This window comes from Drosophila montana, unplaced genomic scaffold, assembly GCF_035044405.1.
Source record: "Drosophila montana isolate Dmon_TW-CO22-7 unplaced genomic scaffold, ASM3504440v1 contig_1083_1, whole genome shotgun sequence".
Lineage (NCBI taxonomy): Eukaryota > Metazoa > Arthropoda > Insecta > Diptera > Drosophilidae > Drosophila > Drosophila montana.
In genome coordinates this window covers 336341-575918 of record NW_026996074.1, presented here as the reverse complement: position 1 = coordinate 575918, position 239578 = coordinate 336341, and the positions used below count along the sequence as shown (strand labels likewise).

Sequence of the window (239578 nt, the reverse complement as noted above, 5' to 3'; positions counted from 1 at the left end):
AAATGCTTCTATTCATATACAAAATACGCAAGTATGCGTGAATAGCAAGTCCAAAAACTTTTAAATGCACACATGCCAACGCTTAGGTACCCTTTCGAAGAAGAACGAGCTAAAATGAAAGAATTTCGCATCGACGGGGCAAACCCTTTCATTATTTTATATTACTCGTCCCCTCAAAAGGGAAGATATGCCACCGACTTTTGAGAAAAATTGAATTTGTGGGCATTTTTGCTTGTGCGGACACATACACACACAAACATTTAAACGGTACATAGACAAATTGAAAGAGCATTGAGAGTAAGCCAAAGCAGTTTCTTGTAGTGGGAGCGAGATAAAAAACAGCGATGCCGTTCTATCGCACAAATCATATGGATGAGAGTAAGCCACAGCAGTTTCTTGTAGAGTGAGCGAGTAAAAAGACAGCGTTGCCGTTCCCCGACACAGGCCATATGTATTCTTACTCTCTTGCTTCTGAGAGCATGCGAGCATGTCTCGAACCCGAACAAAAACGAAGGCGAGTTTGGACCAGCCGCAGAAATATCGAATGTCACCATCAAAAGTAGGGTTTGTCCGGTCTATATGTTATTTGGTTAGTGATCTCACATACGTTAACAGAGCCGGAGCCAACTGCGATATATATCGATATATTTAGCATTGGCTTGTCGAAATTGACTATTATTTTTTCGCCGCTCGTTGCGAATGTTTCTGTGAAGAAGAAGCAACCAGATCCGTGCGCTCTTGAATTTTGTTTATGATTTTTAAAATTGTGGTCATTGGCTTAAGTAGAATCTGAAAGAAACTCATAAATATTTTAAGCATAATTTATTAATTTTGGCTTTCATATGCCACAATCCAAAATAAAAATGCAATAAATTATTCTGAAATACTGTGGTTTCTTAAAGCTTGTATTGGTATATTTTTAAATTTAAAAACATTAAAATGCGGCAATGTCTAGACTCATTTTCCTTAGTAGACTTGTCTACATTTGTCAATTCATTTTCCCCGTTTAATATATATATTTTGAGTTAAGAAAAATTTATATTGATAAATGATAGTTGTCTTGGATAGAATAAGTTGTTACGTAATTGTTTGGCATGACAAATAGAGAACATACATTTAAAATAATTGTCCAGACGTATTAGTCTAGCACACGACCCAAACTGTATGAGCTAGGAAGTACAATTTTTAAATGGACTTACTCGTGAGGTCACAAGTGCTTGGAAAATTTTATCCACGAAATTTCACCAAAAAAATGTCATCCAATAAAATTTGTTTCTTTATCATCCGATCGGCTTCAAACTCATTTTCAAAGATCTTTTTAAAAATGAATATATTTCACAATTTTCGTTAATTCAACCTCCTGGTGTATGGGCATAGTTTATGTTGAGTTAGATTGGCTTCTAATTTATTTTGGAAACATGTCGTATAAGAACTAGAATACGTGCTTAACCAATTTTAAATAGTCCCTTAACGGACAAGAGGCATGAGCGAGAATAGTTTGCTTATTTTTCTTTCATACTTTTGCAGAGGTTGTTACAATATTGTCACGCAATGTGTAACACTCCGAATTAGAAATGGATGTATTTTTGAACATAATCAATACCCGAGTCGATGTAGTCATATCAGACTGTATGTCTGTCTCTTGCAATGGTGTTTTTATGCTTTTTCTGGGTCCTTTTGGGATATTAATTGGGAACAATCATTCGGCAATAAAGCGTTAGTACAAAAACATTCTAAGCTATACATATATGTATCTGCAACGGTTGATAGAGGTTCTTTCATGATTTTAACTGCAAAATAAGTTAATTGTGATGCATAAAAATTGAGGAAATAACTTAGCTTGGGCAAAGCCGGGTAATAGGACGCTAGTATTTATACATGTTTATTTCCTAATTAAGGTAGATTCTATACAATTTGATTAGAGGTCTGGTAGGATGGGTGGACACGTGCATACCAAATGCTTGTCGCCGTAGGCATCGTCGATTCTTCCAACAGTAGGCCAAATTTTTGCATCGGGCTTCACAAACAACTGGAGGATAATATTAGTAAAGTCAGTTTTGTATGAAAATATATTGTGCTATGTGTTTTACACTTACAGCTGGGAAGGCAGCCTGCTCACGTGTGTAAGGGCGGTTCCACTTGTCCGAAATGACCTGGGCCTGTGTGTGCGGGGCCATTTTGAGCGGATTGACGGTTTTATCCATGCGTCCTTCCTCAATTTCGGTAATCTCTTCTCGTATGGATATCATCGCGTCGCAAAAGCGATCCAACTCCTCCTTGTCCTCGGACTCAGTTGGCTCTATCATCAGCGTGCCGGCCACTGGCCACGACATAGTTGGGGCATGGAAACCATAGTCCATTAGCCGCTTCGCCACATCGACTGCCTCAATGTTGGCCGACTTTTTAAGATCTCGTATGTCGAGTATGAACTCATGGGCCACCAGCTGTGAGTTCTCCGCCTTATAGAGTGTTTTGTAGTGCTCTTCCAAGCGCTTGGACATGTAGTTTGCGTTAAGAATAGCAACTTGAGTGGCTCTCTTCAAGCCACGATTACCCATGAGCTTTATGTACGACCATGAGATAGGGAGAATTGCCGAGCTGCCAAAGGGCGCTGCGGAAACGACACCAAAGCTGTGCTCCTCGCTGATTAGTGGACTGATGACAGGGTGTCCAGGCAAATACGGTGCCAAGTGTGCTTTGACACCGATTGGACCCATTCCAGGACCACCACCGCCATGTGGAATGCAGAAAGTCTTGTGCAGATTCAGATGGGACACGTCGCTGCCATAGTCGCCCGGCCGACACAGACCCACCTGGGCGTTCATGTTGGCTCCGTCTAAATACACCTGACCACCATGCTTGTGCACCAATGTGCAGATGTCCGCAACCGTTTCTTCAAAAACTCCCATGGTGGAAGGATACGTAATCATCAGGCAGGACAGCTCGTGGGCGTGCTCCTCTACATTATCGCGCAGATGTGCCATGTCAATGGAGCCATTTGAGAGGATGCGTATCGGTTCCACCTGTAAACGATAGTCAATGGGCTCTGTTAATAAATAATAATTGATTAGCAGTCGCGGAGTTACCTTCATGCCGGCCATTTGAGCAGAAGCTGGATTCGTGCCGTGCGCGGAAACAGGAATCAGGCAGATGTTGCGATGCCCTTCGCTGCGGTGCTCATGGTAGCTCCTTATAGCACGCAAGCCAGCGTACTCGCCCTGAGCGCCAGAATTAGGTTGAAAAGATATTTTATCATAGCCGGTTATTTCACACAGATCTTTCTCCAGCTCCTTGAACATTTGATGAAAGCCCTGAGCCTGCTCAACGGGTACAAAGGGATGGATGTCCGTAAAATGGCGGAACGAGCAGGGTATCATTTCGGTCGTTGAGTTGAGTTTCATGGTGCAGGAGCCTAGTGGTATCATGGAGTGTACCAGTGAAATGTCCTTGTTCTCCAGTTTCTTCATATACCGCACCATGCGGGACTCGCTAAGGGAAAATGATCTGTTAGGTTCTAAATCCTCAAGCGTTGAGCCTGGGTTGGTAACCAGCCGTTACCTGTGATAGCTGTTGAAAATGGGATGCTGCAGGAAAGGCGATGTACGCAGAAACTTGGAGTTTTCAATGGAATTTTTAAGCACGTCCTTGCGCGCCAGCAGCTCCTCCACCGTTGTTGGTGCCTTGAAGGTCCACAACAAATCGTTCACATCAGCTACACTAACCGTCTCATCCAGAGCCACGCCCACTGTGCCGTCGGACAAGTAACGCAGATTGATGCGTTTGTGCTCGGTTCGCTCCTTGAGATCCTCCAGGGAAAGATCCGCCGAGGGCCTCACGCGCAGCGTATCAAAGAAGTTCCTGTTAATTACCTCATGACCAGCCTCCAGCAGACCCGTCTGCAGAGTTAGCGCAAAGTGGTGAATGCGATTGGCAATTGCCTTGAGACCCTCCGGACCATGGTAAATGGCATACATGGCAGACATATTCGCCAGCAACGCCTGGGCTGTGCAAATGTTGCTGGTGGCCTTGTCCCGGCGAATGTGCTGTTCGCGTGTTTGCAGAGCCAATCGATAGGCATCGTTGCCGTCCATATCGCGGGTGACGCCAATCATGCGACCTGGCATTAGACGCACCAGGTTCTGCTTGCAGGCAAAGAACCCGGCATGTGGGCCGCCATAGCCCAGGGGCACGCCGAGGCGCTGGGATGTGCCGATGGCGATGTCCGCACCGAACTCAGCAGGCGGACGAAGCAGAGTGAGGGATAGCAAGTCGGTGGCCACAACTACAAGAGTCTAAGTGTGAAAAACGGGATAGTTAAGAATAAGTAATTCGTAATTAAATCTTGGGCAGAACTTACGCCATTTTTTCGAGCAAGAGCTGCGATGTCCTCGAAGTCTTTGACGTCCCCATACGTATCTGGATACTGCAGCAGGATGCCAGCCAGCTCGCGGCTGGGAAGATCTGCCTGCTCGATAGGACCCACAACAATTTCGAGCTCCAAGGCTTCAGCGCGCGTCTCCACCACCGACAAAGTCTGCGGATGCACTTTGTTCGACAAGTACAGCTTCCTGCGCTTGTTGTGCCGTGTGGCCAGGCACATGGCCTCTGCGGCGGCAGTGCCTTCGTCCAGCAGCGAGGCGTTGGCTACATCCAGACCGGTGAGCTCGGAAACAAGAGTCTGATAGTTGAGTAACGATTCGAGGCGACCTTGGGCAATCTCTGGCTGATAGGGCGTGTACTGTGTCGTCCATCCGGGATTCTCGAAAATGTTGCGCACTATCGTATGGGGCACATGGCAATTATGGTATCCCATGCCAATGTAGGAACGCCACAGCTGATTCTTGAGCGAAATATCACGTATGCGTCGTATCAGCTCGTGCTCGTCTGGAATGTGACCGATTGGAAAAATATTTAGAGTCAATCGCCAGTCAACGACAGCCGTAGAGACCAAAATCAAACCAGCAGCAGATAAGAGAGAGCTGGCGGACCTATTGAACCAGACTTATCGCTTATCACTACACAAAAACACGCCAGGGGGTCCCGAGCTGGCAAGTGTCGGCGTAGTTGCCTATTTTTATATACTTTTCCACTACTTACTCAGAGGCTTGTCCAGGCTTAGATCCCGCTTTAATTGTATGCTCTGTGGCACGGCCTTCTCGGTGAGCTCAGCCAAGGACTGGGTTAAAGGAAGGTTAGATCCTGCGCTAGTCTCGTCATTTATGTATTATAGAGGCTTACCTTAAAGCCCAGGGTATCGAGCATGGCAACAACATCCGTCTTACGTGGGCCAATGTGGCGACTAGGAAAGTCAGACTTGGTGGGAAAGAGTACATCCTCCACAGATGTGGTGGCCAGGCACCGATTGTGTAGCCTTAGCACTAAGCTGCAGCTGCGTTTCGTCACAAGTCGTTGCATTTCCGAACAATATATGGCCAACTAATCTACAGTATTAAACGATATAGTAACGGTAGCTACGATGCTTTAGCTGCTCTCTCCGGACACGTCCACTTTTAACGGCTGCCAACCAGCGACTGTTCGATTAGTCCGTCCATTCAAGCTGATAGAGCGCCGCTTGTCAATAAAGATGCTGCCGGGCTCTCAGAGAAGGGCAGAGCGGCTGGATTTGAGGTGAGTATGTTTTCGGATCCCAGACCCGATAGAAACAACTTTTAATGCGTACATGCATTAAATGCATTACTTATTTATTTGTTTGCTTTTTCTAATCAAATCAAAACATTACAACGTTTTGTAACAAAAATATTTCGTATCCAATATTTTGACAAATTTCCAACATTAACAAATAAATATTACAAAAGTTTTAACAACATGAATGCACATACATACAAAACGGAAAAATAACATTATAAATATATAATCTTTTTGCATATTTTTCTTCTGTTGCTCATGAACTGAACTGAAGCCCGTAACTTTTTCTGACTACCCTTATAAGCATATATGTAGTTTGCTCGATTTGTTAACAATTGCGTGCATATATATCTGTCTGCATGTAATTAATATTAATATTGTTACTGACTGAACCATATAGCACATATATGCATATATATATATATCGATCATTATAAATGAACTCGGATTGCATTTTCATAAAATTTTTCTAATCGTTTTGATTAACTTTTTGTTTCTTTGCTTGGTGTAGTAATAATTCTTGAAGCCATTTTTGTTAGCCATTTTTGAACTTGTTTTTGCATAATTGAAATTCTCGAACTGCAAGTGTATGCATGTAGTTATAATATGTTTTTATATATATATATATATAATGGTAATATAAGTATTTATTTGTATATGTGTACATATGTATATTCAACTATTGTTAACGGCTCCTTTCTGTCAGTCAATGAACATTTCAAACGTTCCAACTAACGCGTCATTATTGTGGTTTCATATAATAAATATTATAAAATTGAAATTCTTTGAAGAAATATAATATAATTGTAATTGAGTGCCCAGTAAAGAATTCAATTAGACACAACTCTTAAAAGATTCATAGCTTTAGTAATGTTTCTAGTAAGTACTTTAAGGATTCCGTATGTATAATACTCGTATGTAAGAGTTATTTTGTATAAAAATCGTTTCGGTTCTTTCTTTGATCAGCTACATGGATTGGTGCCTTGAATGCAGATGAGGTAATTGCAAATTGCAAGAAGCCAGAATGGTTTAGTGCAAGAGTATCCTTAAAATTCGGATGTGTATAGAATATAGATTTTATTGGTTATATTTGTAGTTAAAGGTCGCCCTAAGTATGTTTTTGTTTTTTTAGAGTATGTGTAAATCCTATTAAAGATTATATGTATATTGCTTGAAGGTTTCGAAGTTATCTTTTAGTTATAATTACAACGAGTAAATTTTGTAAGCATAAAGTAATTTGTTTGAGCTTGTGCTGTGGGCTGAGAATGTGACATGCTTATAAGATGGTAACCTTTACTTAAAGGAGAATGGCCTATGGCTTATCTGGCTCGCTATTTGCCACACACGAGTTGTAGTTCGAGCTGTAGCCACTCTTGTACTGATGCTGACCCAGGGAAGCACTGCTGGTGCTGCCCATGCCACCAGGCAAGGGGTTTATCGAAGGTTCTCGCAATGTAAATGACATCATGGGATTGTAGACACCAGTGGAATATGTTTGCAGACTGGAGCTAAGGCTAGAGACGCCAGTGGTGGTTACCGGATCGTTCAAGCGACTGGTAAATGAGCTAGTGAAATTGTAGGGCGCGAATGCCGATGCTGTTGTGGTAGCAATTCTGGTGGAAGCATGAACGCTTGGTGTAGAAGTTTGACCGAGAGCACTTGAATATGGGATGCCTGTGCTCGTGCTGGTAGTGAGAATGTTATCACAGCTGCTTCGCATGCGCAGATCCGAAGCACTACCGCCTGGAGAGGCACCGAGCTCGGAAGCAATAGCGCTGCTCGAAGCTGGAGCTTCGGTAGCTGTATGGGTGGTGAGGTATGAGTAGTTGCTGCTGCTGCCCGCATAGCTACGGGACATGTGAGGTGAGTAGCTGCTTGAGGTGGTCACATCGACCATGGGCTCATGGCTATATTTGTGAACAGTCAGAGTGTCGGGGATATCGCTGTAGCTTTTGGTCGTTGCCGACGGAGAGACAATGGGTGAACGGCTTGCGGGACGCGATAGTGTTTGCTTCTCAATTTGTCTCTCCGTTAGAAAGCGATCGTAGAAGGTCGAGGTGACGGTGGTGTGCCGAATCTCAAGCTTTGCTGGCTGGTAGACGGGCGTATTGGAACGCGTTGGCCTGTTCGGGTCATAGGGCTGGCGATAGGGCGATATGGGCCTAGGAAAGCTGTCGACGGTTGGGTTCGCTGTTTTTGTGTTGTATCGTGTGGCTGTTGTTCTTGACTCATATGGCGAGCTCAATGGGGACTTGCAGGCCGAGCGTTTGTCGTCAGCGTACTTGGCGCAGGTTTCTTCTAGTTGTCTATCTACTTTATGAAACTTAGTTAAACTACTGCAGCTACTTAGTTCGCTACGATTATCGTCTAAATAATTTGGCAACATATTATCACGTCTTACCCTACTACTTTCCCGTTCCTCTAGCTCCTCCGCCTCCCGTCGGCGTCGCGGCGAGAGTTCCCTGCTAATATCTCTATGCGAACGATGATGCGGCGGACTGGTCGCAAGCAGTGGACTGCCCGTGCGCATGGACTCCACGGATCCCAGTGAGCGATGCTCTGAGCTAATGCGTATGGCAGGTGTGTAGTCACTATAGCGCTGCGTTCCACGTCCTCGACTCTCGCTTCGACTGTGTGTCAGATCTTCTGCTGAGTTCTTTTTGCTGGCAAAGTGCAATGAATCCGAGAACAAAGAGTCAATATAGCGCTGACATTTCTCCTTCTGATACGACTTCTCCTCGCACAAGCTGTCAATGGACTTGATGCTGTTCTTAATGGAGCTCAGGCGTTCGTTGATGTTGTCTCCAGTGCGCAGCGGGACGCCCGTGTGCGTTCCTGTACGAGTGATGGGCGATGTTTCCTTGAAAAGAAGGAATTATTAATAAGCACTTGTTATTTGAAAAAGCTTATTATTATGCTGCCCTTATCAATCACTTACCCGCATTAGGCGACTGCCTAGGGCGTCGAGTCCCTCAGAGCTTGCTGCCGCGGCCGCTGCGCCGCTGCTGTAGCTGCGACTAGCTGATGCTGAGGCTGATGGCTGATCTGCAAGAGTCTTCTTAAGAATACGTTGTAGAATTTTAGAATTCTCCTCCATAAAGCTTAAAACATTATTTGTGTTGCCCACCATTCGTTCGCGTGACTTGGGTCGCCACGAGTCCTCGTAGTAGTCCTCGTCCTCATCGCGAAAACGAATGACCTTAGGGCTAGTAGGCCGATACGAAGTCATCTCTTCGCGGCGATAGTCGCGAAATTCTTCATTCTCGTCTCGTCGCATTGCTGACTTGGGCGTTGTGGGCGCTTGGCGTCGGGGACTTTGCTCGCGTGACTTGGCTGCTTTAAACTCCTCGTAGGAAACCGAAGGCGAAACCACATCCTTGAGTTTTTGATTGAATTCTTTGTAGTCTTTTTGGGTCTTGAAATCAAAGCATTGGTCCTTCTCTAGTGCAAGTATGCGTTTATCAAGTTCCTCGGCAGTGGGTGGCTCCGGTTTACTGGGCGAGTAGACTAAGCGCTCCAGGCTGTGTACCGGGGTCTTGGGTAGCTGATCATCTAACATTTTCTTTCGCTTGATATCATCGATCGTGGGAGAACGGGAACGTGACTTGTGACGGGCAGGCGACTTCAATTTCTCGTCTAGGAGGCGTATGCGGTGCTCCAGCTCCCCGGTAGTCGGTATTTCACTGTTATCCGGACTTGGATCCAGCAGCATTTCAAGCGGATGAATTGGTGGCTTTTTATTGGGGTCATTCTTGCGCTTAGCTAGATTGTCTTTGGACTTGGAACGCACCAAATCAAGTACGCGGTATTTGTATTCTAAGTCATCAGAGATGGGCAGATCATCTTTGTGCCTCTGGCGACGAGCAGGAGATGTGTAGGGACTTTTCTTATTGACGGTGCGCGATGGTGATGTGTGCGGTGTATTCTGTCCTTGGCGTGTCGGTGAAGTATAAGGCGATTTTGTGGCACTCCTGTCCTTACGTGAAGGCGAAGCATGTGGTGATTTGATCACTGACTTGCGACCTGGTGAAGTAAATGGTGATTTTGTAGTTTGTTTACGTGCTGGACTGCGGGAACGTTCGACGACCGGAGAAGTCTCTCCTGCCACAGGTACGTCGTCCTCTAAGCCCTTGCCTTCGCAAAGCTCAATGTACTTGTTTAGGTCGTTTTCATGCGATAGCGAGTACTGAAGTTTGATCTTGCGCTCGATTTCAGTCAGTCTCTGCTCTACATCGATCTTCTCAACATCCTCGAGTAGTTTGATTTGACGCTCGAGGGAGCGAAAGCGAGCCTCCAGCTCTTTAGTGGACGGCAGATAGACTGTTTTTCGTTTTAAATGATGCTTAACTGGATTCGGACCCCAATCATAGTTGGGCTCATTTTCGACTGTTTTTTCTATCTTCTGCTCTGGTGGTTCCTGCTCTGGCTTACGACTGGTAAAGTCTTCAATTTCTTTGCTTAGATCGGATATGGCTTGTGCCTGCTCAATTTGCTCAGCAGACGGTTTGTATTCTGCGTGAACTAGCTTACCATCTTTGGATTTAACAAGATTGCGATCGTTCAGCTGTTTTTCAAGTGCTTGAAACAGTCCCTCAAGCTCTTCAGTATTGGCTCGGGTCAAACGGCGAACTTTCAATGCTTTTGGTTCATTATCCATTAGAAGTACCACGGTTTTGTTATTAGCATCCACGGGGCCAATATCACTGGAGTCAATAACAAGATTAGCTGATGACTCTTTGATTGATTCTTCGCCTGATTTAAGATTTTCCTCAACATCATCTGATTTCTCAACATCTGCTTTTAGGGGCTCACCTTGAGAAGGAGTAGTTGAAGTTTTTTCCTGGTCAGTCGATGGAATACTTTTTTCCTCTACTTTGTTTTCTTCTTTGTATACTTTAGCTACAACTTTTTGTTCGTCTTTGATGGTTTTTTCTGCGTCGGTCTCTTTGATACGAGTTTGGGCTGTTTCTTCATTTTGTAAGGTTTTAGACTCCTTAACAGTCTCAGGCTCAGAAGTTCCCGCCGTTGCCAATGGAGACTCCTCCAACTTTTCAGCTTCGTCATACTTGACGCTCTGATTATGACTATCTTTTTCCTGCTTTCTACAACTCTCACTCTCTTCGCTTTGCTCGGAAGGCTGCACCAACACATCCTTAATGGTAAACTCGGGATCTGGGATTATTGTTCCATTTCTAGCACGCTCTTCACTTAACTGCTGTTCCAGTTGTTCCAATCTTCGTCTCAAATCATCTGTTGTAAGCTCTGCTTGCGGCTTCCTGTGGTCGCTGTCTTTGTTGAGCAGCATTTTAATGTTAATGCTTATGTTAATGGGTTTGTCCGACTCCTCTAGCTCACTGAAGTTTTGTGTGTAGCGCACCAGCTCCTTGCCAGTTTCTATATCAGTGCTAAGTTGCCGGGGAGAATTGTCGTCGTCGTCGGTATTTTGTGGAACTTTTTCTTGTTGTCTTTCTTTTTCACGAATAGCTTCCAGCAACTTGAGACTATTCTCACTCAGTTGCTTCTCTAGGGCTAGAACGCGCTCTTCCAGTTGGGCCTCCGCTTGGTGCGAGGTGCTCGGCTTGTCATCATAACTACGCATCCTCGATGCAACTTCGGAATCACTTGCACAGCGCTGCTTGTAGAATTTCTTGTACAATTTCTTTTCCAAGAATTGTAAACGATTTTCCAGATCAGCCCTTGAAGGCAAATCGGAGAAACGACGAACCATTCGCTGCGCTTGCCAGGGTTCGTAATTTCCCGATCTGTAGTAAGCGGTGTTTGCAGGTGCTTCCGATGTCTCATCGCCCATTGGTGTGGGTCGCTGTTGCAGCTGTCGCTGTTGTTGTTGGCGCTTTCGCTTGGGATTAATTTCGCTGGGTTTTAAATTCTCCTCGCCCGGTGAAAGACCTTGCATTTTGTTTTGCAGCTCTTCAATGAGAGCGCGCTGCTGATGCTTCCCTGGATCTATGGTGATTTTATGGTCTGGTGGTGGTGGAAGCGGTGGGGCTTCAGGTATATGTGCTTCAATGGCGACATCTACATGACGAGGAGGGGACTTTATCTTTGGCTCAGATTTTGTTTCAGTTTTTTTCTTATTATTGGCATGCAACGCTTCATAGCGGCTCTCCAAATTCTCAGTTGTGGGTGGCTGTTTTCTAGCTGGCTTCGGATCTTCCTCCGAGTCACCCAACTCTGCAATAACCTCCTGCTCAATACGTTCTAATGCCTCGTTTACAGTTTCGTTTTGGCCGGTAATGAAATTTTTGCTACTCATGCGGCGCTTCAGACTTGCATAACGTTGATCCAGATCCTCAATAGAGGGAGGCTCAGAGGCTCGCCTATTACTCAGCTCTTTAAAATGTGCTTTCTCTAGCTGATCTGATTCGAATTGTGACTTGGCAGTTAATTTAACTGCATTAGTTTCGGTTGACAAAAGCTGGTCTTTGAATTCTAAGCGATTGTTAGCTGTTTCGCATTTGGTCTCAAAAGCTTTAGGTTTTTCGTTTTTGGCTTCCCTTACTTCAGTTGCCTCTTCTTCAACAGTCAATGATGTACTTATTGCCCCAACTTTATCGTCAAACGATTTGATTGATTTTTGACTACTTTCTTCATTTTTATCTTTTGCAACATTCTCCCTATCACTAAGTTGTTTTCTTTTTTCTGGCTTTGCTTCATTCGCATTGGAAGTGCTGCCGTAATCAGCTTCATCCTTCGACTCTATATTGGAGGTGCTGCGCTGCTTTTCTAGGGCATTGAAACGTTTTTCGAGCTCCTCTGTTGAGGGTGGCGTTATACGCTTGACTATCCCCACTTCCTTCTCTTCCTCAGTATTTGATGTTTCTTTGCTCTCCTCAAGCTTGGCTTTTCCGTTTTGGGGTGCAGTTTTTTCATTATTTGTTACATTTTTTTCTGCAATGTGCGCAATTTTTTTATCTTCGGATTGGTGCCATTTATCTTGAGAACTTTTTGGATCATTTGCATTTGGTGGATCTGTGTCTTCGATTTGAATCGCTTTAACTGTTATTTCTCCGTTTTGAACATTATCAAATGCCCTTGCTGGCGCCACAGACTCATGTCTTGACTGATTTTTATTATGCTCTAGTCCCTCATCTGGTGGCTCTTTTTTCGCTTTTGCTGGACTGTTTTTTTGAACACTTATCCTTCGTTCTAATTCATTATAACGATCTTCGAGCTCGGCTGTTGACGGCAGTTTTTTAAGGAGTGGTTGTTTCGATTCCTTTATATGGACTGTGTCGCTTAGGTTGGCAGGTTGTTTTGTGTCCGTCTGTGATTCTTCTGATTTATGTAGCTTGCTAGTTTTTTCGCTTCCATTTCCATCTTTTGAGCTGCTACCAGCCGTTTGTTCCTGATCAGTAAGCTCCACGGGAGTCTTGGTGTTTGATTCACTTGAACTAATTTGTTTTGTCAAGGCATTAAAACGTATTTCGAGATCGGCTGTAGAGGGTATGCGTTCTGGCTTCTGAAAGGACTCGACATTAAGTTCAGAGTCTTCTAAATGTTGTTTCTCAGCATTAAGCTGCTTTTCCAGCGTATTGTAGCGCTCCTCCAAGGCCGCAGTTGTCGGTATGTACTTTGTACACTCTACGTTATCACTTTGCCGTTTGGGGTTCTCCTGACTGAGTCGTCGCTCCAGCGCCTGAAATCGTTCTTCTAGTTCAATCGTTGAGCATCTGGTCAGTGTTTTGCGTCTGGGATCTCGACGTTTACTGCAGGTACTACTTATAATCGCAGGTAATGGGCCCTTGCGTGTTTCTATCGTCATGTTCAGCAACTCTTTGTAGTCGTCTTTGTTTTCGCCTGGAATATTGTCATCGCGTATTTGGGGCGTATCAGTTATCAGTTCTCGTGTGGGTTTGTCTGCCATGTCGAATGGCAATGCCTTTGCTATATGTTCAGTACTTTGGCCTTCTACCAGAGAACGCTGGTCTTCTTTGGCAGTATTCACTTCCGAATCGTCAACGCGTAAGGAATACGCAAGCTCCAGTCTCTTCGGACGTTCCACACTATTGAGACGTTCAAAATACTGATTGGTAACGCCATCATTACTAACATCGTAGCGATTTGTTGGGCTTTCTTCTTTCACTTCTATGCTGGGTGCAGAACCACTAGCATCGGCTGGATTAACCAATTCGGTATTTGACATTACATATATTGATTTGGGCGTTGACAGTCGACTAATGCTTTCCGTGCTTAGGCAGGTGGCACTGTCCGGTAGTGGAGAAAGCTGAAAATTGCTGGTGATCGGTAGAGTGTTTGTTTCCACGTGCAGCGGATCTACTTTGCTGGAGGCCAGATCACCTGCTGCTTGCGACCAATCTAAGTCCCGGCCATAGCCAAAACGATCACTTTCCGTGGCACTGTCCTCCTCCTCTTTGGGCATCGGCTCCTTTTCATCGCTGCTGTCTGTTCCCATTAGCATGAAGGGGATTTCATGTGTACTAGGCGCCCATGATTTGGGTCTCTTTCGCTCTACACCAGGATCTCGCAATGCTGCCAGCTTGGGCTTTTCTTTGAGCTTACGCGCCAGCTTTGCTTTGCGTTTGGGACTCTGCTCAATTGATTTGGGATCATCGTCATCGCACAGACTGGTGTCTGAGCTAGAGCCATCATTTTTATCTGCTTCCTGTTCACCCTCGCTGTCCTCACTGTACGAGGAGCTATCGCTTTTGCCCAAACGCGAGCGCAACTTCTGTGACTTAACCATTTTGGCATCTACCTCATCCCGCAAAATGGCCGCGCGATCTGCTTTTATCTCCTTCCACGTTAGACTGTCCCTTCGTTGCCGTGTGGCATCCGTTTCCCGCCAAAGCAGCGTCTCTCCACGTCGTAGCTGCCTCTCTCCTGCCGCAGGCGGCTTGCTATGCAGAACCGCTGGGAGAGAGGGCTTGCGAGCTGGCGGTATGGCACCCAGAGGTGCACCCACACGTTTGCCTTTGTTGGTGATTATGGCTGGGCGGCCAAGAAGCAACTGATTGACCGGCAACTGATTGGAAGGCGTTTGACGCGTTGAAGTGGCTGTGGTGCAAGCGGTGGTCAGTATGACATGGGCCTGCTTCTGACGCTCGCGCAGACGATCATACTGTTTCTTCAGTAACGATATGTCCAATGCTAGGCGATCCTTTTGCTCTGCCTGTGGCTTGCCTGCCCCAGAAGAGCCGGTTCCCACAGATCCGCGCCTGCCCCAGTTCAGGCCCCACACTGTGGCCACGGCTAGACGAGACTCGTCATCGGAGTGCGTATCTTCGTCGTCATAGTAGAGTCTGTAAAGTAAGTATGATTTGTAGCTGTAGCTAAAGCATTCTCAAATTTTCGCTTACTGCAATCCCTGCTTGTTGCCCATTGGCGCAATGTTATACAGATGCTTGTCCCTCAGATGCTTGATATCGGCTATAGGTCCCAGCTGCACCACCTTCTCTATCAGGCCATTGGAATCAATGAGATGTCCATTCAGCAGCTCGTTAGAGAAGGAGCCCATTTTGCCATAAAAGTCATCAGCAGTGCGTGCATTTAAAACTCGCCTGTAAACACGCAAATAATACATTTTCATGAGATTAAAAGCAAGTAAGAGTGTTCTGTTCGGGTGTGCCCGACTAGGTGTTACCCTGAGCTCGTACATACACTTCTTCACACCCAAGAATACACACACATTCACAATTACGAACAACGTAACCTGCCACGCAGGTTACATTATGGCTGTGATTTATCCTTTAGCCCCGCATTATGGGAAAAAAATTTTGTTTACGATCTTCGAGGTAATTTCGTTTTCATGGAAACGGGGCAAGTTTTTTAATGTTATTTAATTTGTTGACTATGTTTACCAACATTTTATTATAGTAATAATATCTAGTTATTATAGTTGCTAATATAGACGTGTTCATACATACGAATGGACGGACGGACAGGTGGACATGGCTAGATCAATGGATGATCGGTATATTTAGATGACGGGTTCTGCCTTTGCACAATACTGCTATACCCCTTTTAATTCAATGGGTCCAGGGTATATAAAGTTCTTAAAATAGAATAATTTTAGTCAAACCGTTTTTTGTGTTTCTTGTTTAACGCAACAGTGAAAGTCCGGGCTCAAATCGGTTTGATCCAAGCCCGGATTGCAGCCTTGATTTATTCGGCAACCTTTCGTTGCTTAAGCCAAAGAGTGCTTTTTCATTTCATATCACAAAATGAGCAAAACGACCTCTAACTTGACATAATTCATAATGGGCCTCTTTAAATCAGCTACACATTTCGTAAACATTAAAATAATAATATCTGCAATCGCTTACAAAATTAAAATAAATGGAAAAATCTGTTGGCATTTAAGGTAAAAATTGCAGCACACAACTTGCTTCGACAAACAGGAAAATTGCATTTGGCAAGCGAAAAAACATTTGGCAAACGATACCAACCTTGCGCCTGCCACAAGCCTTGACACAATTTTGAGCCTGTAGGCCACTAGAAAACAGACGCCGAAACTGACGCGAGAACTGCCACCCCCAAATTTTGAGCCATTGCACGACTCGTCGACCCCACTACTCACTCTTCGAGCAGACTCCATAGAACTAGTGCCGTGCGTAGCAGCACATCGCTGCCCTCAATGAGGACCAGATCCCAAACACGGAGAACACAGGACATCGGCAGGCAGGTGCAGAACATGGTGAGGAACCACTGCATGGTGAATACGTTGGTGAGCGGCGGCTCGTAGGCATTCTCCATTGGTCCCTGTAGTCGCTGCAGATGTTTGGCCAAACGGGGCAGCTTTGTTTGCATTAATTCCCTAAAGACACCCATGTCCGCTTGAAGGCCTCCCATAGAGCCGTAGAAATAGCCTGTGGGCAGCACGCCCTCTACCAAATATATCATGACTTTCATAGACTCCTCCTCTTCCTTGTCCATCACTTGCAGTATTAAGGCGCCCAGCATGTTGAAGCCCTGCGATGCGAAAGCCGTTGTCAACAATTGAACATCAACAAAAAATTGCTGGGGCACTTACTTGACAGTAGCCCACCTCGGGATTGTATCGTGCATAGCCGAGCAGTATGCGCTTGAGCTTTGCCTGGTTGATGGAGCCTGCGGGGCCTGTGCATAAGTTGGAGCCCGTGCGGTGCAGATCCTAATGGGAAACAGTTAGCGGAGTCTACCTGGCTTGAGCAGAGCGCATTGCCTCTTACCTTAACGATCTGTATGCCCAGCTCCTCATCGTCCTCACGCCACTCCTCACAGAAGCACTTCTCGCGCTGCTGTGCCCAATCCACATTTTTCGATTTCAGATACTTATCCGCCAACGACAGCCACAGCTGAGGGACCAAAGGCATGTGAATAATCAGAATACCAAAGGATATGGCTGTCCTTGCTTGCTCCTATTTACCTTGCGCCGAAACTCTGGCGGGGTGCCGCCTGGCAAGCGGGCCACCAACTTCATGGCATGCAGCCATTGATTATAATCTGAGGCAGCATCATCCGCACCAGCATCAGCGGTGGAGGCCGGCGTAGAGCTCAGCATGTTGTTGTTATTGCGACTGCGGCTGGGGGCTTTGCAGTAGCCGCTGCTGTTGTTGTTGTTGCTCGTGCTGCTAGTGGGTGAGGTTAGGCTGACTTTCGGTGGCGGTGGTGAGAGACTAAAGCGCATTTTAGGCTGTGCATCGTCTGCAAAAGTTGTCAAATTAAAATCATTATTAGCTGCATTTAAATATTAGCCACTCTTGGTAATAAAGAAATTGTTTTCTTTGGCTACTTCTGTGTGACTTCACTTACAATATCCGTGCAGTATGCAAACTTTACCCAAGAATATTTATAAATAATTGAAAAGATTTTGTATGGCATATAAGTACAGTTTGTTTCGATTTTTAAAGAGCACGCGCGAAAGAGAAGAAGAAAAAAAAAGGAATATATGTATATATAATATATTAGACACTTGTTCAGTAAAACATTTTAGCCCTGAGGCAATGAGAACGAAATGTTAACAATGAGCGAAATCTTTGAGGCAAGCTTGAAAGCAATCTAAAAAGAAAGGATTCGCCAAATAGTGCAGCAAACAACATGCAATGGCAAATACAATTTGCAGGCGAGCTTTGTGCCACATTGTGATAAAATATGCTGCAATGCGAACGGCAAACATGACAAGCCACTTTCTACTGCGGAACGTGCGGTTGCTGCTGCTATCCATAGATGGCTTTTATGTGAAGCTGACCATGATATATGTAAAAATAAATGTATGTGTGTGTGTGGGAGCTACCAGGCGACACGTGTGTGTGTGTGCCAGTCGGTGGGAGGTTTGCATGGGCATGAGTGTGGGCATGTGTGTAGGCATGTGTGTGGGCATGTGTGTGTGTATGTGCATTGATGTCTGTGCGCTGACTGCTGACAGTCTGACATGTCGCATGTGGCGGCAAGTACTTAGTTATTTGCTCTTGGTCTTGGCCATCCTTCAGGACACCCGTGTCCGCCACTTGATACGTTGACATTCTGATATGAAAACTAAATTCACTTGAGCTGGTTTTATGTGCGTCTTGAAGCGTATAAATCTTCACTTTGTTGTTATAGCTGCTGTTGGTTGTTTTCCTTCAATAGCCACACACGTGCCCTTACATATACACGCACATACACGCTCACAAATCTGACGCGCGTCAAAGGTCAAGTTGTTAAAAGGAATTGTATCGTTCTGAGTTTATGGTAGCTGCATAGATTAAGTGTGCTTCACTTGTTTCTTTTTTCGAATTTATTTTAAGTGTGCTTCAGTTGTTTCTTCTTTTTCAAATCATTTTAGCTTTCGAAATGTTGCTCCTTATAATCGAAATATGTTTTTTTCATGTTTTGATTATTCACTTTATGGCTGATGATTTGATTTCAGCGTCGTTTGGCTGCATATTGTTTGGTGGGAAAATATTTTTTTTTGTATACGTACTTAAATGGTAAATATCAAATTAACATCAAAAAGTAAAAAGCTTTAAAAATTCAAAAAGAAAAATTCATTTAAATCCATGTTTTGTCTAAGTCTTCTAAGTCTTGGATGAACGCTCGAATCAACAATATTGTCAGCATTAGACACTAAATATTTTCATACTTACAGCAATTGTCATTATCTTAAAACGACTATATAATAGTTACCACCGGGGTAGCAAAAACAAATTTAAATAAGCTATAAATGAATATTACTCATAGCTACCACTGCGCTATCTATTTCCCGGGGTGAAAGCCTTGCATAGAAATGTGCAACACGCAGAAGGAGATATATTCGATTTCATAAGTCGAGTCGTATAACTATAGTGTATGGCTTCGGCCGGTAATCGGCAATCGGTCGGTAATCGGAAATAAAATTTTAGAGTAAAAACACTTCTAAGTCATATGTCTGCCAGGGTATTGAATCGCTGCTTTACGATTGAATCGACCAGCAAACAGGATATTTTACTTGACCTGTGAAGGACTGGAGTCTATCTTCGCAGAACTGCTTCCAAGTGCAATACTAAGTATGGTTATCAGTACTAAGCTTGGTATTGATTTGGAGCAAGTTGAAAATAACATAGACAAAAGGTGGAAAATCCGATTAATGTCTTCTCCGTTTAGACCAACCGACAGATGACCAATTTAAATTAAATTTATTTTCATCATATATTTTGTCCCCTTACTAAAAATACATTTGAATCTTTTTAGTTATTAGTTCGAGTTTAGTAATACATGCTAATTTTAAAAATTATTTTAATAAGATGGAAAATAAACTAACTTTCATACCTGTCAACTAAACAAATTATTTATTTAAAAAACTCGTCATCGTGTGTACAACGCAAAAAACATATACAAGGCTAAGTAATTCAATGTACATCACAAACAGAAAATTGGAAAATATAAAAAATGTATTGAAATTTGCTGTAAAGAAGTCACCGGAAAATATTGCGCAAGCTATGAAGCCATCATGGGAACTGGCATTCCTTGCGTTTCCTTCCTATATATCAAATGCATTTGAATAAATTTATCAAGTATTACCGAACACATTTCAAAGATTTTCAAATTGAGTAAAACGTATGGGGTGTCTAATGAGTATTTAGTTTTTCAGGGACCAATGGTTAAAAGTAGTAATTAACAAAAAATTCAATTTCAACTTGTCGGTATTAATTATAATTCAAATTTCATCGAATCAAGCTAGAGCTGTATTTTAATTAAAAATAAAGCAATTACTTGACTTTCTATGTCAGCAATTTTAATTAAAAATCACACAGCAGTAGGCTCAGTCATAATTAAATTTGATGTACAGCTCAAGCGAATGCAAGGAAGAAATGTAAAGAGTTAATTGAAAATTTTAAAAGTAGTCAACAAAAAAGTTTACTAAATCCGACCTAGGCTCAAAATAAAGCTCTCAAGTTTTTGTTATATATAAAGTCTTGTGGGAATGCTGAATCCCATCGTGTATACATAATGTACCTTGCAAAAAATACATATGTATTCATGTATTACATAAGCTGCTTACACAGGATGCCAGCAACGAAATGGTTCCCATTTTCATTTGTGTTTGCCAAATTGAGCGCAAAAAGAAAGCAAACAATGAAATAAAAATGTTTTTGTTTACAAGAGTTCTCGGAAATATGAATCTTAAGAGCGAGCTGAACTGCAGAACTTTAATGACAAGTAAACAACAGGCAAATAGCTAATGAATTACTAATTGCACAAACATTTATGTAATCGGCCTCAAACGTTGGAGCGCACAAATGAAGTGAGCTCATAAAACAAATTTATGACCAGCGCTGAGCACGACGCTCAGGCCCCCTACAAAGGGACAACTATGGACTCTACGTCTTGGTGCAAAGGGGCAGATATGCGTGCTGCAAGGCAAGATTTATATAACAATAGCTACAAAATACGAAAAGATACAAAAAGCGTTGGCCAGTTTTAGTTGGGCTGCGCGTAATTATTTTAAATGCACTTCAAAGTAACAGGATACAGACAGACTCGTACGTGTGTGGCTGTGTGTGGGTGTGTGTACGTGTGTCCATGTCAAGGCTGTGCCAGTCAGTTTGAACGAGCGCTTTACTAGGCCTTGACCAAAACTGAACTCTAAGCCGCATCACTAGCGTATTCTTAACTGTCCGTGTATGTATGTGTGGGCTATGGGTTTATATTTGGCCATCCAAGTGAAAAAACGCAAAACGCGACACTTGGCTTAATGAGCCAAGCGCACATTTGGCCTATGTTGTTCGATGTAAAAAAAAATCCGCAAGCAACTAGTCCCGACCGCAATCAAAGCCGTACCCTTACGATCCCGTTAGAGTAGCACACACAAACGCTTATCCTCGGGGAATGCCTCGGCGCCTGAGTAGCGTCACTTAGTCTGCAGCAATGCCAATTTATTATGTAATTCTCTTTTCCCTTTCCTTTTCCCTTTCCTTTTCCCTTTCCTTTTCCTTTTGCTTAGCAGAATCTGTGGATGAATCTTTTTAGCCAAAGCGCCAGCACGTTCAATGCAATTGGCGTCAATTAAGGTTGCTTCAATCGGTCGCCTGACCAGAGACATAGCCAGACAGACCGAAAGACAGACAGACAAGCCAGAGAGAGGGACAAGCGGTGAGGATGCATAATAAATAAAAAAAGCTGCATGGTTCACTAACCCATTGAACCCTATTGCATATATCGTTGCGAGTGCAGTTTGTTGCGCTATCACGTGACACAGACAAAAACTTGAAATATCGTTTAAGCTGGCACTTTACACACACATGTACTACTAGATGTACATATACATACTGCCAGTGCTGTCCTGTTTCTGAGTGCCTGTGTAACCGACTCCATTTTTTAATGGCTCTCCAAAGTGCGTTGGCCATTTAGTTGTTCGCCGATATTTGAAACACCTCCTGTCACAGGCTCTCTCTTAAATTTTGGACTGTCTTTTGCAGCTTAAATAGCTTAAATTCTCTCGCTTAAGTTAAACTCTTTTTGTAGAACATTAATCATGCACTAGGTTCTAGTTGATCAGCTGTCTGCTGACTGCTGGATTCCAATCAAAGCCAATGAATTTATAAGAAATTGCGGCCTGTCACTTTCAATAAGCTTTACATTCAACTTAAGCTTTTCCCTAAAAAGTATTTACACTCTTTTCTCTCTGCCCTCAAGTTTACACAATCATGTTTAATGTGCGCCTTTTGCATATAAAAATGCGAGATATTGCTCAGAAATCAGCTGCTTTTTATTGTTGTCGTTCAAAGCAAGCCGTAAAGCAGAATGAAACGACTCGCAAAGGACCAAAAGATAACGCGTACATTGTGATAAGGGCTCATCCTGCAAGGCTGTAGTTGGCATTTTGAGTCTTTTTGATTGGATTTAAAAAATTGATGGGCAAGACGCCTTCCATTCGAGTTTGGCCCGTTTTCCCTGCATATGGTGGCGACTGTTGAATGTGTGAGTACAAATAATATTTATTTTTAATATACAAAATTATTGAATTGTTTGAAAAAAAGGCAATTTTTGTAGTTTGTAATCAATCAAATGCTCAACACAAATAAGAAGATAAACTCAAAACTATCATATAACTTTCAACTCAAGCTGCCAAAATCTTTGAAAACGTGTACTGAAAGACCTGTGTTTCAAATTAAAAGGCCAATTATATCATACCCAATATCAATACCATCTGCGCTTAAGTTGTTTCTTAAAAAATCAAAGTTAACTAGAAAAGGCAAATACGGAAGATATTTCGAACATAAGATATGTACACAAATAGCAACAAATAAACGAATTCGGCAGAGGACAAATAACTAGTAACCAATTTTCGCCCATTAAATAAGTGGAAACACTTAGCCAATCTGTTTCCTTTGTTATAAAAATAAAAGGAATCAATGTATAAAAATAAAGACAGACAGTTTTAAATCCTTAAGAATATATATCAAATTTACAATACATTTATCCTTTAACAATCTTTACATTGTTCGACTTTTAAAAGGAATTGATTTAAAACCAAAAAAATAAATATGTGTGTATTCCTTAACTCTTCATATAAATACAATTTTAGCCCCAAATATTAGACATGTAAGAAAATCTCTCTCAAAGTTGGTAGCGTTATCCATTTCTCATTTGATGAAAAAATGTGCACATATGTATTATATATCAATCATTATTCAATCAATCAATCATCGATAGTTTTCATTTAAGCGAAGGCCATGACCGTGGCAATATTAGTTTACAATAACAGCACAATGAGTTGCCCCAACGTTGTTAACAAAATACAATTTTAAAGTATGATTTAATACGAATGTAAGAAGGAAAATTCCCTTTATTATAAATATTCAAGAGCTCGCGCTTTATTTATAAACTATTTAACTAGAGTGGCAAAATTTAACTTTAAACATGGCAATTCACTAGAATACTGTTTACTACTTATCAACTTGGCCGGTGATAGCCAAGCTGTAAGGTTAACCAAAAGTAACGGATACTGTTTCCTTCGTGCTCGTAAGCCAGTTTAAAGAGACGCGTGGGTGCTTTAATGCGTTTGTGGATAGGGTTGAAATTTGTGAAGCTGTTTTGCGCTGATTTAGCAGTAATTAAAATTTAATGACAAGACGCGAAAGGTGGGATAATTCAACTCACACACACACACACGCACACACACACACTGACACACTGAAAGAAAGAAAAAAACAAATGGAAGAAGATACTTGGAACAAAGATAAAATGACGTTGCGTCAATAACGTACACCAGCTAACAGAATCAATAACAATAAGAAAGATTATAAACATGAACGACACTGGGGCATGCAACAGTTGAGTGTGTATAATCATGCGTGTAAGTTTGCGTGTGTGTGCGTGTGCGTGTGTGTTTAATCAAAGCGTGGGCGTTTTACTTGTATTTAAAATCTGCTAGTGACAGAGGACGTCATGAGAAATTATCTAAAAACAGAATCAAATGGCGACTGCACAAAAGCGAGAGAAAACCGAGGAAAATTCTGATTGAACGGTTAAATTGGAGGGCTGGAAATGGCGAAAGGGGCTTATGGCCAACGCTCAAACGCGCGTAACAATAACGAAATGTAATGTAAATGAATGCCGAAGGCAGATCCAGTCGGGGCTCATGTTGGGTTTTGGCATATTCATGTAAAAAATGCAAATTTTAATTACAAGCGGCCCCAAATAAGAACTGTGCGCGTTATGCATAACTAATGCCAGGCGGGCTATGTGAATTAGTGTGCGGGTGTTTAGGCATGTGGATGCTTATGAGCTATTCGATGAACGTCAGTTGAAAATTTAATTGAAATGTATGCAAGATTATGGGTTTGCATATACATAGATTTCATAGAAAAATTTACCTTTTTGTTGGTAATTGTTAATGTTGTTGCAGTTAAGTTAGAGCAATAACGTAGAGAGATTTAGAAAGAGATAAAAAGACATAAACAGAGATAGCAATAAATGTACAATTATAAGAAATATCAATTCTGAACACACACACAGAAAATGCAACGCAGCTAAGCAAATGCTCAATTGCTTTAGTTGCTTCAAGGCGCGCTAAAATGTTGGGGAGCACATTAATTAATAAATACAGCACATAAATGTCGCGTATATATTAGTATAGTAATTAAAATGTTTCATTTATCAGTCAGTTTGCACAGTTTGGCATATTTACCCATGTTAAGTAAACGTGCGCTGCTTGGTATGCTACGATTTCTGCGACGGCTTTCAGTGGCGCCTCATTAAAATCAAGTTGTGGTTGTTCTTGTTGCTGTTGTTGTTGTTATAGTTGTTGATGTTTTGTATTTTATTTTTACTTTTTTTCGATGTTCGTATCAGCTGTATGTAGTTGTTGTAGTTGTAGTAGTTGTTGTAGTTGTAGTTGTAGTAGTTGTTGTTGTTGTTCTCGTGGCCTATTATTAGTATGGTTCACACAATATATACATAGGTATAATACATAAATACAGAAGTTTGCTACGAGTTTCTATGTAAATGACATGCTGATATTAATGTTATATAACATCCCTTGAAGCCAGTATGCAACACACGCACATACACGCACACACACACACACACACACACCCATACACACCCTAGCTCGCTCTACAAAAGCAGCATTGTTAAAGGTATTAGAAAATGTTTAATGCGTTTTTGATAAATTTCTTCAAATATTTGGTTTACAAAAAAATAAAATTTAGATAAAACTGGTAGCACTCACAAAGAGGTAATCAAAACCTTGACAACAGCTAAAGCTGTGCCAGTTTTATAGTTGGCCCATGGATTTGGATTAGGTAAGAGGACGACATCGCATTCGCAGTCGTAGTTGCGGTGCCATTGTGTGACTTTTGCACTGTCGTTCATCGATTCTTTTCTGCTAACTGGCGTCTTGACCCACTTTTTGTTTTGGCGAAGCAGAAACGTCAGCAATAGCAACAAGAAATGCTCGCAGGGAACTAACTTTACATCACATTTCAGCTTACGCTCACAATTTTTTACTGCCAAAAAAGATGAGAGTTGAGCCTTGGAAACTGAATGTGACCGAATCCTCCTAGAAAAATTCAACGAAGCGCAGAGCCAGAAAGCCTTTGACATTGACTTTGGTACAGTCAGTTCTTAAAGGTTCATCGGGAGATTTTAGGTGATTTTAGGAGATTTAAATTCGCAATTTGATTTGAAATTATAAATAATTATAATAGCTTCACATGCGAAATATATGCTTTATTCGTTTAATGATTATGACTTCTTGTTTGTTAAAACCATTCACTGTTATGCAATGGCTCAATAAATATTTTCCACATTACTAACAAGTAACTAAACTAGTGACTGCTATTGTCTACAGTCATAAATTTTTAAAAGGGTGTGTGTGTGTGTATGTTGTGAATCCCAAGAATTCGGATACGCTTTGAATGCGACAGGCCATACACACCAACATACTCAGTCATATCTATTTGTGGGCAGTTCATTTGCATAAGTGTCCTCGTCTCCGTGGGTGTGGGTGTGACAGAGGAGGACTCAAACAATATCAATAGTCAGCAATATAATTTCAATAGCGCTGACGGAAATAGGCGCGCGCCCTCGACCGCATAACGGAGGTCGGCTCGATAAAAGAAACTTTTTCTTGACATACTTTTAGGCGCTGCACTAAAATGCACCCCGCAATTGCAATTATTGCATTCTTCCGGTCGATCGATAATATTGAGTTATTCAACTAAGCGTCAACACAATAACTCAAACGCGCACATAACTATAGACAATGGAGATTGTGTTTTATGCCTTTTCACGTAATAAAAGGAATACTATATATTACAAAAAAAAATAAAAAGCATAACTGCCTTCGCACGTGTGCGTGCTTTTATCGAATGCTGCCGCTGTGGCTGCTGCCGTCGACGTCGGTCGATCTAACACAGTTTTATGTGGTGGACGAATATCAAGGGTAATGCTTAGCAGCCACACAAGCGAGCCCACACAATGACGACGCCAACAACTGGCAGGCGACTGTGGCAGCGCACTGATATAAAAACATAGATAAAAGAGGCAAAATACTTGCGGAGGCTAAGCTCAACAGCAGCAGTGACATCTACACGTGCCAGCCCTCTCACATGCATTTATACATATAGAAACGCATTGGAAGTGTGTGTAAATGTGTGTTTGTGTGTGCGTTTGTGTGTGCTGCACGTCAGACAGTCTCTAAGAGCCCGCCAGTAAGTTGTTTTCATGTTCACTCGCTTGGCATTGTGTCGTCATCAACCCCCAACGTGAACATACACGCCAATACACTCACCCACACATGTATATACATATATACATGCGTAGGCTCACCTGCCTACCACACACACAAGCACAGACACGAAAGCTACATTCATTCAATGAACTTAACCAACACATACACATACACACACACGCACACACACACACACATATAAATATAAATATATATATATATACACATATATATATATCCATTATAACACATACATGCGCGCTGCGTGTAGTTAATTTCCTTCAGCTTTGCTTTCTGTTCTCCGCACTAACGACGCACACAGCTGAGAGTTCCGCACTTGACTGATTTGGGTTTGCTTTGGAGCTACACTGCTTACCCGGAGGCCAGAAGGCCAGCTGTCGGTCATGCGCACTGCGTCCGTACACAGTCGTAGCTCGACAGCTGTTTACACTGTACGAAAGCAGGAATGCTACTTACGAGTCTCCACAACGAGTATGGCAGTGACAAATTCGCACAGCACCTCCTGGTGGCGTTGTAGACGATCCCTCACAACCAGCACGCGTTCCAACAGATAACCCATCATCAATAACTCCACCTTAAGCATGGCACTGACATCCACCAGCTGGCGCACGTTCAGTGTCTCCAAGACATTCTGATTTCCAGCCAGGCTGCTAGCCATTCTAGCCACAGGTCCCTTCTTGGTCGATCTTCTGCAGTGACGTTGCTCCTTGGAAATGCGTCTATCCTGACCCTTGTGACGACGCCAGCGACGCAGACGTCTGGCTTGCTGCTCCTGCTTGCCATAAATGTCGCATAGCAATGCACTGAGTAGAGTTTTGGTCTCGCTGTGGTTCTCTGAATTGTGTTAAGGCTTATCTTAGCTACATGCTAATTTTAAAGCTCACCTCATTTCGGTGGCCCACTGATAGGACACAGCGGTTGGTAGTTGATTGTTGACTTGGTTTATACCGTTGGAAATGTCGTTTCTTGTTTACAGGCTGTTTTTGGCTTTGTTTTCTTATATTTTGGTTTTTTTTATGCAAAATATATAAAAATAGAAAATGAATTAACATAGTAATCAAAGCCAAGTGTGAGCTGCTTATATTATTTAAATGTAAATTAATTTTGCCCCATTTGTGAAATGTCATTAGTTTGCATATCAGTACATATATCTGATCAATTCGAAAAGTTGTGTACATAGGGCTTTTATGTTTAATCCGTCAGACAAAAATCTCTGAAATACCTTAACTCTAGACTCTTAAGTGAGACTAGCCTGAAGCGTAAAAAATCGATCAATCCGAAATCAATATAAGGGAAAAGGGTGTTTCCTCAATTAAATTATATGAACATTTCTTTAAATGTATGCCTATATATTTGTATTATTTTACGCGCTCCAACTCAATTAAAATATACAAAACTTATTTTTAAAGTTTCATAAATTTTTTATTTAACTGCTTTATGCTGTTCAATTAAGTACGTGTATAACATCTAAATGTTCTGAATATAGCCAGAGATAATTTTGTGACAGACATTTCATGCTTTATAACAAAACCAGGAAGTGGTACAAAATTTAAAAGATGTCAACCATATATATGCTTGCTGACATGTAACTCAACACAAACAAAATAGTAGAACATTCTTAGTCTTAGTAGAATGTGCGATCCATATGCGTATTCAGCGAGAAATTTCGATACATGCCAAAGCGCACGACATCATTGGAGAATCTCTGGGAGAGTGGAAAGAAACGTGCAGGTATGGTATAAGCATTGGGCGCATAGTAGCCATATTCAGAGTTGCATGTGCGATACATGGTATTGGTGTCCTTTTCTACGCCATAGCCCTTGAAATTGTCTGCAAGCCGAGAGGAGAGATTAGAGTGAATGCAAGAGTTGCAATCAATATGGTTGGCTACTTACAGGGACATTTGATGTCCTCGCGCTTGTGCAGATTCTCATAAAGCTTGGCTGTCTGCACCACCGGCTTACGTTTAATAAATTTTAGAAATTCTACTTCGGGATTGAAGGTCTCCAAATCATCACAGAAATTGTCGCACATTTTGATTTAAATTAGCGCTACTTTTAATAAATATAAAATTTTAGTTCTGAGTTGTTTTCGTTAAATTGTTAACTGCGCTACAATTCGAGCATATCGAACAAATAATTTACATGGGCAAAGGTTGCTTGGTTACGAGATTCGACAGTGAAAGGGTATTTGAAACTGACGTAAATAAGCGCCATTCGAAAGCCACCTGCCAATGACGCCTGCGCTCTATGCGCTGTCAGTTTGACAGATGATGCTGAGTTAACCCTGTAAAAAACATATACACAAATTACCAAGCAACTTGTTTGGTCTGCCTCATGCACAAAATGTACAATTTGTCCAATGTGCTTAACTTTATCATATGCATGGCGAGCTTCAGCCAATCATTCGATGGCACCTTGGCGGTCAAGCGGGGACCGCATCATCCGCGCGGCGAGACCCGACGAGTGGACCAGCATCTGACACACGAGGAGCAGTGAGTTCAAGAGGGGTTGTGCGTACTTATTTGATAAATATTTGGATTTTTTAACGCTCAATGCACAGCCGCATCGATGATGATCTAAGGGACATGGGTATACAGGCGAGCTTGGATGATATGAGTGAGGAGGAAAAGATATTCTACATGTTTAAGGTGCGTAGCTCTCCATTGCCGTATATCTGATACACATTCACACACATACACACGTAAATAGGCTCACGACAATGACAACAACAATGCCCTGGATGGTCTTGAGATGATACAATCGGCCATGCATCATAATTATGATTACTTCAAGAACAGCGAACGCGACGATTACCTGCCAAATGCAAGCGAAGACCTAGATCATTTTATAGGTAAGCAGTCTTATGAAATATACTTATATATGAGTTGAGGAATATTCAACGATTTAATAGAGGCCATCGACAAGTTTCTACTGATTGCGGATGATAACAACGATGGGTTTCTGCACTATCCGGAGTTTGTTAAGGCCGTTACCGGCGGCAAAGAGCAGTTGGCACTGGAGAGAAATATGCTGCGCTGAACTGAACGCAAAAAACCTCATCTGGACACAATAATAGATATAGCTTAGTTAAATTTTAGCATTTAGCATATGTATTTCCACGTTGAGCCAATGAGACTGTACAGAATACACATACACACACATGAACACATTTGAACATTTACACTCTAGCCGCGGCCTAAAGCAATACTACAATAGCACTATATAAATACATTTTTCATTTGTACTACAATATATAAACAGGAGTATGATAAACAGCAAACGAACAGGCATCAATGCCCTGGCTATAAGAGGCCATCGCAGGATTGGGTGGTGTTGCAGCTGGCTCCGCGATAGCCATCGTAGGCGGCGCGCTCCATCAGCACGATGAGATCATTATAGCGCGGCTTCTCCAAGGGTACGCTTTGAATTATTAGTCATACATAAATGCTGGATATGGAAAATATATTTCAATATGTTTGCTTAGCTCACCCCTGGAATATTTGAATGGCGCCCAGCAGCGCACGGGCCGCCTTGGCGTACTCGTAGGCCGCGTTTGGACATGCACAGGCTGCGGCATACAGGCAGTCATCGTGGCCGGCTCCCTGGGCAGCTAAGAAACCCATTATAAGATAGTCATCGCCTGAGGTGATACCCAGGCCATAGGTTCCGTCGATGCGGGATGCGGAACGCGCATAGCCATGGCCATAGCCGCTCCAGTGGCCCGCCCCCAGTAGTCCAGCCGAAAAGATCAGCACCTTAAGCAGCACAATAATCAGCAAATTGGTCAGATTCAAGCTGAGCACCTGTAAATAGCTGACACATGCAGTAATTATGTCTCGGTTGTAATATGCAAATATGCACGCACTTGACTATTTCCCGCTGAGCGATGCAGCAGCTCTTTGGCCACCTGTACAACAACATGACCTGCCGGGCTGGCGAACATATCCTGAGCGCTCCTTAGCCACGATAGCGGTCGCACTACAATCTGGCTGTCATTCAGTATATTCGCTGAGCTCTCCAGCGGCTGCAGATGGAGGCTTACGCTGGCTGCCTGACAGCAGCCCAGGACTGCCAGCAATGTCAGGGGAAGCCAAAGTGTTGTTGCATAACTCCAGTTGGCTTGCGTTTTATTTATTGTTGTTGCTGTCATTGTGGAAGATCGCGTGCGCATTGTTGTTGTTTTGTGGTGTTTTTTCGTCAGCTGGCGCGTTGTGACTGGTCCGAGGCATTGCGAGTGCCTGGTTTTTATCTGTCGCACATCTGCCGACCAAAATTGTTCCGCCCATACAGGTAGCTGCACAGGCAAGGCCAGAAACCCAAACTCAGGCCCATGGAGACGTTGCATGTTTATGTTGTGCCTCGCTGCACCATAAAAGAGAGCACGGAGAGATTACCGGCAAGAGACATTGATGCAGCGAAAGATCGGCTGTTTTCCTGGTGTCATTAGCCTAAAATTGGCCAGACAGTTTTCCACTTCAAGGATTCGCACCTGCAACCGGCTTACCTATGCTATTCTCTCGCCAATGTCAAATATTTCCAGGTAAACGCACGCGAAATTGAGCGTGGAATAGTCCCAGCTTAAGTAAAGTAGCACACATTTAGTTATTTATTTATTTTTTTTTTTGAATCAATCATCAACTCGTTTATTGTTACTTGGGTTTCTGTAGTTGCTGTATTGCCGTTGGAACAGTTGGAAAGTATATATGGAATGAATAATGAATATTTATGAATAATGCTTGTACATATAGATTCCCAATAAATTTGATTGTTATTTAAATGTTATTAATGTATTTGTAGATGCTTAATGAGCAAGTATAATTCAATTCATATAAATTTTCATTTTCAAAATTTCGATTTTCATATGCAATTACAGACAACATACAAGTATATAATAGGTATATAAGTACGCGTGTATATATGTAGATACTTCTTTACTATACTTTCACAATAATACGAGTATTTGTTTGTATATTATTTTGCAACAATATGTAGTATGTATAAGAATTATGCATATATTTTATAATATATGTTCTTTTTTTATTATTTATTTAATATTTTTGTTTGTGTTTTCGTTTACTTTTGTGTTTCTTGTGTAATCTTGTAATATTTCAGCATTGGTTTCATTCATTATGCGCTTCATGATATTATCTTGTGTGATATACATATGTATGTTAGCACGATACGTGAATGGGTAAAGCCTTTATGCGTATAGGTATGACTCTGTGTCTGTGTATGTTTACCTTCTGGTCTACATTTGTCATTGTGTAAATACATGTTTCTAAAAACAATTGAGTATGATTTAATATGTGCCAGTTGATGTTATATTAGGTATTTAAGTTGATTCAAATGATGATGTTGGGGGCTACGAATGTTGCGAAGTACATGTAGCCAATTGTGTATACATATATGTAAAAATGATTAAATTTATGTTAGCTTTGGTGCATAACTATGAGAACAAATAAAGCTCAGAGTTATTCGTAAATGTTTTTAAAATTAACAAGAACCCTTTGTAAACGTTATTATTAAATTCGTAATATGTATTCCAAGAACTGTTCGCTTTTGTAAAACACTACTAAAATTTGACAGTTTTAATGAGTGGAAATCGGTTTGAATTGTAAAGCTTAGTTTAAAAAGGGCTTGGCTAAAATATGTCTATCGCTTCAATTGTATATCTGTTCACTAAATAATTTAACTGCTATTTTTTTTTATTTAAAATACATGTTTTAATTATTTTATTGGTTGCCAACAAAATAATTTAAAACGGGAAAGGTCGCCAAAACCAACACTAAAATACATATTTCTAAAAGTTTTGGACATAAAACCGAAGCTAAAAGTTGGTTTAACTATTTTCGCGATATGTAACAACAAAATCAATCTAAATATTTATCTATTGTTAAAAATAATGCTTAAACGTGTGCGTAACAAAATGAATAAAACAATTACTGCTAAAGCATACTCTTCAGTTAATACTGCAATAAGCTTCTTCGCATATACATATGCATTTTATAATATTTTCGTTGTTGCCTTCAACATTCACGAGTTGTCAATATAATAGAAAATTTGCCTGCCTCTGTGCGTTTAATCCATAAACAATTCGGTGTCACATATACATATGTGTAAGTAGCCATATAAATGTGTTCTATTGCCTCGAAGCATCCTTTTAAAAGTCCTCATGTTCTGCTATCGTATTTTGTTCATTAATCTTAATGTAACATTGCTTAGTTCGCAGTTGGTATGAGGCCCTTCGGTAGTTAGTTGAATAGTTTGCCTTTATCGGTTAGACGAGTATGTTTCTATGTGGGTATAAACATTAACTACTAATATAAGTACTGTATAATAATATTTGTGGGCATATAATATACTTTTAATTTGTGTGTAATAGCCTTTGTGTATGCTTTGGTATGTAACATTTGCTCATATATAATTATTTTGAAATAAGTACATATATACGTATGTATATATGTATATTAATAACCATCGTTTGCATTATAAACATTTAGTATATTAGTTGAAGATTATTTTTCTTTTTATATTGTCTTTTATCTAAGCACACGAATCCAACGAAATGTGGATTGTGCTCTTTAGTAGTTTATGTTAAGATTCATAATTTCTCATTTTCTTCTCTTCGTTTAACAATTAAATTTGGTAATTTTGTATTATTCGAATGAATTCAATAGCAAGTTAACATGTAATATACGCTTGCAAATATGCATATTTAGCAATATTTAATATGTCTCAATAATTATTAAATTGGATGTTCAATTTATTCAAACGTTCTTCTCAATAAAGTTCTTCCCAATATTTTTCTTACTTTCAAATGAAAAGCTTTCAAAACGTTTCTCGAGTGTATATCCTCCAGCTCATGCTGCAAAACCAGTCAAGTCATCATCGAAGTTTCACATTCTTATGGGCTTTACTTGCATTATTATTGTTATTTTGGTGGTTATAATTATACATAGTGTATTTTCATAGTTTATTTTGTTTACCTTTTTCTTCTTCTTTTTCTTTCCTTTTTCATATTGCAACTGAGAAGTAACTGCATACATATTTAATAGATATATATATATATATATATATATATGCATATATATTAATAAATATATATAGAGAATAACAGGAAATGGTACATATAAATTGTAGCATATTCAAATAACTTGTATCGATAGTGAAAACTATAGTAACTCAATGTGTATAGGTGATGCTGATGCTAATGCTGATGCAGTTGAGTATATTTTTATGTATTTCTATGCTTATGTTCATTCCCTCATGAAACCAGGAAACTTCGGAGGCAGAAAAAAGACAGTTTTCCTATAGTTTAAGTGTAGTATGATTTCTACTCTGAACGCTGCTTTATCTGTGTGTATATGTGTGTGTGAGTGTGTATGTGTGTATGTATGTGTGCGCGCGTGTGTGGATTTATTTTAAATCTAATTCATCCTCCTCCTCAGGCTTGGGGTTCCATCGTTTGCTTGTTGAGCTTATGCTGCTTATGCTGCCCGAATCGCTATAGTCGCTGAAGGCTGCATTCTGTATGCCCTCATAGATCTTATAGGTGGAGCTGGCTCCAACGCCGCTCGAGCTCATGCTCATGCTCTTGGCAGCGCCAAAACGATCGCTTTTATAGTTGGAGGGTGGACCACCAAAGATCATGTCCGCGTCAGAGATGGAACCGCCGGAGCGCGTGTATTTGCCATTGCCTGGGCTAGAGGTCGTTGTCTTGCCGTTGCCGAATATGATGTCCAAGTCGGATTGCTTCGATGCTGTAAATACAGATAGAAGTTAATAACGGCATTCACCATCAACTTCGAGATGCACATCAATTTTGCGTGGGTGCAGTTGAGAGCCAATTCTAGCGCGCTTAACACTAGCACTACTTATGCCAATTGCTTACACACTGATATGTGATATGTATGAAAGATGACAGAATGAGCGTTACCAAAAATGCGTCCACAAGTGATGCAAATATGACAGTGAATAAGAGGTATCTTAGGGAATAAAGTATAAGTCATCCAAGAGTCTCTACTCAAAAGTAGTTCGTAATGAGTGTGCATGCGTAACTCAAATGAATTATGAATCATGTAATGAATCAATTTGGGGTACAGTTAATAAAACCTACATGCATACATACATACATGAAGGTATGTACATATGTATACATCTCTGTTTGGGGCCAGTCTATGTAATTGAACTTTTTTGAACTTTTGATAACTCTGCATTTGCTTTTTTTACTCTTTAGTACACACTCACACTTACATACATACATACGTATAGAGAAAGGATAATATAAATTATAGATAAAAACAGAAACAGTTGCAAATACATCTATTGAATTTTGGACTACTTGAAGCGCCTGTAGATAGTACTTGCTGTTTTTTTTTTTAGTAGTGTCTTGTGTGGGCGTGTCTTTGTGCGTGCCGAGAAAGCCAGAAAATAACTGAGTTTGCGGTGCGGGCAATCGAGTAGTTACTGTACGGCAGAGTTCCTGTTGGTTGTGGCATGTGTTTCGAGTTAGCTGTGTTCGTGAAGATTCGTGCGTGCAGGCAAGCGAATAGCAGCACTGGCGAGTGGCGAACTTACAAACAGTTTGCGGCGCACACGTCGTATACGTTACGTTTGGCTTACACTTTCAAAGTTGGCTATCAATGAAGAAAATCAATGAAGAATACACAGTGGCACCTAATTTTCTTTGGCTAACGCTCGATTCGCTCTCTACTTGGCTAAAAGGGTTGTTATCGATTACATCTTAACTTGGTCGCTGCTAAACTCGCATTATATATGTAATCTCGGTATATATGTAAAAGTATGTGAGTATGTAAGTATATAAGTATGGTATGTATGTGTTATAGGTTATTGTGAGAGTATTCGTTAGTTGCGTTGATATTGCTGCTGATGCTGATATTGATGCTGATGCTGTTATTGTTACTGTTACTGATACTGATGTGAGATTTAATGACAATGGATATGAGCGTAGTTCAATATATATTTGGCAGCCTAGTCTAGGTCTTGCGCAGCGTTAGGCTGACCAGCAGCACGCCCACCGCTAGATAATTACCATTGCTCTCGGAGCGGGAGTAAGAGGGCCGCGTGTACGAGGGCAGATCGCTGGGATTGTTGTAGCCGGCCTGCGATGCCAACGAATTAGAATCGTAGCCGGAGGTGTCACCAGGCAAAGCCGCTGTGGTTACAGCAGCCGGCGCACTGTAAACACTGGCCGATCTTATGCCAATAGCCGTGCGCCAATCATTGTTGGAGGCCGAACTGGTAATGGCAGCGGCGCCGACGGCACCGGTGCTAATCGCTGTAATACCGCTGGCCTCTCCGGCGCCTGTGGCCGTGGCAGCTGTGTTTGTGGTGTTAGTGTCCATGCGCGTTATCGTCTCAATGGAACTGATGCTGTCGTAGTTGCCGTAGCTGGTCTTGTCCTTGCTGAGTGAGCTGCTGAAGCTGCTGCGATAGGCGCTGGCGCTGACGCTGGAGCTGTTTGTGTTTGTGTTGATGTTGGCATTGGAGCTCACATTGGGCGGAGGTGGTGGCGGCCCAGCTGGTGGTGGCGGTGACTTGATGGGGTTGCCATTCCGATTGATGCGTGACGAAATCGAAGACGAGGATATCGATGACGAAGATGAGGTTGTGTTCGAGGCAGCGCCGATGCTAGCGATGCTAACTGACTTGTGTGGCTCCTTGTCGAATGGATTAACGCGTTCCTGTGGCTCAAAGTTGGTAACTGGCTGGTAGCCGCCAGTTGTTGTTGGGTTATCCGTAGTTGTATTGACGCTATCCGAAACGCTGGCAGCGAGCTTAGCGGCTGAGCTGACCGCTGTTGTTGCTGCTGCTGGCTCCTCCAGCGGTCGGCTGGGCTGTGTAGAGATCACATCCGTGCCGCTAGATTTGCCGCCCGAGGCGAACGAGAACTGCTTTCCCAGAAAAGAGCCGCTGAAGGCACTGCCTCCGCTGCTGGTGGGTCCAGCGCTGCTGGGCACGCTGCCCAGGCCGCTGCTGTTACTTGTCTCGCTCGCCGTTCTGCCGCGTTTCTTATTAGCGATTTCCTACATGTCACCAAAGATCCCCGCAAAAGTCTTCCTCAGGTTCTTCATGGTGTCCTCCGCATCCTCAACGACAGAGGTCTGAGTTTGCGGAGGACGCTGTCCGACCCTGGACACTGACGAGATGCTCGATGCCTGTGATGTTTGCGAATCGCGGCGCACGCCACCCACTGTGCTGGGCACTGACGAAGAGGGCTCCTCTGGCAGCTCTGAAATGCTGCTGCGGCTGCTCAGCCGCCCAATGGAGCCCACCGCTGGAGAGGTGCGTTCCGGAATTGGCGGTGGTCCGCCCATCGGGGCTGGCCTGGGCCCGGCGGGCAGCGGCGGTGTCGGTGCTAGGTCATCAGTAGGACTCTCGCCGCGAGAAGAGACCGATGATCGTGATGGCAACTTAGCAGGTGCAGTCTGTGCCATACTGGGACGGCAGACATTCTGTATGGTGTGTACAAGCTGTAAGTAAGTGCTCAAATGTTCTTCTGGTATCTGAACTCACCTGCATGCGTCCTGACACCAGATCGGCTATCTGCCTGCGATCTTCCTCCTGGCTGTCGCCAATCAGAGCGAAGGTGCTATCACAGGCACTAATAATGTACTCGCGTCCATCTTTTCCTACCACTACTGAGACGCCGCACACCTCCATGCCGCCAAATAGCTCCGATATCTGTGAATAAGGCGATATATATTTAGTATGTATGTATATTTACAAATGTCTGTACATAGCTCAATTGCATCAAAATCATAATCTGTTTTCGATTTCATGCACAGTTTACAGTTCTGGTTCTGTGTGGGCTGCTGTTGCAGTTGCTACTTATGTATTTAGCGTTTGTTGTATGTTACTCTGTTTCGCAAGGTAAGGAGTATATTGGTTTTATGCGAAGTTCCACTTGTCCCCTTCCGCTACGCGAAATGCAAGCATTTATATGTTTTTCATACGAAAACCTGAAGATCAAATTTCTTATTTCCCCATAATATTTAAATTTGATCAACAAGAAAGAACGACTATCTTTGGCACACCGTATATAAATTACTCTTATATATGTCTATACAAGATTAAGAAATCTTTTATAGAAGGGCTTTATTTCCAAACGATTGTTCCTTTCGAAATACATATAATAGATTGCTACCACTCCCACGTTCGCACCCATAATTTAGATGCTGTAATTACGCTGAGCACAGAGTATGGCGCAGTCGTGAGATTGCAACTGCAACATTTTTACTGGCTGTTGTTGCAATTGCTCTCGCCAGCTTTTGGTTTTAATTACAAACACAGTTTGTTTTGATTAGGGGTTTGTTTTGATTAGCTTAGAACTGTGGGCATCAGATCTCTGATGGGGTATACGGCCACCCACCTAAAAGCTCATAACTGAACTGCCGCGCTGCTTGGCAGCTTATCTAAGCAATGTGCAAATTGCAAGAATTGCGGCTCAATTATACGCATATGCGGATATTCTGAGTCAGCTTTGGGCCCAGCTATTTTCGAGCTGAGTTCTATGCCATTTATGGCCATGATAAAATGCCGCAATTGATGGCATTCTCATGTTTCACAGTAATTATTGCGGTACTCGTTGTACCCGTTGCATCATAACTAATTCCCGTAGTATGTAAGTGCACTCTGTTTACATTAATGCGCTTAGCATATTCATGAATGTTCGAATAATTCGAAGCAACGCCGGCTCTCGATCGGCTTGTGGGGCTCAACACCGCCCAGGGTTAAAACCCACCGAAACCAAATTGTGAGCCCAAAATGTGCCGCAAATAATTCAAGTCGATTTTGCAGCTATTTTGATTGGCAACGTTTGATTAATGTGCGCCTCGCTCTGGGCTGCCTTTCAGATACATGCTCATAAATGCGACTTAAACGTTCAGTGCTTGCTCTATAAATGGGCATCTCAGCTTTCTGATCAGGCCGGCAATGCATAGAAGACTGAATATATATATTGGCTATACAATAAAATGGTGGTCAAGCCAGCCATTAAGTATATTATCATTATTTTATGGACCAACTTATGGTAGCGTGGTGTCCAAGCTGATTTGCTCCTGCTTTCCCCTTTTCTTCAATTTTTAGCAATCATTTTTCCTACAGTTCAAACGTTTTTTTTTTTTTGTGAAAAATTTGTTGTATGGTAATGACATTAAACAAGGTTTCTTCATTGATCTCATTCCAAAAATCGTACTCTTTTACTATTATTTAAAATGCTTCTGCTTTGCTGTTAGCGTATTTAAAGTTCGAAGCGCTCGAATTGGTTTGGATTTCATATTTGACTAACTGTTTCAAGTCGGCTGGCTCTGTTTTGAGTTTCGAATTGTGAGACTTACCTCATCCACCCAGGTTTTGTACTTCTCGGTTAAAGTGATTTGCTCGAGCATGGCTGAGCCTTGATTGGTCTTCCAATTTCCAGTGATGGATTTGCGCCTGTAACAGAGAGCAGCAAGCATGAAAACATAATAAATTAGTCGAAAAAGCGTAGATAATGTGCAGAAGCAGACGATTTTCATTGGGGGTACTTTGAACTCGCCGTCGAATTTCGTGAACCCAAACAATGAACTGCACTTTGTAGATAATTGCCAATTGGGCTGCATTTAGGTTCCTTTTGCTTGCTGACAGTTGCAGCTAAGCCCAAGGTCAATTGCCAGGCAGCGGCACATGCACTCGACCTTATACCCATCAAGATCGACATCGACATCGACGTCGCCATCTACATTGATATCAAGTCTTTCAGCTTTTAGCGATGCGGTGCCGGGGTCTGTCTGCGGCTTGTGGTCTGCACATGTAGTCACTTACATAAAAGCCTTGTAGTTGTTGCCAATCTTTTGAATGTGCACGCTGAACTTGGCATCGATGTAGGGCTCGATGGTGCAATAACAATGCGAATCGTTTCCAGCGCCGCTAACAAGTCCGGCGGCATCTTGCAACGCGCTCTGATTCTCCAGACGGGCCGTGGCCACTCCGCCATGGCAATGTCCAGCCTTCAGTACGCAGGGGAACTTGGTGAATTGGAACTGCAGTGATAAAAAGCAACGAAGTCCAAAGTTGAGACTGATTGGAAATATACATATAAATTAAAGTATATTGATAATACTTTGTTTGCTGTTGGTTTTTCTTTAATTTTCTGAGGAAAATGAATGTATCCGTATTAATTTGTTGGAAGAGCGCCAAAATCGGGTTGCGGGTCGTTATTTTTGCTCGACTTCCGATTTTTATTTTGCTTATCGAATTGCGTATATTATATAGTATATACGCTATTAAACGTGTGGGTGGAAATGTTGTTGAATGTGCGCCAAGTTATTTGGCTCAAAATGCAACTTTCCACGAATTTGTTTGATTTTTATTGTGAAATATTTTTTTAGCGAACAATTGTTAGTCAATATAGCTATTAATAAAACAATCGAAAATAATGCGTAGTTTATTAAACTATTTTTATATTCATTTTTAAAATATATTTTAAACTTAGGAACGTCTTTTATTTATTAATATCTATTTATAATAATTTCCAAGATCGTTAACATATTTTTCATTTTTCTAATAGGCGCTGAAGCATCACCGAGCTAATCACATATATTTCGATTCACAGCCATCCCCATCCCCAATATTTATCTCACAAACAGCACATAAATCATGTACAACCAACTGCACACATTTAACATTTATTGAAAGCACCAAAGAAAATATAATCAAACCATAACAAATGATGACGCAGACAGAAAAATTGTCGCAATTGGCGCGAAGCACAAGAAAACGCTCAATGAATATCAATGACAAAGTCGAGCGACGAGCGTCGGGCGCCGAGTGCTGAGCGGCTGGGCGTTCTAATGGAGCTCTGTACAAAACGTGGTCACACCCCCGCATAGCAGGCATTCCTGGAAGCTGGCGGCAGCTACATACAAGCGTAGTACCTCAAAGTGGCTACTTGTCTGGAGGTCTTCTGGTTATATCAGCGCACTTAAAATATGCACTGTGACGCATCTACTCAAAGATATATGTATGTATGTCTGCTGGCTGCTGGCATCTACCTAACAGCTCCCACATATTATCGTATATGCAGATTACACTCGCATAGCAGCTTGTAGTTGTAGTTGTAGTTGTAGGCGTAGCATGAAGCATGCCCATGCCCTGCACGTGTGCGCGCCACATGGCCCGCCGCTTGGACTGGTCATGTAAGTGTACGTGAATGTGGACCTGGAAGTAAGTCATAGCTATGGGGCTGGGCTATATAACTAAATTATTGCTTGATCTGCTGCTTGAGATGCGCCATTTCTATACCATGTTGTGGAATCTGCATCGGCTGGCGCTGTTGTGGCGCCAAATATGTTTGCCGCCGCGCATAAACTGTGTGCCCGCACTCGCAATTAATAATGCTGCCAAGGTAAAATAATGCGCAGAAATATGCAATTGAGCAAGCCGCTGGCCCCTGCTAACTGCAGGCCCCTCGTCTCTCGCCCCTCGACAATCGCTCTCACTTATAATGAATTTATGACGCTTTTGATCGGCCGGCGACGGTTACGGAGACAGAGAAGGCGACGGCGAAAGCCTCTCAAATCAGGCAGTGGCAGCACTTGAGAGCTACATTGTGCGGGTGCACAAACGACTCAAGCAGCCGGAATAGCTCAAACTTTTTGAGCAGCATGCTCCCTATTAAATTATTGACGCTTTTGATCGGCCGGCGACGACCAAGGAGAAAACCTCTCAAATCCGGCAGTGGCAGTGGCAGTAGTAGCCCCTTGAGAGGTGCATTGTGCGGGTGCACAAACGACTCAAGCAGGCGAAAAAGCTCAAACTCGATGAGCAGCACGCTCGCTCTTTAACTGTAACGATCGCTGCTCTCTCCCGCCACGAACCGAGTGGCTGGCTTGCTTCGGCTATGAAAGCACTTGAAACGGTTGAGTTCACCATTCAGTGCAGAATAGCAGGCGCAACGAAGTAGAACGCACGAAGACGACGACGGAAACGGCAACGGCGCGGCGAAAATTATTGTGAGAAAAATTATTAAATGAAAATTCAACAATTTAAAATCCGAATGTGAACAGTGAACAAATTAAGAAGACCCCATAGTGGTTTAAAAGTGATAACTAAACAGCTTGGATGCTTAACAATTAACAAGTTACAAAATAAATTATTTAGTAAAAAACGCATTTTTTGCAGTCAGCTGAAAAGTCAGGTATAATTATGATTATTTTTTACTTAAAGACATTAAGAATTTTAAAATAAAATAAATACCTAAGCAAGCAAGAAACGCACGCGTTTTGATGGCGTTTTTCAAATTCGCTTTGCTCTGAAAAGTGTGGCAGACGTCGAACTCGCAGTTGCAGCATCGTTGACACAGCGACACAGTTTTCCACACTCACGCACACATAGCTGCATTTCTTTCTATTTATTTGTGCTCGAACATATTTGCGTTTATTTTTAATTTGTTTTTATTTCATTCTTCTCCTCGTTTGCCCGCTTTGCCTTGCTTCGCCGCGACGCATTTATTTTTTTTTAATTTTGTACTCAACTTTGAATTTTCTTAATAGTTTTTAATGTCGCCAATTTGTAAACAAAATGCAGCCATAAAAAAATATTTCAGTGTTGTGCAATTTAGCATCATAAATCCGTTTAATGTATATATATAAACCTTAGCAACTATGTGTATTTGTACGTATTTATGTAAAGCTTTTCCAACACGCTGAAAAATGTCAAGGGAAGCTGTGTGAGGTGTTTTCATATTACGCATACGTCATGTGTCTCGCTTTTGGCATTGGCCATTTAACGACTTTACGCCTAAAATAAGTAACACGAAATGTTTAAATTCCTCGAAATCAGTGTCGCTGTTTGCTAATTTATGCAACTCTGGCAACAAAATGTGTTTGCATAAACATGTGTCTGTCGGCCGCAAATGCATTTTAAATATCTTTTTTTTTATCAATCCTGAGTTTTTGCAATGCTCTTGTGCGTTTCCTTCACTTGACTTTACTTTTGCTTTCGTTGGTCACACGAATAAAGTCGTTTATGCCTTAGTCAGCATTTTAATATTTCGCTATACTTTGTATTTATTCTTGGAATTGTATTCATGAAAGCTTGCCCGATTTTTATACATATATTGTGCCAATACATACATACACATCTGTTGGCTTATATTTACATTTTTCAGCGAAAGCAATTTCCTTAAGCGGCAGCAGTCGTTTATTGTATTTTCGCCACAAAACTTGGGATTTAGGCCATATTGAATTCAATTTGCCTATTTGTATTGACTTACCGTTTCTGGCACGAATTCGTGTAAAATGTGCAGGAAAATACCTGGCAATTGAATTACATAAGGTCAAACGAATTTCCGGCTTACCAAAATCAAATCAATCAAAGGACTAGGTTTTAATGCTAACAGTCAGGGTGTTTAGAATCTTTCAAAAAATATATAAAAAAGAGATGAATCTTGCCACAATCTGGTTAAATTAATTATATTTTTGTTGGAATTGTTCGGAATGGAAAACACAATTACTGAATCTAAAGTTAGATTTTTAGTTCTTTGAGCAGACTATGACTAACGTCCTTGTGTGTGATAAATTTCCCGAAATTATCATGTGATAGTTTCTTCAAAAATTGTTAATTAGCTACCGTAAATATTCAGAAAACTGCCATCGTTCATAAGGAAATAAATTTTTTAACAAGTGTTGCCTATTAGGTTCTCACAAATTTTCGTTATTCATTAATGCATAGTAATATGAGAACAAGAATACATATATCATATAAATATATACATGTACATATACAGAGAGACCGATATTTGGGCACAAAATTGTGAAATTGTGAAATAAAATGAAATGGCAGGAATATTTGATAGACTTCTCAGTTTTATTTAAGTTCTCATTCATCAAACAAAAAAGAATATTTCTTATAAAATGTTTTCACTGATATTTTTAAGATACGGTCAAAACTAACAACAACTACAACAGCAAAATTCTACTCGATTAAATAGAATAAAAAATCAACAGCTAACTTCTACTCGAATAAATATAATGTTTTGATATCATTAAAGAAAATTGAAGTTGACTAAGTCTAAATGCGAATAAACTTAGGCGATTATATTATGTACTTTACATTTAAACTCAAAACGAGCTAAAGGGCAGGGTTAAATATTCTTTAATAATTGTTTTTATTACTGAGTCAGTTCTTGCAATGTTTATCAAGCTTTTAACACTCCGAACACAATTCTTCTGCACATCGTTCAGTGTCAATTTTTGGACACTGCAGCCAGTTTTGAGATAATCTGTCGGACATTTGGGTGGGTGTTATTGGTATTGCCAGGGAACAAGCAGGCGACCACCAGAAATCCATTAATAATTTACTTGTGCGGCTTTGCAATTAAATATTATTGTACAATTAAAAAGAAATGCTAAAGACAGCGTGACAAAGACAACCAGACCATTTATAAAGTTCGTTCGTGTAAATTTCATACTTGCAAAATTTATTGACAATGATTTCTTTTCGCTGTCTGCTCTGCTGCTCGTTTGTTCCCTGCTCGCATTGGGCAGAAATTGGGTATGGATATGGTTATGGGATGGGATTGGATGGGTCTACACGGTCTGTTTGGTTTCTGTGTGGGCCAAGGCGCGCAAATTGACGTCGCCAGCGTTTGTCATTTTGCCTGATTGTCTGTCAATTTTTAAATTTATTAAACAAGATCTGTCAAAGCGCAAATTTGCGAATGAATATGGAATTTTTAAATTAACATTTACGCAGAGCAGAGCGAGTATAAAAGCACTTCAATAAATCAAATGATAATTTGATGCATTGTTTAAGAATTCCTAAAGGCTGAATAAGGGCATCACAAATTTTAAAATTTTAATCCAATCCAACCAGGTTCGCTTTTCGTTCCAAAAAATTAATAAATAGTAAAAACGATGCAGTAAGCTTTAGTTATACTGATTTTATAGAGTATCGAATAGTATAATTAAACTATGCAAAAGAATTTTCTGTTTAAGGCAACCTCAAACGTAAGATAATTTTATCTTTTGAATTGAAATTCAATGGTTTTAAATTTTCATATCGGATCAAAGAATTACATGGATAATAGTATTATCAATATTATAAATCATGACTTAATTCATAAGTAACGATTGATAGCCAACATTAATTAACTAATGAGATTTGCTTCAATTGCAAAGGTCACAAGTTTCTCTATAATATCTTCCATCTGTTGGTTTAACTTTCATGCACAAATAATTGGAAAGATATTTAAATTAAAAGTAGAACAAATTTAATTCTGAGTCTACGCAAAGTTATGTTGAATATAGATATCATTTATTAATAATTATTTCTTGTCATTAGTGCTGCCGAGTAAAATGTGGTTTTATTATTAAATTCTTCAAAATTCCGACATGAATATGTGCCGATTGCACGACACACTGTCTTCCATTGTTGTCTGTGCCTTGATTTAATTGTAGCAATTGTTTAAATTTACCAGCAACATACATAAACATACATATGTGCATATATGCACACATTAATATGAAGAAGAAAACAATTCTTTTGGGTCCCAACATGAAGAAATGTTTTTATGACCTGCGATTGCAATGTAAGGCAAAATTATGAAGGCATCCATTTGAATGGTCAAGTTATATTTTTATCTTGGTGCACATTAGCATTTTTAATTGAATTCCTTGTTACGCATCCTGGCAAGCCTCGGGGTGCTGCGATTTGTTTACTTTCCCAAGCTGCCGGCTTGAAATAATTTGTGTCATAATCAGCGAGCGAAACTTTTTGATTTTTTGAAACAACAACAGTGCAAATATGTTGAATATTGCATATTCAATGGGGAACGTCGAACGTGACGAACGCCGACACTTTAAAAACTGTGGCAATTTCGCATTTTGTTTATTTACCTACCCGAAACAGACGAGCGTATTGAGTGGCCAAATATGAGAAATGCGTAAGATTTATTTTCGGCATTATGATGCCAGCATGCAAGTCACTGCAGGCTCGTATGTGGAGAATTTTTGTGTGCATAGAGAACGTATATATCCATATAAGGAGCAACTGAGTACACATTCACTTGAAGTTAATGATCCATTAAGCTTGAAGCAACCAAATTGTTTTATGCAAGGGTTGATCTGAACCGATTCGAGCCCAATATTTTTTTATATGTTTCTCAAGCAAACCTAAAACTCAACCCAAAACGAGCCTTATATTCTTATACCGCGAACTCATTGAATATGGTTTAAAAGGATATAATATTTTGTGCAAATATATGCAATAGGCAAACAGAAGCCTTGACTACGACTACAAAAGCCTCGATCTCGGAAATTATAAAAGAGAGCTAGAGACTGAATATAGAGAATATGAATTCTCCTATACCATACGCAGGACGAGTTCCCATTTTTTTTATTCGAGATCTAGTCCCATTTTCATACTATCTATAAAAGTCGCTTTTAAGATTTGATTTTATACGCTTAACTCAGAAAGTAAAAAAAGCTAGGCCACCAAAAAAAGCATTCACACTGTCGGATACACACATAAGAATTATTTTATTTTTTGATACCTCGCCCGGCTAAAAGGTAGAATATTGGGCTTATGTTCCATATTTGGAGTCTTCAAATTTCCAAATGTATATTAATTATGTTATGTTAAGTTAAGTTACGTTACTATAGTTTACTATAGTTTAGAAATGGTGGGTAATGAAGAATTTAACAACAACATTTAATAAGTATTAGTTTCAAGTCAAACTTAGTTGCAGGCAAACCAAGTAAGAGGCTCTAGTCGGGAGTTCCCGTGTAACCTTTATTGAAAATGATTCTACTCTTCAGTTATTAAACATTTGGATTCACACATGTGGAAGACTAAGTTCACGAATCGAAGCTAAAGCTAGATAGTTGGTTCGAACCGCAAAACTAAACCAAAGACAACTTTTTTTTGGGGGCTTGCAGGGCTGGTCAAACATAATTGTATCGACTTTTTAACCGGTATATGACTCGGTTGTGGCAGCGATTTTCAAAAAAAATGCCAGTTGCGAACGCTTTGTACTGGCGCCGCCTTGTCAAGATCATGTCACGCTAGAATGGAGCCGTCAAGCTCGGATGCAGTTGCAGTTGCAGCTGCTACTACTACCGTTGTTGTTGTAGTAGTTGTTGTTGTTGTTGCTGTTGGTAATGCGTCAGTTGAAGTCAAAATTCAATTAGCAAACGAAGATTGACATTAACATGTCTTATCAGCTAGGCATTTATACTAACTAGCAGGTGTCTATCTGTCTATCTGAATGCCTAACGTCAATCGCGAGAGTAAAACGTTTATGTATTTGGCAATCACACGATTCGTAGCAGCAACCACATTTGCATGTCAAAGTTCAGCTGAGAAACGGCTTGCCTATGAACATTAATCAAAGACAACATATTTTGTTTGGCCAGTCAGGGCCACGGTTTCGGGCTCGGGCATCATTGATCATGCTGATTATGGCGTTGCAGATCGTGACTTTGATATTTTCCTTTAATTTTCTTTCATTGTGCTCACGCGGCAAGCGGAAAAGCCGACCAAAAAGGTCGCCATTGGGCAAAGAAAGTTTCGTGCTTGTTATGGAGATCGCCAAAAAAACACACACCGAAACAGATGAAAAAAAGTAGGAGCTTATAGTTTTTGGCATGGAAACTGCGTTGCACTTTGCTTATCAGCTGTGGCTATATAAATATTTGATTTGGTAAATGGAAAGCAAACACTTCCCGGGGTAAATGCAAATACTACAAATTGCATTTAATGAAAAGATACAAAATGCCGATAAGGCTTCCTATTTAGTGCGAAAAGTGGTCGCAGTCATGGACATATTAATAAAGCCATGATATAAGCTGCTACACTATTAACGCATATACATATATACTATTTGCATCATATTCCGACTTAATTTTGGCATGTGTAACAACAGAAATGAATTCTAAATTATTACATTTAGACATGTAATTGTGTATTCATCATGTTGCTCAGCCATATATCAATCAAACCTCAATATAACTTCTTATGAAATTATTTACTCAGCTAAGTAGAGTGATTAAGTCCAAAAATCAGTCACATTCTAATTGTTTTCATTTTATAAGAAACGGAACTGCTTAAGCTTTTTACACATACATTTCAATAGTTATTTTTGTAGACTAATTAAATATGTAAATTATTATATGCAAAATGTAGTGTCTTAGATTGTAGAAATCATTTTGCGTAATTCTTCGAGATCTTATAATACATATAAATAGACGGAGGAGGCAGAAGTTTTCTACGATTAAGATACAAATTTGTTGTACCGGCCGATATATATATTTATTTATATATATATATATATATATATATATATATACTAGCGGGTATAACCCGGCCTTGCCCGTGGCACGTATGTTATAAAATCAATGTTCTCAAACAAATTTGAAATGATTTTGAAACTGATCGGACGGTAAACAAATAACTTTCATACAAACGTTTTCCGCCAATTTACCACTGTTGCGAGTGGAATTTCCCAAATCGCTGAAATACGTATTTATTAAGTTCTTATGTAGAATTTTAAAAATAAGTTTGAAGCAAATCGGACACAACTTTAAACTTCGCCCAAAAAATCTTTAAATCGCATTCCCCCCGATGAAGTTTGAATTCTGCGAAAAGTGTGAAACACGTCTCAAATGATTTTTCTTATAGATCTTTGGAAACGAATTTGAGCGCGAAACGTCACCCACCAAATCTTTGACCTCCATTTCCACCAAGGAGGAACAGATTTTCCTAAAAGTGTGAAACACCCCTCAAATGAATTTGAACAAAGATCTTTGAAAATAAGTTTGAGGCCGATCAGATGGTAAACAAAAAAGTTACATACAAACGTTTTTCGCGATTTTTCCACACTTGCGGGTGGAATTTCCCGAAACCCCGTCTTAACGTGCACCTACATCACATAAGGTAGCTACAGTGAAAATTTCAGCTTCCTAGCTCTTACGGTTTGGGCTGTGCGTTGATCACCAATCAGTCAGTCAGTCAGTCAGTCAGTCAGTCAGTCAGTCAGTCAGTCAGTCAGTCAGTCAGTCAGTCAGGACAAACAGTTTTATATATAGAGATATATATGGCTTTATTTATACATCTACCCGGCCCCAAAAACGAATTGTTTAGAAAGTCAATCAGCAATAAAAGTCAAACAAAATGAGAATTGTCACAAAGCGCAAAGCCGAAAAGTAAATGACCGCTGAGGCAAAAAAAAATATATATAAATAAAAACAAGTAAGAGTGCTCTAGTCGAGAGTGCCCGACTAGGGATTACCCAGAACCTTCTACCAACCCCAAATTTAGCTATAACATGAAAGATTCTTGATATGTAAATACTATTTTAACAGCTACATTTCAATCTTGGTGACACCAGCTCGTAAAGCCTAAGCGAATTTGCTCAAAAACAAGATTTCGGAAAATAAACTCGTACAGCGCAGGCACTAGAAGGACCCAGCTCTTATAAATTCTGAGATCAACGCGTTCATACCTATCGACGGACAAACGTACAGACTCAAGGTCATGGCTAGTTCGACTAGGCTAAAGACGCTGACCAAGAATATATAATACTTTATGGGGTCGGAGATGTTTTTTCTTCTTCCTATAAGACGATACCATTATACCCCTTTACCAATGTTTAATGGGTGCAGGGTATAAAAACGAACGACATAACAAAACAAATTAAATATTTGTGGCTTTTTATTTCCCTCGATTGTGATTCGATTTTATGTGCATTGATTTTTGAGGCGCGAAAAATGGTGTTGCGTGGCATAAAGACCACATTGTCGGAACTATTTAGTTGCCCCGAGCTCGTGTTGCATGCTGCCATCAAGCGGGAGAGGTCGAGTGATTGTGTGCCGCAAGTGGCGCAACATGTCAATATTTTGTATGCCATGCATTATGCAGGCATTAGCGGCGTTTTATGACTCAATTAAGTGGCCGTAAAACAAAGTTGTGCAGCTCTATTTACAGACCAGTTTAATGGCCTGCTACTGAGCCGACCAGCCAGCCGATAACCAGAAGCCCACTAATTATGCGGCTTTTCTCTGGAAGCCACTTGGCGCAGCATCCAAATCCAACCAAAGCCAAAAACCAAAAGCCCAATAGCAACGCTTGAAGGCGGTTTGCGGCGAAGTTTTTGGCCTCTCTTTTAGCCCTTCGCAGTCCTTTTTGCTGTTTACCTTTTTGGTTTTCAGTCTTTTCAATCCCCAGTTTCAGTTACCCAGTTACCCATTTACCTGGAACGCCGCTGTCTGGGCTAGTGTTAATAATCTTTGTAAATAATTATACAATTAACATTTTTCGCTCTTTTATACGATTGTGAAGGGTATTATGACGTTGTCACGAAATGTGTTACGCATAGAAGGAGACACCATCGTTTTCATAGTATATCGAGTCGATTTAACGATGTCCTTCTTTGAGTCTCTCTGTTTCTATGCAAGCTAGCCTATTCGCTAAAGGCTATCATCATCAACCTTTTTTTCTGTCTTTCTGATTTTGATCCCTAAGTGTCATGCGATCTGTCAAAAACAAACGATTAAACATCGGACTAATATATCTATATATATAGCTATGGAATCTAGAATGGGTCGAAATTGAGTTTTTGTGTGGAAAAACGTTCTGATTTTCAAGATATAATCTCTTCCCAAAATCTGCTTAACCGTAAGCCGTCTGTCTACAAGGTTATTTAATCTTCGTGCCGTTCTTTGTTTTATTTCGTATAAATTCAACTGCAACACAGAACATGCTGCGCCGCACTGTCACGTTGTTTGTGCTTGTGAGTATAACAAGTATTTAAATAAATATGCATTTATATATCTAAGAGTGTAAGTCCTTGTCGGGTACTTTACTACAAAATTAAATTATTGCATATGATAAGCGGTAAATTCCCACAAAATGATAAGTTAATGCAACTGGCAGTCAAAATTTACCGTATTATTATGATAAAATAAAACAAGTCTACAATGAGTGTATATTATCTTATATTTAATTATTCCTTGGAAGTGCATTTAAATAAATAGCTGCTAATCGCTTTGAGTTTAACTGTTTCGTTTCTGGAGTTACAGTTTTCTAATCATTTACTCGAATCAGAATAAAAATTAGAATATATTTGGCTCAAATAGCGTTAATTAATATTAAAATGACCGAATGACAGAATTAATAAGGAGATTACATCAAAACAAGTAAGACGTTCTAGTCGGAAGCTCCCGACAAGGGGATACCCTGAACCCTCTTATTCCAACCCCAAGCAGTTCGCCCTACGCGCTTGTTTGCTTTAGTAGTAATAAAGTAAAATTAAAAAAAAAAGAGAAAAAAAAAGTCTAAACACGTTTTCTTTAATCATTTCTGTGTTTCTTAACCGATCTTAATGAAATTTTTTACAGTACATCTTATTGTGTTATAGAATATTTGTGTATTCTCAAAAAGTCAATTACATTTAATGGTGGCTTATATAGGTGGGCAGCATAAATTGGTATTTTTACTTGATTTATAACTATGAGGTAGTAGCGGGGAGGTGGTTATAGCTATAAAGTGAAAGATACTTGATATATATATATACCATTCTATTCTATTCTACATGTCAAGTTTGGTGACTCTAGCTCTTATTATATACCAAAATTGCTAAAAAAAAAACAGCATTTCTATATCGTTTTTTATCGATTACTTGGAAACGGAGCAAGTTATAGATATCGGAAACAAACTCGATCTTCGCGGGCACTAGTAGGACCTACAGCTAAAATTTCAATTCTAGCTCTTATAAGTTCTGAGACCATGCGACTCGGCTATTGATGCTGATCAAGAATATATAAACTTTATAGGGTCGGAGATGCTTCCTTCTACCTGTTACATACATTTGCACAAATACATTATACCCTTTTTACCCATTTTCACTGGGTTCAGGATATAAAAATAATATATAACATGCAAATCCAAATTGTTGATTAGGCGAACTACCGAGCGTAAGAAGAAACTTTTTTTATTTTGGACAAAATGAGACGCCCCTGGCGCCTACCAACCTCAATTTGCAGCCATCAAATGGAATCTTTGAAAACTTTCACATTTAGTGCTTAAGTTTCTTCGTCAAATCGAGCTTATTTTAATAAGAAATTCTAAACACATTCTTTCAGCTTTAACTTTAAGAGTTCAGAGTCTAATTTGACGAACAAATCAGCTTTTCCATCATTTGCTAAGTGCGAACTGGACGACAGTACATATAAGGCATTAAAAAGTATAAATATATGTTCACCAATTCTCGTGTATCTGCATTCTCAAGATGTCAGTATCTTATCTCGATTTTGATTGCTATCGTTTATCTCCCCATCTACCCCATGACACCAATCTTATATATGTCATATGAGCACCAGTTGCTTTAGTTGGGGCACTTTCTTTCACAGTGTGTGATGCTCTCCCGCGCCCCCCTGTTGCAGTTGTTGTTAGTCTCGTTTAAATGGGCTTAGGGCAAAGTGGAAATCAATGCTAATTAAAGTCATGTCGATATTTGACAATATACATTCATGCATGCGTGCATGTGTATTTCGAAATTGTTGTTGGCGGCCCGCATAGCAAAGTGACAGTCAGATGCTGAAGCCGACTGCCGACTGTTTCAGTGTCAAATGTCAACTTCCATGCTGATGACGACAGAACAACAACAGCAACAACAACGACAGCAACAACAAGTGTGGCAATTAGACGACGCTCAAAGTGACGTCAAAGCAACAGCCCATAAGTGTTTATGCATACACAATTATGTGTGTATGCATGTGTCTGTGTGTGTTTGTGTGTGTGTCTCTGTGTGCGTGTGTGTGTGTGTGTATGCAGTGGTGCTATGATATATAACATTTAATTGACACATGTATAGCTTGTCAACAAAACACCGCTGCCTCTGGCATCGATAGTCCACCTCAGCCCCGTATCCCCACCCACCTTCCCCCATCAGCACTAGCTTTGGCGTTGACATGCCGCCAACGCCTGCTGACTGCTGCCCCCGACTACTCGTTGGGGCCAACTTTAAAATATGGCTGTGTGATATATGGGTACGCTAATTGTGGCTGCCGATGGCGATGGGTGGGAGCTGCTATCGTGGAAAGCTAAACGAAAGAAAATCGTGCGAATTTGCAGCGAGTGTAAAAAGTTTTTCCTGTTTTCTATTGGCTTTCCAGTTGATTTAGTTGCTAAACGCTGTTGACGTTCCGAATGTGTCCGTGCCAGTTGTGTGTTCACTTATTTGTTGTCTTGTTGGCTGTTTGTTAAACAAATCCACGCCGTTAATTGCCAGCCAAAGTGTCAAATCCAGGCCGACAAGACACAACAGCCTAACAAAACAAAACAAAACAATACAAAACAAATGTGCAGCGAAGCCAGGCAAGCTGAAAGGAAACTTTCCTCATGAAGAATTCTAAGAACATAAAGATATTACGACACAGATCTAGATTTGACAAGCTTCTACTCCAGCAGCGCTCTTCAGTTGGCCCATTAGGGCCGAGGCGTCTACTTGTCTGGCTGCCACTTTGGACTGCCACTTAATAAATAGTTTGATGCATTATTCTTGCTTGCATTCAATCAATAAGGCAATCGACTGTGCATCCCCTCTTTTCTGCTGGCCCCGTCGTCGTCTTTCTCCCTGCTCAGTTGTTTTTCTAGTGGCTTTTCCGCAAAATGCTTTTAATTCAATTTTATTTCAATTTAATTGCCACATTGCCGCTGCCGCTGCTGCTGGTGCTGCCTTTAGATTTGCCTTTGCCTGGCATAGCCATTGCATATGTTGTCTATATGGGCCTGCCTATCTCTGTCGATCAGTTCGACACGATGACTGGGACCTGGAAATGGGACTGCGACTGCGACTGCAAATGCGAGTTCGACTGACTGGACTGATTATTTCGCCCCGCTCTCGATATTATACAATATTTTTGCGTTGATATATATGCACGGCAGCAGCTTTGCAATGGATTTCAACTTCGTTGGCTCAAGTTTTCTATGAATTTCCCATAAACAATACTAAATGGAATGGCTGGCATGCATTTGGCGGCAATTGAACTACTTTTTGTATAGTTTTCCAATGCGATTTATGCGTGCCGCTCATGCAGGGTCATCCGAATTGATTGCACAACACGAGAATAACATTAAATTGAATTCGAATGACCATTAAAATATATGCGAGCTGTTCAAATAGATAATAAAGCAGCTTTTGCTGAGTACACTTTATAAAGTGGCTGCAAAAGTAAATGTAACCTACAGCAAACAAAGCGAACACGGCAACCTCTTCCCCACTGATAATGATGCGTGACACAGGCAAGACGCATTGACAGTATTAATTGCTTGGACATTGGGGGCGTATGCGTAATATGTGACACTTGACAGCGCCTTGATGGATGCATGTTTGGGTGATGGGTGGCAGCACGTTTAAAAGATAAGCCTAGAGCATAAGTAAGGCAGAGTTAATGCAGTGCTGACGAATGACCTTCAGCAGCGGCTTTGGGTTACCGCAAGCAGTAAATGATCATCATAATAAAATGCAATCTTACACATTTCCCTTTGCTTCACAGCCCAGCACACGTTTTGTTATTGGCTTGGGTGTTAGCAAGGCGACACACACGGATTGAAGCTGCCGAGCTTGACGGCGCCATGGAATTAACAAAGCCTTTGAGTTTATTGGCGCTCGCCCTGTTCGCAGTGCTGGCGTTTTATGGCCGCTCCGCAGATGCCTGTATGTGCATGCCCTCGCATCCACAGACGCATTACTGCACTGCTGATTATGGTGAGTAGAAATGAGAAGCAATGGGGTGTTAAGTGCTATGTGTAAAGGATGCTCACATATCCTTGGAGAATTCTATTAAAATGCCAGCACTTCCTTGACAGTTGTGCAACTGCGCGTTCTGCGCAAGTCGAATTCCATCGAGCCGGGCAAAACCACCTACAAGGTGCACATAAAGCGCACCTATAAGGTAAGCACTCGCCACTCGTGGCACTGCCCCTATATCATTCCTCTACAGCCGAATCGTTTTTCTTTCGCCTAGGCCACACCGGAGGCGCGCAGAATGCTGCGTGACGGTCGTCTGTCCACGCCCAATAATGACGCGATGTGCGGCATTCAGCTGGACATTGGCAAGGTGTACATCATAGCTGGACGCATGCCTCAACTAAATCTGTGCAGCTACTACAAGGAATACACTAAGATGACAATCAGCGAGCGCCACGGCTTCAGCGGCGCCTACGGCTTGGCCTGTAACTGCACGGTAAGTGTGCTCAAGCCAGCATGTGCCCCAATCAATATAGCTGCCGGCTACAATCGAAACTTTCCCATTTGCTCGCACAGATCACCCCATGCTTTGGCATGCAGTGCCTGCGACAGCGTGAGTACGCGGACGGATGCAAGTGGTCGCCGTACGGCAAGTGCGAGCGGGACTACTCTGCCTGCGTGCCCCACAACACCAAATCGCCGATGGGCGACTTCCAGCGCTGCCGCTGGCGACGCACGCAGCTCTACAAAAAATGCCTAAGCTATCCGTAGAATATGCAAAAGGCGGCCGGAGTGCCTTTTGTTATGCTACAGTTTTTATTTAAATTTTATAATTGAGTTTTGTGTAGAGCTTTAATTTGTACGTTATGCTTAATGTGTTATTTATTAATGAATGGCTTTTAGATTTGACCACGATTCAATGTAGCTACTTAATTAGTAATTAGCTCTTAATGTTTAATACACTTACCAAATCACGCGGATTCGGGAAGAATGTTTGCTCGATCAACGGAAAGCCGTCGCGTCCCAGACGGCGCTGCAGCTGTAACAGATGCGAGAATACCCATGGCTTGTCCTGTCCAATAACAATAAAAAGATTGAGAAAGATTGCACCATTAACACCCACAACAGGCACTCGGAAGCAGCTCTCAACTCACCTGAAACTGGTAGATGGAATGCAAAGAGTTGATGCTGGGCACTCCGCCGTATTTGAGGCCCAGTATTGTTGATCGGTAATCGCTGGAGCCGTCACGCGGCGGCTGACGAATCAATACGAAATCCGGGCGGAAAGAGCGGGCAACCTGTTTTTGTTTTGTTTTTTTTTTTTGTTTTGGTGTGTGATATTCCAAAGTTACATTAGAAACACATATGAAAAGCAAAATATAATTTTGTAATTTTAGTTGACTCTTAACTAATTAGATGCAAAGTGACAAAATAAATACGAAAAACAGCCGTTTATCTCGCACTTCCAGCATCCTTTGCACGCATTTAATTACATTTAACTGCCTCACACAGGCTCAGCCCAGAATACAATGTGTTGCTTCGAATCGTGCATACATGAGTATAATCAACTTATATGCTGATCCGTTATTATATATGACAGACAGCTCAGCCGCAAGATGCAGACGTGTTCATTTTATATACACATTTACGTAATGCATGCACTTCTCCCGCACGTAACCATCTGATAATTTTATCACGTACCTCGTGCTATGCAGCAATCAAGGAATTGGCGATTTAAACGTTTCACAGCATACTTTTAGGCGGGGCCAAGAAATAACTGTGGTGAGAGTGTATGCAACAGTGTCTCGGATACGTTGTCTATCGAATACAAATTCGGATAATTTTGTGTCTAATGCAAACCTTAGACAAGGTTCATAACTTAGCTCATATTTTTCAAATATTAAAATGATATTGCATGCCAGAATTAAAGTGTTTATTAAATATAACTTGAGAAAATTGATAAACTCTAAAGCAACAGAATTTTCAATTTAAAAGTACGGTATCTGCCCAAAGCAGCCTGTATTAACATATTTGTGTATATGGTTGAGCGAGTATTATGTTTGACTAGGATAATTCTACATACGTAGATACTAAGAACTGCCAATCATATTTGAGGCACTAGAACTTTTATGTTTTAAGATAGCTTCGCAAATTAAATATGCTAACTGCAGACGGTGCAGCTGATTGGGCTAAAATTATTTTTGTACCCACTTCTACTATGACTGTTGTCCTGCTTGAAGTGCTTAAGCTGCAAGTGCTTTGATTACTGGCCCGAGTGCAACCAGAACTAAAGAGTTGTGGGATTATTTAATCACCACTATGCACACTCGGACGCAAGTGATGTGGAATGCTGGAAAAGTGTTGATAAACGTAGTGCTTGAGAATCCTTTGGACTGCACGTAAATTGAATGCGTGCCCGGTCGGAGCCTTGGCTTGGCGACGGCAGCAAAGCACTTAAGCCACTCCAATGCGAATTAAGTTGAAATGTGAGGGCAATAAAAGCAAAAATAGCTGAACTGCAAATAAACAGACACCTAATAGCAGAAGGGACCAGTCTTGGGACGGGAGCGCAGGACAGAGGCTATTGCCTGTGCGCATTGCACTAATTAAGAACAAACACGAAACGTCCGAAAATGGGGAAAAACTCACCCGGGTGCCGCTGCGATAGGCGGCCATTGTAACAACCGGTCCGGTATCGGCGCTGGAGACCACGGTAATGTCCTGCGGATGCACAGTAGATAATACAGAAGGGCTCACAATTGTTTTAGTGTTAAGAGTGACGCAAGCTTACTCGAAACTCTGCCTGCTCGACGCGTATATCGAAATCGCCATGCAAACGTTTGCCGCGGAAGTATTTCGACCAGTCCGTGTTCTGATCATCCAGCACCAGTAGCGTGAAGTATCTGTCCTTGTTAAAGGTGGGCGCACGCTGAGTGGCACTCTGAACCGCAGCTCCTGCGTGTGGTAAAAGTTAATTGAGATAAGCAAATAATTTAATTTAAGTTTCATTCCCAAGTTCAACTTTGCAGAAGTTGTCCGGGGAACTCTGAAATTCATTTTCTCTTAAATTTCGCAAAGCGAACCTATCTAAATGTTGGCTATTACTGAAAATGCTTTCTTCTTTGATTTGCTAAATTGTAATAAATACCTAGTATTTTAATTAAGAAATAACACTACAGAGCTGAAAATTAAAAAAGTATTTACATTACAATTTATTTTCTTGAATTCTACTGAAACCCATAGATTTCCATTTAAAATGTTAATTGATATTGTTTAGATGTTATACAATTAATTGAAATTGACAAATATTTGGAATTGAAAAAAGGGAATTACAAACTTTATGAAGTCGATAACATGAGATTATATGAAACACGAAGTTGGATAAAATTGGACCCGAGAATTTGCGAAGGAATTCATGTTTGTTATTTAGCCATAACATACCCAATATGGAAGCGCCCTGATCACGTGCTGCGCCTGTTAAACTCTGCACACGCTGCAAGAGACTCTCTCGCGACTTGGCCGGGCTGGTGGGCGCACTTACGCCTCGCGGGGGCGCTGGAGCCGCCGAAGCCGGTGCCTTGCCAGCGCCGAAGCTTAGCGATAGCTCCGGAGCTGCGCCGGCAGGCTGCGGCGGAAGTTGGCCCGGTGCCGGCGGTGGCGGCATGCTCGGCGGACCGCCGGCAACATGCGGCTTGGTTGGCTGGTCCTGTATAGGACGCGCAGCTGGCGGCAAGCTATTGGGATCAACATCATCGACCTCGGAAGACAAGTCTCCCGAGCTGAATCTGCACGTGTTGCGTGAATGTGGATTAGATGTTTGTGTTGGGTGTGTGGTGTGGTTGTTGCGCGGGTTTGTTGTGGTTTTTGTTAAGTCGTTTCAAATGCGAACCGTGGAACAAGTAGACAAGTGAAAGGTGCAGCGCAGTTAGGTGAGAGAGCAAAAGAAATAGAAGGAGAGAGAGAGAGAGAGAGAGAGAGAGAGAGAGAGAAAGTGCACCATTTGCGGGAGGGAGAGAAAATAGACAAACATATGAAATCTCAAATTAGTCTCGTCCTGAACTGAAGCCCCCTCCCCGCTAAGGAAGGGGCGTTTCCTTTTAAGGTCTTTACCTTCTCTTCAGGAAATTAACATTGGAAGTGAAGCTTGATTTAAACGATGAGAAATTCAGGGTGCTGCTTTTCGGTTCCTGTGCGGCACGCGAACGAAATAGAGAATACAATGTTAAGTTAAGACCAACTTATTAGTTAAGTGCTTCGAATTTAAGGCATTCAATAAACGAGTTGTTGTTGTAGTGCATAGACATTTATCGTATATCGGGGCATACACTTATGCAGTAAGTATGTATGTGTATATTTGTTTATTCAAGGCAAAACGTTCAAAGCGTTACGTAAACATAAAATGCTATAAAATACTGCTCTGATCTGTAATCAGTAATCTGTAATTAAGGTTGGCGCCATATGGCCGATTTTAGCCCGGATAAAGTAGTCGTGCCTAATTGACCTGAGTCTTAATTACCGTCATACTAGACGTATACTTGATGGTCACTTCGAATGAAAATTCACACAGTGAAAGATGGTAAAAATCGTAAAAAAATTCTATATACAAGAGCTGGCAATAATCGTATTGCTGATGCTACTCTTAGAAAGGAACCCCAATTTCAAATTTCATATGTCATCTTGTTGAGAGAACGATTAGTAAATTTATTTAATTATTTTCGTTGCGTCGATTCGTTTTGGTCACTTACAAACTGCCAACTGGTCGTGTGTTAATAGAGCATGGAATGGCAATGAAAATTTGTGTATTGAAAACTAAGTGATTTTTATTGAGCTTGGAATGGTCGAACGGACGGAGTAAAAGTCGGGGTAAACGAAACAAAATAATCACTGAACAGAGCAACAGCTGAATTTGAATAAAAGAAAAAACACTCGTGTGCATAATGAACATAAAAACTAACTACATCGAAAAGGATATCAGCGATTATGAGCAGACTGGCAACAGGTGCCAGCCCAACTGCAACTGGCCAAGCTGTTGCCAAGGACAACTGAGGACACAGGTTACCAAGTGCTAAGCAGCCACATTCATGGAGCCATGGGCTTTGTGCGCCTTTTGTGGACTTCGCTGATGAATAAAAATCAATGAATTTCAGTGGCCCGTGCAGGGTGGCGCCTTGTTGCCCGTCAAGTATGTCAAACACTTGTAGTCAAAACGCTGCACGGCCTTCTCGTTTGGTTGGACCTCTTGTGTTATATATTTGAATGGGCTGCGCCCCTTGGGCTCAAAACACTTGAAACTTTTCAAGCTGACATTATGAGCCAACACTCGCAGCACACGCACAACAAACAAGCTGCCCCGGGCTTGTGGGCCATTTGGGTTAATGCTTGCGACGTGTGCGCCCATAGGTAGTGCCCAGGCCAGCTACAAGCTGTTCAAAATTGATGGCTAAGCCAAGCTTTAAAGGCAACTGAACTAAACTGATAAGCGGAAAAATTGAAAAACTAAAAACCAGAACGGAAAAAACGGGCATACATATATGAAGCAAGGCATGGCATAACCTATATGTGCGTGTGTATATCTAAATGAATAGTTGATGGTGAATGGCAGTGAATGGCGGTGGGACCGATGGCTAGCATCGAATGATATGACAATGTGGCACTGCCTTACCGGTGGCGGGGCGCAGATTCGCCCACACCCAGCAGTTGCAATGGCGCTAATATTGACCGTGGACAACGATGGACCCGAACAGTTGGCCGGTGTTCAGTGTCGGTGGCGCAGAGCTTCTGTTCAGTTGGATGCCTTGCAGCTGCGTGTTCAACTTTAAAGGTCTCCGCTAAATCCTGCAATTAAAGAATAAAGAAAGTTTATTTAAGTTTGTGAAACAAATTTATTTACTCAGCGCTTGTCACAACAACTTTTGACAATTTCGCGTAGAACAAACATCTGATTGTCAGGCGAACAGCAAACTGCATAGGGAAAGAAGCAGACAGCTATCTGGTCGCCAGCTGAGGACATAATGGCAGGCGTCCCAACTGTCTGACTCCCTAACTGCCTGACTGCCTGACTGCCTGTTATCTGTCTGTCCAACTGACTGTCTGACAGTCTGTCCAACTGTGGTCGCTACTGTTGTTGCTGTTCGTATGTGCGACCAACTCGAACGATTATTATTGTTGGTTCAATGCACTCCCAGCCGCAAAATAGGACAAAGGATACAGGCAAAACTGAGAATAAGAAAAAATATTGTAGGGGAAAAAGTAGTTTTGTTACAATATGGTATACTTTTACATACTGAAGCCTCTCAATTTAGTTAAGAACATAGAAAACTTTTAATACGTTTGCTGGGATGTTGTTGTGTTACATAAATTTACTCGTAGTTGCAATACAATAATTAAATTAGATTGAACAAACCTGATAAGCAGTAATTAAGAAATATATTCATAAAAACCATTAGATATGAAAACTAAAAGTGCCAGGCCAGGAGATATCCTTTGCGCATCCCCGATAAGTTATCGCACCTTTCACAAGAAAACTCAAAGGCTGAAACAGGCAGAAACCTAGCCAGCTCTAACATAGAATTATAATTTCTTTCTTAATATGAACCGAACCACTTGCTTAAAAGCCAGCCGAACGGAAACCAAAACCAAAAAATTATGTAGGAAAACATACCCCAATGCAAAAATAAAGTTGATTTGCAATATTTTAAATAAATAAAATACTGAAACTGAAAACCCCTTTTACATTAAATAACAATTAAAAGTTGGAATCAACGTTTGAGTCTCGTGGTAAGAAGCTTGAAGTCGTAAAATAAACTCTCATTAATTCAACATCTGAGCCGCATTTTTTATGCAAAGCCAGATGTATTTTCGGAAAAGTGTGAAACATCTCTAAAATTAATTTGAACATTTATCTTTGATTGCATTTTTGAAACCGATCGGATTGAAGCAAACAAGTTTCAAAGCTTCAATAACTGGGGCTTGAAAATTTCGAAGCGCAAGGATTGCAAATGAGTGGTAAGCCAATAAGACTTCATCCTTTTTAACCGATCGGATTAAACTGATAAAACGCCTTACAACTTGCTGTGACCTGCGTTAAAACGAACATATCCATATACTTAATTGGAGATGTTACTTAGTTAGTACCAGGGTTTAGTAAAAGTGCGTTAGTTAAGCGTAGTATACTCTATTTATATTTTTAGAGTGTGAAGAACCCGTATTTTCAATATAAGCACTATATCCATTCGTATATAATTACATAAGTAAATAGATAAACATTGTCAAACATGCATAAATATATCTATGTGTGAGCTGAAAGCAAAAATTTTAAACATTTAATTTAATTTGTCCCAAGGGCGTCTTTTGGTGGATCTGTCAGCGCCAAGGATTTAAATTGTTTCGCCGGAAAATTCAAACAAGTCATTACATGTTGACTAAATCCACCCTCGTATTAAAGTTGAAGTTTAAAAATGTTTTACTACTGCTCATGGCCCACTTACGTGAGCCTTCATTCAAAAACTTAAGTGACTTAGGATGTGCGTGCTACAAATTGACACAACGGCCTTAGACGCAATTTGGTCTCCTCTCTAGTATGTCCTTGGCAGGCTCTAATGATATGTACATAAATTGAAATTCGTTAGACAGCGAATGGGACTTGGAATTGCAAATAGCAAATTTACAGCGTCATAAAAGATACATGAAGCTAGGATTCGGACAATGTAGGACTTGCATTTATGATAGAAGCTTTAATTAAGAGCTATTTAAAGCTGGCGATATTACGCATACGCCATGTAGTTCGGCAATGGCGTCACATGGTCTGGACTGCCGCTTACTTTGTGCCACATTTGCGTGGGCATACCAAAAACAGTTCTCTTGTGGGTTGAGTTTGAGTATGCATGGGTGGGTGCGTGTGTGTGTGTGAGTTTGATTGTGTGTGTGTGTGTGTTAGTGATTGCAAGTGTCGGTGCTGCTACTTGCCGCTGGGTGACATTTGCCATTTCGCCAAAATCGCGCTCTTTCTCGCTTGCTCGCTCGCATCCGCACACATCCTTGAATACAAATGTCAAAGTTGACAGATGACTCTGCCGAAAAACGGAATCAGAAAATGGCACATTTGGTGGCAAGCAAGCTGATATGGGCAATGTGTGTTTATTATTTCATGCAGTGTCTCAAATTGTTTATTGCACGCAAACTTTAGCTAAAAATACAACAATGATGAATCAGTATCCTCTGAACCTTTTGATTGCTTTCATTACAGCTACAGTCCCCTAGGAAACCAATCTTGTTGCAATACTTAAATCAAAATATTCGCAATTTGGTCAATTATACAAAAAAAGCTGAATTCTAAATAGCTTAAACATATACGCATAAAAATGGGATACACTGACACCAGTATTTCTGGCTGGTGCTGGTAAACTTTTAAAATCATAATTAGAGAAAAGTGCTGGGAGTCTAAATTTCCACAGCTTTTTTCTTAAGCCAACTAAAATCTGTGCTTCAAACTACTTTGCACCGTTTGGCCCCTTAATGGGGCTAAATTGCAGCTCAATGGTCACAGGGATCCATCAACGTCGACACGAGAATGATGTTCAGCACACAGCTGTGGCTTAGGAGAAGGTTTTGTGTGCCTTTAAAACAGTTCCCGGACTGGTTGCACACATTACAATGAATGCAGGGATGGGTGCTCGTTATTCTGCTGACGCACAAATGCAAAAGAACCCATTCTCAGGCCGCATTTCCTTTTCTGACAGCTTAGTTGGCACATTTGTTTGGTTCGTCCCATGAACCACTTCTGTTTTCCATTAACGAGGCGTTCAATGTACCTCCAACGGTAATTAAAGCAGCAAATAATGAGAAACCTCGGAAATTGACAAAAATGTGACATAAATATGACATCGCATGCGGCAGAGGTCAAAGACTCGCACGATAACAGCAGCAGAGGAAAAAACAACCACACATTGTGGCTTAAAATACGCTGGCACATTATTTGACACGTCCGCCCACATGCTGTGTGTGTGTGTTTATGCGGGTGTGTGTGTATCTTTTATTAGCTAAAATACAAATCGCCATTCGTTGCATATTTCTGGGCTGTCTGCTATAAATACTCGTATTTATTTGTTTACTGCTCTAATTAAAATTTGCTAACTTGCCAATTACCACTGCATATAACAAACGCGAAAGTTATGACCCCACTTCCACTACCCCTTTACCTTCCCCTCCCACTATGGTTAGAGTTCTGTCTCTGTTGTGGGTTTGTGGGTTAGCTGGCTGCCAATCCTCGCGCTTTAATCGCCCAGCGCTTTTTGTGTAACGTCTAATTCAATAAAGCGCTTCTGTCTCAGCCTCTGCTTCAGCCTTTGCCTGGGGTTTGTTGTTACGGCGTCTGTCTACGCTTATCACGTACACACACACACGCACACATGCACAGAGAGTTTGACTGACTTAGTGATACAGAATTTTTACCGTGTTTCGATTTTTGGAAGTTCCAAATTCCTTTGAGTTTGAGTCGCACCTTTTTCTGAGCTAAACTGAGCAGAGGAATTCACAGTTTATTTTGATGTGTAATTAAAAGATTAATTTTTTAATGAAATAACCGAGTCAGATTTTAAGTGAATTTAATGATCAAAAATGAATACAAAAATGCTTTTTTCAATTTGGTTGTTAAATTTCGAGCGCACAATGCAAAAAATAGCTGAACTATCAACGACGGTGATGAAATTTTCACTGAGCGTCGAGTCGAGTTGTTATATATTAATTTCCCACCAAAATGTAATGCGTAACGTGAGAGAGCGCGAGCGAAAGCTATAGGGAGAATGCAATGGATGTGGAAAGAGTAAACACGCGAATTTTTTTATTAAAATATCAGCATGGCCATTCACAATTCTTAGTTAGCTGAAACTTAACAAATTACAATGCAATATTATGAAAAATATCGTAATATTGCCCTCGTTAAATGCTAATAAAGTGCAACTTTTCCGTTATTTTTGCTGCGTTTATCAACACTAAATGGCATGCATATTCTCAGAGCAATTTTACCCTCATGGAGCTAGTGCGCATGCGGCTGATAGTAAAGCTGCGGGAGTATCGATTCATTCAAGTCTTTGTACGCATGCATATAGCAACCACCGTCACACATGCACACACACACACACACACACATACATTTAAGAGACACATATACACGTGCCTGCTTTACTTTTATCAGCAAGAGCGTAACGTTAACGGTATGAATGATAATAGGCCAAGTGGGCGCACATTACTAAATCATTTTTCAGCGATCTGGCAACACGGTTCACCGTCACAAGCATGTGGATGTGGATGAAATATCAAACAAACGAAAGATGTGGCCAAAAAGCGAGACATGAAAAAATGTCTGTATGTAAAAACAAAACAATAAAAAGCCAAAGCAAAGAGCTCACAGCGCAGAGAACACACAGCAACAGCAACAACAACAACAACAACAACGAATGACAGCAACGGAGCGGCAACTCAGCCAATGCTAACTCAGCTTGGAGCCAGAGTATTCAAACAACGGCCCCACGCTGCCAGTTTCAGTCCCAACAAAACTCTCGAGCCGTAAAGTTGTTGCAAACGTGTCAAGCGGAAACTTTAACTCCCAGTTGCATTTCGGTTAGGCGCGTTTCAGAACAGCCAGAAACAATAAAATTTGAATATTGTGTGAGTGTAGTTAACTTAATTTAAATACAATACATGTTTTAAGCTACAATAAAATGTTTTTGTTAGCTAAAATAACACTAAATTCAGCCAAACTTGTTGCATAAAACTTGTTTTCACGTGCTTGCTCGTTTACAACAATAAGCCAAAGAGCGCAACAACGAAGTGAATTCAAAAAGCAATGGATAAAACACTGCATAAATAAACAACAAAATACAAATGGCAAATTTCATGGAAAAACCTTACAAAATAATTAACAAAATACATATAGGAACTGTTTAAAGTTGTCAATTGAAATGCTTGAAACTAGCGCAAAACTGCGAGCAGCTCGCCGATCTGCGAGTGCCGCTCTTAACTTGGCTTTAACCCAAACTGATTATTTCTCTTAGATGTTGTTTTTTCTTTTTAACGAAAGGCGAACAACTGTTGGCCAAATATTTGTAGGGCTATTGCATAAAATGTGTTCAAACAAAAGCCATTTCGTTGGGTTTAACTTTTGCATGAAATGTTAGTTGTATACTCAATGCTCTCAACAGCTGGGTGTGCGCGTGTAGCTGAGCTGAAGTGCATGTGGGTGTGTTGCTATTTCAACTAAAAACTACTTAGAAAAGAAAAATTAATAAGACTCTTTAGTTAGGCTATAAACATGTTGGCACGACTTCTATGAAGTTAATTAGATTTTAATCTACTTCAAATGTGCAACAAAATATTGTATCACATTCGATCGAATTCATGAACATTTCAACAATTTGGCTTTGTTTTTTGCGGCAATGCGATCCCATGACGTAAGCGCGCTCTCAGCTAGCGCTTTGTTGTCAATCTCTTATATAGCGCGCCAATTTATTATTGGCATTTATTTTATATTTTTTCGATACCTACAATTGGTGTTCACACATATGAGTATCGCAGAAAAACTTGTTTCGAACACTCATTCTCACTATTTCATTTGAAGCGATTGGCGAAACCTTTTCCGTGAAAAAAGCAGCTTCATTTTAAAGTTTAATGCGCGGTGCTCAGATCAATCAGGTCGGGGTCGCTTTTAATTTTGTTTTTACAGCCAACCTGAAATAGAAAATGAAATCGTGTACGTGAGAAACAGATGCGCCGCTTGTGGTCCACTTTGCAGCAGAAGCTTCATAGATAAAAAATCATATTAAAAGATTAAAAATTAATGTGGCCGGCCGTCTACACGCTTGTGTCACGTTCACGTACTTCAAATTTCCTAGAAAGTTATAGCTAGAAAACCACAAAAATCTCGAAATTATCTGAACTGCAGCTGTGCAGTTGAAAGCGAGGCAATAAACCGCAGGAAATCGGCTAGCTGAGGTAGCAAAGCAATTGTTAAAAGCTCGCATTGTTCTCGCATTGATGAGTCAATGTCTGATGAGCATTTGAAAATAACAACAAGCCCAACAACAACAATAACAAGTTGAATGAGTAATTCGTTATGAACTGCAGCTGGGAGCAGCTTTTCAGTTGCCAACTGCGTGAGGCGCATGAAATTTGCCATAATTTGCAATAACAATTTGTACAATTGCTTAATGCAAACTGCTTGATCAACGACTTTTTGCAGTTGCCAAAAGGATTCGGATAAGCGGCGCTACAAAACAAAAGACTTAGGCAACGAACGTGCCCCACAATGATACATCACACAAAGGAAACTCACGGCTCCGGCGCGAGTATGGCGGCGCTTTGGCTGCTGCTCAGCGCGCTGCTAGTCACACAGGTAAGTTAGCACCAGCTCCAACATCCAGTCCAGGGGCCCCTCTGGGCTATAAGAGTGGCAGAAGTACAAAAATAATTATAACTAGTCGCGTAGTTTTCTTCCATTTCACTTTTCATTTGCATACAATACTGTTCTGGATGGGCCAGGCATAAAAACGAGGTTAACCGCGGGCTCTGACATTACCTGACCATTTTCATGGGGCACTCATAAACTCGTACAAACAACATTCGCTGCGGGCACATGAATTTTCCACGGCAATTTTCCAGGCAAGACAAATTAATGAACTGTGCAGCGGCCGCAGCTGCGGCAGTTGCTCACTTCGCCTGTTCACCAGTTCGCCAGTTTGTCAGTTTGTCAGCCTATCAATAGCTAGGCGGCAATTCAAGCGACTTGTGCGCTTGTTCTTATATTTTTCACTTCTCGAATGTGCCACTGACCGATATCCAAACTTTTACCGACCGTGGCTCTGCTCGCAAGCCCTTCTACCAAAAGCCAATTTTCAATTGACTGCGATCGGCCGTGAAATGCTCTGATTTCGTTTTCGGCTTATGAAATGGCACAAATCTATTAAAGCGACAGCTGCACAGGCTTGGCATCAATCGAAATGGGTGTAAGCCGGTCTTTAAGCAGCTGCATGTCCGCAGCGAATGTGTGTCTGTGTTTATAAGCTAGTTAGCTTCTGGCTGCGATGGAAAGCCCAAGCGAAAATACACAACAATTTATTTCAGCCGCAGGCCTTTATACAGCTTGTCTCAGCGTTCCTTGTGGCCAGTTGATTGACAGCTTAAAATAGCAAAAACTTTCAGTTTCTGCGTAAGCAGAGACATATATATAACGGGTATATTGAACTAACTATTTATTGATGTCAGCGGCCGCGTAAAATGACATCATAAAACATAAAGCACAGTGCCCAGCGCCCATGTGGGGCGTCTACAAGGCGTTTTTGGCTTGGCGACCGCAAGTGGCGAAGAGAGCTGCCTACAACTAGATGCAAACCAACGACAACTACAACAACAACATAAAACAACGATAAAAGGCAGCAATAACTATTGTTAGCTTTAGCTAATGCAAAACTCACGGAACCTTGAAGCTGAAACAACGGCAAACAAACGCAGCGAAGCAGCTTTGAATTGCTGCGAATGATGATGAGGATGATGATGAGGATGTAGATGAAGAAGGGCTTAATGTTCATTATGTGGATATTGCTATTAATGAAGATTATAATATAAGTTTACCAAGTTTGTCTTAAAGACTGCACACACACACATACACTCAAACTCACATATGAGTGCGTGTTGAATATCTGTTAAATTGAAATTTAGCTACCTTGCGGTACTTTTGTTGTTGCTGCTGTTGTTTTTGCCTCAACGCCGCTTTGCTTTTCACACTCATTAAACAAGAAACGAACTTGCGTTTTCTGTTTTTAGTCTCAAAGGTTGTTCACACAAAGACCAACAGCCGAAGAGGTGGATTTCGATATTTGGGCATCGACAGGTATTTAAAATGCGCAACGCATTCGACAACTATCGACCATGTTATTAATTATAATTGTCGCCTCAATGTAAATGCAATACAAATATTGACTTGCCTATTAGCAGAGTTTAGCGAGCAGTTGTTGTTGTTTTGCTGATATTATTGTTATTGCTGTTACGGGCCATTAAAATCCATTTCAATGTCACAGCAAACAAAATATGCTAATTTCCGAGAGACACCGAGAGACACACACACGCACACGCTCTCGTTGGGGGATTATGTATATGGCAAGTCACATATGAATATATGTATCTTAAATATATGCATGTGTATTGCCATGACGTCATACCGGTCGTTAAATACAAAAAGGCAACAAACAAAAGTAATAAAAAGTAATGAACAAGAGTGCTCTAGTCGGGAATGCCCGACTATGGGATACCCTGAACCTTCTGCTACCAACACCAAATGTAACTCGCGTAAGGCGCTCCTTTGCCTTAGCAAAGTTCCCTCTTGCGGAGTTGCAATTGTAACTATTTTTAACCAGAACAATTTTTTGAATTTGCCCTATACTCCACAGCCAAGAATTTAATTTGAACGAAATCAAGCTGAATTAAAAAAGAAGCAACATATGCCCGCCACGGAACGCAATAAATTTGTATTTGCAATTCATGGGCTTTAAACTAAAAGATACTTGGTTTGTATAACAGCAAATTTGGTGACTCTAGCTTATAAAACCTACGAAATTAGCTCAAAAATAGGGTTTCAATATCGATTTTTATCGATTAGTTGGAAACAATTATCGCAAACAAACTCGTACTTTGCGGCTACTAGAACCTACGTTCAAATCTGTAAGTCTCTAGCTCTTATAGCTTCTGAGGTCAACGCATTCGTATATACGGACGGACAGGCAGGCGGACATGGCTAGATCAAGTCGGCTATTGATGCTGACTAAGAATATATATACTTTACGGGGTCGTAGATGCTTCCTTCTGCATGTTACATACATTTGTATGTACCATTATACCCTTTTTACTCATCTTCAGGGCATAAAAAACAAGATTTTGCGCATTTGACCAAAAATGACGCGTTTTATTCGACCGTAAATATCTTCATATTGAGCGACGGTTTAGTTAGTGGGGTTTCAGAACACAATACATTATTAGCTTGGTGGTATGTAGCGAAAAGCCAACTAAAGTGCTTCGAGTCAAAGGCGAATCGGCAAGCAAGTATTTCACAAGTGTCATTTAAAGTGTTCTATGTGTGTGAGATGCCCTGCTGTTGACACTGATATAAATTTACCATAAGCATATGTCTGTATAAGAATGTAGTGCTTTTTGTCCGAAATATGAATCATTCTTTTTCGTTTCGCTGGAATATATTCTTAGAATTAAAGCTGAGGCTTTAGCAGCAACGTGAACAAAAGACTTAGGCAACAAACTTGATGATTGTTTTGGCTATTTTGATTGAAGTTCTTTCATCCCAGCCTCCTTTTATATGAATCTTTGCTTTGTGCGTAAGCTAACGGGAAAGGCCTTGTACAGCTACCCGGCATTAAAGGCATTCAAAACAATCAATTAGATCTCAGCCGGGTCGTTTGTTGTTTATTTTTTAAGCTTTTGATAACCACAGAATGCAAATAGAATATTTCTGATGCACGGCATTATGCTCTAATTAACAGTCTGCCAGCTAGTTTTTGTTATTGTTTTTGTTTTTCATTTCGCATCCAATCATATCGACCGCAAAATTGAATGCAATGAAGTGAACTCCCCGAGCTGCACCTCGCTGGGTTGTCATTCTCGTACTAACCACCGCTGGACTGGGGCAATTAGAAGAGCAACCAGTTTCTTGGCCGCACGCAACCGCCACTGGGTTAGTAGTGTGTCTGCGTCTGGAGACGATGTTACTAGTTATGGTACAGGTACTGGGTATAGGCCAGAATGCCATGCCGATTGCTATTGCCATTAGATTGCGCAGCTGAGTGTGCTGCGCAGTTAGATGCCTATGCTGGCCATAGTTCTCACAGTGAAACGAAAAAATATGAAAAGAAATATAAACAAAAACCGTGTTTATGTCATGTCAACAATCTGACCACGAAATCTATTGGCCTGTAGCATTCTGAGTTGACGCAATTTAACGCCGCGTTGATTTCGAGTGCAAATTATTTTTTAGCTGGCCACCACTTGGCAGTTGGAAGTTGCCAGTTGCCAGTTGGCAGTTTCCAGTCTAGCGTAAAATTCATTAAAATTTATGCAAAAGCGTTTGGCTTATTGGGTCATCATCACCAACAGCAACAGCAGCAGTAGCAGTAGCAGTAGAAGCAGTGGCCGCAGTAGTTGGTTCTCAGCAGTGCGCCATCGGAGAAAGTTCTTTCTTTTGTTTAGCGTCGGTTAGTACACTTCATTATTTGATTAGCTTGCATTGTTCACGTACAGTGCGGTCTGCTCTGCTTCTGCTCTTACCACTTTTTGGCCCTGTCACTCAACGCAGTCACTAGCAGCAACAACAACAACAACAATTTAGCAATTGTTTTTTTACGTGGGGTAAAAGTGGGTTTTATTTGAAACTAATGGGAAAAACCATTTGCCAGTTCTGCTTTTGTTGCATTTTTGTTTGCTGTCTCTTGAAATTTCCACTGCGCTTGTCTATTGGCCCGTCATTGGGGCTTACGCTCCCAAATTTGTGCCTCCAAACAAGCAACAAACTAACTGCTTTTGTTACTTCATGGGACCGAGTTGCTTTCAGATACTGTTTGGCAAATGATGCGCATGGAAAGTGGCGTTTATGAAAATTGCTCAGTGCCCTAGGGAATTTCGGAAAACGTTGTATGCCCCAGGGGCTTAACGATGGGATTTTCGCGTATTAAAGCGCTGAGTAAACAATTACAATTACGATGCAAAATGGTCTTAAATAAACGAATTTAATGGTAATCTACATATTTTCGACTGGCCTCACACTAGCTGCATTTTGTTACCATTTCATAAAAAATTAGGGTTAACATAGTTTCATAATTATACCACTCAAATCATGATTAATGACAATTAAATTAGAAACCCAATGTTTTACAATTATATATTTTACAAGAACTTTCTGCAGTTTCCCAGCCTTATTGTTATTGGGTTATAGCCGAGATAAATTCAATTAAAGGCAGCTTTCAAAACATTTTAGCCCATTTCAACTCAACGTAAAAAGCAGCATGATGCCCTCAGATAATCACATCAGAGAAGACGAAGAAAGTGCTTGCCAAGCTCATAAGTGGCTGCAGTTTATGGAAAAGCCATTAAACGAAATTTTTCTTTGGCTACTGTTAGACGAGAAGAACGCCAACTGGGTCTGGCTCCAAGTAAAAACCACTAAAAAAGCAGCAATTAGTAAAACACATAAATAAGCATCAAATGTTCGAGGCACATGACATGTTCTATGGAATTTTTTGTTGTGCATCAGTTAACAGTAAGAAAAAGTTACAAGACTTTTTCTCTATTGATTGCTGCTCAGAAGCAACAGGCGCAGCAGCAACAAAAGGCCATACACAAGTGCTTATTATTATATTAGAGCTACGACAGCGTAAAAGCCATACAATTGACCCCAGCGTGTGTTGAAAGGGGCTTTGCTCCGGGCACCGACAGCGGCAGCAGCAACAGCAACGGCACCACCAGCAGCAGCAGCGCCGATATCAAGTTCAAATCCGGGTCCGGCTCCGGGCTTAGGTCTGGGTCTGGGTCTGGGTCTGGGGCGGCTGAGAACGTGCAGATGGGTACGTGCCATGAAATTAGCGCGTCAGCGTCAAAACATCAATGGAACAGTGCGCCAACAATTGAAATTTAATTGTAGCGACAGCGACATTAATTGCAGTTCTTATTTTTATTATAAAGGAGCAGCGAAAAGCCCCAATGGGCTGTGCGAAAATACTGAAAACCAAAGCCTTTTGTCAGCCAACTCTCATTACATAAACGGGCAGCATCAAAAGTAGTTTTAGCCTGTTCAAAGCTCTGGCTTCATTAGGCTTTTGGTCGGGCCCAAAAACTTGACACTAAACATAAATACGGCCAACAATATGCGGCGGCTGCGACGACTGCGGCGACTGTACAGCGCCTGTAATGCGATCTGCGACCGCTTAAACGGCAATTTATGCGCTGCCAGCGAAAATACCGTGACAATTTGCAATCAGCAGCAGCTTGGCAGCCAGCAAGTTGGCGACTGGAGGCTCCAGCTTGAAGACGGAGACTGCATGCGAGTGGCCCGGCTGGTCGGTCCGGGGCCTTATGTTATAATTTACTTGGCAAGCTTTATTACTGCACAGTCGCATAGCGGAAATTCAAATGCACACAAAATATGTTGAGGCGCACAACCCCTGCTCCCCCCACCTACCGACCCCTAGGTTCTGGAGGCCGCCTTTTGTTATGCACGAGTTTCGTTTTGCTTCTAACACAAGTTGTTGTTTTGAGCTCCGGCTTTAACATTAGCGAATTTATTTGGCAACCAGTCGAAAATATGCACAGCTGCAATCGCCTAGTCGCAGTTCAGTCTCTGGTGATTGTATCGCTAAGCAACTATTGCGCAATATTAATGTTTTCCAAAAAGGCAGCAAAAGGAAACACACCCAGCCGGAATATGAGAGTGTATATGTGCTTGTATAAGAAGTCTAGCCACAATTTAAGTTAAATTAGTTGTGCGCATAAATTACAAGCATATTGTTATACTTTGCTTTGGAACGAGTATTACGGCTATGCAGTAAAAGTGGTATCGCTTTGTCAGTTGAAATGTTTGTCGAGCAACTCCACATACTTCGTAATACAGATGCCTACTTAGTGTTATTAAGCACAATTCCAATAACGAACAATTTCAATATGCTTTTAAAAACAGATCATAGTGCTCAAATTGAGAGTTTCTGACTGGGAAATATTTAAAATTCGAACATTAATGTAACACTGCGCACTTTTGCAACTAGTGTACATATGTTCCCTCAGATTCACAACGTAAAAAAAATGCATTCTTCTTATATTTCAGGGCTATAATATGGGTCTCAAATGTGCATATAGAAAGTGAAATATTCTTGATCAACTTGCCAAATTAAGGCGTCTCTAGTTCTTTTGATCTCCGAGCTATATTTAAGAAGCATGCTTCCAAATCGATACGTAAAGATAATAACTCTCGTACTCTTGAAAAGAATACTTTTACTTTTTATATTTAAGGTTTCAGCTTTGCAAAGCTTTTTAAAAGCCTGTAAGCTTTTGGTAAGCGTATATGAACTTCGATGTTGCTTGCAGATTTTGGATTTCCTTCGTATTTTATATTGCTTCTTGCAGTTTTGTCATTCTTCAGCAGTTAATTGCCTCCTTGCCGGCCACTTTCTAGTAGTAATTGCACACATTTCTGTTCCTAATAGTAAATAGTTAAAGCCGCGTCAAAAGACTTTTGGTTTGCGGCAACACGGTTTGACCCCTTGCAGCTATATAAATTATCAGTGAGCAGAGCTTAATGGCTCAGCCCGGCAACCAGCCAGCCTGTCCAGTTGGAGGTAATTCCTGCTGTGCGTGGCTGGTGCTGACTCTGATTTTGATACGATTTACATGCGGTGCGGCAAACAAGTTTGTGCTGCAAGTCTTTTGTTTCGCCAGTAATCGCAGGCTGAAAGGAATTTTATGAAAAATCACCCAAGTGTCCTGCGGCTGCGGCTCTGGCTACGCAGTGGCTAATGACTGAGCACATGAGCCAGTCCAAATCCATCAAAATCAAAGCCCTGGCTCATTGGATTTAATGGTCGCTGGTGCTCGAAGCTGGAGCAATGGCTGTGCCGTGACTGACAGCGCAAGTGTCTAATTGTGTTTGAGATTTTCGCTTTTTTTCGTTTGTTGCCTTTTTTCATTTATTTTTATTTTGCTTCTATGGAAAGCCAGCAACAATCAGAGCGTGTTGCATAATACAAAGGCCAACAGCTGGCAACAATTTTTGTTGCGATTTTAACAAGCCCAACGATAGCGAAACGAGCATGCAAAAACAATTTTAATTGACTGGCTCCGGCTGAGGCTCTGAGGCTTTGTCGCGGTCTCTGTAACTGAATGCAAAATGCAAAATTCATACAAAACAATTGCATTTTGCCAAGCGACAAATTGTCATGGGAGTTGCAGTTGGAGCAGGAGCTGGATATAAAATTGGAATTGCATTTGCTACGTGCTGTATGTGACCCTCGAGCGTTGGCAGCGCGCATTGAACTGCGCCGCCAAAAGATGTGGCTATAATTGCTAGCATGGGACAAAGGAAGCGGACTGCCTTTAACTTGGCTTAAACAATATTATGGATATTCGGGGGGCCCACAAGCGCTGCAGTTACAAAGCTATAAATTCCTTATGCGATGCAAAGTGGACGTTCCAGTTGGCATCAAACTCTAAAGTAGCTTAGAAAGTGGCACACTGGCCAACATGTTTTTGGCATATACAAGCTGCAGCTGAAATTGGGTCGATTCGTTGCTGCATTTCACTTGACGCACAGTAGCCGCAACAGAACCAAAAGCAGAGTCGACTGCAATATTAAAAGTTTTAATGACCGGGCAGTTGCCGAATTTACTGTAGATCAATATTTTCTCATTTCTCTGGTCACCTTTCGAAAGTAAATATACATAAATCAATGGGGCTTGTCAGGCGTAGGGAATTGTTTCGGCTTTCGTAAGACAGGCGCTCCGGATAGATGGCCCAGCCTGAGGGCCGACTCCCAAGAACGTGAGCTGGCCAAAAAGAAAATAGCAAGCGGCATCAGTGCGATTGTCATGACATGACTTACTTAACTTTTGTGCTGCTTATCTAGCGCCTACGGTCTGAAACGCCAGTTCCAGCTTAGCTTTGGCTTTGCAGCTGGCTGGAGCTGGAGCACAAATTCAATTATCACGACGTCGCGACGGCAACCCAAGTTGCCCAACTTGCCCAAGTTGAGAGCATGCCAATAAATTATCTTCAAGCCAAATGCCTTTGACAGTGCGCGACTGGAGCTGGACCTGAAACTGGCCCAAAACGTGCAGCATACAGCTTTGCCAGCCCGCTGTGGCCGCCAAAGAACTCAAATTCAAATAGAAACCCAAACTGGAAGCCAAAGTTCTAGGTTCCAAGCTTTCGAGTCTGTTATTGCCGTTGCCGCTTGCAATTAATTGCGACTTTTGCTGACTCGTTGGCTAACCATTAAAATTAATTAGAATTCTTGTGTTCATATGGCTCTCCATGCTTACTCAATGAGTTGGCTAAAAAAAATTTCTGCCATTTACTCCTAAGTGCGTTCCCAGGGTCCCTAAAGTAGGTCAAAGTAATTAGCAAAAACTTTATATCACTTTGTTCTCCTTTTACAGATAGCCGCACAGGAGCCGGCGGCGGTGCCCGGCGAGTTTGCGCCCCATGTAACAGCCACGTGCAAGGCGGGAACCATGAACATCAAGGTTAAATTCAGTTCCGGCTACACAGGCGCCGTCCATGCGCGAGATCACCGCACACAGCCCTGCATGGCCATGGGCGACGGCAGCGACTCGGTTGCATTCAGCCTCAACCTGTGGGCTAAGCAAGGAGCTCCAGACTATTGCGGCATATTGGTCAGCAACGTGAGTGGAAGCAATGTAAGCATAACCATTCAACGCTTTCTTAACAATATTAACCTCTAAGACTGCTAGTTCCATCAACTGATATCACATGTATTTTAAATTTTATTTTATTGCAAATCCAAAACTGATTTCCAGATTCAATTCAAGTACTCCTTTAAAACCAACTACCAGCAAACAGTTATACATTGTTCCATCCGATCCCATTCAATGGATCTCTTTTGTCTTGAAATCAAATGAAGTTAAATCAGCAAATACATTTTTAATTCAATTTTCTATTCAGAGTCAGTAAGTGTCGTATATTGAAATTTTCGTTGCCATCTGTGATTAACAAATTTTTATAAACAAAGAGAAGAAAATGATCAAGTTGTGCATATGGCTCAGTCAGTCTCAGCGTATTAGAAAAAGGTTATTCGGTTTCTACACTTAGCCTGTAAAAGTCAAGTTAAGCAGTTAATATAGCAGGCTCCCATATGCACTCATTAAATTTAAGTTTTACATTAACTTGTTATGGGAACAATTTTATGAATATGGGACAACAAAAATAATGTCAAATAGCATGATAATGATGGACGGGTATCGCATAGTCGGGCAGTTGCCTTAAGCATGCTCCACTAAGAGCTTGTCTGCGGCATGCGACGAAGCCACAGCTAGCTCCAAAAGGGCACGGCCTGGGGCACGCATGCCCATAAATTTAAGCGAGCCTCGTATCTGGTGTACTTGAGTCTTGGCCCCAAATCAAGGCAAATCAGACGAAGACGGCAACAACTAGTCGTCAGTCTATATAGTAACGATGGCAATAAAAATCAAGTTTAATCCTACGTGCATCACGGGCGTTGACAGGCGGCGGCTGCGTGTGGGTAAGCAGCCCCCAAGTTGAACAATGGCAGACAAAGGTAGTCCGGGCCCAGGCAGAGAGCCATTAGCATTAGCCAACGCCATATGTTAGCAGATATCGCAGATATAAATACACGTGTATGTGTGTGTTTTCACCTCACTCTGTGTGTGAGTGTGTGTCTGAATATAGGTGTATCTATCATATTCCAGTATGCTGAACAGTTTCGAAATGCAAATTATCAGCAAACGCGTCATGTTATAAGTTTAAGCACATACAAGTACAACATTATTAATTGCAATGTCAAATCACAAGGCTGCGCCCTGTATCCCACTTTTATAAATAAACTACAGCTGCGAGTCCCAGAATATCAGACTTACCTGCATAGGTGTAGCAGATTTATTTCAGCGCTCTTGGCCCACCTTCCGTTTGCCGGCCAAAAAGGGAGGTCCCCCATAAAATTAAATCACATTTATCGCGACGGCAGCTTTAGTTTTATTTCAGCTCTAGCTGGCTGGCAGTGAGGGTGTGGAGGGGGAGGTGCGGATGAGGGTGAGAGTAAGAGTGCCGGGCAACAACTGGAGCTGGGAGTGCCGACTGCGCGCCGGCGTCTAGCCGTGGCCCAGGCTGCCGTCGCAGACAGTTCACATGCCCAGACACGGCTTTCCACGCTTCGGCTTTGACAGCATTCCAGGCTGTTGTTATTCATGTTGTTCTCGTTGTTCGGCGTGTGCTCGGTATTTGTGTCAAAAGAATTTTTTGTGTGTACTCAAAGCTCTTGAGCAATTTCGATTCTATTTCTTGGCAATTATTTTCGTAGGGCTTTAATTGCTTTTGAAATGCCGTGACTTTGGCTGACCTTGGCCAAGCACTCCACAGACACAGAGTCAGCGTCAGACAACAGAGACGAAGTCGGAGCCCTAAGCCAAAGCCACAAGCACAGAAACTGGCCTCAGCTGGAGCCCGGGCTATGTGCAGCCTCTTTGGAGCGCCGTAATCTCTTTGATTTGGTTTTTATGGCAAAGCCCTCGCATTGCCGTACTTGGCAAAGCATGAAATTGGCGCTGACAATGGCAAGACGCCCAAGCCGCAGCCAGCCAGCAATTTAACATAAAGTTCAAGTTGTTATTTTTGCCATTGTGGGTTGAGTTTAGTATACTTGAACTTAATTCGTACTGCGAGTGGGTCGCTTTGCCAGCAAATTGTTTGCCATTATTTTATGATGGGTGTTACAGTGTGTTCTTTCTGCAATATTATTATAATTATTTAAATGTTAATTGCAAACAAACAACAAATTGTATGCCAATTTACCATTTGGTAATTTTTGAACATTGCCTCAGAGCTGTGCCGAGAACTGTGCGCCAAACCGCATCGCATATGGAAAATCAACGCAGTAATTTTCTCAACTTCTGCTTGGTTTAATAATAACTTGATAATGAGCCCATCCATTGGCTGCTGTCTATGTAGCTGTTTCACTACTGCTTCACTCCACTCCACCCCATTCCGCCTAGACTTTGCTTCACCTTGGAGCTGAGCTCGTCATTTAATCGCTCCACTCTACTTGGTTTGCCTTTTCTCGATCCTGATGCACGAGCTGGCCAACAAATTGTGACACAATTGCCACTCGATCTCTAACCAATTAATATTATTTTGCAGCTGTGCCTGAGGTATTTATATACACTTATCTAGTGTTTATTTGCTAACAGCTTCCACTAATGTTGCCTCAACTTACATACTTATATACTTTTCTAGTTTGTTGAGTCATAGGCTAAGAACACTGATCAGACTCGAACCTGGAAGGTTAAATTCATTCATAAAACTCTGACAACATTTAATACGTATATAGTAGGCAAAGATCTAAGCGCAGGCGTGGGACGTCAACCAGATAAAACAAATATAATTTTTTATATATAGTATTAAAAGTAAAACCGGTTTGTCGAGCGACTCTCAGCTGCTAAATGGGACAAGTAAAAATTGTAAATTAAACAGAATACGGATGCATATACGTACATATACGTGTGCGGGTATTTGTGTGCACATACATGCGTAATTACTATATAAGAAGCTGCCTCATCTGTTCAGATGTAGCTGCGTCTTTTTATGGAAGTTGCTGTATTACTTAATTGCTGTCAATTGCGGGTCAAGGCTATGTGACTCATCATTGAGAAACTTATATTATATAGTACTCCACTGATATGCCCTACAGAAGCTGGCTAACGACAGTTGAACAATTCCAATAACTTAACTTGCCGGTTGCATAATGATGAGCATTATGCATAATGATATAATATCTCCATTCTGTGCTAGTGCGCGCACATTCTAACAAGTTGCTCGCGTAAGTCTTTCGTATAATGCGCTTCTCTTATGCTGGTGCTGGCAGTTACATGTGGCTGCACAATTAAAACGCTAAATTATATCAAACGCCAGGCAGCATTCGAAATGAAATGCAAACATGCTATTACCGAAATGTCTGGCAAAGTCACTGAGCGGCAGCCAACTCATTAACTGGAAAGTGCAGCTATTAAAGTGACTGCAAAGCATAAGATTCAATGAAGTTCAGACGAATGGTAAACATGACCGAGAAAATTGTTAAATAAGTATGGGGCCACCTGGCTGGCCGGCTGCGTGGCTTGTTGGCTGACAGCGTCACACTTGGCGGCATTTTGCATTTCCTTGTTGTTGTTGCGGCGCTGCAATTACATCACGATGACAATTAACGTTCCACAAGAGCCACAGACTGCAGCAGTTGTAGGATCTGCCGAGGAGTCGGTCGCTATTTTTATTAGCCAATAAGCCCCATAAAGCCGGCGGTTATTAAGAGGCGCTCCCAACGCCTGCAGCTCAGTTTATTAACGTTGCTTTTTAAACCCAATCAGCATAAACGTTCTGTACACTTTTAATAACTAAAGATTTAACTCTCTACCTCTCTCTTGCTCTCACTATCATTGTCTCTCTGTCTCCCTTAGCGCACGGAGGAGCGGTCCATTCAGCTGGCGGTGCGTGTGCATAAGACTCTTGAACTGGCGGATGATAAATTTTATGTGATTACCTGTGGCAAATCGGGCTATACTCGGTAAGTTTGACTATCTAAGCACTAGCTGTCTAGACAATTGCACTTACGACTGACTACTCCTATGAAGATGGTTGTAATTTGGCCGAGCTTCCGTCAGCCAAAGTGTTTTAAGTGTTAGTAGTTTAGCCTGCGTTCGCCAATTCCAGCTTATTTCACGAAACTCGTTTTCGGCGTCGGCGAACAACACATGAAATCTAAGACCAAATTATGCTGACTGAGCTTTATATACATAAGTATATATGTGTACATGTTTACTCATAGGTGTTGCCTTTCTATAGCACATCTTATTGATTTTCTATAAAGAAGTCTATAAAAAGCGTTAAATAGAATACCAAGAAAATATTTTCACCTTTTTGCCAATGCTAGACATTCTAAATTATTTCACACGAACAACATGCTCAAATGTTGTGCTCAATTAACGGTAAATTATTTATGGTGCCTCTTAAAGATTACAATCTGGAGTTGTACAAATAATTTAATTTGCCTTTGCCTCATTTGCATAATGTCAATGACTGTGCTACAATTTTAAATTACGCAAGTTCGTTGTCTAAGTCTTTTGTACGGCTGCCGCTTGAATGAAAACAGGCCCAAACAAATAGAAAAACAATTTAGAAAAATATGGGTTTGGTAAAAAAAAATCATTTTTGCAAATTGTTGCGCTCTGTTAACTGCACACAGGAAAAAAAACCTGAAAGCCAAAAGGAAATTTAAAAAATTGACAGAAATGCACAAAACAGCAAACAAGGCAGCGAAAATTAAAACTATTCATATAATATAGCATATGTTGGTATGTCGGTTTGGTATAAAACGCAACTGTCTATAACGTAATGACCGGCAATTGCATAATGCTGCTGCTGCTGGTGCCGTTTGCTGGCTAGTGAAACTGCAAGCGAATCGCAGTGGGCAGCACTTTTGGGTCTATTGGCTGCGCTTTTAATTAGCAGGTGCAGCTGCGCAATGGGGGAAGTATGCCTGAAAAACCGTTAACTAATGTGCAACGTCCATTCCCATTCAAATTTGCAGCGATGACAATACCCATGTTGTGCTCAAGTTTCTGGAGAACGATCACCGCGTGCGTGAAACAGTATATGGACACGAGTATAAGATACGCGCTGAATTCTCCAAGCCAAACGGTGGGTAATCACAAACTCCCTTGTCTGCACTGTGTGCTAATAAAAATTCCCTTCAATTATCAGATACCTATGGTCTACGTGTGGGCAACTGCTTTGCCTTTGACAAGAAAAACATCACCCTCAAGCTGACAGATGATCGCGGGTAAGTGCGATTGACTCTTCAATCAGCTCCTGACCTGACTGCCAACTAACGGTATATTTCATGCATAGCTGCCCCTATGATGCCAACATTATGAGCCGTTTTGTGCCCACCGCAGATGGGCGTGCAGCGGAGGCTACGCTAGCCTCCATGTTCAAGTTTCCCGAAGGTAAGTAGTCGAAATCAACCAATGCTAGTCAGATCGAAAACCGAAATAATTCCAAATTGCCTTCTCAGGATCCGAGGTTCATCTCCAGTGTGACGTCATACAGTGCTATGGACGGTGCGTAGAGATCGACGATTGCAGCGAGGTGGCCTTAGCTGGTTTTACAAAGGGCAATGGCAATGGACCACGCAAGTTTGGGCCCAATGAGGAAGGTTCCAGCATTGCGGGAACAACTGTTTTTGTTTTGGATCCCGCCGAAGCGCGACGTAAGATAGAATCAAAAAATATAAATCTCAAATCAATCGAAATTAAAATACAATTTCTTAATTTGCAGTAATTTCGACAAATTGCGAGGATGGTATACGACCCAGCTGGCTGCTGTGGCTGGCCATAACCTTGGGCGTACTGTTCCTCATCATGTTGCTAATGAACATTTTCCTTTGCACTGCCATGAGCTGCAGTTGTGCCAACACAGAGGTAGTTCTGCTCTCAAAACATTTCGAATGCAAGTATTTTATACGCGTGACATTTACGACTCCTTGCAGATCATTGAAAAGGAGCCCTCCATCATCGAGGAATACGATCCTTACCGCAGCTGGCATGGCAGTCAATATGGCTCCCGTTATTCGCTACATGGCCGTGATGCGCACAAGGGTTATACCAGCGGTGGCTCGACGATACACTCAAATAGGTCTGATAGATATTAAGCTGATCTATAAACTACACACACAAACACACAAGAACACAAAAGCTCTACTCTACACTTGATATGCATCCGTTCTGCTCTTACAAATTTTTTTCTGGTAGCTGTGGAGCCAACACAGCCACACACAAACACACCGACACATATATATGTCTATATATATATAGATGTATCTTTATATAACGCATGCCCAAAAAGCCTTGTATCGTAGCTATGTATCGTATTTTGTTGTATTCGTATCTATTTTTAAATCTACTGAAGTGCCCTGAAGCCCTGTTGGAGAACAATTACAACAAAGCAACACAACTTGTGTTCACCCAAACAAAAGACATAAAAGAATGGAATGAATTTATTTCGTGCCTTGTATTGCAACTGTAATTAACCGTTGATAATTTGCATTTGTTTAAAATGATGACTAACTTTAAACCTAAACTAAACCTATCGAATAGAACGTACAATTTTCTCTGGCCCATACCCGGAAACACTAACAGTCCACTTTAAATATTTGCTAACTAAACTGTCAAGTCCTCTTTTTAAATACACCACATATTATAATTTGATAATGATTTTGTATGAAACTTATCAACAAACTTATCCAACGTACTACTTCGAAGGTCTATACCAATTGATAACGATTATGCAATTGTACATTCACGACCCGGCTCTAGACATTCCTCCACGTTGCATGGACAGCGTGCGCATCGCGGACCGCCCAGTAACATATAAAAATGTAATACATAAGTCAAAGTGTGACAGTTTTAAAGTTTAACATAGTTTAGTTACGTTTTCCCCATTTCAAGTAAGTCTCAAATGTATATAACTAAAAGCAGTCTATTAAATCTTTTCCAAATTCTTCGATTGAAATAGGCTTAAAACAAATGATGTCTCTGTAAAATACTAAATGAAAACAAATACTATATATTTCATTAAAATTTGCCTAATATTTAAATAACAACTAAACATAAGTCATTAGTCTATCATAAGTTCGAGCGAATCTGTACGAGTATTAGTGAAAAGTTATAAATAAATGTAAAAAGCCACACGCAAAATCACTAATTCGAAATGCAAAAATACGCAAGTAGCTTAAAAAGATAAGCAAACCTTTTAAGTGCGTTAAACGTGAAACTTATGAATTGTAATTAATTTAGAATAATACATAAATTAAATTTAAAAACAAATAAATTTATTGAATGAGATAATAAAGTAACAAGATAAACGAAGAAATAAATAAATAAATGTTTCTTATTTTATTAGAAACAATGCTAACTAGTTAGTTTACATACATACAAACAAGTAAGGGTAAGAACTATTTTCGTAACTGTTAGACACCAAATCTCCTTTTTTGAGTTTTGGCAATGTCATTCTTAACTATTTAGACAAAATGGTATCGATATTTTCTCAACTCAGGTAATTTAATTTAACTATTTTATATAATAATTTGAATAAACATAATATTTTTATTCAAAGCTATAAACCAATTCCCTATTTACCCATCTAAGAGGGGTAGATTTTGCGCAAAAGTGTGAAACACGAATCAGATGGCAAACAAAATAGTGGCGGGTGTAAATTTGAAAAGATAGGTATCACACTTGCGGGTGAAGTTTCGCGACTTAGCAAGCCCCTTTAACACATAGTTAACTTAGCTTAAGTGAAAAAGCCAGCTTGCTCAATCTTATCGTTTCGGCTGTGCGTTGATCATCATCCAGTTAGTCAGTCAGCACAATTCAGCACAATTCAAAGTCGGACCAAGACCTAGGTAAATGTATGTGACGAACCAGGTTCACGAACAGAACATATTACATATTACAGCGCAGACGTGTAATATAATAATTGTAATCAAATCGAAAAACAAACCTTTAGCCAGCTAAGCCGTCAGCTGTGAATATATTTCAAGTTGTATATTTATGTGATTTGCAAATGTGAACAACGCCAAAAATAATGGGTATTTAATTCTCTAAAGACATGGGCTACAAAGTTTTCTTATGCGTCCAAATCTATTTTGACTCGAACAGTAGACTAACAAAGACGAGACACAAGATTGCAAACTAAACAACGGTTGAGTGCAATTCCCTTCGGGGTGGGCGTCAGCCTATTTAAAAGGTGCTATGATGACTTAACAGAAAACCATATTTGGCGACAATATCTATCCAGTAAGATGTATGCAATGAATGCACCTAAAAACAACCCCTAAAAGTATGCAGTGCTCTCTGAATATTTAACTTAGTAACATATTTTCATCTGCTTGTTCGTATGCTTTTATTATTAATGTCGTTTTTAATATTCTAAAATGATTCCATAATATAACCAGCGAAAAAAAATTTAACGTAAAAATTAAAGCATAGTAATTACAAGCTGTGGAATTTCTAGACTAAGAAACTGTTATTTTTTTTAAATGTTTTTCTTATAATAATAATAATAGTGATATTAATTATAATAGTTGCAATAATTTGAATCGCTATTCAAAATTTTATTATTTGCCTTTTTGTATATTCAAACAAACTTGTAGAATCTGATAAATTTAGATGTCGTAACGAAGGCTATATCATCATCGTAAACTTAAAGAAAAAAATTTAATACATTAAATTCATTTAAAAAAATACAGTATTATGAAGCTATACATATTACAGCCAAACTCTGATCCCAAAAAACTTGTATATTCTCCATCAGTATCATAGCTGAGAGGCAATTCTGGGTATGCAGTAGTTCGTATGACATACACAAACTAAGAATCCTTAATTTTTTAGAACATATCCCTATTCCTCACGAAGTGCTTAAGCAGGCATAGCCATACTTTTTGATATGTAGATGGATTAGACACACAGATGGTGTTCAATAATAAATTTTCCCAAGTGTTAGGCAGAGGGAAGCTAGAGGGCAACCGTCAGAGATCGTATACTCTTGACTCGAGGACTCTTATTTTGTTGAGAAACACCAAATTGTTTATATTTTCGATTAAAATGAGTTTTGTTATTTTTTTTTCTTTTTTGTCTTACCAATAATTTAAAATTCATTTCATTTCATTTTAACATATAGAAAGAAAAAAAATCTAAACTAAATAGACTGTAAACGGCTTTTGAAAAATTATGTGAATTTTTTTTTTAAGGGGCCCACAAATGATTGTTTTTGTTGTTTTTGAGTCAACTATAAATGAATAAAGCACGTTTCGAATTGGTCCATATAAATTTAACAATATTTAATTATATGTGGTAGATACACTCAAACAATGAAGATAAGATGCGTTAAAGCAAAATTCGGCGCCTACCCTCAACAGTGCTAAATCCAACCCTGTGTCAGGCTTATCGCCATTCTACGCTCACAGCCAGTTGTGCTCTCTCGGGCGTTCCCAGCAATTGGGCATAGGCATGGGCTTGCGGTTCCGCCACAGCTGCCGGCACAGTGTTCCCAGTTCTGTTGGTATTTTCGCATGGCAGTTTCAGTCTGAAATCGTCGGTCGTTGAGCGCGGAAGTGCCGAGTACGAGAGAACACGGCACAGAGCGCGATTTGTTTGAATGGCTGGCACGACAAGCATGGCCACATCCACAGCTACGTTCACGTTCATGTGTGTGTGTGGATGAAAGAACAACAGCAGCAGCAACGACGTCAAAATAGTAGTGAAGCATAAAGACCAACAAAATAAAGAAGAAATAAGCCCAAAACTCAACAATAACAACAGCAGCACCAACGCCAGCAAACAATCAACGTCAGCGTCTTGTTTTTTTTTCTTGAATGCGAGGTGGAGTTGCTGTTGTTGGCACCTCGTGTACCTGGATCAGTTGAGTTGCCGTATTCGCGTGTTCCGCGCTGTAAATCTCAGTTACAAAGTGCATCAGTGTTAGTTAGCAATTGTAAGTGACCATGGCGCGATTTAATAACAGTGTAAACATCCCAACGAACAAACCCTAACCAATAATAACTATTTGAGCTATGTAAGCCGCGTGACTCTCAAATTGTGTGCATGGATCCGGTTGCTGTCTATTGTAATGCTAATCGATTGCAAATAGTCAAAAAAGAAAGGATAAATAGTTAAATAAATGTGCAGGATATATCAAACTCCCCACAGTAATGCGTAACTTTGTGGCTTTTGCAAATCGTTCTATTTCTATGTGTATGTATGTATGTACGTCGGTGCGTCTGTACGTCAGCTGAACGCATTGTGAGTCATCACAGAGTCCGCATTGGTCAATATGCAATCTCAGCACACATTACTCCACTACATAGAAATTTATTTTTAACCCTCGGCACACTCAAAATTTGCGCCGCATGCAAATTTCGACTAGACGACACTCGTATTCAAATTTGAAAGTGCGCCGATGCTATAAATACTAACAACAAAAACAACAACTACAACAAAGAGTTCGCCTAAATTCAAAATAAGAATTATTTAAATTCTGCTCAGGTCCGCTCAGTTGTCATCAAGTTCGTCAAAATCAAATGCCAATAAAGAGTCATAAAAGCACTTATGTAAATAATTGTTAGCCTTACATATGTCTTTGTGTAATGTATGTACGCGAATATACAGGTTTAAGTGTGTGCATTTCTGTAAATATATGTTTGTGTGCATACTATATATTTAGACGCCCGTCGATCTGGCCGCAGTCGCCAATTTTTGCGGTAAATGTCATTAACCTCGAAGATTTGAGTTCGAATGTTGTCGTTTATTTTGATTTACCGTAAAAATACAAACTTATCGTTTATTTAAATGATAAGATTTTCACGTGACTTGGTTTCCTTCATGTTGCCTTTATGTGTCATTGGTTTTCATTGTCAAGAGTTATCCAAGAAACACTTACTTCAACGGGTTACCCAACGATAAGAATGTACTCTATTATATAAGCCTCAAGCATTTGTATACAAAGAAAGGTTAGTTATGTAGTTATTGTATACGTCAATGGGTATACATGTAGGTGTGGGCGCAGTTCACCAGGGATTGCAAGGCGAGCTTAAAGTTGGCAACTTATAATCAATTAGCAGTAGAGAGTACTTTATTTTCCAGTTCCACTTGCGAATGTGTATGTAATATAAGTATATGTAAATAATATAAATAAGGTCAGTTAGAAAATTGAGTGCAAAGGCGATTAATAATTATAAAAGGTCGTTAAGCCTGTCGATATTCGCATTCATTCAGAAATAAAGAGCAAACATGTGAATGCAGTTATGCTTGTAAATGCGGATGCTTAGTGGTAAGATACCCTGTAATTACAGTTTGAAATGAAAATGGAAGTTTTGTTAATTTATATTTAAATTATTATGGATTAATAAATTAAATTAAAAGGTATATTATTATGAAAACAGTTTTTAATACAAATGCTAAGCACAACTATTGTCAATGAAAAAAGGAAGCCATTGGATAAGGTTCATTCATTGAGCAATAAAAAGAAAAAAATATGAATCTAGTTATGCATACCAATGCACATGCTTAGTCTAATATACTCTGTAATCATATTTATTATCTGCATTTTACAGCTGATATATCTTAAAGGCATATTTTTTATTCTATTGTGCTTAATCTCGTGTCGCATTTCATCTTCTTGGAAGTCTCTTTTTTTATTTTTTACGAAAGGGCTCAAGCACACAGAAAACCCAAATGACTCATTTGCTTATCAAATACATATTCATTATACTCGTTCGCTTAGCATTCGCACAACTAAATACTCTAAATACTCACTAATTCACAGTTAGTTGATCACGTTGCCAAACCGAACTACAGGCATGTCGTGATCCAGTTAAACACATATCAGAAGCCTTGCCCGTAATCAGCACCCAAATTCAGCATATAATCAGCAAGCTATGTCAAGATTTTGTTTTTGTGTGATTTACGATTTTAAGTGCTAAAAAAAAACATGGCTGTATTGGTAGAGGTAGACAAAAATATATACATATGAAAATGTTAATGTATGTATACAAAACTCTACCAATTTTGGTGTGTCCAATTCCATCTGTAAAACAAGCCAAGAAATGATGTCATCATCCAGACCCAAAAGCCTAGCTCACAGTCAGACACATACCAAACGCACAACCACGACTACTGTAGACCATTTTATTTGAGCTCTGAGCTCAGTTTGTATTGTGTATTTCGATCATTAGCTCACCGGTTCACAAAATGCCTCTTATTTATTTATTCTCTGCTATACGGAAATTCATCAACGTACTGCTCATTGAATACAGACTTTTCCAACTCGAAAGGGGAGACGCATGAGCTCATCTTTACTCATTATTTAATACACTATTTGTGCATTTCTCTTTACATACATTCTACATACTCATGTGGGCAAGTACATATATACCAATAAAAATAAGAGTAATGGTGTTTTAGTCCGGAGTGTCGACCTTGCTGATACCCTGTACCTAGGCCCAAGGTGCCGTACTATGAATTCGAATTTCATGTTCGAACATGCATTATTATAGATCAGTTGTGCTTTTATTTCTGTTAGCCCAAACCTATCAGAATGGCACGTCGGAATAACTTCGGTATTTTCATCTATTCAAAAGCTGTTTATATATCCAAACTAATAGCTATGACTGTAAAATTAGGGAAACTTTTATACCACATTTTATGAATAACTACTAAAAAATATCTGAAATTGATACTTAACGATAAGTAACTACGTAATTTTACGAGACTTGAAGTGACATTGCGAAGTTTGTTTGCTGGACTAATTAATATGCTATCGTAGAACTCAAATGCGGCTGACCCTCAGTGACACCTCCAGCTGGAACTGTTGCAGCATCAATGGCATCGCCCACACGCGATCTGTCAGCGCTTCGATTTGCGTCAATTTCTACTAAAGCTACACACATACATAGATATATTTGGCTTGAGCTCGGAGCTTCTCTAAAGTTTCAACAATTTTTTAAATTGCTACAATTAAATTAATCAGCTCGTCACTGTTGCATTTTAAATAGTAAAGAGAATGCAATGCATGCAGTTCGATTGTATTCCGCATTTTAATGTCGCATGCTTACTTGACTTCCAGTTGAAAATATCGATTTTTGAATTTCAAATGTATTATTATATTTGTTGTTGTTGTTGCCATGGTTTAGCTGGTAATTAGCTGCACACTGCGCAGATTACATGACACTTGCACTATGGATTTGTATGAAAAACTATATAATAAAAATGACTTTTTGATTTATTCTTATTATTTGTATTATTGATACAATATGTATTTCTTGTTTCTCTAAATTTAAGAAATTGCTCAGCTCGGAAACTGATGACATTGGCTATGCCCCAATAAAAACAAAGCAAAATGTACATTTATCTAAATCGCGAAGCGTGATAAGAAAACATAACTTAAAGAACAAAACCAACATTGGCTATAACAAAAATCTCAATTGAAAATATAATAGAGAAAATTAAGTACAATTTGCGAAAATGACAATAACGTATACAGGTGAAGTCGCCACTTGTCGTGGCTTTGGCTGTTTTCTCAAACTGCTTCTCAGGTAAGTGTGAGATTTTATCTACTATATATCTCTATATACATAAAACTGTTTGTTCTGACTGACTGACTGATTGTTGATTAACGCCCAGCCCAACCCATATAGCTAGAAACTGATGTGATGCAAGTGCACGCTAAGACGGAACATTTTTGGAAAATTCCGCTCGCAAGTATATAAAATTGTTAAACAGCGATTGTATAAATCTATTTTGTACACCACATGATAGGCCTCAAACTTATTTTCAAAGATTTTTGTTAGAAAATTATTTTTATTGTCAAAAATTCACTTGCCTTGGGGGGAAAACATTAGTTTCTTTTGATCAGAATGTAAATTAATTAATACATGCTTTTCTCATTTTTCACTAATCCGGCGAGAGGATTTTATTCCTTTTATCCGGTTGACTATAAACTAATTTTTCAATTCTTAATAAATGCATTTTTAAAAAGCTTTATTGATTGCGAATATCTACTACGGTAGTTAGAACGGAAAATTTTTCCGATAGGAGGGAAATGGGTGGAAATGTGATGTATGAAAGACGGGTAATACCTTCCAATACATGTAGGTGTATAAAAACTATTTGTGCACTTTCAAATTACAGTGCTAAACGCTTATGTATGAGAAGCGTGTAAAATTGCAAGTCTGGTGCTAATTAAAGAACTGACACAGCTCAACAGAGCCAGTAAATTGAGCGACTCTCCGCTGACTACAGCTAGTGATAGTCGTCAGACATCACACAATTGCAACTAATGCAAGTAATAGAATTTTCCATGCGTTCCACATACACACACACACACTCAAATAGTTTGGCACACTAGATTGTAGTTCCGCCGATAGCAGCAGCAACTCCACCCACACATGATACTCGTGTCAGCACATCCACCACACCTCCACTGGACCTGCAGCGTTATCAAAGCCGTTTGGCCCGTCATGTGTTTGACATCTGTCATGCATGTAATTTGAATTATAATTTAATATTAGGTAGCCAGTGCTTCTAACGATATCTGTTTGAATGTACCCCAACATATGTAAATGTAGTTCACATTTATTTGAATGATCCGCTGATAGCGTCAGCTGCATTGATTGTTACGGCTAATCAATGAACTGGCTACACTAGATTTGATAGTCTAACTGAGCCTCTATGTTATTGCTAATTTAACACGTAATCATTTAAATGTAGTATAGGAGAGCTAACGCACATATTTAGGAACAAATGAGGACATAGTATTTTCAAACATTTTCCAAACTGAAACTAATTTTAATAATACACAAAATATGCTACTTACCAGTGATCCTGCTGTTCTTTGCACTGAAGCACGGCATCTGTGCATACAATAAATTTAATTAAAATTATCAACGTCGGCAAACCTTGAAATCTTTCTGGCAACGATACAAAGTCAAATTCTGTTTGTCATTTGTTTATCATAAATGACTGTGTTTGTTTTTGTTTTTTTTTTATCAAAAATGTTGATGATAAGAGCTTGTTTTATAATTAGTAGGCTTTCGTCTGAAATGATGGTGAGGTTATTCTCACATACATACGTATATATGTATGTGCTTATTTTTATGACGTTTCGTCAGTCACAAGTGGACGGTGGCATGATTATACTAGTTCAATATCAGGATGGTAAAGCTTTGTGATGACGTCGCCAGTTATAGGAATATTGGTGAGCACATGCCCATCGTAATACGATAAGTTTAGGGAATGGCCCAAACCATAAACGATGATATGTTAGTCGAACTACTATATTAGGGGTTTTCGTGTGCGTTCTATTTATAATAATGATCTGACACCCACTTCCCTTTCAGGTGGCGCGGAAGTATTTACAAATTAGTTTGGCTGGATCTGCTCGCTTTTCTTACACTATATTATTTACTGAATTTGGTCTATCGCTTTGCGCTCAATGAAAGCCAGAAAGAGTAAGTGATTATTATCAAAGAATATAGTTTATATTTACTGTTTCTCTTTTTCCCGCTCAGAACGTTCGAGGCGATCGTGGCCTATTGTAACAGCTATCGTGATCTCATCCCGCTGTCCTTTGTGCTCGGCTTCTATGTCTCAATTGTAATGACACGCTGGTGGAATCAGTATACATCTATTCCTTGGCCGGATCCAATCGCTGTATTCGTCAGCTCCAATGTGCATGGCCAGGATGAGCGCGGTCGCGTTATGCGGCGCACAATCATGCGTTATGTGTGCTTGTGCCTCACGATGGTTCTGGCGAATATATCACCGCGCGTCAAGAAACGATTTCCTGGCCTAAACAATCTGGTGGAAGCGGGCCTGCTCAATGAGAATGAGCGTACAATCATTGAGACAATGAACAAATCGTTTCCGCGACCCTCCAAGCACTGGCTCCCAATTGTGTGGGCGGCCAGCATCATTACGCGGGCAAGAAAAGAGGTAAATAATACTTAATATAAACAAGAAGACTGTTACGCAGCTTTGTTCCAAAATACCATCCTCACTCCTTTCTATGGACTTTAATTTGCAAATTACAAATTTTGACAGGGCCGCATTAGGGACGATTTCGCCGTGAAGACCATCATCGATGAACTGAACAAGTTTCGAGGACAGTGCGGCCTGCTTATTAGTTATGATACGATCAGTGTGCCCCTGGTTTACACACAGGTGGTTACTTTGGCCGTTTATTCCTACTTCCTCACCTGCGTCATGGGACAGCAGTGGACGAATGGAAAAGTCGTGGGCACCAGTAGCTATTTGAACAAGGTGGATTTGTATTTTCCAGTGTTTACCACGCTGCAGTTCTTCTTCTACATGGGCTGGCTTAAGGTGGCTGAGTCTCTGATCAATCCCTTTGGCGAGGACGATGATGATTTTGAAGTACGTCTGATCAAATGGAAGCTCTTAAAGTGTTAAACTTATTGACGAGTGTCTGCTTCCTAGGTTAATTGGATGGTGGATCGCAATCTGCAAGTCTCCTATTTAATTGTAGATGAAATGCATCATGATCACCCAGAGTTACTTAAGGATCAGTATTGGGACGAGGTGTTTCCCAATGAACTACCCTATACCATTGCTGCCGAACGGTTTCGCGAGAATCATCCGGAGCCTTCCACTGCCAAGATCGATGTACCGAAGAATGCCGCGATGACCTCAGGGATGTCATCTGTGCGAATCGATGAAATGGTTGGTAATAATAGCACCGGCGCTTCTGGGTCTAAGCCGCCTTCCGCTGAACAGCCACAAGGCGCCCCTATGCAGACAGTTACTTATGACCTTTCCAAAGCTGCGCCAGATGAGGAGGTTAGAATCAAAACGTTGGCAGCATTCACTAGCGATACGAAGTATTGGCACCAAATAATCGGCTACCTTAACTAAACGTACATCCATGAACATCACTCATGTACATGTGGCGGAAAATCAAAATCAATCAAAAATCAGATCAAAACGTATTTTCTAACCTTCTGCTATCCTAAACTGAAAAACAATTCCATATGGGATTCAGATCTATCATTGGCATTTCAAATCACAACGGTGCTTGGTATTTATACCTAACCTTATATATATTTATGATATAAAATGAATTGGATGTTGAACAGTGGTTTCTAACATATATATTGGGGATCGTTTTCATGCACCTGTCACTGTAACATCAATTTTGACAAGAGCATGATAAAACAGATCTGAATCAGTATCTCTTAATGGTCGAGTATTTTCAATTAATCGGTATATCAGAGATCATTCTACTAAATTATGGTCGTAAAATAAACTATATAGAACCCACTGCGCATTATCACTAACCTAATTATAGCTCTACTATGGTGTTTGTGTCTCTTTAAACTATAAGACTGCATACTAACTTTTGATTCTAACAATAATCTGTTTGCCTACAGCCTCTAACTGCACTACGCACTGCACGGCTTTCAGTTGCTTTAGTGCACCTCAGAAAAAAACTGCACAAATCGGTTTCAAGTAACTTATGCTCACTTTGAACTCTCCAGATGAACATCATGTCCGTTCAACTAATGTTCTACATTCTTTCTTCCTTACAATGCATCTCGCAGGGTGACGACGCCAGCGGCATACACTTCTCAGCAGGCAATGGCAAATCGCGCTTGGGGCTAGGCTCCTCGCCCAGTCTAGTTAGTGTATCGGGTACTCTGTCCCGGGTAAATACGGTAGCGTCGGCACTGAAACGTTTCCTAAGTCGCGACGACAGCCGTCCAAGCTCAGCCACGCCCACTGACGATCCGGGCAAGTATCGCTTCCCGAGCAGCGCCAGCTCGGCCAGTTTAACGGGCACCATTGGCGGCACAGCTGCTGTGAAACCCGCAGGCAGCATGCGCATAACCCAACAGGTCATTGAAGAGGTAGACGAGCAGGCTACCATAACGTCGATGCGCCCCAACGATCCGCGTCCCAATGTAAAAGATATATTTGCGCCGCCTGCTGCTCAGCCGCAAACAATGCCGCTGCAGCCACCACTGCCTGCAACAGGAGCAGCAACACCGTCACGCTCCCAGCCCGTGGACATACCACGACGTTCGCCGCAGTACGAGCGCGCTCACTCGCAGTATGATCCGACGCCATCACTTTTTCCACCTGGTGGCGTGGATGCTCTGCTGAGCACATCAGCCCCAGCCGGAGACAGTCCCTTACTCATGTCAGCAGCCACGGCGCCCAGCTCGCCGGTGGGTGATAGCAGCAAGTCGCTGTTCGAGCAGCACAAGGCCGCCAGCCGTGAGACAGGTAAGTGGTCAGCAATCGTGTGGGGAATGGTGCCTATAATGCCTTCCTCTTCCTGCTTCCGATAATCACATTTAACATTTATCTTCATATACACTCACATACATATACACATTCGACGAATGCGCGTTTAAAACTGTTAATACTTAAAGCGATTGAGAGACCCGATGCAGCGCAGATTTTCAGGTGGTTCGTGACGCCCGGTAAAGTTCAATCATTGGCCAAAATAAGTTATTTCGTTCCTCAGCTTATTCCACGTAAATGTTGCTAGTCCTCAAATTATTATTGTTGCGTGATGTTGTTTATTATTTTGAGTTTTCTTAATATTATCATTAAGTTTTTTTTATCGAAAAATATGTTGACTTGTTTATTAAATACTAACCAGAGCTTAGCAATTTTTTGAATCGGTAGTTTGTATTGTGTTGCATAAGACCCAATCCAGCTGTTGTGGGTTTTCAACCAGGTAATGCCCTCCTAACTCCAAATTTGTATTTAGAGTTTGCCTAGCCGTAATCTCTCTAGCCGTTGCACGCATTTCTTAATCTTGATTAATCCCAAATGCCATATAGTTAAATAAGCTAATGCGACTCTCTGCCCTTACAGTCGAAAATCTTGACATTAAAACATCTAACGATGTACTGGCCAACACAGCAGCCGAGGCCGCTCCGGATGTCGGCGATGATTTTGAGAAGCTGAAAACTGCTCGGGAAAAGGAGAAGCTGGTGCGCCAGCAGATGAACTTGGCACGTACCATTAGCACTGCCCCGGGTGTGGATCCCTCCGGAGTTGTTCCGCTGGTGCCAGTTCTGCCCGTGGCCATGCCAATGATGGCGCCCATTGCGCCCCAGGCGAATGCAACGACCGCGCTTCCGGCTGTTGCTTCCAGCGCCGATTTACTCGCCGGCGGCGAACCAGTGACAAATTCAACTATTAAATCCCAGGATGCCACCCCAGGAAGTTGAGCTAGCTGGCGTTTAGTATTCAGGCTAGATTTAAGTTAATTATTTAGAGTATTAGTTAATTTATATAAGCTACTGAACTTAATGCCTTAACATGCAGAATGACAGAAACAGATTAAGAATGCTCATAACGTTAAAACGATCTTGAGTGAGAATGGAACCATTTAACGCAGTTTAAATACCTATTATTTAAAATGAAGTCAAAAGTGATTTGAATCTATACAATAATATAAGTTTTCTAAATTGCCAGACAATTGTGTTTTAATTAATGTAAAACCTTTCTTTGGCGTGTGACTGTCCGCTCAAGAGGAGCGTCCGCCTAATCGAGGAAACGTAGGGATGGCTTTTTTTAATTCAATATTCTATGAACACTCTTGTACAGGAGGTCCACTTTGTAAATAAATGATAGACTTATATATGCATACTAGTTTTACAAAAGTAAAGGACATAAGAAACCGCAAATTTAAATGGCAAAAAAAGAACGAATTTTTAGAATAGATTTCCTTACTAGAAACATTATTTTCATAAATTCTGCTATGTTCGGATCGGCGTACAATTGTTGTTTCTCAAAAATCTACTTTGCATTTATTTTTAAATGTAATTGTCATTTAAAAGCTTTGGATTTTGGATGAAAATTAACGAGGTTCGATTTAAATCTACATCACAAGAACCTTCAGATATGCCTACATAGATTCAGTATCCATATCGTCCATGTCGTGTTGTCGTCAACAACGTCTATCGTGATACAATCTGGACTTTCTTTACTCGGAGTTATAAACCCCAACATAGTTTGAGGTGATTTGGTAAATGTTTTACCAATATTTGGTGCCTTGCGTTTGTTGCTAATGGGTTTGGATAAGGGAGGTATTTTTTTACAATTCATAAAAATGTATTGTCCGCGTCCGGTTAGAAGGCGGTCTGTCCAAGAGAGGTAAGACTTTTCGGAAAATGCATTCCCCAAGATAGTCACTTTAAAACTATTTCTTAAGGAATTCTCGATATGCCCAATTTGTTGTGCTGCGGTATCATGACAGTAATATGTTAGAAGGACATACTTAGATTTGTTTTGTCAAGAGTCTCTCAATACGGACATTGAACAAAAGCAATATACTCTTTCACTTTGTGGGAATCTAATCTAAAACGGCAAGATATCCAATATTTATTGTAAGCAAGTAACAATCATCTAGTTTGAGTGTTCGACTAGGAGATAACATATGATCCATCGCCTTTACAAACATTTCAGCTTTCTTTCATATACTAAAACACACACACGAACACATAATCGCAATCTGAGCACTTTCTGCAGCGACTGGGCTTCTTCTTAAACCTTAGGTCCCCACTGTAGGAAATGCTTTCGCGCTTAGCTTCGGTTATTACTCTGAATATAACCATTTCTAGCCATATTTCCGAATGATTGTTCCTATTTGAGCCTTATAATAGAAGTCCGATTTGCTAGAATTTAGAAGAATATAAAAGCTCATAAATTCTGAGTTAACATATTTTATAAACTACATTTGACTTATTTTTCTAACCGTTATTCCCATACAGCTTTATGACAAAGTATTCCGCTCTTGAAAAGATTTTGCTCATAATGAAGTTCATAATCCTGGCCCAAACTACATAACAAGGTTGACATTGGATGGTAGCAACAATAATAACTAATAACAAAATTGAGAGCAATAAAAATCTTTAGTGCGTCGATGGTGCAACTCCCATTTACATAAACCTACATTCGATTACCATTATCATATTAAAACATTCAATATTAATTATATATCTAATGATATTTAATGTAGTTTTAGAAGCTAAGTCGATACAACTAAAAGAAATTAACATAAACGCCAAAAGCGTTAAAGGAAAATTGATCAAGTTTGTTGGGTTGGTGATTAGAAAGGGTTTTCAATTGCCTCATAAGTTGTGTGCTTTTAGCGCCATTTAATAACGAGCCACCTGGCCCCCGTAGCGATCCTGTGTTGGGCGAGTACCTCCATACATCCCACCGGCACCACTGTTACCCTGATACCCGCTGGAGCGTTCGTTGTAGCTGCGATCAAAACGACTCTGCGCCTGCATTGGACGCCAGTTGTCATCAAGCGTAGTCGACTTTTGCCAAGAGTTGTTGCCATGCATGTTTGACGACATTCCATTATTACTGTAAGATTTCAATTGGCCGCCGCCACCACCTAGATGAGCGCTACTGCCGCCGCCGGATGGTGCCCATATGTTAACGTTGTTTGAGTTGCTACCATAGCCGCCGGCTGCTCCGCTGCTGGTTGAATTTTCATAACGTTTGTTACTACTAAAATGATAGAAAGGGAGTTGCTGATGTGTCTTCAATTTAATAAGAGAGATTTGGGCTTACTGAGACATGTCGTCAACACCACTGCGTCTGTAATTGGAGGTGTTGCTGCGGTCGGAATCATTGTAGCGACCACCGCCCCCACCATTACCGCCGCTTGTGTTGTTCTTGTGACCATAAGTACTGGTAACGTTGCCAGTGTTGTTCTTGTGCACATAGCCAGTACCGCCGCCCGCGTTGCTCTTGTGAACATAAGAGCTGCTTGATCCGCCAGTGCCAACGCCACCAGATGAAACTGGCAAATGACGTACCTCCACTTCGCGTTTGTAATCATCACGTTTACTGGTAGTGGATGATGAATAATCGTGCTTGGAGCTTGAGCCATAATCATTGCCGGATCGCTTGCTCGGCACCGCTGCGTAATCATCGATGGCACCACGTTTAGTGCCAGTGGAGCTACCATAATCACTACGCTTATTTGAGGTATATTCTAGCCGCTTTGAACTAGAGTAGTCATCAAGACCACGTTTGGAGCCCGATGTGGTGCCATAATCATCATGTTTCTTGTCATAAGTACTGGTGCTGTTAAAAATACAGTTGAGTCAATAAATTGCTAATATACATTATCGATTATGCGGCCGTCACTTGAATGGATAACGTACTTTCGGGAGCTGACCAAAGAAGCATCAAATCGCGGCGGTGGTGGAGCATCAAACACCGCGGAACGCTTGCGGTCAGTAACATCGGTATAGCGATCATCAGTGCGCTTACTTAGCGAACGCTTAACAGGATCATCACGTGACTCCATAATCCTGGAGTACCATTAGTGGAAAGTGAGGAAAGATGAAAAGAGTAAAGTTTACAACATTAGCAACATTTTAAAGGTAGGCGATCAATTTGGTACACATATGTAAACATAGTTTAAACTACAATGCAGTTCATTTGCAGTTGCATAAATATACATGAATGCAAAAGCATTTGCCTAGACTGCCCGGCAGTTTTTCGGGTTGAAGAAACAACGTGGCTGCTGCAACTTAATACACTAATTTACACGGCCAAATGCCTTTTGAGAATATGAAAAAATAAATATGGTGTTGTTGTTTTTAGCGTTGTGTGTGCAACGCGTTTACGTTTATCATACTTCATCTGTTGACGCTTCAATTCGAGGCGCTCCAGCTCGATTTTCTCACGCTCCAGTTTCTGGCGCTCCCGTTCCATGCGCAGCAGTTCGGCCTTCTCACGCTCAAGGCGCTCCCGTTCGATGGCCAGCTTGCGTCGCTCCTCGGCCAGACGTTCCTCCTCAATACGCTGACGTTCGCGTGCCTCACGACGTCGTCGCTCTTCCTCGCGCAGCTCACGCTCCCGTTCACGCAAGCGCTGGCGCTCTCGCTCCTCACGAATCTTCTGATAAGATAGCATCTCACGCTGGCGTCGCTCACGCTCGCGTTGACGCTGCTGAATCTCACGGTCAACGTCCCGTGGCTGGCGTCCCGAACGGCGCTCGTTGGATTCGTCACGGTTTTGAGACTTGTGACCCGTGCCAGAGCGATGATCACGATCGTGGCGCTTGTCACTGCCCGTCGACGGCTTGTCCTTGTCGTCCCGTGATGACTTGTTGCGATCTTTGTCCTTGCCGTCCCGCTTGTTGATGATTTCACCGCCTGAGTTTTTGCTCTCCCCACTAGTTTCGCCCCCCTTCTTATCATCTCCACTGCCCTTGGCGCCGGACTTTTTATCGTCATCCTTCTTCTTCGCCTCATTGTTTGACTTGCTGTTCGCCTTGTTGTTGCCCTTGTTACCAGCATCTTTGGATGAACTTGCGCTGCCGCCGATTTCGTTCTTGGTACGTTCCACTGATATAATTCGGCCGTGCAGTTCCGTACGATGTAAATTCTCAATGCACCGCGAAGCATCCCCGGATGAGGACATGGTCACATAGCCGTAACAGCGTGTGCCTGGGGTACGGGTGTTGGTGACCACCTTGGCTCCAATCACCTTGCCGAACTTGGAGAAAATGGCCTTCAAGTCACTGGCGCGTGTCAATGTAGACAAACCAGACACCCAAAGATTACGTGACAGCAGCGCCTGCTTCCCAACAGCACTAGACGAAGCACCAGCCGCACCTGCGCCTCCGACCGATCCCGACTTGTTGGCAGCGGCACCCGATGCCGATGCTGCGCCTGCTGCTGTTGTCGATGTTTTCTCTGCAAGTTCCATGTAAATAATAACAATATTGGAAGAGAGTTATGGTCAGAGCTGTGAGTGGCTGGAAAACTGTTTTGGTATTTGGTATTGATTGTGATCATTGATCATTAAGGGAAGCACTTTAAACGCACACTTTGTAGCTGCTGCTGCTTGCTGTTGTATCGTAAATTTTCGAAATAACGAACCTGACTGATTCTACATTATAAGTAAATATACATTATTTACTGCGCCCTATGAAAGCTAAGAGAGTGTGAATTCGATTGGGTTCCTGCAGATGCTTCCACTGCTGCTTCTTCGCCTGTTGCTTCCACCATATAAAGGGATGCCGTTCAGGGTGGCCATTGCCAACAAGTCACAGTGGCGTGAAGATATCTTCAGCTGTCCTGTGTGAAGGGTCGTCTTCTGGCCGGAATCGTCTTATCCGTCATCATCGTTGTCGTTCCGCTGAATATTACAAGCTGCAGCTCAAACACAGGTCGAATTTTTCTGTCCTTCCCAGCTTAGTGTGGATTTCGGCCGATGATTTGGTGTCCGTAATCCAGTTGGGTTGTAAAGCGCGGTTCAGGGCTCCTGGCGTAAATTGATGGAAATCGACGAACTTAGCCAAAATGTAAAACCTTTTCCAATGTAAGAAAACCGTTCTCGGGAATCTATTTCCATTTCATAGCGCAAAACAATTGTTACATCATTACATAACCTCCACTTCAATGGCGAACGTTCTTTTGTTTTGAGATTATTTTATAATCAAACAGCTCTCTTTTGGCAATCCAGAGGCCTAAAGAAGAACAGTATACTGAATTCACATTGGATGTTAGATTGAATTTGTATTAATTATGCCTGGTTTGAAGTCTCGCCCAGTATAACAAGTGCTTTAGATTTCTGATATTCCATCAAGTTGAATTGCTGCTCGCTCAGATTTGATGATTCCATGCCCAACCAAATTCACACTCTCTTGCACACTCTCTTGCTCAAGTGTGCCACACATGGTTTTATTTCGCAAGCTTTACTTATTTCATGCATGGCCTAACCAACTTATATATGCGTATATATTTATATATATACATATATAACCTTTCAAGCACAGAATTTCCTGGTGAAATAGTAACTTAAATTACCTTTATCGTCTTTTTGGTTCAACGATTTGGAAGCCAACTTTTGATCGCTATACAGTCCACGTTACAAAATTTGAAATGAAAATAAAGTGTAAAGAAAATGGATATTCGTTATTAGTATTGAACAAACTGATAATGGGCATGCTTTAAACTAATGACAATTAGATAGTAGTTCATCACAACCAACCTAGAGTCCTTCTTATCAATAGACTTGTCATCCTTCTTCTTTGATCGAGCACTCTCATCATCCTTGTGAATCTTTTTGTCTCCGTCCTTAGAAACTGCGCTCGATTTTTCGGTTTTATTTGCGGGTTTAACTGTAAGTTATGTCATTAATAGGTCTGTTAGATCAACAACTCTTACAAGATAGACATTTCTTATAAATCCTTTTCATTGTGTTAAAAAACATGTTGGCAGTAATCTTATCTAGTTGTTGGTAAATTGATTTTACAGCAAAAGCTACTAATGGAGGTGGTAAATTCTAGTTTCCACCACATTTAAAGTAAATAAATTAACCGTATTAAATCTGCAAAAGCTTCAACACGCTTTGATAAATTGGCTAAAACCCCAATTTTGACAGTTTAGTATATTATACTTATAATTTATGTACACACACACTACATGTGGCACAAGGTATATAAATAATTTAAGGCTTACCCGACTTAATAGACTTATCGTCAGGGGCCTGAAACGACAATTGTAATTTAGCAGTCGACCATAGACATTTATAATAAAAAATTACCTCATCATGTAAAAGTTTCTGCTCGTCTTCGCCAATTGTCAAGTTGATAGACTCATCATTGTCCATGTTTACAGTGTCGCCTGTATTCTCTTCCTGCATCTCTTCGTCGCCTGTCGGTCCTTCGCCTTCTTCGGCGGCGTCTCCTTCAATGGCTTCTCCATTGCCATTTTTCTCATGGTCGTACTCCTCTGCATCCTCTTCTTCCTCTTCATCGTCATCTAATATGACACAGACATCGTCGACGTCGCCCACTTGATCTATTTCGTGCCCATCATCATCAGCATGATGGGCACTGTCTTCGCCATCTCCATTCGTATCGTATTCTTCGCCCACTGTTTGTCTTTCTTCATCGGGGTCAATAGGCTCTTCCTTGATTACAACATCGGTCATAGATTCTTTCATTGGCATCGGCATCGGCTTCTTTGCCTTTGCAGCCGATACAATTAAATGTGTGTTGGGGTCGACGCCCTCCTCTTTTAAGGCCTACAAATGTGCACATTGTAAACCTGCACCACTGTCGGATAACCCTCGCGTATACATACCCTTTCAAGGCGTTCGATGAGCACAGCCTTTGGCCCCACAGTCTCCAGCTTGCGCTTTTCTAGCTCATCCTTTAAATCGCACACCCGCAACTCGCCGATTTTCTTGCCGATTTCGGGCATTTTAGTTTACTCTTATGCGCAAAGATGACACAATAACCTTTACTTATTTAAACCACTCACTAATATCTCTAGAAAAAAATATCAGAATTTTTCTCGATTTTACAACGTGTTGTACCGTATGCCAACTGAGAAAATTTTACAATTTTTCCTATAATCAAAATGGCGACATAAGAATACCTATCAGGGTTGAGATATCGATAACTCAGGGCTACGCGACTATTAATTCCCCAATCCAGTGATGTACCTTCAAGCTAAATGGCATTAGAATACTTAAATTATATTTTTACGCTTTATAGTTTGGTAAGGTAAAGTCTAAAAGTTGAGTAGTTGGCTCAAGAAAAATAAATAAGAAAGAGAAGATAAGTTGTTGTGTGATTTGAAATGGTATTAGAATTCAAAATGGAATATATGTACTCTATTCGAGAGTGTTCGAATAGGATATACCTAACACTTTATTATTATAACTCATACAAAAATCACACATATGCAGCAGTACCATAGAAATACGAGTATTGGGTTTTATTCATCACACAATTACTTTAAAATATTATAAAGCCAGAAATGAAAACATCATTAAATTGAAATGTATAATAAAATTATTAACCGATTAAAAAAATATAATATATGTACATATATGGAACCATTTTATTCTTTAGTAATAATTCTGTTAGGGAAATGAAAATTTTGGTATGCCTTGGGTTGCTGCGCACGGTCTCACTCTTAATGTGCAGTATTTTTTCGGGAGTCTGTTTCTGTAAATGATTGCAGATTTGTGCACCGGCTTACTATGTCGGTGGTTATTGAGACCACACTAGGAGATTTGACCGTTGACCTGTTCACCGACGAACGGCCAATTGCCTGCCTTAACTTCATAAAACTTTGCCAGTTAAAATACTACAACTTCAACCTATTTCACACTGTGCAGCAAGGCTTCATTGCTCAAACCGGCGATCCCAGTGGCGTTGGAGATGGCGGTTCCTCAGTATGGGGCGTTGTGGAAGGCTCCCAAAAACGTTTCTTCGAGGCCGAATACATTCCGAAAATACACCACTCAAGTGCGGGGATACTCTCGCTGGTCAGTGCCGGGAAAAATCTTGTTGGCTCCCAGTTCTTCTTTACGCTTGGTGAAAACCTGACATCGTTGGACGGCACTCACTGCGTTATTGGTGAAGTTGTGGAAGGACACGAATTGCTCCGGAAGTTGAACGATGCAATAGTAGACGACAGCTTTCGCCCATATCAGGATATACGCATAACTCACACAGTCGTTCTCGAAGATCCGTTTCCAAACCCCCGTGGTTTTCAAGTCCCCAGCCGTTCGCCGTCTCCTAGCGTCGAAAGGCTTAAAAATGGGCGCATCGCCGCAGACGAAGACATAGACGACACTAACGGTAAAACCATGGAGGAGATGCAAGAGATGTTGGCAGAACGCGAAGCCAAGGCACGTGCTACAATCCTAGAAATCGTAGGGGACTTGCCGGATGCGGAGATGGCCCCGCCAGAAAACGTGCTTTTTGTATGCAAACTTAATCCTGTGACAACGGACGACGACTTGGAGATAATTTTCAGTCGATTTGGCGTTGTGAAAGGCTGCGAAGTGATACGAGACCGGAAGACAGGTGACTCCCTACAGTATGCTTTTGTGGAATTCGAAGATCAAAAATCATGCGAGGCTGCCTATTTTAAAATGGACAATGTGCTTATTGACGATCGTCGCATACACGTGGACTTCTCGCAGTCGGTGTCTAAAGTGACTTGGCGGGGAAAAGGTCGAGGTATTATAGGTGCTGATGGTCGATTAGACTTTAATAACTTGAAAGAAAGCAATGGCAGTAGAAATGTTAGTCAACCGACCAAAATGGGAAGCACTGAAGGGCGTAAGGATAGAAATGGAAATGATGAACACAAAAGTCGAACGACTTTGGAAGAACGCAAGAAGGCTCGTGAGCTACGACACCAAGAACAAGAGGACCGCGAAAAACGTGGTCGAGGCAAAAATTTTCAACGTTCAAGATCAAGAGACCCTAATCGGTATAGAGAACAATATGAAGGGCGCCATTCCCGATCAAGGGATCGAAACGAACGTAGAAGGGCAACATCGCCTTACAGAGGCAGTCGCTACTCACCAGAACGTGGGTGGCGGGAAAATGTACGTAACAGATGTAAAGACCGAGACAACAGGTAATTTGTAATGCGGTTATGTCGAATTATGCTCCATTAACATATATTTGCAGACCCACGTTTAAAGCCCAGGAGAATTCACAAAGCCACCGACGTAACGCTGAGAAAAGTAACAAGGAGAAACTATCAGAAGATAACAAAAGAGACCGAAGACGTGTCACTGTAAAAAAAGAGAGCAAAGCTAAGAAACCATCGAAGCGAACTAAAAGCAGCAGTTCAGAATCCAGCAACACCTCAGATGATAGTGAATCATCAATATCATCTAGTAGTTCGGATAGCTCCAAAGACAGCTCCTCCTCATCGGATCATCGTAGCAAACGCAAGAAGCACATCAAGCCGAAACATAAAAAAAGCAATGCAAAAAGCAAGCACAAGTCAAAAAAAAAACGCAAAAAATAATGCTTTTAATGTATTGACGTTACAAATAATTTAAACTAATTCGCTAATATTCACAATGTGTTGTTTTTTTTACTTCTTACGCGATTCTATCTCAGCCTCTAGGGCAGCCATGGCTGCCCCACCACAACAACCTGTGGAACTATCTTTACGCCGTCTGCGCGGAGCTTCAACCACTGCATCGGGGTCGAACATCACATTGTCTAGGCGAGTGGTCTCTGGCGTTATACGTAGCTCTGTAAAATAGTCGATATCAACAGTATGGGGAAATTTTTTATGTAATATTTACTCACCAAAGACGTTGTCATCCCGTTTTTTGGCCTGAATTACGTTCGTTCGCAGCTCGTTGTCCACCTCCACAGCTAAATTAATCATCTATAAATATTAAAATTAATGTCCGTTCCCATTATGTAAAAATATGCATGCCACCTTTTGAATCTCCTCCTCATTGGTTTCGTTACGGTTCTGCTGAAATGATTCGTTTATCTTATGCCGGCCCGCCAACAGAGCCCTGTCATCGCCCTGAAACACATATTGGCGCGTGCGATGTAGCTTTTTGAACGCGCTTAGCACCTATTATTTGCCAAAATAAGACATATTACGTGCATTAAATTATTATTATCATTATTAATGCAGCAACTTGCCTGTCGCTTCAAAGATTGGGACATTATTTTACGTCATTGACAAACGATCAGCTGATTTTTTAACGCGCTAGCACTAACCATACAATGCATAGACTTGTCAAATGTCAAAATAATCGGATACCGATAAATCGTCAACGACTGAGCCCCATGGGTGACCGCGACCATTTTAGTGTGCCCAGACAAAGTAAGACTGCTGAGAGTGGCAGCCGAACGCCGGCCTCGACAGCCGAACGTTCAGTATGAAGCCGCATCCCGCTCAGCGCACAACGTTGCTGCGGCTGATGCTGTTTTGTAATATATGTATCTTTTCAGCCCAAATACATACATATGTGTATATGCGTGTGCAGAGTGCCCCTCGCTCACACTTATTGCTTTGCGCACTTGTGTGCATCTCCTTCTCCCTGCATAGCTTCTCAAAAACCCCGAGATCTACAAACATACATACATATGTTTGTGTTGTGTGGGTGTGCGCACAAGTAGATCGCGGCGTTTGTCGCAAGCCAGAGATTTTTTCTTCAATTGTGTGCCCTTTGTGCCTGTGGTGGCAAAAGGCACACACATTCAAATGCTCTATCATGTATTTCTTCGTTCAGTCAGGCATAATGAGAAGAATCTGATATATTTATATTTATTAAAAACTTAAATGACCTAAATAATATATTTATATATTATATTTTAATTTTTTTGTTTACTGTGGGGACCAATTTTGCTTAAATTTAAAAAAAAAACTAAGTCGTATTTCTGCAAGGGTAATTCTTCGTCGGCTTGTCGAATAATTTAAGAAAAGACCAAACATTGAAAATGTTCAAATTTTTCGACTTGCTACTTGTGCACACGCACACTCTTTCGAGTAAGCAGTTGGGTGACATTATTAAAGGGTTTGGCCTGTTCATGTGCAAAACTCCTATTTTCCATGCTTGTTGTAAGGATAAGGGTACCTGAACGTTGGCATGTGTGCATAATAACTTTTTGGGCCTGCCAAGCACCACATACTTACACACTTTTCTATATGGATGGAAGCATTTATGCGTTTGTGTGCGTGTTGGTTGCCTGCCTGCCTCTGCCCGAAGCAAATTTTACCAAATTTGAAGTTTTTGGCATTTCTGAATTTCGAGCTCTACACACACACACACACACACACACACACAAATGTGTGCGAATGAGCCGATCAAGGGTTTGTCGTGAGACAGAGATATTTTCATCAATGGGTGCGTAAATTTGGGCGACGGTGGGCTTGCGGCCGCGTAAGGCCCACATGTGTGAACAGGCAACGAAAACAGGTGAACCGCACTTGCCGCTCGTTTGCACTTTGATATGGAAAAAATGCAAGTGATCTTTTTATTTATTTTTTGACATAGTAAACATTTTGGGTTAAAGGGTGTTATGGCAGGCAATAAACGATCAGAATGTCCAGCATGCGTCTGCATCCATTTGTCCATTTGTTCACACATTTGTGCCTTACGCGGCCGCAAGCCCACCGTCGCCCAAATTTACGCACCCATTGATGAAAATATCTCTGTCTCACGACAAACCCTTGATCGGCTCATTCGCACACATTTGTGTGTGTGTGTGTGTGTGTGTGTGTGTGTAGAGCTCGAAATTCAGAAATGCCAAAAACTTCAAATTTGGTAAAATTTGCTTCGGGCAGAGGCAGGCAGGCAACCAACACGCACACAAACGCATAAATGCTTCCATCCATATAGAAAAGTGTGTAAGTATGTGTGCTTGGCAGGCCCAAAAAGTTATTATGCACACATGCCAACGTTCAGGTACCCTTATCCTTACAACAAGCATGGAAAATAGGAGTTTTGCACATGAACAGGCCAAACCCTTTAATAATGTCACCCAACTGCTTACTCGAAAGAGTGTGCGTGTGCACAAGTAGCAAGTCGAAAAATTTGAACATTTTCAATGTTTGGTCTTTTCTTAAATTATTCGACAAGCCGACGAAGAATTACCCTTGCAGAAATACGACTTAGTTTTTTTTTTAAATTTAAGCAAAATTGGTCCCCACAGTAAACAAAAAAATTAAAATATAATATATAAATATATTATTTAGGTCATTTAAGTTTTTAATAAATATAAATATATCAGATTCTTCTCATTATGCCTGACTGAACGAAGAAATACATGATAGAGCATTTGAATGTGTGTGCCTTTTGCCACCACAGGCACAAAGGGCACACAATTGAAGAAAAAATCTCTGGCTTGCGACAAACGCCGCGATCTACTTGTGCGCACACCCACACAACACAAACATATGTATGTATGTTTGTAGATCTCGGGGTTTTTGAGAAGCTATGCAGGGAGAAGGAGATGCACACAAGTGCGCAAAGCAATAAGTGTGAGCGAGGGGCACTCTGCACACGCATATACACATATGTATGTATTTGGGCTGAAAAGATACATATATTACAAAACAGCATCAGCCGCAGCAACGTTGTGCGCTGAGCGGGATGCGGCTTCATACTGAACGTTCGGCTGTCGAGGCCGGCGTTCGGCTGCCACTCTCAGCAGTCTTACTTTGTCTGGGCACACTAAAATGGTCGCGGTCACCCATGGGGCTCAGTCGTTGACGATTTATCGGTATCCGATTATTTTGACATTTGACAAGTCTATGCATTGTATGGTTAGTGGCGCTAGTCTACTCTAGAGCATCGCAGAGGTGCACATTGTTCCGTTATCGAAATTTGTCTGTCGTAAATAGTTTCGATAGTGATTTGTTTTTGACATCTCCAGGTCAGTTGCAAGAATTTTTTACGTCGCTTAGTTGTGTGCGACGGTTATTTCGGCGTGAAGGAATACTGTGGGCATTTTTAAAATGCTGTCCTCTTTGAAAATCTAAATTCTTTTATAATTTAATTGGTCAATAAAGCAATGCAAGCTAACATAAAGTCTATCAATAAGCAATAACAAGAATAAGCAACATCTATTTGGTCTGTGGTCGTGCGTACGCGGGTGAAAAGTGAAATTAGTTATTGTGTGCGTGCTTCCCTCAGAAACGAAAGAAACTTAGCCGCGGGCGGGGGAGGGCCTTGCTAAACAAACACGAAACTGGCTCAAAACGACAAGCTAACCTTCTTCCTTAAGAACATGGAGGAAGAGGAGGAGGAAGTGACAGACCTGAAGCTGCAACTGTTCCACAATACAGTAAGGGAGCACATTGTAAGTAATCACTGCCATCACTATTGTGACGTCACATTGCATCAGCACCACCACCCCTAAAAGTACCACACAAATTAATGCAGCTGCCTCCGCCTTGTTATTGTTGCAGCTGTAACTGTAAACTGGTACAGCAGCGTGAGCGTCGCGAATGTTGCCTCAAATTTTAGTTGATCAGTTAAGCGTATTATAAACAAATCAGTCGAATAATCGCTGTTTACATGTGTATGTGAGGTTGTTTATGGTTCTTATCAGCGAATCGCTTCGCGATTTACGAACTAAGCTATGGCTAACATGTAGAAATGTGCGATAGCAGCTGCCGCTGTCACTTGGTTTCAATTTGGTTTTAAATCAACTAATTTCCTGTTAGAAAAGCTACTTTAAAGGGGGCGTGTAACTTAACTGTACTTAAAAAATTGAACATTAAAAAAATTTACATATAAAAACGAACAGTAATAATACCCTGCCAGCAACAGGTGAAAGTGCTTCAGTATATTAATAAACATTTGGACTTGTAATGCAATATATAAACACCAATGTGTATTGTTAAGTATGTATCCACGTGTGTATAGGTAGCATTTCGCTCAACAAGAAATACAGCAAGAAAAAACAAAACATTTTGGTATTTGTTCAAAAATGTTGCACTTGCTAACAGTTTCAAGTGCACGGCAAGCGGTCACGATTCGTGCCCAATCTGTATGACCAAGTGTGACAGTCGTGCGCCGCAGCTGTGGCATTTTGTTTAAACAATACCCATCGCGGCGTTCAAATCAGGAATATAATTTGGTATTTTCATCGGGGCATGACACAGTCAACACAACTTGTTTGTGTCTGCCCGTGCAATGCGAAATGGCGGTGTTGTTTAGGCAGCTAAAAATAAGTAACTAAACAATTCTTTGCTTAAGTTATACAATTGTATAACCTGTTCACAGACGCTCATTTAGTGTCAAAATTGACCCAGGAAACGAACAACCTGTAGCCGTTGGGGAACTGTTCTTTGGTTGTCGCATGCATTACCGAAAATTGAATAATGCCAGGCTGTATGTAGGTCAATAATTAGAGTACGTGTGTCGCATTCACAATGCTTTCCCGTTCAATGCGCCCATAAATTATGCAGGAACCCTCGACCAAATTAAATAATATCAAAATGTTTTCGAACGCTCGACAGCGCAATACACTGTTTGTAGTGTGATATTAGCTCAAAGCTGAGACCATACCGAAATTGCATATAAGACTGTAACTGAGAAAAATGGGAAGTATACAAAGCTAGTCGAATTGTCATCATAAAGACAGGCAGCTTGACATTAAACAAAACCAATATACGCTTTATGACCCTGTTGACAGTATATTAAAAAATAAGAGCCAATACCAACAATTCAAAGTACACACACATATACCTTAGATTTCAAATTCAAAAAGTATACTATTCTCTTCTTAATTTTTTGTTTTAAGTAAATACATTAATTGTATCATTTCGATTCCTTCTGCATGGATAATCTTACTTCGATACAGCAGCAGTTATGAATCGGTTCTTGACACTAAAGTGCCTCAGAATGTTGTGTTCTTTCACAGTGATCACTTCTTCCATCCGGATACACCTTTATGGAAGAATACAATATGTGGGTCATAGTCTGTACTGAATAATGCAAAGTAGTTGCACGGATTTTTGTCCGGCACTGTATGCGAGTAACTCCGAGCCATGTTCAATTATTGTAGCTTTTACTTTGACAATAAAGCTTTACGTACATTTTGTAAAAATGGAAACACGCTGCCTTAATCGCAGTCAATAATCAAACAAACCGCCCCGTCACTTAAAAAATGGTTTCGTTCAAATATAAATAATAGCTTTTTTTGCCATTTTCAAAACATCTTTCACTTAATGCAAGTGCACGAAACGTATTTGTGGATCCACTGGCTCGACCATTCACCGGCAATGTAGTTTCACAACAAGATACTGCCTATGTAGGCAGCATTTATGATTGTCGCTGCCCCGCGGTAGACGCTTGCTGCCCTCCTTGGCCGCAATGTGCAGCGCTATTTATAGCCAAGATATGCGACGCATTGCATGTTGGCGTTTTGGGCGTTTTTCATCTCGAGTTCACGTCATGTCATTGACTCGCTGCTTATGGGAAATGCATTTCGGGTAACAACTAGTTTGCACAGAACTTGTCGAATCTGTCAGCGCTCACAGCATCACTTCGTTCTGGTGAGAGTAGTATTTAGCGCCGACTTTCCTGCAAACTTATAACTTTTGTATTCTTCTTTAAGCCTCATGTTTTCTTCTTTTTAGTTAATTTTATTATAAGTTAATATAATTTCCAATTTAAGGTAACCTGAAAGCTGTTAGCATTGTGTAATAAATCAATTTCACATGTGTTTTTATTGTATCCGGACACAACTGTGCGAATCTGTTCTTTCTGGAGTCAAATGTATTCGTATCGCATTCATTCACTATTCGTGCCAGACTGAGGCTTGGCACTACATCGGTCTTATCTCTCACATTTCTATGTGGACTGTGGGCCACGCGTTCCAAGTTCGTCAGCTTTAAGAAACGTCACGTCAGTCGGGATTTCATTATAATCACAATGGGTTTAAAAATAAACTACCCGCAGTTTTGATAAGCTTAACAATAATGAGAGCGGGACTGAGGTAGAGAGAGTTATACCATAAAGAGATAATTCGCAATATTTATTTTGGCACGAATAAATACAATGCCGCCAAGCATAGTGGCTATTAACACTAATTGGATTCTTTTAATCAAATCAATCAAACTCAATCAACGTTGTTGCTCCCAATAAGCCAATAATTCAATTGGAAGTTTTCATACTTCATCCATATATACATATGTATATATACAAGGCGTATACGTAATTTCATAGTTTATGTAGTTGTGATAATTATATTCAGACATCAGAAATCGTAAAAACAGACAAAAAGCTGGGAAAATGCGCCTGGGCAAAAAGAACAAACACCCATGCGAGACATGTATATATATTGTTTAGTTTTGATGATATTCTTTCTGTTGTTGTTTGTTTTTTGTCTTCAGAACATGAACAAGTCTTTTATTAATTATACATGTATATGTACAAGTTTTGTTTTGTATTTTTCGCAGCGCAAAAAGCAATGACGTGTGCTTTAAACGCCAGGCATCTGTTTTTCCCATTTTTTTATTTTTTATTTATATTTGTTATCTATGGGTATAGGAATACTTTTAAGTAATTTTAAATTGGCGTCTGCAAATGATTTTAATGACTTCGTCGACAATAGGTTCAAACAAACTGATACGGCTTCTCTAATCAAATCTGATAGAAGATACTCAGCAAATAAATAATATATATATTTACTTATGCATAGGCACATACCATATTCCAAGGTGTGTCCCAAAAGTACCGGGAATTATACAAATTCGTTTTCTCTATAAGTTTAAATAACACAATCTATATGTTAAACATGGTATCATTCTATCTAATATAGACATTTACGTTATCAGAATAATGTGTATAAGTAGTTACATGCAGCTTTCCGTATTTATAGATTTACACTTATTAAGATGTACGTAATTAACGTAAGTAACGGAAGGTTCACGAAATAAACTTTACTAAAAAAAATCAAAACTGCTTAAATTACATAGTAATTGTTATTATTATATACCAATTCCTACAGCAATGTACATAGTTCTCATGCTTAACTGAAACTCTTTATGGCACCGACATTTAATTGACTTTAATGTCTACAATGATTCGAATCCTTATCAATGGATATTTCGTGTTCTCGTCGTTTGCTGATAAGAAATGTTCCAAAATACAAACTCTTGACCTTTGCCCACAACTTTTACTGAGGTACAAGTTGGTATTAGTTATTAATCATCAGCTGTTTGTTTATATTGAAAAACTGTTTAAATAATCTCTATATATAAAACTGTTTGTCCCGACTGACTGACTGATTGACGCACTGCCCAAACCGTAACAGTAATTGTCACTAGTTACCATTTGTAATGAAGGTGCACGTTAAGACGGGGGTCGGGAAATCCCACCCGCATGTGTGGAAAAATCGAGAAAAACCTTTGTATGAAACTTTTTTGTTTACCATCATACTCATTTTCAAAGATATTTTTGGTTCAAATTCATTTGAGGGATATTTCACACTTTATCAAAAATCAAAATCAAAACTTCCTCAAACGCAAATCAAGATTTTTGGGGTTAAGTTTTAAGTTTTGTCCGATTTGCATCAAACTTATTTTCAAAGCTCTACGTCCGATCGGTTTTAAACTCATTTTCAAAGATTTTTGAGAGAATTTATTTAATACGTGCCACGGGCAAGGCCGGTGGTACCCGCTAGCATTTAAATAAATATATATAATATTTATTTGTTGGCTGGCTCGAGGTCCGTGTTTGTTAAAACAAACAATGAAAACAATGATTGTAACAATCTCCACGTCAAAAAGCGCAGACGTGTAAAATAATTGCCCTGAAGACGGTTTGCCGATGTGCAACCGAAATATATCGGAAGCAAATTAAATAAAATTGTTTTCATTGTTTGTTTTAACAAACACGGACCTCGAGCCAGCCAACAAATAAATATTGAAATATGGAAAGGTCGCCAGAGCCATCAATATAAATATATATATATATATATATATATAAATACTTAAAGCCATGGGACATTCCCAATTACGTAAACTTAAGAACCCGTATAACGATAAAATCAGATTGTGTATGCATCTGTTCGTCTAAACAGCTGCCATTCGACTGGAAACATGGAATGTAACTAAGTAAGAGGCTCTAGTTAGGAGCTCCCGACTAGGAAATATCCTGAACCCACTTCTACGAACAGCTCGCGCTACGCGTTCGTACGCGTTCGTTTTTAGCAATAATAAAAACAATTTTAAAAAAAAAAGAGCTCGCTCTATAGGACTCGAACTCGTAACAGACCATACTACTTGCAACCGCCTCTACTTAACAGCCACACTAACAGTTTAGTCTTAATGAGAAAAAGCAGGATTAAAATAGCAGCACATAATACAATACAATCGCAATTGCTGCAATGAATAGAATTCAAAGAAGACGCGCATGAATGTGTGTGTACATGTATACGGAAATTCTTGCGGTTTGCGTTTACTGCCACTGACACGTGGGCTGCCAATATACATATATATAACCAGGCGTTTTCTTAATTACTCCTGTGTTTCTTAACCGATCTTGATGAAATTTTTAACAGTAGATATTATTATATTATATAGAATTTTTGTATATTATCAAAAAGTCAATTACATTAAAATAGTGGCTTAAATTGGTATAAATTGGTTTATTTAGTTGATTTATAGCTATGTAGTTCTAGCGGAGAGGTAACGATAGCTAAAAAATTAAAGATACTCGATATATATATATGTATATATACTCTTCTAGAAGCTACATCTCAAGTTGTATGACTCTAGCTCTTAAAACTTACGAGCATTACTCGAAAAACAGGATTTCGATTTCGATATTTATCGATTATTTGGAAAAGGGGCACATTATCGATTATCGGTAACAAACTCGTACTGCACGGGCACTAGGAGGACATACATACGGACGGACAGGCAGACGAACATGGATAGATCGACTCCGCTATTGATGTTGATCAAGAACGTATATACTTTATGTCGGAGATGCTTCCTCCTTCCTGTTTCATATATTTTCACAAATACATTATACCCGTTTTACCCATTTGTAAGGTGTTCAGGGTATAAAAATGCCTTAGAAAATAACAAAATATTACTGAATGATTTACAGACCACAGCACAAATAATGTTGAACTTCCTGAGTACAACGTACACACGACTTAATAGTCCATTAAGTTACGCATTATTTACAGCGTAGCTACGAGGCATTTCTATCATTGCGTAAATTAGCTGATAACTACTTATCTATGTCAATCTATTTCGGGATAATTTTACTAAATATTTTTTCGTTTTCCTTTCTTATTATGGTCTCATTATTGTTTTTGTTACCCTTAAAGAGTGTATTATAATTCTGTCATGTAATGCGTAACGCATCGAAGGAGACATTTTTGATTTCTTAAATAATAATAATAACCTAGCCTCGCCCGTGGCACGTATTAACATAAATTTTCTCGAAAAGCTTTGAAAATGATTTGGAAATTGATCGGACGGTAAATAAATAACTTTTATACAAACGTTTTTCGCTAATTAACCCCTGTTTTGGGTGAAATTTCACAAATGGCTGAAACACGTATTCATCAAGTTTTTATGTTGAGCTTTGAAAATAAGTTAGAAGAAAATCGGACAAAACGTAAATCTTGGCCAAGAAATCTTTGAATTGCACTTTCCACCGAGAAAGCTTTGATTTTGCCAAAAAAAAAAATGATTTTTTATAAAGATTCATGGAAATGAGTTTGGGGGTGAAACGTCACCCACCAAATCTTTTACCCCGAGTTCCACCAAGGTGGAATGCATTTTTCGAAAAGTGTGAAACACCCCTCAAATGAATTTAAACAAAGATCTTTGAAAATGAGTTTGACGCCGATCGGATGGTAAGCAAAAAAGTTTCATAACGTGCACCGTCTTAACGTGCACCTTCATTACAAAAGGTAACTACAGTGACAAGTTCAACTTCCCAGCTCTTGCGGTTTGGGCAGTGCGTCAATCAGTCATTCAGACAAATAGAGATAAAGTGAATATATATTCTAGATCAGCAATTGGACAAAAAATGTTCTTGTTTGAAAAACTTTTTTGTTTATCAAAAATATTGACTAACCTCGCCATTTATTAGTCATACCATGATCCTCACATGCATGCAAAAGGTTATCAACATCGGGCAACTATATCGTAAAACTGACTTAGGAATGATCGGTCGAAAATTATGTTATTGTAAGAAAACTTTTTTATCAAGATATCTTGTCCAAGCCTATGCTTCCTACCAAATCTTATCAAAATTGTACTATTATATTATATAGCTCTATAGGAGGGATCGATCGGAAAATCTGTTTTTGATAGGAAAAATACTGTTATCCAAGATATTTTCACCAAACTCGGCATTTATAAGCTTTACTATTTTCACATATTTGCCAAGCCGTTTGGGCAAATGTATACAAGGGTATTAAATCTTGATTTGGTCTGGTATTGCTTATAATGCCTTGATTTTAACATGTAAAATGCGCTTTTCTTTTGAAACGTTTCACTTTTTAAGAACATTCGACACTATAGTATACACAAATATATTAATATACGTAGATTGCATAAAAGGCCTTGAAACGAGCATATGCGTATGTATATGTGTATATTTTTAATTATGATAACAATCTGAAAAGTGTCAAATATAAATACAACTGTGCAAATAAAAAGCAAAGAAAAAAAATGCATATATATACAAAATAAAGGAAAATACAAATATTGATTCTCAATGCTTAGAACCAAAATCGACAACTAACATTACGTTTCTCCCTTGCAGATATTCTTGTTGCTCATCATTCTACTATACTTTAGCTCGTATGTGGTCGTCTCGCGTTTCCGTCGTCGCGATCGCGACGATCTCTACTCAAATGACGAGGACGAGGTGCTGGTCTATCGGATAAGGTAACGTATTGTTGTTTATGCATATGGACAGGTGGGCAGAGGAAGGCGAGTCAACAACCTCTAGCGCTATTACAAAGTCATCCACATGCATCGACATGCCAATGACCAATGATCCACTCTTTACAGCTTTTGGCTCTGCACCTTCACATTGGCAGTCGCCGAGGGCGCTGCCATGCTGCTGCCCGTGTCCATAGCGAGTAACGAGGTGCTGCTGCTGTATCCCAACAGCTATTACGTCAAATGGTTGAACAGCTCTCTAATACAAGGTGAATAAAAAATAAAAAATAAACATAACTTTATATCAACTATTCACTTTCGGTTATCATTGCAGGGCTGTGGAATCATGTGTTCCTCTTCTCCAATCTATCGCTGTTCATCTTTTTACCCTTTGTTTATCTTTTTTCCGAATCGACCGGCTTCGTAGGCCACAAGAAGGGCATCCTGGCGCGAGTCTACGAGACCTTTACAGTATTTATATTGATGGCTATCATTGTACTAGTTCTGACTGCCGTGCTCAGCGCAGTGTTTGGCATTGAAAAGTTCCAGTTCTTTTGGTTTCTAAGTGAGTACGGAAGAGAGGAAGCGGTTCCACCCGATCGCACCCAGAACAACCACCTATTATAGATGGCATCTAAATCTATTGCTAATTTCCGCTGTTTACGCTTCACAGATTTGGGCAGTGTTCACCTGCCGTTCCTTTATTCATGTGTCTCATTTCTAGGCGTAATGCTAATGCTGAGTAAGTGCAATACATTCAACTATATATGCTTTACATTTTCTCGTTAATCTGACCGATGAATTTATCAATGTAGGTCAACTGCTGTGGATTATGAAGGCGCGCTTGGGCAATACTCTCCTCAAAGTTTTCGACATCATTTTGGTGCTTATAGGCAGTGGCTTTGTACAGCCAGGCGCGGAGATTTGTCTCCTGCAACTTGTCCAATACATATTGGCAGTCGTCAATTGCACGCTTGTAATTGCGCAGTCTGCAAACCACAAGATTTTGTTAAAAACTAAGATTGTGGCTTATGGGTTATTGGAACACCCACCTGATATAGCATAAGGCGCGATTATTGTAGGTGATGGCGCTATTCTTAACGCGCTCTATTGCCTTGTTGTAGTGTAAAATAGCCTTCTCATAGTTGCCCTTGCGAAATGCCTCGTTTCCTTGACTAAGGATTATACTTACACTTAGGACTTATTTTTTAATCAAATACTTGCCTGCGCTGCAGCTCCGCCTCGTATTCACGTTTGGCACGCGCCTGTGCACGTTCATTGGCATCCCGTTCGACCTCCTTCATAAAGCTCTGCTGGTCCGCAGTCTGTGCCCTTGCCTGCTCCTCGCGCTTATTGATTACAGTGCGATCCTCACGCACAGTCAAACGCACTTTGTCCACGTCGATGTTTTCAAAGTCCTCAGCAGTTTTCGCTTTTGGCTCCTCATTGGCATCGGTCTCGGGTTCACCTTTTAATATGTTGTCGATTTTTTTCAGAGTCGACTCAAAATCGGCAAAATCGTCATTGTGTTCCTTTTCCATTTCGGCTATGCTATATAATGTATAAGGAATAAAATATTTCGTTTCGTCATGCGTTTGCCGGCTGTAATTTTAGTTTGTTTGTTTGGAAGCCTTGGAAACCGACTACACTAAGTTTACTTTTTTTCATGCCTACTTTGTTTTATAGTTTGTACGCCTTATGGATTTGTGCGACTATTTGGCGTTGTTAACCAGGTGCTGGTTAGGCCCATGCTGCTGCGAGACGTGAACGAGGAGTTCAGTGCCTTCTATATGGAGGAGGCGAGCGTTAAGCGCAAGCTGGCCCACATTGACCTTCACAATGTAAGCATATCGGATGCCAAACGCGGCAGTCGCTTTACAAATGGCAACGGGCGTACACACAGCTATCTGCCACAGCCGCTGCTGCAACATTCGCTGGCGCATTTGTACCAACGCAAATCGCTTGTCGGGAATGTCGATGAGCAACACCATCTACTAAATGAAAGACTGAAAGAGCTATACAGTGAGCGCAAGGAGTTAGACAAGCTGCGCAAGTCGAGCACTTTTCAACGCACCTTCGTCTATCCGCTCGCCATGCTGCTGTTACTGTTTTGTACGGCCGTAACCATACTGCTGGTCGTGCAAAACACACTGGAGCTGCTCATAGGTATTAAGGCGCTGCCGCTGAGCACAAGGGTAGGTCATCTATATTATGATTAAACACTAATTTAAATATATGTATTTCCAGCAATTTACGCTTGGCATTTCATCGCTATCGAAGCTTGGACCTGTTGGCGCCGCCATGGAAGTGTGTCTTATATTTTATCTAGGCGCCACCTCGGTGGTGGGTTTTTACAGCATGCCCTTCATGAACAACGTGAGGCCTAAACGGCGACAGACTTCCCTGCCTCAGCTGATGTTAAACTGTGGCTTCATGCTGGTTTTGTCCTCTGCACTGCCACTGCTAAGCAGGATCATAGGTACAACAAGGCGACTTGATACTAATCGTGCGTTTGCTAATCTGTGTCGGTTGTCTTTTCCAGGAATTACCAACTTCGATCTGCTAGGTGACTTCGGAGCCATCGAGTGGCTCGGTAATTTCCAGATTGTCCTGCTGTACAATCTCGTATTTGGCACAACGACAGCGCTATGTTTGGCCAATAAGTTTACGGCGACGGTGCGACGCGAGCTTCGTGCACGGTTAGTGGAGAACTATGTACTCTTTACTAACTACATGAGCTTTATCAACTGATATTTAAGACAGCGACGCGACAAAGCCTTGCCTTGTCAGCGCCAACGTTACGCTGACCAGCTGCTCAGGCGCTTTGTTGAGTCGCCCTTTACTAGTCTAACTAGTTTATATGCCAAGTACTACGATCTTAGTCGTAAGAGTAGTCGCAATACCACCGCTAGTCGTCAGGCAAACAAGATGGACTGCTAAGAGAGGAATGTGGAGGTGCAGCTTCCGACATGAATATAAACTACTTTATACAGAACTGATATTGATATTTAAATGTTGCGCTGTTTATTGTTGTGCTTAATTGTTGTAGTTAATAGTGACATTAAGTGTACGCACAGCATTTTAACTGCATTTCCGGTTTGTACGTGTAGACACCCCCACACCCACACGCAAATGGAAGCTGCAGTACGTTCTAAGATTTACATTTGTGAAAATCTAAGAAATTTATTTTGTATACAAACGTTGTGTGCAACATAAACTGCTGTCAACAGATTAGGTTTAGGCTAAATTGTAGGTGTTTTTAAAATTTTATTAGTCTGAGTATATAGTCAATGTCGATGTGTTTAGTCGATATCTATTTCATGCATATTTTTACAATAATTTTCGTATTTGTACTAATCTAAAGCAATAATTTTAAAGCATGCGTCTCATTGTCATTCTTCTTCATAAACAAAATAATTTATTTTTATATATGTATACATATGTATTTCAACAATAATGTTCCTTAAATGGCGCACACGCTAAGGCGCTTTTCATCATTTTTATTGCCCACTAAAAACAATAAAACAACTAACGTACATATACATATGCATCTAAAAGTTATGTGATATAATAAAAATAAAAATCGTTTAAATTTAAATTAATACAGCTTCTTTCATTTCGCATACACCGCTTTTAGCCATTATTAGTTTCTGTGATGCAGAACTGACTCCTCTGACTTCTTTTATTTACAGTTTGACGGCACTTTTTTTGCTGGCTTAGCGTGTGTTCAAGGCTTGGTCCAGATTGCTTTATATATTAAAAAAAACTGTGATCTTAAAATAAATAGAATTTATTTATATTAACACGTATTCAAAAAATTCTTTTGGAAGGTTAGAAGCCGAGAGCAGAAAGCTTACGACTTTGCAAAAAATCCTTGGCTCGCATATTCCACAGAGGAAGCTTGAATTTTGCGAAAAGTATGAAAAACTTCTCAACAGAATTTTCAGAAAAATATCCTTGGATTTTAATTTGAACCCGAAACTTTCCCACCAAATCTTTGAGCTGCATTTGTACCAAGGAGGGATGAATTTTCGGAATGCAAACTAAGATCTTTGAAAATGAGTTTGAGGCTGATCGGATGCTACACAAAAAAGTTTTTTTTAACTTTGGGGTGGAATTTCCGTAAACCCCGCATAGCGTACAAATTTCAATTTCCAAACTCTTACACTTTTAGCTGGGCGCTAATCTCCATTCAGTCAGTCAGTCAATTATTCTGTTAGTCAGTTTAATATATAGAGATAATAAGATAATAAATTCGTCAACAAGGGTATAAAAGATGGCATACCCCAGAATTTTTAATGGCGTGAGTGTTATCGATGTATCACTCGTGTGCAAAACTAAAATGCGATAGCTTGCTTTCGATATACCCATAGTTTGCACATCGCTAATTTTTGTATTGGCGTCGTTGTAAAATTATATTTTTATTAATAAATTGCCCATAAAATATCTGCAAAAATATGTTAAGCCGCAAGCGTCGCGCAAGTTCAATATCGAGCCGACAAGATGAAGATCCCCTTCTGCTTGATGACTCGACGCCGGAGCAATCGCCGGTCCAGCAGACACAATCGGCGCGCAAAAAGCGGCGCTTGGATCCAACGGAGCTCTGCCAACAGCTGTACGACTCCATACGTAACATTAAGAAAGAAGATGGATCTATGCTGTGCGATACATTCATAAGGGCTCCTAAGCGCCGCCAAGAGCCCTCCTACTATGACGTGGTGGTGAATCCCATCGATTTGCTGAAAGTACAACAAAAGTTGAAAACAGATTCCTATGACGATTTGTACGATATGATGAACGACCTGGAATTGTTAATAAGTAATGCAAAGGCGTTCTATAAACCCGACTCGGCCGAGTTTCAGGACGCCGTTGCTTTGTGGCAGCATATACAGACTCAGCGTCAGCGCATCCTGGAAGCTAATGGCTTCGCGGAGGAGGAGCCACGTGCAAAGCGTGCGCCTCGCAATGCGCGTCGGCTGACGAGCAGCACTGAACCAGGTGGTGGGGACCTTGACGACGATTGCAATCAGTACGAAGAACTCTTTGCATCTATCATGACGGCCACGGATCCGATAGGTGACAGAGCTATGCATCGCATGTTTCAACTTCTGCCGTCTAAGAAGATTTATCCTGACTACTATGATGTTATAGAGCATCCAATTGACTTACGGCTGATTGCCACTAAGATACAAATGAACGCGTACTCGTCGCTGGTGGAAATGGAGCGTGATCTACTGCAGATGACAAAAAATGCTTGCCTTTTCAATGAGCCTGGATCGCAAATATACAAGGATGCCAAGGCTCTAAAGCGAATCTTTACGCAGCGACGTCTAGAGCTAGAGACCGGCAAGGGCAAGCCAGTCCGACGCCTGAAGAATTTGTCTAGTGCAGCTATAGCAGGTGGGTTGAGTTACGGAAAGTTACATTGAGGGGTGCCTTTTATTTAAGAGAAACCATAATCTTACCTACATTTTAGCACTCAAAGAGGAAGTGGATAGCTCGGACGATGAGGAGACCAGCAAAAAAGGCGAGGGACCCATGTGGGCGTTATTTGATCATTTGTATAATGCTCCTGGCACCTCAGAGCATCCGGGAGTCACTGGTCCGCCGCTGGGAAACTCTTTGTGGAAGCTGCCTGTGCGTCGCTTTCATCCTGAATACTTTGAGCTTATCAAACGTCCCATTTCAATGAGTCAAATTCACACTAAGCTAAAAAAGGGCGATTATGCGAACATAAGTGATCTTACTGGGGATCTCTATTTGATGCTGGACAATGCTAAAAAAGCGTTTCCAATCACGCATCGCACGCACAAAGATGCACTGAAAATGCTGAAACTCATGAATGCCAAACTAGTAGAGGAATCGCTGGAGGAAACCAGTGATATGGATGAGGACGAAATAGACGAAACTTTCACAGCGAGCGTGCAGCCAGAGAAGCGCAAGCCGGGCAGGCCACGAGTCAATTCAAATTCTAGTACGGCGCACACGTCCACCAACTCAAATTCACCCAAAACGAATCGCATTGCTATCAATGCGACCATCAAGAAGAAAATTCTCACTATACAAAAATACCTGGTGGACTTTACGGTAGGCAACCGTAGGCCCATTGAGATGTTCATGGAAAAGCCACCGCGCAAGGTATATCCAGACTACTATGATATAATACAGAATCCCATTGACATGAATACCATTGAGCACAATATTCGTGCCGACCGGTATGCCACCGTAGAGGACGTCGTTGCCGACTATCGGCTCATGTTTTCCAATTGTCGACAATATAACGAGGAGGGTTCCAACATTTACGAGGACGCCAATTCGCTAGAACGCGCCCTGAACGAAAAACTTAAAGAATTTCCTGGTCTGGTGGAGGTCAAGAGGCCTCTGCAAAAATACAACAAGCTGGGGCGCAAGCCAAAGGCAGCGCTGCTAGCTGATCGTGATCGTCTCTGGCAGTTCTATGAAACGCTGCGAGACTATCAGGAACCGAAGGGCAAGCGCCAATTGTCGCTAATCTTTACCAAGCTGCCATCAAAAAGCGACTATCCGGAATATTATGACATAATCAAGGATCCCATGGATATGGAGCGCATTGCACAGAAACTAAAGCAGGCCGCCTACGAAAGTGTAGACGAGCTAGCCGCTGATTTTCTGCTCATGCTTGAAAATGCCTGCAAATATAATGAGCCCGACTCGCAAATATACAAGGACGCTTTGGTGTTGCAACAGTTGACGCTGCAATTAAAGCAGCAGCTGCGCACTGAACGTGATGCACTGCCCGATGTCTCGTTGGCTGTTCAGGAACTGTTCTTAACGCTCTTTTCTTCGGTTTACAATCATCAAGACGAAGAGGGACGCTGCTATTCGGACTCACTGGCTGAGTTGCCCGAGTATGACGACTTGGGCGAGGGCGCGAAAATTCGCGGTATATCCCTGGATCTGGTCAAGCGGCGTCTAGATAAAGGAGCCTATAAACGTTTGGATGTCTACCAGGAGGACATATTTTCCTGTATGGAGCGAGCGCGAAAATTGTCCCGCACCGACTCGGACATCTTCCAGGACTCCATCGAACTACAAACATATTTTATACGAAAGCGAGATGAACTATGCAAGGACACACTGAGTTCGCCGGCGCTTGGATTTACGCTAGACAAATTGCTTTCAGACGTGGAGGTCACGCGGTTGCAGAAGGTGGCCCAAGAGGAACAGGACCAGGAACAAGACAAGGATGACTTCAATGCAAGTACTAAAGGGGAAAGCATGACAATCAACCAGCAGGTGTACTCGCCTGGCGACTATGTGTATGTTCAGATGCCAGAGAACAAGATTCCCAGTATTGCCTGTATTGAAAGGTTGTGGACTACGCCGAATAATGAAAAGCTAATGCAAGCCTCGATCTTTCTACGTCCGCACGAGACCTATCACGTTACTACGCGAAAGTTTCTCGAAAAGGAGGTTTTCAAGAGCAGCATCTCACAAACCATTTCCATGGATAAGGTACTGGGCATGTGCTACGTCATGCATATAAGGGACTACATTAAGCTGCGGCCCGATGGGCTGCCTGAAAAAGATGTGTTTGTCTGTGAATCTCGATACAACCTGCAAGGACGTTGTTTCAAGAAGCTTAAGAATTGGCCAACTTCGCGCGAGAGTAACAACAGCTCGGTAAGATTTGTGCCGCGCGAGACGCCATTGGAACTGAAGCGTGTCATGTCCGTCTTCAAGGAGCGCATCGAAAAGCACAAAGGCGAGCTAGAGGAGCTTAAGCTGCAGGAAGCGCTGGTCGAAAAGGAAAAACCCAATGTAACCTGCGACGCACCACCAAATGCCCAGGACAACAGTGTATACTATCAGCAGTATAACACCATTTGTAGCGGGGTCATCAAGACCGGTGATTTTGTCTATGTGGCCACGCAAAGTGGAAAGCAATCCGTTGCCCAAGTCCAGCAGATCTGGGAGTTAAATGGTAAATCGTATTTTAAGGGACCGTGGTTGCTGTCACCTAGCGAGACAACGCCAGCATTAGGCAAACAATTTTATCGCCAGGAGTTGCTACTAAGCACTGTTGAGGATATGAGTCCCGTCATCGGTATCGTGGGTCGCTGTGCTGTGCTGGAGTACGCAGAGTTTATCAGCTCCCGACCCACGGAAATCGCTGAGAGTGATGTGTACATTTGCGAGTCTGTCTACGATGAAGTTAAGAAAGCATTGCGCAATCTGGTAGTCGGCAATTTGCGCAAGTTCCAGCATAGTGCTGAGGTCACCGAAGATGAGATATTTTATTTCAAATCGCCCATTAAACCAGCTAAGGATGTTAAGAACGATTTGAACGAGTTGTCCATGCTAGAAGATTCTATGGATGGTGATACGCCATCGCTAAGCTCGGATATAGTCGCAATATCGTCGCCAGCGCCGTCCGTCAACTCTACGCCGCTTACCTCTAAGACAAAAACGAAATCGACCAAGAAGAGCCTCACCGGATACATATTGTACTCTAGCGATGTGCGAAAGGGTAAGTGCTAATTGAATTCCGTTCAAATTGAGTTAGTATGACTTGTACCTTTATAAAATAATTTCTTGTCATCTGCAGGTATAAGTCAGAGCAATCCGGATGCCACATTTGGTGACATTTCTCGCTTAGTGGGCAATGAGTGGAAGAGTCTGCCCTCTAGCGTCAAGCAAAGCTGGGAGGATCGCGCCAACAAGCTGAACGAAGAGGCCGCTGCCTTGCGTCGTGAGATTGACGATAACCAAAATTGTGGAAGTCCACTGCCGCAAAGCGCTACTGGCGGCCAGGACTCAGGTCCGGCACTGACCTTTGAATGTCTGTGGGACAAGTGTGACTATCAATTCGAAGAAATGGCCGACTGCACTGAACATTGTCTTTCCGATGCCACTGGACACATTCAGCGCCATCCTCAGGCAGGCGTCGAGATGGAGTACGTGTGTCTGTGGCGCAATTGTCCGCGCATACGCAAGTCTGTCCAAGCATTTCCCAATGTGTTGCGGCTCATTAAACATGTGCGCGAGGTGCATCTGAGCAAGTGTGGCAAACCATTAGGGATCACGGAGCGCAGCAAAAACTTTGTGCCACGCAAGCAGAAACTAATACCGCAGTTAGGGGCCAGTGTACCAATCGCATCCAACAACGCGCTCTCACCTCGAGCTCCACTTAACACGGAGGCTGCGCAGCAACAGCAACAACTGCAGCTTCAGCAACAGCAGCAGCATCAACAACAGCAAATGCAGACTATTGTTACGGGGCCGCCTCTGGAGCCTATGTTTGTAACTGTACCACCCCGTTCCAACCGTGTCATCCACTCCGAGGCTTATATTAAGTACATTGAAAGCCTGCAGACGGGAAGCCATTTAAGCGTCAGTGTCTGCAACAACAATTGGCGTCGATCACTTACCCACTTGAATCCTACCCAGGTGGGAAAGACGCATTTGCCTGAGCACTGGCTGGGTCCCAATGTACGTGACCAAGAAAATGTGGTGCAGGCGCTATGCCATTTACGGAACTTCATGTTGGACGATGTGCTGAAAATACAGCGCAGCTGCAATTAAATCTGATTCTAGTTTGAAAATCACAATTTTATCTGTATGTGAAAAGAAGTTAAATAAGATAACTATACACAAATACCATTTAAAGTCATGATCATTGCAATACGAAAAAAAATCCATCGATGTCCCTATGCGAAATGTTAACAAGTAAGAGGTTCTAGTCGGGAGCTCCCGGCTAGAGGATACCCTGAACCCTCTTATTCTTATATACACATCAAATGCAGCTCGCGCTACGTTTGCTTTAGTACCAGCAAAAAAAAAAAATAGTTTCCTCTGCAGGGTTCGAACTTGTAACTGACCGCGCTACTTTCCGCCTCCTCTTCTCAACAGCCACACCAATAAATGAGCCTTGACGAGAAAAATACCAAGTGAAATAGCAGCACAGAAAAAAATACAATCGCAACTGTAATGCTGTTGATAGAATTCAAAGAAGACGCGCATGAATGTGTGTGTGTACATGTATACAGAAATTCTTGGAATTTGCGCAGCAGCTATGCTGCTAACACGTGCGCCCATAACTTGATGAAATTTTCGACAGTACATCTTATTGTAGAATAGAATAAAGAATATTTGTGTATTCTCAAAAATGCAATTGCATACAAATCGTGGCTTAAATTGATGGGCAATACAATTTGGATAACTAACTTGATTTATAGCTTTGAGGTGGTAGCGGGGAGGTGGCGATAGGTATAAAATGAAAGATACTTGATATATATATACTATTCTAGAAGCTGCATGTCAAGTTTGGTGACTCTAGCTAATATTATTTGCCGAAATTGCTCAAAAAACAAGATTTCGATATCGATTTTTATCGATTACTTGGAAACGGGGCAAGTTATTGAATATCGATCTGCGCGGGCATTAGGAGCTCCTACAGCTAAAATTTCAAGTCTCTAGCTCTTATAGGTTCTGATATCCTTGCGTTCATACATACGGACAGACGGACGGACGGACAGACAGACAGACGGACATGGCTAGATCGACTCGGCTATTGATGCTGATCAAGAATATATATACTTTATGGGGTCGGAGATGCTTCCTTCTGCATGTTACATACATTTGCACAAATACAATATACCCTGATTACCCATTTTTAATAGGTTCAGGGTATAAAAAAAAACCTTCAACATTTTCTGATCTGTTGAAAAGTAATGAGTCCCTATAACGTCTGGTTTTGGGAAATTCCACATGTATGTGTGTTTAAGTTGCAAATAACGTTTGTATGAAACTTTTTTATTTACCATCCGATCGGCCTCAAACTCATTTTCAAAGATCTTTATTCAAATTCATTTGACTGATGTTTCACACTTTTCGAAAAATGCATCCCTCCTTGGTAGAAATGGGGGTCAAAGATTTGGTGAGTGACGTTTTGTGTTCAAATTTATTTCCAAAGATCTATATGAAAAATCTTTTGAGACGCTTTTCAAACTGTTCGCAGAATCCAAGCTTCCTCGGTGAAAAATGCGATTCAAAGATTATTTTGGCTAAGTTTTAAGTTGTGTCCGATTTGCCTCAAACTCATTTTTAAAGCTCTACATAAGAACTTTATAAATAAGTGTTTCAGTTGTCAGTTGTATGAAATTTTTTTGCTTACCATCCGATCAGCTTTAAAATCATTTTTAAAAATGTTTGTGAAAATTTATGTGATACGTTCTTGGGTTGCAAATGCGGGTCAAAGGTTTGATAAACGAAAGCTTACTCTTCAACGACAAGATTATCACCGCAAGACTAACATGGGCGGAAACCGTTGATTCCAACACTTTGGGTTTTATTCGATGCACCTAAAACATATGTGTATATGCATAGCATTTTTTTGGAAAAATAAAATAAGTTCTTCACGAAAAACTGTTTTGATCTAAAAGTAAATTTTTATTACATTTTATTTATTTACATTCTGTCTTAAGACAAAAGTAAAATTTAGTTAGTCATAATTAAAAATAACACGAATAGTAAGTTTCCAATGATACCTATTATTATATTTTACTTATTTTGTATGTTAGGTTGAAGTTGTACTTATTTAATTTATCTATCTGGGATATCGAGAATGTGCACTCTTTTAGGTCTGTTAGGTTTATGGCTAGGTTATTTTCACGGTTGTGAAGTCTATCAATTTTTTTTTTACTTATTTTATCTATTTCATCTTTTACATAAGGAGTTTGTAGATCTTTTTGTGTGCATGGTAGAACTGGCTGAAGAATTTCAATATTTGAGCAGCTAGCTAGCAGTACCGCACAGTTGTAACGCATATGTCCACACAGGCTTCAGTATGGCTTTATAGAGGCCAACTTTTATTCCTAACGAACATATCTTCTACATCGGACTCTTTCATTTAATCTTCGATAAGAACAATATGATGTCAATTGGTTTTTCGTTTGACAACGTAATTGGAAAGATATGAGTACTTATAACCTTAGTTTGGATGCTGACTTTAAGATAGATCTTATTAGTTGGTTTAAAATAAACACATACGTATTTTAAGAATTTCATATTCCCTATACACATATGTATATACTTGCCAACCAAATTTAAAAACGTTGGAACACTGGCAACATTTTTTTTTTTGTTATTTCGCATTATATCCATTTTATTTAAGATCTGTCATGCGTTGACAATTATTTTATTTTACAAGGGTAGTTAACAGGGTGTGTTTTATTTGTAGTAAGTAATTTCCTATTGTGAATTATTGCGAAGTTTAATTAGTGGTTGAGTTGGTGAGTGGTGTGAGGCGGGTATGATTAGATTAAGTAATTTGGTCCATTGCAAGATCCAGCGGGTGCACTCTCTTGAGTCTTCTGGTGGTGTTGCTGTTGTCCAGCAGGCCAACTGCTTTGTTGTTGTTGTTGCTGCTGCTTTTGGCGATCTCATCACTGACCCATGAGATCTTGAGAACACTGTGTATGGAAGCATTGTTATGGTAAATATGTGCATTGCAAACGATGCGCAGTGCCTGGTTTTGAAATATCTGAATCAATCTTAGGTTGCTTCGGCTTGGATTTGCGGCAATAAGCCAGTAATAGGACTTTAGCTTGTCCTCGATTGTTTTCTTTTCTTTAAAACGTTTTTGGTATCGTCTCTTTTGGTATTACAGCTCCGCCTAGGTAGTCTGGTAGGGAGTTACCAGGCCTGAGAGAGAAAGTGGTGGCAGTGGACTTGTCGTTGTTCACCATGATGTTCCAATTGCTCTGCCATTCGTTGAGTGTGTCCAATGGGCCTTGCATGACTTGAGAAGCCTCTTCACGTGCATATCTATTACATCGGACTATTTTATTATATCTTTTATAAGAGCAATAAAATTTCAATTTGTTTTTCGATCGAGAACGCTATATGATTGGAAATATATGAGTAATTATATCCTTAGTTTGGATGCTGATTTTAAGATAGGTGTTATTAGTTGGTTTAATGTAGACAATATTATAATAATTTCACATTCCCTATCCATATATGTACTTGCCAACAAAATTTAAAAACGTTTGAGCTCTGGCAACATGCATAGATAAGTTGGCAGGCCTGGTCATAATTTGCAGAGAGTGGTCACACTGAATAAACTACAGCTGAGTTTGTTTATTTTGCTTGTTGTGTGCGGAAAATTGAAAAATGTCAAGCGAGGAAAAGAAAAAAAGAGGGAAAAATTTTACGGCAGAGGAGGAACAAGTTCTCATGGAGCTGCTCGAAGAAAGGAAGAATATTCTGGAGAATAAAAAGTCCGACGCAGCTACCTGGAAACAGAAAGAGCAGGCCTGGGAAGAAATGGCAGACACCTTTTACACCAGAACAGGCATTCGGCGCGAATGGAAGGCATTAAGAGACAAGTTTATAAACATGAAAAGGCGGTCCAAGGTTGAACTGGGTGAGGACAAGACCCACAGTTTTCGCATGGGTACAGGAAAGTTTATTGCCTTGATGGGGGATTCAACAGCAGGCTTGAGTAACCAATTCGACAGCGATGCCTGTAAGTATTTTAATTTAGCAATCGCTTGATACTAACACACAAATCTAAAATCTCCTTGCAGCCAATGTGCCCAATGACATAAACTTCGAGGGGGAAGATGACATGTTTGCAAGTTCCACAGATACGCATGATGTAAGCACCTATTATTATATGCATGCAGGTGGACAGTGATATATTTACCTTTAAAGGTCGCCAATATTTCTGCACACAAGGAAGTCATGGCAAACACAAGTGCCGACTGGCCCAGTTGGAACCCAAGAACCCTGCGCAGCTTGGATGAGGAAAAGATTAAATTGGTGTTGCTTCAGCAAGATTTTTATAAAGGCGAAAATTTGCGAGCGCAAGAAAAACATGACCACGAAATGCTTAAAGAGAAAATTAAGCTGGATCAGGAAGTACAAGAGGGAAAACTGCGAATTGAAATGATGGAATTGGAAATTCTGGAGAAACGAGCAAGGCTAGATTTAAAATGTGAGTAGAACGTTGTTTGACCAACTGTAAGCAACAATTTAATTCGACTTGTATTGCAGAGGAGGCATTTCATCTCGTTTCTTGCGCTGTAAAAAATGATTTGATTATCAATTTTTAAGTAATAAAGAAAACAAAACTGCTTCGGGATGCCGAAGACTTAGTACCCTTGCAGATATATAAACAGAGCTGTTGCTATCACAACACGGTGCTAAATAGCGTTTAAAACAATGTGTAACATCCTGCCGAAGTTTTGACGAAAGCTGCTTTTATCTTACAGTGCTTCATTTTTTTATATTATTCGTTTTCTAAAAACAGCCTGATCTTTTTTATTACAACGATTTGTTATAGTGACGTGTTTTGGCCGGATCCAAAAAAAATGTACATATCTTTAAGACTCGCAGACGAAAATGAGTACAGACTGACTTGACTATATCCACTCATCTGGTCGTCGTTATTGAAAAAAGTTTATGGGTTTAAATTATTAACCATTATTGGGCTATATATAAATATATTTAGTCAAATGCAAGGGTATAATAACTAGGCCGAATTAAGTGTATGGATAAGCTAAATAAATTTCGAAATAATTTAGTATCAACGATGACTATCTGACTCATTATTTTATGAGAGTAATAGGGAGTCCGCTAATATATTAGGTCAACCTGATGGTAATTTTCATTAAAAGAAGAAGAAGCTGGTGATCTGATCTCAATGTTATGGCTTGCAAAAAGTTTGTTCTTTTATTTATACCGCTTACCCATTAATTGCGAAACTGACATTTCAAATTATATTCGATTTATATTATTCCTTAATTTTCGTGTGGATTTCATACTGAAGTTTTAACAAATACACGTATTTCTGAGTCAAATATAAATTTACTAACATGCAAGAGTACAAACATAATAGAGTACTCATAAATACATCTTTTCAAAGACTGGGCTTCCCCCTTCCTTCCCCACCTTCTAATGTGGTTGTACAAGAGTATGTTTCTAGTTCCAAAGCTAATATATTTTTTGGGAACGGCGCATAACGTTTTCATAGTGTAGTGGTCGGCATATTTATTTTGACAAATACTTTTTTTGACTATCGGCATTTGCTTAGTTCGTCTGCATGGATACAACAAATTGTATCATATTGTATGTCAACTTATTTAAATTAAAAAAATATTTAAAAATTTGTCTCGGCAAAGTAATTATGGCGGCCATTGTATCTTTAAATCACGTTATTAGCAAAGCGCATCAAAACTATCGTATGAATTTGGTATGTGTGTGCCTATGTGGGTGCGCTACTGTGGCCATCTGTTAGGCATGACGGCATGGCAGGGTCTTTTCTCACTTTTGTTTTGCTACGGCAGTACGACAACAAACCGGTTCCTCTATTGAGCACTGATAGTGTCACTTGGTTATTTTGGCCACGCTTATCTAATTGCCTGTCCAGATACTGCTCACCCAATCTCAGTAGCGCTCGCATGCTCTCTTTCGATAGTCTTCTGGCGCGAGCTGAGTATGCTTTGCCTCAAAACTTTTGTAAACGAAAAGCCAGCAGTCAGTCGCAGTTTGTCGGTGGTGGATAATAGTCGTTTCTTTTGGTCGACATTTACGTTTCTAAATTTGAGCAGCAACAATGTCCGAGGGCGAATCAAAATTTGGATTCAAGGACATGGAGAAGGCGTTGGAGACGCTCAAGCTGTTGGAGAGCCATGATATGCAGTACCGCAAGCTGACAGTGCGCGGACTACTGGGACGTGCCAAACGTGTTCTGACAAGTAAGTTACGAACGAGTCTCTTTTTTAACTCTTCACAGCAAATTTTTGTCTTTGTACAGTGACAAAAGCAGCAGAGAAGCTAAAGAACATAAATGATGCTATTGGCGTGTTTGAGCAATGGCTAGAGGAGAATGGCGGCGGTGCGTCCAACAAAAATGCAAAGACTGATGGTGACGATAAGGTGGAGACGGTGCCTGGTCTGGGCTTTAAGGACAAGGCGGCGGCGCAAGCAACTCTGAGGTAAGAGCAACTGACTGTGCATACCAACAGAAATCAGCTTTTAAGGCAGAAGGTCATAGTCAGCGGCATTTTGGCTATGCCGCCATTATGATGTCATGTCACAGTTTTAGTGTTTAATACGAACGCTCGCACTCTCGGATTTGATTGTGAGACCACCTCGCCTCGGTTTCCTCTCTGACTGCTGCTCTCTGTGCGTATACATATGCAAAGCATTTGGCACGCTACGCGAACATACTCGACATCCAGAAACATTCCACTGTTTGTCTATACAAATATTTATATTTCTATATGTGAATTAAATTGATATATCGAAACATTTTAATTGCAGCATTTTGGAGGAACGTGATCCAGAATATCAAAAACTAGCTATCAAGGGTCTTATTGGCAGCTCGAAAAGGGTGCTCTCTGGGACCAAGAATGAAGATAAAATTAGTGCTATCAAAGAAGGCGTGCAAGTGCTTGAAGAGTTTCTCGAAAAATTCGAGACGGAGAATCGAATCAAGGACAACCGCGCCTATCTTTCACATGCAGTGGTGGCCGCGTTGCCTGAACCAAAGGAGAAACTGGCGGCTGAGTTCCTGGCTGCTTATGGAGGACCCAAGGCCAAGGGCAACTACAAGCACCTGCGAACGATGTATCCGAAGGACGAGACTACAAGTTGGGATATAATACGTAATCGTCAAATAGCAAAATTGCTGGAACAAATTAAAAGGGAAGATGTCAAACTATTCGATAAGGAGACAGGCGCGCCTAGTGAGTTACACTTACAGCTTATACACTGGGCCTACAGTCCACAGCCGGACAAGGTAAAGAACTACATGGACAAACTAGCCAAGAAGTCACCGGAGAAACGCAAGATGGATACCGACAGTAGTAGTGACGCTAACAACTCCAGTAGCAACTCGGAGTCAGACGAGAGATCAGTTCCGAAAAAGAAGAAGAAGGAAGAGTGATATAAACACACAGGTGTTATCGGCTGGTTTGTGTAACGAACAAAAACGGTATATACTTTATTTAAATACGTTAACTCAACCTTAGCGCGATTACATTTTAGTAGTGGACTCTTTCGTTTGTATATATGAATGAAATTTGATGTATGTATGTAATTGCTGCTGATAAGGCCTCGCTTAGATGGGCTACGCATCTAACGCTAGCCATCTAATAATCAAATACATGAAAATGTAAAACACCTTTTCCGGTCTACACTCTATATGTAATCATTCAAATAGAAATTAGACCGGCAAACGATTGTGACGTGATCGTTGCTCGATAGGCTTCGATTTTTTATGGTGGCCGACCGATTGACGCTTCTAAGCACTGCTTGCCAACAGTTTCTCAAGTTGGGCCGTTACAAATTTGGTATTTTTCATTAACGAAACGCAGTCGCACAGGAAAGCAGTGTGTCCCCACACACCCATACAAAATTAAATTACACAATATACATGAGACATGGCTGTTACACCCACAAAGTGGTGTTCCCACAGTCCGCCTACTGGTACTTATGCAAGCCACTGTCGTAGTAATCTGCAGTTGTCGATTTTTGCACGCGAAGTTGCGACTGCGACTCCGGCGATGACTTCGCCAACGACAAGGTCAACTGATGCTGCTGGTCTGCTTGCTTGCTGGTAAGGTGCCCATATGCCATGTTAAAGAGCGCATCCGGATCACACACGAAGCGATAGACATAGCGTTCACCATTGACTTTTTGCATGATTCCTTTCTCATAGTAATAGCGAAGGCTACGCGAAAGCTTGTCATAGTTCATAGCTGGTCTGTTCTTCTGTATGCCCCAACGGCGAGCTACCTCCTCCGGTTCAATGAGTTTAAATTCCATGCCGCGACCTGTCCAGGCGATGCAGCTAGAACTGGGTGCATTACACACAATACGAAACGTAAGCATGTTAAAAATCAACTTCTTCTCCACTTACCTAGTGGCGGGCTCGTCAAGTAGGGCCACCAAAAACTGCCATAACTGGAGCGAGCCACGACGCTGGCTGATGGTCTGCGCGTTGCTGCTGGTGGATATTGCATTGCTAGCGTAAAACTGATCAAGGCGCAGCTCCGCATCACTGGAAGTTGTGGAGTCAACCACACTAGGACGCAATGGTGGTGGATAGGTGGAAGATATAGTGGCGTTGTAAGGCCCACTGTCGTATTTAAGATCTGTCTCGCTGCCCGTGGCTGTGCTAGGTGAAATATCACGATAGACAGTGGCAATAGACCCGCCATGTGTCTGGGGATTCGGCTGCTGTTGGTGGGTATAGTGTGGAGCCGCGGCATAGACAGCCGAGCTGGATATTACGGCCGTATGACTAAATTTAAAGGCGGAGGCTGCGTGCACCGGAGTTAGGTGAGCATGTGCCTGCTGATGTGTATTCTGCGGCTGTTGATGTTGGGTATGAGAATGCAGTGAATCATGATGCTGCTGCTGCTGTTGTTGTTGATGTTGATGTTGCTGTGCAGCGGCGGCTGTTGTGGTGGAGTCGGCATGCTCAATCTTGGTGTTGTGCTGATGAAAGTGCTGACCAACTGATACATCATTGCAATATACAGCAGCGGCGGCGGCAGCAGCTGCCGATTCTGAAAAAGGTGGGTAGAGAGTTGAAAGAGCCAAATGAAAGCCGCTTTTAGGCATGTTTAAACAACACATTGAGAGTGGGGACTAATTACATCGTACATTTACACTCTTCACAAGGGTGTGTCATATTTTTGACCAGTTAGGTAATGTAAGGACAGAGACTAAAAGGGTAGTAGGCTTTTTGTAGTCCTTATATGACTAACGGAAAAATCATCAGCTCTTAACCATATTAACACGCATAGTCACAATTAGTTATTGTACTCACAAAGTGCAAAGAACATATATTGGTTTATTGCAATCTCCTGTCCTTCCGTTCGTCCTTCCCAAAATGCAATTTTTTGGGAGCTCTAGAAGCTACAAACATGCGATTTGGATTATATACTCGTGTATATCCGCATAAGTGTCCTCTATAGGTAAAATTTATATTTACCACAGTTTAAAAAAAGATTCACATAACATTTCAGATTTGAAGACCTCCTTTAAAGATCAACTCAATATCGATATTTTAGGCTACGCCCAAACACGGTGCCTCAAATCGTGGAAGTATATAAATTCCAATATTTCAAAGCTAGATCAAATTTGGAATGAAGAATATTGTTGAAGTCCTTTGGAGATCGATATTTTGCCTACGCCACAGGCACATTAACTCACATAAATTTGATATTTCTTAATATATTTGGCGGGTAGCGCAATAGAAAGAGTATTACTTGTTTTATTTCATGTATGTATGTACTAAATCCATTTCAATTTAAATAAAATGGAATTTTGTAACCTTTAACCTATGAAAGCTTTAACAAATAATTATTAGAGATACTAACATGTTGAACATTAAAATATATATATATATATATATATAAACTAGCGGGTATACCCTTGCCCGTGGCAAGTATAAAACGAATTCTCTTAAAGATCTTTGAAAATGATTTTGAAACTGATCGGACGGTAAACCGAAAAATTTTCATACAGCCGTTTCCGCCAATTAACCACTGTTGCAGGTGGAATTCCCCAAATCGCTGAAACACGTATTCATTAAGTTTTAATGGCCCAAATAATCTTTGAATCGCATTTTCCACCAAGGAAGCTTTGATTCTGCTAACAGTTTGAAACGCGTCTCAAATGATTTTTCATATTGATCTTTGGAAAGAATTTGAGCGAGAAACGTCACCCAATCCTTGACCCCCACTTCCACCAAAGAGGACTGGATTTTTCGAAAAGTGTGTAACAGCCTTCAAATGAATTTGAATAAAGATCTTTGAAAATGAGTTTGAGGCCGATCGGATGGCAAACAAAAAAGTTTAATACAAACGCGTTTTGCGATTTTTCCACACTTACAGGTGGAATTTCCCGAAAACACGTCTTAGCGTGCACCTTCATTACATAAGGGAACTACCGTGCAAATTTCAGTTTACCAGCTCTTGCTGTTTGGGAAGTGCGTTGAACACCAATCAGTCAGTCAGGATAAACAGTTGTATATACTGAGGAGAATATTTTACAAGGTGTTTTGCTGAGTTTGTTAAAAATATCTAATGAAACGAAACAACTGCTGCTTTACTAAGATACAATCTGGGCGACTCCTGCATCAAGAAGGCGATCCTGTTGAGACTGGGTTGGATAGGGCTAAAGTAGGCGGAGATTATTTTTTTAATGGGTTATACAGAGCATAACAACATTGTGAATACCTCTACATTTTTGTAATTACTGGGTTAAAAGACCATAAAATAAAGATACAAAATAAAAAATATATTAGTCTGCTTGAAAGCTCTTTCCTTAGAATGCTGTATTTCAACTAAAAGTCAAGTTTGTTTTTAGAATATTTAGTGTAAAATAGGAATGAAGGGTAGAAATACGAGTTGGTCAGCCTGTTTTGTTGTTTCACTAAATGGCCAAGGTATTTAGCACGAATTAATTATTTAAGCAGCCCACTCCAAACCCTTGTAAATGCTCAATATGCTGCAATTTAAGGGCAAACAACAGAGCAAACCCCGCCCGCCTTTCAGCGTTAGTCCCCCACTCATAACGCCCTTTTCATTAGATGGTCGCCTGGTCCTGGTCTCTCCTTGGCATCCGCTCAAAATCACATCAGCAGGCAACGCGACTCGACGCTGGTCGCATTAAATATTCACGAGATACCTCTGCATAATCCATGAGAAAGTGTTCGACAAGTAAAAACATCATTGCCGATAACAACAAACGAGCAGCGAACGGGCGTTGAAAACCTGTTGGCTGCCAAGGCGTACTGCACAGTAAGTATTTCCCAGTGGTGCGACCCACCCCCTTAGTAGGCATGCTCAACTGAATCCACTCAGCGGCTGGTGATTGAGTTGCTTGTTTGACTGCAACCCCCATGCCATCCGCTGCCGGGGGCCAACTAAGAGCATCGCGCTTCTGTGTTGCTTTCAAATTGAATTCCAAGCCCATGCCACCAATTGGATTAGCGGTTACTAACACCGCGGATGCTGTTATTGTAAATTATGCGCGCGATTTCTTACATTTTATTCAAAAATGCAAAAGTAAAAGAAAACCCAAGTTCCCATGCAAGTCATCTTGTAGAAAAACAAATTGAGTTATTGGCACCAGAACTGATAGCTCCAGCTCCTACGTATCTCGGATTTATGCCATAAGCTATCTGCAGCTGCACGTAGCTGAGCATAATTTAAATAAATGAGGAACGCATGGCTTTAATAATTTCTTTTCTGATTCTCATTTGCTTACCTTCGTCGCTCTTCTTCAAAATGCCCGCGGGTGGCGATGGTGGAAACCTGGAGGCAGCATTAAGAAAAATAAATATATTGAAAATATAAAAATTGATTGACTTAAAGTCGCCTTTTGGTTACAATCTACTGGCTTGTCTTGTCAGCGGCTGTAGTTGTGGCTGCCACCTCCACCTCCGCTTACAACGTACCTGTAGCAATAAGGAAGTGGGTGGGCATGCGGGTGCGGGTGGGGGTGTGTCACAGCGGGTATGTCGAAGAAAGTTGATGTTCTTTCATGGCGCACGCCTTTGACATTCACTGCAGATCCAGAGCGGCATTGGACAGGTGGGCACAAGAAAAGGAAACATTTTTAATGTGATTTTCAGCAGTAAAAGTTAGGTAGCTTTGCTACTTTTGTTAGATAATATTTCGCATTACGGCTCGCGCCGGGATATCTTTGAGCCCGCAAATCGAGCTTGTCATATGCACATGGTAAGTGCTCCTAAGAAGACATTCATACTAATACTTGAGCTATCGAATAGTGGAGCAAACGCACATTATAAAATATGAAAAGCAAATTACTAAAGATGGCGATAAAAAATCACTTAAATTAAAGTAAATTCTTAAATGAAATACAGAGCTGAGTTTTAGTTATATAGTTTAACAAGCTGTAAGTACATAATCTAAATTTTCAAATATATAGATATATATATATTTAACAATTTAACAAGCTGTAGTTACACTAATCTAAATAATCACATATATATACATAACGGAATTCAAAACATTTGTCTGTTTTTTAATTTCCCGTTCTATGCCAGTTCGCTTCAAAATCGGTATGTAGCCCTTTTTTTATAGTAACAAGTGTCAAATCTATTAATCATCATGATTTTATATTCAATTGACTTAACATGTAGATAAAACGACTGATTTTCAAAATTGAATATATATAAACTCAAGGTTTTAAGGGACTTCAAATCTTGTCTCTCTTTTTCGGAGTAAAAGCGAATGTAGTTGTATGTATTGATGTTAAAAATCGTTCCTTTGGATATTCTGTAATTCTTAACTGAAGCTCGAGTATTAAAAATCGCTTCAGGTTAAATTGCCCCACAATATTTTCTTAATAATAGACGCGTGCAAAGTAAAAAGTTAAGCAATATAAAACAAACAAAAAATAGAATAAAAGCCTTCAGGCTGAAGCAATCGCAAGCAAAACGAAGCTCATGCCACATCCCCATTTTGATTTGTTCTACGAGAAAACTCATAATGGGAGTTAATAAACAAAACGTGTAAATAGCAAAAGCAAACAAGAAGACGTTGATACACTGGACGTGGAGCTGCATCCTGGCGGACGTGGAAGCTTACCATTGTACCTTGCGTTCAAGTAACCCTCCGTGGAAGTGTCCAGCCCAAATTTGCCAATGGCGGCTGCCGCTGCCGCCGTCGGCGCTGGAGTCGTGTACATAACTAGCTCATCCGCCAATTGATGGTGGTGATGATGATGGTGATGATGCGCATACCAGGACGTTTCTCGAACAAGGTCTGCTTAAAAAAATGGTTAATGGTATCTTACATATGGCACGATCCATTGTTAAGTCACCATTGCAAAGAGATGTAGTACCTCCGTTGACGTTGGTGGCCAAGCCATTCATAAGAGCTCCTGCAGGTGGCGTAGAATTTCCGGACATGGACAGACAACAGGTTGGCGACCTTTGGCCATGCGTGGGCAGGGGGAGAGTGCAGATGGCTTCCATAAGCGTGTGGCTCACTTCCATTTCGCCGTGACTGTGATTGTGGCATTTCTTGCGCTCCGATTCTGAGTTCGCGCAGCTAGAGGAAGATGCGGAGGATGTGGCCTTGCCGATAACCGGCAGTGTTGAGGTGACACAGGAAACCACCGAATCTGTGGTTATAGTCGATGTATTTGGCGCCGTGTGATACAGCCCATGGTGATGTGGATGCGAGTGCGAATGGGGGTGATGGTGATCCAAGTGCGTCAGCGTCTGCTGTAGCTGCTCAAGATGAGTCTTGGCCTCGCTGTAGTCGGCCTATTGAATAAGGAAATGAATCAAGGCGCAGCAGGAAATTATGAGTTTGTTTTGGGTCTTCTTCTTTAATTTTGGCAAATGAATTGCCAATTTGTTCTGGGGTTGCCGGTCGGGCTTTAAGTGACCTAGCCCGCAACTTTAAAGCCACCTGCTGGGGTGACAGCGTTACTACCCGCTGCGCTGGCCGGGCAAAGCAGGTTACGGTTAGAGTTACGGTCACGGCTACAGTTACAGATCCCGGTACAAATAGAATAGAAGCAAAGTGTTCGTCACATTGACATACTCAAGTGTGAAGAAGTTGTGGCAATTAGCTTAACAGCTTCTAGCTCCGGCCTTGCATCGTGTGTGGTGCACGGGTGTCAATTGTCTTTTGTTGTGCTTATGGCTGTGTCATTAAGTAATGAGGCATTGTCCACGTCAAAGCGAAATTCACTAAAGAGTAGAATTCGTTTCAACTAGACCACGACAGGGATTGGGAGTGGGACTGAGACTGGGAGTGAGTGTGAACAGAAACATATCATATACATACATAGCACTACATATGACAAAGACAATAGAAACCTGCGTTTTATTGACACTTTTACATTTAATGAGGTGCGTAGACTGAGGTCAGCCGAGTTTAAGGGCGGTGACATCTGTCACTCTCTCCACTCATTATGGCTGGCAAGCATTTCACTTTCTAGCTGGTCAGTAAGATCTAATGATGCAGGCAAATTTACCGTTGATCTGCCATCCGTCTTGGCTTTTGGGGCAAGCCATTTAATGTTTGTTTCAGCTGTCAATTTTTATTTCTGTTGCAAGCTGCATCTTCCGCCCACTATCGAAGTGTATTGGCACTTGACACCCAGAAACTAGCACACACCAGGCGTTGCGCTTCGGTGCATTTGAGAATCATTTATACCAATGTTACTCCTAATTACCTACAAATGTATGTATGTATGTATCTACAAAGATACATATGTACATAAAAAAAAGCTGCAACAAATTTAACTTCATGCGGAAACGCAGAAAGCGGCAAGTTTCTCAGCTAGAAGGCACAGAACGTGCAATGTGCAGCTTTCTCCGGCTATTTACACAGAAAATAGAGCTAAAGGTTATGTTAATTTAGTACATTAAACTTAAAATGTGGCATTATATTTTGAAATATCTAAGTATACCATAATAGGAAACGCCCCGCCATTGGCTGTGGTTACCAATTTATGTATTGCAAAATATGGCTGCAGCCAGGAAAGACTTTGTGCTGAATTTAATAAGTGCAAGCAAACAATTTGTAAAATCAAATTACGGACATAATTTAGCGTAACCGTCAAACGCAGCCGGCGAAGCGTTGCCACTTGGCACGCGGTTAGTGCAGACACAAGAATTATCGGAACTAATCGTTTTTTGTTTGACAATTTTGTTTTGGTAGATGCCAAAACCGAAGAAGCTTTCGAAGCTAATGCTGATAATGCCATCAAATGGCCATAATACCACCTTGTAGCTAATGGTTCATTCAATTAACTTATAAGCCAGCTGAGCAAAACTAACTGACTAGCTGGGTGATCAACTTTGAACTTTTGCAAACAATGTGGGTGCGGGGGGCTAATATTACGACGCATGCGCGCCCGCAACTTAAATTACGAAACGCGGCGTCGAGGCTGGCGTTGATGTCGTGTTTGCTTTGAGTTTGTAAGTTACTTTGATCTACTTTGCAGCAGCTGCGACAGAAGACAATGCTTTTATTTTTTTGCCTTTGTGCGAGCTGTTTTTTCCACGCTCGTGTGCGTTGCTGTACCTGGCGCTTGTCGTGGAAAACACTTTCACTGCACATGATGAGGCAGTGACACGACTTCGGCGTCTCTCAGCGTTGTCGTCGTGAACTTCTTGTGGGTGCTGCTGCGGCTATGTGTATGGAAGCGCGACCGAGCGAGTTTCTCGGTCTCGCATGCGTTACCGCCGAAGCTGGGAGCACATTTTCGGTTGAGCAGTGGACCAGACTGGTGGTGCCTCATCCGAGTCTACTTGACATATACGTCGAACACTTCAATGTGCAGCGTCAGCTTTAAATCATGCCAGGATCAGTATCAGACTTCATGAGTAGACCGAATAATTTGATGCGCTTTGTGTTACTAAGCGCCGTACTACTACAAGGTGAGTCCACGTACAAATTTATCTTATTGCGTTGAACATTGACTGACTGACTGAATAATCTGCTTTCAGCTGTTGTAAGCCAGCCTTACCAGACGCCACACCGTTGTTCGAATCGTCTGGAAAACGCGCTCGAGCACATGCGCCGTCGCAGTGCTCAAACCAAGGACTCCTCGCGAGGGCGTTCCCGTTCCATGTGGGAACAGCCGTTTCAGACTCCATATCAGCTGTATCATAGATTTTATGGACAGCATACCGAACCTGAAGATGATTTCTATAATGTAGGCGGCAGCCCAAAGTACGGGCGTGGCTATTATGCCAAGCACATTCGCCGCAATGGACGTCCCTATCAGTCCGACAGTGGATTAAGCGGCAGTGCTCTGGAATTTGAGGAGTTACTGTCTTCACATCAACAAAAACAACAGCAGCAACAGCAACATTACCAGCACCGGCAACCGCACAAATTGCCCATATCGCGAGTGGAGGTTGAGGATCTTAAGGTTAGGGTCCCGCCGGCAAAGTCCTCATCACGCTGGGTGGAGATTGACAAGTGCAAGTTCAGCACTGAGAATTCCACGTTGGACACGCGTCTTATTTTTCCGGATTTAACTCTCAGTGGCAAGATAATCCTCCAACCTACAGGTGGACGGTGCAACATGATATTGCGCATGAGGCACGCAGGAATTGAGTTTCGCACGGTGCCGTTGGGCCCAGCATCAGCGGCGCCCTCTTATGAGCAGTCGCGAAGGTTGGGTACCGCCTCTGTGCGCACAGATTCGCACTTTGCCGAGCCTGGCTTTATCTCCGTGTTTGCGCACGGCTGCCAAGGACCAAGTGGCATCAGACTCCGCCAAAATTCGAAACGACGGTTCGGCTACGGCGAGGGTACGGCGCCACAGGTAGAATTGGGTGAGCCACACGTAATCTTAGGCACCACTGGCAAGTATCAAAAGCCAAACTACGATATCCGTCTGGAGCATACTACACAGCGAGATCAGAGCCTGACGTTTGGAAGCAACGAGGGATTTGGTGATTCAACCGAGTTCTTTGATGTGAATGGCGACAACTTTTACCGACGTCGACAGTTGGGTAAACGACGCCGACGGCGTCGTCGCAATACGTTACCCACCTATTTCTCGGATGAAATTCATTTCAATGAAGACGTACTGCATTTTGAGGATGAGCAGCTGCAGCAGCTTGTCGAACCAGATGCCCGTGCTTTTGCTGATATTTTCACTGGCGGAAGTGGTAGCAGTGGAGCCAACGGTAATCACGAAGAGTTTGTAGGTGATGCCATGTCCAATGAGCTGGAGAAGCTCTTTTCCATGGGCGTGCGAGGTTTGCTTACCACCTACATGCAAAGAGCCCTTCAGCCGGCCATCAAAGAGACGCTTATGGAGAATATGGGCTACACGCTTAGCTACGGCTGAGATCTGTGATCCGCCAGGATTTAAGTTTATTATACGAGTAAATGTATGAACAAGGTCTGAATGAATTAAAGCTTTAAGTACTTAATGTCGAGATAACATTCACTTTTTAAATTTATTACGGAATTAACAGTGGTTTTTTGTATTGATCTTACCAATTTGACTGTATCCATGTGTTTTGGTCTCTAGATCTTGCACTTGACTGAACTTTACACACACTGGCGGATGCACTCTTGGACTTGATTGTTTTCTCATGCAAAATTTCAGTAATGGGATTTCACCTTATTTCCGTGCATCAATAATTTTGAATTATTAATCACTTCATGGCATTCACTAGTCACAGCCAGTGATCGGCGCATTCCGTCAATACCGTGCAGCGATTATGAAGTAGCCGTGGCAACTGTTAGCTCTGCACAAATTCTTAGAACGCGTCCAACGTTCACTATGATTTATGTGTTGGGGTTTAAGGGTTGATAGGCCGTTAGGATGCTGCGTCACATTGCGCAGACTCAAAACGCCCACCAAGAATGTAATTGGTGTGCAACTTATATTTTCAACAGCCAATCAGGGTTATTTATTTCCATGAATTGGAAAAATATTGTAGCTACATGTAAAAGATAGCAAAAATAGAAGAAAAGAATAGGAAAAGCCAAAACAGAGTCTTTTACGGTCCATAAAATTTTTAATCAATAAATTAACCTCTTAAATATAAAATTGCTGAGTGCATATTTATAATTTTTATATATTGAAAAAAATCTTTTAAATTAAAAACTTAATGTTTTCATTTCAAAAATTCCGCTAAAGTACCAGTGCTTTCACCCAAGTGGTATGGAAGAGAGTTGCCAGTCTTTGTAAGTTGCACCGCGATAAATACCTAGTGCATTCTGGTGTATCGATGTATTGAATGGAAAAGTATCGATTAATTTTCGTAACATTTAAAAAGTGTATTGATGAAAACTTGTGGTAAATGTCGGTAATTAAATTTTCACCTCTACAAATGTAAAACAATTATAGAAATTACCAATTACTTACTTATAAAGGAAAAAGAATGATATAAATATTTTTTTTCTGTTTAAAATATCGATTGGTCGATACAAAATCAGCATCAACAATAAGAATTGAACAGGGTGGGTGCGAGTGTAGGTGTATGAATAAACAACAAATATTAATATACCTAAGTAGAGTTCATATGCTGGACTATTGCGGAAGTAAGCGATATCTCTATTAAGAAAAAATCATATTAAAAATATGTTGATTACGCATTGTGTAGGGCCCATTTGATAACAGAGGTGATGACGCGGTCAATGGTCAGGCGGTGGTGTTGGTTGTGTCTGTACGCATTATATAATTACCAACACATCTATAAACATATGGCTTTAGGTGATCTCTAAGCCCTTACCGCCAAGTGAACAATAACAATATCGAAAACAAAGAGAAAAAAGTCAAAATACAACAATGAATGCATAATAATACTTATGAATCCGAGCGTTAACCTTGGGAACCCAATGAATTTCGTGCCGTCTCCAATTGCGTCAATGTAAATACATATATTTTAATACCATGGTATTTTTTCCATTTCAGATCGTCCCACATCCTCATTGCACATAAGAACATATAACATACTTAATGCATGCCAGGCTGGTCGGAAACTGCCACAGACAATGATGCTGTAAACAAAGGTTCAGAAACGGTTTAGCTGATTTCGATTTAAGAGTGTGTTTCTTCTGCTTCACTTGTATACTGGCGACGTATGCAACAAGCGCAGCTTGGCAAGCGCACGGTCTCCGACAGCTGTTCCAGATACAGCTAACACAATGTCGGACAGCACTGGCGTGAATATGAAGGCCGATACCGGAGCTGCTGGCACGAGCAGTTCCAGTGGGAAGGAGGGCTCCTACATACGCACAATAGAGTGGGACATGATGAACAAGACCAAGTTCTTTCCACTTTCCATGTTGAGCTCATTTTCGGTGCGTTGTTGCTTGTTTCCACTGACTGTGATCAAGACTCAGCTGCAGGTGCAGCATAAGAGCGATATATATAAAGGCATGATTGATTGTGCCATGAAAATCTACCGCTCTGAGGGCGTGCCTGGTCTATATCGTGGCTTCTGGATATCTTCAGTGCAGATTGTATCGGGCGTGTTTTACATCAGCACCTACGAAGGTGTGCGACACATACTCGGCGATTTGGGTGCTGGTCACCGTCTCAAAGCTTTAATTGGTGGTGGATGTGCGTCGCTCGTTGGCCAGACCATCATAGTTCCTTTTGACGTAATATCACAACACGCCATGGTCCTCGGAATGTCGGCTCATGCCGGCGCGAAAGCTGATATAAACCCTTTGGGTATTAAATCCTGGCCTGGTCGCAGCCGCTTGCATATATCTATGGACATAGGGCGTGAGATAATGCGACGTGATGGGTTTCGCGGCTTTTACAGAGGATACACTGCCAGCCTAATGGCCTATGTGCCCAACTCTGCTATGTGGTGGGCGTTTTACCATCTATATCAGGGTAAGTTGTATTGCTAGTACACATTATTGATTAACGCTTCACACATTTATTTATTCAATATGTCACCGAAGACGAACTGTATCGTATATGCCCCAACTGGGTCTCTCATCTTTTTATCCAATGTGTGGCCGGCAGTTTAGGTGGCTTTACAACGACGATACTAACTAATCCATTGGACATAGTACGGGCACGCCTTCAGGTAAGTCTTTGATCCAGTTTCAAAACTGTCTTCTATCACATATCAAAATTTCATTGGCTTGCAGGTGCATCGTCTAGACTCAATGGGTGTTGCTTTCCGCGAATTGTGGCATGAGGAGAAACTCAACTGCTTCTTTAAAGGTTTATCCGCACGCCTGGTGCAGTCGGCAGCTTTCTCGTTCAGCATTATACTAGGCTATGAGACCATCAAACGGATTGCCATAGACGAGCAATACAAGCATCAAATACGCTGGTAACGGAGCGCACAACTCTAAAGAAACCCAAATAAAATCGCATTTGCATTTACGCAACGTACTGAGGAACCACCAGAGATTTGTTGCTAAGCCAGCTGGAGCGCATTATGTGCTCCACTTTTGTAAATAACTGACGAGATGAATAGTGAAAGGCACAGGTTTATTAGCTAAATTCTTAACAATGATAATTTTTGTTAGGGCGTTTAAATGTATCTTACAAATAGTAAAAAAAATTGTTACGCTCTGCAATGTTTACATTACATAACTTATGCAATTTAACTTAAAAATACTTAAAGTGTTATAGCTTAAAGTGTACTTTTTTGTTATAGTAATTTTTTACATTATACTACCAGAGGCAATGGAAAGCAGCTTAAAAGCAGAAAATATAGCACGTGTATACATAATAACAGACTTGTACATTATTAATTTAAGTATGTAATTGATGATGATGTTGATAATAATGTTACAATAATACTTTTATAAAGCCAAACTGGACATTCTAATTCTAGTACTTACCTAGCTGTGTCCTTTTTATCACAACAGGGCGCCTTATTTAGACACTTAATGGATGTATGTGTTTGAATGAAATGTAGTTTTAGCATGCATTGTAATAAAGTACAAACCAAGAATTTAAACACTTTTATAACTGTGAAACATAAATTTGAAGTGTGTTCAGTCACTGCGATCTTTCCATCTTACTATATTGACTAAAAACGTGGATTTCATAGTTTTTGAGCCTTCGAAATATGTAGAGATAAGAAATAATGATAATCTTGTTTGCTCCATATTGTAGGTATGTATTTTCGCATGGTGTGGTAAGATGAATATGGATGAACTATCATTGTAAACGACCAACTTTATAATTATGAAAATGTTACAGGTCCCCAAATTTACGAATCAAGTCTTTAGAAATGTACAACTGGACTTGATTGTCAGTGTTTAAAATTTATGACGTCGGTTTTAAATAATCAACCAATGTTTTCAATATCAGACTAGTTAATAATGGCGCCATGGTAAGCAATACCAACCTGTATTAAACATAATCAAAAAAGTTAAAGCCAGTACTGTAAAAAATACTACAATAGACAAGATCTTTACGCGAATAGTAATTAATTCCTTGTAATTTGACCATTCTTATAAATGTCATCGGTAGTGGTCGCATATTGTTCTTGGGAATATTAACCGCTTTCTGAAAGCATTGTAAATATGTAATGGAGGTTTTTGAGAGCTCCAACTAAATTTCATTTCGGTACCTATACCAACAATTATCAATTCCATTATGGAACTTACCTACATATATAATTTATACACATTATTTAATTGAGGGCATAGAGTAACCTCTATATAATGCGTTGGCTAATAATTGACTAATATGCTGATTAGAAAACTATGCACGATATGTGGACTATCAACAATGCAATCAATTTATTGTAATATTCTGTCGCAGTAGCTGTAGACGATGCCATTGTGATAAGGTTTACGGTCTCAAGGTTAAATACATTTGAAGATATACAGGTATATTTATTAAATTATTCAGTGGCGCGACACAGTAAATGTACCGATGGAAACGAATAAAATATATTAGTTTGTATATACAGTAAAGTGCACACTTATTAGGAAATGAGTTGTACGAAATTTTGGCTTAATTTTTATTGGTTCGACCATTGATCAGACTAAGCACCAGCACATATTGAAAACTTAGGAGACTACAATGTACAGTATTAAAAATGCAAGTGGAATAAGCAAATTAAAGAGGGATGGTTTAGGAAAGCATCTTGCGAATCATGTAGTTAAGGATGCCGCCATTCTTGTAGTAGGTGATGTCCACCTCGGTATCAAATCTCAGCGTAGCCTCAAACACTGTGCCATCGGCCTAAAAGAGCATTAGAATTTAATTAATGTTACCAATCATTCATTTAGAAAAATACATACTTCAACTTGAATCTTTTGCCCAGGCTTTATACCGTTTTCGGGCAGAGCAATGTTGTAGACCTCCCGACCGTTTAACTTCAGAGTCTCAGCACTCTGGCCAGGTAGGAACTGCAGGGGAATAATGCCCATGCCGACCAGGTTAGAACGATGAATGCGCTCGTATGATTCCGCAATGACTGCCTTTACACCCAATAAGAATGGACCTTTTGCGGCCCAATCACGAGAGCTGCCACTGCCGTAATCCTTACCAACGACCAGCACCAATGGTGTACCTTCCTCACGGTAGCGTTCTGCTGCATCAAAAATGTCTAATTCCTCCTGGGTGGGTATATGCAGCGTGCGGGGGCCGGTCTTTGGGACCAGTTTGTTCACTATACGGATATTGGCAAAGGTGCCACGTGCCATAATGGCGTCATTACCACGACGCGAGCCATACGAATTAAACTCACGGGGAGTTAAATTGCGTCCAGAGAGGAAGCGAGCCGCAGGCGAGTTTCTGGCAATGGAGCCAGCGGGTGAGATATGATCAGTGGTCACAGAGTCACCCAAGAAGAGTAAACAGCGCGCCTTTTGAATACTCTGTAGCTTAGGCAGCGTGCGCGTCATGCCCTCAAAGAAGGGTGGACGCTTAATATATGTGGATTCGGCGCTCCACGGGTACAGCTTGCCATCAGACACCTGTAGAGTTTGCCAGTCCTCTGAGCCCACTTCGATCTTACCTATTAGCAGATAACAGTCATTATATATAATTCCCGGCTTTTTACGTCTGGTAAACTTACTGTAGACCTCCTGGAACATAGCTGGAATAACGTGCTTGTTCTCTACTTCTTGTATTTCGGTGCGCGTTGGCCAAATATCGCGAAGGAACACGTTCTTTCCATTCCCATCAATGCCCAACGGCTCCTTCTCGAAGTCAATATCCACGCGCCCGGCTATGGCATATGCAATCACTAACAAGGGGCTAGCCAGGTAATTGGCGCGGGTGTTGGGATGAATGCGACCCTCAAAGTTACGGTTGCCCGATAAGACGCCGGCACAAACTAAGCCATTCTTCTCAATGGTGTTCACCACGTTCTCCTCCAGAGGACCTGAGTTTCCAATGCACGTCATGCAACCATAGCCCACAATATCAAATCCAAGCTTTTCCAAATATGGAATAACACCAGACTCTTTCAAATAGTAGGTCACTACACCAGATCCAGGCGACAGTGACGTCTTGATGTAGGGCAAAATGCTAAGCCCCTTCTCGACCGCTTTCTTGGCCAGTAGACCCGCCCCCAACATCACCGATGGATTTGAGGTGTTCGTACAGGACGTTATTGCAGCAATGACTACGGATCCATGCTGGAGTTTGTAGGTTTTTCCATCGTCCCACTGGAACTCGGCGCTGGCCGCAAGGGCTTCTGGTGCAATAGCAAATCCCTTGAAGCCGACCTAAAATGTGGCAACAATAAAAATCGCTGATAACATTTATGCGGAAAGACAAGATGACTGGTAGTTCAATGACCCTGCTGTGCCCGAACTATTTGTAGGTCAGTTTGTTTGCGGAAGCGGCCGCGTGAGGCCCCATCAGTGCAACCAGGCCAGGCCAGGCCCGGGTTCAGAAAACGTTAAAGTCCAACGAATTGCAATAAAAACAATGGCACTTCACAATTTTAGAAATTCGGCAAAAAAAATATCGAGCGTGCCAGAAAGCGAAGCGCATTCTCAGCAATTTTTGGTAATAATCAAAACCGATCAGCCAGTGCTGCTGGCGTTGGAAACTTGATGCGTTGGCAGCGGCCATTGAACGCAACGGTGCTTATAAGAGCTAGCTGGCCAAGAGCCAGGTTTCAGTTCTGAGTGTTACGTGGTGGTGTCTTGCCAATGCACTTGGTACTGCATTTCACAATTAACTGCATTGGTGTGCCCGCTTATGAGGGACTCGCAATAATAAAGCTAACACATCAATGCAATTCGCTGTGAGAAAACGGTACAAGTGATACAAAAAGTGTACGTTCCAGCCATTTTTATTTATATCGAGTTATCTAAGGAAATAGTAGCCGTGATTTTACATTAGAAGCTATCACATATCACAGTTGCTGTTTCTTTTAGATAGCTCTTTTGTAAGCAGCCTAACAGTCGGTTCGGGGAAAGGTTTGAGAATTTGTGAAATGTGATTTGGATTTCAATTTATGGGATACACCAAGTTCAGTTTTGTCAGATGTCCAAGCATCACTGGGCTTTGTTTATCTCATAAGAGTGAAATTTGTTCAACTTACAGGGCTGGACAAGCATGACTTAAAGTCTTCGGGCATATTTGAAACAGAAACACGATCGTGTGGACGTTTGGGTCCTGATACAGAGGTAACTACCGTTGAAAGATCCAGGGTGATGGTCTGGAAGCAAGTTTATACGTCAATACAAATTTTATTAAGGTATGCAATCAGCTAACCTGAGTAAACTTTGGATCTTGAGCTTCCTTGGCATAGTTGCGCAATTGTTGCGTGGCCTTCAGATACTCACGAATAGTGTCAATTTTCTTCTCAGATCGATCTGTAATGATATAAATAATTCAATGACTCAAAAACGTAACATCTGACTGTCTTCTACGCACTTGTTTGCCTCATGTAACCGAGCGTGTTCTCGTCGATGGGGAAATAGCCCACGGTAGCTCCATACTCAGGACACATGTTACTGATTGTGGCACGGTCCGCAATACTTAGCTCTGCTACACCTGGCCCATAGAACTCAACAAATTTTCCGACCACGCCCAATTGTCGCAAATGCTTTGTAATGGTCAGCACCAAATCCGTGGAAGTCGCTAGAGGACTTAGTTTACCAACTAGTTTATAGCCGATGACTTCGGGCAACAACATAGAAATGGATTGGCCCAACATTACAGCCTCAGCCTCAATACCGCCCACACCCCAGCCCAGCACACCCAAGCCGTTGATCATAGTAGTATGTGAATCAGTGCCGACAACGCTGTCAGGATAGAGAATCTTGCTGCCATCGCCAGAATCACCTTCAAAAACCACACGGGCCAGGTACTCCAAGTTTACTTGATGTACAATACCCGAGCCGGGTGGCACAATCAGCATATTATTGAAGGCACGGGCACCCCACTGAAAGTCAATGTAGATTATAAATCTAGCACAGAGTATTAAAGTTTAAGCAACGCAAATTTCACCTTTAGAAACGTGAAACGTTCCTTGTTTCTTTCAAACTCTAGATTCTGGTTCTTTGCCAAGGCATCAGGGACGCGCGCAAAGTCAACCTGTACGGAGTGATCAATGACCAAGTCGGCAGGGCAGATGGGATTAATTTTCTCGGGATCGCCACCCAAATCTAAGACAGCATCACGCATGGCCGCAAAATCCACAACGGCAGGGACCCCCGTAAAGTCCTATTTCCATTCAAATTATATAAAGTAATAATATACCTGTTGATCACAACATGCAACGCACCTGCAGAATAACACGCGCTGGCTTGAATGACACCTCCACATCATTGGAGCCCTGCTTCAGGGCTGGCGTCCAGCTTAAAATGCTCTGTACATCCTTCTCGAGTATATGAAAGTTGTCGCAGTTGCGAACCGCAGACTCCAAAAGTACACGAATCGAGTAGGGCAGCTGATCTGTAAGCGAGTGGATTTTTACTTACGGTTAGTCACCTTCAAAACCAAACAAGACAGATACTTATCAGCGAACAGCGGCGTTTATTAGGGGCACTTGTTTTCGATTCAAGCACTTGCCCTTTGAGATTGGGTAACAAATAGTACTTGGAAAGTTCTCACCTTAGGCACCCAGAAACACGCGCCTCACTTTAAAACATTCCGTTACTATATAGATGCGTAGGAAATACACACAAGCATACACAAAATTATGTTTTACACTCGCATGTCTGAAGCATCAGGCCACGATTTCGTCCGATATCAGCAGTGTGAATTTGTCTTGCTCATGCTGATAACTGTCTTCATAATACAAGAGCAATGTTAACGTAGAATATAGTCGGGCCTTATCAAAACACGCCGGTGTCGTCGTGTGCCTGGCATGCCCGAACGAGCCTCGCCGACCCCTCCCTCAATAAAGCAAATCACATTGATAACTTTCGCTTTCAGCTAAGCGCTAGGCGAGTCTTAGAAAGCTGAGGCTGAACTAATGCCGTCCATGCCGTTAAGTAAGTCTCACCTACCCACTGACCCTGTTTGGACTTGCAAATTAAAGCGGTCACTACTGGGAAGTTGGGGTCAAACTTCAAGTCGTTGCTCTTTGCATTGAACAGGTGTTTAAGTAGCTATTTCTGTCCTTTTACGATATCAGCGTATCGACATTATTACCACGTAGCCAGGTAATCGACATTTACATAAAACTTACCATATTTGCTATCAATCGAAGCCAGATCAAAGTACTTGTACACCGTCCCATCCTTAGTGAAGGATTTCTCGAATTGCGCAAATGGATTTTCACCTGTTAATTATTGTGTAATTAATTATATAAGACCCTGGACAAGCTTAATACTGCAAGTGGGGCTTACCAGACATTGCTATGCTTTTTTATTTAGAGCGATTTAACCTGAACTGCGGGCGTTTACTTTGTGGAATGAACAAGTTTTTGAGCTCTTACCACTAGTATTTGTGTTGTATTGTATTTGTATCAGTTACAAATCACTGATGGGACGAAATATAAAATACTTGAGATGGCGGTGGTACGCAGCTAAAAAATAAATCAGTGCAAAATATCCATTGTATTGCATGCTTAGGTTAGTTAGTAAAGCAAATGCTTACCAGCAGAAAGGCTCATTCCATTTTTAAATAAATGTTTGAAATATACTTGTGATTTACAAAATGACTAATCTTTTATTAAAGAGGCTTGCGTGCTTATCTTGTGTTTAACCTGTTGATTCGATATTTATTTTTTTAGGATTTAAAATTCTTGCCTTAAATGCAACGAGTAACTGTTAGATATATATCGCTCATCTCTAATTCGCCTTTTTTTTAATGTCCGCACGTTGTTTTTCGGTTTGATTAAATATTAAAATGAGTAAAACAGATACTGAAGATGCTTCGAAAGATAAATTACGCGAGATGCACTGCAAATTTAACCCGCTCTCCCGCTGCGATGGTTCTGTCATGTATAGCCAAGGTTTGTATTGATTTCCATGTTATGTTAGCATGCCGGCTGAGCTAGTCACTTTATTCTATAGGCGCCACAGTAGTTATAGCCGCTGTGCTGGGCCCCATTGAGGTGAAGACACAAAACCTAAGCATTGAAGGCAGTTACTTGGAGTGCAACTATCGTCCTAAAGCCGGGTTGCCGCAGGTAAAAGAACGCATACGCGAGGCGGCCATACGAGATGTTTTGGAACTGGCCCTGTTGAGTGAAGCATATCCGCGTGCAAAAATGTCAGTCCAGGTGCAGGAGCTAGAGGATCGTGGAAGCGTAAGTAATACAAATTGTATTGTTAAGCTTGCCGACCAAAATAGTTGCTTTGTAGATAGATGCGTGCGCCTTGAATGCATCCTGTTTAGCCATGCTCATTGGCGGCCTGCCCTTAAAGTACAGTTTTGCGGCAGTACACTGCATTATCAATGAACAGGGCGAATTTGTGCTGGACCCAGACCAAAATGAGACCCTGCATCAGCAAGCCAGCTTTACATTTGCCTTCGACTCTGTGGATGGGAACCTTCTGTTGGTGCAAACAAAAGGCGCCTTCAAGATTGCTCAGTTCAATGATATCGAATGCGTTTGCCGCGCGGCCAGTGCTGAAGTCTTTGAGTTCTATCGTAGTAATATAGCCAAATATCATGGCAAAAGTGCGGAGCAATCCGCGGTGATAAAAGAAGGCAGCAATAGCGATCTGCCAATGGAAACGTGATGTTCAGTAATTAAGTGTGATTAAAGCTGGCTAACCATTTTTATTGTCCGCTTAAATTAAATTTTTCTGCTATGGTTGTAACTGCCAATGCTGCTGATATGCAGCGGTATGCCTTTCAGGACTTGTGAATTGGAATCTACGATCCGTGCGACCACAAAATCGCCTACGTTAATGTCCTTTGCGCTCACATTAGCTTTGTCTGTTGGCAGGAAGGCGGCGGGCACAATGACTTTTATATTGGCATCATTGCGTCCAAACCAGAAGCTTTCGGACCGTTTACTTTTACCCTCGATTAGTATAAGCTGTTCCTGCCCCTCGAAACTTTTATGCAACTGCGTGGCACCTTCTCGGAAGGCCTTCACCATGCGCTGGAGCCGAGCGGTTTTTACCGCAGCTGGGACATCGTCTGCATAGCGTCTGTGGGCTGTGGTTTTCTCGCGCATGCTGTAGGCAAACAGAAAGGCCACGTTATAGCGCACCCTTTCAATGAGCGATATGGTGTCTTCGAACTCAGACTCCGTTTCACCGCAAAAGCCGCAAATAAAGTCACTGGAGAGACCTACATCAGGTAGAATTTTACGAATGTGTGACACCAGCTCCAGGTAAGCTTCACGTGTGTATCCACGGCGCATTCTGGCGAGCACCGCCGTGTTACCCGACTGCGCGGGCAGATGCAGCTGCTTGCAGACATTGGGATAGTCACGAATGACGCGCAATACTTCGTCGGAGAAGTCTTTTGGATGCGGCGATGTAAAACGTATGCGCATTTCCGGCACAGCCTCGGCCACACTTTGCAGCAACACTGAAAATGGTAATCCGCCTGTTTTCGGCTTGTAAACCGTACTAAAACCTGTGGCCAAACTGACAACGGCCTTGTCCGAATGCTCGGAGCTTTTGTCTCTATACGAATTGACATTTTGACCCAAAAGGGTTACCTCTTTGACACCCTGCTCCTGCAGCGTCAGCACTTCACGCGCGATTGATTTTAGTGGACGCGAACGTTCGCGACCACGTGTAAAGGGCACAATGCAGTAGGAACACATATTGTCACAGCCGCGCATAATTGAGACGAAGGCAGTGGGCGAATCGGAGCTCAAGCGCACGGGCATGACATCCGCATAGGTCTCGTCTAGTGAGAGCAATACATTGATAGCCGAGTTGCCATAGTGTCGAGCTACGGCTAACAGTCTTGGTAGATCTTTGTAGCTATCAGGACCGGCAATGACATCCACACATTGCTCCTGCTCGAGTAGTCGCTCTTTCAATCTCTCCGCCATGCAGCCAAGTATTGTCAATTGCAACGGCTGCCGTTTGGTTCCACGCCGCTCCTTTAACGCTCGCAAGTGTCGCAAACGATTCCAAATCTTTTGTTCGGCCCCATCGCGCACCGCGCAGGTCACAAGCATTACGACATCAGCATTTAAAGCATTTTCGCAACGCTGGTAACCATGCTTCTGCAGAATGCTCCACACTACTTCCGTATCGTTTGTGTTCATCTGGCAACCATATACCTCGAAGTGCACCCGCCGTCCATGGCCATTGTAGTCTATTGAATTTAGGTATGGTATATTGCTGTCCTCGGCATACGAGTCGTCCTCTTCTCTCAGCCTCCGCTTAGGTTTCACAGTGAAAAAGTCCTTCAGACCGGGACCACGTTCTATGCGTTCAACGAACGTTTCACGTGTGCTGCTGTGCGAGTAGTTGTTGGTTGAAGTTTGTGTGGCAGGGGTAACAAAGCCTGCAGCAGCAGCTGTGGATGCAGCTGCATTGCTTTGGTTGCGCCAATTTTGTCGCAAACAGCCACTGACTATCTGCCAGCGCAACCTCATGGCAGTTTGGTTTGAAATCAATCGCTTTTGTTTAGAAATTATGTCACAAGCTAGCTACAACAGGGATTTTTTTATGTATCGATAAATCACTTTTTATATTTTTGTGTGTTTTATATCGATATTTTTTAATATAAGCGAAATCGTTGGCTGATGAAAATTAAGCAAAAAGTTGATTATTCATAATTAAATGTATTCGGGTATATAAGGTTACGAAAAGGTGATAAACTATTACAAAATATACTCAAAATAACCATAGTGCTTCAAGAAATAATATTTTGTAGTCGCCCAAAATAAATATGCAATTCAAAAATAGGGGCATACAAGTCGTTATATTCTTACAGAAATAATCAAATGAACCAGAGAAACTAAAATCTATTTTTGTTACGCGGACAATCTGTAAGTTCTTAACTATCCAGCCTGTAAAAGTGCAAATATAGCTCCAGAGAGTGCGCTATTCGTTAGTACTTAGTACATCATATCTCCGATAGGTGAGCCTATCAAAATATTTCATCATTGCGTACACATCAGTAAGTACCAAACATAGGCGATAGGTGTCGCGGTTCAATATTTCAAAAGTTTGTACCATTACGTATGTACTGAACCTATCCAATAGGTGGTGCTGCTAAACATTGAAATATTTCCTAATATTGGTCTGGTGCCCAACCAACGTTGCTAAATGAAAAACATTTTAATGTGTACATGAATAAGTACAAAATATAACCGCTAGTCGGCTATTAGAATAAGAAAGTCTTTTTGAAAATAAACTCGTCTCTGTTACTGCATCCATTCCAATTGAATTCAATTGGTAAGCTAGAAACGTCTTATTGAAGATTTTGATATAGAGCAGTAGATGGCGCTTCAAAAAAATACAATGAACAATGTTAATATTTTATGTGTTATGTTATTCTGTTTTACGACCTTCCTCAGTGTAGTCTGGCGATAGAGCGATCACTCAACTTGGCAGTTACTTCCTTTACCCAAGGAATATCTAGCCGGTTGGGAATTGTGTTGAGTAGGAACGGCTGATAAGCGATGAATAAAGGTCTATATATCTTTTTTTAATATCAGGAGAATTACATTTTGAGGTCATTATTATTATTTTTAATGTTTTATTTAAAATATGCCCGCTATTTGGGCAATAATTAAATTACTTACAGCTAAGTATTACGTGTATCTTTGTCTGTTTAGTGTAGGCGTAGCAGTGAAAGGTGTGGAGTTAGACATCTACTCTTTGGGGGAGGTCTAGGGGGTGTGTTCTTTTGAGTCGTCTCGTTGTTGCGCTGTTGTCCAATAGGTTGGTGGCGAGATTTGGGTGGTTGCCTAGTCTGGCGATGCAGCGATCACTCAACTTGGCAACTACCTCCTTTACCCAAGGAATATTTAGCTGGCTGTGAATTGTGACATCTTTATTTACTTTTATTTATTTTATTTTGAAACCGCTGAATCATGGTATCCCAACGATGGATGCCGTAAGTTCATGTTGGCTTAATTATTGATTTGTAAATTAACAGTTTGACGCGGAGCTTCAATTTGAACTGCCTGCCGATCAGCCTGCAATATTGTTTTAGCTTGTTCTCCGCCTGCTTCCATTTGCGCACAATACGTTCGTGCCATGTCAGCCGTCTTTCCAGGGTCATGCGTTGTGCTCACCGGAATTACTGTTCTATCTAGGAAAACTGGCGGGCAGATTTCTTTGCGCAGCGTGAAGGTAGTACGGGTGGACTTTTCCTGGTTGACCGCGATGTTCCACCTTTTCAGCCAGCTGTCCAGTGAGTCCAATTGACGCTGCATAATGAAGGACGCGTACTGCGGTGTGTTGGCCGTTATTAGGAAAGCAATATCATGGCGCCCAAGAGGCTCTGCTCCGGGCTGACAGGCATGTCGGATGTGTACACCGTGTTTACCAGTGGTCCCAGAACGCTGCCTTGTGGGACTCCGGCTCTAGTGCTCTTTATGGACGATGTGACGGCACCGCACTTGGTGTAAAATTGTCTGCAGGAGATGTAGCATTTAAGAAAATCGAAGTAGGATGCTGGTAAGTTTGCATTAAGTTTATGCAGTAGACTGGGGATGCCATAACCTATCAAAGGCTTGCATGACCGAAATTTCACGTGAGCAATGGTTATAAATAGATATTATAATAGAAAAAATTGTTGGGCATCCGAAATTAGTTCTAAAACTAGTTTTTTTTTATTTATTTTAATTTTGGAGGCATTAGGGGAAGATATCCAAAAGTGAAATATTCATAATCTGTGGTTACTAACGAAAACTTACAAATTAAGTGTATTGAGATATTCTCATTTTCGGGTTATTCCAAAATCTAAATTTATCGAAATTATGAAAATGCGGTTTGATGTTTCTTTTGAGTATTTTATTTACATTAAATTTAAAAAGCTAGAGGCATTTTCACTTTCCGGGGACTGACGGACGGAGTGACAGACGGACATTGCTAGACCACTTAGCTCGTCGGAGGTGCTTCCCCCTGGATTCCGTTACATTTGCACAGTATACCCCTGTTATCTATTTTCTATGGCTATACAGAAATTAAATATAAAGCAAACAGGCCACCTTAATACTAGTCTAAGTCGACTGAGTAAATTAATGTTTTATTCTATAGTAAACAAGAAACCCCCCCTATTCTTTGACACAATTGTTATACATGCATACAAACTTTGAACTAACTTAATAGCAACGAAGACAAAGTTGAAGTGAATAAATAAATGTGTCGTTATAAGCACTATGTATTTAAGTTTGCTTTTCAAAGACAAACAGCTACAGATACAGATTCAGATGCAGATACACAAAAGACCACACACTTGAGGGTAAGAAATTATCCGGCCTCATTATGAGCTTATCGTGGTCGAGTTAATAATGCATATGCAAGAAGACACTGCACAAAACATGGGCCTACTAGGCCAAGTCAACCTCGTTGATGATTTGCGGCTTTGCGGGCCAATAACTGAGTAATTGCGTCAGCAACTCGTAAACAGAAGCGGGTCTGCCGGCTAAGCTGCCAAGTTGCCAAGTTGGTTAGATTTACAAGGCTCATATATGAGTTTAAGTGTAAGTATGTGTGTGGGGGAGAGTGGGGGGGGGGAGTAGCGGGCGGGATATGGGCCGTGGGATATGGGGTGCGGGTGGTGGGGTGTGGGCGTGGGCGTGGCGTTTGGCATATTTGTAAACACTTACTAGCAAAAATATTTTAATGAAAATGAAATGAAAATTCCACTTTTGGCCAAAAGAATTTTGTAATTACAGCGAAAAAATTCGGTAATTAAATTCATGAAGTTTTTGGCACTGCGCAACGAAGCGTTTGCCATTTTTGGCTCTAGGGCTCCAGTGCTCCAGGATCCCATACAACTGTAAGTGGGATCTCTTGCGCGTGTGTGCGAGTTTGTGTGTTTGTGACTATGCCACTCTGACCGCCTTGTTGGTTAAGCATTTTCTTGTATTTTGTCGGCACTTTTCCGCTAAAGTTATTTTCGCATGGGTTTCGCTTCTTCCTGCTGCGCCAGCAGCAGCTGCTATAAATCTTGGCGCCGAAGTTTCACTGCTCCACTGCTCCACGGCTTTATAGAGACGGGGGCCGCTGCTGAATGGGGACTTGGATAGAAGTGGAGCCAAGCAGCTTAAGCTGACTTGGTCCCTTCGAAATGCGTATTTCGGATTGGACGTAAATTTTAAAAAGCTTTTCAATAACTCAGTCCTTCGACTATGTGTGCCTATGATAATCATTTATGTTGTGTTTAGTTATTGCAATTAATCCGACAATTCCGCGCTTAAACACGAACCACACTCTTGCCAACTTGAAAGTTTACTTCCAATCAACGCAGATTCTAAATTGATTTCCCAACAACTAAACAGAGTGCATTGCAGAGTTTTAATAACAGTTTTGCATAGGATATAAACATTTCCTTTTGAATTTGCTTTCACTATTCGTGGATTTGCAGATCAAACTCGTGTCTCAATTGGCTTGCCATGCCAAGGCTCTGGCTACTGCTTAGCTTCATCCCCTCCCCACCCTTTTTCAGCCTTGTTCGCCCACCATCCAACCAAAAACGACACATTTAGGCGCCATAACGTGGGCGCACGCATTATGATCCCCCGAATGGCTCAATGCGTATCCGTGGCCTTAAAAAGCGCCCAAACTTTGCTTACAGATTTTCCATTTTCGGAAAACCATTCGCTTTTCGCCTCCCCCCTTGCCTAATTCGTTATACAGCACTGCGCTCTCCATGGGGCTTGGGGGCGGCGTGTTGGGAGTGGGGATGGGGGAGTGGCTCTACAGTGGTGTTAACGGCACTGCTGAGGGTAATTCGCTACCCAAAACAAAGCAAATGGGGGGAAAAAAGTAACCCAATGTTAATAGAAAATTGTGCGCTGTCGTCGTCACCGTCGCCGTCGCTGTCGTCGTCATTGTCGTTAAATTGAAATTGTCGCGCAAATAAAAATTTGCATATTTTAGCATTGATTTTGCGGCCCCGCAGCCAGAGCCATGCGGCAGTCCCTTTGCGAGGCCCTTGGGATACGCGTCGTATGCGCAATGTTTGAGTGCAGTCAATAAATTTAGCAAAATCGCAAAAATTGCTCAAATTAATTACAGAACAGTGCATAAAATAGACAAAGGCTGTGCCCAGACACTAAGCCATGCTATGCCATGTACCCAGAGCGGGAGCGGGGTGTGGCGCTGAGGCCTCATTACTGGCTGCCAGTTCCAGTTGTTGTCCATACTAAATCCTGACGCTGTCACAATAAAATCCACTCAAGCTAAACATACGTCAGCAGTGATGAGCAGCAGGCCAAGTCCAAGAACGCAGCTCAGCCCGCCCAACAGATTGACTGGGTCAGTGGTCGGGGACTGGCACTGGCACTGGCACCCTCCTAGCCGAGTCCGTCTCCAAGGCAAGTTGCACAAATTTATGCGCTGGTCAGGATGAGCATGGAAAAAACGGTGTCCCTGTCAGTGACTCGAAGGCTCAGCGTGTACTGCAAAAGTGTTCATTGATTTATTTACGAGCTCAACTGATGTGTCCACCCGGCTAAGGGCAGGCTGGGTAGGCTGCAACAGTGGGCGTGGCCGGAAAATGCATTCACGAGATGACCATGTACTGAGTTCCTCAAATGCTTCATTAGCAAGGGTGGAAAATTAGATTATGTTAATTTAAAAAAAAGTTTTTCTAGGCAAACTCTTAGCTAATTAGTCCACATAAAATAAACTGGCTCATTTCAAACGTGGCGCCCAGCCTTTGAGTCTGGTGTCGTCTCTATTATTTATTTATTTGTTTGTCTCTATGTAATTTACCTATAGCATGTACTTTTATGTATGGCATTCGAGTATCGTGCTGTGTTTCTTTCGACGGATTTGAAATAAACAAAAGCACTATGAAAGAAAATAACGTACGAATTTTGAAGTTTTACCTCTACTCATCATAGGTGCATTCTAAGGTAAAAGGAAAAATAAAATGAAATAAAAAATGTGATAAATCATTTATAAGAGAATGTTTTTACATCTAGCCTTGGTTTTTTGACTCCACTGTGCTGAGACCTCCATTGTCAAGTCAGGCATCCTCATATAGATTCTCATTCTCGCTGTCTTTGCTGTGCATTGTGACTTACATAAACTGTTCTCGTCTTGCTTGTGGAATCATTTGGGCCCAGGACCGTAGATCTTTTAGAGCAATGGCTTTTGACACTCAATATGCCTGCTGCTGATGCGGGGCGTTTCAATATTTATGTTGCGATTCGGCAGGCAGCTTTAAAGGGTGTGTTTGCTGGTAATTTCCAATGTCACGTGGCGGTAATTACCGGTGTTGCCAGACACACAGTCACACATACACAGTCACACGCACACACGCACACACGCACACACAGACATACAGACATACGTGATCACACAGCCCAGGACATCACACATGCTTTGAACTGCACGCCAGTCAACACTCTGGAGAAGGCTCAGCAGGCTCTGCAGTCCCCGCGCGCTGTGTTGCATCGCGTCGCGACGCGTTTTACAATTTCAATTCATTGAATTTTAACGGCGCCTACAACAAAAATGCGCTGCGTCCTGTCCCCCCGCCGCTTACCAAAGTTTGTAAAACGTTGTGTGCAACATTTGGCGAGTGTCCTGCTTCCTGCTGACTGCCAATTGGCAACTGGCAACTGGCAGCGTCAGACTGCAGGCGGCCGTCCGCTGCCTTTGTCAATATCCATTATCCATTGGGTGTGTAGGTCGTTGGCTGCCGGCTGCCGCCTGTCGGTAGCCGACTGCCCGTGGAGCCGGAGTGAGCCCTGATATTAAAACGTGTTTTATCACGCGCCGCCATTTCGCGGCCGAGTATTCATTCACATTGCGGCCAGATTGCACTTTTCAAGTGCCTGTTAATGCACTTGGCCAGCCAGATCTGACGCGCTGTTGGAAAAGTTAAAGCTGCGGCCGTTTGCTTATTTTCTAGCAGCAATTCAAATTAGAAAAACAAGCTGAAAGTGTCAACAAAAACGGAAAGGGTTGATGAGCGGCACTCTGCACATTCCAGGCAGCAGCTGCTGTTTGTCCTTTGCCGCCATTTTGTGCGTGCCAAGTTGTCGTATTCCTTCCTCTGCCCTGTGGCTGCTCCACTTCCCCTACCCTCGCTGTAGCGTTCTCCTGCTTCTTGTTTCGTTTGGCTCTCTGCTGTGTGTCTCTCTCTCTGTGTGTGTGTTTCTGTGTTTGTTACATTTTCGTTTTGCAATTTCATTAAATTCCAGCATCGGCCATAAATCTTGCACTCTTCAGCACGGCTTCTGTGCTTTGAAGCGATAAAGGTACGTCTGGCACTGTGATGGCTGCCCCCGAAATGCCAACGGCAACAACAATAACAACATTGCCAGCATTGGTTTTATATTGGGCCACACACACACACACACACATACACACACAAACACACACACACGCACAGCAACAACACACAAAATGGCCGTTGAAGTGGTTGAAAGCGATTACGTTGAATACCAAAGGTTGATGTGTGTGCGGCTGTGTGTGCAAGTTTGCGTGTGTTTAAATGTTGTATGAATGAGCTTTTTGGGGACAAGCTGAGGCTGGACAAGCAACGGGGCCATGAGAGTTATGTGGGGTCTACTTTTGGGGTTTTGCGCTCGAACTCCTCAAAAGTTGTTGTGCAGTGTAAAACATAAACATGGGTTAGTTACACTAGCACATGGCCTATTAACTTGTAAATTTTGCTCTTGGGATGGGCCGGGTCATGCATTTAAAGTTGTTCCATAAGCATATTAAATACTTAACAAGATAACATCAAAAAATTATAAATTTGACTTCAAGTTTTCTGTCTGTCATTTTATAACTGAAGCATTCGAATTGTGTTTAATCTTCTTTTGTCTCAAATAGCTTTAAAGCCCTGCCTCCACCCATATCGGCGGCCGGTCAACAAACAAGCCACCATTATCCTTTTCCGGAGCTCATCTAGGGCCAACCCCTTGGCCGAGTTAGCCAAAGGCACGGGACACCTTGAAACGCAGCTGTTTTGGCGCTCTTGCTGCTTATTAAACAGAAATCCTCGATTCAAGTTGCCACTGCTGCTGCAGTCAAACACTTCTGCAACCGCCGAGCAAATTATTATTTTATTTATATTTTTCGCATTCCTTGCCAACGTTTTCCACGCAGAAATTGGCATTGGGGTACTTATATACAATATACACATTTGGATACGCTACAATATGCAAATTTTGTGAATTGTTCTCTCAAATTTCCTTTCCTTTTTATGTTTCAGTCGTACTTTAACTTATACGTTTTATTTTCAATTTTCTTATCTTTCTTCAGATTTTAAATATAGATTAAGATTTGGAAAACTTTTCGGGTATTTTATTAAATAAAAAAAATGTATTCAATGGTTAAACATTGGTTCAACAGTTAGCTAATAGAGGTAAAGTTTTATAGCTAGTTGTGTAGATGGCTTAGACCAAATATCAAATCTCTAGCTTGTATCCAAGTACCTACGGGCTTAACCTAATCTGAGGATTGGTCTAGGAATAATAATACGCCAAATACGGGTGGATAATTTACAATGTTGGGATGAAATGTGGAATTCTATAGATTAATTTTTTTTTATTATTTATTGTTCTTTATTTGATATGTTGAATTTAAAGTTTACAATTTGTTTCTATTAAGAATAGAAATTTGATAAAAAAAAAATATTAATGAAATTATTTGTGCTGAAAATAAATTTTTTAATTGGCAGCTTCCGATATATTCATATGTTTAACTAGTCCTGTTTGTAAAGTTATTCAAAAGCTATTGCCCCATTTTATCCTACTCTAATTATTTTATAATAATATTGACTTAATAAATATATAATATATATGTTTTACATACGAAATAGAAGACAATTTATAAAGTTAGTCTCCACGACATTGTTATTGTTTTAAAAAGAGCATTTTTAGATTCGTCTATTGCCCGGACTTTCAATGCCGGCTCTCATCTTGTATCGCTGCTCTCTATATAGATAAATTTTTAAATTTGTTCCTGCTGCTGCTGTTGGTTGACAATTTTATAAGCCATCGTCGTCTCTTCTGACCCGCCTGTCCCAGCTGTCTCTGCCGACTTTGCTGTCTCTGGCGTTTGTGTTGCCACAGCGCGTGGCACTATAATTGAATGTCTCAGGTGTTTTGTCAGACATTGCTTAAGCCTTTGCCAGGATTTTCTTTTATAGCGTTGTGGGACAGGTTCCCAATGATTCGTCGGGCCTTGCAGCAAATGATTGCGCCTTTTAAAAATCTTAAAGAGTTGCATGGTCCATGATTTGTTCGAGGGAAGCGCAGGGGTAGGATTTGTCTTGGGTTGGGTCGCGTGTGACATTCAAATCCGCGCTGTTTCACTGCCTGGCCCGCCTAATTAAAACATTCATCTTCATTTTCACCTTTTGCCTAATTAATTCACACAAAAATCAACTAAATTAATATGAAAAGAGCCAAAGAAGCTGCCAAGCTGCTGACCAGGTCCCCAGGCCCCACTACCCACACCCTACACACTCACTCTCGACCCTATTACAGATGTTGTTGTTGTTGTTGCTGCTTTTCGGACGCTAACGAGAATTAATGGTTTGCAGTGTGGCACACAATTACGACGACGAAAATCTTAGGTAAGCAGCAAAATTGTCACCACGCGCTGGAAAAACCTTAGCTACGTAATTGGCTTTGTGTACGGCTGGGCGCATGGCGGGGGTGGCATTTGGGTGGTGCCAGTGTCAAAAACTGCTCAATTTACGTGTCGTGAAATTAATTTATGCCCAATGCAATAACCTCGACAACGTCAATAAAATACATTACAAGAATATATCCCCCGAAGCTAGGCCGGGAGGGGTTGCTTCCTTAACGCGGTGCCTAATTGTGCTCTGTCAATTTGAAATTAAAATTGTATGCTACACACACCCACATTCAGCCATACACACACACATACACACTAGTGTGGGTGTAAGGAATGCGCCTTGCGAAAAATTTCCATAATTTAACGATCTATATGCAAGTGGCGCAATTGAAGCGTAATTAGACTTTGGCACTTACTCACACACGCACACACAGTCAGAGCACACGAAATTGGCAATCGTCTGGTGCGGGCTGCTGGCGCTAATTGGTTTCTGGTCAACAGCATCGGAGCAGCTAACGTCGCCATCTTTGTTCAGACTGCCTTTCAGCGGACGCCAATTAAAAACGTGCGCATATTATGCTTTATTGACCTCTCACTCCAGCCCCCCACGACATCTATGGCATGAGAGCTGAATTGGTCGATCCCCTTGTTACCTGTTCCACGGCCCTTGTCTTGCTTGGCGTCGGTGATGTGGGCGTGCCTTTTAGCAATAATAACGTCCTCGGTTGGCCATAAAACAAATCATACAACTTTATGGTCACCTTGCCAATGCCTTCTGCAATGTCCACTGCGAACTTTATCTTTTTATATGCAGCATTATTGCCACAGATTAGACACGGGATTTGGTAGTGGTGTGTGTACGTGTGCGTGTGTTTATGCTCCATGCTGGGTGGGGGTATATGTCTTCGCATCTTTCGTTTTTTTCGATTGCCAGCAGAACGAATTAAATATGACCATTTGTATAATGGGCGAGACTCGAACTCGCCATGCGATACTCGTATCTATTTAATATGTGGGCAGCTGGCAAATTGGACGTGGAGCGGGGCGGGAAGCATTTATATTTGAATACATATTTGTTATGCTGTGGCCACTGCCAAATGCAAAATGCATGACATTTTCTGTTTAATGTTCAGTTCGGTAAGTGCTCCGGCTTAACTCTGGCTCTGGACAGCAGGAAAGAGGACGTCGCGTGGAGAGCAAAGTGTGGGCTTATAGGCTATTGAGGATTTTAGAGATAGGCACAGCATTTGTATCAAATTGGCCGACTTCTTGCCTTGTTATTATGTCTGTTCCATTGTGTTTTTTTTTTGATCGTTTTCGCACCTAAAGTGCGCAGTTAGTTGCACTGAGATGAAATCTTAGAGTATCGAGAAAGAAACACTGTACAAATTTAATGAAAGTAGAACAAAGATCGAAACAGAACCAAATTTTGCAAACACGTAATCTTTGATGCATTGTTTCTTAATCGGATATCGCTGAGTTGACAGTCAACATATATGTGCAACAATTGAGAATAATTATACTTGCATCTGTTCAAATACGTTCAAAATGTCTGAATGTCTGCAGAAGCGCGCCGATCTGAGAGTCTACAGAATTGGAGAGAGCACTCTGATTTTATTATGTTGATTAGCATCAGCAGGCGAGTCAATTAAGCTATTCGTCTGTTCGTTTAAACGTATGATCGTCTCCATCTCGGAGACTATGGCTAGAGACAGAGGTACGACTTACAATTTGGTCTGTACTCGTAAATATAAACAAATTTAAGTTCATTGAGAATGGGCGCTCGGTAAAGAGAAAAACAGTTTGAGTTTTATGGTAAGGAAATTTGAAGCTGCGCGTATGATACAAGGGCGGTTTGAATAAACTTTAAACTAAACTCTGATCCCGCCAGCTACCATCTGTTAATAGAGCACAGTCAACGGTTGAGTTAGCAAATGCAAGCAGCCATTGAAAGCAGATGCCCTTAAAATTGACAAATTGCATTTTTATTTTCCTAAAAATTTCATAAAGATCGGACATAAAGTACTTAAGCTAATTCCTACAGAAGACTTTTCCAAAGAATTGGGCTAAGAGAAGAGTAATGCATGTATCGAAGCAAGCAGGAATATTTATAATGACAGTTGCCGATGTTTTTAGTGTATCTACTTGTCGTACACTCCCGCCTAGAGCATTATTACTTTTTCTTTATCACGTTATGCGCTTGCAACTGTGTTTTTCGAGGAAAAAGCGAAGAAATATCTATAATGCGAACATGTAACCACGTACTGAGACAACAGGAGAAAGTAAATTAGAAACCAACAGTGAGTGACTACGTAAGAGTGTAAGCAAGAGAGGGAGAAAGCGAAAGAGACGGAAAAAGAAGGTGTGAGTATGATGGGGCACTGTGTGGGTCGCTCTGATTGCGGATGCTCCGTTCGGGCACCAGTGTGCGTCATTTTATTTCGCATTAAGAGATTAAGATCAAAATTAAAATTTAAATTACCACGCGACACACAGCGTGACATCCTCTCCCTCTATCCCTCTCTCTCTCTTTTTCTCTCTCTCTCTGTCTATCTATTTTTTCTTGTGTGTGTGTGCGTGAGCGCATGTGGGTATCTGCGCTTGTTTTTTGATGTTGTCTTAAATTGCTGCAATATTTTGGCACTTTGAGGTAGAAGAAGAAGCAGCCGCCTTTCCAGTTGCGAAACGTTGCAAGATGCTTTAATTAATTAATTGGCATGCCAGACAGACGTAGCTTACCCAGTAGCTGCCGCTGGACTGGGTAGCTGGGGCTGTGGCAGCAGCAGAAGTAGCAGAAGTGGAACCATCAACTAGAGGATGACTGACAACTTAATTGGCTCTCTTTGAAAAACTTGCCATTAACAAGCCGAAGTCGCTTGCAGAGCACAACAGGCATTCATATATGTAGCTGCGTGTATCTCGATATGCAGACCAGAAATATGTATGTTTGATTGTATCAGCGTTGAATTAAAGCGACCCAAAAATTTTGCTAGGAAACCGGAGTATTTGCTGCCGCTGATTGACTTAAAGCAAAAGTTTTCAAAATGCCAGCAACTGTGCAACAACTGCCACACGCCCCGCTGACGCGCCTTTTATGCCGTTGGCCACGGCCAGGTTAAGGGCTGCAAGTGACGCGCTAAGCCGAAACGAAACTGCAAATTCTCCTAACATAAAAGATCTAGAAAAATTTATGAGCACTCAAGTTGATTCAATTTAAAATTGTGCCCCCTGCCCAGACCTGTCCAGGCAGCCTCCGCAGCCAGGCGCAGCAGCAGAGGTAGCCACAAAATGTGACGCTGGGGTTTTTTTTAATTAGGCTAAGCCCGTGCCTAAAGCCAAGTTACCAACTGTGCCTGGTTGCTAATTGTGCAAGCGTTGCGGATGGTGGAGCTGGAGGAGCGGCTCTGGTCCTGAGCACTGTTTCCGCTGCTAGGGTAGCTCTGGTCAGGTCACAGGTCGGGCTGTAAACAATGCAAAACTTTTTGGCCTGCTGGTGTTGTTGTTGTCGGACTTTGCTTTCAGAAAATAATCACGAGAACAGCCGCTGCAACAGCAGTACGTAAAAATAACAAAAATAATAACAAAAACATAATGCAGCGTGAGGAAGTTTTGCGCCTTTTCAAGTGGCATCAATTTTGACATTCACCTGCAGCGTAGCAAAGTTTTCGAAGCCTCCTCGCTCCTAGCTGGCTGGCTTCTCTTAAGCCGATTCTAGAATGAAGTTGGGCAGTTATTTTATATGCGCTGACTGCTAGCCCACAAACACACACACACACACCAGTTTGCTTTAAATCCTATTGCAAATGCTGCAAAACTTTTTTGATATACAAAATCAGAGAAGCGCCTTGGCGTATGCAATGGAAAAATTATAAAACTCAGAGCGGCCAGGATGTGTCCGGATGTGTGTCTACAAAAATAACAATTACTTGTATGTGGGAATGAGTGCATCTGTGTGTGTGAGAAAGTTTTTTAGCGCAATGGCACGGAAGTTGCAGGCGGTTCCTGTTGGGGGGTGGGCGAGGGGCCATCACTGGAATCACTAGAAAAGTGCAAAAGCTCGACCGGAGCATTAAAGATGCCATAACTGAGTGTTTGTTGTTGTAAATGTTGGTGTTGTTGTTGTTGTTATTGTTGTTGCTGCCTTGTGTGCCGGCCGTCAAAACTTTGCTAAGTAAAACCTCATGTGCATCTAATTAAAAATATAAAAAGTTTATTTTAAAGCCGCCAAAGAAAACTTTGTCTCCAACGGAAGCGAGTTTGTGTGTGTGTGTGCATGTTGTTTATGCTGGCAGGAAGCGGGCGGTGCTACTGAGTGCTGTGGAATATTCAAAAGTTGTTGGCATGTTTATCAGAATGAATGTGAATAAGGGATTTTTGCAAATGAGCTTCAAATTGGCATAACTTTGTGTACAGTGAACTTTTGCAAATTCGCATGTTTAATTAGCTCTTTTTCCAGTTTCTTGCCGCTTTTTGCAATAAGATATGGACATGCTAATGCATAGGTATGATTCTCTGCAAGTGACTTTAAGACATGACGAAGCACCCTATATGAAGAACCTGCGCAGCAACAGGGCTTCTCATTAAGTGTTTGAGGTACACCATTTAAGAGGATATCAATTATTAGACTTACTTCAAAATGCTAAATACTTGTTTAATGGTCTATGCAACTCCAGCAGCAGTAGCTGCACAGAAAACCCATTTTGATGGGCGCAGCTACATGCACAATGGGTAGGGTACGAGTAGAGGCCCTTAGCTACAAGTCGAGAGCTTAATGTTTTGCTTGTGTCACACACAAAATGCTAAGCGGCAGCAACAGCAGTGAAAACGAAAAATTTTGGCTGCCAACTAACCAGACCCAGACCCGGACCCGGCCACAGTTCCGTTCCCGTTCCTAGTTAAAATCCAAAACCAGATCCCCGTAGTCGTGCCCAGAAAATGGCTGCACTGACAGCCACAGCAGCAGCCAGTTTGAGTGACTGCCTCTGAATTCGACTTGTGCGTCTCCGGACGGTCCAGATGTCATTAATGCAACTAGCATCTCACAGTTGGGAGTCACCTTAACCCCCGACAAACCGGAATGCTTTGCATGGACGCATGTGATATGAGCTCGTCCCCTGGTTTCATTTTTATCTTCGCCCCCATCCTCTGCCTCTCACTCACTCCTTGCTAACCCTTCGCCGCGAGCAAAAAGGGGCAGCAAAAAATAACAAACGAGCACAACATGAGCTGAAAATAAGATTTTTGAGTCATTTCGTTTTGTTGCGTTTATGTTGGCTGGCGCTTGTGTTGCGGCTGCCTCGAGTCCTTGCTGCAGCCTGTGCTGTCGTCGTCATAGTCGTCTGGCTGCCTCTCTGCCTGGCTGCCTGGTTGGCTGTTTGGCTGGCTGTTTGCCTGACTCTGTGCTTCACTGGCTGATGTATTCATGAAATCGTGTGATTAATGGCTCGCACAACATTTGCACACACTACCCGGCCATGGGCAACGCCAGTTTGAGCTTCCTCTCCGGCTCTCCAGCTCTTCAGCTCTCTTGTTGCAGCTTTGGCTGGTGGTTTGGCTGCTGTTACAGCTACCACTGCTCGACATGCGGCGTATCTGTCTGAGTGCAGATAAACATGCCAGTCCCCAACACCGCAAGGCCCAATCTCACCCAGCAAATGCTGCGCATGCAAAACGAGCAAAGAGCACGAACTGCGAGCTGCGAGATGCGAGCTGTGAGTTGCGACATACAACGAAGGCAGCAGGATGCAAAGCGAACGATGGCGACTTTGGTCACCAAAATTTTCCGGCTTTGCGCGTTTCGCTGCCATTTTATCTGAGCTGCATGAGGCGATGAAATTAACAAACATCCTGGCGCGCTGGCGAAAACAAAAATGCGTCGTAATTAAAGCGAATTTAATTGCTTTATCCTTACAGAGCTATGTATACACAACACAGCAAAACCGACAACGATACACCTCGCACCCACAACCACACCCACAGACTCTGCCTATAACTATGCCATAATCTTTGACACTTTTATTGCGGCTCTAAAAGTTATTAACTTGATTTAATAAGCAACTCGGACAACAATAACAACAACAATAACAAGCGCGGCTTCTAAGCATATTAGAGTTTTATCTTAAACTTTGAAACCCTAAGAATTTGATCTTGCCCTGGCATTCGGAACGTGGCTTTAATTAACTCATTTTTCATTGAAATCGCCCCGCGGCATAGCAGAGAGGTGGCAGAGCTTAGCTTATCTTATTGTCCTGGAACTGGAGTACAAACGCCGTAGCCTGCTTGCGGCCGCTCCAGCGCCCATCAGTCATACATGGCCCAAGCCTTTGTCTGAATTTCTATTGCGAAACGCTGATAAGACGACGACGAGCCTAGATTCATGTCAAGGAATTGGGTAGTGGGGTCAGCTGCTCCTGGGCTTATCGGTTGGCATTTGAATCTGAAACTGAAATTGACTTTAGATTGCGACATGAAATTATGCGCTAGTGCGTTCCCAAAGGCTTAGCGAATTCCGCATGCCCTCCATTGATTTGGCAAACCAAGAACTAAATACAAAGCGCCGCATTTTCAATTATGTAGACTGTAATTTACTTTATGGACTTATCTGGCAAAACAGCAATGTCGTTTGTAACATTAAGCATAATTTTATGATGGCCCGCAACTTGAAGTGAAAGTCCTATAAAGCGTCTACTGACAGCGGCAACGATGCCTCCCTAGGGCTGTGTCAAGAAAACAGCAACAACATTAACAACGCCAACGGCTACTGAGGCGAATGAAGCTAAAGCAAAGTTGTTTTACTTTTAATCAAGTTGGATGTTGAAGTTTTTGCATGCCTTGGTCCTTGGTAGCGTTAACGTCTTGACAATGTCTGTCATTTTGTTGGGTCAAAGGTAAATACGTACAGACCGCAGCAGACTTTAAGCCAGACGCTTTTTATGGCCAAACAAAACCCCAAAATTACAGATTTAATTTTATTTCATTGCACTTTTGTTCGGTTGCAAGAAAATTGTTTCTTTATATTGTGTAAGGATCGGACGCTTTCCTTGGCCGGATGAATTCGGCTTTTGTGTATCTTTCATTTGAAATCCAAAAAACTACTGGTAAAAATTTGCAATTGAAATTGAGTTTAACATAGCTTGTATTGTAGCTGAGTCAACTGAGAAAAAAATTAATCAAGAAAATGTCGCAACAGCTTGTCGATAAAGTCTGTAAATACAGCTATACTTATCAAAGCCTCTGAAGGATATGGTAGATATAGGATTTAACTATTTTTTCTTTACATTTAGCTGGGATCTCTTCAGTTTTAGGGGCTGTAAATTTCATTAAAACTGTATTCATTATGCACCTACAATTTGTATTTTACATACATATACGGGCTCCAACCGAAACTTGCTAACGAACCGATTTTCGGTCGAGAAGTGTCCACAAAACTACCGACATTTGTTGTAGGTACATACATACATTTGTGGGTCTGACAAAGTGGTCTGTCTCCGAAAATCGGACTCCATGCATTCGTTTTGGGACGTGTCGTCTATGTAAATAAATAACCGAATTCATATTATTAAAAATGAAGGTCAAGCATCAAAATTCCGTTAATGATTATATTTTAAATTGCTTGGCTTTTTAAAGATCGCTGCAACAAAAAAAAATTAACCCCTTCCTTTGCTTTAATTGAGGAACCGATATGGAGATAATTTTCCAAGAATTTGTACATCACTGCAGAGATTTTATGTGTTTGCCTTGGTGAGTGTTCAGAATATAGAGCCTGCAAACGACGATGTCTCAATAATATACATAAGCACCAAATGCAAAGCTGAAAAAAGCAAACCCAAAATCAAAGTCATTTACAACCTCAGTGAGCAACGTAATAAACGAAAGACCTGGGGGGACGCGTTTCGTGGCATAATATTTGTAATCAAACGCAGTCATAATAATCAACTCGTAAAAAACAAATCCATTTTCGCGCTTCAATGAACGCCAAGAGGATGGCAAGAGTCAGACTACAGCAACAGCAGTAAAAACAATAATAGTAATGGCATCGGGCAACAACATTTTTACACCTTTTGCAGTAGCAGCAGAAGTCGCAGCCAGAAAGGATCAAGGATAACGGCAACAACGATGCTGACATTCGATAATAATAAAGACCATCTTTGTTTTAGCCAAAAAAAAATAAAAATGGAACAAGTGAAAAACCAACATGGCCATAAAAAACAAATAGCTCAATGACTCAGGCTGAGTTTTATGAGCTGTGGAGTCTAGATGGAAAAGCTTGAGATCTATAAAGAAACAACCTGTAAATTTCTGTGTGGTTTATTTAACATTTGGAGAGGCGTTGACAAATCTGTGACTGTACCCATTACAGCCATTAAATGGATGTAAAAATCAAACAGTAAATGCTGTAAATTATAATGTAATAGAAAAATAATAAGCGAGAGTTCAACTCATCGCAAGGATAATATCGTAAAATCGGGACGCTCGTAAAATTTGCCAGGAAGCGTCAAATGAAAAGCCCGGCGCTAGTTTTCACACCAAGCAGCCAAAAGGAACGGCTTGCAGTGTGCCACGGGGTGGAGACCCCATGGATTGGTGTGGGTGGCTGGGAGCTGGCATCATTACACTTGAGTGTTTTACAACTTCCGTTAAGTTCGCCGGGGCTATAAAGCGTAATCTTCATGTTTTTATTACAAGGATGGTCGCCAGCGCGCCCTGCTTGCCAGGCAGCTGTGTTGTCAATGGAGCATCGAGGACATCAAATTGACAGCTCCTTGGAGTCGTAAAATTTTGCGGACTACTGTTGCGTACATATGTTGATGATGATGGCACTGGTGCTGGGTCTAACTGGCATTGGGGTAATGATTGTCACCGGTTAAACAATTAAATTGAGGTTAGAATGAAACATAAAAAGCGTATAAAAAGGCTATAAACCCGAGCAGACAAAGCGACGGCCAGCGATGCGAACCCCGACAATGTCGTCAACGCATCGTAAACGCTTTAAGCTACAGTTTATTTTCATTTCGAAAGGATAACAACCAAAACATGACCTGTATGCGATCTGTGGTCTCGTAAAACTTGGTGATAAGACACTCGCCGTTGGTAATGATAATAAAATTATAATTTAGCCTCGACATATGCTGCCCCAAAGTGTCTATGATGTCGGGATTCTCTGGGTCTAGTATTGTTTCTGTTTATGGCCCTCCCTCCCCGAAAGCACTTCAGTTTGGCATTTCTCTTTTAAGGCTCGATGCCATGTGAGAAATTGTAAATTGCGCTAATAAGCATTTAAAATTAACTAAATGCCCGACTCGTCGGGCCAAACTTGATGGCTTGGCCCTGGTTCTGGGTCGGGTGCTGTTTCATGGTCTGGTTCTGGGAATGTGCGGATTGCTTGTTCGCTGGGTTATGAAATGTGCAAAGTCGTTTTGCGGCTTAAAGTGGATAAGAGATGCGTCTTTCATGTTCCTTTCGGGCAGTAAACGCTCTGGACATGTTTTTGATAGCAAGTTCTCAAGCCAATCGTAATGGATTGGCCATTTCACTTGGTTGTTGAATTCGCCATTTGGCAATTGATAGTCTTAAGAGATTACAATGGCATGCCACTGCAATTAACAGGAGTATTAGTTGGATGCTTGCATCGTATGGAATTTATTGCAAACTAATATTGCAAATGGAAATTACAGAAATGGTTAAATGTCCTTTTTTTTTTTTTTTAATATTTCTTCCGTTTACTTTGCGCTGGAATCGATCAGTGCCTTCTGATCTCTACCAAGCGAAAAATTAATATTGGTTTATAGTTACTATAATGTAATTTATGTAGTATTTACAGTGATGTTATTTACATTCTTAAATAATACGCCTCGTGGGTAGGTCGTCGGGGTGTAACCTTCGGAGGCGCCTCTCGTTGGTGGAATCAGCCAGGGCCCTGGCGGCCGCGTTCGGGTGCAAGGTTAAATGCCCAAACCAGAGTTGGCCATTATCATTTCTTAAACAAACCTTTCAGTTAAACATCTAAGAGTGCTCTAGTCGGGCTTGCTTGACTACGAGATACCCAGAGTTACCTTGCTTTTTCCATACATGCATATACAAAGACACACACACACACTATCAAGCCGCTCCACATTATTGGAATGCATTTGTGATTAATTTCGGTGCTTATTGATCGATCCTTCGGGGCATAAATTGACATTTAAAGGCGTGTATGTATATACCAAGTCACGAAGTTTTATTCAACTTTGTGAGAAATAAGGTTAACTGTGAAATATTCCTAATCTTTGTAAGCTTAACGAGAGAGTTTTTTAGTTATGCCTCAAAACGAAGTGTGAAAACAGATTTTTATCGATATTTATAACTTGGTACGAGATATCGATAAAAATTATAAACTGGCGTATGATATAGGAGAATATTTCATAATTAGGTTTCAAGTCTCAAGTTTTTGGCTAAATCGACTCAGCCCGTCGGCCAGCTATATGAATATGCTTTATGCGGTCGGAGATGTTTCCTTTTGCCTGTTCCATACATTTTTACAAAACAATTACACTTATTGAACTCTTTTTAGGGTAAAAAAATAAACATTTTATTTATTTTAATTTCTGCAATGAAATGTCGTAGTCTCCCGGCGTAGTTGAGTCTTCTTGGCTTTACTTAAGCATTAATCAATGCAAAAAATAGCTGTGGATGAAAGCATGCAGGTAGACTGAACTTGTGGAGGTCTACAAATTGAAGATTGCAACGTGCTCTGTAAAAATTATTTGAACATTAGTAAAACGTAGCTGAGCAAAGATTCCTTAAAAGATTTCCTAATGCTAACGTCCTTGGCGGAAAGATGTGGTGGGTGAAGTTTTGGGTTCAAACTAATTTGCAATTATCTATACAAAAATTCTCATTAATAAAACTATACATAAGAACGTAATAAACGCGCATTTTAGCTATTTTGAAAAATATGTAACTGTAAGTAGATTAACATCTATGATATTTTTTTGTTTGGCATGATAACTATTTTATTTAAAATCTGTCTTGCGTTGACAATTATTAAATTTTTTGAAGGGTACATGACTGGGTGTGTTTCACTTGTAGTGATTTCTCATTGTAAATAATGTGTGGTGGGTGCGGGTGTAATTAAATTAAGTGATCTGGTCCATTGGAAGATCCAGGGCAATGCCCGGGAACACCACATATGTGTTAAGAGTAGTTTTTAAATTATAAATAAATATAAAATATACATTATTTAAGGAATCATTGTATGGAGATCAGATAAGTTGAAATATTTCAATTTTATTATTAATGCTTATATCCCACAAATTTTCCATTTTGTATCAAATCCCCTCGTTTCTGTCAGGTTCGTGAAAAAAGTTTTTAAAATATAGTTCGATTCTATTTTCGGAGATGCTGTTCTTTTTATAAACAATTCGAATTTCGGGTTCCTTACTTATAGCAAAGTGCATATGAATTAAGGCTCGCAATCCGTATTAAATATGTTTGATCTCTAATATATTTTAAAAATATAAATATTATATTATATAAATATTAAATATGGCTTAGAATCATGCTAACATAAATATATAAGTTTTGAAACATGCAGCTTTGGGTAAAATTCTAATTTCTGCTCGACTTGCAGAATACGGCAATGAGCAGAAACACTCACACGCACTTGGCCACATACACACCCCCATAAAGAGACGATTACTTCCGCCATTTTCTATGATGAATTGCTACTTTTGCTTAACATACACAAGCCCACACACATAGACATTCATTCACATACCCATTAGGCAACAGAGAGGAGATGCGCAGACATCCATCCAGATCCCGGGACCCAAGGCAGTTAGCGACACAGACTCACATAAACATATATACAAAAGCAGAATCCCTGTATCTGTGGATACACATTTATCCAGTCGTCGACGGCGTTGACAGAGCCAACGGCAGCAGAAAAAGCGCAGGACGAAAAGAACGCCACACTGGCAATGTAAAGCAGGTGAACTCGAGGCAAGCTGCGCAGCCTTGTTGGTGTTGTTAGTGTTGCTGCTGCTGTAGCTGGCAGCAATTGGTGGCAAAACACTGAAAGGACACAGGAAGTGCACTTTGCCAGCATACTCACAAGCACACACACACACACACCCAGTATATATATACAGATACAGGACACCCTTGCCGTCATTGGGGTGCTTTGCCGTTTATTTATGCCTGGCAATCATAAAGCGCGCCCCAAACGCACGCATACACACAAAGACCCGTAAGAGAGAGTGCAGGTTATGGCTTTCTATAACTCAGGTTCTGTTGTCGTGCCGCCTCTTTCTGGCCAACGGCAACCGCTGCGTCTGCTGCTGATGTATTCCATACAAATTGCAAGTTTTAGTGCTTTTATTTTTCGGCACTCTCCGGCAAAAGAATCATCCATCAATGGCATTACGGCAAGGACAGAAGCCAGCAAGCAGACGCGAATGTTTTTTGAGTGCTGCTGACGTTTTTGTGTCGCAGACGCAGACGCACCCAATGCCCAACGGGGCCGGCAGCAGGACACAGAGGATAACAACCCCCTTTAGCTGAGGCATGCGGCGAAATTTGTAAATTTTTCGCTGCAAAACAAAAAGAAAAGTTCGTTGCTGACATGAGAAGGGGGCAGACATTAATGCTTCTCTTTCTCACTCTCACTCTCTCTTTCTCTCCCTCCCTCGCGCTCTCGCTCTCTTTCTCCAACAGGCTGATGCTGTCGCTCAGTGCTTGTGCTGCGTTTTGTAGAATAATAGCATAAAATATTGTTGTCCTTGAACAATTTACTTTTATTTTATTTTTATTGCCTACATTGCGGAGTTGCCTCTGTCCCTTGCTGCATATGTGTGCTGGGTGTGCGTGTGAGTGTGTGTATGCGTTTGTGTTTTTGTGTTTGCTATGGTGTCTGCATTGTTGTTAGTGTCGTGCCGCGTTTTTGGCTTCATTAAATTTATGTTGCAACGAACCATGCCCCCTTTTATGCCGCCGCCCCCGCGGCACCGTTCCGGGCCTAGTTGCACGTGCCGCGTTGCCGTAAAACAGATCGTAAAAGTTTATTACTTGCGGCTTTTTGTTTGTATGTGTGTCGCGGATACTGTTGTTGTTGCTTTTGCTGTTGTTGTTGTCGTTGTCGTTGTCGTTGTCGTTGTAGCTCCTGCCGCCGTTGTCGCTGTCAGCTGTCAAATTGAATTTGTTTATATTGCCAACAGCAGAAGCAGCGATGCCGTCGAGCCCGTTAAGGCCACAGCCGCCAGTCAGCTCCAACAGGTTTCATTTTCACTTGCCGGAAATCATTGCGTCATGCTGATATTTTGTATTTTAACGCCCAACGGCACCGCCCCATTTCCCGCTCGGGCTGTCATGCTCAGCTTTGTGTTTAGGCTGCGAAGTCGATTTTTGTTGGTTTAGGTCAGTTAGTTTTTGGCTTTGACAGCTCAAAGTCGAGGTCAACTTTTGTATGCCCATCATCAGTTGGCGTGTCTGTGGCTGCTGTCTGTATGGGTGTGTGTTAGTGTATGTCGGTGTGTGCTCATATTTATGTGCCCGCTGTACGAGACGCGTCCCAATGCCCAAAGCGACGTGCCCTTGTCAGTGGCCAAACATAAAAAATCGATTTTATTATAGCCGTTTGTCTGCTATCGTATATAGATTTTCTGTCAGCTGCGATATTGCCTTTTGTCTGACTGGCAAAGCTCTGCCAGTGACAGGCTTAAATTTTGCCCGTTTCTCTTGTTTAGGTATTTTTAAAGCCTGAAAGTGAAAAGTGAAACGGTGCGTATGCATAATATGGGGAATTCAGAATGCTTCGAAAAACAAATATAGTGGAATTCGTGGAATTCGTGGATAAATTTTCATGCAAGTGAATAGATGCAAGCACACAGATAATAAATATAAATATATAAATAAACATAAATAATAAGCACCAGATTATTTTTTCTAACACAAATGCATATTAAGACAAAGGCGATATTTATCTGTGTTAAATTGCAAAATAATTAGCTAAAAATACTACAACTCTGAAATGGGTATCCTTGATTTTTTTACACTTGAATTTGGTAGGACTAAATGGGTCCTAATAGGTCACTAAATCTCTGGAAATACCTCTAAAGAGGTTCGTAAATGTAGGTTGCGTTAAATCATGAAGATTAATGGATCAAATCAGACTGAGCAACTAGATAAATAGAAAAACGTTCTACTAAGAACCATGTTTCTATCATTTTTTTATACCAAACGCATTGGAAATGTTTAAAAAGTTTTTAATTTTTGCTGAAAATGTGTGTAACAGGCTTAGTTAATCAATTCATTGAAATAGACATTCTTGTATATCATACGCAGAACAAATTTATAACAAATAAAGCAAAGAGTACCAATGTATCAACATAGTTTGTAGATCAGAGCTTTTAAAGCTTTATTCAATAAATTAGTTTGTTACGAAAAAAGTAGCAAAGCGACGAAAAATATAATAACTGAGAGTAAGAACAGCTAATCAAATCGCATCACGATGGGAGAACGAAAGCTTGCAAAAGCTCGCTCAGCACGATATCTTAATACAAGGCGAGGGAAATAATTTATAAAACATATAGTCAAATACTGTACATTGAACATTGAGAGCTTCAGTAGACAAAATGTTGTCGAGGCAGTTGTGTGGGCCCCAAAAGCTATGTGTTCGATTTCTTCAAACTGAGAGGGCGTTCGCTACCAAGGCGAGTACAAGCAAATATAAGAAAATCCATAATTTTTACCCGAACTTGTATTTTATTCATAATGTTATTAGCAAGGCATAGCAGCTGCAGTAGATGCCACGCCTTTGGACCAAGCCAAGCCCTTCTCGGAGCTACCCGGTCCCAGTAAATTCAACTTGTTTTGTTCTTTTTTGCCAGGCGGTAAGAGATCTAAAGCTTTTTCTTAGTATTCTTCTCTTTATTTACCTATTTTGTATACTACGCTCTCTTTCGCTATCTCGATTGCTCACTTTTTTTTTGTACATTTGTTTATAATCAATGACCAATCCACAGGTCGCTATAAGAATGTTCCGGTGCATGATATGTTTTTGGATATGAAGAATCGCTATGGAGACATTTTTCGCATGCCCGGTCTCGCCGGATCTGATCTTGTGGTTACCATGAATCCTGTTGATTATGAGACGGTCTTCCGCAACGAAGGACAGTTTCCCTATCGGCTTAGCTTCGAAACATTTGAGTATTTCAAGAAGGTCCACAGACGCGATTTATTTGAGGGTGTCGATGGTCTTACTTCAGGGTAAGTTATACGAAAATACTTCTTTGCAGTAATTGAGATATCTGTGGATTGATGTACAGCAACGGACCTGCTTGGGGCAAGATGAGAACGGCTGTTAATCCGATTCTGTTGCAACCGCGCAATGCCAAGTTATACATAAACAATCTGCTGAGGGTCAATGATGAGTTTCTGGAGCGGTAAATCGATACTCCAAATGGTGTAAATCTGACTGTTAGCTGGAATTTCTATTTGCAGCATTCGAGCGATAAAAAATCCAGAAACTCAAGAGATGCCTGCTGACTTTGGAGAAGATATTCGCCGTTTAATCCTAGAGTCCATTGCTTCTGTGGCGCTAAACACGCGCCTCGGATTGTTGAGTGAGAACCGGGAGAGTGAGGAGGCGAAGCAATTGATCAATGCATTGGAAAACATTCTTGATCTGAGCTTTCAGCTTAACTTGATGCCACCGATTTGGAAGTATCTGCCAATGCCCAAGTTTAAAAAGCTAATAGCTTCCCTCGATACTATCGCAGATATTTGTTATAGCCACATACAACAGGCGCTGCAGCGCATCGAAGAGGATGCCAGGGCTGGACGTTTTGGCAATGAGTCAGGTCAAGAAACGAGTATATTGGAGAAACTGGCCCGATTCGATCGCAAGACAGCGGTGATTATTGCCATGGATTTGTTCTTTGCCGGCGTGGATCCAGTTAGTAATCGATATAAATCTCTTTGGAGAATAGATAATATTCCAGTTTTACTTATAGACTCTTGTCAGTCTGACCGGTATTCTCCTTTGCCTGGCCAAAAATCCTGCACAGCAGGCACGTTTACTAGACGAGATAAAGGGTGTGCTGCCTGATAAGAACTCATCATTGACTATGGACAATATGTCACATTTGCCCTATCTGCGTGCCTGCATCAAGGAGGGCATCCGTATGTATCCTATTGGCCCCGGTACTTTGCGCCGCATGCCCTGCGATGTGGTCTTAAGTGGCTATCGTGTGGTAGCCGGTACGGATGTGGCCAATGCTGCCAACTACCAGATGGCCAACATGGAGCAGTTTGTGCCGCGAGTCCGCGATTTTCTACCCGAGCGCTGGCTACGTGATGAGTCCCACTCGAACCTTGTGGGTGATACGGCCACACCCTTCATGTATCTACCCTTTGGTTTTGGACCGCGCGCCTGCGCAGGCAAGCGCATTGTCGACATGATTTTGGAGATTGCCGTTGCCAGGCTGGTGCGGAATTTTGAAGTCGGCTTCGATTATCCGATTGAGAACGCTTTTAAGACAGAGTTCTTTGTAAAACCAAACATACCCTTCAAGTTCAAGCTTGTGGAGCGTTCTGTGTAATTTCTATATATATAAATGTATGGTAATGAAACCTTCAAGATATAGCGAAGGAACGCAGCTCCTTCAAAACGAGTAAACGACTTTCGAGGGTTCTGGGCGGCCGCATGTGTTCTTGCTCAAGTATCCTCTTCAGCTAAGCATTACAGCAACAACAGCAGCTACTTGACTCAATTGATATTGGTCGCTGTCCCACAGCATACCGACAGCTCCTGTGGGTGTGTGAAGTGCACTTGTCTGGGCCCGCAAAGGAACAAACACTTGACTGCTTCGAATATGTCTATGGCGTAGCGAATCATGGGGTCTGCTGCTTGAGTAGCATCTGTAACAACTATCTCAACTGTAGCTAGGAATCAAATACCTCATTGATGAGTGCCCGCTCCATTTTTTTGTGAGTAGAAATTATGTTTTAAAGCACATTGCCATATAAAAGCTATACTTTGAGAACATTTAAATTGAGTTCCGATGAAGCAACCATTAAAGTGGGATCCATCTAGCCTGTTTAAAAATTCAAACTATTAGAATGTATCCTTTTCTATCAGTTAATGTTACTAAAAAAGTATTTCTAGAACGTTCATATTCAGGGATAGCTCCCTGTTCCAGACATTTGATCAAAAACGTGTCTATAGAAAATGTATTAAATTAAATCAATGAGTACATTGAAAAGCATAATTGTGCCAACTGACTATAAATAATACATATCTAAAATTTTTGCCAGTTTTCGTTTTATTGGATTGATCGATAATTTGTGTTTTATTATGGAGTACAAGTCAAGAAAGAATAAAATAATTGTTCGAATTTACAAATAGGAAAATCCTGTAGGTTTTCATATTTCAATAGAGCAGTAACAATGCTTATGTAACAAACAACTGAATCGTTTGCTGATTCGGAAAAATAATTTCGAAAAATTAAATCTCACGAAGTTCTTTGACTCATATTTTTTGTCAGGTTTGCAAAAAAACTAGCCCCAAAAACTTACACTCGAGGGGTCTCTTTTTTATACCCTGAACCCTGATGTATGCTACAGGCAAAAGGAAGCATCACCATAAACAGCTAAGTCGATCTATCCATGTCCGCCTGTCTGTACGTCTGTCCGTCCGTTCATCCGTCCGTCCGTTCGCCCGTATGACGCAAGAATCTCATAACCTATAAGAACTAGAGGCTTCAAATGTGTAGGTCCTCTTAGTACCTGATAACGAAATTCTGTTCTATGAGCAAATCTCTTAAATTGTATGGGCTAGAGTCACCCAACTTGACATGTAGCTTTCTGAATAGTATATATCACCACCTCCTCGCCTGCACCACATGGCTATAAAATTTGTATTGCTAACTAATTTAATGCAATTGTCTTTCGGTTAAGAAACACAAAATTATTAAAGAAAATGTGTTTTGCCTGCCCCCGTGTTTTCGCCAGCAATAGCAAATTGCAAGACATGTACAGATTAAGATTGTATTGCTTTCTGTGCTGTTTGTATATGCTGCTATTTTATTTCGTTTTTTCTCTTCTATGGGTGTTGAGTAGAGGCGGTGGCATGTAGTGTGGTCTGAAAGAGCTCGCACCCGATCAGGAAACTATTTTTTTTTTAAATTTATTTTTATTACTGTTAAAGCCAACGAGCAAACGAGTGTTGGTAGAGAGGGTTTAGGGTATCCCCTAGCAGGAACTCCCGACTACAGTCTCTTACTTGCTTTATTATTATTTCTTGCGTCATATAATATACGGCATACTTTTGGGCTGCCTTAAAAAGGGTTTGTGACTTGCATGCGATCGCGTAGATCAGCATCATGATGGTCCCATTGGAATCCTCTTCCTACATAAGTCGATTTTTGGCGAAATAGATTCTTCTTTTCCGTTAGGATGTCGTCAATTCTCTGCTCCGTCCAGAACTATCAGGATTTATCGCCCCTTATTCCTACCTACGAGAACAACAGATGACGCTATGCACAATTCTTTTCGTGTACTATGCAAAAGAATACAATAGTTTGTATCACGTCTTCTCCATCAAACTTTCTCTCGCCCTAATAAAATCATTGCTTTCAGGATGCCTTCGGGATCCCACTGACCACCAGTAGGGGCATAGCTTGCCGGGCAGGCTATAAATTTTCCCCCACTGATTTCCGATCACTATCTCTTTATCCTGTCTACTAAACACTCTATATTGGTGATTAACGCATAGCCCATACCGTAAGAGCTAGGAAGCTGAAATTTGTACTGTAGTTAGCTTTTGTAGGTGCACGTTAAGACGGGGTTTTGGGAAATTCCACCCGCAAGTGTGGAAAAATCGCTAAAAACGTATGTATGAAACTAAATTTTAACACGAAACGTCACCCATCAAATCTTTCACCCCCATTTCCACCAAGGAGGAATGCATTTTTCGAAAAGTCTGAAACACCCCACAAATCAATTTGAAAGAAGATCTTTAAAGAGGATTTTAAGGCCGATCGGATGGTAAAGAAAAAAGTTTTATACACGATATTCGCGATTTTTCCACACATACAGGCGGAATTTCCCGAAACCCCGTCTTACCGTGCACCTTCATCATATAAGGTAACTACAGTGATTTCAGCTTCCTAGCTTTTACGGTATAGGCTGTGCGTTGATCACCAATCAGTCAGTCAAGCAGTCGGTCAGGACAAACAGTTTTATAGATAGAGATGTGGAGTAGAACAGCTCACTTTGTAATGTTTTTTAAAATTATCAGAAGGGTTTCACAATGGTTAATGCATACCAACATTGAAGAGATTCTGGGACTTAGTTACTTCTTAGACTAGTAAGGACAGAGTTGCCTAGACAGTTAATTAATTGATTTGTACGAATAAATATTATTTCAAGCATTTTTATACCCTGAACCCATTAAAAATGGTTAAAAAGGTTATAATGTATTTGTGGTATAATGTATTTAACAGGCAGAAGGAAGCATCTCCGACCCTATAAAGTATATATATTCTTGATCAGCATCAATAGCCGAGTCGATCTAGCCATGTCCGTCTGTCTGTCCGTCCGTCCGTCCGACCGTTCGTCCGTATGTATGAACGCAAGGATCTCAAAACCTATAAGAGACGTGAAATTTTAGCTGTAGGTCCTACTAGTGCCCGCGCAAATCAAGTTTGTTTCCGATATTCGATAACTTGCCCGTTTCCAATTAATCGATAAAAATTTAAATCGAAATCGTGTTTTTTGAGCAATTTTGGTAAATAATATGAGCTAGAGTCACCAAACTTGATATGTTGCTTCTAGAATATTATATATATATCAAGTATCTTTCATTTTTTTCCTATCGCCACCTCCCCGCTACCACAACAAAGCTATAAATCAAGTTAATAATCCATCTTGTATTCCCTACTAGTTTAAGACACAATTTATATGTAATTGACTTTTTAAGAATACACAAATATTCTATGGCACAATAAGATGTACTGTCGAAAATTTCATTAAGATCGGTTAAGAAATACAGAAGTTATTAAATAAAGCATGTTATTGCTGGCCTCGAGTTTGGGGCAGCAAGCGCGAATTCCAAGAATTTCTGTAAACATGTACACACACATTCATGCGCGTCGGCTTTGAATTCTATCAGCGAGCTGCATTTGGTGTTGAATAAGAGGGTTCAGGGTATCCCCTAGTCGGGAGCTCCCGACTAGAACCTCTAACTTGTTCTACATTTATTTAAGGAATAAAAGTACGACGTTGAGGAAATACAAACACTGTCTAATAATGGCCTTGGGTTGAAACCAGGATCCTTTTTGCAAAGATGCGTGGGTCGCTTAAGCAGCTTATGTACCGAGGACTGCTTTTAATAATAATATTTTTTCTTTTTAGTCAAATTTCGTTTGCGTCTATGTGGTTAAGCAACAAATCAAATACATTTATTAAAGGGTCATTTGGTATTTCTCATTGGACTTTGTAAAGAATTCATCGAGTTTTTGCGCTCTTTTCACTTCGTTATCAGGACAACAAATAAATGCGCTGGCATAAATAATGCAAAAGTATTCATTTTGACATCGAATATACATAGTAGCATTGCCCATCTATGTTTGCTGCTGGATCTTGCCACCTTTTCTGTAACCCGGGGACCTTGTTGTTGTTGCTGGCTGGCTGTACGAGTGCTGGGCGGAACTTGGACGGTCCGGATCTTATCTTTGTGCACTCCGCCGTTGCCATCGCATCGAAGCTCTCGTATGTCCTGCATTTTATGCTTCTTTCTGTTGGAGTCGTCGTCTTGTGCATTATTAAAACTATGTTCTCTGATGGCGCCAGTCTTGGTGAACCTCTTCCGAGGAGCCTCTATCCAGCGAAGCGCCAGCACTTGAAATGTCAATGCTGGCCGTTGCAGTGCATAAAGTTTTATCATGTCCTGCACAAGTGAGCGGGCAGAATGGGGGGGTGTTTCTCTGTCACGATGCTTGTGGGTTCTGAACTTTGCCCAGGACGATGGCAGACAAACAAAATGAATGGAATTCATTATTGGACGGGTAGCTCTTAAAGCTGCTACGGCTAAATTGAAAATGCATGTCAAATATCGCACACAAATCACGGCCGTGCTCCAAAACAGCAGCGCAGCTTGCTTGCTGCAAGTTTTGTTGCCTGCTTTTAGGCGGGGTGGCATGCATTTGCACTTTATGACATGCAGCCCTCATAAACTGAGCAATTAGACATGTCCGGCATATACACGCATACATATAGAGACATGCGTGCATATTGGGCTGTGCAACAACATCTTGACAATTGGAATTTGGTTTTCGCAGTGAGCTTTGAACGGCCATCAAGGCCCGTTGCTGCTGCTCGAGCCTGTGACATGACATGGCCGTCCATTGCCGAGCTGCCAATTTGCAGTGGGCAACAGGACGGGCGTGGCAAACGGACCACGTCTAATGATGGTACACATAACCTGCCTGTCTGCCGCCTTCAGCCTGTGCACGCCCACGACCACGGCTAGCGTCTCGTCCTGGTAGTGGTACTGCTACTGGTTGTGTCCCTGGTTCCCATGCAAGTGTCATGTCACAACGCACTCGGTTTGCCTGTCAATTTCGCAGCTGGGCGTGTCTGTGCATGGGTACGAGCATGACTTGAGCCCCAGAGCCAGGCATTAGCATGTAAAAGGCAAAGTTTAGAGGAAAAAATATAACACAACATTGCAGCGCAGGACAATCAGTAGACAGACTACGACGACGACGACGACGACTTCGACGACGATGACGATGACTACCCCCATCCAGTCACACCCAGCCTGTGACCCGCCCTGACAGGCGTCCATGATTAATGGTTGTCAATGGCATGCTGTTGTTGTTCTTGTTGTCGTTGCTGCTGCTGTATCCTGACTTGGCTGCATATAAAAAGTAATTTTGTTATTTTAAGAAAGCGCCCAGGACTAAGGCTCAATGCCGGCTTTCGGTTTTGCAGGAAATTGATTCTCCGTCGCATGCGGCGCACTTTTTTCCAGGCCGTTGCCGCAGGAATTTCCCAACTGGCTGCCAGACTCGCAATTTCGCAACCTTTTGCACCCCGTCAAGAAACTGTGCTGGTTGCTTGAACTTCCCCACTCCGAGGTGTTCCCCCAAGCATCCGCCAAGCGCGTCGACTGTGCTAATGGCATTGGCAATGGAGCAGCAGGCGTAGAAAGCAACAAATTTAATTTATTATTTCGAAAAGTAAAGCATTTCTAATCGAATTGTATTCTAAATACGCCACGCACACGAAATTGAGAAATTGAAAAATTGTCCCCGATTGTACAACCTCTCTAGTTGTTGTTGTTGTAAAATATCGCTTGGCTGCGTATTAGTTGAGAAAAATTTAAATTCTTTGTTTGCCTTGTCTACATTACAGTTTGCTGGGGAAATTGCGGTTATCAGATTGTTGACATTAATGATGTGTCTGTGTGAGTGTGAGTGTCCAAGTGTTGGTTTTGAGAGTATTGATTATGGTGCTTCATGAGCGAGTACTACTTTTAAGGTAAAAGAGTAATATTATATGCAAAACATATTTTCATTAAACTGAAAAACAGATTGGAATATAATGTTCATAGTGCGCATATAGTTTACTTAAAAACCAACAAAATGATGTCCTATATTTACCCTTGTAGAATGTATTATAATTTTGTCGTTAAATATGTAACGCTTAGAAACGTTATATATAAAGTATTTATATTCCCGATCAGTTTCAAAATCTGAGTCGATATAGCCATGTTCGTCTGTCTTTTTCTATGCGAACTAGTCTCAGCTTTAAAGCTATCGTCTAGAAACTTTGCAGAAGTGCCTCTTTCTGTTGCATGCAGTATATGCATATGTCGGAACCGGCTAGACCGGACCACTATATCATATAGCTGCCATAGGAACGATCGGTCGACAAGTAGATTCTTGTATGAAAAACTTTTTTTGTTTATCAAGATGTCTTGACCAAACTCGGCATTTATTGGTTTCACTACTAAATATATACAGAATCTTAACAACATCGCACAACTATATCATATAGATGCCATAGAAAAGGTATGTCGAACAATAGACATTATTTACGAGCTTCACCATTGTCACACATCTGCAGAGCGGAAATGCATACTAGGGTTTTCGGCGTGCCAAAGAAATCCTGGTTTTCTGGTTAAAATGTATCCCATGGCTAATGGTTCTTTCCACATATTGTTCAGTCATATTTGAATACGATCTCTCTGAGTAGTGGCAACTTCCCAGAAAATGCCGGGTATTCATCTTTCTTTAGGTTAAGTAGGCAATATTTGATGCCGACTTTAATTCACCACACGACAGCGGGAGCTGTCAAAATGCAACATATTCTTATAGCTGGCGCTATTATTCCTCGACTTCCACTATGTAACTTTAACTTCCACTTTATTGCACGGTTAAATTCACATTATTAGCAAGTTCTAAGCCGCAACCTTACATAAGACTTGTTAGCTCGATATTCGAAAATATATATTTCTCTGGTTTTTTTGTTTTTCGAAATGCATATGTTTAGATTATTTTACTTTTGGTAAAGTATTTTTGCTACTCAGTTTGCTATTTTATGTTATTTTTTACTCCAATCGGTTTTCGGCGTATATTAGTATTAAGTGTATTAAATATAATTCAAAGCTTCTTAAGATTCTAAGTTGTAATTGTAAGGTGTAATATATGCTTAATTTTATCTATTACCAATATGAATGCGAACAATAGATGTGCGATTTAATGTTTAATATCCAGGCACTTGTCTGTATTTAACTCAAAATGAGAGAATATATTGCCCAAAAAGTCAATAATAATTGTATAAGTATTATGATCCAATATTTTTAATGGTCTACTACTACGGTACGGATTCCTGTAGGCCATGGCTGTTGTTAAGCCCCGATGTATTTAATCTAAAAAGCCTTTCACTTTGTGTTATATCATTTCTCACCCGCATAATATCATCTTAAGCGGGGACGACAATGGTAACTGTGCTCCACTGTTTTGTATATGTATGTGTATGAGAGTACACATATATTTTTATTAATTTTCCAAATGAATTCCTGCAACGGCGAAAGGACAGACACAATGCCAGACACCAAACAACGCTGTCAGAAAATAACAAAAAAGGATACAACAAAATTGGGGAAAATGGGGGCCATTTGGTGGAATCTCATGGCTGAAATCGGCCAAAAGCTGGAGATGCCGGCTTTTTGGTAACTGTTGGCGACATTATTACGTTACACACTTTACGCAATAAATGTGCTCTTACGTCATGGTGGCCCCTTCTTGCGAACCGCTTCTTCTCCCACTCAAACTCCTGCTTTTCAAAGTCGGGCAAAACAAAGCGGAATGCCTTGCATGCTGGGTATATGGCTGCCATCATTGTTATGTGAATGTGACGACTTTTTGACTTCCGTTCCGCTGATGTGTTTCCGTTTCCTGTTTTATGCAGAGCTCATGTGCTTTGTTGCCTTTTTTATATGTCACTAACGAAATACACATAACAAGGATAATATCAACAGCAGCAGCAGCAGCAGCTGTTGCAACGACAGCAGGAAGAAGAACACGGCCTGACAATTTTACGCCAAGTTGATTTGCAGCCGACAACTCGGTTGCTCTTCCACGGAGCGAACTGTTTTCTGTGCATCCTCAACTTCCTTTTTATGTTATTTTAATTTTATGTTATTGTTATGACACAATGAAAATAAAATTGAATTGACACTGAAGCATCTCGACAATGCCTGTACGCCCCGATCCCGCCCAGCTTTCTGATAAGTAAGACTCTTAACGAAACTGGGTGTGTGTGTGACAGTTGTCGGTGACGTTTTTATTGCCCGGTCACAGGATATTCAAATGGGCCATAAGTGCGGTTAAAGCGCTTCGTTCGCTTGGCCAAATCCCAATCGCAAGAACTTTCAATTTTCGATGCTGCCAGCTGACGGCGTGACCTATTCACAGCCCGGTGTAACCCTCGAGTCCTTGGCTGACAATCTTATTTGTCGCGCAGGTTCAAAACAATATCATAAAGTAATTTATATGCCAGCACTTGGACCAGAGGCATGGGCGTGGCTCTGATGATATATGGGGGAAATGGCTTTTTAATGACAACGACGACAACAGCAGCTTGTACAAATTACACACACACACACACACACTCGAGTATAATGTACGTGTGTTAAGGGCCGTTGCCAGGGGGAAAGTGAACGATTGTGATTGACCAGACCGAGCTGCACGCCCACCGTTAATTTTGATTGTCTTTGGGGCACACGTACGAGTCTCTAATAGATGGCTGTTGTGACGGCAACTTCATCAAAAGCGGTGGTCGCTTTAAGGCCAACGCATTGGCCATCGGCCATTGACCATTTTGTCCATTGATGGGCATGAGATTTTTCTGCTTAAATATTCATTTAGCTTGAACATGAACCGCGTTCAAATCCGCTCTCTGGGACAACGCGACAAGGGCTACTCTGCCTCTGACTCTGAATCTGACTCTGGCTTTCGCTCTGACTCTGTGGTCGCGGCTGTTGTGTTGGCTTTGCGCAGATAAGAGAATTGTCCTGTCAACTGGAATGATATATGCGCCAGCGCATTCAAATTGGGCTAACAGACGAAGCCGCCAACCAACGAGCTGCCCATGGGCAGGGGCAACGGGGATGTGCGATGGCAATGGAGGATTCTAGGGCTGCTCCAACCGGGCGGATGTATTTTTCTCGCACATCAGCGTGCGTTTCCTATGGCGTAGCGCTGAAAGTCGACAGGCTGCCTTCTCCACCTGCCCCCTTGCACTTTTCTTCCCATACATTCATATATGAAATGGATTTTTTGCGAGCGGGTTTGTCGAGTTGAAAAATTGGTGTGAAAATTCAAAAGGAGTTGCAAGTGTCTGCGTGGGGTGTTGCAAAATTACTTCGTGTGTAAAATTATGCGAATTGCGGACCGAGAAAAAAAAGTAAAAATATAAATAAAAAGTGAGCAAAAAAGGTGCGCGCATATTCATGCAGTTGGTAAAGGCGGCGGCGGCTTGGTAGGGCTGACGCTTTATGCAGGATGAGTGGGGGAAGGTCTGCCGCTTGGCATCTCACTTTTATTGCATTTCAACACTTGCGTAAGCGCGCATGCAAAAATTTCTCATAATAAATGTAATAAATAAAAATGTGAGTTGAAATGTGACAGTTTCTGAAAGAAGCGCAAAAAGTGCGGGAACAAATAGAGCTCTGAAATGAAAGGATAGCAAGGATTCGGATGGTGTGCGTGTATACGAATGCGTGATGCGTGACAATAAAACAGCTATGCTGCTGTGGCAGCTTTATAAGTTATTAACGAGGCTTAGATGAAAATGGAAGTGTTGCTAAAAAGAATTTCAGAATTCGGATTGTACCACTCCGGTGGCCTTATTGATTTCTTAAGAATGTTGAAATTGTGTTAAAGTATGAATTCAAATCAATGAAAACGAGAATTAAATATATATTTGAATTTATAATTTGTGCATTCCCGGATATATTACAGTACTGAGACATTAGGATCAACTGTGCACTACAGCAAATCCTACGATTATTTAAAGAGGAAATATTATTTTCAGGAGTCTACTTAAATATGACGGCAAATTAACACCATGATCCTAATTTAATTCTCGAGTAGCATATGATAGAAATTGTGTTTGCGCACATTCAATTTTGTCTTAATAACTTTTTGGAACATCGTTTGAACATTTCCAGAACAGTCCTGGCCTTATTGACTACGCCTTTGATCAAGAATTACAAGTGGCACACAATATTGTCGGCATAGGTGTCACGAGTGGTAAACCTAACCTGTTTAAATCGGATAAGGATTGAATTCAATATCATAGACTCGAAATGCAGCAATCGTTATTCAACTAGTCCTTGGAATTAATTTTGCAGTCGATTAGACGGTAAACTAAATTTTCTCATGTAGGCGCGAACTTTTTATACCTCATCTTAGCGTGAACTTCAGTAATTTCAGTAATAATTTCGACTCCCTATGATATGGACTGTGCGTTGTCAGCAATCATTCAGTCCGGGCGAATAGTTTTATGTGTGGAAATTTATAGCTTTGAAAGAAAAAAATCTCAACACGCCAAATCACAAATAAATCACAATTTCAGTTGAAAATTGAAATTCAGTTGAAATAAAAATGCTAAGGCTGATGCCTGTTTACGAACAATGTATGTGTGCGAAAAATTACGCAATAGGATTTATTTCATAAATTGTTATGCATATTGGTTTAAAAGCAAGGAAGTTGACAAAGAAAACGTTGACAAGCCGCGTGGCAGCTAGTGCAAAGTGCAAATATTTCTGAATATGCATATATACTTGCTATGAGGTATGTAAGTTGTGAGGCGATAGTAAGAAAAATCTATTATTTTTACTTAAATTTGTTTTTAAAAATTCAGTCTATGTACTGTTACCCATTAAATATGTAAAAGTGTATTGTTTACGTTTGATTAAAAAAGGTTCAGGGTATCTCAGAGTCGACCGCTCACAACGATAGCATTCGTGCAAGTTTGGAATAGGAAATGCATACGAATTTTTTTTTTTTATGATATTTTTTGCCGCTTTTTGACACTAATTAATATCAACAACTCTTAATAGTTTTTTCTACAATTAAAAACGTTTTGAAACATTTTGTAAAAAAGAATATGTAGTAACGTGCTAGCTATTTGAGAGAAAATCCAACTCATATTATTCGGACAGATCGATGTGGGCCATTTATTCAATTAGTTGCATTTATTTTTAACTGTCACCCTATTGTTTTTCCTCATTCCCTGACTATTAACGTACACGCTGTCAAATTTGTCAAACTACGCAGAAAAAAAATAACAATAACAACAACAAAAAGGATACGATTTCATGATCCAACAACGGGAAAAAAGACATTGACATCAAAATCGCTTAATGCAAAATCAGCACAAACATTTCAACGCAACGAAAAGCAGCGTCATCAGTTACAAAACAGATACAACAACAACAACAATAATAACAAAAACAACAGACACAACACAAACGACAATGAAATAATTGACGCCAGTTTGGGGTAGGAACCTTGCGATTGGGATTGGCATTGGGATAGGAAGAATGCTCCGCAACAGCATTCTTTGAGAATTGAGCTCATTATGGCATCAGGACTGCCACACCACGCCCCCATTAGTGTAAAAAGCATGCCCACGCCCACTTCAATGTACGACCACGACGCCAAAGTGTAGTCAGCGCGTGGTCGGACACGAGCGGGCCATGGGACGAAAATGGGCGGGATGCCATCGCCCGGCCACTGTTCCAAGGGATGTGACTCCGTAACGATTTCAAATTGCGTCAAAGATGAAAAACTACGAGCGTGTGTACATAGTGTGTTGGTTTTGTGATTTTTGTGCGCGACAGCAAAATGAGCGCCAAAAATGTTGCTTAGGCAGGAGATTGATGCCAGCATCCATTTGAGTGCTGCTTAGGTGCCACGGGCGGGCACATCATCAGGCGATGCCCCCTGGTTCGGCTTAGTGCCAGCCTCAGCTCTTCGATGTGCAAGTTGCCCGCTCTTTGGGGCGTTCAGGCTGAATAAATGGGTGTAAAGGGCAAACAAAATGATTAATTGCTCTGAGCTTTGATCGCCTGCATGCACACAGCAGCAACAGTAGAGGCAGGCATAGTGAAAGGATATGCCCAACAAAGGGAGCAAAGGATGTGGATGTAAATGTAGATGTAGATGTAGTTGTTGCCGGCAGGGGGTTTGGCTCTCGGCTGCTGGCACCGGCGTTATAACAGAACGACTTTGCTTCCGTTTGAATAAACAAACACGGAAATGTAACCCTCACATTTGAAGCCAGCAGCAGCAGGAGGTAGCAAGAGCTGACCAGGACAAGAACTATTGCTGACCAAATAGCCAGCGGCTGAGTAGCAGCTTCGTTACTGCATCTCCCACTGCTGGTGCGACTTACGCAAAGTATCACTCAACAACAGAGCGGCTAGCGTCGCGTTTTATCCTTTAAAATCCTCTAATGAGAAGGGTTGAAAATTTGCTGCGGTCGCTGCTGTCTCTGATAACGTGGCCGGCACTGGCCAAGCACTCGACGGATAAAAGGATAATGCGGGTCTCCTCAGTCTACTTATCCCCAACTCTGTGCGTGTCTGTGTGTGTGTGGGTGTGTGTGGGTGTAATGTAGCATGCCAGGATGGCCATTCGGCCGACTGTTTGTTTTAAAATTATATAAAATTTGCTTTGTATTTAAAAAAAGGATTTCAAGGATCAGGCAGCTTGGCGGACAATATGAAACGCACAGTATACTGCCATATTTTCAGCTGGCATCGTAAACTAGTTAGAGTCAGGTTCATCCTGCATCCTGAGCAGCTTGCTAAGCCGGACCAAAAGAAAACAAAAATTTAATGAAAAACGTTGCGCCCATAAACATTAAGAAATTTTAGTCCGCCTTCAAAGCCCCTTTCACCCGCCTCGCCCCATGCTTGCTACGACCCGGCGATAAGCAGACAAATCGCTAGGAAAAATACGCAATTTAAATGCATAACACACACAGGACATGCCTAATGCCAATAATAGAAAAGGAAATCCCGTCACAAATCCTCCGAAGGCAACGTTCCGAGTATGAGAAAAAAATTATGTAGCTATATGGAGCAGACACACACACGCACACACTCGCTCACAATTGTATGTTGGCCAAAGTAAAAGACGATAGAAAATATAGAAAGTAATCTTACAGAGACACTAGAGCACACGGCCTCGTCCTAGCAACCACCTTTGGCGACATTTTGTTGCAGATTAAGTTCTATTCGCACATGACTTGAAATACGATACACTCACACAGACACACACACACACACGCTTCGAATCATATCTGTATGTGACTCTCTGTGCGTGTGCGTTTGTGACTCTCAAAGTAATTGGGATATCCTGCGAGCATATAAAGTGGATATAAAGTAGCAAAAATCGGCCTCAAGGCACAACGCCGCACCGGTTTTGGCATTTTTATGCGTTCAAATGTCGTCGTGCTTCATCCGTTGCCCCATCCCCTTCTTCAGCCAGCCCCATCCTCATCTGGCCCAAACACGAAGCTGCCTGGCCGTGTTTTTCGGTTTGCTGGAATTATTACAATTTCATGGTTCTTTTTTATTAGTTATCGTGTGGAGCTTATGATTTCTGATATATGACATGGGGCCAAGTTCAAGTTGCAGCTTTCGTTGAAATATATTAATAAATTTTCGCACATGTGTGTGTCCCCACGGCGTGTGTTTTAATATTGAAAACGTACAAATGTCTTAACTTTTCTATATACTTATCTTTATCTTGCTTACGTTGACATTTTTGATACACGATTTTGACTATATTAGTTGATATAATAGCCTTAATATCCGTATGCTGACAAGATTCCGTAATAAGATATTTATTCATACAAATTAAAAAAATAAACACCCGATTTTTTGTTGAAGTTAAGTGAAATCTTTTAAGCTAACAAATAATAATAAATATTTTAACTGTGAAAATTAAATCAAAATATCTTCGCCGGAAGTAGCATTACCCACACTTTGCTTTTCATGAATTCTCTTTGCTTTGATTTCATGATTATAAGAAAAAAGTACACATTTGAGTGCAAATGTATGTAATAGGCAGCATACTTCTTGTTTAGTGCGACCAGCTGTCTCGATTTAGGCATGTCTGTCTAACTGACGGTCTGTGCGAACACTTCGGATAGTTTAAAAACCAAAGTCTGGGAATTTGAAATATAAAGGCTCATATACTATACGCAGAAAGTGCTTATATTTTCTTCGATATCTGCTCCCATTACAATAGATCACGAGAATTTTTTTTTTTTGCACACCTAATTTGGTATGTAGCTTCTCGTATATACAGATTAAGAAGACATGTCTGTTTACCAAGAGCTCATTTCCCATAAAAAGTGCGGTTCAAAAGAAAGAACAAGTAAGAGGTTCTAGTCGGAACCTCCCGACTAGTGGATACCCCGAACCCACTTCTTCCAACACCAAATGCAGCTCGCGCTACGCGCTTGGCAGGGTTCGAACTTGCAACTTACCGCGCTACTTGCCGCCGCCTCTACTCAAGAGCCACACCAAAAATCGCATATTCAATCGCAATTGCAATGCTGTATAAAAAGCACAGCCGTGGTGAGTGTACGTGTGCATATGTATTTTTTGTTTGCATACATGTATAGTAGGATGCCATAGTTTTTGCAATGGCAGCTTGGCACTGGGCTTATGGTATATCTTAGTCGGACTGTCCCGACAAGAGTACTCTTTCTTTCCTTTACTTATTATACCCTGAACCCATTGAAAATGGGTAAAAGGGTTTATAATGTATTTGTGCAAATGTATGTAACAGGATGAAGAAAGTATCTCCGACCCCATTAAGTATATACATTCTTGATCAGCATCAATAGCCGAGTCGATCTAGCCATGTCCGTCTGTCTGTTCCTCCGTCTGTCCGTAGGTATGAAAGCAAGGATCTCAGAACCTATAAGAGCTAGAGAAATTTAAAATTTTAACTGTAGGTCCTCTTAGTGCCCGCGCAGATCGAGTTTGTTTCCGATATTCGATAACTTGCCCCGTTTCCAAGTAATCGATAAAAATCGATATCGGGATAATAAGAGCTAGAGTCACCAAACTTGATATGTTGCTTCTTAAATAGTATGTATATATCAAGCATCTTTCATGTTATAGCTACCACCACCTCATCGCTTCTACCTCATAGCTATAAATCAAGTAAAAACACCAATTTATGCTGCCCATCAATATAAGCCACAATTTAAATGCAGTTCACTTTTTGATAATACACAAATATTCTATAGTACTATAAGATGTAGAAAATTTAATCAAGTTCGGTTAAGACACAGAAGTTATTAAATAAAGCATGTTATTACTGGCCTCGAGTTTGGGACAGCAATCGCAAATTCCAAGAATTTCTGTATACATGTTCATGCACACACACATTCATGCGCGTCTGCTTCGAATTCTATCAACAGCATTGCAATTGCGATTGTATTGTTTCCTGTGGTGCTATTTTAATTCGGTTTTTTCTCAATAAGACTTAATGAATGGTGTGGGTGTTGGGTAGAGGCGGCGGAAAGTAGCGCGGGTCAGTTTACAAGTTCGAGCCCTGCCGAGGGCTGTTGAGTAGAGTCGGCAGCAAGTAATGCGGTCAGTTACGAGTCCGAACTCGAACCCGGCTAAGGGAACTTTTTTTTTTTTAATTTATCTGTATTATGAGCTGCAGTTGGTGTTGGAATAAGAGAGTTCAGGGTTTTTCCTAGTCGGGAGCTCCCGACTAGAACCTCTTACTTGTTTTTAATATATTCGATTTGTTAGAAAACTTGGCGCTACAGTACCTGGTTTTGGAAATTATGTCAAAAATTGCCGGAAAAACTGTTGAATGAAAGAATTCTGTTTACCAGGATTAGTTTCAAACTAATTTTTAAATACCTTTATGAAATTTCATTTGATGCGTGTCTCTCGCTTTTTGGAAAGTCCTGGTTATCTGGGTGGATAATACGGATCAAAGGTTGAAAGGGTGAAACTTATTTTGAAAAGTTTGAAACCTTTTGCAAAATTCACCCATCTTGGATGGAAATTCCCTCTCCCTACGGCACTTAAATAAAAGGATAATCTTGATTCCAATATTTGGCGCTTAATTTGATGGGCCACAAACCAAATGTCAAATATCTATGTCGAATATAACTTGAAATAGTACAAATAAAAGTACAAATTATCAATGGACTGAAAATCAGTAAATAAGGTATATCTAAAATTTGAAACAGCCAGTTTTTTATTAAATGTACTTTTAAAATTAAATATTTTATGTGCCTAGCTCGGTAATATTATTATGTATTTAGAACCATTTTCTGAAAGATAATTGTTCGTATTGTGACAACGAAATATTTTATTATATCAGCAGAGCCCGACGATGTGTGTTATTTTGTCACAAGTTTTTCAAAGAAATGTATTACAAATTCATCATATAGTATTCATTGTAAGGCATATTATTTTATATACACTCATATATTGCCTACAGATATGCAATTGTCCCTCCCGCTGTAGTGTTTGTTGTTGTTGGTGCTGATGGTTTCATTGCTGCAAATGCCAAAATGCCATGGACCTGGGAATGCAAGGTAAATAAGTATAATGCAATGCGAGCACAATAGATGGAATTTTTATCACATGTAAAACAACAATGAAAGCAAAATGCAATTGCTGAGCATCTGGCAACACCACAAGCCTCCAATCCCGGCAAAGCTACCAAGCCCAATCCCAGATCTCTGTCCTGGCAGTCCTGAAACAGAAGCCATTTGTCAAATGCGTCGCCATCGTCGGTGGTTGCGTCGGTGAAGCGGTGCAGTGGTGCGGCGGTTCGACGTGACGGCGGCATTGCCAAATGCGCGGACGCTGAGCCGCAGATAAAACCGTTCGGAAAGCACAAAACAAACATCAAACAGGCAAACAAAAAGTACAACAACAAAACATGCGCGAGCATGAATATCAAATGCGACACGCAGGCGACAACAACAACAACATCAACAGCGGCAACAACAACAATAGGATGCGTAGCAATATTTTTCACGCGCTGTACATCGATGTAGATATAGAGGCAGAGAGTGAGAGAAAATAACAGAAAGAGTGGGAGAGACATTCAGAGGACTGCCGGCATATCCTTGCGCCATAATGGGATTATGGCCGATTAATGCATTGACATGTAACGATTTTCGATTGAATTTATCGTTTTTCGGTGGCTCGAGCCATTTTATTCATTTACGCCCACACGTATGCAACGGTATTTGCTCGCACGCACACCACCAGCCCATTCGCACACATACATGCGCACGTACACAATGAGCACATGTGTGTGTGTAGCTGCGGGTGTTAGAAAACAAAAGCGGCATTGAGACAAGCCAACACAATGGACAACGGACATCAGACAATGGACAATAAACAGTGGACAACGGACAGGACAGTATGCAAAACAAAACTAACGCCAAATGTTGACGCTTCCTTTCATAGGCCAACAAGCAACACTTGTGTATACACTGTAAATATGTTAGCGGTACCGTACAGGCTTTGCAGAGATTCCTATCTATAGTCCATTTATTCCGACATGTTTCGAACACTTATGCCTACCGTTACTTATGACAAGTCAGGAATGAGATACAGGCTAAGCACTGTTATTCCTGACTTCTAATAATAATGTTATTTTATTTACTATAAATTGATATATATTTTCTGACCGTCTGACTGGTTGTTTGGCAGTCTGACTGTCTGACCGGTGGTCGACGAACACTTTAACACTTTTGGAAAAATCACAATTGTGTAAGATTTATGGAAATGATTGTATAGAACCTTTTGGTTTTCATCCGAACGGGCTAAAACTATATTTCAAAGATCTTTTTGACAAATACTTTAGGACGTGGTTAATACGTATCATAGACCAAAATTGGGAAAAGTAAATGTAAAATTTCATCTGAGATACAAATTGGTCACGCAATCATCTCTTTTACCACTCGCTGAAAATTTAAAAAATGGTGTACAATTGCTTGCATAAAACAGCCTGTTGAATCTCCATGTAGCACATAACAGTGTGAATATTATTATTATCGTAGGTAGATCAACCTAAATATTTAATAACACAGGACATAACAATATCGGAGATCAGAGCACGGATCCTAAGTTAGCAGAATGATTGGGCCACTGTATTTGTTGTTGATGTTGGTGAGATTGTTTGAAAGCACTTTTTTGGCAATTAAAACTAACAATGCGCCGGAGCTGGTTAAAAGACAAAAGAGCCCCCGACGCGTCGGCAGCGCCGGCTGTGATTAACACATGTAAGCGACACAGTTGGCGAGCATCATCGGGGGATGCAGGATTTGCAGTAACAGGAACAGCAGCAGCAGTAGCAGCAGCAGCAAGCACATGTGCCCTGTGTCCCTGTTGTCCCTGTGCCCACGGTTTGACTTTATCAATTGAGCGGCATAAGCTTGTCCAGGGTGGCTTGGTGGTTGGTAACGGTTGCTCGATTTCGTTGCAACTGTCGCCACTGGCGTCGATTAAGTCGTAATTAGATTTAAGGATATGGCACCAGCGGCACAGCAAGATGATGAATTTCTCTTGCTCGCATCCTTTGCGTGCACACCCCACGGGGCCAGAGACTGCGCCTGCACGGACACGGCCAAATGAGCAATCCACTGTCCACAGGCGGCAATCGGAGCCGGCACCCGGCAGCCGGGCAGCTTATGGCATGTTGTGCGACGTTATCAGCAGGAGTCGTAGTGGTGGTCTGGTCTGGGCAGGGACAGGGAGAGGGACCGGGGTATGAGCTGCGGACTAGGACCAACCCCTGCCGGCGCTGACGCGTGTGTTAATCAGCGTAATGGTACGTTAGTCCTGGCTCACATGGGGGCTGAGATGGCCTGCTGGTGGGCCATAAGCTTGGCCCGATTTCTTGAACTTACTTGCGCATTATTAGCAGCGGCGAAGAGTATCCGTTGTGTCCTTGCTGGTGGCACTATTAGCGTGGTGTCTGTCTGCCCGTCTGTCACTGGATTTATTGCAATCATTAATCTTATTTGCCCCGCCACCCCCGCCTGACGCACTCGCACTAGCCTCCCCTTACGTATGTTGCACTTGTGTCTCGCAGTTTTTATTAAATTTTTGTTGTGTTTTCTCTATCTGATTTTATTAATTTGGCCTTTATGCGCACGTCGACTGGCGAAAATGTTTCCATTATGCACTTGCGTTCAGTCCGAGCTCGTCTGGTGATTGACGTCTGCCAGAGATTCTTAATGTTTTGCAGGCCTTTGCTTATAATTGCTTAACACTTCAGCAAGAACCCATCGCCATCCTCTGATCATCTGAACATCTGCCGCTGCCTGAGCCTGAGCCTGACCCAGAGTCTAGCCATTGAAATGACTTCTGGTCATTAATCATGCCGAGTTGCAGCAACTTTGGGTACACTGAAATGCACACTGCATTTTCAATAAATTGGGACATCTCAAACTTTAACGTTCCCATGGGCTGAGATTGGCGGTAATCGGAATAGTAAATTGAAAATTACAAATTATTATTTTTCTCACTAATAAATTTATTTGTTTTTAATTTAAGCATCTTGAAAATGTAAAAGTTTCTGATGGGACTATAATCATTTAAATGCTGCGATCCACGCTTGCTAAGTGTGCGGTATGAATATTGATATTACATTCCTTTGATATTCTGTATTCACAGGTCTCGGCTAATTTTGAAACCTTGAAGTGAAAAAAATGTTTCCTGACTGACAAAGGCTAAACAGCAAGGTCTAGAAAGCCAATATTTTTACAGAAGATTTTTGGTTGAAGTGGGGGAAAACACAGGTCAAAGTTTGTTTCAAAGACATCAAAAACAACGCACCCACAAATCTTCATGAGCCTGTGAGGTTTAGATGTCTTTGTGTCGGACTCACAAGCGAGAAGTTGCTGGTTCAAATGCAGTAGCAAGAAATTGAAAAGCGAGAAAAAAAAGGCGGAGAAATTAATGGAATAAGTAATAACAATAAAAACTAAAATTCTTATTTTCTTGTTAGTCAATTACAATGCTGTAAATAAAAAAATATTTTAATTGGGAGAATATATAGGGAAATATTCGAGAGCCTTTGTCTTACCAAGAAAATAGCTTGAATTGCCTTTAGTATTAAAAAAATATGTTAAAAATCAATGAATTCAATATATTGATTCTTAAATCAAGTTTCATTAAGCATCATGTTGTTAGATTGATGGGTTAACTCGACACTTCTGCGTATTAACTGATACCAGGTATTAGGTATTTCATTTGAATTAAAAATCGACAAAGACTACCTATAATAACTATTGTAAAATTTTAAAGTTCAGGCTTTACTTCAGGAATATATAAATATACGACACGATATTCATTTGCACTTATGTGTATGTAGAATGTGGAGTTTTTTATATTGTATTCACAATTGGTTTGTGATTACAAAAGCGTATCGCGGGTCATGATGTGTGCAAACATTAAATGGCGTCGTTACAGGCTCCCATCCTGTAGGCCCCCCAGCAGCCCTGGCTCTCAATCCAACACACTTGCCATACGCACGGATATATGATGCGTATCTGGGAGATACATTCCATATAAATAAAACAAGAGGAGTTTATATAGCTGGTAGCCTTTACATTTTAAAAGTAAACAACAAACATTACACGCACCGCTGTGTGTAAGTGTGTGTGTGTGTGTGTGCGCCAAATGTGCGTGTAATTGCAAATTCAATGAATTGTTTACATTTCTTTGCGCTTGTTTGCGTCACAGGCCCCTCACTTCACTTTTCTCTCACTCTCAACTTTTGCTGGTCATGTTTTGTTCTTTTTGTTCTATGTTGTTGTTGTTGTTCCTGTTTTTTCTGTAGCTGATTTCATTTATAATTCGTGTGCAAAATTAAATTAAAGCCAACTGACAGGCAGCGGGAACAACAGCAAACGGAGTCGAACCGCCCGCCGGCTGGGCATTGCGTTTTAGCTGGCAATCATTTCCATTAGCCATGGCAGCCAACAAATTTCACATAATTCACAACTGGAAAATTGCTGTCAGTTGCGCTAAGAAGAAAATTTGAGTCGAGCCTTAGCTTGGCTTGGCTTGGCGTGGCGTGGCGTGCCGTGGCATGGCTCCGGCACGCATGCATCAAAGTGCAACTACAAGACGGCGCGCAGCAACAAAAGGCTAATTGCAATTTGACTGCGTTTACAAAAGTTTTGCAGTGAAAATTGCTTTTTTGCTATGAATAATTTAACTTTTTTGGCTTTCGATTTGGAGGGTACACGAAATCACGAAACCACCCAAAATAAAAACCGAAGCTGAAATTCTTTTGACATTGACAGCAGGGCGAAACGCAATTTGTTCGCCTCGCACTAAAATTTGAAATATGAAATTCCAACAAATGTCAGTCCGGTCTAGAATTGAAAGACTATTTTATATTGCACAAGTTTAGATTTCTTAATAAATTGGCGCAATTTGCCACACGCAGCAAATTAAACGGCGCCTGGGAAACTGCACACATGTGTGCACCCTGCTAGAAGTTGCAACATGTACCGAAGCTCTATATATCAGCTCCCAGGGGCGCAGACTATGTACATATATATACTATGCGTCCATATCTAAGACGACTTCTCCAGTTGCCATTCCTCGCTACTTACGAGGGGCAGCGAACCCTTTGCTGACTCATTCATCATTCATCACGTTAAGCGTTTTATTACACATTGCGCATCAGTCTCTTAGGTTCGGCTCAAATCCCATTACGGTAATTAAATCACATCCATATGAAAATTACATAATTACAACACTCACACACACACACACATACACACACACACATGCTTATTCATACCGAGTTGTATATACCCATAGTTCATATACGCAAGTCTATAAACATATTAAATATAATTTACTTAATGTCAACCCTGAGAGGCATTTTTAAACGCCAGCAAATGAAATTTAACACTTTGTCAATTAGTGCGCCTGGGTTCCACAATTCCAGAGCCTGGCTGAGTGGCTTACATAACTTTATGACTGGTTTGGTCTAGTGCAAAGTTCAAAGGGTGACCAAGCAGTCGACGGCTCTATATGGCTATGAGCCCAGACTGACCCCGAGCAACCCTTAAGCGAGCGTCGAGTCCTTCACATATTTGCACACATTTGATTTGCGCGACATTTCGCCGTCCAGGCCCCCCAAGGATTTAATATTAACATTGGTAATTAGAAGTCATTTTCGGAGGGGAAGATACATAAAGCAAAGTTTGTTTGCTTTGTTTTTGCGAGTTGTTCGCAGCGCCGATTTGAAAAACCTAAGGAAACATTAATCAAGTTAAGATTGCTATGAAAATGGTCACAGTTTCTCCTTGAAGTGGGAAAATCTTATTTCATTAATTTAGTCATTACGGCTTGTAACTAATTGATAAGCATTTTAATCATTAAATGATTCGAATAATATTTTTTTATTGCTAAGAAAAGTTAATAATAACTTATGAATATTTAGGATAAATTTATAAAAGGTATCAAGGAAAATTCATGAGCCAGGGTAGGTTATGGGTCTGAGCGATCAACTAAGAAGCAAGAGGACAAGTGAGCAAGTGTAAATTTTTATATCCGATACAGAAATAATGCATACAAACTGTTCAATAAATATATCCAAAAAATACAAAAACAAGTAAAAGGTTCTAGTCGGGAGCTCCCGACTAGGGGATACCCTGAACCCTCTTCTTCCAACAGTCGATAGGTATAAAATAAAATATACTTTATATATATATACTATTCTAGAAGCTACATGTCAAGTTTGATGACTCTAGTTTATATTATTTGCGAAATTGCTCAAAAAACAGTATTTCGATATCGATTTTTATCGATTTCTTGATGATGCTGATCAAGAATATATATACTTTATGGGGTCGGAGATGCTTCTTTCTGCCAGTTACATACATTTGCACAAATACATAATACCCTTTTTAGCCATTTTCAATGGGCTCAGGGTATAAAAACTGTTGTCGATTATATGTAATCAATGTTAACTGTGTTCTGAGCATTCTAGAAAACTGTCGCTAAGAATTGACGAACGACCGATATAAATGTGCATGTCGTCGTTTCGAGAAAAAAAACATTTGAGTATTGTTATACGCATATGCGCTTCTATTTCGTCTTAGTTAATAAGTGCAAACACCTTTCAATTCAAATTATTGATTGCTCAACCCCTAAAAATAATATTTTTGTGTTGGCTCGTCTTCCCTATTGCTAGTACGAACAGAATGCATTTCAGTTAATCTATAAAATAAAAACTACTTTAATAATTTTAATATTTATGAACCATTTGGTAAAGTCTTCTCTCTGGGAACAAAAGTTGGAAAGTCTACAACTGTTGGTAAGTACTGGAAATGTATCTTTAAGGAATGTCTATTCGTGTATTTCATGAGGAGACCTTGGATTATTTGTAGATAATAATGTAAATGTGAATTGTTGTGCATATGAGCTTTAAAAACGTATTAAATATCACAGCTTCTACTTATAACAACTGGCTCAGCAATTTCGTTAGTGCCTTGTGGCCAGCCACGTCAAAGTCAAAAAGCTAATTTGAGTCTCACAGATGAAACACCTGCAGCTGAACACAAAACATGTAACATTTTGGGGTGACAGGTGAGCCGAAATTTGTACACATTTGGTGTGATAGAAAGAGAAACATATATAAACATATATTTGGACAATCAGAAATTAAAATAGGAAACGCGTATGCGAAAATGCAAGCATTTAAAAGCCTCGTAGAGCGTGATAACTCAAATTGTATATTACGCAGTGGCTGTGTCAGAAATGTTTTGCATTTGCTATTCATATCAGGGACGAGTGCTGTTTGGCAAGTGGCAAACAGAAACTGGCAGACCAAGCCTCCAGGCTCCGAGCGGCAGCAAATACAAGTACAATGGCTATAATAACAAGGACAACAACAATTGCACAAAAGCAGTATTCGATTGTCGTATAAAGAGCTCGTATTTTTCGGATACACTGCCGAATGACAAAATCATAATTGCTTTTGCACAAAATATTTTGTGGTGGAACAGACATCGGAGTTGTTGCTGCAGGGGCAGATGCAGGGCTGGAGGAGCAGCGGCAGGGGCAGGTGCAAGCACTCTTAAAACAGCCAACCTGACAATGGTTTAAATGTATTGATAATGCATTTTATGCGAGTGTAAAATTAACAGGCCAACGGACAAACAGGCCAACCGACAAGGGTTAGCAAATTACGAGAAGCGTCGGCTGTCGGGGCTCCTCGTCCGAATCATCGCTGCCCAGTTAGGACTGTGGTTTTGCATATGGAACCCAATCGAGAAAGAGGCGTTTTATAATTAAACCACAGTCAATTACAGACAAAAGCGTCACTCAGGCATCGGGCCCAGTACCATGGCCCATGGGCAGTGCCGATAATTGGGTTTTCATATTAAAATTGGTTTGGCAAGTGGGCGTAGATTTGGTCATTCCTAAATGTTGCGATTGGTAATTGCATTTCACAATTAAGCGACAGGCAATTGAAAGTCACGTTTCTCAGATGCGCCGCCAAAGGAAGCGGACCACAACTTGTTGGCGCTGTTGCTTATGCCGTTGCTGTGGCTATTGGGCCAACTCACATCACTTTTTGCCAACCAAACAGACAGACAGTTGACAATAATGTTGCAAATAATATGACGAAATGTAGAACATAACCGCCGACAATGGTCAGCCAGCCTCCTCTGCAAGTGGCCTGAATCGGGCTCGAGCAAACGGCCATCAAACATAAAAATTTACGACAAAAATTGCCAAGAAACACATGCTCCACATATTTGCCGGGCATTTATTGAAGTTAAGTTCGCTGTGCGGCGCATAAATAAAACATAATCCTTTGCAGCCGCAAATGCCGCAAAGATCGGGCCGAGCAAAAAATTCAACTTCAGCAACTGCAAACAATGAGCCAGAGCCAAGTAGCAAACGAGAAACGCGCCAAGAACCTGTGCGCATGTGCAATTGATCGAACAAGACTGATGGAGCAACTGGGATTACGTGATGCCCCCTTCACACCCCCCAAAGTGGCTGGCATCTACCAGAAACTGCAGCTTTTTCCAATTGAGTTTGCAAGTTTTTGCTGCAGTGGATTGGGGATTTTTTCGAGATTAAGCTGAATGTGTCTGCTTTGTGGCTCAGTGGCTGTGCGACTCAGCGGCTCGGTGGATAGTGGACAGTGGTTTGGCTGGCTCGTTTGTTGGCCGCTGAATTTATTTAATCTGCTGCGGCGTCGGCGGCGACTGCTCAAAGCCACAGCAACGCATAATAATTTTTCACATTCAGCCAGGCAATGCTCCGAGATCGCTTCCAGCGAGCGACGAGAAAGCGTCGTCCGCGGGGATAAGAACGCCAACAACAACCACAGGTGGAACGACAACGACTGCGACAACTGGCTACTGACTTACATACCCGAAAAGCGCATTTATCAAAGCCCAAACGAGCTGCCGATGCGTTCGGCTGCTGCTGGGAGCCAGCAACCTGACCATCCACTCATGAATGAAGAGGCCCCTGATCTGAGCCCAAGCTGGTGCTCGTACTTGGACGGAAGTCGCCGTTAAGTGCTGAATTGAAAGCGTGGAGCGCACTTTGGGGACACAGATTGAGAAGTCATTAGATATGAGTAAGTGGGCAACTGGACAGCATTATGAGCTATGCCAAATAACTCATGCTGATGCTCTAACCGAAAAATCGCCTTTGGTTGGTGAGAATATGTTAAAGAAATTGCAAAAGTCTATAAAATAGCACAGTTGAAGAACAAAAACGAGGTTCTTTGTTACCAAAGAAGACTCCTTGTTTCGCTTATCCGATTTGATCATGATATCAGTAAAAGTGGGAAAATAAAGTTTTATAATATACAGACTTGAAGATATTTAAAGAAAATATTGGCAAACATTGAGTCAGCTTATTACAGCTATAAAAACAATTGTCCTGCATTCTGTCTACCCCAATCAGCTGGAAGGCAAGCTGTGTAGAAAAAAGGCGGCAGAACCGACAGAATTCACCCAAAAAATCTTCTAAATTAAAAATTACAAATTTTAACTGAAAATAACCTATGACTCCAAAATATTTAGACCCTTTATTTTCTTCTTTTTTTTTTTTTGTTTATTTTATTGAATCAAAAATAGCAAACATTTTTATTACAACACAGTTGGCTTAGATGATATTTCGCCAAGCCTGGTTGACTGCTCAGGCCTTATCCCTTTCTTTTCTGAGATTGATTATATTGACAGTCAACAAGGTTAATAGTAGAGTGCTTGAAAATCATTTTATTTTTATGTTTGTATTTTAACTTTGCCGGCATATTAATTATATTTGAAAATTTGGAAAACAATTGCGTCCAGAAGCTACATTAATTCTCGTGTAGTATCTATTTATTATTCTCCTTAGCCCAAATTGTTTACCAAAAACTAAATGATAAATTGAGCGAAAGGGAGCCAGAGAAAGAGAACAAGTCAGCAAAGGAAATTAAAAGCCATAAGGCTCTAACCAAATTACAAAATCAGCAAACAAAAAAAGTTAAGAAAAGGAACTTGCAGTAGCGGAAATGTCAGCCAATGCGAGGAAACAAAGGACACAAAAGGATAAAAGCAATTAAAGCCCGTAACCAAAGTGGAGAACGAGCCCAAGAAAAGAATGTGAGAGAAAGGCAAATTAGCAAAAAAAAAAAAAAAAAACAATAACAAAAAGCAGCCGAAGTCAACGACATTAAGTAACCAAACTCTATGCAAAACATTTTTAATTATAAATTATTCAAATTTACAAACATAAATCATGGCACGGCGGCCGCACGCACATTGCCCGAAAGCGATTGCGATTGCGACGGGATGGCCTGCGATGGGCGTGGAGGGGATGTGCCGCAGGCTTGCCAAGATCCTGTTTTGAGGAGGGTTGGTGGGAGACAACATCAGAAAAGGTGCTGGGAATGTGGAAGCCGAGGACTCGCTTTCAGACTCATTGGCTTTGGTTCTGGCTGTGGTTCTGATTCTGGCTTTAGGCCTGGGCATATCGCACACATCGCGCCACATTCGCATAATCCTGATTTATTGCCGTTTTGTAGTGATTGCACAAGATTACGCGACAACAAATAGATCCTTCATTCAGGCCTCAGTCACGAAATGTTAAATTGTAATCAAACAATGGGCCATAGGACAAACTCGGCGTGGCCCAACAAAAAAGTCAACTCGCTGCTCTTAATTTACAAAACAGGGCAAAGGCAAAACAACTGAGCGTGCAGGGTGGGATGGTGGTTCAGTTGGAACGGGAGAGAGCTCGTTCAGAAAATGAGATTTGAATTTAAAGATTAGGCGCATGTCCTGCCGCGCGTCCTGGTCAAATGTGGCTGCAAGTTGTTGCCCACTTACCTTTTTGTGCTTGGCTACACACAAATACACACCAACAGTAACACCAACCAACACACACACACACACACACACACACACACACACACACACACACACACACACACACACACACACACACACACACACACACACACACACACACACACACACACACACACGCAAGCACGCAGAGCAGAAAGATAATGCCAGACAATGGCCAAAGTTGTCAGCCAACGCTGGTGCCCCGGACCATCACGAGGACTCAGCCAAGTTGGGTTTGCTCAGTAGCTCACTTTGCTCATCTCCTTGGCTCCTGCAGCCAGATAAACACACAAAAATCATTAATTATCCTTGTTTCTTGTTTTGCTCGACTTCTGATTCGCTTTTAGCTCCTGTTTTTTTACCAAAGAAAAAAATATTGATTTGTTTCTAATTTTAATGAAAATTCTGCCTTTTTTTGGGTGCTGCCTTAATTTAACTTTTTTGATGCTCGCCCAGCGATAGTACTTGCTTCTTTTTTGCTATGATTGTTGTTGTTGCTGTCTCTCCATTCAGTGTCCTTTCACTTATCGCAGTCTTGTGCTTGGCTGCAGCAGCAGCAGCGCCCCGAAAATGTCACGCACACCATTTTCCATTTTCCGAAACTAATGATGGAAGGTATTTTAATTATATTCTATCTGCTCGCTTTTATTCTCTCAGGAATTTTCTTGGGCATTGCTGCAGAAATTTTCTTATCATTTTCATTTTCATTACTCGCTGTCTTGGCTTTTGCTTGACTGATTTTGAATTTTGTGCTGGGCTCAAACTGTGTATTTGTTGGTATTTTTTATTTTTTGTTTCGGTTTTATTCATTGTTTGAAATGCAATTTGCTGGGCAGCATCATTAGCAAGATTAATGAGCCAATCCAAGTGCAGTCGAAGGAACGAGAAAAGCCAGTATTTAAAAAGGAAAAAATGTAAAAAAAGCAAGGAGTTAAGTGTCTTCCATGTTGATTACAGTCGCACCACGTCCGAATTTATATGCAATAAGAATTGGAAAATATATGTATACGTGAGTGTGTGCAAGTGGGTGTAGAGCTTTGTATGAGAGCTACACACATACATACATACACACACGCACACATAGTTGGCAACATTTTGCGCATTCGCCTCGCCGCACAACAAATTTGGCGGCGCGTACATTTCATGCATACCAAAGAGCATGTAGCTGGTGCCAGAGTCAAAGCCGAACCTGGATCCGGAGCAGGTGCCTCGAAGGATAACATGCGCGTGCTGCGGGCTCTGCTTGGGTCTGGGATTGCGAGTGCTCCTTGTGCTTGTTTATCTATTTGCTTTGGTATCTTTCTGTTTTTTTTTAACGTTTTTTCTTTTTTTAAGGAATCTACAGGATTAAAGCGGCAATGTACCTGCAAGGTGCTCAGCTGAAATATTTCGTTTTGGACAAATTGAAATCCAAAGTGCTTTTCAGACTCTACCCAAACCCTTCTGCCCCCATCCGTAGCTGTGGAGCTGCTCTGACAGAAATATTAGCATTTGTGGTTTTCGGGCTATGAGCGTTGCGAATGAGGCTTAAGTGGATGGGGGATGAGGTCTGATGTACTGAGCTTGTGGTTATGCTTGCGTGAGAAAGCGGCATGTGCTGCATCTGAATTCGGCTGTGTGGCAAAAGATGTGTGACACTTACAGGAACATGCATAAAATACCTCCCATATTCTTAAAGAGGTTGCAAGCTGGGTTAACAAATTAATACAACATTGAAGTACTTTATGACCGGATTAGATACTAATTAAAAATAGAGCTTGAATATACAAAAAAAATTTTAAATATCCGAATAACAAACAAGTCAGAGGATTGTGAATATAAATTCTATTATAATATAATTTGTAATTTTTGTATCAAATGTCTTAATTTTTGCAGCGTTTTTTATCTACATATGCATGTACTCTTCCCGGCACGTGTCTGTCTAGCCGAATTTGGTCTTATCCGGTTTTTCTAATGGCACGTTGCTGGAATTTATGCGCATTTTGCTAGATGTTCAAAAATTCCAAAAGGCAAAGCGCAAGTTGTGGCCCAATTGAAGACGTGGCCCAACAGACAGCAGCAAGATGGGCAGTAAAGGCATCGGGTAAATGTACTTGGTCTTGGCTGGCCAAAGGCAGTTCTTTTGCGCCTTTGATGTTGTCGTTGTCACTTCAGCGGCCATGTCATAATTACCAAAGTGAAAATTATTAATTTCGACGTTTAAAACAAAATGTGCATAATTGCCAGGCCGGGAAACACAACGACATCGACAACGGCAACCCAAAGAGATTTATGCAAGCTGTGCAGAAAAATTGTCTAAATCGGCTGCGACTGCGGCTGCGGCAGCTTCCACCGAATTACGCGGAAACGGCGGCAATGGCAGCATTTGCCACGCTAATTGCGTATGCGATAAATCTTGTCAATTAAATTATAATGTTTGCATGCAGCGATGGCAAATGGCGATGGCGATGGTGATGGTGATGGTGATGGCGAAAAACGCTGAAGAGGCAACCAACGGCTGCAAAACGATCTGTGTGATTATCGAGTGTTTTATCACCTCAGCAGGCCCCATTCCAAGCGCCTGCCTCTCCTCCAATTCAGAGATTCGCTGACTCGTTCACTCTCCTTACCATATAATTAAAGTGTTCACAAGTGCCACATCGCATTGGACTGAACGCGACTGCGAAAGGAGCCCCAGTGACAGCGCCCAGCCAGCGGAGAATCAGAGTCAGGAATTTTGAGGCGCATTAGTTGCGCTGCATTTGCTGCTCATGCGAGTTGCAACTGCAACTGCAACTGCAACTGCCGCAGCCACTGCTACTGAAATGAGCCAAAATTGTATTGGCAGCGGCGCCGGCTGCCATTTCAGGTTGCCTCTGCTATCCGACTGGTTAGTTGGGCACATAAATTTCCAGCTTGTCAGCTTTTGATATATTTTCATAAATTGCTAGAGTGCATTAATTAATTAAGCGGAGCTGCAGCAGAATTTTCGGCAGGGCTCGACAAAGGCGCGTGGAGCTCTAGTTGCTCACTTTATCAAGGCTATGGAAGATGGCCGTATAACCGTATACTTGTGCACAGAGTGTTATACTAGTTTATGCAACATGTCGCATGCATTAAAGGATATCTAAGCATATCTGAGTACTTAAAATATGTATATCCCTCTATTTATATAGTTTATAGTATTTCATTTGTATTTTATTCGGCCATCAAATATTATTAATTTTCTTTATTATCGATGAAGATTTGTGTGGTTCCTAAATTAGTATAAATTCCACTTTCTGCGTTGTTTACTTTCTTAGTATCAAACTATCCTTATTAAAACGGACAGTTGATTGCCATTGACTTTAATTTTATTCAAGAAAAAACTGAACTTTGCAATAAACGATCTTCACAACGTATCTAACATACAATCAAGATCGGATTACTTTATTAAGGCTTAATCGTTTAAAGATGGATTCTTTTAATTATGATATCTGAACAAAACTACAATTACGAGCTTCATTATGATAATGAAATGAGTAAAATCAAATTAAAATGCTTGTATGTACAAAAAAATACTATTGGAATCTCTGGAATTTTCAGCATTTATGGCAAGCGCCCCGAAAGTATGCAGGAACTTTTTTAATTCGTATATGTCAGCCATTGTTATTGTTGCTTTTTCGGATGTTGTTAGCCTTCTACTTGATGTGGGTAAGAAAAAAATATCAAAAACTAATTACTCTTGGCGTATAATTACAACTTTTAAACAATTTAAATAATTTGCTTGCTGACTTTTGGAATATAATAGTATCATGTGCTGCAACTGAAACTGAGACAATCAGACGCACACAAACACATTCACACACACACACACACGTGAATAGACACTTGACAATTTACTGCACGCGATGGTCAGTGGTGACGGCAGCAGCAACAAATACAAAAACGGAGGCCGACTGTAAAATTCCTTTAAAGTCGTCAGTCGACATTTGAGTGTAATTTTCGAAACTGATTTTACATTGAAACCAGTTAAATTGTCAGAAAAATCAACTGTCAACATGTCAAAAAATCGTTGGCTATGCAAATGTACACACAGGCACACACATAGGCATATGTAATGTTGCCACTGCAGTGGGGCATGCACCAATAGCTCTTATGTATGTGTACGGAGCGCTTATGTGTGAGTAAAGACGTGCACCGCTTGCATGTGGCAACAATGCTGATTGTACGCTTTTCGATTCCTCAATTCAAATTATCTACTGTTATCTGTTATTGTTGTGCTTGTTGTTGTTGTTATCGCATAGTTTGTGTCGTAGTTCTTTGACTATTCAAATTTAAAACTAATTGGCTGTACGTTTGATTGTGCTAGAATGTCGTTGTATTGGGAGGGCGGTGGTGCGGGTATGGGGGCTTATATTAAAATCATGATAAAAGTTTGAAATTGTAAAAACACTACTCGAACAAGGCATTAAAATGTCAGAAGTGTTATTCAACGAACGTTTTATTGTCCAATCAGTTAATTGATCATTTAATATTTAGCCTTCTAGATATTGCAATATGTAGTATGCAGCAGTATGTAGTATTTCTTTTGTTTTAGACTTTTGTTTTTATTCCTGAGTTAATAAAGTGATTCTAGTTGACTTGTTGAAATTTTATTGTAAGTTGGCGCAAATTATGCTGAAATTGGTGTTTTAAAAAGAAGGCACAAGTATTGAGTTACATTTACAAAACTAGAGAAATAGGATCTGCGCTCAAAAATTCTGATGAGTATAACTGACATACAAAATTTTTAATTAATATTTTTAAAAAATATTATTTGAATTGAATGTCCCTGAAAGATAACGAATGTTTATAACTATTTTAATTGCAATTGCTTTTTTTGGACTGCTCCCCTATTTCCTCGCCCATAGAATAAAAAAAATATAAATTTTAATTGCAACTACACCCCACATTTTAAAATATTTTCAATGTTAAAAAATATTCGCATATTTTCTAACACAATAACATCTACTGCTGAAAATAATATCAAGTTCGGTTAAGAAACGCAGAAATTATTTCAGAATATCTGTGGTTAAAGGGAGCTAGTTCAAGCGTCGTCGAGGAAAAACATCTTATTTTTTTGACCATTTTTTATTTTGAATAGGTAAAAATATAAAAAAAAGTGTAATTTTTGTGCTTAAGCCTGAGCAAGCGACCACGTTAAGCGAACATCCTCTGTTTTGTGCTTGAGTTTAAAAATGTGCTTATGAGTGTGTGTCTGAGTACAAATGTATGACTGACTGCTTTTAGGATATCTATAGGAACTTACTGACCATTCCAAGCTATGAGTAGGGGCATAGCCTGCCGGACAGGCTATAAATTTTCCCCCAACGGGCCAGTGATTTCGCATCACTATCTCTTTATCCTATCTACTTAACACTATATATATAGTATACATTTATTAACTTTATTTATTAACAACTTATTTCTTTGTTTTTACCTATTTATTGTATTTTCTTCAATTATATAGTAAATTAACAATATTTTTAATTTTACTTAAGAACACTATTTTCTCTACTTACACCCTTCTTCTTAGCTGTAGGCTCTAATAGCGTCACGGCCGGACGGGCAAATAAAACACCTCCATCGGTCGGTGATGCTATTAGAAAATTGTTTAATCTAACTAGGCTTTCAGCATTCAATTTTCATAATGTATGTATAATGTTTTGAATAATAAGGAAGAAAAACCGCAGTTGATGAAATCACTGCTCGTTTCTTAATTATACGTTCGTCCAAAATCTTTGATAGCATAGGATAGGAAGAAAAACCGCAGTTGATGAAATCACTGCTCGTTTCTGAATTATAAGTTCGTCCAAAATCTTTGATAGCATGGTCAGCGATAACATGTTTGAGTCGTCAGTAAACGAAAGTTTAGGATTTCTCTAAGTTGGACACTTTCACAAGACAAAAGCATTCTAATTTGTTTACAACTCTATATAATTTGATGAAAAAAATATTTTACAAATGGAGAACAATTTCGGTGTATAAGAAGAAGTGGTCTGCTTACGGAGAATGTTTTCTGTATTTTATTACATTTTACATTTTAAATTTTGCCATAACCTGCATAATTGACTTTTTGCTTTGTCCGATATAAGGGCAACATTCGGTGGTCAACGTAAGTGCACTAATTAGCTATCACAGCCACGCTTGCTGGCTACTCAAATTACCCAATTATAAAATGAGACATTAAATTTTCCAATCGAATCAAAGCCTTTTGTTTGGTAACAACAATGAATCGCAGCAACCGCAAACACAATGCCCAGAAGAAACAAACATACTTGTAAAGGCAGAATTTCATGCAACTGTCAAGTCAACGGGAGGCCCGTTGACATGTTGAGCAGCTATGGATAATACAAAACTCTGGCCCTATTTTGGTCCCAGACCCAGACCCGGTCACGGACATTGCATTCAAATTGTTCAAGTTATGTGTGAGTGCGAGCTGTCAACAGTGTTTAATTTTGGGAGTCCTCACTTCTTGGGTACTGCTTATGGGTTTTCAGTGCCGTGCCACATGCAACAATTGAATGAACACAACCTGCCCAAAACCGCAATGCACTTTGACCAGGGAAGACCCAGGCCGATCCCTGCCCAAACCAGAGCCAAGGGGACTGGGAACGCATTATTACCTTCCCGAACATAATATAAAGTTGAGAGGTCTTTGCAAGCGTCTAGCAACTCAACAGGCTCACAAATTATCAAGCTGTCGCTGGCTCTTTGGGCAGTCGCCGGAATGTCACGCAAATGTGCCGTGTATTGAGGACGGTTCCGAGTCCGAGCTCTGCCCGGTGTCCTTAGCATGCAAATAGCCGAATTGCGATTGCGTTCGTTGTTGTGCCTGTGGCTGTTTAATAGCCACACCTGTTCAATTAGTCAATGTAACCACAAATTCTGGTTAAATTATCGCATTAAAATGTTCGTGCCTAACCTCAAAATGTGCGTGCGTGTCTAGCGTTGCAGCTCTCCTGGTGCTTCACCGTAGTCCAGGCCAAACAGTGCCAGACCGACCCCGACCCCTTAGGGTTGCTGTTACCATCACTTTGAACTTAGCTGCAACCGCTGCCAGTTAATCAGCGCCGCTGCTGCTGCCACCGCCGCCGCTGACCACATGCCCCTAACCCTAACCCCAATCTGTAGCTAAAACTGTGAGCCTTCGAATACACGTACAGTTGAGTGCGCGGCAAATTTAATCGCTAATTATCAGCAGCAACTGACACTTACACTGGCAACAACTTACGCATGCGTGTCCATGTCCTGGCGAAGCTTATGAGCAGCGAACGCATGTCATCATTAAAAGCGAAGAGCTCTGCACATTTTTAAGTCGACGCTTAGATACCCTTGCGCCTCCACAGGGTCTACCCTGTACAACACTTGTTTTATCTGAAACGGTCAAATTAAATTTTGCTTTAAAGAGCAATTAAATTTATTTTTATATTAAGAAAGTGTTTGTGAAGTTGACAGGACGTGGCTTACAAATTTTAGTACTCATTCAATCTAAAGGTGCTTTTACCCAAACTTATATTTGGTATTTTTCTTTAAGAGAAGTATGTGTTTCACATAGCTGTGAAATTTTATTTTAATATGAAGCACTTAACAATAGTTAATTAAAATGTTATGTTTGACATGCAGGTGAAGTAACAATAACATAAAATTAAGTGGTTTTCAATATTGACAGCCGTGTAAGTAAACTTATAACTAAGATTATTAAATATTAATGTAATAATTATGATAATAATAATAATAATAATAATAATAATAATAATAATAATAATAATAATAATAATAATAATAATAATAATAATAATAATAATAATAATAATAATAATAATAATAATAATAATAATAATAATAATAATAATAATAATAATAATAATAATAATAATAATAATAATAATAATAATAATAATAATAATAATAATAATAATAATAATAATAATAATAATAATAATAATAATAATAATAATAATAATAATAATAATAATAATAATAGTAATTATAAAAATTATAATAATAATAAAAATAATAATAATAATAATAATAAGAATAATGATAATAATTATGAGAATCAAATTGAAAGCTAGAGATTTTTTCATGGACAATCACCATAAAAAAGTCAAAACGGCCTGACCGAGAGGAAGAAGTGAGTGGAACAAGTTTCTTGTTCGCTTTTGTTGATATTCCGAGCCCAGGGGCTCTCTGCGGCTTTGACAAATTATCAACTGTCACTGCTTAATTTTTGGCGCACTCGGCCAAGTTTTGGACCCAGGTAGTCTAAGGTATAGCCAGCCGTAGCGAGACCGCATCGAGTCCCTGTTTTCGCTTTCGTTGCGCTGTTGTTTTTGCATTTTTATCTGCAACTGGCGACTGATATCGTGGGTTTCATTAATTGAGAATTGTTGTTAAGCCCAAGCCTTTTTTCCGGTTCGCGTTTTTCCATTTACATAATTTATGATAAGCAGGCGCGCCTGGGCAAACAATAATTTTGAAGAAATACATTAATGCAATCAACGGGATGTTGTCTGGAATGCGAATGTGCGGAGGACGGAGCTGTGGAGTCTCTGACGAGGCGGCTGCATTGATGCTCCTGCCGCCTGGCGGGCTTAATTAAGTTGTGCCTGTGACTGGAGCTGGACACTACAACTGGGCACTGGGAGTAGTAAGTATGACTGCGACTGTAGCTGGAGCTATGGCTAAAGCTGGTGCTGCCACAAACAGTTGATGAACTCTACGTGTGAATGTAAATTATTTTGCACACAGCGGGCGAGCGACACTTGCAACGGCTTAACCTACACTCGACTCCTCACCAGGTCCATGTTCAGGTCCCGGTGTACACTCTCTCTCTCTCTGTTTTTCCCTGTCCTGGATGTTGGCTGTTCGGTGCGATTGAGTGCTTTTAAGTCATTTGTGTCACGACATGCTAATTTCACATGAAATCTCTCGCCGTCGGCTCGACCGTTGGCCCGGCCATGTCTGGTGAATTTTAGCTTGAAGCCTTGACAAACAAACATACACGCACACATATACTCTATATCCAATATACACACACAGCCACAACACTACCTGCATTGGTGAGTGCAGCCTAGAGCTAAAAGAGCTGGGACCTGCCTATGCCTGTGCTTGTGCCTTGACATCAACAACTTCGTGCATGTCCCAGCCACGTTTATATCCACATCATGGAGGCGAATGGCACCCCATACCCCATACCCGGTATGCTGGTAACCAGCAACGAGCACCCAGTACCCGACTCCCGGCTTCGACAACAGCATCTCGAGTGCAGCACTCAAGTGTACTTGCGGTTTTTGCGTCCACTGCTGCCAATGACATTTCGCCTGCTAAAGTGCAAAATTTACCGGTGCACAGCTGCCGCAGAATGAGAGGCGGACGCCCAAAGTTCGGTCTGCCGGCCACCGGCTATCGGCAAACGCCTTGCCCAGAAGAACAATGCCTGCTGCTACCGTCCGAGCTGCTGCTGCTGCAAGTGGCTTTACTTTGGGCATTTCATACTCTTGCCATGATTAGATGTCGTCGGTTGTCGGCTGTCGGTTGTCGCTGGTCTGTTGGCCTGGCTATTGCAGTTATTAGGTTGTTAGTGGCACAGTCCCTGCCATTTTCATCGATTTATGCACTTCACAGCATCTAATGTGGGTTTTTTCTGTCCCGGCCGCACCTTTGCATTTTGCCAGGTGCTCATCCTCGTTTACTTAATGGCGCGAGCCAATACTGTCGTCCACTTGTCCTAAGGCCGACATACTACAACTCTGTGCCGTGGCTATTGAAATGCCCATGTCAGGGGAGTGCAGAAGCCGGCAGGCTTTTGGCTTTGGCACCTGATTCAAAATGGATGTGATCCATTTGGTAAGTTGAGGACTGGGAGCTAGATTTAATATGAACAGAGCGCTCGACGTATTGACATTCTGGATTTGTTAACAAGTATATGACGGAAATAAGAAATACTATAATATTCACTCGTTGAAAATGTTGTTTAAAAAAAAAAGAAATTTCATGTTTAAGCACAACGCCCAATTATCTTGGCATCACACTCGACAGACGGCTGACATGGCGTGAACACATTGTGCGCAAAAGAAAGCAGGCTGAAAACAAGCTAAAAAAATATTACTGGCTGATTGGTAGACAGTCCAAATTGAAGCTTCGCGTCAAGCTTTTAATCTATAAAACAATTATCAAGCCAACATGGACTTACGGCATCCATCTTTGGGGTACCGCCAGCAAGAGCAACCTGAACATTGTTCAACGATTTCAAAATAAAACTCTGCGTATGTTATCTAATGTTTTTATTTATCAATCGTGATAATAATAGAACTAATGAAATTCAAATATGTTCGTAAATTGGTATAATTTCTGGAATAGAAAATAACACAGTTAACTACACTTTAAATTTTAAAGTGAATACATTGTATATTTTGTACATAAATATTGTATCAGTGTGGTATGTGTCCAGCAGTGCCTGAAACATTCAAGTTGTAAAGGCTCAGCAGTGTTCAGTATCAGATTTGCAGCTAGATTGCACATATGATAAAATATAGGGTGAGCACTATCAGTTCTCAAGTAGAATCGAACGGAATCAGCTTTTTGCGTGCAACGCACCTGTGAGAGCCTTTTTTGCCTGGGTCCGTGCCAGTCGCAGCCTCGGTCAATGGTCGTGCCTCATATCCAGAGCTTGCAGCGTATTATAAACAACGTGGATATGGCTCTGAAGCGATTCTGCTGGGCTGTCTGAATTGCGCCGGCGGCAGTGTCTCTTTGATGTGGGCCAACTATCAAGATCTAAACGCAGTCATTAAGAACAAACAAAACGACTTTATGGACAGCAAAAAGTACGAAAGCAAACCGAACTGAACTGAACCAGGCGAACTATACGATGCGATATGAGACGAAGCTCTTTGGCAATCACACATCGATGCCGCTGCCGATGAAACCGAAGTCGGAGTTGAAGCTGGGCTGGAGCTAGAGCTGGAGCTGGTCAGGTGAACGAGCGTCTGTGTGATCTTTATCGAACTGCAGACAACTAATGATCTAATAAAACCGAAACCGAACCGCACCAAAAACTACGAGTGCAGCAAGCGAAGGCGATGGCGATGGCGATGGCGAAACCAGTTCAACATTGGCGTGGATTACCAACCCAAACACAGGAGCACAGCTCCCGATTCGGCTCTGAATGGCAGAAAAAAGTCTTACGACATAAAAGAACAAACGCAGTTGCACAACAAGCCGACAAGTGGTGGGTGAGAAGGCAGGGATGTGGGGAGTGGGGCGTGCAATGTCTAGAGATGCTACAGAATCTGAAGCGTTTATCTATGATCTTATATCATGTACTTTCGACATTACAATTGCGGTAAATGCTTCTAGTTTTTAGTTTCAGCGCGTACATGAGGCAGCCGCTGCTTTATCAATGGCCAGCAATCATCGGCATCGTTGCTGCTGCTGGCGGGAGTCGCATCCGCACAGCGTCGTCATTGGGTCTGGCCCAGAGACCAGAGCCCAGAGATGAGAGAGCTCCTGTTTTCTGCACTCAGCCGGCAAGCAGCAAGCGGCACCCAGTCGCCTCTAACTCTGCCCCTACAGCAAGCTATGCTGCTGCTTCTGCAGCCGCCTCTTCCTCTGTCTCAGCATGCAAATGCGACTGCGAATGTGACTGGCGGTGTTCCTCGCAAGCTGCTGATCTGCATACCAAGCAAGCGTTTGTCCGTCTGCCTCCAGATCGTTGGCGGCGATTGTTTGTAGCTGTTTTTTCATTTGCTTCGGCACAATCACAGCCCCAGCTCCAGCTTTACCACTGACTGGGGTACGCAAATGTGGCCAATGTAGCCGATCATTTTGATATAGTTCGATAACAATGCCAAGTTTCAGTCTGAGCCTCCGACTGAGTCTGAGCCTGAACCTGAGCCTCAGCCTGGACTAGCGGTCGCTGTCGCTGTCGTCGCACATCGTCCACATCCACATTCACTAACAAGCCCGCCATCGGCAGAGGCATCGTCACCGGAACCGTTCAACGTTTTTCGTTACGTTTCGTTTCGTTTGTTTACCGCCGCCGCCGCTGCCGCCATTGCAATCCGCAGTTCCCGTTCCCGTTGGCATTGCTGTTACCATTGCCGTTGCCGTCCTGCCTGGATGCCTGCCTCCTTGGCTGACTGCACTCGGTTGGTTGGCTGGCTCTGGGGCTGCCCCTCAGGCTGTTTTTATGGCTGCTTCCATTGAGCATATTATCATAAATATGTATCAAATTGACGTTGCATCTTCTTGAATTTTCATCTTGTGGCTACTTGTCATTGTCTTTGATTTTTCCTCAACTCCTGCAGCTTCGCGCATCCGCCACTCCCCCCTCTGTTCCCCTACCACCACCCAGTCATTGTCTATGGCCATCGAAATGGTCACTGGTCGGTCAGTCGTCTTTGATAAGCCGACATTTTCTGTTCTGGTAGTTCAGTTTTTGGTGTAAGTATCTGTCGCTGAATGTTTGTCAATTGTCTTCTTCTGGTGCCTTATACTGTGTGATTGCATTGTCTTTTCTCGGAGTTTGGCGCGAAGGCAAGTAATATTCAAGTCAATGAACCAATGGTTTTGCTCAATAAGTAATAGTACGGCGGTATTCTAAGACAGTCTAGTATATAAAAAAAAACAAGGAAACGCAACTTCATGGCCCGAATTTTGTACAATATAATTTCCCCAACATTAAGTTTTTTTTTTTTTTTATTTAATAAGTGGTTTGTAAGGACTCTTTTGCCTTATGCACCATTTGATGTCTTTTGTTAATTTCGCCATGTTTTTACAATTTAAAAACTTGTTTCGTTATGCTATTTTCTGTATCTAATATCTATCTCGTCTGTATTATTGCCGCGTAGCCCTGCGGATGGGTGGGCGTTGTTAGTGGAGTTGGGTGGGTAATATGTGGGCAAATGTTCTCCTCCTTAACCTCCTGATGGGATGGGCACCTTGAAGGTTGCTGGCGAGCCTATTGACGTGCGTGGCTAGCCGGTTGTTATAGAGGGCGCAGTGGGTCCTATAAAATAATCTTTTTTTATATTTTTTTTATTTGTGAGAGAAATTTACAACCAACAAAAAAAATAAAAAATATATGGAACCACATAGCAACAATTAATATAGAATTTTTTTTACAATTGGTACGTGTACAATATATTTTAAGAAGGTGTTCGTGTGAATATCCTTTGACACTTGTTGCATTAAGGTGCATTAATAATAAAATGTGATTGTATCTGATAGGCTTCTTTTCTTTTACTTTTAGTAATACTATTATTTGAATTTTTGTATCTGTATTTCATGGTTTAGCTTGATTGACTTTCGAAAGGCTGTTCTTTTGGATATGTTTCGTGTTGGGAAGACCCATGAAGACCTGAGATAGGGCATTCTAATTTATTTAATTGATAGTTCTCACGGTGTGGCGGGTATTGAAATTGAGTGCATTTTTTGTTCTACTTTTTTCTGCATGAATATTATACTTATTACTTTCTTGTTATGATTACTTATTTTATTTGTAGAGAGATTATTTGAATTTGGTAGCATTAATGGTCGAGTTTTTATTGGGTTTGATTTGAGCGAAGCTGTGTGCTGTGATGCGAGCTGTGTTTGAATCTATATCCTCAATTGATGCTGTGGAGCAACAGTTTCCTGAAGAAGGCGCGGCTGATGAGTTTATGTTCGTTTCCTGGCGTTGTATATTGACTGAACAGAATGAAGAAGAGGAGATAATGTTTTGGCTACGGTATCTCAAGATGGAGTGGGCAGTCCTGTTGTCGCAATTTGTTGTTGTTTTGACCGCTTGGAGTTCCTGTTGCTTGGCGAAGACAGGGCACCCTTTGTCCGTAGAGGCGTGTTGGTTTGGGGACATGTATTGGTCTGTGCATTTAATGCACCGTTGAGGTCTGTTACATTTCTCATTGGATTCCGGGTTGACGTGACACCCAGCACCACAGTTGTAGCAGAGTCGATAATTTTGACAGGATTTGTGGTAGTGTCCGTAACGGAAGCAATTATTGCATCTTATTGGTATTGGAATGTATTGACGAACTGGTGTCCTTTGATAGCCACTCATTAGGTGTTCAGGTAGGTTGAGAATGTTGAGTGTCAAGATTATGAGGCCGGTTTCATTAAGATTGCCGTTTACCTTTATAAAGATTTCTTTAATTTTAGTTACATTTGGCTGGCCAGTTCTTGTAACATTCTGTTGTACCCCATGCCCCTCAAGTCATTGATGACCCCTTTCGTGAGGTTAAGAGAAGGGTGGACGGTGACCTTGATGTTGATTTTGTTTGACAGAGTGGAAATTTTCATCAGTCTGGATGCTTGTAGATTGGCTTTTGTTTTAACAAGCAATTTGCCGTTTTTAATTTTATTGCAAAATTCCACTTCACCGCCACAGGCATTGTCTATTTGCTTCTTAATGAGAAACGGGGAGACATTGGATAGGTTTTCAGTTGGGTCTGTTCTAATGATGGTAAGGAACTTCGGCCCTGGTAATTTCAGTAGTGATAGTTCTTTAGAACTTTCAGTTCTGTCAGTTGTTGTATCATCGAGGCGGTTGCACGGCGGTTTCCCGGCCATTTCGGCGGCTCTTGTTTTGTTAGTAATTTTCACTGCTTTGCGGAATATTTTCGATTTTTGTTTGTTTGTCTTTTATGGAGATGGTAAATTCGTAATTGTATTGCAGTTCGTTTTAATTGAAAATTGGGGTCGCGCACTCGCGATGCCGCGATGACTTTCTATATATATTGTGCTATGAAGTTTTATATTTTTCACAGTTGGCAGAATAAAAAATTTTCATGTCCAGCAGCCAGACAGCAGCCTTGGGATACTGAAAATCTGTATATTTTTGTTTAATACTTAAATTAATCCGCCTTAATTATAATATTTTTAATAATATAAGCTTTGACCTATGTATAATTTAATATAATTGTTGGCGTAAGCAAGCGCCTTAATTATTAATTAAAAATTTTTCATCCACATTTCACTCAACCCAGGCAAAAAAGAAGAAAAAACAACAGCTTTGAAATGAGACAGTTCTGAAAATTAAGAACTCACTTCACATTTTAGCATGCTTAAACTCTTTCCGCAATCATAAGTATGACTCCCGGCAAATGGCATGCTAGGCACTCCCATACCATAATCCATACTCATTTCAGTTGAGCGATTGCAACAGCTGTTTTTCTGCTAAAATATTTTAACGGCCGCTGGCTTGGCACGAAGACATTGGCAGCAGCTTTTGTTGGCTGTCGTTTTTCCAAGAAAATTAACTAGCCCAACAAGCGCCGCATTCGTCGTACCCGTTCCCGTTCTCGTTTCCACTCACTTCCATTTCCTTAATACAGCTGCAAACTCCGCGCGGGCAGCTACCAACGAGCGATGATAAATGTTCACTTAATCAGCATTTAGCGTAATTTTAGCTTTTACAATTTCTGGACTCCACTCTAGTCGGCTACCATCGCCTGGCCTGGTTCCTGCTCTCCTACTACTGACACTGCTTGGACCAAAACCTACTTCAGCGTCTGCCTTCAATCTTAACTTCGACATCGACGGCAACTGTAACTGTGCGTCTCCAACTGCGAATGCAACTTGTACAGGCCGAGTTAGCGTCCAATTATTTATGACACAAAATTACAAATTCATTTTGTTTAATTTTTCACAAACGCTGCCCGCCACTCCTGCCCTGTCCAGGGCATGGCACCTGTTGCCTTGTTTGGCTGGGCAGTGAGAGTGTCCAGCAGTTGCCATTTCTATGGGCCTGGGGCTGCCAGTCCAGCCATATTGGCAAATATGCACCCCGACGTAATTAACTCGGCTCGGAATCGTAAGTTAGTCACCATTAAACAATTTAAATTCTTAACTGCTTGCGGGGATGAGGCTCCCGGATAGAGACTGTGACTGCGACTGAGACAGAGAGGTAGTCGAAGACAGAGACAGAGACAGAGACAGAGACGGGGCCAAGCCAAAGGTAAAGGTAAATTGCAATTAGGCCCAGCTCAGCTTCTGGTTGCAAATGCAACAGCAACAACAACAAGAGCAACCGAACGGCGGCCCATTCGGTGCATGTATTTATGGCCCCAGGGCCAGGGCTTGGCAATGTCTTCGGCTTGGCAGCCGTAGACGATAATTTCGTAATAGCCGATGACTTTGTCGTTGAGCGAGTGAGACGGCACGATGACTTGCGTAGTGGGGCGTGGCACATGCAAAAGAGCGAGTCAGCGAGTCGGTGAGTTGGTGAGTCGGTGAGTCGGGTGAATCGACTTGGTCTGGGCCCCCATCAGCTTTTATACAACTGCATTAGAGGCACGGCACGGGCACCATCAATTAAAACTCACCTTACGGCATTGGTAAAAATGTTAATAACAATAATAAACGTTGTCGTTGTTTCTGTTGCTGCTGTTGTTGAGCTGATTCTCACTGCTCGTGCTGTTAATTGTTATATTGCGTTTTTGTTGCAAACTATTTCATAGCCGTAAACTTTATTGAGTTGTGGTAACCAGACTCCCCAGACCCCAGGCCCCAGACCAGAGACCGAAAACCGGACACCAGAACCATAGATTAGAGTTAAACTAAAAACTCCGACCCAGAATGCTTATCATTAAATTGTCGTTCGTTGAGTCGTCCACAGCAATTTGTATGAAATGCTGCCCACTTGTCACTCTATTCCAGGTGCTCAAGTTTATCTCAAGCACTTGGCCAAAACGAGCTCACGACTGAGTTCCAACTATGACTATGTCGACTCTACCTAAAGGAGCCGGGAACGGTGCCGTTTGCCAGTGTCGGTGCCAAGTGCGACTTTTATGGGCATTAGTGCGACTTATGTTGTTTGCTGCGTCCAGGAACGTTTCTCTTCAACCTGGCCCTCAGAGGAGGCGTTCATGCGTGCGACACGCTGTGTTGCGCAAGAAGGTGCAGATGCGGGCGGAGGAGCAGAGGAGCTGTTGGCTGTCATTGCGCCGCATTTGAATTTCTGAGTTGCATATACAAAATTTCATATGAAAATCCACTTTTTCAGTTTATGAATTTCTCAAAAAGCTCACAGTGACAGTTGTTGCTGTTACCTTTAGTGCTGTATTTGCTGCTAATGCTGCCGCTGCTGTTGTTTTTCTAGTCATAGTTCTGACTGCCTTTGGGTCTTGGTTCTGGGTTCCTGTAAATGCCAGTTCTTAGTTGCCATATGCAAATGTATACAGCTCTTAGCTAGAACTGCGCCAAGTGGCATGATATTCAACATATCAAAGGATTGCGAGTTAACGTTGGCTTGGGGGCTGCCTAAAAAGGGGCTTTGATGATAAAGCTACTTACGAATTTATGCGCAGACAGCGAGATTCGTAGGGCTAGAAAACTATTTACATTTTTTACACATATGCATCGCCCCGATTTGTAGGTAGCGAACAAAAAAACACTTTTATAATAGATTTTTGTAAGTATTTTGTAATACCAGAAAATTAATGTTCTCCACAATTTTACAAATGAATTAAACCATTTTCAAAGTTTTTCTGAACTAATTTTGTGTATGCATCTGTTAAGGATATTATATGCATTGACCCCATAATATATATATTAGTGTTAACCGATTCGATCGACCCATGTCCATATATCTGTTAATATGCAAATAAAGCTTTTAAATTTAATGTTATCTGAATAAAACTTTTCAGTTGGGCCACTATCTCTTCCATAAAAAAAATGATTTCTTTCTTTTTTTACGAGTTGTTAATCAAAAACAGCGTTAAATTCGTTAAATACAAAATATCACGAAATGTACATGGACATAATACTCAATTTGTATTAGTCATTGGCAATACGTGCATGAATGAAAAAGCCAAGAACTGCCCTATCGTGGCTTGGCTGCTGAGTGAATGAAAATGTAAAGGATGTAGGATGTGAAAAAGAAAATGTTGCGAATGCATTTGAGTGACTAAAAGTCAAATTTTGCGACAGATACGACAATATATTTTATGCAATGGTCCGTGGGCGGTCGGGTCGCACTGAGGGACTTGCTCCAAGCGCGCGCTTATGAGCATTTTGGTGTTAAATAAGTGTAGCGAGAACGGGAGTCGCCACATGCTGTGCCTGTTTGTGTTAGTAAGTATATAAGTGTATGTATGTGTCTGTGTGTGTGTGTGTTTTTACGTGTTTGTTTGTTGGTGTGCTGGTGTGCATAATGCGGGACAGCCATAAATTACATTTGTAGGCGTTGGCAGGTGTCGCCAGTGCTGTCTGAAATCGCGATAAATCTTCATGTGAAATAAATTTCATAGAAATTGCTTCACTGAATTTTGTTTGCTGCCTTTTGCTCGAGTTCGGATAGTCGTTTTGTAGATGTTGTTGTTGTTGTTGTTGCTGTTAGCAAATTTAAAGTGGGCAAGTGCCAGGCAAGTCCTGCGGGACACTCTAATAAACTTTCCAAGGAGGCTGCTCAAGCTGGCTGCTACCCCCACTACCCGCCCCCCCTTGGCTAAGCAGCCGCACTTTATACAATTTCACAGTGCACAAGCTGTTGCATTTAAAAGCCGCTGAGCAGCAAAAAGTCAAGTCTGAAATTCCGCCGGAAGTGCGCATGGAAGTCTCTCTCCTCGAATGCTGCTGCTGGACACTGCAGGCTACCAACGAAGCAGCTTCCAGTGAGCAACAAACAGCCGGCACACATAAATCATACGCACTGTCAAACAGAAGTGCTCCAATTGTGGCCTAAAACATTTGTACAACTCATGAGGCCCCAGACGTGACAAGCTTTATTTGAGTTTCAAACGTGGCCGCTCCTACGACAACTTCGTCTACGTCTATGTCTTTGACTACGACTACGTAGCTGAATCTATGTCCAGGTACAACTACAACTTGTAGTTACATGCTGCACTCACATGTAGCTTATTTTTTATGATCGATCAGTCCATTAAATAATGAGCCAGCCAAGCAGTCAGCCAGGCAGGCGACTGGTTGCTGGTTGCCAGTTGCCAGTTGCGAGTTACCAGTGCGCCTGTCTGCCATTTATCGCTCCCTGGGCTGTGCTTTGCTGGCGACGTCTACTTCGACACGGCTCGGCTTGAATTCCATCGTGATTTGTAACGACATTTATTTGGTCCAGCGAAATTAGAGACAACAACGGCCACGACTACGTTGAAGACTGCAAATGTCTCTGACTGCCTTAGCTTTAGTTCACAGTTCGACCTGCTGGCTCATCTATCCTCAGCATTAGTCTCCGACTCATCTGCAGCTTCAGCCTACGCACTTTTTCATTTTTGTTTCGCGCCAATGCTTCTGCTGGCTATCATATGCTCGGCAGGGCTCTGATTCAGTCATACCTTGCACAAATAGTTTGGCCTCCTGTTGATTAGCCCGATAATTCTGCTAGTCAGAAATTTGCGCCATCATTTGCCAGTCTGGGAGTGGCTAAGTCTTATTGTTGGCTAATCTTACGTCAGGTTCCTTTTGTGTGATCTCAGAGAAAGGAATTTGGTTGTGTATCGAGTGAGTGAGTGAGTGCGGGTCTCGTATTTAAAAAAGAGTGCGAAGTAGATGAATGTGATACGTATGATGTTATTAAGCTTAAACATTCAAGCCGAGCCGAAAAATTAATTGTTTATCTTTATACATTTCCATGTTAGATTTTCATTAACTATAAACAATAGTTTAAATTGGTTATTGCTTAAACAAATGTATTTAGGGCATCAAGAAATTCCTTATATATTGATTAAAATATATTTTAACCAGTAGCAATTCAATTATCTGTGTAATTATTGTCAGTGGATAGTGGGGGCAGAAATCCATAAATTGAGATACGCAAATCTAAATGATTCATTTGGTGTCTTCATCTCAGATAATTTAAAATGTAGGCATAATAATTGAAATGAATATGAATAGCAACTTTTTCTGTGATGTTATCTGTGTGAAAGTTATACGAGAACTTTTATTAGAAAGTCTGTAGATCGCAGCCCATGATATGGAACTTATTTTGCAAATTTAAGGTCTCTAGTTCTTATTGTCCCCGAGATCGAAGCGTTCATTAGCTAAATATTTAAAGGGCAGATAGGCGGGCAGACATTCGGATACGTCTTGATCGACTTGTGTTTTGATGCTGATCAAGAATATGTAAATAAATGTATTAAGATGTTGGAGATTCCTTATTAATTATCTGGAAATCTTGACTTAAGCTTTCTTATGGTATATGGTATCAAAAAGTGCTTTGTCGTTTTATCTGCCTTGAAACTAATTGCCTGGTGATGTTATATTTCGATATTTGTTGTAGTTTGTAAAAGCATATTCCGGTTGGTACACACAATGAGTTATCGATGCACTTGTTGTCATCATTCTCCATAAGGAATAGCCGCAAAGGGTCAGCCAACGACTCAATAAGATGAAATATATGGACAGCAATAAAAATCGGTTATAATGCTTTGGGAAAACTGATGTCGGTCGTATTCGTAGCTGCTGCTGTTGCATATCCCTCGTCGGCTACTGCGACAACTTTCAAGTGAGCACCGCGGATGCCGACAAAGGAACAGAAAACGGGCGCCGTGCCACGATCCGAGGGGCCAAAATGGTACACAGGTAACCCAAGCATCATTAAGAATGCCATTTGTACCAATAAATTCAATGGGAACGCGTTCGAGCTATTGCTGCTGCTGCTGCCGTTGAGGCTCATACTGGCCAAGCCAAAGGAGCAATCGATACGGCTATTAAATTTAACAATTAGAATTTATCAATGAGAGCTGACGAAGGCATGGATTGAAGCACAGGCTTTAATTATGGCAGTTGCAGAGCCAGCGGGAAGTCATAACTCATTGGGTACTTGGCTCGTTGCAGCCGGGATTCAGTTGAAACAAAGGAAACTTTGTCTCATGTTGCAGGCGGTGACAAATTAGGTGCATTGTAACAACAGCAACTGCAACAGCCAAGCGACCAATACGCGAAACATTCCAACTGCGGATATCCAACATGGCAATTTCCGAAATTACATCGTGATCTGAAACTGCAAATTTTCAAAGTGCAGCAAAGTTCAGAGCAATTTTGTTGCAGCAAGCAGGCCAACAACAACAGCAAATCGGCAACAAGCGCCCGCCAACAGCAACAACAGAAACAACACATTCCTTGAGAGATCTCTGCGCCTGCGCTGCGAATTCAAATTGCTTCGTGTGCAAGAAAATTAGTCTTGCCTGGCTGCAATCCCTTGCCAAAAGGCAGGCGGCAGGCAGGCAGCAGCAGCAACATCAACAAAAACGAGGCAGCCAATAAGGAAGAATAAACGAAAATAAAACAACTTTTATATAATAATAAGAGCAACTTGGCGGTATCCTCAGCTCTGCGAAAACTAATCAAGGGCTAAACTAAATCCAATCCGATTGCGACAGAAACAGAATGCGCTCCAGCAAAGCGCAGAAAACAGCCTCCGACTTCGGCTTCGACTTCGAGTTCGACTTTGGATAAGGCTAAGGCTCGGACTGAGACTGCGATGGAGGCCCCGACCGCTGCAGTGCCCGCGGTGCCCGCAGATAAGCGGGTTGCAACAGCAACAGCAACAACAACAATAACAAAAGCAACATAAGCAGCATCAGCCATGACTGTCTGAGTCTATGTCTGAGTCTTTGGCCAGCCCGCAGCCATGGGTATCAATGAGTTTGCGAGCCCGAAATGCTGAGCTGCGTTGCGCCATGTTGGTCAGCTGGAGCTTTAGTTGGAGTCGGACCCTCGGCTTGCAATAAGCGGTGTCTGGACCCGGCAACTGTTGATGTTTTTAGGCGGTCGCACGTCGTCAGCGACTGCAACAGCAACAGCAGCAGAACCACCACTAGCAGCAACAGCAGCAGGAGCAGCGTTCACTACTTGCGATTCGTGAAGTAATTACTATAATTACCTTCAAGGTAGATTTTCCAAAATGATGCGAGTGCGAGTGGCGGGCAGTTGTTGGCTGGGCAGCCCAGTTCTGGCCCGGCACGGAGCCAGTTTGCCAGCCTGCCCTGTCTTTTGTAATAATTTTGTTTTGCCCTGTTCTTGTTGCTGTTGCTGTGGTTGTTGTTATTATTATATGATACACCATTGCAATGGCCGTCTGGTGTGCTTAGTCCCGGCTGTCCAACTGACTGTCCGGCTGTTCGTTTGTCCGTCTGTCCGTCCACTTGCATTTGGCTTGTTTGCTGCCAATTTCTTATGTTGTTACAGTTTATTCTGCTCTTTTTTTGCAGAGTTTTGTTTAAGTTGTCGTTTTTGTTGCTGTTGTTATTCTTGTTGTTGCCCCCACTTAGCTTTTTCCTTAGTTTAATCGGAAATTAAAGCTAAAGGGGCTGCCAGCCACGACTTTAATTTTCGTTTCAGTTCAGCTCCGTTCGTGCCCCTCCGGTTGCTCCTTTCCGTCTAATGCCTGCAACATCTTTGCGGTTTCGGCGTAATTGTTTCGCTCATAAATCATAAATTTTCGCTTGAGTCCCATCTTTTCTTTTACTGACTGCAATTTTACTTGTCCAAATTTGAAAACTCAAAAAGAGGAATTTTCACAGACTTTAAATTAGCTATTTGGATTCATGAAGTGCTTGAGAGCTGGGAGCTGAGTCCCTAGATATTGTGAACTTCTAGCAACTTTTTTTCCCGGGTATTAGCCTCCATGACTTATAGTACAATAAGAGAATAGTGATAAATATATAGGGATATTTGGAATATTTTCATATCTATCTCCAATAGAGTGGAAAGTAATTGCGTTCCTTCCGATAGACGGGTGGCACATATACTCTCATATTCTTTGTGATAGACAAAATAAATGAAGATTAATTCCAGTACATAGAAAATTTAATTTTCGGGTACAGCTGATAAGCTGTTACTGTAGCTTAGCAACATCCCTCAAATAAGTTTTTATAAAGAATTTAAAAATAAGTTAGAAGTTATTAAATTGATGGATGTTTTATACATCACACAGATTTCAGCTCCATAGATCTTACTTCTCGTCGTGTGAGACAATCCATATCCATATCTATATATATATAGACCATCAGCTTAACTTATACATAGCTACCTGGCTTGATTAAACGAGCTATTATCTTTACTTTGGATATGCGAATCATTATTTCCTGCTGTTTCCTTCAATTTTCACAAACGCTACACATAGAAGTACCGCAAAAAGATCGAATCAAAAAAGTTTGAGCATTTTAAGATTTCTTTTGCATTGCAATTATCTTTACTTTAGATATGCGAATCATTATTTCCTGCTGATTCCTTCAATTTTCACAAACGATACACAGAGATGTACCGAAAAAAGTTCGAATCAAGAAAGTTTGAGCATTTTAAGATTTCTTTTGCTTTGCAGTGGACACTTTTCCCCCTTTTCCTGTTACGAACTTCGAACTAACTACACTTTAATGTAATTCATACAATTTCCATTTGTCTAAGCGTCCATTAATCATTTGCACGCTGCTGCGCACGAGCAGCCCTGGGCCATGCCCGGCTCGGGGTGACTTGACCAGCTTCCCCATTCTCACCGACCGCTGGGCGGATCACCAAATTTGAGCCTTTGTTTACGTGTGACAATCGGGCGTCAAGTTGGAAATCAAAAGCATCGCCCTTAAGCAGCGATGCCAGCAACTAAAATTTATTCATTTGCACTCACAACTTTGGGAGCAACCTGAAAAAAATAAAATTGCTTGATGGTGGCCTTTTGTTGGCATTGCGGTAGCGAACTTATTAGACGCAGTGAAGCATGCGCTGCAAATTGGTACACCTTGACGCTTCAGTAGCTCGGGGAGAACGTGCGCCACAACGCGCTGCGAAGACAAAAGGCGGCCAAAGGGGCATCAATCCAAATGGGGCACACACTGAAATACAAAAAGTTTCTTGGCTATCTGGCTGATACTTAGCGGCGATAAAGACAACGCGCTTGATTATGAAACGATTCATGGGCCTGGAATTTATTTGTTTGGTAAATTTATTTATGAGCTTGTTCGACTGCGCAGAAACAAAGAAAGACAACCCACAGGCCCGAACCCAATACCCAACAAAATCACTCAAGTGCAAACGGAAACGGGCGCCCAGAACTTGGTCCTGCTGCTGGCCGACGTCTGTCTGCCGTCTGCTGTCCGTTGTCGGTTGTCGGTTGTCGGCTGCCGTTTGCCGGGTCCGGCAGGAAATCAGCGATTAAACAAGCAACTAACCAGCAGGCACTTCAAATCTTCGCCTGCGGCTCGCGTCCATCTCATGGAAGTGTGTAATTTTTGGTATTAATTGCTCCGACAAGCAAAACTTTCCAGCTTCCAGTTATCGCAATAATAGCAATGCTAAGCCGAGCCTTAGAAATAATTGTAGTATCGTCTTGTAATTGCTTGCAGCGACAGCCACAGCCACAGCCAGAGTCACGTGCCACGCCCACCGTTCAAGCCAATTGGCAAGACGGCTGTTTTAATAATTCTGTTTCTGGTTCCAATGCAACTGAAAGCATTTACTGGCAGCGGCCTGCATTAGTTGGGCACGTTTATTTGCACTTCAGATGATGGGATCAGAATACTGTGGCAGACACATATTGCTCGTGACCTTTTGAATTTTTTTGTTTCTGCGACGGCGCTGACGACGCCCAGAAATTTATGCTCATATGGCGCCTTGGATAAGATCTTCGACTGCCTCGTGCCGCGGGCCAAGAGTAAATTTGCCTGCGCTGTTCTGCGTAGATGTGCTAAAAGTCCTGGCACAAATAACGACAGCAGCAGCAACAACAACGAGGACATGTATTGTATGTCGCTGAAAGCATTATCAAATATTATGCATATTTTGTGGGCTCTAATATACATTTTTTTCCCTCATGGAAATTGTTGTCGCTCCTCCGCCTTTGAGTGTCTACAAAGTTTGTTTTATCTCATGCATAAATCAGTCGGCAAAATATACAAAAATTGCTTGCGAGTATGTGCCAGTGTGAGGATTTAGATTTGATATACATAAAATGGTGCGGGTTGTGTCAATTCGATGGGCTGTCTGATAGAGAAATTGAAATTTTCAACAACACGCACAGAATGGCAGCTTTAGCACATTACACTGTCCTATTGGATTATAAATTCAGAAAGATTATCAAAATTTTATTTACCGCCAACTCTACCTGTTATATATCTAGTATATAAGCATAAAACAAGGTTCCCGCATAGAGCTCATATGAAATACTTAATTTTCCTCTGTCTTAATATTTAATACGTAAAAATATTCTATGCCATCTTTAAGTTATAACTTATTGTATTTCTTTACTTGGTTTGGCTAAATTTACCCTGGAGGAAACAACAAAATGGAAAAAATCAACAGTAATATGGTCTTATACATTATCATATCACAACAAAGCATGAAAAGCCACAACATACGTTGAATTCGTTTTTATAGATTTTTATTCGCTTAACATATTTTCAAAGCCGACTAAAATTGCTCTTAGAGGTGTATATGGAAAGCAAATTCTTCTACAGTTTGTTCCTTTATTCTCTTTCTAATTTTAGTTTAGGGTCCGTGTATGCTGAACATTGAGTGGCATATGGGCCAGGGCTTGGCTCATCTTTCACGATTGCTGATTGCTGGGCTGCATTCTCTGTTTCTCTCTCTCCCTTTACTATTGTCAAATGCTTTTGATTACAAAGCACTCGTCTGCCGCCTCTAATGACGCCTCCCACACAAATTAAGCTAATGCGACTGTGCCTGGCCAGCTGCGACCCTACCCTACTCGAGCCATGCCTAGCTACCAAGTTAGGAGCCAAAGGCTGCACTTGTGCCCGTGTCAGGCGAAGCAAATGCTAGAGCCTACGAGAAACGAGCCTACGCCAAAAACCAACAATCAAAGGGGACAACAGAGGCTATGGATGGGGACGGGGACGGGGATGGGGACTGGGAATGGGACAGGAACAAAAACAGCGACTGTTGACCAAGCCAAAAGAGGCTCCATCCCCGCACTATAATTCTGTTCTCTGGTGGCATTCGCTTCGTTTCATTCTTGTCGTTGTCGTTTGTCCCTTCATTTTGACACGATAACGCGCCGCCGCTGGCCAGAACAGAGCCAACCATCTTTGGCAATGCGCTGGCGGTCGACATCTCATAAAGTACATGACAGGACATTAGAAAATAGCAGAGCACCAGCAACTGCAATAGCACCAGTCGGGCCCGGGCCCAAAGTGAAACCAGCTACGCCTCCACATGCGCCTATGAAGGAGAACGAGGCCGCTGCAGCCAAAGTGCGGGTGGCGGTGCCGCAGCCGTAGCTGGGGCCATCGCACATGCAAATTTTGCAGTGTTGCCATCGCTTTTGCCGCCTTTGCCCCCCTGCGACCCAACGTTTGTCGTAAACATGAAATGGGTTTATATCGTTGCTAAAATTATTTGACATTTCTTGGACTTTGAGCATTTTTACGAGCGAGTGTGCGAGCGTCGCGTATATTTGACTGTTGACTCGGAGGACCCGTAACGCCTCTTTGGCTCCACATCATTTCCAGCTATTTTCTGCGTGCATCATGCGCTCAGTATTCGCAGAAATTCGCATGCAATATATGTCGTCTTCCCATACTCTAATTATTGACTCTCCATGAGAGCAAGGTGTGCAGTTTTCTCTCCCAATTAGAGCAAATTGGTTAATTTATGCCATTGATTGGATTGTTCTATTTTGCATTATATTTAAAATCTAATCTTATGAATGGTTTATACTTGCAAACTTTTGTATACTTATTTGGAGCAAGTGTATTATTTGTTCGCTGTGTGAAAAGCGAACTCAACTGTCGCTCTATTTTTATGTTTGTTTGTTCATTTGACTTATTGTTGGGTGCTTTGTTGTTTGTTGTGACGTCGACGGCGGCGTTGGCGTCGACGTGGACATGGCCGAGAGCTCGTGGGCGTGACATGCTTCGGGTTGCTGCTGTAGCAGACGTTGACAAGAAAACGCCATTTTGTGATTGAATGTCACACAAAAGCAGTGGCAGCGGCAACAGCAGTGGCAGCGGCAACAGTAGCAGCAAAAGCAACAGCAATAGCAAAAGAAACGGCAATGGTAATGGCCACAGGAATCAGGAATCGCATTCGGAATGCGACCGGGAATGTATGAGTGCGGCAGTGTCGTCGTCTTTTGCTGGGGGTTGCCCTTTGGGAAAACTTTGCATGCATTTGGCTTATCAACATGCACACGAAAATGGCCAAAAGGGCAGCCCAAGCAGCCAATCGCAGAAGTCAGCTGCTCAGCTGCAAGAGGGCAAATGGCCAACACCAACACCAAGTTGGACATGCGCGCGGCCAATCTGGCATGCAAATGGGACGTTTGCAGTCGCCACAATCGCCCTGTTCTCCTGCTTCTCTGCTCCAGGCTGGAGATGGCGCAAAATGTTTGCTTGGCACGCAACATGCAAACATTTTTGAGTTAAGTTCACCATGGAATGGGCGCTCCTAAGTGCATATGGCACACTCTACGCACTTTTGACATTTGATAGTGTTAAATGCCAAATTCATGCACACACACACACACACCCACACGCATGTCAAGCGACAGTCGCTAGGCAAAACAAACCGCAATTTCTTTTTAGGCACGTCGCGGCCTCAATGTCGCCACATGCAGATATGACTGCAGAAATATTACGGCCACAAGTTGCACCGCAACAACAGTTCTAAAACTTAAGGCCACTGGATGGGGTCACTGCGACGGTGTAAGGTTGGGTTGCAAGTGTTTATTTTCGATAGCGTTGACGATGGTTAATAGCGCATGGGCGTGGGCGATCAAATACAGGACTTGAAACATATCTAAATGCCACCAAAGTGCATATTGCATTTCTTTTTGACTATCAAAGTCATGAACTACTATTTTGGTTTGACTAAGAACACGAACAAAAGAAACATTCTATATTAACATAATTATTAATATTACTGATGATAAAATGTCGGATACTAAGAAATCAATCTGAAAGAAAAGTAAAGCACTGAATATGAATAACTATGAATAAAACACACATATCTTCGAAAATTAAGAATAATATTTCCCATATGATGCAGATCTCCAGTTTTCAAAAATAGAAGTTCTTCTTCTCATCAATATAATAGAATAATTAGCTGACTTTAAGTATTAAAATTTCTTAAGTTTAGTAAGATGTATGGGTTCTAGATTTTATAAGCCTCAATTAAAACCGAATTTATCTTTTTATACCCTGAACCCATTAAAAATGGGTAAAAAGGGTATCCAAGAAATCGATAAAAATTGATATCAAAATACTGTTTTTTTTAGCAATTTTGGTAAATAATAAGAGCTAGAGTCACCAAACTTGACACGTAGCTTCTAGAATAGTATATATGTATGTATATATCAAGTATCTTTCATGTTATAGCTATCGGCACCTCCTTGCTACCACCAAAAATCTATAAATCATGTTAGTAAGCCAACTTGTATTGCCTATCTAATTAAGCCACAATTTGAATGTAATTGTCATTTTGAGAATACACGAATATTTCATAGTACAATAAGATATACTACTGAAAATTTCATCAAGATCGGTTAAGAAACACGAAAGAAAATGTGTTTTGGCCTGCAAACACGTGCAGCAGCAAGCGCAAATTCCAAGAAGTTCTGTATACATTTACACAGACACATTCATGAGCGTCTTCTTTGAATTCTATCATCATTGCAATTGCGATTATATTGTTTTCTGTGCTGCTATTTTAATTTTAAGTTAATTATTGGTGTGGCTATTGAGTAGAGAAAAGTAGCGCGGTCAGTTAAGAGTTCGAACCCTTCCGAGGAAACTGTTTTTTTTTTTATGGTGTGACTGCTGCGTAGAGGCGGCAGCAAATAATGCGGTCAGTTGCGAGTTCGAACCCTGCCAGGGGAACCTTTTTTTAAATTTATTTTTATTACTACTAAACCAAACGAGCTGCATTTTGTGCATATAAGAATAAGAGGGTTCAGGGTATCCCCTAGTCGGGAGCTCTCGACTAGATCCTCTTACTTGTTTAAATTTATCTTTATTACAATAAAGCATCCAAGCGTGTAGCGCGAGCTGCATTTGATGTTGAAATAAGAGGGTTCAGGGTATCCCCTAGTCGGGAGTTCCCGACTTGAGCCTCTTACTTGTTTTTCAAATATATTTCGACTGTCCTCGAGAATTTTGTATGAACAAATTTATTTTTCACTCTGACTGACTGAATGTCATGATTACGACACATCGTAAGCCGTGATATCTAGAAACCTAAAAAGAAGCTGAAAGTATTGTGGAAAATTACCGCCAAAAAGGGTAGAAAAATAACGGAAAGCGTTTGCAAAAATTGTTTTGTTTCTCAACCGATTGGCGTCAAACTAGTTTCCAAAGACCTTTTTGTTAGTTCATTTGAGATGTATTTCAAATGGATAGAAAGTGCAGGTAATGGATTATGTGTGCGCTATATATGTATATTCATTGTCTTGAAGTTTTACAACACGGGATTAAGATGGGCGAAAAACGTTGCTTCCAAGTTTTGGTTCTTAACTCGAAGGACTTCAAGCCCATTTATATGTAACATGCAAGCCAATTACCGTATACCTATGGGAAGCCTTTTTATTGAATAACACCAATTGTTTCGCTTATAATTTAACATTTTAAGTGTAAAAAATTTCGATAAAGTCGAGGAATTTTTATGTGTAAGTGATGTGTATGTTTATTTTTGTTTGTGTGTTAATCTTAATTCGTTGAAAAATGCGTACAGAAATAATTAAAAATTTAACAGTTGTCGCATGTTGCACAAAATAATTGACAAATTTTCATATTTAATTGAAGAGCGCACATCTGTGGCAATGGCTGCTGTCACGAGGGGCTGCCATGGCAGAAATTCATAAACAATGCAGAATGTCCGTGTGTGCGAGTGTGTGTATGTCTGTTTATGTGCCTCCACATGAAAGTCATATATTCACGCACACAGCTGCACATGAAATGAAAGGCGAGCAGACGAACAGACCAGCAGACGAGCAGATAGACGGGCAGACAGTTCGATAGAGAGTCTGACTGACCATGGGCTGAGGGGCTGAATGTTAAAACGGGGCGTGTCTGAGCTGTGATACGCTTTGTGGCAAAAATTGCAAAATTAAGCAGAAAAGGCGAATGTGAAAAATGCTGACGTCTGATTTGTGTCGACATCGAGCTCCAGTTGCGGTTCCAGAAAGAGGGTTTTTAATATGCATTATTATTATTTGGGCTGGCCGATAATGCAACTGCAACTGCAAATGCCATTGCCACTGCAAATGAAATGTATACACACAAAATGCATATGCATAAATAAAAATTGAAAAATTATGTACATTATATTAAAAAGCCAAATGAACGACAAGCGGAAACGAAGCCATTTAAGTGGAAGTTAACATCCGTCCGACAATGGCCGCCGGTCAGCAAAATGAATAGCAAACAGGGCTTCAAGCCCAACCCCAGCTAGGGCCCCTCCCAACCATCTCTTGGAAATAAAATAATATTGCATTATTATTTGCGTATTGTCTCTGTTAGTGTATGAGTGTGTCTGTGTGTGTGTGTGTGTGTGTGTGTGTGTGTGTGTGTGTGTGTGTGTGTGTGAGTGTGAGTGTGAGTGTGTGTGGGATGTTTGGGTTGTGGGAATATAATCGGACATTTCAGTTGTCATTTCATTGTCGTGTTTGTTGCTGTTAATGCAAAAATAAAAAGCCACCGCAAGCCCTAACCACAAGCCGCCCTGGCAACAACCACATGCGAATACCATAACAGAACTGCGCGAGTCCTGCTGGAATTCTCCCAACAACTGGCCACAGTCTGCAACGGTGTCCTGCACAAATTTCATGCCAAATTTGCTGCCTCCTGATTATACGAGAGAAGTCCGTTAGTTAGCCAGTCTGTTAGAGCGGTATGCAACTAAATTTTAATAGCGCTCATGATTTCCGAAAATTGAAAATAAATTAGTTGTATATCATTTTTGGCTGGTCAAGTCTTTTTCCATTTTTTCCACTGGCCGTTTGCATAATTAAACTCTGGCGTATATCCTGCTTCCAAATTGACATTTGGAGCCGTCCAATTGGCATGACCAGTTAAATGGAGAGCTGCAGAGGGTGAACATGACCATGTGGGAACGCAATTTATGCAAAAGCTCTACGGACACTCGGTATCGTATACCCTTTCCTGTTAAGCTCTGGGAACCAAAAATATAATTGACATAAGTCTATCATAAATCTGAAAAGCTTAGTTTTAGTCGTATAATACTTCAATACTAAGATAATCAAAATGCGTCTTTGATTTTTCGATCTTAACTATATAAACTGATACCCAAAAGCTGTTATAATAGTAATTTATATACATTATAATAGGCGTTACATATATTTTTATTATTAGTCGAATACACAGTGTAAATGCCCTGTGCTCGGTACAACTCTTCCAGAAATTGGCAACTTCTATCTGCGGAACTTTACACATTTCGTTCAATAAACGAATTTGTTTGCTGCCTAATTAGCAACGC

At 41.2% G+C, this 239578-nt stretch overlaps 23 protein-coding genes and 4 long non-coding RNA genes across 43 annotated transcripts; 14 read left to right on the top strand and 13 right to left on the bottom strand.

Moving 5' to 3' along the window:
* Positions 1–1855: 1855 nt before the first annotated feature.
* On the bottom strand, positions 1856–5531 carry LOC135440322 (glycine dehydrogenase (decarboxylating), mitochondrial). The gene is made up of 7 exons (XM_064699462.1): positions 5239–5531; positions 5098–5176; positions 4358–4884; positions 3559–4292; positions 3087–3489; positions 2097–3023; positions 1856–2029 (listed from the first exon to the last, which is right to left on the bottom strand). The coding sequence occupies exons 1-7, from the start codon at positions 5413–5415 to the stop codon at positions 1919–1921; spliced, it is 2958 nt and encodes a 985-aa protein (XP_064555532.1). The 5' UTR covers positions 5416–5531; the 3' UTR covers positions 1856–1918.
* Positions 5532–5667: 136 nt separating this feature from the next.
* LOC135439906 (microtubule-associated protein futsch) lies at positions 5668–27393 on the bottom strand. Of its 8 annotated transcripts, none has more exons than XM_064699196.1 (11): positions 27208–27393; positions 26780–27147; positions 17033–17310; positions 16836–16961; positions 16658–16777; positions 16205–16596; positions 14985–15185; positions 8774–14927; positions 8585–8704; positions 8048–8506; positions 5668–6225 (listed from the first exon to the last, which is right to left on the bottom strand). In XM_064699196.1, the coding sequence occupies exons 1-11, from the start codon at positions 27210–27212 to the stop codon at positions 6103–6105; spliced, it is 8346 nt and encodes a 2781-aa protein (XP_064555266.1). In that variant the 5' UTR covers positions 27213–27393; the 3' UTR covers positions 5668–6102. The 8 variants fall into 8 exon arrangements, with proteins under 8 accessions (XP_064555266.1, XP_064555338.1, XP_064555047.1 ...); XM_064699268.1 differs by having other exon boundaries at positions 8585–8701; XM_064699347.1 differs by lacking the exon at positions 5668–6225 and adding an exon at positions 7798–7956.
* A 327-nt stretch (positions 27394–27720) lies between these two features.
* On the bottom strand, positions 27721–28452 carry LOC135434233 (piercer of microtubule wall 1 protein). Its single transcript, XM_064690777.1, has 2 exons — positions 28219–28452; positions 27721–28153 (listed from the first exon to the last, which is right to left on the bottom strand). The coding sequence occupies exons 1-2, from the start codon at positions 28355–28357 to the stop codon at positions 27948–27950; spliced, it is 345 nt and encodes a 114-aa protein (XP_064546847.1). The 5' UTR covers positions 28358–28452; the 3' UTR covers positions 27721–27947.
* A 160-nt stretch (positions 28453–28612) lies between these two features.
* On the top strand, positions 28613–29552 carry LOC135434173 (multiple coagulation factor deficiency protein 2 homolog). The gene is made up of 4 exons (XM_064690659.1): positions 28613–28817; positions 28886–28973; positions 29035–29176; positions 29237–29552. The coding sequence occupies exons 1-4, from the start codon at positions 28660–28662 to the stop codon at positions 29362–29364; spliced, it is 516 nt and encodes a 171-aa protein (XP_064546729.1). The 5' UTR covers positions 28613–28659; the 3' UTR covers positions 29365–29552.
* A 75-nt stretch (positions 29553–29627) lies between these two features.
* Positions 29628–30498, bottom strand: LOC135433973 (uncharacterized). Its single transcript, XM_064690327.1, has 3 exons — positions 30191–30498; positions 29815–30128; positions 29628–29745 (listed from the first exon to the last, which is right to left on the bottom strand). The coding sequence occupies exons 1-3, from the start codon at positions 30494–30496 to the stop codon at positions 29628–29630; spliced, it is 738 nt and encodes a 245-aa protein (XP_064546397.1). The 5' UTR covers positions 30497–30498.
* A 448-nt stretch (positions 30499–30946) lies between these two features.
* Positions 30947–63714, bottom strand: Syn (synapsin). Its single transcript, XM_064690211.1, is given in 11 exon segments — positions 30947–34085; positions 35378–36800; positions 36862–37029; positions 38685–38781; positions 39151–39368; positions 55044–55148; positions 55231–55374; positions 56726–56797; positions 56868–57031; positions 57518–59911; positions 63527–63714. Coding segments are annotated over 10 exon segments (2958 nt in total). The 5' UTR covers positions 57741–59911; positions 63527–63714; the 3' UTR covers positions 30947–33741.
* On the top strand, positions 41253–55548 carry Timp (Tissue inhibitor of metalloproteases). Of its 2 annotated transcripts, none has more exons than XM_064690534.1 (5): positions 41253–41339; positions 53883–54094; positions 54196–54281; positions 54354–54572; positions 54653–55548. In XM_064690534.1, exons 2-5 carry the CDS (start codon positions 53962–53964, stop codon positions 54845–54847), a joined length of 633 nt encoding a protein of 210 aa, XP_064546604.1. In that variant the 5' UTR covers positions 41253–41339; positions 53883–53961; the 3' UTR covers positions 54848–55548. The 2 variants fall into 2 exon arrangements, with proteins under 2 accessions (XP_064546604.1, XP_064546518.1); XM_064690448.1 differs by having other exon boundaries at positions 41261–41524.
* An 800-nt stretch (positions 63715–64514) lies between the features above and the next one.
* On the top strand, positions 64515–82760 carry LOC135433720 (uncharacterized). 2 transcript variants are annotated; one of them, XM_064689955.1, is made up of 11 exons: positions 64515–64741; positions 66312–66464; positions 75268–75528; positions 79312–79418; positions 80442–80551; positions 80615–80693; positions 80762–80859; positions 80928–81122; positions 81191–81333; positions 81402–81547; positions 82174–82760. In XM_064689955.1, the coding sequence occupies exons 2-11, from the start codon at positions 66378–66380 to the stop codon at positions 82283–82285; spliced, it is 1338 nt and encodes a 445-aa protein (XP_064546025.1). In that variant the 5' UTR covers positions 64515–64741; positions 66312–66377; the 3' UTR covers positions 82286–82760. The 2 variants fall into 2 exon arrangements, with proteins under 2 accessions (XP_064546025.1, XP_064546089.1); XM_064690019.1 differs by lacking the exon at positions 82174–82760 and having other exon boundaries at positions 64521–64741; positions 81402–81746.
* Positions 65562–66641, bottom strand: LOC135433840 (uncharacterized). The gene is made up of 3 exons (XR_010437153.1): positions 66589–66641; positions 66405–66510; positions 65562–65800 (listed from the first exon to the last, which is right to left on the bottom strand). It is a non-coding gene; the product is annotated as an uncharacterized LOC135433840 (long non-coding RNA).
* A 2233-nt stretch (positions 82761–84993) lies between the features above and the next one.
* On the top strand, positions 84994–94690 carry Best1 (Bestrophin 1). 5 transcript variants are annotated; one of them, XM_064689600.1, is made up of 9 exons: positions 84994–85405; positions 88761–89003; positions 90807–90917; positions 90978–91401; positions 91510–91842; positions 91906–92265; positions 93027–93711; positions 93861–93911; positions 94312–94690. In XM_064689600.1, exons 2-9 carry the CDS (start codon positions 88933–88935, stop codon positions 94668–94670), a joined length of 2394 nt encoding a protein of 797 aa, XP_064545670.1. In that variant the 5' UTR covers positions 84994–85405; positions 88761–88932; the 3' UTR covers positions 94671–94690. The 5 variants fall into 5 exon arrangements, with proteins under 5 accessions (XP_064545670.1, XP_064545586.1, XP_064545743.1 ...); XM_064689516.1 differs by having other exon boundaries at positions 88750–89003; XM_064689755.1 differs by having other exon boundaries at positions 84995–85405; positions 88750–89003; positions 91906–92148.
* Positions 94691–96432: 1742 nt separating this feature from the next.
* Positions 96433–101826, bottom strand: Saf-B (Scaffold attachment factor B). 2 transcript variants are annotated; one of them, XM_064689352.1, is made up of 9 exons: positions 101568–101824; positions 101026–101508; positions 100941–100968; positions 100471–100600; positions 100287–100333; positions 98108–99170; positions 97629–97778; positions 97030–97548; positions 96433–96966 (listed from the first exon to the last, which is right to left on the bottom strand). In XM_064689352.1, the coding sequence occupies exons 1-9, from the start codon at positions 101685–101687 to the stop codon at positions 96603–96605; spliced, it is 2904 nt and encodes a 967-aa protein (XP_064545422.1). In that variant the 5' UTR covers positions 101688–101824; the 3' UTR covers positions 96433–96602. The 2 variants fall into 2 exon arrangements, 1 of the variants encoding a protein (XP_064545422.1); XR_010437089.1 differs by lacking the exons at positions 96433–96966; positions 98108–99170 and having other exon boundaries at positions 97406–97548; positions 101568–101826.
* A 589-nt stretch (positions 101827–102415) lies between these two features.
* Positions 102416–104316, top strand: LOC135439576 (peptidyl-prolyl cis-trans isomerase sig-7). Its single transcript, XM_064698340.1, has 2 exons — positions 102416–103868; positions 103922–104316. The coding sequence occupies exons 1-2, from the start codon at positions 102475–102477 to the stop codon at positions 104265–104267; spliced, it is 1740 nt and encodes a 579-aa protein (XP_064554410.1). The 5' UTR covers positions 102416–102474; the 3' UTR covers positions 104268–104316.
* On the bottom strand, positions 104265–107569 carry LOC135439831 (complex III assembly factor LYRM7). Its single transcript, XM_064698691.1, has 5 exons — positions 107552–107569; positions 104909–104979; positions 104694–104837; positions 104558–104639; positions 104265–104500 (listed from the first exon to the last, which is right to left on the bottom strand). Exons 2-5 carry the CDS (start codon positions 104930–104932, stop codon positions 104337–104339), a joined length of 414 nt encoding a protein of 137 aa, XP_064554761.1. The 5' UTR covers positions 104933–104979; positions 107552–107569; the 3' UTR covers positions 104265–104336.
* Positions 107570–107646: 77 nt separating this feature from the next.
* On the top strand, positions 107647–119443 carry lili (LMBR1-like protein). 3 transcript variants are annotated; one of them, XM_064698506.1, is made up of 9 exons: positions 107655–108073; positions 115519–115643; positions 115770–115909; positions 115975–116205; positions 116314–116382; positions 117327–117835; positions 117888–118119; positions 118183–118339; positions 119333–119443. In XM_064698506.1, the coding sequence occupies exons 1-9, from the start codon at positions 108002–108004 to the stop codon at positions 119358–119360; spliced, it is 1563 nt and encodes a 520-aa protein (XP_064554576.1). In that variant the 5' UTR covers positions 107655–108001; the 3' UTR covers positions 119361–119443. The 3 variants fall into 3 exon arrangements, with proteins under 3 accessions (XP_064554652.1, XP_064554576.1, XP_064554502.1); XM_064698432.1 differs by lacking the exon at positions 119333–119443 and having other exon boundaries at positions 118183–118667; XM_064698582.1 differs by lacking the exons at positions 117327–117835; positions 117888–118119; positions 118183–118339; positions 119333–119443 and adding an exon at positions 116456–117278 and having other exon boundaries at positions 107647–108073.
* A 584-nt stretch (positions 119444–120027) lies between these two features.
* On the top strand, positions 120028–125288 carry polybromo (protein). The gene is made up of 3 exons (XM_064698269.1): positions 120028–121040; positions 121117–124149; positions 124228–125288. Exons 1-3 carry the CDS (start codon positions 120098–120100, stop codon positions 125202–125204), a joined length of 4953 nt encoding a protein of 1650 aa, XP_064554339.1. The 5' UTR covers positions 120028–120097; the 3' UTR covers positions 125205–125288.
* Positions 125289–128747: 3459 nt separating this feature from the next.
* On the top strand, positions 128748–130220 carry LOC135439116 (myb/SANT-like DNA-binding domain-containing protein 4). The gene is made up of 4 exons (XM_064697781.1): positions 128748–129150; positions 129212–129282; positions 129339–129621; positions 129681–130220. Coding segments are annotated over exons 1-4 (711 nt in total). The 5' UTR covers positions 128748–128795; the 3' UTR covers positions 129683–130220.
* An 895-nt stretch (positions 130221–131115) lies between these two features.
* On the top strand, positions 131116–132812 carry Ude (Uracil-DNA degrading factor). Its single transcript, XM_064697671.1, has 3 exons — positions 131116–131383; positions 131443–131623; positions 131952–132812. The coding sequence occupies exons 1-3, from the start codon at positions 131242–131244 to the stop codon at positions 132574–132576; spliced, it is 948 nt and encodes a 315-aa protein (XP_064553741.1). The 5' UTR covers positions 131116–131241; the 3' UTR covers positions 132577–132812.
* On the bottom strand, positions 132593–140752 carry Ets96B. The gene is given in 7 exon segments (XM_064699528.1): positions 132593–133488; positions 133552–134203; positions 136914–136960; positions 137104–137212; positions 138260–138436; positions 138495–139005; positions 140717–140752. Coding segments are annotated over 7 exon segments (1908 nt in total). The 3' UTR covers positions 132593–133112.
* LOC135438950 (uncharacterized) lies at positions 140438–142587 on the top strand. Its single transcript, XM_064697550.1, has 2 exons — positions 140438–141072; positions 141142–142587. The coding sequence occupies exons 1-2, from the start codon at positions 140991–140993 to the stop codon at positions 142497–142499; spliced, it is 1440 nt and encodes a 479-aa protein (XP_064553620.1). The 5' UTR covers positions 140438–140990; the 3' UTR covers positions 142500–142587.
* A 988-nt stretch (positions 142588–143575) lies between these two features.
* Positions 143576–146091, top strand: LOC135438789 (solute carrier family 25 member 44). Its single transcript, XM_064697306.1, has 4 exons — positions 143576–143704; positions 144078–145010; positions 145082–145209; positions 145274–146091. The coding sequence occupies exons 2-4, from the start codon at positions 144311–144313 to the stop codon at positions 145463–145465; spliced, it is 1020 nt and encodes a 339-aa protein (XP_064553376.1). The 5' UTR covers positions 143576–143704; positions 144078–144310; the 3' UTR covers positions 145466–146091.
* Positions 146092–147097: 1006 nt separating this feature from the next.
* Positions 147098–152061, bottom strand: Irp-1B (Iron regulatory protein 1B). Its single transcript, XM_064697066.1, has 10 exons — positions 151913–152061; positions 151753–151845; positions 150844–151013; positions 150567–150782; positions 149991–150501; positions 149829–149929; positions 149656–149772; positions 148174–148828; positions 147395–148113; positions 147098–147335 (listed from the first exon to the last, which is right to left on the bottom strand). Exons 1-10 carry the CDS (start codon positions 151917–151919, stop codon positions 147225–147227), a joined length of 2700 nt encoding a protein of 899 aa, XP_064553136.1. The 5' UTR covers positions 151920–152061; the 3' UTR covers positions 147098–147224.
* Positions 152062–152353: 292 nt separating this feature from the next.
* Positions 152354–153314, top strand: Rrp46 (exosome complex component Rrp46). The gene is made up of 3 exons (XM_064697433.1): positions 152354–152520; positions 152582–152817; positions 152873–153314. Exons 1-3 carry the CDS (start codon positions 152415–152417, stop codon positions 153251–153253), a joined length of 723 nt encoding a protein of 240 aa, XP_064553503.1. The 5' UTR covers positions 152354–152414; the 3' UTR covers positions 153254–153314.
* LOC135438726 (CDK5RAP1-like protein) lies at positions 153264–155154 on the bottom strand. The gene has a single exon (XM_064697193.1). The coding sequence runs from the start codon at positions 155080–155082 to the stop codon at positions 153310–153312; it is 1773 nt and encodes a 590-aa protein (XP_064553263.1). The 5' UTR covers positions 155083–155154; the 3' UTR covers positions 153264–153309.
* Positions 155155–178778: 23624 nt separating this feature from the next.
* On the top strand, positions 178779–181497 carry LOC135437723 (probable cytochrome P450 12e1, mitochondrial). Its single transcript, XM_064695817.1, has 6 exons — positions 178779–178902; positions 178974–179082; positions 179215–179458; positions 179518–179634; positions 179693–180146; positions 180205–181497. Exons 1-6 carry the CDS (start codon positions 178825–178827, stop codon positions 180790–180792), a joined length of 1590 nt encoding a protein of 529 aa, XP_064551887.1. The 5' UTR covers positions 178779–178824; the 3' UTR covers positions 180793–181497.
* Positions 181498–188218: 6721 nt separating this feature from the next.
* LOC135434545 (uncharacterized) lies at positions 188219–189083 on the bottom strand. Its single transcript, XR_010437257.1, has 2 exons — positions 188489–189083; positions 188219–188436 (listed from the first exon to the last, which is right to left on the bottom strand). It is a non-coding gene; the product is annotated as an uncharacterized LOC135434545 (long non-coding RNA).
* Positions 189084–197098: 8015 nt separating this feature from the next.
* Positions 197099–199906, top strand: LOC135439431 (uncharacterized). Its single transcript, XR_010438056.1, has 2 exons — positions 197099–197220; positions 197289–199906. It is a non-coding gene; the product is annotated as an uncharacterized LOC135439431 (long non-coding RNA).
* An 8648-nt stretch (positions 199907–208554) lies between these two features.
* On the bottom strand, positions 208555–209982 carry LOC135432801 (uncharacterized). The gene is made up of 2 exons (XR_010436970.1): positions 209817–209982; positions 208555–209538 (listed from the first exon to the last, which is right to left on the bottom strand). It is a non-coding gene; the product is annotated as an uncharacterized LOC135432801 (long non-coding RNA).
* Between the last annotated feature and the right edge of the window lie 29596 nt (positions 209983–239578).

Bases quoted from the DNA above. Each gene is read 5' to 3' on its own strand.
- LOC135438726 (XM_064697193.1), bottom strand. From the start codon at position 155,082: ATGAGGTTGCGCTGGCAGATAGTCAGTGGCTGTTTGCGACAAAATTGG.
- LOC135434233 (XM_064690777.1), bottom strand. From the start codon at position 28,357: ATGTGCGACAATTTCTGTGATGATTTGGAGACCTTCAATCCCGAAGTA. The intron at 28,154-28,218 runs GTAAGTAGCCAA...CTCGGCTTGCAG, and splicing joins CGAGGACATCAAATGTCCCT to ACAATTTCAAGGGCTATGGC.
- LOC135433973 (XM_064690327.1), bottom strand. From the start codon at position 30,496: ATGCGCACGCGATCTTCCACAATGACAGCAACAACAATAAATAAAACG. The intron at 30,129-30,190 runs GTGCGTGCATAT...AGCTATTTACAG, and splicing joins GCTCAGCGGGAAATAGTCAA to GTGCTCAGCTTGAATCTGAC. The intron at 29,746-29,814 runs GTGAGCTAAGCA...AATAATTCAAAG, and splicing joins GCCATTCAAATATTCCAGGG to CGTACCCTTGGAGAAGCCGC.
- Timp (XM_064690534.1), top strand. From the start codon at position 53,962: ATGGAATTAACAAAGCCTTTGAGTTTATTGGCGCTCGCCCTGTTCGCA. The intron at 54,282-54,353 runs GTAAGCACTCGC...TCTTTCGCCTAG, and splicing joins ACATAAAGCGCACCTATAAG to GCCACACCGGAGGCGCGCAG. The intron at 54,573-54,652 runs GTAAGTGTGCTC...TTGCTCGCACAG, and splicing joins GCTTGGCCTGTAACTGCACG to ATCACCCCATGCTTTGGCAT.
- LOC135433720 (XM_064689955.1), top strand. From the start codon at position 66,378: ATGATACATCACACAAAGGAAACTCACGGCTCCGGCGCGAGTATGGCG. The intron at 79,419-80,441 runs GTAAGTTTGACT...TCAAATTTGCAG, and splicing joins GGCAAATCGGGCTATACTCG to CGATGACAATACCCATGTTG. The intron at 81,123-81,190 runs GTAAGATAGAAT...CTTAATTTGCAG, and splicing joins GGATCCCGCCGAAGCGCGAC to TAATTTCGACAAATTGCGAG.
- LOC135440322 (XM_064699462.1), bottom strand. From the start codon at position 5,415: ATGCAACGACTTGTGACGAAACGCAGCTGCAGCTTAGTGCTAAGGCTA. The intron at 3,490-3,558 runs GTAACGGCTGGT...ATTTTCCCTTAG, and splicing joins ATTTTCAACAGCTATCACAG to CGAGTCCCGCATGGTGCGGT. The intron at 2,030-2,096 runs GTAAGTGTAAAA...ATTATCCTCCAG, and splicing joins AGCAGGCTGCCTTCCCAGCT to TTGTTTGTGAAGCCCGATGC.
- LOC135438950 (XM_064697550.1), top strand. From the start codon at position 140,991: ATGCCAGGATCAGTATCAGACTTCATGAGTAGACCGAATAATTTGATG. The intron at 141,073-141,141 runs GTGAGTCCACGT...ATCTGCTTTCAG, and splicing joins AAGCGCCGTACTACTACAAG to CTGTTGTAAGCCAGCCTTAC.
- LOC135434173 (XM_064690659.1), top strand. From the start codon at position 28,660: ATGCACAAAATGTACAATTTGTCCAATGTGCTTAACTTTATCATATGC. The intron at 28,818-28,885 runs GTGAGTTCAAGA...CTCAATGCACAG, and splicing joins CATCTGACACACGAGGAGCA to CCGCATCGATGATGATCTAA. The intron at 28,974-29,034 runs GTGCGTAGCTCT...ACACGTAAATAG, and splicing joins AGATATTCTACATGTTTAAG to GCTCACGACAATGACAACAA.
- LOC135439831 (XM_064698691.1), bottom strand. From the start codon at position 104,932: ATGTCCCAATCTTTGAAGCGACAG. The intron at 104,640-104,693 runs GTGGCATGCATA...TAATATTTATAG, and splicing joins ATGAGGAGGAGATTCAAAAG to ATGATTAATTTAGCTGTGGA. The intron at 104,501-104,557 runs GTGAGTAAATAT...ACTATTTTACAG, and splicing joins ACGGGATGACAACGTCTTTG to AGCTACGTATAACGCCAGAG.
- LOC135439576 (XM_064698340.1), top strand. From the start codon at position 102,475: ATGTCGGTGGTTATTGAGACCACACTAGGAGATTTGACCGTTGACCTG. The intron at 103,869-103,921 runs GTAATTTGTAAT...ATATATTTGCAG, and splicing joins TGTAAAGACCGAGACAACAG to ACCCACGTTTAAAGCCCAGG.
- Best1 (XM_064689600.1), top strand. From the start codon at position 88,933: ATGACAATAACGTATACAGGTGAAGTCGCCACTTGTCGTGGCTTTGGC. The intron at 91,843-91,905 runs GTACGTCTGATC...TCTGCTTCCTAG, and splicing joins AGGACGATGATGATTTTGAA to GTTAATTGGATGGTGGATCG. The intron at 92,266-93,026 runs GTTAGAATCAAA...TGCATCTCGCAG, and splicing joins AAGCTGCGCCAGATGAGGAG to GGTGACGACGCCAGCGGCAT.
- LOC135439116 (XM_064697781.1), top strand. From the start codon at position 128,796: ATGTCAAGCGAGGAAAAGAAAAAAAGAGGGAAAAATTTTACGGCAGAG. The intron at 129,151-129,211 runs GTAAGTATTTTA...ATCTCCTTGCAG, and splicing joins CCAATTCGACAGCGATGCCT to CCAATGTGCCCAATGACATA. The intron at 129,283-129,338 runs GTAAGCACCTAT...TTACCTTTAAAG, and splicing joins GTTCCACAGATACGCATGAT to GTCGCCAATATTTCTGCACA.
- Saf-B (XM_064689352.1), bottom strand. From the start codon at position 101,687: ATGCCCGAAATCGGCAAGAAAATCGGCGAGTTGCGGGTGTGCGATTTA. The intron at 97,779-98,107 runs GTATGATAAACG...ATGGTACTCCAG, and splicing joins TTGAAGCGTCAACAGATGAA to GATTATGGAGTCACGTGATG. The intron at 97,549-97,628 runs GTACGTTATCCA...TATTTTTAACAG, and splicing joins TCTTTGGTCAGCTCCCGAAA to CACCAGTACTTATGACAAGA.
- Irp-1B (XM_064697066.1), bottom strand. The intron at 149,773-149,828 runs GTTAGCTGATTG...ACTTGCTTCCAG, and splicing joins AAGATCCAAAGTTTACTCAG to ACCATCACCCTGGATCTTTC. The intron at 147,336-147,394 runs GTATGTATTTTT...ATGCTCTTTTAG, and splicing joins GGCAAAAGATTCAAGTTGAA to GCCGATGGCACAGTGTTTGA.
- Rrp46 (XM_064697433.1), top strand. From the start codon at position 152,415: ATGAGTAAAACAGATACTGAAGATGCTTCGAAAGATAAATTACGCGAG. The intron at 152,521-152,581 runs GTTTGTATTGAT...TTTATTCTATAG, and splicing joins TTCTGTCATGTATAGCCAAG to GCGCCACAGTAGTTATAGCC. The intron at 152,818-152,872 runs GTAAGTAATACA...GTTGCTTTGTAG, and splicing joins AGCTAGAGGATCGTGGAAGC to ATAGATGCGTGCGCCTTGAA.
- lili (XM_064698432.1), top strand. From the start codon at position 108,002: ATGGAGGAAGAGGAGGAGGAAGTGACAGACCTGAAGCTGCAACTGTTC. The intron at 116,206-116,313 runs GTGAGTACGGAA...TACGCTTCACAG, and splicing joins CCAGTTCTTTTGGTTTCTAA to ATTTGGGCAGTGTTCACCTG. The intron at 116,383-117,326 runs GTAAGTGCAATA...TTTGTTTTATAG, and splicing joins AGGCGTAATGCTAATGCTGA to TTTGTACGCCTTATGGATTT.
- LOC135439906 (XM_064698809.1), bottom strand. The intron at 16,962-17,032 runs GTAAATAGGAGC...TTGGTCCCTCAG, and splicing joins CGCCAGAGTTTCGGCGCAAG to CTGTGGCTGTCGTTGGCGGA. The intron at 8,507-8,584 runs GTAAGTGATTGA...CTTCTTTTCAAG, and splicing joins TAGGCAGTCGCCTAATGCGG to GAAACATCGCCCATCACTCG.
- LOC135437723 (XM_064695817.1), top strand. From the start codon at position 178,825: ATGTTGTCGAGGCAGTTGTGTGGGCCCCAAAAGCTATGTGTTCGATTT. The intron at 179,459-179,517 runs GTAAGTTATACG...ATTGATGTACAG, and splicing joins GTCGATGGTCTTACTTCAGG to CAACGGACCTGCTTGGGGCA. The intron at 180,147-180,204 runs GTTAGTAATCGA...TTTTACTTATAG, and splicing joins TCTTTGCCGGCGTGGATCCA to ACTCTTGTCAGTCTGACCGG.
- Ude (XM_064697671.1), top strand. From the start codon at position 131,242: ATGTCCGAGGGCGAATCAAAATTTGGATTCAAGGACATGGAGAAGGCG. The intron at 131,384-131,442 runs GTAAGTTACGAA...GTCTTTGTACAG, and splicing joins TGCCAAACGTGTTCTGACAA to TGACAAAAGCAGCAGAGAAG. The intron at 131,624-131,951 runs GTAAGAGCAACT...TTTTAATTGCAG, and splicing joins GCGGCGCAAGCAACTCTGAG to CATTTTGGAGGAACGTGATC.
- LOC135438789 (XM_064697306.1), top strand. From the start codon at position 144,311: ATGTCGGACAGCACTGGCGTGAATATGAAGGCCGATACCGGAGCTGCT. The intron at 145,011-145,081 runs GTAAGTTGTATT...ATGTCACCGAAG, and splicing joins GTTTTACCATCTATATCAGG to ACGAACTGTATCGTATATGC. The intron at 145,210-145,273 runs GTAAGTCTTTGA...ATTGGCTTGCAG, and splicing joins TAGTACGGGCACGCCTTCAG to GTGCATCGTCTAGACTCAAT.
- polybromo (XM_064698269.1), top strand. From the start codon at position 120,098: ATGTTAAGCCGCAAGCGTCGCGCAAGTTCAATATCGAGCCGACAAGAT. The intron at 121,041-121,116 runs GTGGGTTGAGTT...CCTACATTTTAG, and splicing joins GTCTAGTGCAGCTATAGCAG to CACTCAAAGAGGAAGTGGAT. The intron at 124,150-124,227 runs GTAAGTGCTAAT...TGTCATCTGCAG, and splicing joins CTCTAGCGATGTGCGAAAGG to GTATAAGTCAGAGCAATCCG.